This window comes from Tauraco erythrolophus, chromosome 9 (genome assembly GCF_009769465.1).
Source record: "Tauraco erythrolophus isolate bTauEry1 chromosome 9, bTauEry1.pri, whole genome shotgun sequence".
NCBI lineage: Eukaryota > Metazoa > Chordata > Aves > Musophagiformes > Musophagidae > Tauraco > Tauraco erythrolophus.
Genome location: NC_141473.1, coordinates 20,830,296 through 21,082,401, shown reverse-complemented (window position 1 = coordinate 21,082,401; position 252,106 = coordinate 20,830,296). Strand labels below are relative to the sequence as shown.

Below are 252,106 nucleotides of genomic sequence, written 5' to 3'. Positions count from 1 at the left end.
AGCATTACAATGTTCTGCAGGACCAGCTTGTTGCTGATTAATAGACTACCTAGACTTTGATTCATGGGTTCTTGTCCTGGCTCACTAACTTCCAAACAAGGAATCACAACATTGGAATGATGATCTGCTGCAATCACTACTGGATTATGGACCAACCTACTGACATTTTAAACAGAAACAGAGTCCTAATTTTAGTCCCTGTAGCTTCAAAGGATAGTAAAGCTTCTTAAGAACCTAACCTTAATTAGAAGAGACAGACAAATCTTCTTAATCTAAGCCATCACCATTTCTCTTAATAATAAATTACTGTGATAGAATTTCACTTAACCCTCTGGACCTGGGACTAAGCAATCAATTCACATCCCCAGAGCTAGAATCTGTGTGGCTTATCCATATGTGTAATCCACCAGACTGTACTTAGTGCTGTTTTATTTGAGACCGTGCTGGCAAGAGGAGCACTGCATCCTCTATTTTAGATAGAAGTGCTTATACCAAGTGATTTCAGTGCTGATATTTCTAACTAGATTAAGTTACTCAATAAGCAACTATTCAGAGTGCAAGCGTTATAGCTTTATAGAGCCAAAGTGAAATCAGCGGGTCCAGAGCTGCTTAACTTCTGTAGTGAATGTTTTTTTCTAAGAGTAAGAGTAATGTCTCAGATCAATTCTATGTATGAGTTAAATGAATTCTGCTAGCAATGAAGTACAAACTTCCTCCAAAAATTGTTAGATTGTATGGCCATGGAAATCATCATCTCTTTAAAGTGTAATAAATTAATACTTTAATGTAATGTAGAGTTAAGTGATGCATTATTTTACAAGCAAATTGGTAATTGGTTTTTAAGCACACTCAGAATGCCCTGTTAATTATGGGCTGTATTTTTGACTTTTGGTTTTCAAGACCAGCATGGTGTGATATGTGACAAAAATATAACTGTGTGAGTGCCTGGGGAAAAAAAACCTTTCATTTCCTTTTATAGCCAGGCTACACAATGTATATGATATGAGAGTAAAAGTGATATAAAGATATTGTTATCACTGTAGCACTACTCATGGTCCATCAATTTAATAAAAGCTGTGATCCAGAACCAAACAATTCTGACCTTCAAACAAGCTACAACTGATAAGGCAAAGCAGACAAATTAGGAGGCAAGGAGGAAAAAGTTAACAATAACCTTGCAAAAAGGGACTTGATTGTTCACAGTAACCATACACATCAGGAAATGATGCTAGATCTAGTTGAGCCTGCAGGGAAAAATTAGAGCAGCAGAATGTAATCATCCACTTCGGAGTTTGGCCAGGATATAGAGGTTAGCGTTTCTGTGCCCATAAAATGTAGCAAAGGGCTTTCGGTGCCAATTCGTGCTCTGAGGTCAGAGACAAATCTCCTGCTGACTTCTACGGGAAAAAGTAAGGCCATCCAAATAGGCAAATTAGGTCCCATTCTAATCTTTGTAACACCTGAATTCATTACATGGACTGTGTCAAGTCAATAGATTTTCCCTCAGAAGAATTTAATCTACTCTTCTTGTAAAGATATGAAAGATAAACTGAGTTGAGGATAACCCATCATTTTGCCACAAGCATCCACCTATTTATCACATTTCTTTTAAATTATTTTATTCTATTGTGTTGTATCATATGTGCAGGCTTTCATCCAGTCATTGAAATCTAGGGTCAATGAAAGACATTGAATTGATTACAAAAGGTGCATGTGAATTTAACACTCAGTAACAATCACACATTAGTAATTTCATATGCCAGGGTCACTTTACATGCAGTTTGGCTTTATTGGATTTGGCAATCTTATTCAGTAAAATGTAAGAAGCAACTTGGCTTTTGTCAAGCTGTATAAAGACTTGCTTTTTTGACTGTATAAAGACAACAAAAGAGCTAAAATCTATTACTTTTGTAGGGAAACTGACTTTCCCTAATCAAATGAAGTCACATGAATTAAACAGCCTCAAGGGGAATGGGGCATCTGGATTCCTCACTAAATGACAGCCCTTTTCTCACAAGCCTATCAGAGGGAGTTTACTGGTGAGTTGGTTCAGCTAGAATCGGTTCCTATACCATGAAAGCCTTAATTCATTAGTTGGATGATGGTGAAAAAATACATGATTAAGGGAGATCATAGGACATAGCAGTGAATAAGATGGTGAAGAAGGAGTAATCATGTTTAAGTTTTGAAAATATGAGGTCAAGTTTGTTTCTGGTCTACTTTTAAAGGCATCAAGCAAGAATAGATTTGCCCCATTTGGGCATCCTGAAGAACAACTGGAAACGAGAACTTTGGCAAAAAGTTTCTTTATAAACACAACAACAAAGGATTAACCTTGGGTAGAAACCAAACATTCTGTGAACCAGAAAGGCTTCTATCAAACCAGAAATGCTTTTCAATTTTTACTGCTTGGAAGCTGTTCTTGCAGAGGTCTTGTCTTTCTTCTGACTGAACATCCAGTTCTGCTTCATTACTCTATGTATATATTGCAAAATACCTAGCTGAAAACTTAACCAGCTTTTAAGTTGCTGAGGGATGTAAACAGACGTAGATTTTGTAAACAGTTGCGTCTGAGAAAGGTGTATTGCCTATTAATGGTTTGGACATAAATGCCCATCACAGCCCCTCTACTAGAGGTGACTAATTGATTTTGACGTGAGTTGAGAGAGGCCACATAAGTAGGTGAATTGTTTCTTTTAGTGCTGCATTGAAGGACACACCAATAAAACTACACACAAGTCCATGAAAAGATGGTCTTCAGACAACTTTCTCCAGATATATTTTTCTTAGCCTTCTGTCCCTTTCAGCTGTTTTACTCTAGTTTAGTTTAGCTATGTCTAGCAGTCCCCTCTAGGCCTCAGGTGCTGCCTGACAGTCTAAAAGCATCTCTTGTATATAAATGACCAAAACAAGGGGGCCTGATCCTGCTTCAGTATAGCCAAGGGCAAAACTTAATGTATCATTGGCAGCAAAATAAAGTGGGGAAAAAAAAATGTTTTGGAAGAAGGCACTTAGCCAGAGGACCTCAGGTGCTATTCGACAAGATGTTGAGCAATCTGCTTTCGTATCTAAGCTGATCAAATGCCAGGAAAGATGAGAACTTGAAGTGACATTTTCCTAGGTTGTTAGAGGGCTAATAGACTGATTTTAAGGGCCAAAAGGGGTTCCACGGCAGACATTAGCAAGATAGACTTGCTAATTCTTAAAGATCTTTTAGAATGGAAAGCAGCTAGAAAAATGCTTTTTTTAGTCAGCATCCTTTTACTTGACGTGAGATGCTGGACGATGGGTTAATTAACGTATCAAGTAATGTAATTTCTGAACACACCCAGGTGAGGACTTTGACCTAGATAAAATCAGTCTGTCTTTCCTGTCTCTTGATTTTCCTCTGTGGTTCCACCCCTCAAAGATTAATAACTTACAGTAACACATTGCTTTGAAGTGCTTATGTTTAAGAGTAGCCCAGTGATGAATTTGTATCTTTGCCTCTTTATGACATAAGAGTTCAGAAACTTCCTCAAAAGGAACTGAAAATTCATTGAAGACCAGAAGTAAATTAAAACACAAATAGTATCTGACTAAGGGCAAGACAAATGCTTTTTTAATATCAAGTATTGCAAATACCCTAAGCAAAGTTCTCAGGATTTGCTCTGTAATAAATCAAACTTAGAATACAAAATTAGGGGGATTAAAAATAGGGCCAATATTAACATTTTGATTGAGCTATAGTTTTGAAATCATGAGTGACAATTCCAAAGTAAATTTACAGAATTTACGAATAGTCTGTCCTGAGCCTAGAAGTATATTCATGTGACATGACTAAGGCAGAACACTTTCTGTAGTCACAGGTGGAGAAAAAACAGGTGCAGCGAGCATCAATCTCACAGCCTCTGACTTCCCTGAGTTGTGGTGGCAGGGATAGTGTTCCGCATAAACCTGAACCAGGTCCAGAATCACATCTCTGCATTTTGTAGTAGGTATCTGCAGGAAGATACTTAACTGATGTCCTTTATGCACTTAAATATTATATAGTTGTAAATGTGAATGTAGAGGCCTTTTTGAAATTGAAAATTATCCTAGTATGCATACAGATTAAATATTTGATGTATAGAATCATTTTGGAATTGAAATGGGAAGATAGGGTTTGCTTTTTATAGAGGCACAAGATTATTGCATGGCACCTATGTATTAAACTGATTCTGGGTCTCTACAGACAGTTTAGGATCACTGAAATAATTCTGCCCCACTCAAGTGTGTCTACACCTAAATATTCTTAAATGAACAATTGTCACATGAAGATCACAATTTTTTGTTGTTCTAGGCTGCATGTTGTTTGCCTCTTTAAAAAAAAAAAAAAATCCAAACCCTGTAATTTGGAATACTGCATGGAGATTTTGAGAGGTGTTGGTCTCTAGGACTAGGTAGTTAGGAGGTACTGAAGAAGAGCTGAAAGCTGGGACCAAATTGTCTGTCAGTGAGAACCCTAAACCTGTTTTGTTTTGTTTTGCATCTGATTCATAACAATCCACGAACCTGTAACAGGCAATTGGCTGCAGAGGAAAGAAGATAATCTCTTCAGTCTGTAATGGTGAGCTTTGGATAGGATCTGACTGCGTTTATTGTGTTGATGACAGTTCTGGTTTAATACTTCATGTTATATTTTGGTTTTCAAGAACAGTACTGTTCCATAAGACAAATTAAGCTTATAAAAAATAGTATAGCAATTATTTGCTAAGAAATTACAACTAAATCTATTGCTTTTATAGGCAATATTCATCTATAACATTTAAAATTGAAAACCCAAGTAAATTCTCAAAATATATTATAATGTAGTTAAAATTGAATTAAGGTAATGTTGTTGCCATCACCAAACTAATGACTGTTACTGATAATCTTTGGGGAAATACAGAAAAAAAAAGTATTGGAAATGAATTTAATATAATATCTTAATAATAACTATATGAATATTTCAGAGAAACAAAAAAGGAAAGAATCTAGGGGGATTAGATGCTCTCATTGTGTACTTTAGACTTCTTTAAAGGTCTAAATTAAACTCTGAGCTTCTTGTGTATATAACGTATCTTAGGGCAAGTAGAGTAACCCTTTATTATATTTAAAGCCAGTTCTTGATGCATGCTATCATTCATGACAACATGGTTTTTTACCTGGAAATGTAAGAATAATAACTGGATAAAAAGCTGGATAATTACTTTGCTTAAGTACAATCTACTATATTTCAATGCTACTTGTCCATAAAATACCAATAAATTTTAGCTATATTAAAAGTTAGAGGAGACTGAAAAGAGCACATTTTTTGAAAGATCTAGATTGAAATTCATTTAAATCATAACCTGATTTATTCACATATATTCCATATACAAATTTTATACTCTGACTCATTGTACACTTGTTGTTATAATTTTGGAGAGAATACACTGTATTCCTCATACCAGAGAGATCTCATTAAGTATGAAATTCAACTCTCTGAAATATGGGGTGCAAATGTATGTGTTTATAATTTGAATAAACACTTAAAAGGTTTTTAAAAAATTCTGTTGAAATAAAGTAGAGAGGTGGAGCCAAATATGTAAACACTGACAAGTCAATAAGGGAGTTGCCCTGTTGCTAAAGCATGAGTTTTCTTTGGAAAGATTATGCCACAGAAATTATAGCTGTAATGATACAGCCTTCATTATACAATATTTTTTCACCCTCCGATGTAAATTTCTTTATTTCCTTTCTAGAAACATGCACTTTGATCAATAGGAGAATTAACCAGACTATTGCAAAGTATTCAGCACTCAAGGGGGATGAAATTTCATTGCTGAAGAGAGCCAAATTTAATTCCTAGGAAATCATACACTTCTCATGGGTTGGGCCAGTCTTTAAAAAGTCTAATCTTTGAAGGAGAGAGTTGAAATCCGATTCCTGAACAGTGTGGTTATGTACCTCTCGGTAGTCAATTTCATGAGCTGAGTGGTTAGGGTGTTAAAAGATGAGGCTTTATTTCAAGATCTATGGACACTGTTCCTCAAAGACACAAAATATTATTGATGCCAAAAGAAAACGTAGAAGAATTCAGCATCCTATAGAATCAGACTTACAGGGCCAAATTCCAATTTCTTCTTTACTTCAAAAGGAACCTACCTGTGAATTTCAGAAGAGAACATTACAATGTCTGCAGTCAGTTCGTGCATAGATATTTTTCCAGTAGAAATGTATAAAAACATCTCACTGGATAACTGCATTCAAAAGAAAGTGGTGCTATGTTTGTTATTGCTAAGCTTATATGCCGTATCACCTCCACCCTGGCTGATGTCAAACCCCAAGGACCTCACAGAATACCTATCTGTGATAGAGAACTACTGTAATTCTTTTTTTTTTTTTCATGCACCATTCCTTAAAGGCCTATTCTACAAGAGAGCATAATGGACTGGTGGCCTAGAACTGAACTGAATGCATAATCTACATTCTAGCTTCAAAGATATGATGTCTGCTGCTGTGGTGCCAGAAATAGTAGGACAGTAGAACTCAAGCGCCATAGTAGTGTTTCTCTTTCATGTTTGTTGGCTTTTCAGGCATTATGTAATTCTCTGCAATGAGGCAGCCTTGTTCCAGACATAGGAACTGGGAATGAAGGGTCAAATGATGTGATGAGGTTAAAAGGTAGCACCACAGCACATGTAAAAGAACCTGAGCAGGCTTTACTGTAGCTTCTTCAGGAGCCACAGAAAAATGAAATCCCAAATTAAAGATGAGCTAAGATTTTAGCATGTACTGTCCAACCTTCCCACAGTCTCTCCAGAGCTTCTCAAGCAGATAATCCTACCATAGCCAATGCTGCTGTGGTTTGCCTCATGCAGGTACTCTAAAGGTAGTTTTTGAGTCCTGAAAGTGTTGCAGTTAGACCTGTGTTTGCAGTAGAGAGATATCCAAAGCTTCTGATCTTGATTTTGATGCTGACTGGCTGTACCATCTGAGAAAGTCTCAGTGCCTTCTTTCACCACATCACTGAGGATGATGCAGTTTGTTATCATTAGTGATCCACTTTAGATGTAAATAGTAAATTACAATTACTTGTATTCCTCTGGAATTTCCATCTAAAAGTTTCTAAATCAGTAATGTTTACAAAGCATTTTCCAAAACTTCCATAAAATAAGGCTGCTTTTATTTTAGAAGCTGCAAACTGTAATGCAGGGACTTCCCTAAAAACATATTAGAGAGCAGTAGAGAAGAAATTGGGAAACCAGTTTCTGAATTGAGAATCTTTAGTCTCAGGTTGTAATCACTAGAGACATGTCCTTCTGGTGTTTAGAGTTCAGTGCCGTTTCCTAAATAATAGTACTCAGTATAAATCCATGAATAAATAACATACTTAAACATGTTTTCCAGCGTCATGTGAACTATGTTATATAAATGAAGACTTCTCCCTGCCATAAGAGCAGTAACAATTTAGTGCCTTGTATTCTTTTGCCTTCAATAGAAAATAAAAATAGGGTGAGGTACTCAGATTTTTTATGAGTGAAATTCTATCATAGGTGGATGTTTCTAACTCCAGAATAAAGCAGGAGGGATTGAGCACTGACATTCTGGATCACAATCTGACCAACTCTATAATATCATTTTTCATACAAGCAAGCAGCCTTCTAATCAGAATTAGCTAATGACTTGAGAGAAATTAAATGAGCTTTAGCGTAAAAAGCCACCAGGGTAAATATTAGATACTGCTGTGCAAAGCCAAGAAGATGAATGCTTTAATACTTATTTAATTGATAATGAGATTAAGAGAAATACGTAAGAACCTACCTGTACAAGTTGGACAGATGCTGCATCCAGAATAGTCTGAAATCTTCTATATTCTTGCCCAATACTGATTATTTAGATCATCATAGTTGTAAACATCACATTAAACACATTCAGGACTTGCTTGGACTTCTGTTTCTTGCCTTTTTTCTCTTTCCTTCTGTCTTCTCTCTTTCTTTCTCTCTCTCTCCTGCTTTGTTTCTATCTCGTAACTAAGCACTGCGTGGTCTGGCAAGTGGCTAAGCAAGTAAACAGTAAGGTTCCTTCTCTTGCTTGCAAGCCAAGCCTAGCAGCTCCTGGTTTGAAGTTGAGGGCAGCGTCATGTCTGCTCAGGCTGTTTACACTCCTTCCTTTTTTTTTTTTTTTTTTTTTTTGGTAGTTCACTCACCAGATAATAAGAGTCAGCTTTTAGGACGTGGCTCAATATAAATCTCTGGGTCTGTCGACATATAAGAACTCAATTGGATTACCTGACGCACACGGGAGCATTAGATCTAAAGCCCTGTAGGCTGATGTCACTTTCAGCCCCCTGCCAATCCAGAGAGCAGCAGTACACCAAAGCGGAGATTGACGGTCTAAGGGGGTGAGTGTGTCTTTTATGAGCAGCAAAGTCCTTCAGACTCAATAAACAATGCAGATAAGATTTTGATAGGTCTGTCTGGGAGAAAAAAACAACTGAAAAAAGGGAATTTGATCTTTTTTTTGATATTGTTCAATCTGAAAAATTCTGGTTAATTATTGCAGGGTGCAGCTATGCTCAGAGCAGGGCAAAGGGGGCTCATGGGATACTGCAGGACACCTGTGAGCTCAGCATGAGAAAGTGAATAAAAAAAAACTTAGCAAAACAAAAGAAAGTTCTGTTGGACTTATTGAATAAGCTCTTCACATTAATTGTTCCTTCAGTCTTCCCAACTCTGTTTCTCTTGATATTCTGTTTTATTCCATCTTCAAAACAGCTTTATTCTGGTTTGAGCTAAATAGAAATCCCCCTGCCTCCAAAAAGTCTGAATTCATTCATTTACTTCCAAGTGTTAAAAAAAAAATTAAAAACCAGAAGAAATTCTCAAAATGTATGCTATGTATTGCAATGGCAAACATCCACTTTTATGATAATTAGTATTCAGATAGAGCAGAAAGCATTTTATTTTTAAAGAATATCCTCAAAAAATGGATGACACAACAGAAAATATGGTATCATACAAAAGGCCAAAAGCTTCGACAAGAAAATACTCGTATCAGGCCACCATCTCTTTTCTTGTCCATGTCTATGGTAGACACAAGTCGAGATTATTTTACCATCAGACGTTGAAATCATCATTACCCTAGGTCCTCATACTGTTTGACACTCAGCCATGTTCTTCATTATGTCTTGTCCTTCCTTGGACTCTAAGACGACCTCCATTCCTGATTCTTGTTCTCTGTAAGTGCTCTTCTGGGGAGTAGTTGGAGGATCTTTCACTTCCTCTCTCCAGCTTTGTGTAAGTATTGCACAAAGCTGCATTTATTTACTCTTTCTTCTTATACTTTGTTCCTGAGCAATGTAATCTGCAAATGCAATTTCAGCCACAATCTTTATGCCAATGCCCCACAGATGTCTCCACTGTATATTTCTCTCTTCATGTCCACCTGAAAACCTTGGGTTGTCTTTCTTTGCCTAACTTCATGCAACTAGTCATTTAAGTTCAACATCGTCAAACACACCCCACTCCCCTTTTTTTCCATATTTCTCACTCCTTTATCCTTTCTTAATCACTGTGAATGATGCTACTGTTATCCCTAGACCATACCCTGAGATTCGTGTTCAGTTTGGTCTTCTTCCTAAGTAAACCCTTCCACTGTATCTGGATCTTGACATGTGCTTTTGAATAAAATTTACAAGCCATGGTCTTCTTTATCTGTCTTTAAGCAAAATTTATTCAGCCTTTCATCATCTGAGTTGCTGCAAATCCCTCTCTCCTGACACTGACAAATGCAATATTGCCTTAGCCAAAATGTCACTGAAAACACCCATTTTTCTGTATTCTCCCACTGGGCACATCACCTATCTTTTTGTATCCCTTCACTGATCCCTTTTTTTTATAGCAGTAAAATAAATCTTTTTTTTTCTAAACTTGGTCTTCGTCCAGAAGTCATAAATCTGATCTGAAGGGCAGTATGCCAGGAACGCAGGCAGGAATAAAACTAGGTAGAAAAGTCTCACATCTGAAATTTTTCAAACAGAACATTTTGGAATCAGCAAAACATTTCCTGATAAATCTTAGCAGCTATGCAGTAAAGACTATTTGTTGACCCTTTTGCTGTGATCACTGGGACTGATAATTGCCCTTTGTTTTTTTGGATTAATGGATCCAAATATCAACAGATCAGCAAAAAGCTGTTGATGATAAAAAGAAGCTCCGAGCATTGGGGCACCTGAGGGTGTATTCAGCCTGATTGTCCAGTACAGTCATAGTAGCAGGAGAAAAGCTACACAGAAGTGTGTGGCTTTTCCTTTCCCAGGTAATGAGCGGGGAGGAGAGATGAAGTTATTCATAGTGGCACATTTGTAGCTACGAGATTTGATTTAAGTAGATGTGTGTATAATGCTGTTTGTGGAGTTAATAGAGCATGTGGCTTGTTGAATCATTTTGCTAGAAATAATGTATTGTGTGAATATGCTCCTATTAAAGGAGCATATTCAGGTAGAAACGTTGATTTGATGAACTAATCAAAGTTCCTAAATACTTTATGCTCTGTTGCTTTAAGAAAAGACTCAATCATTTTTCTCGTGAAAATATGGGCCTGATGCAAACCTGTGGTAGTTCTGTTGGTGTAAGCAACAGTTCCATATTTGTGAAATCAAATTCTCACCCATCATTCCTTCTCTATTCTGAATAGTTACTGAAAACAGCCATTATAGAAAATTGCTCACATCAGACTGGTCTGAACCAAAGCGTTATTCCAGACTCATAAACTCAAAACAGACAGCGTGAGAGCTTCATTTGCATTCAGTCAATTCACCTGTTGAATCCTTTACTGTATACAGATGACATGTACATAATTATGGCAAAGTTTATGTAACTAGATCACTATGAAAGAAGGTTAACAAGATGAAAGACTATTTATCCCAGTGAAGGAACTGCTGGATGGAGGCTTAGGATCTCCCTTAAGTTCTGTCCAGCTTTCTGAGAACTGGCAAGGGTCAGAATCCAATTATTCTCTGACATTAATGCCCTTTCATCCCACAGAAGCTGAAGTGTGGGAAGCTCTTAAAGTTTACATAAAGGTGAGGATTATTATTTACTTCTCAGCTGATGGTGGTACAAGCAGGCTGTCAAAACTCCAACCACAGGTCAGGCATGAGGTTGGTAAACAGAGAAAAACTAGCAGTGCTTTTGTTAAGTTTTAATTGTTTTTAGTTCAGAGGCCTGTGGAGTGGATCATAAACTGCTTGAGCTGTAAGAGCTAGATGGAGATCACTTTAGTCTTCAGAAAAATCAGAGAATCTTCCTTTCTTTTTTAGGTCTGCTCAAGTCATATAGCAGGACCTAACCACTTCTCATAGTGAACTTCCATGCAGCATCCCTATCCTCAGTATACATACAAATTAAAGATTTATCTCCATGTGGTTTCTAAGCAGATTGGAATTGGTCCAGTCATCTATATTTAGCTTAGCAAAGTAATATAGGAATCTGAGTCTATTATCTTGTTCTGGTCTTTGCAGTCAGAGGTATTTCACAGAAGCATCTTCAAGAGAACCAGGTCTGATTTCAGTAGCCCTGAAGCCAATATGCAAGCAAGATGGAAAGAAAGAATCTATCTCAGGAAATGAGTTTCAAATTAATAGCAGATCTGAAGATCCTGTTTCCCTCTAAGAAATAATTCCTAAGTTAATAAAAAAAACCCACTAAACTGAGAGTGGAGGTGGTTTTGACTTTATCTTTTAGTTTGTCTTTGAAGGGGGCTGGAAGGCAGGATAACTCATACCTACCACTGGTGGCAATAACTGGTTTTCCTTAAGAACAATAGTTGGCAAAGGCTGGATTGAATTCCTGGGAGTTTCTAAATCTGTAGAAAGTTCTATGAATGCATGAGACCAAATTAAAATATCACTTTTAATACAATCTCTTTAATTTGCTTTTGCTTTTTACAGTGTTTTTGAGATGTGAAGCAATAAAACATGATTGGACAAGTAGCTTATGTTTGTGATACCTTATTGCAGCTCTGCTGATCCCATAAGTAATTTAATGACAGGCAGTATTCCTATGATGCATTCTCAAATGTATCTTTCTATGATACAAGAAGATAGGCTGTAAAGCAAGTAATTAATGATATAAACAGGAGGGCCATGAAGATGATCCGAGGGCTGGAGCACCTCTGCTATGAAGACAGGCTGAGAGAGTTGGGGCTGTTCAGCCTGGAGAAGAGAAGGCTCCGGGGTGATCTTATAGCAGCTTTCCAGTACCTAAAGGGGGCCTACAGGAAAGCTGGAGAGGGACTTTTTACAAGGGCGTGTAGTGACAGGACAAAGGGCAATGGATTTAAACTGAAAGAGGAGAGATTTTGATTAGATATAAGGAAGAAATTTTTCACTTAGAGGGTGGTGAGGCAGTGGAACAGGTTGCCCAGAGAAGTTGTAGATGCCCCATCCCTGGAAGTGTTCAAGGCCAGGTTGGACGAGGCGTTGAGCAACCTGGTGTAGTGGAGGGTTTCCCTGCCCATGGCAGGGGGATTGGAACTAGATGATCTTTGAAGTCCCTTCCAACTCTAACCATTCTATGATTCTATGATTCTATGATTCTATGATTCTATAAACTGCCACTCTTTAATGCCAAATGCTCTCAGATCGTAATGGAGTTACTCACTAAATAAGAACTGTAAGTTCAGGCCATTAATCTGAGGAAAAAAAGAGTTAAACTTTTTTAAAGTTTTCTGGAATATGATGATGGAATTCCATGTGTACACTCCATGTATGGTTTCATTAAAAATAGCTGTTTTACCCAGCAATGACATGGATGCTGGTCATAAGGAAAAAAATCTATTTTCTCTCTTGGAAGAGAGATGTTATGTTTCGTTTGTTCTCGGCCACCACAATGAAACCTGCATACATTCAGATATACTTGTGTATATTAGATTAATACTTTACTTACAGAGTGAAAATAATTTTTCTCTACAATAGCTGAATTGATCAAAATATATCTTTATTTCAAAATCCTAAAATGAGTGTACATAAGTGGTCACAGGGTGGTATTCCACAATGCAGAGATGTGTGCAGGCACCAAACTAGCACAAAGAGGTACAGTTTCACCCAAGGGGAATCATTTGCTATTGCAGTTGTCCTGCCTGATATAGTTTGCTTAGTGCTAAGTCATGGTATTGTGCAGTACAGGCATAACACACACTATTAATTATACTCAAAATGCTTTGGTCAGTTCATAATGAAACACCAAGTCAAAAGAGATAAAGCTAAGTTGTCTACATTGCTCTTCCTGTCATTTAGCTCACAGTCTCCACATCTGGTTGTTTTTCAAAACCAAATTCAGAAGTTATTAGGTTTTGTATTGGGATCACTATATGGAATGCTAGATTCAACTAGCATTTAGACAAGATATAGGGTAATTGGTGTTGAATAATTTAATTTGAAATGCAGTCATTTCCTAGCACTTTTCAGAGGCAATGTATGAAATGTTATCTAACATGGGAGAGGTGTTAGCGTTTAGGAGTTGAAATTAAAAAACTGACTAGAATTCGTGCACTCCTGATAAGTCTGGTTTTTAATCAGAAAGATGCATTGAGCAAGTTCAGGGCTGAAGAACATTGAATACTGGTTGGAAAGAATATAACTAAAAGTTAGTCTTCAGTACCCGCTGAGTTCAGTACCAGAGTCATCAGTGGTGGTGTTCAGTGTAAGGTCACTAAATTTTGGTCAACTTTGAATGATTTCATGTAGCAGAAACCATGAACAGAGGATGGTACGGGGGCTTTTATAACTATGATCACCTTATAGTGACAAGGGAGAAACAGCTGATTCAAAAGTCCCTATGGCATTGTTCTGAATCCTGGAAATGCCTTTTGCTCTGGAATTATTCTTAGAAAGCCAAATCAAAGTCTTCGTTGATAAGGGTGCAAAAGGGGAGATCAGGTATGTCAGTGTGTAATACAGAAAGACAGGAGTGGGGTACAGATATAAATTAGAAGTATGTTTGGCAGATTGCTGAACTAAATAAACCCCACAGCTGAAAAGCTGCACACATTTACAATCAGTCTTTCTCCAGTAAAGAAACCACAACAACTTGGTTGTGACTTAGGTGGAATATATTGCCACAATCCAGCCCAGTGAACCCGCTGTCTAATGTTGCCCTCAGATAATGTCAAACTCCAAGAACTTTTCCTAAATTTGCCCATGCAAAATTTCAATTGAGTAGTAGTATAAAGAACAACCTATGCTGTGTTAATACCAGTGTATGGAAATATGAGGCATGTGATACCATAAACACTGTTTTCTAATAGTTAAACTACACTTCTCTCCACAATTTCCACTTGGCTGAATATGTCTAATGATTGTACACACTTTGCTGCCTATTTACTCAGCATATCTATTCATATAAATTGGCTGTACATGGAATTATGGCAGCTCAGAAATAACTTTGCAGGATCAGCAAAGAAGGAGTTAATAGTATTAATGACATTTCATAATACATAGTTCCTTGACTAGACATACAGAAATGTCATTTTTACTGAGCTTCAGTGTCCCTTAGCCATGAACATGGCCCTACCTTCATGTTCACATTTATAACCTGTCGCATGGTGCCCCATGGTGGCTGCTTGCCTTCTGCTATGTTTGCTCAAGCCAGCAAGTGCTCAGTTCATTTTGGTTACCACTAAAAAAATATTTACCCCAGTTCATGATTATTTGCTAACAATCAGAATTCAAGTGTAAAACATTTGGCAACTAGTGACTTGTTTCTAGTTCCATTCAAAGAGGGACTACAGGTCTCTCCAGCTACTTACTTGAAGTTGATTTCATACTTCTTTTCAAGACATAATTAAATAAAAAATCTAGCTGTTATAATGCTTCTTTTATTAAGTTATTTTACATCTATTTCATTATTAAAATGAAACATTTTAACATCAGTTGTATTTATCAACAAGTAGAATGTGTGATTTTTGGTTCATTTTTCTTTGTACGCCTTTTTTTTAGGCGTAATATGTCAATTAATTTGGGGTTTAGTTGTAATTAGTTTCTAGCAAATTTCTATTTCACTTTCTTATGTGAAACGCAGCTTCTGTGCCACAAACAATGGTAAAAAAATGTTTGAGAAAAAACATATTACCAAACTGCTTTGTTTATTTCACATAAACATTTGTATTACTTCTGGAATTTTCTAAAATGTTTCAAAGTCTGGGTTTTCTTTCCATATATATCTCCCTTAGCAAATGATATTCAAATGATATGAAAACAAATATGTTTTCATAAAAGGACCAGGATGTTGATCCTGGCTGTGACTTATCAGGCCTTAGCATGGAAAAACTGGTCCCCCTGAATATCCACAATTCCCGTTGATCTCTTCTTGATGAAATAATTAGTGATGTGAGGAGAGAGTTTGTTAATTTGGTTAACTCCAGAAGGCAGCTCTCGCTGCTGCGAGGTACATAGATGCCTATGTGATGATGATATATAAATGTTTAAAATAAATAAGTGATAGAATTACAGTGGCTGCATATTTACACAGGTGGATCAGCCTGAGAAGTCCCATGAAATTCAATTTTTGGCAGTACAATCTATTGAAGATTGCTTTAGAAAAGAAAGGTTAGATGGTCCATTCTTGCAAAGAAATATTTATAAATACATAGCTAAAAAGATTTTTAAAAAATCAGTACATGCAGTTCTTTGTCTAAATGTTGGTATCTTGAAGTTACAACTCCTGCCTAAAATATCTTGTTTCTATTTTCAGCTTGTCTAAAAATGACTGTAGGCATAATTAGACATTTACTTGTAAAACAGCTATTATGGTTCAAGGTTGTTACCATCTTGTATATGTTCACTACAGTCCCACTCAGCTGAAGCGTATTGAGTTACTATATGTATTATGCTAATCCATTTTGGTGGAAAAATGGAATCATTACTCTTTACTATGGATGTTTTGTGGGAAAAAAATGACTATTCGATATATCTTTGGGACTGTTATTTTATGTTATAGTTTCTAATTTTTGACATTTTGATTTTTGTACATCAAAATTCGGGTCAGATACTCAGATCTGTTTCTTTGATTCCAAAGATTGCAGCCTGAATTGTTTGCTTTGCAGTTTATAAACATCAATATGTTAAAACTGTGTTTACTACCAAGAGTGCGGTAATTGATAAGAACTTAATGAAAATATTAAAAAATGACAAAACTACATTTTAGATGTAATTTCATGACTGCTGAATCCAGACGTTTTAATATGATGTTTATACCAGTATACTATGGTATGGGAGAGAAAGCTTGCAGTATTTTGACATAATTCAGATTTTACTGGCACTTTGATAATCAAAATATTTATTAAACACTCAACAACTGCTTATTTTAAGCATCAGTCTAAATCCAAGAGTAATGCTACATAGACACCAAAACTGTGTTGTTATATTGTCCTGCAAATCTTTTCTTCTGCTACTGATCCTTTATGAACAAATACGAATCCCCTGTCTGCTTGCCTATATGTTCTATTGTAACATCCATACTCTCGCTCTCTACTGTATCCTTCTAATCTGTTAAGAGGTCCAGAGAGAAATTATGGTTTTGTTGAAGTCCGTTGCAAAATATCTGTTTGCTTTCATGGATATCAGGACTTTAGTTTTGTATTTTCTTGGGTATCAGTCAGGACAATCCAGAAAACAGTTTCCACCCAGACATATGCAATATATGAGTATGGCCATTATACTTGTAAGAAAATACTTCTGCAAATCAGTTTCGAAAACAATACTATAGTGATGCTCAATGACATTCTCAAAGTTTTATTTTCTTATATAGGGACTTGGTTTTGAAAAATCAATTATACACACAATCAAAGAAACCTTTGTCCTTACCTAGAATGGTATTTCAATGTCTTGTAAATCTTGCATGCTGTACAGGAACAGCCTATCTATCATATCTTTATTTTTTAAACCATTATACTGTTAGGTAGCAAATTTATGGTATGAAATTCTTACCTTCCTGTCACAGTTTTCCTTCATAAAATCTTTATATTTGGAGCCCCAATTAAAATATATAATGCTCCTTCATCATGCTTTGCAACACCACCAATCTAATCTTTTTGTGTAACTTCTGCATCGTTTTTTCTGTTGCTTATCAGCTCTACATGCAACATGGCAATACATACTGATGGCATACAAAGTTATGAGGACTAGTTTTAAAAAGGCACATAGAAATACATCTCTGTTTAAAAACGTCAACTTTGTAAACTATAAAATCTTAATGAGAATTTGATTATGCCCTGAAAAAGAAATGTGACAAATCTGGATCCTAAGCAAACACCATTTTATACTTCAAAGGGACTGTTGTCCTTCTCCGCTTGCAAATCTCAATGCAGTCTTACTTCAAAGGGGATGATCAGGAACAGTAACTGTCCCAAAAAAGATTAGGAGTAACATCAGTGATCTGTAAGCCCATGGGTCTTGTTGCATATAACTGAACTGTCCGAACATGATGTCACTTCACCTGTTTCTTGCTGTGCAGAGGAGACCAGAGGTTAATACTGGAGGTCTGTTTGCCAATAGGTGCCATGACCTGCATCAGCCAAAATCAGCAGAGCCAGTTTAATCTGCTAGTGAAGATGAATATGACCTACCCAGATTAAGTTTCACCTGTAGTGTATTTTGGAGATTCATATTGCCCCTTCTGCCAGCTGAGCTTTGCCTTTGGTATACATAAACATGGAAGGGAATGCAATATCTGAATGTGATCTAACATACTGCAAGAAGAAAAAGTCTCAAAGCTTAAAACTGGCTAATTCATTTCTGGGGCTGTGCCACAGAAATGATCAGAGGGGAGGTGGGAGGTGTGTCTTAGAAACATGCTTAGAGCCCAGTGGCATCTAAAGAGGACTGGGGATGGAGTCTGAGCAATAGTTTTGGGGTTTTTTTTTTGTATAGATATAAAAGAAGCATCATATATCTGTCTGTGAGGGTCTGTAAAAGAACCATTTCTAACATATGGAGTGAAAATGGTTTTGCTTAAATTAAGTGAGAATTTTAAGGGCAGAGAGTGCAGAGATCTCACTAAAATGGGCATATGAGTAGTATATGGACAGCCTTATGGAAGTGAAGCTTTTGACACCAACATAGTGGGCAAAACTGGAATATTCTGAAGCACCACCTTTACTATGTAAAAATCCATGCTTACTACAGATGGATAAAGCTGCTGGCAGCAACATATAATCTTTGGCATCTTCAAAAATGTGGCATAGGCCACTCAAATGTTTGACAATGAATTAAACGCGAAATGTCCATTTTTACAGCGCCCTGTGCCTAACTGGTAAATTTTATATATTTTTAAATATCACTCATAAGGCCTTTTTTGTACTATGTAGTAAAAATATACAAAGGCTTGTTTCGACCACACTGACATGGCTTCAAGGCACTGAAGGGCCTCCTTTCACCTCTAAGCAGGGACATTCCTGGGAAAAAAGAAAAAAAGAAAAAGAAAAAAAGAGACAATGAATGATATACCAAACAAAATATTGAAAAAGCAAGGAGAGAGTACTCACGTCAGGTGCCAAGAGCCAAAGGCAATGGTAATGAATAACTCAAAATCCCACAAAGAGGCATTGAAGATTTAGAGGAAAACTAGTGCCAAACCAGATACAGAACAAGAAAACGTTACAACGCTCCAGACACCCAATAATGAGATAAAGCGCTGCCATGCCAGGCATGCAACGGGAAGCCTGGAGCTGCCAAGGCCGTGAAAGATGTCTAGGAGCAGCCGAAAATCTGCTGCCAGAGTGCGACGGCTGGGTGCCAAAGCACTGGCGGAGAGCGTGAAGGCAAAGACCCTTTTTTTATGAAAGCCCCAGCAGGAAGGGAGCCCTGCCTAAGGGGCGTAATTCAGGAAAGGAACTGCTCCAGAGGAAAGGGTGCGGAGCAGCGCGAGCCATGCCGGTGCCAAGCAGGGATGCACAGGCCCGCGGGCGGCTCGGGCTCCGCAGCCTCCGCAGGGAGCTGGTCGGGGCGGGAGAGACCCGCCGCGGCGGCGGCACCGACGCCCTCGGGCGAGGCGGCGCCGCGGTGAAGGGCAGCGCCGGTGCGGGGCCGGTGGCGGGGAGGCGGGCAGCGGCGGCGCGGAGCCCCGGAGCAGGGGCCGGGAGGGGCGGGGCGAGCGGAGGGGCGGGCAGCCGCAGCCGCAGCCGCGGCGGGCGGGCGGAGCGCGGTGCGTGTGCGCGGCCCGGCCCGGCTCCGGCTCATTACTCAGCGGCCGAAGCGGGCGGTCGGCGGTGAGTGCGGCGCGGGGGGGGGCTGCGGCCCCGTTGGAGCGGCGGTCGGCGGTGGGGGGAGCGGGGCCGAGCCGGCGTGCAGCGAGGCGGGGTACGGCGCAGCGCGGTGCGCGGGCGGGCGAGCGGCCGCGCCGCGGGGGCGGGGGCTGGGCCCGGCCGCTTTGTTTACGTTTCGGCGGGGCAGCGGGCGGGGAGGGAGCCGGGGGCGGCCCGTGTCCTTGCCCGGAGGCGGGCGGCGGTGTGGGGCTCTCCGGTCCGGTGACCTTCCGTGTCTGCTCGGGGCTGGGGGGGCTGGAGGTGTCTCGGCGGATAATGGCGGGGGCCTCTTTGTTGGTGTGGCAGGAGGCTCGGCGCGGGGCTCCTCCTCCTCCTCCTCCTCCTCCTGGGAGCGGGGGGCACCCCGGCAGGCCGGGCTGGCGTCTCTTCCAGCCCGGTCGGCCTCCGGGGAAGGAAGGGTCTGCGGTCGCGGAGGTGGGAGTGCAGCCCTGCGAGTGAGTGAGTGAGCCACCTCCGTGGTCAACTTCCATGACCTTGCTCTTAAAAACGTCTCTTAAAGCAAAAAATACTCCTCTGGGATAATGTAACTGCTCCAGATTTAGGGATTTGGAGGAGTCCGGCAGTGTCTTTGATTCTTTTGCCTTTTAATTCTTGCAAAAGGAGTGATCTGTCTCTTTTCAGATTTTCTTTTGCTCTTTGGTTTCTCTGTGTCGTTATCAGCATCCAGTTTTACTCACAAAGCCTGTTTCTTTGTGCCTTTCTGTCTGGAGTGGTTCCATCAGTGAAGTTTGACCTGAGCACTGTTAATAACCTACAAATACAAATCCTACTTGGTTCTGTATTTTCCTGCTCCTTCCCTAGCTGCAATAATGGTTTTGAGCATATAGCATGTTTTTGAATTTCAGTGTTGTACAGAACAGGCTTGCAGAAGCCTTTCAGACAATCGAAAAATCCTACATGCTTTGGCCTATCTGATAATATAAACACAAAGGGTGTTACACTTGTTCGGGAAAGGAGAGTGTTACTTGCCCTAGGGCATGCGCGTGTGGAATTGAGCAAGCTTACTCTTTGCAGCTGGGTTTCACTTACAGGTGTGGAGACTTAACCAGTGATGGTCTCACTTCTAGAGATGCCGACAAATGCACTTCTAGGGCAGAATAGTATATGACGGTATATCAGTGTATTAGATAACTTGGAAATGGTTTAAACTGTAGCGTGAAATCAGGCCAAACCTAGTTAAGGTTACTGTCAAAGTGAGTTTGCTGACTTACTTGAGCGTTCCTTGTATATAATAAGGTGAAATTCTTGGTTCTTCTAATAGTAGTTAAGAAAAATATGTTGAATTTCAAATAGTATACTACTTTGATCTCTCTGTGGGGTCAGCCGTCTTGTCTTTTTCCCCTACTTGATTCAAAGATGTGTAACATAGACCAGTTTGATAGTAGGATGCAGGAATGTTCTGCAGAATGTGTGATACCAGTGCAGGGAGCAGACAAATTGCAGGCTGCCTGTCAGATCTTGACGGTTTTCAGGGCTAGCTGGGCAAAAGTATGGTAGGAGAAGGGGAGGAGAAACATCTGGACCAGTCTATTCCAGAGTTGCGGAGGGTGTATGAAGTTTTGTCATCACTCTGAAAAAGGAATTTTTACAGTGTCTTCCAATGTAGAATTTCCCCAGCTCTTTGGACTCTTGGCTCGTATAAGCACTCAAAGTAATCTTGTGGGCTACCATATACTTCATGGAGACTTAGAAGCGTTAGTAAGATGATGTGGTATGGTTCTGAGTCCTACAGTTTTGGACTGCTTGTTCTAGACAGAAGTAGAGTTGCCTCTTGTATGTGTTTTTTGTGTTTTAACTTTTAACCCTGCTCTTGAGGGACCAAAGCCTTTACTGGCTTTATAGGAGTTGCAAGTATAATCCTTTGTAAAGGCTTTAGGTCAACTTGTTATATTGGTGAATTGTTATGCAAATATTAGGGAATAAACAGGTGTGTGGCGATTTTAATGAATTTTTTTGCCTGCTACTCATCTGGAATGAATCAATGTGTTTATTTCATGTTTTGTTTGTTTATTTTTGTAGACTGTGAGCTAGTAGGATAATATTTGAGATTATAATGCTACTTGCTTATTTGTTTACTGTATATGTGTTTTTTGTTTCTTTTCATCCTTCCTCAACTGCCTAAATTGTTTGAATGCTTTTTGTTTAAAAGATGCCTCGAAAGTACATGCTTAGCTCCTCGTTGTTGAGGATTGATCCAGTCTTCTGAACAAATACAAATGTCCTTCTTGATAGTCTGCTGAAAAGTATGACGTGCTGTTTCTTAAAATTCATTTTCCGCCCACCCCCCCTTGGAAAAAAGTTCTCTGTGTATATATAGTTTCACTGTATATTTTTAATATGTATGTATGTTTATTGCTGTATCACTTTGCAAATTAGACTAATGTGGTTTTGATTGTAAGTTTTTTAATAAATGCTAAGTTTATTTTGTTGCTGTAAATGTTTCCTTTAAAAAAACCCTTAGTCCTTAATTCAAAACCTGCAGAAACAGGCTTCTGTTTATGTTATGGAAAGATCTTTTGGCTTTTCAAAGCTTTTTAAATGCAATTGAGACTCCTTATCTTGTTTGCCTGCTTTGAAATTCACCACAGTTTGGACATGGATCTTGAAAAACAATTCTTACTTTGATTTAAGAATCTGAACATCTAGTTCTCAAGTTTTCAAGAATCCCCTTTTTTTAAATGGGGATGAAAATTCACATTTAAGTTTAATAAAGGCCCTTTCTGGCTATCCTTATGAAAAGATGAGCTATGTTTAAAGAGACATTCATTGCTCCATTACAAGGTGTATTTGTATGAAAAGACAGAAATAGTCACTTTTGTTTGCGTGCATTCTTTTTAACAGTGACTTTAGTGTCAGTGGAAGACACTTGGTGGATAAAAGCCTGTGAGTTTTCAGAGCAATTATAAGTGTTTATATTCTATAACATCACACCATAGTTTCACGTTTGGTGTGTAGCTTGCTTAAGCATTCTCTCTTACCTGCTGTTCCTTCTTGCTAGCTGCTGTGTGGCAAAATAGATCAAGGAGCTAACTGATCCAGCTAAAAAAAAAAAAGTCTTCCTCTTGGACTGTTTTTCAGACTGATTAGTTCACTTATGCGTCTGAACAAACAACTATGCCATTGCAAGGTTGGAAGACAAGGAGGCTACTTAGGTGGGGATTGCTATCAATCATGCATATGCACAAAGATATTTACAAATCAAGTAGTGGCTGCTGAAAGAATAATGTCGTTGAAGTGGGCAAACCTCTTTTAAGCTGATAAGTGCTTCTTTCAAGATCTGTTTGCAGACTTGGTCTTCGGCTGCTGTTACTGAAGAAAGAACAAGGGTTTATTTTGGTTTCTTGAACATGCTGTAGAACCAAAATGGATTGGGGATGAGTACCCACTTGGTAATGAATGTTGATCTAGAAGTTATGAGTCAGTAACTTACTGTGGATGGACATCCTCTTCCACACGTAGCTGTATTAATCATTTCAAAGTGTATGTGTAGTGTCATTAGGAGTCCTTACGTAAAACCATCTGGAAGTATTTGACTGAGGCAAGGTAGTGAGGCAGAAGATTCATCCTCATAGTGCTGTGATAACTGTTTGTTTGCAGCTTTCTTTAAATGCTGTTTGTGAAGAAATGCTTTCCTGGTGAGGCTGTGCTTTATTTAGTGCTCATGTAATCCAGTTTTGAATGTTAACTTACAATGAAAAGAAAAACTAACTTTTTTTAGGAATGCAAATGCTCATTTATGTTTTGTGGCACTTAAAAAGTATGTAGCATTTATCTTTTAGATTATTCTGCTTGGAAGGGACAGCTTTTTAGTTCAGTGTTCAAAACTTCCCTTACTATAGATTTTCCCAGCATATTATATCAGGAAAAAAAAAAGCTTGAAATACCCAACACTTCTTTTCTCTTAGTCAAAATGTAGGACTCCAGATGTAGGTCACTGAGCAGTTTCCCAAGTTGTTTTTTATTTACCAAATCCTGAATGGAATTTTCCCAATAAGTCATCTGTAAAAGTTTGTCCTGTGGCAAAACTGTAGCCTTCTTAGTGAACAGTGATTGACATTTTAAAGAAATATACTGTCTTAGAAGCATTTCAAAATGGTGCTGAGAAATTCATGATTACTTGGTGGCAATTGGAGTATACTGCCAATACATTTACTTCCCATAAATTTCAAGTAAGTAGCAATAAGTGTAGCTGTGTATGATATACCATTTAATTAAGGGGAATTACTGCTTGAATTTGAAGAACTGATTAATGAAAAACTAAATAAAACCCAACCAGAATTACTAGATACGTACAAAATCTAACTTAAGATTTCCTTGATGTAAACTTTGTATCAACTTGGGGAACTCACCAAGGACGCTGCAACAAGGCTCCTTTTGTGAGCTGGAAGACTCTTCCATCTGTGTAGCATTAGAAATACTCCATCTTATCATATAACCAACAGTGAATAGCAGTTTGCTTTTGCTATTTATTTTACAAAGGCCTTGGGTGAGAACTCATCCAAGAGACTGGATATAATGACATCAAACTGTGGGAAGGAGATCCATTCCTGATGTTGAACCAGATCAACGTGGAGAACTGCTCAACCAGCTGTTTATATAGTACTGTTACCTTAACTGTTATTTATTTTATAAAATATTTTGTAAGGTTTTCTAAGGCCTGCATTTTTCTTTTATTTATGTGTGAAGAGATAATGATCTTGGTGTACCAAGCTTATAATTAATAGCAACACATTTCTTTTTAACTTTAGACATTTTTTTCTCTTAAGTGATTACAAACTAATCCTTGGTTCTTCTGTGCAAATTGGTTGCCTGTAAGCTTGATGCTAAAATAAACCTCATAGCTGCTGCCCATATTGTCACTTTAATTGTTGGATAAATGCTGCTTGATGTGTGAACAGGCGGAATGGCTTATTAATCATTCTTGATTGGATATTGTAGTCTAATGCTAAAATGGTGACTGGCAGAAAATATACTTTAACTTAATGGTCATTTGTGTTGCAAACAAAGCAAATACTGTATATGTGTTCATATGTGTATACACTTCAAATAAACAAAAAGGGCAAACGTTAATTCTACAGTGCAGCTGGAAAGCTTATTCACTGTAATTATAGATTTTGAGGATTCAAAAAACCCCAAAACACCACAACTCTGACAGCCTCCATTTACTTAATTATATTGACATTGTACTAAGTTGTTGTTTTTATTATTTTTAATGACAGTTCTTAAAAGCATGCAGGAAAATGTCTTAATCCAATATTTACTCTTCTAACTACAACCTATGGCTACAATGTGTATTCCCTTCATTGTAGTCTGTATCCATTCATTCTTTAAACGTTTACCTTGTATCTAAGTCTGCTGAACAAACCCTGAAATGTCTCCAGTCTCTTGTTTTCCTTGTCATGAAACAAGAAGAATGAACATTAGGTATTATATTTCTCACTGTGATCCCAAAGACATGGAGGTGCCCAGCTCTGTGAGTGCGTGTGTCTATATGCACGTAGGTGCGTAAAATGAAAGTGATCCTTCTGCTGTTGATTGCTGGGAGCTGCTGACTGGGCAGCAACTCGTAGAAGGGGACCTGGGGCTCCCGATGAATGAAAAGCTGACCAGGATTCAGCAGCTGTGCTTCTGTAGCCCTCAAGGCTAATTACTTACTAAGCCATAGGATACAGGGAAGGAAATGTTCCCATCTGTGGGGCAGAAGTGAAGCTCCAGCTGCAGTACTGCCCAGTAGATTTCACATATGTATGCCTCGTGTGAGAGAGACAAACTGGAGGGAGTCCAGTGCTGGGTTGCTCAGATGGTTGGGGGCTGGAGCACCTGGGAGTAGAGGAGGGAAAGGACTTGCAGTCTGAGGAAGAGAAGGTTAAGGCAAAATGCAACTGCTCTATTTAACCGTCTTTAAGCAAGGGGTTTTAGAGATGGTGGAGCCAGATTTCCCTGCAGAAGGGCACAGTGAAAAGACAAGAGACAATGGTCACAAGCTATAAGAATGGAAATTTCAATAAGACATAAAGGCAATGCTTTGATGCGTGAGAGTGGACGAGTTCTGTGCCAAGAGCCCACGAGGGCCACAGGCTCTCCATTCATGGGTCCAGAGCAGCCTGATACACATAGAAATTTAAAGTTCTACCTGTTTTGAGCAGGTAGGTGTTCTCTAGAGGTTGCTTTCAAGCTTTATTATGATTCTACTCTTAGTAGATTTTAAAAATTTTATTTTCAAAGTATCATGAGGAAATTGGCAAAACAAAGGCATGAGGATGTAGATAAACAAGGCTACTCAGAACTATGTTGAAAGTTGTGGAGAAAAAAGTAGTGAGATGTGATAAGCATCTTCTTTTGAGTCTGGTGGTGGTGGTGATATTGGCATTTTTCTGTCCTGCCTTGAACTTTCTAGCTGACTAGGCCAGAAGTGCTTGCAGGCTAGCATAAAGGACAAAAAAGGTTATGATACCTATCATGCCTGTGATGAACACATTCCTCCAAAGGAATAGCCTACAGTAAGCAGCGTGGTAGCCAGCTGAAGGTTGTCCAGGTCTTGCTTTCTGTAGTGGAGGAGCATATTGGCAGCTGTTGCTGCAAGGCTTTAATCTTCTGCTGGGTGAGCGATGATTCCTTACGCTTAGCTGGAGCACGGTTACTCCAGGAAGTGGCTTCGTGGAGCAAACCAGCTCTGATTTCTGATTGATCACAGTAGCAGTTCATGACAGCGGGGAGGTGGTAGGCCTGATAGCAGCTAGGAGAAAGAAAAGAGCTGTGGCAGGTCCATAAATCCTTCTGTGTCCTAAATGCTTGTGCTGCCTCAGGATTTGGTACTGTTAATTCATACGTATTTGTCCGTATAATTAATGTAAAATCTTAGGGAAAGGGAGGCGAGCACAATAGAAAGTTACAACTCAGAGTGGCTGTTTTGCCACTTCAGGAAGCACCTCTCCTGGATTGAACCTGTAGGTAGTCAAATACGTGAATACAGCTGCTCATACGTGAATCCAAGATAGGGTTCACTGGGAAAAGCACATCCTTACAAGCCCTGGATGTATTCTTCAGTAGCTATGTAGCTACTTCAGTAGCTATTCTTCAGTATAAAAATATGAACATAGTTTCTAGCATGTAATCCTAATCTTAAATTTTGCTATGGAAACAGTAAAAGTAAATGCCATGGTTGCCATGCCGATCAGCAAAAATCTTGATGAATTCTTGATTGTTCATTGTGTATATGGTTTGGATGCTAAGAATCATCCTGGTCACCTTCAGAGTAGGAAGAGTAGTAATATGATACCCTAAAAAGCTTTATTAGAACAGTGTGGGCTAAGTTCACTTGTTTCATTTAATGCCAAAAGTGAATACTCAGGATACAGTAACAGGACGGTCCTTGTGTGGGGCTGTGGCTCGTTTAATGAGTAGTGAAGCTTTCCAACAGCGAGTGACTTCCATTTGCATGGTTGCTGCAATGCAAAGCTCCTCCTTGTTGAATGATAGCTAAGGTTTCTTTTGCTGTTCTTTAAGTCAAAGCATGGCAGGATTCTTGTGGCACTTGTCTGTCAAGACAGGGAATAAAAGACAGTTCAGTTTCTAGTATGCTTATGTGGGAGATGAAAGGTTTTCATTAATGTTAGCATGGCATTGTGGGGAAATCAGAAAATCTTGGTATGACTGGAACTACTGTATTCTCCTCTATTGGTTTTATTGAAGTTCTTCCTACTTTTCCTGAGAAATTTTCTCATCACAACTCTTAGTGTGCATAGCCACTAGCGTGTCGTGAACAGTGGTGTTTCTGAAGCTGTTTGGTTTTATTTTTTCCTTGTTTAAAGAATGGGAATTCTCAAGCTCTTCCTAGTTTGGGAACTTCTATCTTAGGAATTTTTTGCTGGGACAAAGCATTAGGCACTACTGAAGTTTAAAAGAAATGGGACAACAGAACAGACTATTGCTATTAGTAAGGAATCCTGTGGATTGCTGGAGTTTCCTACAAGCTACCTAGAAAAGTAAAGCCTTTATTTTGAAATGTACTGCCTTCTTTCCCATCCCACCCCCAGTAAATTATTGTGCTAAGCACTGTACTGCATTACAGGAGGTATCTGGGAAGGAATTGTCAGTATTGCAGTTGTAATATGTTTCGGAGTTTTTTGTTCCATACTAAAGCTCTTATTACAGAGGTATTTTATGCCAAATATTTTAGACAGGATTTCCTAGCACATTAATTTGCTTCTACTTAACAGATAAATGCATGAATTAGTGAAAGTAGCACGTTCATAATTGGATTCTAAGTTTTTGTAACTGGGATTTAAAGTTAAAATGTTTTGGTTTTGGGTTTTTTTTGTGGAACTATTGATGTGATTCTTAAATGTAGTTTTAAAACATTCTGAAAACGATTTTCCCCAGCTGTTATGCAACTCCCTGCTTCCACTAATGTTCTGTAGCTATTGTCCTCTTCATCACTGGTACTTAATGAGTATTGATATCTTTTGTTTGCTTGTGTCTTTTCGAAGCATCAGGGAATCTTTTGATCTGTTTCTTCTGCTGAAACATTTTGCTTCCATATGCTTCATCTTTCCCTACAAGAGGTTAAAGAACAAGCATTTCCTCCTATCCTAGAGTAATCCTGGAATGGGATTTCCCCTCTGACCTTGTGCAGATCTCACTGAAGTACTCTGCATCATATTTACTGGTTTACTTTGCTGATGGTTGACCTGTTCAATCTATATTGCCTCTTTGCCAGCTGTCATTGGGTGGCCAGAGGACTAGCATATGCAGGCGAACTTTTGTGATATGGTTAAAAGTAACAGTCCCTTAGGTAGTTAGCTGAAACAATATAGTGCCAAGATTAATAATTTATTTGCTTTTGCAAAGAAAGGTTGGACCAGATCATCCTTGAGGTCCCTTCCAACCTGGGATTGCATTGTTCTTCTTGTGAATTTCAAGTTAGATTGCAGTTAGGCTTTTTCAAGTACTTGAGTAAGTTGAATTGTCCGTGACATATGATTCTGCACAAATAGGAGGTATATAAAGCAATATGAAATAGTATTCCTTCAAATGCAGTAGTCCCAGTCATTTGGCAGGATTATGGTTTAAGGGAGATTTTTAACTTGTTTTCCAGGTCCAGCACCATGCATTCAGATTACACTTGTGACATAATTGAATTGGGTACTTAAAATGGGACAGCTTTTTGAAGTCTTGCTTCACTGAATTTTCACTGATTCAGATTTTAAGAACATTGTTTAAAAACAAAATTGGAGTGACAAATAATGCCCTGCCATAAACCTGAGTAAAAAATGTTTACCTTGATTTTCTCCCCATCTACTGTCCTTTCGTCTAATCTTTTATTTGAAAAAGGATTATGGAATTGGAAGATCCTTGCCTTATCCTATTATTTCTGAAAAAGAGAGTTTTGCTGAGAATAGTCTTTTAATCTGCTGTCATAACAACTTCTTTGCCAAACTGCAGAATTACACGAGTGGTTTTTTTGATGGAGCCATTCTGGTTTATGATTTGTGTGGCAAAACTGACCTGCAAGAGACAGTTGGCAAAGTGTTACTTCATATATTGCGATAATAGGATTCATCATGGAACCATCTGTAGTGGAGCTTCGTGTGACATTACACTGAAGAAGCTGTGGAGATACGATCCTATGAAAAGAAGCACAGCAGAGTGTTTGCGAAGTGATAAGGTTTTTTGTAGATGTAGCACTATTTGTTCTGATAATGCTTGTTCTAGAAAAATGCTACCTATTAATTTTTTTTTTTGTGATGAATTGACGTCGCAGTTCAGGAGTCCATTAAAAAAAAACAAATTTGAGAGGAAAGGCAAGGTGAGAATCTTCAGTGTTAGAAATGCTGGTTTACAGGCTGTTTAGTATTGCATGCTGCAGCCTATCTGCCTCTTCATTTACATCCTACTGGCGTGTGAATCTGAAACTTACTTTAAAGAGGAAGGAAGATATTTACCTTAAAGAATCTCTGCTCATGTCTAATCACTTCTTAAAAAAATGTTTAAGGATAGAGAAACCCTGGAGTTTATTCCATTACAAATGCATCGTTTCACTGTGCAACCTCCTGTGTTGATCTCTGTGTGATATACCCTTATCGCAACACTAAGTACAAAATCCTGGGAAACTTAAAGAGTGCTGAATACCATATAGTAGCAAAGTGTCATTGTAGTAACCTAAGTCAGAAGTGATTTGTAACTTGATGAGGATATGTATGTTAAATTAGTGCTATTGGCCACAGGTGAGGACTACCCAGAGGGGCTGCACTGGTATTCCAGAGCAGCTGTATTGACTTAGTGCTTGCCTTGTAGGAACTAAGTTGACCATGAGAAGTACTAGGAGGTTGTGTGTACTGCTGTCTCATTTTTTTGCTGAGTTGGATAACCAAAGTTGATTTGAATATCACTAAAATCAACTCTAAGCCTCAGATAAAGTTAAGGTAAGTCTTAAACTTCATAAATCTTAGTACAGTTTTCAGGATGTTTTAAATGCTTATGTTGATGGCTCTCTCTAGAGTTTGCTTCATATTCAGAATTATGTAGCTTTTTAAAAAATGTATTCCAGAAACCAGGAAATCTGGATAGCAGTAAGTGTTTAATATTCACAGATGATGATGAAATGTCAAGTGTCATCTCCCCTGCCAAAAACCAGAGGACTTCCCTAATTCCTTAGAGGAGAGGGAGATGGTTGATAAAGGGGAGATAAAACTAGGCAGCACTGAAAGTGCCAGAAGTGAGGTTAGTTGCTTGGCTGTTTTAGGTGATATGAGTATTTAGAAGATAAATAGAAACATGCAGACCCATGTGGGTTTTTTTCCTGTGCTTTGTGACGATCTCTTTCATTGTCTCTGTGCCATTAACAAACAGTACCTTACCTCTCCATGAATGACTACTTTATGCTAGTATTTTTTTCAGTGGAAGGGCTGTAGCTTATAGGCTGGTAGTATGTGGCAAAATTTTAGAATGTAGAGAAACTGAGGTGCAGGAGTAGGAAGGTGGATTAACTGAGATTCTCTCAATGAGAGCTTTGTTGATAAAAAGCAGAAAAATACCTATTTTGAGAAGAGAATCACTGCAAAACTTATGTCGGTTGTAAATAATTTACCATGTGTGTGCATTTGTTACTTGGTTCTTCATTTTCCTGCTTGTGCAAGGTATCTGACTGTAAGGAATTCAATTCTCAGCTGAACTTGATTCAATATTAAACAAAACAAATGTTTTAGAAGCAGCAGAAATTATATTGATTGTCTTATTTTGGATGTTTTGTAAGAGATGTTTCACAATATAAGAATTTTCTGTAGAAGTGTGTATAGCAGCATAATATTGATTTTTATACAGAGGGTACTCAAAAGTTGTGAATGCATGTTCGGCATTTGAAGTTGGTGCTGCTGACCCGTGCTCAGGAGTAGCATTTTCTTAAGCCTCTTTAGAAGATATTGCTGTTTGATACTTGATTTGCATAAAAGCATGCTTTGAGCTTTTGAGGAAAATGTGATGTGAAGTGGACACGTTGGCCTTGCCTGCGCTCCACAGGGAGCGGTCTGTGAAATCGCTGTTGGAGCTTTGGCGGTTCTGTCCGTGCCAGCTGGCCAAGCAGCGCTAGGAAGTAGTTCAGCTGGAGCAGTGTTTAACAACAGGAATTGGTTTTGCGGCTTTCTAAGTGTTTGGATGCGATCTTGCACTACCTATTTCTAGACGAATGCCGCTATCTTAATATTCTCCTAGTTACAGTCTGCACTATGTTGCTGCCAGTCATAGGTCCTTCCTCATTGTTAAACAACCTCTGGATTGTTCGATACTTCTGATGTTACATCACGTTGTTTGAAGTTACTTGAAACATGGAAGTGGAAAACCTTAAGTTCCAATTGTCTAATACAAAAGTCACCAAGCACTGCTCACTTTCTGCAACTTCAGGTTTCTCTAGTTTCAGGTTCAGGTGTTAACATTTTTGGCACTGATGACTGCAGCCTGTGACTGATTGCTATTTCTGGCCACTTACTATTTGTACATAATTTGATGCAGGGAATTCAAGGAGCAGTGCATATAATGTAATGTTGAAAATGAGCTGTTTGAGCTCATTCATGGTTTTATTATTAACCTTTTCTTATGGCTTGTGAAACGTTTGGGGTGAGGTTCCCAAAATGACACACAACTTTGTGGAAATATCCACTTTTGGCTGAAATACTATAGTATTGATCAGTCTGACAGGAGTAGTGCTACAGAACATGCCAAGTTCCTGCCTGCATGACTAACCCTGCAAATATAATCCCTGGAGGGCAGCGGGTCTAGCTTCAGTGACACTGCCGAAGGTTTCCTCAGCCTTGGTGGAATTGCCTTGTTTGAGAGAGAACAACTCGAGGGCTGCATTTGCCAGCAGCTGCTACTGAAGAGCTCTGCTTGGGAAATAAGTTTGTTCCTCTTCCCTGGAGAAATCCTTGACTGGCTGCCAGTAGTAACTTTCCTCTCCCTTCCCTCCCTCCAAAGCAAACAAGGAAGCTCCCAAGTGCTGGTGCTGCTGGTAGGTCAGGCTGTTTACCTGCGCTTTACCCCAGTGCTGCAGCTGCTGTTGTGGTCCCTTTGGGGAGGTCATAAACTAACTGAAGCGACTAGAAGGAGGAGATGATCAGTTTAATTAAGATGAAAAATTAAAAGTGTATTTTCTGTCCTTATCTGCATATGTATTTTTTTCTTTTAATAGCTTCTAGTCTGTTCCTAAGCTGGAAGCTGAATTTCATAGATGTCATAGAATTTCTAGGTTGGAAAAGACCTTAGAGATCATCCAGTCCAACCGTCCATAATCCCCCATTAAACCATATCCCTGAGCAGTTCATCTACCCTTTTGAAATTGAGTAGGTGTACTATTTTATGGAAGTTTTCTGCCCCCTTTCAAGACATACTACAGTTATTTTTATTCAGTGGATAACACAATGTCTGGCTTGGACATTACAGTTCATAAAATGTGTAAATAGGCTAGGAAAGATTTAAATTGCAGGAAGCTCACCAAAAGTAATAAAAAAAAAAAAGTTGCTGGTTGTGTTTCTAAGAAGTTGTTTTTTCCTTTCCTGCCCCTCAAATTCTATTATAATAGCATAAAAGTTCACCGACTTTTTTGCAAGAGGACAAAATAGAGGGTTGTGTCTGCTGAAGAACCCCGAGTTATTGATTAGAAATCAGTAGCTCTGGAGATAGCCCTGGTGTCCCCCTAGATGATTAGTTCCTTCTCAGTGCGCTTGGATTCTGGTCTCCTGCCTTTTCCTCGCTGTGCATTTTACGGATGGGGAAAAAACACAAAACAAATCTTCTACTAATTCAGACTCCTCTTTGTTACTGCTGCTTTTGTCTTCATATTATCCATGGTAAATCTTAAATATGTATTTGTGCTTTGATTCAAGATCTGGAAAAACTCTTGCTTTATTTTTTATTTTTAAAACTGGCAGGTTTTGTTCCATAATTTACAGCCATAACTGGCAGGTAGAAAGATTCCTTTCTTCCAGGGTAGTCCAGGCTGCCATGACATTTTTAAAGTGCTGTAGGGGAGATGCAGTTTCTTGCCTAATTGTGAAGTGCAAAGGCTGAAGTTTGTGAGGATTCAAGGAGCTGCCCCTGCTCTGAGGAAGCATAGGCAAGCTTCTGCTGGAAGCTGGAACTGGGAGAGGCTGTCCACAAAACTGGACTTGCTGGAGTATAGGGTGCAAGTATTTTTGAGGTGGAAAAGGAAGTAAGAGATGGATAGTGCTTACTGTTTCATCTGTGGAGAGAAGTATGGGACTAGAGAGCAGAAGCAACCCGAAGACTGGAGAGATGTATGTGTCGCAAGAAGGCGGCCTGGTTTAGAACATCTGAGAGTACCTCATCTGCAAAAGGTTCTTGGTGAACATGGAAGTGACCGTGTGTATTTAAGTATGTTCACTCTTAAAAATGCTTAGTTTTCTCCACTTGAGTTCCTACCTTCAGTCACTAATAATCTGGGTGAAGACTCAAAGCACCTTGCGATTCTTGAGGTCCTTTATACTTCTGTACTTACCTCTGGAGGTGGTGATTGTAAGAAAGCTCCCTGTATGTGAGGTAATAGGATTACTTGTCTGTTCTGAGCAGAACTGGGATTTGGGGAAAGACATCAGTTGTGGAGCTTAAAATCACGTTATCAGACTTGTGAACACCTCTTTCAAGAAGTGATAGCAGATCCTTGGAACACTCTTTTGTAGACAACATGAAGATTGAATGTAGCAGAATTTTAGATTTTACTAAGGGAATTTTTATTGACAACTGATAAAGAAATAAGTATAGACTTTTTATTTACCAGGTTAAGAACTTAGAACAAGAAGTTGAATTTTAGATATTTTGCAAGTATCTTACAAAACCAGTTTTATGTAAATACGCTTTTCCAAGCAGTGTAACTTGATCTTCCTTGTCAAGGGAAAGACATGCCTCCTCTTTTGCTTAGAGCCTCTTGTGCTCCCAACCATCCCATATACAGATTGTTTTGTATTTAATAGTAGAGCCAATGCTCGTTTTAATTTTCTGAATTTCTGTATTTTACTTTTCTATAGATGGGAGAGGAGGTCACTGCAGGTTTGAATTGGAATTCAGTATGGAGCACAGGTGCTGTTATGTGAGCCTGTTTTAAGTGGTAGACAGTTCCTTGTTACTGACTGGGGCTCCAAGTGATTTTTGGAATGCAGAATGAAGTTCAGTTCATTGCAATTGCATTTAATTAGGTGATCTTTTTATGGAGACTGTAATAAGGTGAATATTGGCCAAGAAAAGGCTGCTGGTGTGGAGAAGAGGGTGTTTTATTTCCCTGCATGTCCTCCCCTTTGTGGTAGATTCCTCAGATTATAGTTACTGTCTTAATATTCAGATGAGGTGACAAATATTTGAAGAAAATTCTATCTAGTTTTCTAGATGACTAGAAAAAGTCATCAGGTGATCCGGCTGGAGCATGAGATTAGTGCCACTATATGAACCTGTAAACTGCAACATTAAATCACTAGAAAGATTGCATTAGTATTAGTGGCTTTCATGCATTGTCAGTTGAGGACTCTGCTGTAAAATGTACCGAGAACAGAGTTAGTTTAACGGAGAGTGCCTCAAAGTCTTCCCAAGAGATTTATCAATCTGGGAATGATGTTTGCTGAACCACTGAGGTAATTTGTTGGTACAAACAGCCCGTATTATATTCTCTTATGTGTAATTCTGCTATTGCACGCATAAAAGTTTTTTGCTTTAAAGCAGTAATTATTTTCCTGTACCAAACCTGTCATCTTTTCTAGAATGACCATCTTTAGTTGAGAAAGTAATCTACTTATTGTTAAGTATTCAACAGGCTCTTGGAAATCAAGAAGTCAGCTTTAGAAAACATAACAGTCGTAAAGTTTAAAAATTTAAAATGCATCTTAAATTTATTGTCTTCAAGCAAACTGAAATGACTTACCCTTCTCTCTTTGAACTTGAAAGCAATAGGCAAGTCATAACTAAATGTGTCCTTGTTGCATTTATGCAGGTTTCCTCTGTCTCAGTGCTTCTCTTCTGGATGAACACTGAGATCTGGTGTCCACCTTTGCTTTACTGAATCTGTAACTAGTGAAGTTCGACTTTTCTAGTGGCCAAAAGATATGTTAAAATGTACTGTTATTTTAAGAAATATACCTGCACTGCACTTCAGACCTGTGGTGTATAAGAATCACTCCAGTATATTTGTGTTTTTGTTTAATTGTTGCCTGTAGAAAATAGCTCCTGAGGTCAAGTTTTACACTTGAAATTTTGTGCTAAGCCAAACAGAGGACTCCTGTTGATGCGCGAGGCACTTCCATATCAATTACGCACAAGCTAGAGAGCTCATTAAACACATGTCAACGTTAGGAGTAGTTTGAGCAATTGTGTAGAAGATGTTCAACTTAAAACCATCTGATCTGCAAAGGTGTAATTTGAAAGCTATGCAAAATGTTAAGAAAATTAATCCTATAGTCAACAATGAGACTATTTCATTTTAGAATAAGCTTCAGGTTTTTCAGACATCTTTAGTGTTTATAATGGTCTGGTAATATCTTGCTGCAGCGTTCACTCAGATAACATTAACTCCTGTTTCCAAATTCCTTGTCTACATTAGCATTTAACAGAGCTGGAAGTGTAGCGAAATATAACTTTTAGTTCCAAGGGCAGTGCAGAAGAAGAAAACATTATTAAAACCGTGATTACTTTTGTGAATAATTGAACAAGTTATGAAGTTACTTTTAAGAAACAGTATGCTTTTGTTCTTTTGTTTCCTAAATTTGAGCCTTCAAAGCATTTGTTCTGTTCAGTATCTGAAAACCGGGCTCTATTTGCAATATCCATTTAGCAGATGTCCGAAAGCCTTTAAAGGTGGCAGCTGAAAATTAGACAAGCATTGACAAACACATGATGCATCTGAATCAGCTCTGTGTGAACTGTATTTTCACAAAGAAATTAAATAAAATTCATTAATGCAAGAGCTTTTTGTACGCTGTGCATTTTTTGCTTTCAGTAGCAATCCAGCATATAGTTTGAAATGCTGTCGGCTTTCTCTAGGTCAACCACAGATTCCTACAGAGTATTAAATTTCAGTAGTGTTAGATCCCCTTCTAAATAGAGTTAACTGAATCGTCATTGATATGTAGCGTATGACATTATAAAGTTGATTATATTATTAATGTGTTTATGTATGCAATTTTTTTATTTTAAAATTTCCTTTTTCCATTTCCGCGTCTCTTTAACTGTCCTGACCTTCATCTTTTGTCACCCTGTTGAGCAGCTACTTTAGTGATTGCTGCCTTTAATTGTAAAGCAGTTTTGCCCAGGAGCCTCTAGTCTTCAGCATGCGTAGGTAGATCTCTGTCTTAGTTGGTATTTGTCTTGTACCTAAGGCATGTCTTGCCCCAAAGACTGTTTGCTGGCTTAGCATCCTAATTTGCTTCCAAGACTGAGCCCGTTTATGCTTGCTCTTAGGAAAGGATTGCTTTAGAAACCATAAATATGAAAACCAAATCTGATTCCACGCAAAACTTGTAATTAATGGTGGTGGCTCCCTCCTGTGATTTTTCTCATGTTTGTATTTTATTACATTTCAAGGTATTGAGGTATGAAAATATCTTCTCAGCTGTACTTCACTACAATAGGAACAAACTGAATACTGATAATTTCTTACATAAAAGGATGCTGAGGGTAAAGTATTGTGTGCTATAGCATGGGTTGAGTCCTGGATTTTCATTTTATGTTGTCTAGTAAAGGTATAAAACAGCAATTTAGAAGCAGTCTTAGTGACTTAGCTGTACTGAGCATATGTTTCTCCACCCTTTAAGTTGGCAGTATTCTAGCCAAGTCTATTTCCATGTCCCTAGTGGGAAAATTATCTTGGGTTCTGTTTCTTTGTCTGAAAGGAAGAGACATCTCTCAAATGTATACTTTTTGTCAGTTTGCAATGCAGCCTTTGAAGCTTTCCTGTTAATTGTTACTATCTCTAGTGAGGGAAAAGCACAGAAGAGGTCATAAAATATTTTGTGCTTGTATGTAAACTGAGAGGTCCTTTTTTCCACAAAACCTGTTCCATTTCGGTGCCTCTGTATGCCTGGAATACATGCATTCAGGTCACTGCGTGGGAGAAGTAACGTTATGCATAATTATGTGCTGTTTTTAAAGTGATCTCTGACTTAAAAAGCACCGATGTGGTATCTAGTTGATGTGAAGGCTAGCAGGTGTGATTACCAAGAAAATATTATTTGATATCATGCTGTGCTGAAGGAAAATACTCGATGTCTAGTTGAAAGCACATGGTTTTCCAATTAAATTCTAATTGTGGCTGTATAAACTTGCTGTGGTTAACCCAGGTGTACAACGTTTAGGGCCCGTGCGAGCTGGGCAAGTTGTTGTAATTGCCTGCTGTTTCAGCTAAACTTCTCAGAGTCCTGGTGCAGATGAGCCTGGATTGATCTTAAAAGCAAAACGTTGTATTGCCTACATCGAGCCACAATGATACAGTGGGTACTGGTCTGATAACCGTGTCTGTACCACAAGCTTGGCATAGCCATTAACCTCGACTGAGCCACACTGGTGCCAGCTCTAGTTTGAATGCAGTAAGTTCACTTACAGCATGGAACTGTGCTGTTTAGAGGTGAAGCTCTGTTATTTTGGAGGCCTCTTTATATCACTGTCCAGTGGTATAGATCATAGGCTTAAATACATCAAATAAAAGGGCATCTGGAATGTGAATCAAGTCATCTCTCTCTGCTGTGTGAAAAAAAAAAAAATCAATTTACACACTCTGCAAAGACAAGTTTACCAAACATATTGCTATTGTTTATATAATTTTGCATTGCGAGTTTTTTGTTTTATCTTTGTCTAAGTGCATCTGGCCATTTCTAAGGTTTTGAATGCACCTGCAGTAGGACTTCTTAAGCGAACGCTGTGTGAGCAAAGGATTAGCTCCTCTCCCACCCTGCCTTTCCATCACTAAATCCTCTGATGTATTTAGGCTGTACCGGAAAACTATTTTAATGTATACTGTACATACATTGGCCTGTATCTTCATTAATAAATTAAATGCTTTCTGTATTAGAGACAAAGTTTGATATTGGTGTTCCAATAGAATCATAGAATGATATGAATTGGAAGGGACCTTAAAGATCATCTAGTTCCAACCTCCCTCCCTTGGGCAGGGACAACCTCCACTAGATCAGGTTGCTCAAAGCCTTATCCAATCTGGCCTTGAACGCTTCCAGGGATGGGGCATCCACAACTTCTCTGGGCAACCTGTTCCAGTGTTTCACCACCTTCATTATAAAAAATTTCTTCCCTATATTTAATGGAAATCTCCCCTCTTTCAGTTTAAATCCATTGCCCCTTTTCCTGTCACAACACACCCTTGTAAAAAGTCCCTCTCCAGCTTTCCTGTAGTCCCCCTTTAGGTACTGGAAGGGTTCTATACAGTGTCCCAGAGCCTTCTCTTCTCCAGGCTGAACAACCCAAACTCTCTCAGCCTGTCTTCATAGCAGAGGTGCTCCAGCCCTCAGATCATCATTGTGGCCTTTCTCTGGACTCACTCCAACAGCTCCATGTCCTTCTTGTGTTGGAGTCCCCAGAGCTGAAGGCAGTATTCCAGGTGGGGTCTCACGAGAGCAGAGTAGAGGGGCAGAATCACCTCCCTCAACCTGCTGGCCACACTTCTTTTGATGCAGCCCAGGATACAGTTGACTTTCTGGGCTGCAAGTGCACATTGCCGGCTCATGTTGAGCTTCTCATCAACCAATGCTCTCAAGTCCATCTCCTCAGGGCTGCTCTTGATCCCTTCTCTGCCCAGTCTATACTTATGTTTAGGATTGCCCTAACCCATGTACAGGACTTTGCACTTAGTCTTGTTGAACCTCATGAGGTTTGCACAGGCCCGCCTCTCAAGCCTGTCAAGGTCGCTCTGAATGGCATCCCTTCTCTACAGCATGTTGACCACACCGCACAGCTTGGTGAAGTCAGCAAACTTGCTGAGAGTGCACTCAATCCCTCTGTCCATGTTGCTGACAAAGATGTTAAACAGCATGGGCCCCAACACTGACTTGAGGAACGCCCCTTGTCACTGATCTCCGCTTGGATATCGAGCTGTTGACTGCAACTCTGCGACCATCTAGCCAATTCATTATCCAGCAAGTGGTCTCTCCGTCAAATCCATGTCTCCTCAATTTAGAGACAAGAATGTTGTGTGAGATAGTGTCAAACGCTTTGGCCAAGTCCAGGTAGTCGATGTCAGTTGCTCTTCCGTTACCCACCAATGCTGTAGTCCCCTTATAGAAGGCCACCAAATTTGTCAGGCATGATTTGCCCTTAATGAGACCATGCTGACTGTCGCAAATCGCCTTCTTTTTTTCCATGTGCCTTAGCATAGTTTCCAGGAGGATCTGCTCCATGATCTTGCCGGGCACAGAGGTGAGACTGACTGGCCTGTGGTTCCCTGGCTCTTCCTTTTTACCCTTTTTAAAGATGGGGGCTATGTTTCCCCTTTTCCAGTTGGTGGGAACTTCACTGGACTGCCATGACTTCTCAAATATGATGGATAGTTGCTTGGCAACTTCATCCACCAGTTCCCTTAGGTCCCATGGACTTGTGCACCTTCAGGTTCCTTAGATGTCTTTGAACCTGATCTTCTCCTACAGTGGGTGGTTCTTCATTCTCCCAGTCTCTGCTATTGCCTTCTGCGACTTGGGCAGTGCAGCTACAGCACTTGCCAGTGAAGACTGAGGCAAAGAAGTCATTGAGTACCTCAGCCTTCTCCATATCTCAGGTAGCCAGGTCTCCCGTTTCCTTCCAGAGAGGGCTCACATTTTTCCTAGTCCTCCTTTATCACTGACATATCTATGAAAGTTTTTCTTGTTGCCCTTGATGTCCCTGGCCAGATTTAATTCTATCAGGGCTTTAACTTTCCTAACCTGATCCCTGATACAGTATTATGTTATCTTCCAGGTATCTTGAGATCAGCAAGTTTATGTAGAACAGTCTTGTTGCGAAATGCGAAGGTACACACCTCTCTTTAAACAGAACTGAATGGCAGGTTTGTGTATTTGTATATAAACATTGCTATACGTGAATTTTCTTCTAAAATCATACTGTTGTTTTAATTATGCTTGTTTTAAAGCTGAGTGGACAAATTTGGTCAATCTTCTTTGTCAGTATTACTCACTTGTGGAGGAGCAGGAGAATGGGGTGTCAATGTCAAATGAATTTTTATAAATGTCCATATTTCTTAAGGTTATGCGTAATATATACTTTCATAGATATATGCTACTTGTCCTTTTAAGGAGCTACAAGTCCAATATGTCCATGTTCATGCTTTTATAACTTAAAAAAACTTTATCAGGCTGTATAAAAGAAGGGATGAGTGGAAATCGTTGACCATCTTGAGTCTCCTGCAGGACTACTGAATTCTAGTTGCTTTTAGTGGAATCAGACTAAGACTTATGCACAGCTTTGTGGGTTCCTTAGGAGACTTTCACTGTGTGGGTATAGCGTTATTTCCTTTTCCAGCATTTTTGTTGTGCTTCCTCGGGTAAATACCTCTTACGGCAATCTGAAGAATTAGTAAGTAAATATGCCAAACCGCACTGTACTATCTTAGGATTCAGCTTGGGAGTACGCTTGTCTTGAGTAATTGTGGGCTGCCACTAAAAGGTTGCCGTGTATTGAAATTTGCTTAGGCAAGGTGTTTTCAAGGAAAAGCGCACCAGTTGATGTGTGAGCGGAAATTGAAGTGTTCTGTGGGGTTCTTCCCCTGCTGACAGTTGATAGCATTCTGGCAAGTTGACAGTTAATGGGACAAGTGTGTTATTAGTTTCCTCATTAATAATAGAAATCTGGAATCCACATCCTGCCTTTCTTCCCATACGTGCTTCTGCAAAATTGCTAGAAAATAGAACAAAATGTCAAATTTCAGGCAGATGAGTTTATCCGACATAGCTTTATCGTGTTTTATAGAAAGACATTGCAGGTATACATTGTGTAAGGATTTTGAAAGTCTGCCAGTTTCTGAATTTAGACTTAGTTTAATATTTAAAAACTAAGGCTTTTGGTGGATCTTTGAAGCCAGATTTCACAAGACTAGTCATTAGTAAATAAGCGACAGGAAGAAATGAAGCCTTTGGCTTTCTTCTGGGAGCTGTATTTAACAGAGCTGGCTAACACCAGGTACTTCTGAGGATGGTTTTGTGAGAGGTGAAGAGACCATGAGCACAAAGTGTTCTGAGCTGAATAGGAGCAATGCATTGAGTGGAAGTAAACTTGCTTATAAAGTGGGAGGCTTACACTTTCCATGGTTGATGGGCAAAACTATGTAGAAGTTATAAGAGACTTTGAGATGAGGGGTGCAGAGGAGATGGATGTCGGGGCTGATTGAAGCTGAGGAAGCTGTAATGGCCTGATGACATGCTGGAGGGTTGAAGGTGAGGGCAAGTGTATGTATGTTCCGAGACCTCTGTTGTTTGTGCTGATCTGAGTGTGTTACATCTAAGTGGCTTATTTGCATCCGACAATAGCTTGCCATACAAAATGTGCAAGAAATGGGTTTTCTGAGAATTCACTCCGTTTCTTCTCAAGCTGAGCAAGTCAGTTTTATGCTGGAAGAGCATGCATTTAAAATGAAGGGGTAGACTGTACCTCTTGCTGATGCAGTAGAAGCTGATAATTTTTTATGAGCAGCACATGGTTCTGCAAAAAAAGGAATGATAATTTAGATGCAAGTGGAGACGCTCCTCCTTCCTCATTTATTCCCCCTTCTCTCTTGATATCACTGTTCAGCTGGTGTCATTTTTCTGTGCTGCCTGTTGGTCTGGGGTGCTTTGAATTCTTTCTCTGCTTCTGCTGTTATAAGCTTATGCTTCAATCTTGTGTGAAGCTTATGGGAACAAACCTCGTGGATAATGGGAAAGGAACCAACTACTGTCATTCTGGTTGCTTGTGTTCAAGCATATATTTAGCTATATGAAGATTTTTCAGGCTCGTTTCTAAGTTAATTGGGCAACAGACTAATATGTGTGTTCAGCTAACCTGTTTGGTGTGTTCATCCTTCTCATGTTTTTAGCTGCACTGACTGTCAATACTCTGAATAATGGTAAACAAGGGTATCCTAACCCAAAGTAGACTTTTTTTGTGTGTTTGTGCACATTGGGATACAAGACAGTACATAAATTAAATATATTGATGAGCTGCACGTGGGGCTGCAGAATATATTTAAAAGATGTAACAATAAATTTGGAGTAGTACACTAGAGCTGCTGTATGTGGATGTATATTGAAGTACAAAAACTTCCTGGTCATAACTGAGTGTTTGTTTTTCTTCTGTGTTTTGACTGCTTTTACTTGTGCGTTACGTCCTGACTTGAAGTTTTTCAGGATTTCTTTACAGTTTGTATTCAGAAAGCAGTCCCTTCCCTGAAATAGTGCCTTACCGAAAGTGCAGAAGTAGTTTGGTTTTGCAGTATGTAACAGCAGGGCTGTTTGTTTTCACTCTCTTCTTCCTGCAGGTAGTTCCTGCAAAAGCAATCTCTGTTCTGCAAAACCCATCCATTCAGTCTTGCTCTTTACTGATTTCCTAGGACTTGGAAATATTGCCAAATAGTGGTCTGAGAGACATTTGAGCTTCGCACTGGGTCAAGTTAGCTGTGGGGTGTTTGAGGCATGGTCCAGGTAGATCAAATCTCTTAAAAAACGAATGCCCACAATTATTGTAAGAACATCTGTTATACAGAAGAGTTGCTTAACATGTTTCATGACTAAGTGAAACTGAGTAAACTGTTTACTGAAACTTTCTTGTAATTTGTTTTGTAAAGAGTTAAATAGATACACTAGCAATTAGAAGACAGTTTTTCAACTTGTTAGTAGGAAGATACAGTGCACTGTAGGCTCTTCAGTATTATTCAGATGCAGTGTGTGGCGTGTTTTTTAACAGCATTTTGAAGAGTCCAGTAACAGAGCTTTTATAGAATGTTACGGTTTTTCCCTTTTACTTCTTTATTCTTTACTAATTGGGTTTTTTGTTTGTGGGCGTTTTTTAATTATTATTTTAAGTTCTAAGTGTTGTGATTGACGTCGGTGAATTTTTCAGCAGAGGTACATTGAATTTATATCTGACTGTCACTGAATCATGTCCCTCAAAGACTTAGCTCATTCTTTTTTTTCAAGTAACCAATCCTAATTAAACCATTGACAGCAGGAGTTTGTAATTTGTGTGGAATTAAGATAGAAGTGTAATAATTCTTGGGACTGGAAAGTTTAGCAGGTTTGGGTGGTTTTTTTCCTACCTGTAACTCTTGAAAATGCCCTGAATTGTGCTATAGTGTGTCGTACTATGTTTTGCTTTATGAATCTATATTGAAATAGTTTGTCTTTTAATTATTTTTAAATAACTGTTTAAATAGATTTAAAATATTTGAGGTTTTGATTTTAAATATTTTTTTGTTGTTGAAGTAGATGTTATAGATGTTTCCTTTCTCTATTTAAGCAGTCCAGTGAAAAGAAGCTTTGACTTTAACTGATTTCAAGGTTGGAGAGAAAAATCAGCTCTTACTGAGGCTTGAAAAAGCCTAGTTAGACATATGATCTTTAGATAAGTCTGGTTTTCTCCATGGGTATGGAAAGGCAGATGAGGGAGAAGACAGCTCTTTGGGAAAGGTGAGCGTTCTGCTTCTCATGCACAGCAGACAGTGGAAGTGGCAAAACCAAAGATTGTTGAAAAGAGGAGACTCAGCCTGGAATGAGTGAGATGGTGGGATGGTGCCGGGCTGGGCTCCTGCATGTTGTAGTCTTGACCGAAGCTGGCTGTCAGCCAAGTACTTTGGCACCAAGGCTAACATATGGGCAAGACTATCCTTTGTGCTTTCCCTTTCTCTGGCCAGTGGGTAGTTTCCCTGTCTTCCCTGGTGCCTTTGCTCTGGGAGACGCCTGCAGAGAGCAGGGGGATGGACCATGACAGTGTAATGCTTCTTGGTGATCTCCTCTGTCCATGATGCAGTCACTGGCTAAAGTGAAAGAGAGTGTTTACGTTTCCATTGTCACAATGTAAATTGAGGATCAGCATAGCTACTGTAATATCCAGAATATGGGCTTGTCAGTTATGAATCTTAGACTTAGTATACAAATGATTTATTTAATTTTTTTTCCATTTATCTTTGGAGTGGAGAGGGGTAGACTAATTGGTTATAGGCATTACCTAGGTGACTGCAAAGCTAATATATTCAGAAAGGAGTGAAAGCTTTATTACAGAAATATTACATACAGAATTCTTTTCTTTTTCCTCATTGTAAAAATAAGCAAGGATTTCTTTTTTATGCTGCTATATGCTAAAATACTGTTATTAATTATAAAATGATTAGTAAATACAAGTTTCCCAGTACACATTGCCAAGCACATTTTATGATATTGAACATTTAGCAAATGGCAAAGCTTTAAGGTCATAAAATTTACTTGGTAATAATACCGTGTATGGTATGCATGTAAGATATGTTAATATAAAGGAATTATTTTCTGAGATAATACTGTCTCTCAAGATCCTTTTCTTAAACTATAGAGTTTTTTCAACCTTTGATTCTATGAAGTTTACCAAATTGAAAGAAAATTCAATTAAACACTTGGCTTTGGCTAGTCAAAATATTGACCTTTAAATGAGGAAGTGTCAACATTCATCTGAAAACCTTGGATGGAGAGGAGCAGTCCTTCTTGCCTTTGCTTCCGAGGAATTATCCAGAGTGAAGTATTAAACTTTCATTATCTTGATGCTGATACCAAACAGCAGAGCTCTATCTATAAGCTGTTCTGGCTAAGCCTATGTTGTTCAATGTCGCTATATCTTAATGTCATTTTAATGGGTAAACTCAGTAGGTTTTTTTTTCTCAGTGGACAATGAACAGATGTAAGATTGTGTGAATGATTGTCTTCATTCTTTGTTTTCTGGTTTTCAAAAATTTGTTTAGCTGATTTCATACCTTCCACAGCAAAATTTCTCTGTCCTAATTTGTTATTTTATTTTTTAGCTATTATGTATTTGTTGGGCATCTTTATTCCAAAACTTTGTGAGAGTACATCTGCGAAGAAAGTGTTGAGAAAGAGGCAGAGTCTGAAGATGCAGTGATGAAAAGGATAGGGAAGAAAGAGCTGAGGATGGTGTTGTGTATCGCTAAGAAATCAGGCTTTTGGAGTCCCTCCAGTAAGCCTACCTCCACCTCATAGAGCTACTGTTCACAGTTGGGATCCCCAGCTTCTATACAGTTTTTCTTGTGCTAGGCAACAGTTCTTGTCCAATTATGCCTCCCCTGTCAACTGGAGAACAAAGCCTTTAACAATACTAGTAATACACTGATGCAAACTACTTTGGTGTTTAGTTAAGTCTTTGAGACAGACACTCTTTTTTTGACAGTATTTTCGAAAAGAAGCTCGTTTAATAGATGTCTTTCTTGACATAAATGCCTATTATTAAAGTAGTGCATTTTTAATTTATAATGTACCAAATGTTTAAAAATGTGTCCTTTTTAGAACTTCAGAGTGCTTTTTATTCCACCTGCATAGCTGAAATGAATGCAGGTTAGCTAGCTGAAAGAGGAATTTGGTAAGTTTACAGCTTCTTAAGGAGTTCTACTTGTACAACATTTGTGATTATTTGTGGAGGCCACGTTTGCACTGTCTGCGTTTTCAAAGCTTGTTTAAAATTTAACAAATGTATAGCGTCATAGTGTACAGAAGCTAAGAAAATATGGGAAAACGCTCCTTAAGTTAATAACAAGGGAAGACAGCATTCTGTTGCTTTTGAAGAAATGAAGACATTTCTTCTTCTATTCAAACAGGAGTTTGCACTACTAGACATCTATTACAACTACACCCAAAACCCATGTAAAGAGAAAATTAAAATTGCACAGTTAACATCAAAGAAACGGGAACTGATACAGTAAACATGCGGTTTTATTCTTGTTTCCTGTGGACATGTGCATTGAGATTGCCTTTCTTTTTTTGATATGAGGAGACTTTGGTGGAATATACATCTTGTTTCCTTACTTTTGTTCTCTCATTCCCTGATTATTGCTTTTATTCATAGGAGCTAGTATGCGAGTTTTCCTTTTCTGGCTTAGATTGACTCCATGTGTTTCCACATCAGTGACAGGTGTTCCTTGCAGTTGTGAACAAGAACATTTGGATTATTGCAATGTCTGGAAGACTCGTTGATGCTTTGTCGCTCTTGTATTTACAGAGTCATGAAACAATTTAGGTTGAAAGAGACCTCTGGAGAGTTTCTGGTCCAAACCCTACTCACTTGCTGCACGTTTGTATGTGAAGGGATGGCAGCATTCTTGGAGCTCTGTGGATGATGTGTAGCTTCCTGCTTTTTGATCGCCTGTTGTTGCCATCTTAAGATTTTTGCTACCCACCATTCACTTTTGGTTTTTTATTATTTTTGCCCTTCTAGAATCCTATCTTAGGAACATTCCTAAAAATGAAAAATTTCAGACACATGCTATCTCATTTCTGCAGATTTTAAAAATAGCATGCATTTACATATGGGACTGACTTAGAAAGTGTCTTCTGTGAATTATAAAGAATTTCGCCTTTTGTCAAATTACATACAGTTGTAAAATATTTTTTCAAATTTCATTTCTTTACAGGCCAGAAGCAAAATTTGGATGAAGCAATCTAACTAAGTGGCCGTCATGAGCAGAAGCAAGCGTGACAACAATTTCTACAGTGTTGAGATTGGAGACTCTACTTTCACTGTATTGAAACGATATCAAAACTTAAAACCAATAGGATCAGGAGCACAAGGGATAGTGTGGTAAGGTTTCTTTAAAATCTAAATGTACTTTTAGGTTCCCTTAATATAATTTTTCAAGTCCTTTAACTATTGTATGTTGCTCACTAGGAGTGTGGAGAACTACCTTTTATGTGCTAAACGGCAATAGTAATAGTTAGATGTTTTTCTTCAGCAAGGGCTGTTGCTGTTGCCTTTTGACCTGTGTCCTTTCCTGCTTCCGAACTGATGCCCTTCTGTGCAAATTCAGCCAGCTGTGCTGAGTCCCATAAATTAATGGGGGGAAAAAACCTGGATAAAGAAACTAATCCTAATCCTAAACCACACTGCTTGCAGTGAAACAAAAGCCAGAAATACTCTAGATAGTATTTGATGCTTGTAAATGCTTTTACTTCTTGAAATGGTTTGTTAGGGTCTTGTTTCACTTAGTTTCATGATCTAACTAGACCCTGATACCAGTTAGTGAGCATTTGTGATGATGCCTGTCATTGTAATACGTAAATACCTGATGCAGTTTAGGAAAATGTGACTTGGCAATATAATTCTGTGAATAAGAGTTCTGCTGTGCGGAATGAAGAGTGTCTGGTTGATTTAAGATTGCTGACAAGTAGCTGCTTGTAGGCACTGTTTCCTGTTCAGTGGCATTATCCCAAAGATAATGTTGGTTTAAGCTTCTTGAGACTTCTTTTGAATATTCAGGAGAAGGATGTAGATAGCACAGGAACTTGCAGACTTTCCAATTGATTTTAACTCTTAAGATGCTAACCAGGGACGTAAAAATAAAAAAGAAACATCAAGGAAGATAAAGGTAGGGAAAAGCATAATCTTCTCAAACACGTTTCCCTTTAACTGCCTTACTAACTTGATCTTGACTTGGTCAGTGTTTAAAGAGTGTGTGGTACGAGTGTGTTTTTGATTCATTTGTGTTTGAGCTGGGTTAATAAAATAGTGTGCTTAGAGCAAATGAAGACTTGAAGGCCAGAAAACTAGAAAGAACTGGTTTTGAAATCATAACTTCTGGCATTAAGATAACTTGGTCTGTAAGTAGCAGCAGCAGCAAAACCTGAGTGTCGTTTGCGTGTCTATTAATATAATGAGGACGTAGGCAGTTGTTTGAGTGCAGTCTGTTTAGTTGCTACAGGAATGCCTGCAAAAGCTTTGTATGTTATCACTGTCCTGATTCCCAGTCATACATTGCTGCCTGTTTTCCAAATTTACTGCCCCTCCCAGAGCTGAGGTCCAAAAACTGACCATGCAATTACTCCAGTGTCATTCTGTAATTGCTACTAGTGGTAATTGAAGCCTTTTTAGTTAAACTGATCTGATTACCTGACGGCTGGAGTGCTCATTTGGTTAAATCTTGCCCATGTCTGGGAGAAGATAGGGTGTAACTCTTGTGATTTCGGTTGGTTTTATTGGTGGTGGTTGGTTTTTTTTGTGGGTGGGTTTTGTGTGTGGTTTTTTTTTTTTTTTTAAAGTGATCCAACTTGATTTGGAAGAATATTAAGCAGATGGCCTAAAGACTCAACCATATCTAATACTGAAACAGACTCTAAGGCTACTGTTATGTACTAGGCATGAAGAAGTTTAAATACTGGTACAGGAGTCCCATGTTGGCAGTTTTTCCTGGCCACTTCTTTGCCACTCTTTCATAAGATATTCCTTATCTTGGGAGTAGGCGGGGGGAAAGTGCAGACAGTGGAAAATGTAAATCAAAGAAAGTTACCAGTATATGTTATTCATTTTTTGTTTCTTCAATAGTGACTAGAGGTTTTGATGATTTTAAAAAAATAATAATAATTCAAGCCTACGTACTACATAGACAACACACTTTTAAAATAGTTAGTTGGATTTAATAGATGCTGACTGTTTACTGGCAGGTATTCTTCATTATGTTTGAGTACCATTCTTGATAAGAGTCAAGAAAACAGTATTTTCCTTCCTGGGGCTTTTTTAGTAACTGATAAACATTTCCTGAGTCTGCATGGTAGTCAGCTGTTGTATTACCTGTTACAGAAAACAAAATCCATGCCTTCCTGGAAATGTGATATTTATGGGAGTTGTCCCCAGTAACAGTCTTCATCAGTTAAACAGCCTGTGTCACTGAATCATATGACAGTCTTGGCATTAGTCTGCAAACAAAATGTTATTCTCACTTTTTACTAAGTAAGAGCCAGTGACATCAAGATGTTAAGGCTTTCCTAATGTGATTTTTTTTGTTTTATCCTGACATGGATGTTCTCAGTGTACTGAGGATATTAAGCAACTCCTTAAGTGCGAGCATGGGACCTTTGTATAACCTACTTTTCTCTCTCCTCCCTTCCTTACAGTGTGAAGATCTTGCATGAAATTGATGTGCTTTTTATGTTTGAAGTGGTTTGGATCTTTTTTAGGTGGTCTGTTCTTGAGTGCCAATGAGTGACAAGAGCTCAATATCTTTAGTGAGATATTTAAGGAAGCAGAGATCCCACATGTTTTTTCTGGAGATTGTCATGTGTTAGTACTATAAAGCTGGGAAACGTTTCTAAATTTTGAATCGCGCAACATATAGGAGCGCTTTGCTATTACACTCCCTAAAGCTGAATAATACTGGAAATTTGGGTTCTCTGCAGACATGATACAAGGTATCTGAAAAGGGTGACAACTGCCACAGCTTAAAGGACCTTGACACTGATATATAATAATGTTATTTTTAATTACAGTGCAGCTTACGATGCCATCCTTGAACGAAATGTTGCCATCAAGAAGTTAAGCCGACCATTTCAGAACCAAACACATGCTAAAAGAGCCTATAGAGAGCTTGTTCTTATGAAGTGCGTTAATCACAAAAACGTAAGTGCAGTGTCCTGCTTTAAATGTTAAAGAATTAACTAGAAGGTTATTCTTTGTAGAAGGCTTACGAGTGACTTCAGAGAATGACATCCTCTGTAGATGATTTTCATTGCATAGCTGTGTCTCTGTGATAAGTACAGAAGGATCTTTCAGAAGAGCTATTATTGGCTAGTTTTAATACCTGCCCAATCTTTCAATACTCCCTTCGCATTCACGAAGGGATTCAGTGTTACATTGCTACATCTTACAGGCAGCTGGCAAATAATACTGTGAATAGTTAAGTGCATCCTTATTTCTTTTGCTTCTGCTAGACAAATAAGAGGAAAAAAGACTGTAATAATTATTAATAATATTTTTTTTTCTGGTGCATGAATGAGTTAGGAATCTTGTTTTCTGACAACAGGAACTGTCAATGCTTAAGAAGCTCTGGAGTAGACCAGGTCACAGAAATGGGGAGAGAATAAGTGATAAATTTATCAAAATTGAACTACAGAAGGCTGGTATCGGCCGTTTTCTTCCTTCAGAGACAGCTGTGTGCTGTCTTCCTCACCATTCCTCTTAATGCCCCTTCAGCAAGATGACATTCCCCCTGGCTACTAGGGACGGAGAAAGTCATAGAAGAGTTACTCTGTCTTTAAGCTGTTTGGGAAAATTTTTTGTTTTTTGTAAAGCAGAGATGATTTATATGTGGATTCTCTGAAGGAAGTTTTACCTAATAGCATAATTTATATGATGATAAACTATTGCAAACCTGCCTGACTCTTGATGAGTAGCAGCTTGACCTGTTTCTGCACATCACAGCCGTTCTTGGCAACTGGGAAATGTCCTAAAGCAGCTCCAAGAATTGATTTTGCTCTTTGGGTGGACTTCTTGCTTTATCTCTGTCAATGGCAAAATGATATCTCTTAGGTAGTCTTTGTCAGTTTTTAATTTTATTTTTCCTCATATGCAATAAAAAACTTAACAGTTCTCTCCAAACTGAAGGTAGGAGGTGGAAGACGACTAACTTCGTTAGGTTTTAAGCTTTGAATGTTGTCTTGTGATGAAGACAGTGTCCTTGGATTATGTAATTTGTGGAGGAAAAATAATCCCCACTAAAATCATTGGCACATATTACAGCATGTTATACCTGGTTGATCCACTGAGCATCTTGTACTCGAGTGTTTACCAGGAGATTTGCGTCAGAATACTGGGTATCAGTTTTGAAATGCTGACTTTGCAACTTTGCTATTGCTATGGTGCAATTATACTTCCTCTCCCCCTTCCTACAGATAATCGGCCTACTGAATGTGTTCACACCTCAAAAATCCCTGGAAGAATTTCAAGACGTGTAAGTCTGATTTGAACTAAATCTGATAATTAATTTTAAAAATACTCGCACAGAAAGATGGACAAGGTAAGGAATACAATAAAATGGCAGCTTTATTTAATTTTTTTTTTTTTTCCTTCATAAGCTACATAGTGATGGAGCTCATGGATGCAAATCTCTGCCAAGTGATTCAGATGGAGCTAGACCATGAACGAATGTCCTATCTTCTTTACCAAATGCTGTGTGGTATCAAACATCTTCATTCAGCTGGAATTATACATAGGGTAAGTGAACTTAACTGAGCATATTTTGCATTACACCTGGTTTTGCCTTCACTATGTAAAAAACAGAAAAAAATTAGAAATGGGAGCACAAAGGGTGATCCCTAGCTTGTCTCATAGGCAGAGAGAGAAAGCCGAAGGGAAATCATCAGGCTTAGCTTTTTCTACTGTAATTCTGGAATGAATCTTTTGAATGTTTGAATGATTTGATGATAATTTGCACAGAGTAAATATTTTTGCTGTGAGTTACATTACCTCCTCTGATTCTATATAATGTTCTATTTTAGTAGTCATGGCAGGAAGGAATATCTGAAGGTGTCTCTGCCTTTACTGCTTTGGTAGCCAAACCCGAAATCCCATGTTTTGAAAGAACTGCCCATTTTATTTCTGCTCTTTTACTAGCAGAGTAATGAATAAAATATCTGAAGTCTCCAGGAAAACAGATGATGATAAAGACCTGTAAGTGGAACTTTCATAGACCCGTGTGTCACAAAGCATTCGCTCAGACTGCCCATGGGCAAAACTGACTACTGCTTTTTAAATGGGATGTTTGTGTTGCAATCCAGTCAAGAAATTGTGAATTTAAGGTTGCCTGTTCAAGTTGAACATCATATTTGTATGTAGTGTAAAGATTGAGATTGTCTAGTTATAACTTTGCAAGTATAATCTCTGCTAATTCAGGAAATTGTAATCTTGTATTTCTACAGTGCTACATTTTTCACTGTAATTTTTTGAGAGTTTTAAAAGATTGCATTTTTTAAATGATGCAGGAGATATAATTAGTCATGTGTAATACTTTCAGTTGTAACTATGTAGTCTTCCTCACAGGTGATGTACATGGCAAAATAAATCACGAATGGCAATTCTGAGTGCTACTGCAGGAATTGCTACATTATAATACTTGTCCACTTCAGTAGCCCAACCTCATTGTGACTGGGCTGTTGAGTGGCCTGCAAATTGGATCTGACACTACGACAATACCGTTCGATGTACTGTTTTTCCCTCAAGGGAACTGGGGAAGTTGTTTGAAGAGAGAATATGGTTCGAATGTCCAAATGCTGCTTCCTTTTGCTCAGCTAGCTCTAGTACTCATCAGCTACCTCATTCCCATGAAGAGCTCAGGGAGGGAAGGTTGAATTGCGTGCAGTCTGCCCTGAACTGCTGTGTTTGCAAGAGATGGGTGAGGGAAGGTAGGCAGAAGCACCACCTGCAACCAGGCATTGCACCCTGTGCTTCTTAGTCTGCATGTGGGCATTGAGACAGGTCGGATGGGCTTCTTGCATTATTCTGGAATGCTAGGCAAAACTAGGATACTTCATTTACCACAGTTGTGGCATTATATAGCCTGTGACTGATATTTTGCAGCCCTTTGTGTCCTAGTGCGTGTGCCTGCGGGATTGAAATAACGGTTTTGTACACAGCTTCACGTTTTCTGGTCTCTTTAGTACTTAGGTATTCAAGTGAGTTTTCCTAGGTCTTTTTTATTTTTGGAAAATTGCTTATTGTACGTATGTGCTGGAGTAGGTAACATAAGAGTGTCCCTTTCTGTGGATCTTAGCGCAGGCAAGAGGGAGCATCTAAAACTTCACTTGCTTCCATGATGGTTTGTACGGCTATAAAGCAGGCATCAAACCATTGAACCTGTAGAAGTCATGGATAAATGGAAACATTTGTACATTTAAAGAAAAGAAGTTTCTACTTGTGTAGTTGTTGGGCAGGAGTAAAGACAGCTTTGAGAATTCCTTAAATGGGTGAAGTCTTTGAAATGCTTTATATTGTGCAGTAATATAAAGTACAGGGATAATCTATTCCCAAAAGACCATAGATACAAATACTATGTAAATAGTAACATATGTATGTATGAATGCTTTCGAAGAACATGGGCAGATACATTTCACTTTCATATCTTCATGGTAGATTTCCATCTGAGAGCGTCTTCTCAGACTTTGTTGGAAGAGCACCTCTGCTATGAGGACAGGTTGCAGGAGCTGGGATTGTTCAGCCTTGAAAAGAGAAGACTTCGGGGGGACCTAATAGCTGCCTTCCAATACCTGAAGGGAACCTACAGGAAGGCTGGGGAGGGACTTTTTACAAGAGTGTCCACTGATAGGACAAGGGGAAATGGGTTTAAGTTGAAGGAGAACAGATTTAGATTAGATCTTAGGAAGAAATTCTTCAGTACGAGGGTGGTAAGACTTTGGAATAAATTGCCCAGAGAAGTTGTGGATGCCCCCTCCCTGCAGGTGTTCAAGGCCAGGCTGGACGGGAGTAGCCTCATCTAGTTGAGAGGCGTCCCTGCCCATGACAGGGAGTTTGGATTAGATGATCTCTAAGGTGCCTTCCAGCCTATGCCATTCTATGATTCTATGATTGTGTTCATGCAAAATGCTTGCATTAAACTGAGAGAGCTGGAGAAGCTTGGAGAAGAGAAGGCTCTGGAGAGATCTCAAAGCAGCCTTCCAATACCTAAAGGGGGCCTACAAGAAAGCTAGAGAGGAGCTTTTTACAAGGGCGTGTAGTGATAGGACAAGGGGCAATGGATTTAAACTGAAAAAAGGTAGATTTCGATTAGATATGAGGAAGAATTTTTTTATGTTGATAGTGGTAAAACACTGGAACAGGTTGCCCAGAGAAGTTGTGGATGCCCCATCCCTGGAAGTGTTCAAGGCCAGGCTGGATGAGGCTTTGAGCAACCTGATCTAGGGGAAGATGTCCCTGCCTATGGCAGGGAGGTTGGAACTAGATGATCTTTAAGGTCCCTTCTACCCCAAACCATTCTATGATTCTGATACTTACCTGCTATGTATTATGCCTTTATACTTAAAACAGGGTTGTGATTCTTTACACCTTTATCTATGGAACAAGTTAAAACCTTAGAAGACAAGTTTTGCAGGCTTGATAAGGGACATATTTCATACAGACCATGTGGCTGCATTAGTAACTGTTTATACTGCTCTTCTGGACTTTCAGCACCACTGTCCTTAATGTCTAAAGCCAATTACTTTGTTGAAACTAGTTGCTCCTTTAACTTAGTCTGCACTAGTGTGACTGCTGGTGGAGCATTCTGGCTATGAATCTAGTACACTACTTCAGTGCCCTCTGAAGCATGAAGCTTTTTTTGGTGTTTGTAGTTTCACATGGTTTTTAACTGGGTTCTCAGTAACTTTTACAAAGCTTGCTGGACGACCGAAATGACAACAATCTGTATATGTGCCTGTAGCACTGGATACTACCCACCGTAGAAGTAAGCGTGTGGGTTTTTTTAAATAGCAAACTAGCGGCATGGGACAAGGCAGAGATCAAACACAAGGAGTTTCAGACAATTTTATCTAGAAGTTGTAGGGGCCATACTTGGCTTCCACACCAGCGGATAAAGATTTGATCTTGGTAAAGATTTGACTATAGCTTTACATCAGCTATGTCAAATGAACATTACTGCGTTCAAAATATTTTGCAGAGATGGAGTTTCCAGCAAATGTGGCAGTACGTGTTCATTTATATTTCAATCTGAGAAGGATGAATGATCAGTGTTGCAGAGTTGTGCCTCACTGACTTGCTGAATGACACAAAGTGTCTCATTAGTTTTACATGGAGGCTCTGAAACATTGTATTCTGCCTGATTTTGAGCACTTAACAAAGGTACCTAATTATGGAAGCCCTTCACACGAATATTTCTTTAGAAAGAGAAAAGCTCTTAGAAGCATGAATTAGTCTCCAGAGATGCCCCTCTCTCCCTGTCTGGTTAATAGAGGTGCAACCATGAATAAGCTCTGATTTTTAGGCACTGACGTTTTACATTTTTAAGGTTAGATGGGATATCTTCTACTGTAGGTTCTGAATATATTTATACAGCCTAACTTGATCATTCTTATAGGAATGAGCTTTTGAGTCCTTGTTTATTTAAAACATGAGGTTTTGGTTCTGCATGAATTTGGATGCAGTGTAAGCCAACTCTCACCTCCATCATTTTGAAGGACAGTTCTGTGTTCCAAATCACAATGTGTTTGTAGGATTCATGACAGCCACATGATGTTCAGAAATTAAGGGTGGACAGTAAGCTTTTGCTTTTTGTTCTCGTAGTGATTTTTCTCTTGCAAACGGAAGATCTCTTAACGCTTTCAGTGTTAATCCTGTGGCTTTGAGGAGGATCAGTATAGTTAATACTATGAGTGTGCACCTGGGATTCTGTGATAAACATCCTCCAGATAACAGAAGTGTGCAAAAATAAAACTGATAATAAAAAAGATTTTAGCAGAATCTGAAACATGCATATTAAATAGCTGGAATGCCTTATAATACTGGAATTCATTTGTGGCATTTCAGAATCTTTTAAGCCAAAGTCGTCTGCAGAATCTTTGTGTGTATGATTTGGAAGTGCACGTGTGAATATGTAAGTATGCAAGACTTTTAATTACCCATTAAAATTCTGTTGTTCTGAAACTCTTTCTTGTGGTTTCTTTTCTGTCCTTAATGCAGCTTTCTTAGCTATTTAGGAGTATGCTGAAAGCCATATGAGTATAAATGAAAACTACATATATCTTGCAGATAGCCGCTTTTAAGTCATTATGAAACAGTGAAAGATAGGGCTACTTATCAAATGCCTGCAGCTCAAATGCTGGTATCCTCTGCCACATCTCAGGTTTTTCTCTTATTAATCTTTGTAGACCGTAGGCAGAAAGTATCCAAGCCTTATCTATGTTGGCCTGTGTGCTATGAATGATTTTATGATGGCAAAGTTATTCTGAAGCTACTCTGTTTGTAATATTTGCTCTGTGACATTCAGATGTGTGTAAGATTCTCCTGAGATAATGACCGAGTATGCCTGCATAGTGCCTGTACAAATAGATGTTGTAAAGCCACTATTGTCAATGTGGTTTTAGAGATTGAGTGAAGAGAATACAATTACCAGGTTTCTGACTTAAGATGATCTAAAGCTCTATCAGGGCATTTTCTACTCCAGTTCAATGATTGTGTTAATTTCTGGCAGTTTTTCAATGGTGCCCTTTTGGGTTTGGTCACCAAAACTAGTATAAACCCAAATCTTAAATGTGAAATTGAATCTGTGTGAGCATGGGGATTTCCTTCCTGTTCAAGGAAACATCTGCATTGGTTCAGAAGAGGTAATGCAGCCTTAACTAGCAACAAAACCTTTTACATTCATGTTATAGTTTTAATAATTTGTGTATCAAGATGATTATTGCATCAAATGATTTCAGCAATTGTCATGTTACTTGTGTTCTGCCTCATAGTAGTAACTGTTGTTCCAGTGAGTGGTTTCTAGGCCTTTCCTCAGAGCTAACATTTCTTACTAACCTCAATTTACTTCAGACATTGTTAACATATCTTGTAACGCTGGTCGTATTTTCACTCTTTAATTGCTGTATAAATCTACAAGCACAATAAGGGAATTAATTCTGTAGTCTGCTGAATGCATATGAATTGACGAAAGGGGAAAAGAAACGGCAGTTATAGCAATAACTTAGTTGTATATGTGGCGTTCAATGTTAGCAGTATTTTCTTTTAAAAATGTGAACCACCGAGTACTTTGTGCTTGTCTTAGCAGTCATATATGATGTTTCTTTTTAAAGGATTTAAAGCCCAGTAATATAGTAGTAAAGTCAGACTGCACTTTGAAGATTCTTGACTTTGGACTGGCCAGAACTGCAGGAACTAGTTTTATGATGACGCCTTATGTAGTGACTCGTTACTACAGAGCACCAGAGGTCATCCTAGGGATGGGATACAAAGAAAACGGTCAGCAAATATAGTCTTTCTTTGGCATAGCTTTATTTTTTGTTTGGCACACCACATTTTACATGTTAATGTTTTTTTTTCAAGCTGTAAAAATTTTATAAATTAGTCTTGTGACCAAAATGCAGATTCTGGATACACAATTCGTTTATTCAACTCAAACCATTAGAAATGTTTGCATTTAATAGGAGAAGAAATTGAGGGCCTTGTTTGTTTAAAAATTTAAATAACTTGCTTGGTAGGTTAAGTTTTATCCAGGAAGAAATGGAAATATGTTTCTTAATGTGTGGTATGTATCTTGATATACCTTCACCTGACTTTATTCCTGATGAGGATGTAAATTGTAATTAATCAGTAAACATATGTCCTAAATTTAATGTTTAAATAACTATATTCAGTAGAGCCTTTCAGGATGTAGGGAGCTTAAAGGCTACTGAGGAACAAACAAGCTAAAACTATTGACTGTGGCATTACTTCTTATTAAAACCAGGCTACTTTAAACTTCTCTCACTAAATTCTTAATTAATGTTACTGAAGAAAAATTCCATTATATACTTGAGATAAGAATGCAGAGAGTACCGTCATGAAGCATCATAGATTGATTGAGGTCCATGACGAATTCCAAGGAAATTTGTTTACTTTGTCCCTCTGCTTGCATACATTTCCCTCCTCATTATACTTGTTCTGTGGCCCTTCTCTCGATATCTTCTACAAGAAAATAAGGAAAGGATATAGCATTTGAGGGAAACACACAATCAAGTACATTGCATCTTCTGAATGAAGCAGCTAGTATCCTTTAGGAAACCAAACTAAGTAATGTGTCATTCCTGGAATTCTGTTGCAGCGGCCCCAATTCTGCTGCCACTTCATTGATCTGCTGTCACTGTGGCCAGTTCAGCTCACTTGGTGTTGTGCATGGCTCCTCAGGTTACTGGGACTTGCTCTGCTTTTCAGGATTCTTAATATAGTCTGCAAACTTCCCTGGCAACTGCATACTATTATGGCAAGTGACTTCAGGTTGTGTGTAAACGATAGCTGCTGTGTGCATAAAGAGTTGATTTTGTTGTCATTTATAAAAGCCAAGAAGAAAAGCTTCTATCAGTGTTGACAATGAAGGAAGCCAGCTCAAAGGAATGAGGATAGATCTCTCATGCAAGGTTGTGGGTTTTATTTCTATTTGGATCATTAGTGTGTATGAGAGGATGAACATTCCTTCAAATGTCCTCCATGGTTGGCTATTTTCCCCGTATTTTAAAAGTCAGAGTTTGAGCAGAGCAAGCTTAAAGTTATTTTTTTGTCTGTTAAAGTTTTGTAGAAAGCGTATATTTAAGTTTGTCTCTTTTTTTTTTCCCTCCAAGACTTTACATTGGCCAGTTAAGAGATGATAAAAGAACAAAAAGCTGTAGTCTGAGTCATGCAGCTGCTGTAGAGAAGAAATTGATGCAATTGAAGTCACAAATTTTATGACTTAGTTTGCCCAGTTTACATTTTTCTCTTAAATATTAAGTAATTTTGAGTAGCAAAAGTGTGAAACATTGCTTAGGTTATTATGGGAGTTAAATAGATTGTGTTCTAGAGCAACTTGCCATGCTAGTGACAATCCTGTCCCTTAAGCAGGCATGAATTGTATTGTGCAGCAGAATATAAATAAAAATTTACTTTCATATGAAAATCTACCATGTCTTTTCCAAAGCCAAATGCACGGTCATGGAGTTGAGAATCTAAAAGGAAATCTGTTGGCTAACTGAGTCAGAAGATAATCTGCATTTCCATATGTACTGTTGTTATTAAAAGGCTATTTACATAAACTGATACTCTTCCCAATCCCTGCCTGATGAGTTCCTCACTGTGGAGCTCCCCTGACAGGGAGGTAGGGCTGCAGAGGGGAGGGAGACAGGTATAAAGGATGTACTTGCAGTAAGAATCATGGGCTGTCCAGGATCCTCACCGGTTAGCATTGATGCCTATTTTAGCCCTTTAAACCCATAGTTACATTAAAAGTTAACTTATTTAATTTAAATACTGAAAATTGACAGCTAACTAATGGTTAACATTAACATTTAGTTTAATTGACCAGGGTCATCTGGCAGCTTTATGCTGTTTCAGTGCCCTGCTGAACTTTGCCTTCAAAGAAGATGTGGGAGGATTGCAATATATGTTTTGATGACCAAGATACATGCTGCAGCGTAGTATTCTTTTGGTACGACATGTATGAAATCTTCAATTGTTTTAAAACTACCAAAGATCTCAGACAAACTGATAATAAGAGTAAATTTCTACATAGGTTTTGATACTGAAAGGTAAAGCACAGCTGAGTATGTTATGTTATGTTAAGAAACCAGGCCTTGCAGACTCAAGAAATTCAGAATTGAAGGACATAAAAACTGTTTGTGTACGTGTACCTTAACGTATTTAGATTTGTGTGCAGTTATGTGCATGATTATCAGGAAGGAAGCACCAAAAAGCAAGGAAAACCCCAAACCCTCTGGAAGTACTACTTTGAAGTTTCCTAGTATGTGCTCTGGTTTTGAACTTCATTTTCACATAGACTTTTTTTCTGTTAGAATCATAATCATAGAAAATAGTGAGTTCCCTTCAAACAAGGTTTTTAAGAATAAAATACAATCTGTAGAACAAGCAATAGATCTTATTACAGATTTGAAAAATCCTTTTAAAGATTTGACTCAGGTCTTCTATAGGAAAGTATACACAGGAGCAGTCCTGTACGTACAAGTTAGTCGAGCTTCATAAAATAGTTAGAGACCTATAACTAGACAGGTTTTGTTTCATTAATGAAAGCAGCAAACCAAAAGACCCCAAACATTGCAAGTTTGTTTTGTAGGGTGACCAAAGGAATTGTTTGTAACGTTTTTCTTCACCTCTGAAGTCATTTGTCTTCTGAGGCATGAAGAAAAGTCATCAACGTACGTTATTTCTCTTCTCAGACTTCTCCATGCAATTACGGGTGTTGTTTTTATCATGTCGGACACAAACTATTTACAGTAGATTTGAGTGTATTTTGGTTTGTGATGGTAGCAGATTATTTTGCAGGTGAAAAAGTCAACATTCAGAATGTTATTAAAAAGTCAAATGCAAAACTTGGCTTCGCATTGTTTGGTCTCTGAGCCAAAGAACATGAACTCTTCTTAAGTACTTGAAAAGAGTTTTTAAAGAAAAAGCACCACTAATCATAAATGATAGACAATCATTTTTTAAATGAACCAGGCCCTTAATTTTGACCTATTAATATGTACAACTATGATCTCTTACCATGATTTAGATACTATTTTAGAGGAACTTTTAAATAAGGGGGAAGGGATATTTTTGATAAGAAGCAACATTGTTTGATATTGTTGAGCTCCTTCAGAACTTTCACATGTGATTTTTAGTATACAGTTGTTCTCATTTAAATCTCCTTCTTATCTGCATAATCGAAATTCCAGTGTCATGTTTGACATAAAAGCATTAACAATAATACAAATTCATTATTATGACTTCAAGAAAACTTGCATACAGAGTTAACAGTATCTCTGAAAGCAACCACAAAAGAAATTGGCATACCTGTAAAAAGTAAATTTGTGCATCTTGCAGTATGTCTTGAGTGATTTATTTAAGGTAATGTAGAAAATGTGTATTTCATTTTAAAAAAAATTGCTTTTTAGTTTTTCTTTTGTATAAGATGTTATTTCAGCATAACTGGAGAAATATTTTTTTAAACAAATAATTTTAACTGAAAATCTTTTAGGAGCATACTAATATTGTCATTAACTGATCCTCTAAAATTCTAAGTGATCTTTACTGATTGCATTTGCTTTTTATTTAAAGAGAGAGAGAGAGAGAGATGCATGGTAATATTTTAGGAAATACGTGATGACATTCAAATTCCTATGCAATAACCAATTAAATCTCCTCCTAAACCTATAAACTGTTTAGATACGCAGTATTTTTAAAGGTCAATTTACTTTGCTACTTTTAAAATTATTCCTACAACTACAATGGAATTACTTTCAAGAAATGAAGTTTTATCTTCAGCTCTCCAATCTAGTCTGTTGGCAGAGGTAGCTCTGCAAGCCTCGAAGCTTGGAGAAGGGCTTTACTCTGCTTGATTCATGTCTCTCTCTCTCTCTGTGCTCTAGCTCTTGCACTACGTTAAGCAAAAGGATGTTTTTCTGCCTTGTATTTGAGACAGTTAAAAGCTAATCCTTATATATGGTGTATTTTAAAGTGTTTTCATCGATTAATATAAAGACTTGCTCTTTTCCTGTGCTGTCTCTGCAGTCTATAGGATGCAGTCATGTTATGCATCTTTTAATTTTAAATGACCATTTGCTTTGCTTTTCCTTCTTTTTGTGCTACAAACATAGTGGATTTATGGTCTGTGGGGTGCATTATGGGCGAAATGGTTTGCCACAAAATCCTCTTTCCAGGAAGGGACTGTATCCTTGTGCTGCTGCAGCAGGTTGAATTAGTTAGGAAGTGATTAACCTTTTTATTGATGTTGTGTCATGAAAATGCATATTGTACAATTTTTTTTTTATTAAACGAACGTGGATTTTTCTTGTGATACACTTTAAAAAATTGCTAAGAACTGCATTTATATTCAGGCTGCACCTAGCAGTAGGACATAGTCTCTGCTGGTCCTGTAGTTAGCAAGCATTCACCTTCACTCATTTTCATTACACACGCTTTTTATAGTCACTTCATGTGTGTATGTGTCTAGATATTTTTATTCACTTTATTTTAATAACTATCTTTTATGTTAATATCATTGCATTTTGTTTTCAGTTGACATTTGGTCAGTTGGGTGCATCATGGGAGAAATGATCAAAGGTGGTGTTTTATTTCCTGGTACAGATCGTATCCTTACCTTTGGCCTAGGACGTAGTTGTAAAAGGTCAAAAGATACTGCGACCATATAGTTCCAGGTTAAGGTGGTTCTAATTTTTAAAATACCGGTTTTAAACTGCCTTTTCAAAGTACAATTTGCAAGGTCATAATTTCGATTCCAGGAAGCTGCAAAAATGTCTAGAGTTATACTATTTAAAGCAAAACCACAACAGAGCATTAATGTGTATGACTGTCTTTATAGATCAATACTAAGCAAGATAAACAAAATACCACTTGGGCAAACAGACTTATTCTTCCTTTTTCCTTTTTTTTTTTCTTTTTTCCTCTTTTTTCTTTTTCCAATTTAATATAGTGTCTATCCATTGCTTTTGGATGTTGTCACATTTAAGACAGATTTTTTTTTGTTTGTTTAGGTGATGTTTTACTGGTTCATATGCATTGATTTTTTTCTTTGGAGATCATTTTTATGTAGTAACTTATTAATCTTGTTTAGTACCCAAGCGTGTTAGCAGTTGTTTAGTTGTTTTATAGGAAATGTTTACAAAAAATTCCTAACCAGTTTCATTAGTTACACTTTGAAGTTTTATATTTTTGTATGCAGAAATGATCCTGCAAAAACAGCTTTCAGAAATATCTGGCACTTTTGTCTTTCTATTCCATGAATGACTTGGTGGTATCTGTACGAGCTGTCCTGTGAACAATGCTTCAGACAAAGGGTGTGCTCCAAGAAAACAGAGCCGAAACCTCTGGATCATTGCTAAAATTAGTGGATATCGAATGAGAGTTTGCCATGTCATTTGTTTTGCTAGTAGTTACATTCCAGTTTTTTAGATGCCATCAGACGTCTTTCCTGCTTTTGCTGCAAGTTAACTGTTTAATAATTGAAATAGTACCACTTAGAGGTGAAGACTGGATGATCAAGATTTTGAAGCACAGGGAGAAGGAGGGAAGGAGGAGGAGAAGGAGATCCAGGGCATCCTTACTTTCACACAGCTCTGTCATTGCATGAGCTGCACCATGCCTTGCTTTATGCATCTGGTTTGCTAGCATGGCTTTTCAGTTTAGGCTCAGTGCCATACAATGTAAATACTTTTTTTTCCAAGGCCTGTTCTAAAGCACTGTAGAGCTTGGAAATCCTTATATAAAGGTAAGAACATAAGAGGGGGCCTGCCACATCGGACTGAAGGGTTAGCGAGCCCAGTATTCAGCCTTTGACAGTCACCAAAAAGAAAATGTTGGGGAGAATATATGAATGAGATAAGCATATATAAAATCATACCTGAGCGCTCTCCCAATATCTGTCCATCTGCAACTAGGAATTCCTGAGCCAAATGTTCATTTTTATTTTTTTTATTTATTATTTATTCAGTAACATGTATTAAATTCTTCTGCCGTGAACTTGTCAATCTCCCCTTTAACACGTGTAAACTTTTCAGTTAAGATGGATGTTCCGTATGTGTCCTTGAAACTCTTTAACTTCTGCATTCAAGTCTCTGATAAAATTGTCATTGATCTGTTGGCCAAGATTTCGTCCTTTCTGTGCCCACTGGTGCTCAGTGTTGCACGTCATTAGTGAGAGATTGCTAACTTGGGAGAGTCCAGGACTGGGCTGAGGTATCAGATGGGAATGAAGGGTGAAGCACCTACACGGGGTAATTCTTACAAGTGCCTTAGTGATGTGTAGTAGCTTGACTACTGTGAATATTCGTTCAGATCAGGAAGTGGGTTCTTCTTCAAAAGCCGAACAGTGCCTTTATTTAAATTCGTTTAATGCATTTTGTGAGTCTTCTAAATTTCTCTGTTTCTCAGAAGTATATCTTTTGCTAGTTAGTCATGATTTTGAGTAAAATACATGTTACCTTGACTATTCTATCATAGTCTTGGTTTGTGTCACTGTTATGTCTAAGAAGGTAGTCCTAATTAAGGATGATGAACTTGATAATTTATTATAATTTTCTGTATTTTCTCTCTGTTGGTCATTTCATGTGGTTTTTAACATAACTTGCTAGCTGAAAGTGAAACACTGTTTTTCTTAGCTGCATAACCTTAGATATTGATCAATGGAATAAAGTTATAGAGCAGCTAGGAACACCATGCCCTGAATTTATGAAGAAATTACAGCCTACAGTCCGCACTTATGTGGAAAACAGACCTAAATATGCTGGATATAGTTTTGAAAAGCTCTTTCCAGATGTCCTTTTCCCAGCTGACTCTGAACACAATAAGCTTAAAGGTAAGGTCTGTCTTCTGTGTGTTGTATATTTTAAAAGTTTTAAAGCTGTGATATATTGAACAGAAGTGTATCTTAGTTTTACTTGCTATAAAATCATCCCGCTAAGAAGTATGACAGTATTTATATCATGGGAGTGGATGAACGTGCTGGCGTATGCTTACCTCCACTTTTTCATCTTCTCTGAAACAGCTCCTATTCTGGAGATACTCTGATAACAAAAAAAGTAAATATATCTATTCCTCTCACTGACAGATGATCACATGATTTAGAGAAGAGTTGGGGAAGGGTGGAATACAAGTTCTGTAGGAAGAGCAGATTTTCTTCATCTAGGGATGAAAATAAAGTTTTTATATTCATAATACATAGATATCCTGTAGTTACTGAAATAACTTACTGGTTCTAAAAGTCATCTACTTAGTGGAGTCACAGACTCACCATCGTTTTTTGTGATTAACAGTTTGTGACACTTTTTTTCCCCATAAAATGCAAGAGAGGGGTACTAGGTGCTTGCCCACTGCTATTCCAGACAAGGCTTTGCTGCCAGTTGAGTTACATTTCACATAAGGATGTCACACCAAGGGGCAGTGAACGCTGAAAATGTATGGTGAAGCATGGCCAACCCCTTTCCCACCTATGTTATTCTCTTAAATTTTTGGTTTTTTGCTAATCAAATGTACTGCTTTCCTAAACCCCAAATTATGTGTGGGTTGCATAGATATTAAACTGAAATTTGTTTACTCTGGGTCTTCTATCCTTATGACGTTTGAAATGCTGCATTGCATGCACTATATATGACACTAATCTAATAGAAAATTCTTTTACAGCAAGTCAAGCAAGGGACTTGTTATCAAAAATGCTGGTTATAGATGCTTCTAAAAGAATCTCTGTGGATGAAGCCCTGCAGCACCCGTACATCAATGTTTGGTATGATCCATCAGAGGCAGAAGCTGTAAGTTCTTGTTCTAGGTCTCTGATTAGGAAGGTACTGTGCTAAAGCAAACTTGTGATGCTTGATATGACTGCTTGAAAGAAGATTATTGCATGATCTGCACATTTCACTAGAAGCTTAACTAAGGTGTAATCATTTTTCTTGGTATCGATTGACATGTTTATTAGAAATAGTATTATGAAAGGATGCAAACTAAAGTAGCTGCATCTCTGTGTGTGTGTTCGTGTATAATTGCATATAATCTCCTGGACGTGAAGCAATGCATCTGAAATCTTTTTTGTAGGGTTCTGTTTTATTTAGCTTCAGTTGATTCAGTGTGGTTTGATAGCCCTTGATAGGATTCTAAGGTATTTGCTCCTGGGCGACAGAAGTATTTTCATTAATTGTAGCAATTGATAGTACCCTTAAACTAGAAAACAAGCGTTTCAGCAAAATCTGAGTACAAGATCCTGAGCTTTCAATTATTAATACTAATGAACAAAGGGATTAATTGAAAATTTTTCTTAAAAAAATTAGTTTCAGGACAATTTCAGCTTATGCGAAAAGTGTCATTTTTTAAAAGAAAGGTTGTTGTTGATGGCCCACTAAGAATAGAAAAAGATGCTTGATGTAAATGGTGCAATTACAATTCTGCTGATCTATAATAGCTAGGGGGAAAATGTAGTCATTAACAGTAAGTTAAGGGCTGCTTGGGCTGGAGACTGCTGCACTTAGGAGCTCTTTCACCAGATTATTCAGTTTCTATTTTAATTATTACGGTAATGTAAGCAAATCTGTTAATCAGAACAACTTTAAAACTTCTAGCAATGTCTAGAAAATAGGCCAAGGCCAAATATGAGAGAATATATGACAATGTAAATACAGTACTTCTAAATGAGGGTCATATTCTGAGTGCTTACTTTCATTTTTTTATTTATTCTGGTTTCGTATCCCTTTTATTTGCTTTATCATGAGTTAGTTTTGTTTTTCAGCCTCCACCAAAGATACCAGATAAGCAGTTAGATGAGAGGGAGCACACAATAGAAGAATGGAAAGGTAAGAAGGGTGTTTTAAGTATAATAAGGCTTTTGGGAGTAGGCTGGGCCCCAACGATTACTGTTACTAAGGTTCTTCTGAGCAACCTACTAGTATTTACTTAAACTGCTTGGAATGGCCGGGGTATAGATCAGTGCTTCACAACCTCTTGATTGCTGGGACACTAAAAATATTCCTGCAAAGGTGTGGAACCATTGTAGTGCGCTTAAGACCTGCTCATTTCAGTCACCTTTTGCAAAAAACATAAGGCAGCGTTTTTAGAGAGAGTAACTATTCTGGACAAACGGTTGAAAAAGATGCAGGAGTTGAAGCAATGTAAGTCTGAAATAGAAGCACTAGTTTTCAAGGGAGGAGCATATTAGCAGTAAATGTACGCTTTTAAATCAAGCAGAGGATTTGAAAGAAGCAGGTGTAAGGAGTGTTAGTAATGGGCGAGATGGAGGGGTTACAGCTGGTGTGTGAGACGCTGATGGTTACCACCTGTGGGATCCTGAGAGAGCAGCTGGGGTTGGGGTGTGGAACAGATCACAGTGGGATATAAGGCTCGTACCTCCAAGAGCATGATCTTTAGTGTCCACTGCTGGTTTAGTATCTATATTTCCTGGTCATATATGAGGTGTAAAATGGTAAACCATAAGGGGAACATCTTTGTTGCTTCTGAAGCTCATGCTTCATTTTAAAATCACTTCTGAAAGGTGTGGTATTATTGCAGAGATCCTAGTGCTAAGAAAAAATGCAGATCCAGATTGCTGCACGGGCTATAAATGTTGCATTTAAGCAAGAATTTAGTGCATTGAGCAATCCAATACTTAGCACTGAAAAAGTCTAGGAACAGATATTAGACCTGTATAACCTTTGTATTCCCGGAGGAAGAAAAGTAGGGAAAATGTTTCATGAATCAGTTTTGACAGTTTCATTGTTTTGGCTGGTAATGGACAAAAGTCTGTAAAATCTAGTACTACCACACTTCTAAGTCACTTTCTGTTCGAAATTGAGTTTTAATTGGAAAGGCAGAGATAAGGAGAAATGTGGAAATTCTCTTACCATCCTCCTTCCAAGCAAAGTTATTTCCCTTTTGAAGCAGATGTGCTGAGGGTATTTCAAGCAAGAGCGTTAACTTTTCAGACTTTCAAAGCCCTTGAAATTATAATTCTTAAATACTTTTTTTTTCAAACTGTTTGTACATTGCACTAGTTTGCCAGTGACAGATAAGAAGTAGTATTCTGACAGTCAGTTCTTAGGAGTTGCGTTTAACCTTTTTAGTCCTTGTCTTCTGTTGTTACTTCTGTAGGTTCACAGCTGAAGTCTTCTCTGTGTAATAAGCTGCCATTAGCCTAGAAACCTTCTGGCCAGTACACAGGGTGTATGTTACATTATCCATGTTACAAGCACTTCTAACCTGTTTAAGGATGAGGAACTTCTGTAACGGGAAGATAAAGTTGCTTCTTTCATTTGGAGTGGCTACTTATCTGCCAATGTTGTATTCCATTTCATGGTGATCTGGACGTTTAGATGTTGTTGCTGAGGAAATTTAGTGGTAGATGTGTGATGGAAGGATAGCAGTGCTGTTTGGGCTTGTTCCTGCCTGTTCCTTTGAAGACTGCTGATTGAGTTAATCTGTACCAAAGAAGCCATGGATAAAAACTGAGTGGTTGTTAATTCTTGGTTTAACCTTAGGTCTCCAAGAAGCGTGGACAAAAGTCTTAGAGCAATGTCAGTGTGTTCTTGAGAGTGGTAGGCCATTGTAGCTCCAAGAGAAAATAATTGTACATTTTTATATCGCTTGCCAGTTGTTCTGTAGCCTCTACAGCCTGTTGTTCAAAACTTAATTCTGAATAGTAATAAACCTGTGAAATTTAAATGTACATTTTAATGGGAGATATATTATCAATCCAGTCTTGGGTTTGCAAACTTATTTTTTGCCTTCCCTTCATTTTCAGAGCTGATATACAAGGAAGTCATGGACCTGGAGGAGAGAACCAAGAATGGGGTTATACGTGGACAACCAGCCCCTTTAGGTTGGTTACAATAAAAGCACAGTAGAAAGCTGCATTGAGTTGTAGGTCTGGAGGGAATAAAGCTGTTCAAGTCATCCAAGAGTAACCTAACTCAAAACTATGGCTCTTAAATGACCAATAACCTCCTGAATTCTCTTTGAGATATTATTTATTTGAATGGAGTGTGTGGAGGTGACATCTCTTTTTATTAATCTCTAATTCCTCTATTAGTGTCCCCATGTACCTGATGCTTCATTCATTTCCGTTCTCAAGAAGCATCTTGGTCTGTACTAGTACTCTGTTGCCGTAATCTGGTTAGATGTGTAACTTGCAGCTGGTGCAGTTTCAAATAAAGATATAACCACTACTTACAACTATTAAGTAACAAAACAGGATTTCTAGGTTGTCTGCCTTGAATATGCCCTCTAAACAGTAAGGAAAATTACAGAGCACTTTCAGAAACTGTTGCTGGATTTTGGAGCAACATGTGACCATTGACTGACTGTTGATAGGACTCCATTTGCACTGTTGAAGTGTGATGGCAAGAGTTGGACAGCTACTGCTGACTCTGCTCAGAGTTCACTCTAGTCCAGACTCTGAAAAATCCCTGTGTATCTGAGATGGAATGTATACAGTGTGGCTGAACACCAGCTATTTCGCAGCCTGAAGGAGAAGATCTGATGGAAAAAAACAGGCCCCTTCTTTCTTTATCTAAATATGTAGATATATTCTAGCTGTGGGTCTCAACATTTAGTAGGGTATTTTAGCTCTGGCTTTATGCAGTATTATCTATGTTTGTGATTTTTAACCTTCACCCATTAGCATTTTATTGTAATTTGACAGGTATTGTGCCATGTGAGTTCTGTGATTCTTGACATACTGTTCATCAAGCCCCATTTTAACGACTAGTGGTTTTCATTTACTTGGAAAATGGATTGAGACACGTCTTCAAACTTGATGGAATAGGGAGAGTAATGGTTATTAGGAAGAGACAGACTAATGCAAGTACTGAACCGTGCAACTGTATCTGCAACTGATTTGCTGTTTTGTTTCTCATAGCACAGGTGCAGCAATGATCAATGGCTCTCAACATCCATCTTCATCGTCATCTGTCAATGATGTGTCTTCAATGTCAACAGATCCAACATTGGCCTCCGATACAGACAGCAGTCTAGAAACCTCAGCTGGACCTCTGGGTTGCTGTAGATGACTACTTGGTCTTTTGGGGGGTGGGAGGGGGGTCCTTTTAGTCATTAATAGGGCACCTTTAAAATTTGGTGGTATTTTTGAGTGTTTTTTCAAAAATAATCGTAGAATTCATCATAAAGTGCTGTAATTTTAAACTGTAAGTTGTGTTAAAAGCAGCCACTTTTTTTGCTGTAATTAACTGTAAAATATTAAACCTGATAATTTTTATTGTGGTTTTAAAATCTGCATATTTGCTTTACTATTATGCTGCTGATCTTTTTTACGGAATTTGTAAGATTTGTTTTATCAAAGCACATATTAATGTTGTGGTCATTACCATATAATGAATTATTTAAGATTTTATAGGTTTTCAATTTTTTAATTAGAATTTATTCCAGATGTTTTGTTCATGATATCCTTCAGAGTTTTATGCTTGGTCATACGTCTGTGTCCAGGTGGAGGGGGGAGAGAATTCAGTGCAGCCAGCTGTAGTTTTGGGCATGCTACTGTGGTGCTGGCAGTGAACAACATCCTCTTTTATTTTGGCCACTTGCCTATGCCACTTCAGCAAAAGCAACAATTAGTGAATTTATTTAGAGATACAGTATGCAATCCTTTGCAGAGTAACCTCATCCGAATGGCTTTATGAACTTAAGAAAGCAAAGCATATCTTCAAAGCTGCAGAAATATCTTGCCTAAGGAAGTAATGTGACGTTTTCTGCAGAGTTGTGGCATGCCAAATCTTGTGATCACCATAAAACACGAGGATACTTCATGAATAATACATTGCAATGCAAATAAACTGTTTACTTCTAGCTTGTAGCCTGTTTTTGTACACAAAAACCGAAGTGTATCCAGGATGTCTAGACTGCCAAGAAGGAAAACGAATATGCTGTAGCTATACTTCCATGTAATACGTGATTCTTGGGAGTTTTGTTTCTTGCTAGTTTTGTCTACTAAGGCAAGTGTTTTTTGCGTAGAAGAGGGAATGACATGAATGCAGTAGGGGCGAAACCTCAGCTATTCTTTGTCCACCAAGAGTAACTGATTGCTAAAAACCATGAAGGGGTAGGAGAACCTCAGGATTTCTGTAGCTAATGCATTAAGTGAGCAATATATGCCGTCCAAAGGAGGGAGAAGTAGTGCTGTATAAATTAATATTTATCTCTTTCATTTCACCATGAGACCAGTGCAGCAGAAATCTTAATAATGGTTCATTTCAAGTCATAAATATTCAGTAGTTTTCAGCACTGAAGCTCCAGGTTTCAATACACTTTTTAAACAAGAAATGTTGAAATATATAGAACAGTTACTAAATAGTCATGTAAAATGGTGCTGCTCCTCACAGAAGTATTTTAACTGTTTACATTTTATATTTACAGATGATTTATGTACAACTGACTTAAGTTTATGTATGAGTTAATCATTCAAAATTTATTCCTTTGGAAAACGCAGATTTTTACTGAAGCTAGACTGTCTAATTGATTGCCTTGTGTAGGTGCATACTTTGTGTAGTGAATTAGAATGTGAAGAGGAATTTAAATTAGTAATGCTCACAAAAATGAGCAGAAAAAAATACAGAAGTCTTGCCAGGTGCAGAGCATAAGCAAATCATATAACTGGCTTCAGAGGTCATCCAGAACGACTGATGCTCTTCAGAGTGGTTACTTCTGCTTGTTGGGTGCAATAGGTTTCTTTCTGAAACTCTAACTGATAAAGAGGAAAATCTGTCTTTTGCGGTAAGTTTCAGAAAAATAGTAGTGATAGTAACGCGTTCGATATCTAACATGTCTTTTTAAAAAACATACAGGGTTGCAAGGAATGGTAATGTCTCAAAGATGACTAAAGTCATAACCTGCACAGTTGTTTTCCTGGCCTGGCTAGACTGCTGGTAAGTGCTGTGTGCGTGTAATTTTGCTTTCCTCACTTGTATCTAATATTTCAAAATTGCCTTTCTAAACCACATTTGTTAAGGCAATTATTTTTACAGGATCCTGCCAAATAGCATATTACCTTAGAAACAGGCAGGGCATGTTTGGATTCATCTAGCACTGGAACAAAAAAAAAGAAAAATCTGCTCAAGTTGAACAGAGACCAACAGAAGAGTCTATTTTGTAATTTTTTTATCAAAGTTTAAGCTGTGAATTAAGCCAAAATTTTTGATCATAACTGTACTCCATTCTTGTATAGAGTCAAATGATATTCTGGTAAACCCAGTTTAATGAAGTTAAGAGTGACAAAATCAACTTCTTATGCCTGCAAGTACTGTTAAGGAGAGAATTTGGTAAATATAATTCTTTAAATTTATTTTGGACCCCTCTGGATTGCAGTGGTGACTGAAATATTTTGAAACTTTAAAATCATTTTTGCTATTGCTTTCCAGTGTCCTAAAGAAATATTGCTTTTAAAATTGAGTGAAACAGTTATGAGACTTTTACCACAGTGTGTTATCAATAGTGACTTCGTTGCGTTCATAAGCTGTAAGGAGAATTGAGCTTTCCTGCTTCTAAGGTAGAGTTGATGGATGGTTGGGACTGTTCCCTGCAGCCCCTTGCAGTGTGAGCGAGCTGTGTATAAAGGGGTTATTCCAGTAAGGTCAGAGCTTTGCCTGTGGGAACCTAGAGTTCACTTTTGGCACTATCTTTTTGCCTTTTTTTTTTTTTTTTATTTCCAGTTGCTTGCATTTTGGGCAAATTAAAGTGATGGCAAATTTCAAAGACAAGAAAATCAGATTCAGTCACCAAATTGTCACAACAACATGCTAGTCTTAAATTCCCTTTTTATTTGTTGAAATATAAAATTATTTCATAGATATTATAAACTGCCACAGATAGCAAACAAATGGGTAGCTGTAGTTCAGCTTGTTGTTAGATCACTAATACACTGTACAATTTTATTCTTAAAGTATTATTAAGCTTTATTTTAGTCTATGATTCCAAAATCTTGCCTTGACAAGCTTCACTAAAATGCACGCAACTGTCTTACTTTAGGGCTGTTCCAATCCATTGGGAGTTGGTAGGGATTGAATTACAGTGAGCTGTCTGATTTCTTATGTCAGGTGAGATTAAAAGTTGGGCAATAATAACGAGATTAATTTCCACTTTCTCTCGTTAGATCTGTGGCAGGCATCAAGGATAAAATAGCTCCTCCCCTTCTGTGGAAGTAGATTCTTTAAGATTTCAAAGTAGAAGTGGGGGGGAAATTAATACCATTACTGTGTGCTGCACTTCTGTTCTGTGAAGTCTTTGTTAATGTAAGACAATGGGGTTGGAATTGAGGTTTTTGTGTGTTGGTGTGTGGGAGAAGCTGGACTGCCAGAGCACTACTCATCAGCTGAACAACCTTCGACCAGCCTGACTGACCAGGTCACCTCTGGTGCATTCATTCCGCTAAGCTGAACAGACATGGCACTTGTCCCTATGTGGGTACAGTACAGCTTGGGATTTTTACTTTAGAAGAACCTTACTAACCTATATGCCATAGTATCTTTCCAGATAGGACTTCCAGCTAGACACAAACATCAGCATAAATTGTTTGGTGAGCACCCTGTGCCAGCACACAGGTGTGAATTTACGGGAGGACGTGGTGAGCCGCACTTGAGGCGGCTGTGGCAACAGCAGCCCCTGCTGTCTCAGTGTCCAAGGAAGTAGCATGTTACCGATGTGGGGATTTTGCCATGAAAAATTGCGTCTCTGAATGCAGACTATTTCATTAGGGAGCAAAAACTGGGCTCCTTGACAGGTGTTTTCGTGAATATAATGCTCCTGCATTAATGTGTATGGCATTCATCTCAACACTGCATAAAGAAAATGGTCAAAAAGAGGGATTGTTCCGACCAGCCGGTAATCCAGGGCGCATGGCGTTAAATGTCTCAGACAGATCGTGGGGGAAGGGACAGAAGGCGGTTCAGCTTCCACTTGGTCCTACTGTTTCACGTTGCTAAAGGAAGTGAATCACTGTTTCTAGATACGTTTTGATTTGCTGTTGACAGCAGCTTGTCCATGCTGTTGTATTTTATTTTCCTATCAGTGTTTTAGTTCTTACATATTTAGTTTGAGGACTGGAGTTGAAGGAGAGCTGTCTGCATTTTTCAGGAAGATTAGAAAGAGGGTTTTAATGGAGAAATGTGATGAGACTCTACTGCCTACCCAAATTTTCAGTTCATTTAATTTATTCTTAGTTAAGGGCACTGGATAAAAGTATTTGAAGTGATCTCTTTCACTCCCTTCTCCTCTTCTTCAGATATCTCTGCATTGCAGAGACGTATTTTGAATCAGATCACATTGTGTTTCTACTTCTGCAGTTAAAAATTTAAGCTAGGTTTTCTCGAACTACCTCACACAAACTTTCTACGTTTCTTAAGTAAGCAAAGGTAACCCTTGCTATTGGAACTACACTGAATGTGAATAGAAAAACACACTTCCTTTAGAAAAATAAACCCATTGGCCAATGTTGAGACAATATCAGTAAGTATGTTTCTTATATATTTCACGTAAGATGTTAATGTGTAATATATAGCTTGTGTACAATAATGTACATCTAGAATATTGTGTTAGCTGTAAATTGGTGATTTTATTATTGTAGTCTGGTTTTGTAGGTAGAAATAGCTTACTAGTAATGTCTGCTCATCCTTTACATTTTACAAAAGGAATAATTCTTGGTAAGCTTTGCATACAGATGAATTACTTTTGTAGGCCCAATATCTAGTCTATTTTTGAGAGTTCTTTAACTTTTATTACTAAAGTTGAGAAAAAAACCATAATTATTGTGATCATTCCTTCTGGCCCTTTTGAAATATACTCTTAATTTTATTTTGCCCCAAAAGATATGAAGGGGAAGATACTTCATTAAAAATAGTGGGAAAAACTGTAATTCTTTTTTTTCCTTCCCCACATTTGATACCTTTTCCTGCTTTTTCTTTATTCCCTCCAAATAAGCTGTTGGTGGGGCATTACTGAGAACATTGTGGTTTTTTTAATCGTTCATGCCATAGGTCATTACATGTGCACCACTGGAATGTATACATTGTTATCTAGTATGTCAATTGGTTATAATGATATTTTAAATAAAAAAGGAAAAAAAAAGTGTTTGACCACTATGCATTTAGTGTTTTTTTATTACCAGGCTGGAATGGATTTCATAATAAGGCTGCAGTTGGAGTTTTATTAGCATCAGTCCTTCCTGAGAATTCATCTGGTTTTAATGGTATTTAAAGTCCTGTCTTGTGTGTGAGCTCACATGTGGGCCAAGTGGCATGTTTTTTCTGTTTCTCCATTCCCATGGGCTTTGGATGTGCCACAGACTGGTAAAGCCAAGTGTGTTTGCAACCGTTGGGAATCCATTCTTACTTCCTTACTGCCAACTCTAGCCACCTTCTTTCCTGGACATATATCTGCTGAGACCGTGCATTGCAGACAGAGGTAAGCCATGGGCTGTCTGGTGTATGAAGGGAGGGCCTGGTCTCTTGTGACCTCCAGAAAATCTTTTTCAAAACTGAGTCTTGGAGAAGCCTGAAGGATCTGACTGCTGAAGAGCTTTTACTGGAAGCTAACTTGAGCACTAGGACCACTTCCTGCACTGGCACCTCCACGGTGAGGCTAAATCCTAATGTAATGCATTTCATTGCCTTCATTTCCAGCGGGCTCTCAGCATTTAACAGAGACTTGAGCTGCCCTTGAGTTGCGTTTGTCTGTGTGCTGTTATGTTGTCTTTGTGTATATTTTTATGGAAAGGTTCTGTGACCAGGGGCAGTACAGTGCAACCACCTTTGTTTCTCTGGACCAGCTATTCATGAGGTGTTTTTCTAGGAATGCAGTGAGGCTCAGAAGTGCTCTTTTATTTCTGTATGTTGGAATCAGCTACACTTTATGCTAAATAATATATTTATATGTAGGGCAAGGCCTGAGACAGTTTTAGCTCTGCCAGGGATTTGTCTATGGTGACCATGCTCCATAGTGCTACTGGCTTGCACAGCCCTATTTGGCAAATGTAGGTAAGTCAATCAGCTGTCATTACTAGTTTTCCTTTTCACATTAGAAATATCATGGAGACCTAGAGAAGTTTTTTGTTATTCTGGAATGCTGGTGTTTGTTTGGCTTTGGAGGTTTTTTTAAGCATAGGCTTGCGTTGGATTTCTTTCACTGTGAAAACTTTTCATGCTCTTTTGCCTGCATAGTACTGAAAGGGATGTTCCAGGCAGGGAAGATAGTGTAGGTAAAGCTGTGGTAAAAATTTATCTATCTGATCCCAGGAGCCTTTCATCATGTCTTATTAATACTAACAAACCTGTCTCTTTTAAACACTTGCTAAGAAAGCTGGCACTTTGAACTAGGGGCTGTGATAAGCTAAAGGGTCTGCAAAATAAGGAGTGCTTTCCCAGATCCGTGAAGCAGGCAAATGAAGTGGTGGGAAGGAGAGTACAGCAGCAAGAGTTAACACTAAGCAAGAGTGTATCATCTTCCTCAAATAAGGATGTAGCGTTACATGAGGTTGTGTACAACAGCACAAGTGTGTTCCCATTTCTTGCATAAATGCCCATGACAGGAAATTAACATTATGCTCCTGTTGCTGTGCTTTAGAGTTAACATCTCACTGTGGTGCGTTTTAGCATGAACTGGGTAATTGGCAGCTTCTTGCAGGCTTTATTTATTGCAGTGGCTCATCTTCAAAAGGACCTGAAATTTATTCCTCATGAACAAGAGGAACAGTTGTTTGTTTCTGGAGCACAACAGTCAACCAGAAAAAGGGTTGTTCCATTAATCACTTTGAGTGGATACAGTTTCATTTCTGAAACTGAAGAGAGGAAGGCAGTTTATCCTGGATGCTGGATTAAGATTGGGCAGTGCTCCATAGCTGACAGATGATCCCATCCCAGACCTGAAGCATTGAGAGAAGTGGCTTTGTTCCCTGGTTCCATCATACATACCGGTTACCTAGGTTTAAATACATGAAGAATATTTAGCATTCCAGCTGCATTTGCTATCACTGAGAGTTAGCCAGCAGGTCCTGTTCAGTGCTTGTTTTGTGTATTTGTTTTTTAGGCTCCCTGCCAGCACAGCTTGGTTCTCCAGTTTGGTGTACTGGAACTAAGGCGAGTAGTCTGCACATGATACCTGCAGGAGATATGCAATATAAATAGTCTCAGGGATGCGGGCTGTCGGGATGGCTCTAGCGAAAGGTGTCTGTTTTGCAGGTAAGAATAAAAGAGGGCGTTAAAACAACCTGGGTGCTAATACTACTTGGATTAAATGCCTCAGTAGAAACTTTCTTTCTACCAGCCCAGATGTTCTAAGTGCAGAGAATTACTTACAACCCAGTTCAGGCCACTCTCTAATACTAAGGTTTATTTTGGGATGACTGGTGTGATGCTTACTTAATGCTACCTGACCCTCCATGTTGTTCTAGCTCAAAATCATTGTTAGAACAGGTGCTTCCCACATTATCCATCTTAGTGCTGCTGTTCTGAACAGGCCATCATACACCTTGCAGGCTCAGTGGTGACCATCAGCAGCAACCCAGGGTGGGGGGGCCTGCAGGTGTCAGGCTGCTGCCATGGAACGCTCGGGTACCTGCCACAGTGCCCCACAGCAGGAAGGCAGGCAGTAGGGAATCCAGTGCAGCTGGAGATTCTGGGAAGAAGGGAAAATGCTTTGAAATAACTGAATTAACCTATCCACACAGCTTACTTTACTGCCTTGCTTGACTTGTCTTAACCAGGAAAGATGGGGTTGTTTCTTTTTTGCTCACTTTAAATGGTTTACCTTTCTGTAGGAAGGAGAAGTGTTATGGTGAGGTAGAAACAAGTTAACTTCTAGATGTTTAAATACTGAAACACCTGGATATCTGTGAGATCATGAGGAGAAAGGTGTACGATCTGCTGGTACTTAAGGTTATTTCCAGACATGAGTCACATTCTTCTCTAGTAAGAAAAGAGGACAGATTCAGGTCATTTTCTGAAAATACTTAAATGTAAAGCAAGCACCCTCACTACAGTCTGTACTTTCTCTTTAGCCAGCTCATGTCATGGTGCTTTTCCATTAAAAATCTGCCTCCTCTGAGACTCTCAAGCTGCCTCAGCTGTCAAAGATAGATGCCAAGGGAGAGCGAACAGTGCTGTGAGCGCAGGGCTGGTGAGTGGAGTTCAGACGGAATCTGGTGAAACAATTTTCCGTGTGCAGCTCCCCCTGGCTCATGGCACTACAAATGTTACGCCAAACTTTGAGAAGTCCCTTGATGGGGAAATCAGCCCTGGCAGCCAGTTACTGGAAATTACAACTTCATTCTAAGTATTTTTCTTTAGTAAGAGTAATGAGCTTGCTTGCTTGTGATACTTCTTCTGTCCCCTCATCTCCCTGTGAACTAACAAATCAAATCAACTGGTGTCATGAGAAATGTTGCAAGGCAGCTAAGTGTAAACTGTCCTGGGAAGGTAAAGGAGAGATCCCCACTGTTCCCCCCACAATTGCACTAATTTTTCTTACCGTAGGTTTTGCTAATACAGTTCTATAGATAACACTCGGCAGTTGGATGTGTTTTGATGATAAGAATCTTTCTTCTCCTACCTTGATGTCTGATCAGAACATATCAGCTCATGAGCTTTTTTTTTCTTGCAGCTAATACTGCTCTGGTTTTGGCTCAAAAAACCCCAGATACCTAGGGCAAAATGTGCATATTTAAAGTTCCATGGAGTTTGTGTGGCTAATCTGATTAGTAATATACATACAGTTTAACAAGTTGCATTTTTGTAAAACACTTGAACTGTTTAGTGGGTAAGGGACAATTTTAGTGAATTGTCAAGATTTTGGTATCTTCAGCTTGTTTGTAGACTGTGTTTTCACATTATCTTCATAAAATAATGCCACTTTAAGGAATGAGAAATTTGAACAAGCTTTATACGTAGGGAGTGGGGAGAAAAAAACACCTCATTAAATCCATATGCTAAACCACATGGAATATGGTGACCTACTGAAACTGCCATCTTTTCAAGCACAAGCATGGGAGGCCCTCAGCTCCAGGCTCAGCCTGTGCATCGCGTCTGGCCATCTCCCACCCACCTTGCAGGACTTTCCGCTGTCCTTGAGCCAGCAAAAGGATGATGCAGTAAATCCAAAGATGGCAGCAGTACAGCTATGGAGAATAGTACCTTTTGATTTGGGGATAAAAACTGTGCTCACTCTTTCTTGGCAATCTGGCATCTAAACTTTCAAGCATTATATTTAGCAGTCTTTCCCAGCTGGCCCAAATACTACAGCACATGTAAAGATAACAGGGCAAGTGTCACCAAGAGCACAATCACTGTAGAATTACTCATGATACATGAGTATACCAGAACAAAACGTGCATTTTCACTGAATTTTGCCTGAAATAGAATTTTCTATGCTGTACATCAGGTTGTTCTACTTGGGGACTTTAGCACTTCGACTCCCAACAGTTAAACATCCTAATGTTGAAAAAAATTCTTCCATTTCCTTCTGCAGGAGTTGATTTCTCTTCTCAGCATCTTCACGAGCACGTTCAGAATTCCTCAGCTTTATCTCCAGCATGGTGTATTTCTTTCGTTCCTGGTCCAGTTCTTCTTCTAACCTAACCACTTGTTTCCTCAGGTCTGCACTTGTTTCTTCAATTCTTAAAACCAAAGGAGAGAGAAGAAGAAAAAAGAGTTTTAAGTGGCTAGATAAATACTGCTGATAGCTATAATAAATGTAAGTTGTTCCACTTAGAGCTAAAATATCCTCATTCTAAGAGGAAGTTTTAAAGAAGGGCACTAATCACCATTTCATTGAGTTTAAGGGCAGAGACTCCTTGAAAGCTGGAGCCTCCCCTATTTCTATCTTGAGAAAACATGCTCAAGTCTTACAAAACCAGTACTTACTTCTGGGCAACAGACTGAATGTATGAGGAGATGTAGTAACTCCGCAGGCTGAGTTCAAATATATAATTCCAAAATAATCTTTTAACCTCTGTTTTCATCCTGGTACTGTGTTTGCCTATATGGATATCCAGTACAGAGGAACGTTCTTGGAGGGTCAGGCAGGAATGAGGTCACAGTCCTTCCTCACCATCCATTTTTATGGTATTTTCTGTAAGGTTTGTCACTGACATTGGGGTGGGGAAATAAAAGTTTTTCATACTGTACATGATTTTATAAAAACCAACATTTCATATGAGGAAGAATCTGAAGAACAGACCTTAGATTTTCCTGTGTACAAAGCTCTAATGCAAGACTGAGAGCTTTTCTCTAAGGAGGTCAAAGAACAAGGTTCATAGTTTTTTTTGAGTTGAAACAAGCGCAGAAGGCACATCACTTGCTGTCCTCCCCATCATGTTTCCTAATTGTAAGACAGAGTAGTGGCCTTAATACAGAGGAGGGAATATATCCAGATTGGAATTTCTATTGACTAAAATATTCAGAAAGGGTGATTTTAAAAAATAAAGCTTTTCTTAGGAAAAGTGTTCCTCCTCTAGCTTCAACAGAACAAAACAAAACCACCACCACCTCTTAGATTCATTGGTCAGTGTAATACCAGCTGTGGAGCTGGGGTGCCTGGCTTCCCTGTGAAACTCCAAACAGGTTATTTTCAGACAAGGTAAATGACACAACAAGGGCATGCTACAGACTCTGTAACACTAACAAAAACATGGGACCTTTGTGAAAGTCCCAGCAGGGCCTGAATTCCTCTTTGTGACCACTAAGAGGCAATTATGCAGGCAATGCAGGGCATCCCCTTAAACTGTTCCTTCACGTGCAGCTAAGAATGGCAGTCTTAGCATTGCCCCAACTCTCACAACAAATGAGAGTCACATGCAGGTGTGCTGATCATCAAGTCCAGCAGACCAACAGCTGCACTGATGAGCGAACAGAAACATGTACAATGCCTCCATGTATGCCCATTGAGGGGAAGGCAGACTTTAATTACCCAGATTGCTGTCTACTGTACCACAGGAGGACTCTTCTGAAGCTGGGATCCTCCCCGCCGCCCCCCCCCCCCCCCCCCCCCCCCGCTTTTGTTACAGCTACCAATTAAATTTTTCCACCATAAAGTTTAGCGGTCAGCTACAGCAGCCTAGACTAGCTGTCCATGTTCTGAATTTCACAGGGTCACAGTACTTACTGTGTTTCTACATACACAACATAATAGTCCTCTCCAAGATACTTCCAGTTTCTTAAAGAGTCCCAGGTGGTAAACCTGAATTACTGAAACTCAACAGAGAACGCCTGATAATTATACTAACCTTGAGGGAAAAAGGCTCTGGAACAGACTGGTTATAGGAAAGCCATAAAACTTGCCTCCCTCTGACTAAGAGAGAGAAAATGGGCAGTTGATGATGATAAATAACAGCTTTTCCATCAGCAAATGTTCCTTACCTCTGCCCCAGGCAGGTACTGACTCTGCTTTCCCTCCACTTACGCATGTGCCAACAAAAAGCTCATATTCCTTCATTAAAACATGCCCTGCTACACACACTGAGCTCTGCAAACCACACAAGCACATGTACAATTGCAAAGGGACTAATTATTACTTTTGGGGACTAAATTAACTTCAATAAAATAAAGCTAGTGAGGTAGCCCAAAGATTTCCTGCTAAGCAGCCTCTCTTTGCTAGTTAGCTCCTGTCTTTCCACAGGAACAGACTTTCATGCAGTCTCAAAAGGAACATATAAATTGCTGCAGCTGTAGTAAAAACATTGCAAAATTCTTGAGAGCTGAAAAACTTGGCTTGAAATTCTTAGACTTGACAGCAAGATCCTTCGGGCTCTAATCCTGAACAGCTGGAGTCATCCTGTTTAATACAAAAAGGCAGTGATTGCATCTTGCTTAGTGTTACGAAACTGCTAGTTCATTAGGCATTTTCCTGTTAGCTACTTTGCCCTGTGAGACATAGCCAATTTATAGTCCTCCCCTCCAGCCACAGCTCTCTGTCCCTGTCCAGCTGAAGGGGAAAGGCAGGTGTTGGAGCTGAAACAGCTGAAAACACTCAACAGCTGGAATGAAGAACAGGTCATCTAGGACATCCCTGATGTCAACAGCTGAAGGCCTTGTGGGAACAGTTTTACTGATAAGAGGTGGAAAGCCATCTCTTCCCCCAGACAGAAGGTAAAAATGTTCAGATACACCTTTCCAAGTTTTGCAGCCTGGTCTCCTTTCTGTTTGTTACTCTATATCCCTGCAACAAGGCTTGCCAGGGCAGCTCTGCAGAATTAAATGCAAGGCACATGCCCCCATCTCCTTCCCACTGCATCCAAAAAAAGCCCACCGTGAACTCCCATCCTCATTCACTGACCTTTCCCAACACACCATGCTAGCAACTGGTGGTGTTCTCATCAGCTCTTCTGCCTGGAACACAGCAAGGCACAGGTAAGCTTTTTTACCCCTCCGTGATATTAGGTGGGAACTGACACTGCGACATGGCCTGATTGTCGGTCCAGCCTCACACAGCAAGGCAGTGCAATGTGAGAGGCAGAAAAGCTGCAGAGGCTGGCAAGGCACCACCAGAGGAAATAAAAAAGTAGAACGTAGCAAGTCAAAATCCTACCTTAGCATCTGGCCCACTGGAAAAGATCACAGTTCAGATACATTTTTGAGAAACTACTTTAACAAGAAAAAAGAGGCAACGAATGTACCCTAAAGCTGTTCTCTTCAGTCCCTACAAGCAGTCATAGGTGCTTCTGCTACCATGTTCGGGAGACTGGTTTGAAATTGAGGCATGTAAATGCTGCCAGTTTTACTAACAACTGAACATGTAAAGAAAGCTGAGAGCTCAACTATTCGTAAGGAACAGGACTGCAGCCCTTCTTCAGTGCGAAGTACCAGTGCTGCAGAGCCCATGGTGTACAACATGGTGTACAGTTTTGCATATGGCTGTATATCAAACCATATCTAATTCCTTTAGGCAACAATATTTCATGTGCAGGTCTGAGTACTTGCCTGAAAGTCATTCTATTAAGCACGCACTTACACTCATAAAAACTAATACGCAAATGAATCCATATGACTTCCTAGTCATTAATACTTTCCACGTCCTACAGCCCATGCCCTCACACACACCTTTCCTGAAAACTGGAAGGAATTTTTCTGAGCATAGATGTGAAGTTCAGGACCAGCCGTTGCAGTAAACATCAGAGTGGGCAGAGACCTGAAGAGTCCATGTATTTGCTGTATAAGCAGGATCTTGCCACTACTTTGAGTGAGCAGCTGGCCAGGTGAGCAAAAGGCCACAAGTACATCAAAAATCAAAAGCAAGGTTTCTAGAAGTTCAACACAAAAGGGCTACTGAAAAAGTAACTAACTGAGATGCAGTCCCAACACCACCACACCAAAAAAAGACCCTGGAAAAATAGTCAAAATCAGTTTCCTGAAGAATGTTTCTGTTGGGAAAGCAGCAAAGAAGCCCTCAGTTTTGGGCTGATTTGGTACAAAACCTCAGCACCTGCACAGAGCAACAGAGTTCCTTGTAGAGGTCTCCCTCCAAGACAGATGTTTGCTTTGCTCTTTCTCCCAGGACACTGACAAAGAGCAGGCTTAGGCATTACCTGTGCGATTCTGATTTCCAGAGAAAACAGAAAGTGAAATGTTGGCATTCCCTTTATGACTGAAATCCCTTTTTTATGTCCTCTCTTAGATCACAGAGAGAAAAGTTGGATTCAGTGAGGAAAGAGCAGAACCACATCTGCCATCTCCCAAACCCAAACTCCAGGTCTGAGAACCTGATATGCTTTATAGCCCACACTCGTATTCAAACAGGGGTAATGCAGACAGACAACTTCCTTGTCCCCTGTGCAGATGACGTTACCTTTTGATACTGGTCTCATACTCAGACCTCTGTTTGCTCAGTTCTGCCTTTAGCTCCACCACCAAGCTCTGTAAGGCCTTAGAGCATTTGACAGAGTCTCTGGAAGCTGCAGCTGGGTAGCTCTGTTCACTGCTGCTGCTGCTGCATGCTTCAAACCTGTCAATACTGTTTTCCAGATCCGCAGTCTTGACCTCACTCTGAGACAGTGAGCCCTGAGTTATCCACTCGGTTTTGAGAGAGCTTAAAGTAGAAGAGTCACTGGCCCTGCAGGCTGGGCAGCTGCTGACCGAGTCCACCACAGAGATTTCACATGATGATGTAGACCATGTGGTGCTGGCCATGCTGTGTGTGCTGAGGGAGAGGTTGGATGAAGGGACGTTGTCATAAGTAGAGAGTCTCTGGGAGGAACATGAGTCTTTAACTCGTTCCCCAGAGGCTGTCCGGCGATGGCCTCGGAGGGAGTACAGTCCGTTCATCAACCAGTTCCCACTGGAGGAGAGGTTGGGGATATCTAAGGATGAGCTGCCCAGCTTTGGACTCACAGACCGTGATCCCTGCTGGCGAAAGGAGTATTTCCACGGAGGCAGTGTCTGCACTCTTTTGCTGGGGCTGGTGGCAGGCTGAGTCAATTTGTCACTGTGCTCTGAAGGAGTGATTCTCACTGCAGGGCCAGGAGTGGCCTCTAGTGCTGCAACATTGCTAGAAGGCAAATCAGCGGGGCTGGGAACGCTGCTCTCCGACCTGCTGTCCTCCCCGTCCTCCTCGGAGATCCACTCCACCATGCTGCGCTGACGTACAGGTCTGATCTCCAGCTGGCTCCCGGGCACATCTGCCTGAGGAACAGCAAAGATTCGCCCCTGTTCACTTATCAGCACTGTCATCAGGTGCTGAACTAGAGAGGTGCCTGTAGGGAGAAAACAATGACAAGCAGCTGTTGAGACATGGAAGACATCAGACGTTCACCCCCCTGTCTGAGATGCTCTGGGAGCTCCTTGTGCAGCAGGCTGCGGCCACCATGCACTGCGACAGGTCTGCACAAACGACTGCTTGGGGCCTCTCTGTGCAGGACTGCAAGAGATGGGAATTGTTCCCAGTGCTGGAGATGGGGACTGTGGAGGATGCAGGTGTCAGTCTGGCTCATGAATGTAGCTGACTAGCAGAGCACAATGATCAGCAGCAATGATTAATAAATTGGCCTGCTTAAGGACACTTTTTAAGGATGACAGAGGAGGAGAATGCCTGGGAAACAGAGCATGTCTGTACCACACCAAGGCATGGAGTTCAGAGCCAGCATCCATCTCAGCACGTGCATCCACACAGGACACCGTAGCCCAGCGCAGAGATACATGCTGGATGAACACACTACCCTATCAGCTGGGATGGAGCACCTTTCTGCCCAACTTCCAAAACCAGCAGGTTTCCACAACTATGTTGCACCCAATTTCACAGCCTTAACAGGCCCAGAGCTAGTGCTTACTGAAGAACCAGAAGTTTCAGCAGGCCTTCTGCTGCACTCAGTGTATTGAGAAACTTGGAGAAGGTATGACATCTGTATGATGCATGCACCTGCAGAAGGTGTACAACAAGTACAGAAAGGACCTGCAATTATTTAAATCCACAGAAATGAGTTGTCATTGTTCTCCAGTAGTGGAATAGGCCATTTTGAATTAACGGAGAACACCACTTACCAAAACTAATACAAAGCACTTTCTATGAAAGAGGAAAACTTTTTGAAAGAGCAAATATGTAATTAATTCTATCTTTAATCATTGTCTGAAATAGAGAATAAGACTAATATATTCAGGGGTTCAATATAAGAGCCTGAATTTAATGACGAGGTTTCGACCTGACAGCAAGAGGTACTGAGCTCACCCACAACTTCTATGTTATGTCTGTGACTGTGGGGAGAGAAATAAACCTCTCTGGAGAGGTCGCTCCTAACAATTTGGCTGTCAAACTGCAGATATTTCTATTTGAAATTCATGGCTTAAGTTTGAAGAGAGACACAATTAAAGTGCTTTTTGTTAAGAACAGGCAGTAGTATTTTTCTGTATCAGTTTATTTAGCAGATCTGTATTACTCTGAAGCAAAAAAATATTTATTGAGCATCTTCCTACTTCTCCATTATATCTATCTAACCAACCTCCTATCCTCAACTAACAATAAAACAAAACATTTCCAGTGCCGTTGCTTATGAGTATAATGATTAAGTCTAAAAATCCAGTCACTGGATCCCAATTTTTCTACAGTTTCTGTGGTAACAGAGAATTCCAGGTCATGCCACTGTTGTATTTTCATATGATGATTAAGACAGACCATGAGACCACAGCGTCTGTGGCACCAGTGCACCTACACACAGCACAACCACGTGCCATCAGCTGAACTACACAATGAAACGCCCAAGGTGAACTGAACCCAAACTTGTCATCTGTACCAAACAAAATGAACAAAATGCGTGTTGTTGGCCAAGGCTGTGAGTCTTATCAGCCGCTGGCCAACTGGCCACTAGGGGAAGTCACAGCACTGCACAACAGACTAAGATTTAATCTCTCCCCACCTTTGTAATGCTGAATAACTCAGCATCTGCTCCTGCACTCCCTTTTTCTCTTTCCCCCACTTCTGTACCTTCCCGTCTTCAAAGGGTTCTCAAAGCTGCCCTTAATAACATGGCCCACATTTCTGTGGCAGGCTTCAAGTCCCTGAACAACTATAGTATGTCAGGCCATGCTCTGAAGTTGACCTGTTACCTTACAGCACGTTGCCATCTGCGGGGCACACATTTGCAGTGCCTTTCAGAGGCCACTTGTGCAGAGCTAAAGGCACTGCTGCTGCTAAAGCGTAATAATGCTGGCGTTCTGTGAAGGTTTCCATCACGCACCACACCACGTCAGCTGTCCCCTACAGCTAGGGAGCAGTGCCAGTTCAGTCGTCCTGGGCACAGCATCTCCATCTGTGCCTAATGCTAGATGAGATGAATCCATCAATTCTTTTTACAGGCTTGACAAGATACCACGAAACTTGATGCACAAAGACCCTGCTAAAACTTGGACCACAGTAGTTGTGCTCCAGTGCCACCTGTGAGAGGGGCTGTGCCCCAAGCCTCCAAAGAAGCTGTCAGCCAGCCAAAGAAGCCCTGGGCATTTCCTGACCCATATGAAGGTAGATCATTTTCAAGCTTCAGATTTTTACATCCAAAATTAACAGTGATTTTCAACTTGTTCCTTGGGTTCTGGGAAGCTCTGACCTATACACAGCCTGCTTAGAAGACAACATTTCTAAGACATGAAGTTATAGGTCTGTGGCACAGCAAAAACTACTTCTCTTTCATCGCGGACTGGATGTGTCTCACCACTCAAATGCACCAAAAGTAAATGACAGCAGTTTAGTACTTAAACATGGTCCTTCTGAAGAACACTTGAGCTTTCATTTTAGCAGTGGGTTCAAAAGGAGTTTCACATAACAACTTGCAACAAGGTAAAGGCATCTCATGTAGTGGAGAGGAAAGACATCCCCAGGCCAGTGATAAGTGGGATAACAGAGGCCAACTGGTACATTCCCTCATAGGCACTGATGAAAGGGATTGCTTGACTTGCTGACTGTGCAGTCAAGTGATACAGGTACCAACAAATGTACGACTTTCAGTATACTCTTACAGCTCCAAAACACAAGTGTTGTGTTATCTCACAAGAGAAGTACCTACCTTTCATCATGGTCACTGGATCTTCCATTTCGGGTCGCAATATATTTGGTCCAAACACTGTAGCCAGGTTCTGGACACTCATCTTGTTAATGCTGGAGTGAGCCTGAACTTCATCAAGGAATCTTCAAAAGTCCCCCCGGAAAAATCAAAGGAGGAGAGGAATAATAAGTAAGTAACTTCTCATACTTAGACTGTAGCATTGTGGGGCAGGAACGCTTTTGTTCTGTGTTCATACAACCTGGATACCTGAAATGCTCCTAGGGACTAAAGCAGCTTAGATACTCGGTAATAACCCCGCATCCCTCCTAGTGTATGAACAAGAGATAACAGGATGGTTTCCCGTACAGCCTACCAAGGGTCCAGCCTGCTACTGGGTGCAAAAGTACCGATTTTCACATTTTTATTGGAATTTTCCAATTACACAGATTGACTTCTGCCAGTTTTCACTTACAGATATAACATGTAAAAAGACATTTCACTCATCTCCTTATCCTAGAACTCGCAGCCTGTGGAAAGAGCTTTGTTGCTTGAATCTAACAAAATACAGATAAAGAGGAAGGCCAAATGCTTCTTGTGCATGCACCAGCTGGGCAAACATCAACAGAAGAAAAAGACTATGCAAGCCAAAGACAGCACATGAAAAAAATCCAGACAGACTGATTATCCATATGTAAAACCTGGAAAGTTTCTAAGAGTTAATGTTTTGGTGATTTGGAACAGCCTTCCAATAGGAGTTACAGTAAGAGAAAGGCTGTAACAAACACCTAAATAGCCTGTACATAACTAGCCAAGTTGTGAAAAGGACTATATGACATGCAAACCTACAATAGCAGGAAACAGGACTTGGTGGCCTCAAACGCAGTCAGTCTCACTCGTCTGTACCCTGTTTCCTAAACTGCTGTTAATTTTTGGATGATTGGATGGGTTCTGGCAGGAAAAAGTTTCCTTGTCATTCTGCACTACTTGGCGAATTTTTGAACACTTCTACTTGCAGCATGACTTTTCTAGACACTCCCATTTTTCCATGGCTTTGCCCTGTGGCAGACACTGTGCTGAGACTCAAGAACTCTCAGTTTTCTTCACTAAGTCAGAAGCAAATTCTCCTTTCCTCAGTTCTTCACTTAGAAACACGTATAATTATATTCCTGTGCCTCAGCCATTCATGTTTAGAGGTGCTCAAATATTAAAACAAATGGCTATAGAAGCACATAGTGAGGCAAAAATCTATTTTTTTAAAGTATTCAAAAAATACATTTCAGAAATGCTAATTATTGTTATTAATTATTATTAATAATTTCTGTCTGTACACTTGGGAAAGGCTTGACATATCTTGAATAAGTCATGGACTTCACATCAGTGTTTGTGTCTACTGTCTGCTGCAGATGTGCAAATCCCACTGGTCTGAAAGGGACTAACTACCACAGAGACCAGAATACAACAAAAAGTTCACTACATTGTATCTAGGGTAACAGTCCCTTCCGGCTCCCAAAACACATTCCAACCCACTTTGCAAAAACTGGGAGAATCAGCAGAGAGATGAGGGGAGACAGGCTGCAGAGTCCCTGGTACTCCAAGAGGAAGCCCCCACTTCCAAACCAAAGCTGAGGCTCCACTAGCTATTCTGACTGCATCTGCTACTCAGCCTGTGTCATAAATCTTCCAAGTGTGCAGTACTCGGAAAAAATGCCTTTCTTTACTGGTCTTTAAGTGCTTCTGAAATAAACAATATAATATATTAGTATCATTCATGTCTGTTGCCACAGCTGTGGGTGACAGCAATTTCCTTGGTTGATTCTCTTGAATAAACCAAGAGCTTCCTCCAGGCAGGCTACACATTCACCTCCACATGTTTTATAGGAGCTTACTTTACACCTAAGTGTAATATTCATACTTTCAGAGTAAATTATTTGCATATAAGACTGAGCCTCACAAAACTTAATTACTTTTTCAAGTGTTAATTAATTTCACTTACTTGCATATGTATTTGAGGAGGTTGTAGTTGGCTTGGGGCAAATTCTTCACCTGTTTAACCAGTTCCTGGGTACCCTGAGGGACAGGAAAAACAATGAGAGCTCTTAATACAAATAATGCAAAGCAGACATGACTTCCTTTGTACTAGAGAGTCCTCTTTCCAGAGTCAAACCCATGAACAACAGATGACAACACAAGGAGGCTTTGCTTTAAAAAAGGACCGTTAGGGAGAGAATTCTGTTGGCCAGCCTCTTGCAAGATCTTCCTGACTTTGCTGGTCCAGACGAGTCAGAAAGATCCAGAGAGCAGTCTGCAGTCCTGCCTCCATCCTTCGTGTCCTGAATGTATAGACAATTTTTTATTCTATAGGTCCCAGCAAAAAAAAAAAGTCCTCTAATATAAACCTGAAACTTTAAAAAGAATTCTTAAAAGCAGTAAGTCCTTTTTTAATTCCTTAGCTTAAAAATTATGCAGGTTTAACAGTGACAACAATGGAGATACTCATAAAAGACCAGTCACTTTTGAAATCTCAGTCCTCTTTCTTAAACTTCTGAAAACACTTGAATCAAGGTCAGCTGCCACTGATGTGAAGGTTAAGGTCAGTTGTTCAAGTGATCCAGCTTTCAAGTGAAAAGTTTGAACTAGACATAGTTAACAGACCTAATTCCCTCTTGAATTTTGCTCTGTAACCCAATTTATTTCAAATACAGAAATCAGGATGGTATTTGGCACTGTATTTCAAGTGCTCTGAATTTAAATACCATGGCTCCATTAGATGCAAGAGGGAGCTTTGGAACAGAAACTGCAGGCAGTTGTGAACAGCTGGAAACATGACCTAAAGGTACAATATGGTACCTGAAAGAATAAAAAAGTCCTAAAAATTTATCATCCATGCTCTGCCATAAGGAATCGCAAACGTTGTGTTACACAGAGAGTATCTTCATATTCACCAAGGTGCAAACACTTTCCAGGTTAAAGAAACGCTTTCTCTCCTGCTGCAGCATTTATCAGCTCTGCCACAGATTTGTACTCACCAACCAAGGGATGGCAGAAGGCTGAGCCTCGTAACACCACAGCGGAAGCGTAAAGGAAAATACAAGCTAGAGACAAATCGCGCTGACCATGCTTATGGCTGCAGCCTCGCAAGCAACAGAGGCACTGCACTGTCGTTCATCATGGCGTTTTCTCATAACGAGCCCTATCTCCTTGAAAACGCTGCGTGTCTAATTTACCACAGATGCACGCTTTCCAAGGAGCAATCCCAAAACCAAGAATTTTGCAATCGTGTAACAGATTAGCATTGATTAGGAGCTTCTCATTGGGCTGGAAAACTAACAACACTTTGATGGTCACCTAAATCCAGACTCTTTAAAAACTCAAAGCCACGTGCTCAGCCCACTGATCTGCTGTGCGTATCTCTAGAGTACCGGCAGAGTGAAGGCTGAAATAATACCGTATCAAGTCAGCTCAGACTCAAATGAGTTTTTAGAGATTTGAAGATCTTTCATTCATTCTTACTCTAAAATTGTTTTTCATTTTCAATCCCTCCTCCCAACCAGTTGGGTTCAGAATCAAATCTTTTTTAACGCTGCACTCCTGCTGAGATACCTGGAGGCCTTAGCACAACCTAAGGTCTCTGTTATGTTTCCGTTTGCATTCCAACACCAGAGATTATTCAGGTGCAGAATGAAGATGAGCAGCAATCTGAATGAAAAATGGAAAGCTTGGGGCACTGCTGGAGTATTTTTTGCTGCAGACGGAGATTAGGCCAAGCTAACATAATAATTCCTATCTATGGTCAGAATATAGCAGCATAAGGTGCCAACAATTTTATCTGAACGCCTTCTTTGCCTTAAGTAATTCTGTTTTATTGGAGAGGTGAGTGTACAAAACAAAAAAAAAAAAGACATTTTTAATCTAAAAGCCTCATTCAAAACTTTCAAGTGAAAACTGAAAACAAAACAGCTCTTAAAATTAAAACAATAGATTGCATTTTGTTTCCAAATACTTTTTCGAAATGAAATGTATGATTTTGAAATTTCCTGCTTATCATTTTCTGCTGAAAAATTATGGTTTCAATGAAACCACATCTTTGACCCAGGGGATTTTCCATGTGGGAGGCGAGTCAGGCCCTACAGGCTGGGTATGACTTTGTGCTACATTCTGCTCCATGTGCTACAGAGCACATACAGCCTCTCCACCCTCAGTCTGTGCACTCCACCTTCCTTCCTGAAAAAGTAACCAGCCCTTGCTGAGGTTCCAGATTTTCCTGACAAGAAAAAAAGGTTATGTTTACAACAGCAGCTTAACATGACAACTTTGTGCTATCAGCAGTTCCGCATTTTCTAAGCTTTCATTTTGGCTATCTAGTGCTCCTCATTGCCTTTTTAATCCCAAGAGAATACTGCACTACAAGTCATTTGAGTCTGGCCTTGCTCCCACAAAACCAACACAGATGTTGCTTCCCAAACTGCTGCAGCCTGTGCAGGCAAAATCAGGCAAACTACGTAGTTAATAAGCCGAGCAGTGATATACAATTACGTTTGCCCAACTTGGCAGTGTCTCTGCTCTTGTGCAATAGTGCTCAACGGATTCAAAACTTCCCAGTCTGCACGTCTTATGGCCAAAATGAAACCAGCCTTAGAAATGCTGCTATTTCTTGAGAAATCAACCATTGTGCTGTCTGTCTCACAGCACCCAGAGAAGACGCCTCAGCTGACTGAGGATAAGGCAGAAAATGAGCAAGCTTTGGAGCTAGTAGGCACATACCTGTGTCTATTAAAAGACAACACTCGTGCACTGACACACTGACATGGCTGTGTCCAGGACATAAATTCATATCCGTGTGTGGTGATACAGTGTCATGCACAGATATTTGCTTTCTCAGAGTTGGCTAGAGGATACATCATGTGAGTACAGAGAGTAGCAAACTTCCCTTTTATCCATAAAAAACTGATGTTATCAGGTATGTTACATTTGACGCAGGCAAACAAGCATCTTCCTGTGGGCATCATGAAGGACTGAATCTTCCCAGAACCTTCTGCCACTTGAACTAAAGGTGAACCCCACGCTCTGAGTAAACCCTACCAGAGGCAAAGACATGAGCACACTCTTCAGGCTACACGCAGAAAAGGGACAGAACTGCAGACTGTGACTTACAAGCCCTCAGACTTTTGCTTCTTTAGGTGACACTAGTAACAAAGCTTACAGCTTCTCTAAACCTCTGTTTTAGAAGGTGGCACAGTTCCACCCGCATTAGACCAGATCCGACGTGCCTTTACAGTCAGCACTAAGAGCTCAGACATCACCATTAAGAGGAACAATATGGATGAAACAGATCAATCAATCATATTGTAAATTATCCTGCTCCTCCCAAGCACTGAATCAAAATTTCCATGACTGCCACAGACCTGGAGGTATTTGTCAGCCCCTTGCCTGGAAACCAAAAAGAGGAACATCCTAAGAAGGTTCTGGCAAAGTATACATCCCATTATTTCCTCCCTTTTGGGATAATATCATAGCCTGCCCTTTTTTAGTGCCTTTCCTTTAAAAAATACAAAGACCATTGCACTGATCAATGTCTCATCCACCAAAAACACTGGGAAGCAGAACATGCTGTTCTGATATATGAAACTGAAAACACAGAAAAAGGGAGTGACTTCATACAGCTTGCTAGTAAGCCAAGCGTAAGACTGGGAAAGCAAACCAGATCTCCTACCTTGCATCTCTTGCTGATTATGCGACAGAACAGCTTTATTCAGAAGAAAGAAGCACCATGCTACAAGACTGACTTCAAAAAAGCTCCTGCTTCTAGCAAGACCCTGTGATACTAATGTCCAATTCATGGCTTCAGGAAAATTTAGAGGAAGGTTCCCAGGAGCTTTATTGATTTAAATTAGGACTGAAGAGAGATGAGCAGAAAGCTGTACTACATTGAGTCTTGGAAACCACCTTCAAGGTAGAAGGAGGCAGATTAGAAAAATCACTGACCTCTCCCTCATCTTTTGAGAGTAGCTGTCCGCAAGAAAGAAAGTCTTCATATTTGGCAAAGGGGATGACAGGCTCTGGCAGCTCTCGGAGGTAAAGCTTCAGGAGGGACGCCACAGTGTGAACATCCGTGTTGCTGCAATAGAGAAGAGGGAAGAAAATTTAGAAACCCACACTACCCCAAAGATTGATGCCTTTCATTAGGGATGCACCAATGTCCCTAAAAGAGGGACAGGGACAAAGCAGGCACATGGAAGGAAGCTGTTCTGCCACATGTTTGTACTAGGCAGGAGGGTCCACTTGGGAATGAGGGAAATATCCCAATTGTGTAAAGATATAAATGCATCTCAGGCAACACAGGCAGTGGAAGGGATAGACCCTTTACACTGCTTAAGGTAGGGTGGTGCTGTGGCTCCTCAGCCAACATGGATCAGAAATGTGAGCAATATGGTCCACGCAAGTGCACGGAGATCATGAAGCACTGACAATAGAGCTCTGCATCTTTGTGCGATCAAACATAACATCGAGCTTCTCTCACTGACCCCTCCTGCCTGATACGCTCCCCAGACAGCACCCACCTGCATCTGACGGGCCAGACTCCCAAGCGTCCTGGTCAATCACTCAGAAAAAAAAAAATTGGAGGAAGCTGTATTTCCTCTAGGCTCTCTATTGCTGTTTGGCATGGCTGCCCAGCTTGTGGGTCACATCTCCCCCCCACAGGCTGGTGTATCTGGCATCGTCTAGCCCATCTGTTACGCTGGGATATCAGCTCTTCTTTTCTCTCCCATTCCAGGAATGTCTTTTTTCTTTTCTCTCTCGTTTGCTTTAAGTTGGGGCTGAGGTATCGGCTTCCATGATGAAGATGCACCTGTTGTTCCCTTTCCATTTCCTATTCAGCTTTTGATGCATGGCAGTACCTCTCTCTCATTCCAAGTCTCCTGTTTGTTAATCTTTGCAGATGATCTCCTCAAAGGTTTTGACCACTGGAAGTCTAAACAGACTCTGTCACCGTCTTCCCACTACCCACCATTGCCAACAGTCTTTAAAGAACTCTGAGAAAAACACATCAGTAAACATGGGGCAATAGAGCCTCAAATGCTCAAAATCTCTATCTAAAAGCAGAATCTCTTCTGCTTAGTATGTTTTTTGAGCATTTTTGGAACACACAGCTAAAACAAAGCATGGAAAATTACAATTGGAAGCTGCCAGCAGCTACCGCTCGCTACTAATCCTAATAACGCATTCCTATTAAACGGTTCCATCATATTTGAGATTACCACAGTTTCACAGTTGATTGTAAATGCTTTACAAATGAGGTCAGTACCCTTATGCTTTTTTCTTTTTTAGCGTGGAGTTTCAAGCATGGATGGTGGATATGACTGTCACTCAGAAGCAGGGCCCAGACTACAGCTTCAGGTCTGCTGGATGCAGTTATTGTTTCATCCATGAGGCCACATGAAATTCAGCCAAACTTTCAGTGGCAATAGGAGCGGACTGCTGTAGGTGCTTCCAAAACAGCAACACCTGGCCTTTCATAATAATATACATATGTATTTAAAACACAAATTGGAAAAGCAAGCCTTTTCAAAATAAACATGTTCATTATCAGTCATCACAGAGATTCGCCATGGGGCATGCAGGCTCTAGCATTTAGAAAAGCAAGCTATCTTGAGTTCACTGTAGATACAAAAGACATCTAAAAGCACTGACTGCAACTAGGAAAGAAAAAAGGATATTCGTTTCACTGCACCTTATTTGGAAACAAGCATACGGATTGCAGAAAATACTTGCTGCTGCCTAGGTATCCTAGGTCATACACGGACAGCTTTAGTTACACCGAGAGAAAATTATGCTTGCTAGGAGGAGAAGCATTTCATTTGGGCAGGGTGGAACTGCCTCTCCCTTGTTGCTATCTGTGACCATACCTATCAAAGACTGGAGAGCTGGGCCTACATGTTGCGGAGCACTTGGTGGAAAGAGCAGAAGGCAATGACTGGGGGACTTCCAACTGTCACACTACTCGGGTACCCCTAGGCTTGCCTCCTTTAATTCTGTGCTGAACCTTCAGTTTTCACATTTCAGATCAACTACCCAAAAGGCAGACATTCCTTCACGGTGATCTTTACTGCCTCTGTTAAAGGTGAGACTTAGTACTGATCGATGTAGACAGTGCAAATGCCTATGGAAATAAAGGTGCTTTCTGCTCCAAAAATGCTGGGGGGAGGCTTGCCTTATCTTCATCACAATGAAGATAATATGGATTAGACTAGGGTAAAACATGAAAGTGAAACTGCCATTCCTAATTAATTGCTTCCGTAGATACTCCTGTTCCAGAATACAAGCATTTTCCAAATTAACTTTATTCACTTCCACATGAATTAAGATAATTCTAATTCTGAACTGGAACACTCAGATGTTCAGTTAAAAATAATAAAAAAAAATGTTTAAGAAAAGATGAAGTGAGACAATTTGATGATTTCAAACTTTATTTTTTCTTGAAAATATCTCTAAATATTTGACACTTCCATTTAGGGAGCAAATACTGACTGTGGTTAAGAATCAAAGAAATGAGGATGGGTGGTCTGGGAAGCTGAAGGGAGGGAAGAATTAGAAGAATGTTCCAAATAAACTCTAAGGATATTCTTCTCAGGATGACACCAAACTGTGCTGCCCATGCAGGAGAGCTCTAGCTCTTCCTGCAGCAGTAGGCAGGGATGCCATTGGGAATGCTAAGATCAGGTGCAGAGGAAGGGATCCCCAGGATTAACACACTGGCAATATACCAGGGCCTACAGGAAAGCTGGAGAGGGACTTTTTACAAGGGCGTGTAGTGATAGGACAAGGGGCAATGGATTTAAACTGAAAAAGGGGAGATTTTGATTAGATATAAGGAAGAAATTTTTTACATTGAGGGTGGTGAGGCAGTGGAACAGGTTGCCCAGAGAAGTTGTGGATCCCCCATCCCTGGAAGTGTTCAAGGCCAGGTTAGATGAGGCTTTGGGCAACCTGGTGTAGTGGAGGATTCCTCTGCCCATGGCAGGGGGGTTGGAACTAGATGATCTTTAAGGTCCCTTCCAACCCTAACCATTCTATGATTCTACACAATGGCGTTGGACCCAAACACCTCTGGAGTTCAAGGTCTCTGTAAGGGTCAAGGCCCATTTCTCAAAGCTCTGTTTAGGTTTGCACAATGCCAACCTTCACTCTGGGTAGGATGCACATATGACAGAGGGAAGGAAATGTTAGTTACAGAGTATGGACAGGATTTGGCTGCAAGGGCCCTGGGAGCGTCCACCTTCCTGATGACTTGGCTGCCTGGCCAATGCAGAGATAGCGCAGCTGAGAGCTGCCCCCCTTTCCCTTGCTGACCTTGGACAGAGTGCTCTAAGCCATGGCTAACACTCTTCCCGTGGGAGCCGATACTAAGATGAGCCTCTACTGTTTATCCTGTGTCTGAGCTACAACTCCTACTGCCTCACAGCCACATCTGTGCCTGGTTACAGACCCTGTTGGTCTGGATTTGGACCCTGACTCACAGACAGATTACCTCGCCTGATCTTGGAGCAGCCTCATCACTATGGACACTATGGACTTGCCTGGTGATCACTGAATTGTGTCACTGTCTCTGCCAGCCTTGTTACCACACTTGGCTCCTGCCTGGCTCACCTTGCTTTGCAGAGCAGCTGGCCCTCCCTGACATTGGCGTGGTCAGTAGACAAAAAGGCAGGTGGCATGTCTTTGTACCAGGCAAGGAGTGATTACATCAACATTTTTATACTGGGAAGAAAAATCAAAATAGCCATTTTTATTTCAGAAACATTCAACTCAAGTTTTGTTGAAAATCAAAAGATATATTCAGTTTTGAAACAGACATTCCATCTCAGCTGCTGAAATTGTCGACCAAAAAAAAAAAAAAAAAATCATTTTGGCCAAGAATTCTTCTGGGGTCAGAAAGTTCTTTGTTATGACATGCTGACCAATTCTGTACATTGCATGCATAACAGCTAGGGAAGATGTGTGAGATGGCGGTGACTACTCTGAAACCTGGGGTCAAAAGAAGAAGAGTTGAGATATTGCCCCTGAGTAGATCCACTGTGGTTGCGGCAAGGGAGAATGCAACATCTGAAAGCAGTAAAACATCTAGTTCACCTTTGTCATATCCATTTCTAAGGTAGGATCTCACCAACTGCTGAGTGTGCCGCAGTCAAATCTAGCAATGCATTTCATGCAACATGTGCTTAAGCTGTAACACTGGAGTAGGCCCATCTAGGTTAACAGGCTCAATTTCTCCCTCTGCTCAAGCACTTAGCTGAATGAAGGCCTCTGCACCCAACACCATGCAGGAGGAAGCCCCAGTGGCACTTTACATGAGGACAACAATGGTGCGGAAAGAACACGTACACTAGGATAGCCACTGCAAGGCCATTCCTGCCGGATTTTACATGCCACAGATAAACCAGTCTGAATTTGGTGATGTCAACTCACCTGTCAAAAAGGGGCTTCTCTCCACAGTCAAAAGAATCCTGTAGATCTTTGACAAGGTTGGCTTGGCCAGGCATCCGAAAGAGCCCCTCCTCTGTAAGACCTCGCTCCCGAATAAAATCCACACACTGTTCCACCAGCAGTGGGGCCAAGCGCTGGCCATACTTCTTCTCGTACTGTACGGTGTCCTCCAATCGCTGCCCAAAGATCCCTGCCAACAGAGAGCAAGAGAGATGCCTGGGTGTCCACTGGAACTTTTCTTGAGCCATCTCTCAGGGCATAGAAGGAAGGAAACTTTCACATGGAGGGGGTGAACTTGTGTGAAGGTTTTTAAGTCCAAGAATTATATGCTGAGTGATGTGTTTTCCTGCTTAAGAATGCTTCAAACTATCCTCTACCCTAAGCCAATTTATATCTCAATACACACAAGGAAGGTGGGGTAAGTTTATGTTTATGGTTATTTGCAGCTGTGCTAAATCTGGATTAAGTAATTATTCTTCCATTGCATCTTCTATCCCAAGAATGCCAAAACAAAGGCTACATTAACTTTATGGGACACAATACCTTTCTGCATGCACCCACCTCTTCACTGTCACTCAGTTGCCCTTTAACAGTTTGCAGCTGCCCAGCCCTAGAGGTAGCAATCCCCCCTAGAAGGGGATTGCCAACATGAGAAAATACTGTTGTCAACATCAACACTGGCTATTGTGAAAATCCCCCACCATCCTGCAAGCTTTGCATTTCTATTTATTTTCCTTTAATTAAAATTGCTGAATGAAAATTAAAATGCAGAGTAAAATGCATGCAAAATACATTGCCCTTCCTACTAAAACGTGTGTGCTGTACTTCTGGCACCTTGAAAATATTGGAAGCACCAGATGCTCTACAGACAGACTGACCACAGGAAATTCTTAAGTCAGATCTACTGCAGGCACATGTCACCAAGTATGAAGCAGTCTCTCTCTCCCTGGGGAAACGGGAGTTCCTGGTCAATACCAGCTGCTAAATGCCACTGTTGGCACCAGATCTTTTTGACAACAGAGAAGGGGCTCAGGATTTAAGATCCAGAGGTCCTAGTTCATTCCCTGCCAATAGGAGACTGCTCCATCTAAAAGGACAGCTGCAGAGTTGTGTTCTAAACCTTAATTCTAGCACCCTACTAGGTGTGGTGGAGTCAGGGAAGATAGCGCCCAAGTTAACCATATTTTAGAAATAAGAATTCAGTAAGTGAGAGAATCCCAGAATCTACTCAATTTCAGATGAGACCAGACCATAGCAGATAGGAAATGTCATTCGAAAATTTCTCAAAGCAACAGGAAGCTTCTCACTGATAGCATGGAGCTTTAGATCATGCATTCAGCACTCAGTTAATCCTGCAGGTCTGAAAAAACAGCAGCGTGCAATATCGGACTTACACTGTGTTCAAAACCAATAGCCAAAAGCAGTGTTTAACGGATGCATGTGTGTGCTTATATCAAACCACGGGATTTGGTCGTTTCTTAAGGCTCTACTTACCCTCCTGCTAGTAACCACATTTTCTGTTTTTATTTTAGTGCTATATTCATAGGAGGCTGATAACTCCCGTCAAGAAGTTTCCTAACCACCATTCACTGTCCTTTATGGGAGACATCATGTCAAACCATACCTGCTTTCTATATTCAGTCCAACTAAATCCTTAGTGAAACAAATCTTTCACCATCAGTGTCATTTCTCTGAATGAAATACACAAGAAGGATCCTGAAGTCCAATTTCCTTTCCCTGCTAGTTTGCTATACATCAGAAGACAGAAACCTTCCTTACACGCCAGCCTACACAACTACATTACAGTATTAGAGCTGGAGGGCCATGAAGATCCTCAAAGGAAATTCCCTTCTTATCCTGGCAGGAGAGCATGCCCTGGAGCATGGGAGTGACTTATCTGTAGCACTGTAAATATTGGTTTTCTTGCAGAGTAAAGGTTTTACTAGTTTTCATTTCTAATCTGTTTGAATTTTCAATGAGACGAGTGTCTCTGAAGTCACATTCTAGGACAGGGAATCTCTTCATGCTTTTGCACAGGTTACTTTGTCATCTCATCACATAATCCCTGCTGTCATGATGGGGCACAGCAGAACTGCTTAGTATTTGAGGCTCAGCACTGTCCAAGGGTTTCCAGGGCACTTACAGAAGCTCGGCAGCCATGAAAGAACAACCTTTTCAGCTTAGTTTCTCTCAGATAACTTCTGAATCCAGATTATAGCTGAAAAAGTGAAGTCTCCACAGCCTGTTCATCTTAGCCTCTTTGCTGATCCTGCTCATGGGAGAGTAACTCTCAACGTTGCATATCTCAGTAAGTACACACAGGAATGACTCAGGAAACAGGAGTTGCAAGCTGTAGTGCAGGCCCCTCAGCTGTGAAAAGCTGAGTAGGAATATGTTTTCAGTCTAACCGCCCTCATGCTATTCTGCTAGTGACCATTTCTTCCCGGTCCTCTGACCTGAATGTTTGATCCTGGGCCACAGGCCAATCCAAACCAAGATCCTTCAGCATTAGGTACAGCAAGCTTGAGACAGACCCCAAGCCGTGCAGCTTAGAGACAAAAAACTCCATATCCTATCACCAATCTCCGAGTCAGGCTTCCTCTCACCAAACCCATCTGTTTCCTTAAAATGATACATAGTATTCACTCTTCTAGATGCAAGACATACAGGTTTAGGGAGGTTGGGCTGTGGCAGACATCAGGGCAATTAGAGGATAGCAGCCCTGTTTTCTCAAATCTTTCATTGTTGAAATACAGCCTTGTTTCCTAAACGGCCTGTCTAGAGAAGGGTCTAGGAAAAAGGTAAATGCTCTGAGTTCCCTAGGTGTGGAGCATAGAGATAATGTTTTTCCCAAAGCCCATGTTCTAATGGTCTAGACTTAACTCAGAGCAAGGACAAAGGCAGCGTCAGACACACACGTATGCAAGCACACACAAAACTGCATGCGTAATCTCCACTTGCAGGGTGAAGCTTTGTCTACTGTTCCCAGCCTTGGCTGGCCTGTGGTCAGCAACATGCTCTAATACCTTTCAGGCCTTGCCTTCCCAGTCAACTCGGATTATAAAAGAAGCAGCTTTCTGTAGGTAGAACCAACGTCAGTGACTCCTGGGTAACAAGTTGACTGCAGCCAGACAGAAAACACTGACACAGAGGTTAAAGAATGTGATGCTAAGATAACACATAGAGATAAAAAGGTGACCTGCTTTGAGATTCAGAAGGAACAGCAGATGGACCTTTCACAAGCACAATATTAACATTACCGTGGGTGTCTGCTGCAGAACCACATGCTGGGGACTCTATCTTCCCTCTTGCTCAGGCATGGAGGTTGGTAACACCTTTTTCTCCTGGATGGAAATAGTGATCTTTGGAGGCAACAAAGGCACTGTAGTATTCTTCTACTGCAATACTGCTCACCTCCCTTCACACCATTTCCAACAGATAACAAGAAAAAACAGCCATGAAACCAGGACTGACGTGACTGAGGATGAAGCTCCTCTATGACACAATGAGTGAAAGAAGCTGGCACAAGTGTGGGTTTCTTCTTGTGTGACAGTGTGTGCTGAAGGGCTGTGCAGGTGAGATCACACAACCCTTACAGGTCATGTTTTGCTGAGGGGAAGAAAAGACCCTGAAGCCATTGCCAGGATGAAAGACTTCTGCCAGCCCAGCTCTCTGAGCTGCCTCCCTCCCATCTTGGTTTGGTAGCCTCACTTCAGCCCAACTCCAATCGCAGATCTATGTTTTCTCTTTCCCTCAACCTTGAATGCAAATTTTCCAGGGAAGTACTGGAAAAGGTCACCAAGCACTGCACAGACAAAATACTTCACCCAAGTCGAGCCTATTGGTAACTGCGACTTTCACTTTGCAACCTCGATTACACTGCAGGCCTACGCTTTTTCTTTCTCTCTATCTTACCCCAAATTTTTTTTGCTAGGTCATAGACAAGGACCCCCCTCAGCCACTGCTCAGAAGAAAGACTGCTCCCAGGCCAAGTCTTTTGGCAGTAAGAGCATTAGAGTTGGCGTTTAGAGAAAGTATAGAGTTGCAGTTAAAGTGGGGCTGGAAAGTTGGCCTTGGAGAAATCGATCATCTGTGCAGGGGCTGCAGAGCTTGTTCACGGCTTAGAAAAGGAAATTAGTGTTTGGGTTCAGAGAAGAGCAAGCTAAGAGCTGTCTTTGGAGTGGGGCTGGAAAGAGAGTGTCCAAGGCAAGTTGGAGCTGCTGATGGTTCTGGGCTTGCAGAAGTCTTTCATCTGGGCATCTGCTGGGGGGCCTTGACGAAGTCTACCCTCAGGAAACTTACCACTGGGGCTCTCACAGCTACACTGGCAAGAGACACAGCAGATGCATTTACTTCAGACTCCCAGAGCTAAACAGGGCAGACTGAGGAGGTGGTGTTCTGCTAGCTCAGTAAAGCTCATCTGACTTCAGCTAGGTCTCAGAAGGGCTTGTAAAACTGATGCAGTAAAACATCCCTAAAACTACCAGGATACAGCAGCATTGCTGAGCTGGACAGGGACTGTCCTGCCTTGCAAGGAAAAGCTAACGTGGAACCAGTCACACACAACTTCGTCTGCCAGCTCCTCAAGGCACAGGCCTGTTTTTAATCACTGGGGCCTGCAGCTCAGACTGAACTTGGCAGCACTTCACTCCATTTGATGATCCTGCTGGAAGACATTAAAGTCTTTCTCTTCATTCATAAGAAGGAGAGCCAGTACCATCCAGTTACAGTCCCAGACAGAGTTAGGCTAGAAATAATGCCAAAAGCTACTAGCAACCCAAGGGTTAACTTTCTTTGTCATACCCTTATCTATAGCTAGGCCCTTTTGTTTGGTTTCAAAGCAGAAAAAAAAAAAAAACCAAAAAACAACAGCTGCCTGGGACCACATCCTTAGTCTCAGAAAGATTCAAGAGATACTAAAAAAAAAAAACAGGCTAGCGGAGCTACAGAATTTCTTTCCTCTACTCCAACAAGCTGTCTCTGTTCTTTAAAGACTTAGGTGGCTCTTTGTGGAAAAATCGAGCCAGGAATGATGTACTGACTAAGACACAGACAGGCTCTCTGTCCTGGCCTGAATAGCTCACCCACCAGCTCCAGGCATACAAAGCCTATACATTCAGCTATGCTGTCCAGACATGCAGTGGGCAGGAAAATATATGCTCCCTGCTTCATTTTTCCTCATCAGAGCTCTGATTTCAACCAAAATAAACTAAAGACAGAGATAATAAAGTAAGTTCTTGAGTAGATTTTCTTTATGGAAGGACTGAGGACTCTCTATGTGCTTAAAGTGGGAAAAGTCCAGACACACCTATATCAGCTGTATGCACAGCTTCGTACACACACGTTATAAGATGTGCGGGGAGATAATCAGGCACACACCTGGATGCTGCTATACAGCAGTACATACACCCGCGCAAGCATGTGGTGCCTCACAGACAGGCAGTTTACGGATGTAAAGATTGCGTACGTGCTCACCTGCACAGGTAAGCATCTGCTTTTACCTTCCCACATTCATCCTTAGGCTCCCATTTATCTGTCCCTCTCGCACACGAAAACACTGAGAAAAAATCATGGGCAGACATTCAATAATGCATATGCTTCCATAGCACAAAACACACACAAACCTGTAACTCTTTTTTCCCCTTCCCTGGCCCACCCAAGCACACACTATATAAATTACTGCAGCAGCAATTGAAAAAAGTTCCACATTAGGAGCTGTACGTGCCTAAGAAATTACAGTCCCTAACAACTAAACCAGCCAGACAAAGCATGCAAGAATGGGGGAAAGGAAAGAAAGCAACAAATAATTAAGGATCAAGGGAAACTGATGAAGTAACTTGCCCAAGGTCACACAAATAAGTCTGTAGCAGAACTTGGTGTCTTCTGACCCCATTCCCCACAAAGATCAGCCTCCACATACTAGGAGCCGATTGCTCTCATCCACACACATCCATTTAAATATTTTACGTAAAAGTAAACAGAAACACACCTCCCCAGAACCATCTTCAAATGCTAGCTTGGCACTCGGTAGTATTTTTGGACATAGACTGGGTCTTTCCCACTCTCTCCCGCTCTGTAAAGCCAGCTCCTTGTTTAGATTGTTAGCTTGTCTGAGGCTGAGCTCAAATACCTGCTTTTCCTCTAGGAAAAGAAAACCATAACAAATCTAAACTCTGAAAAATCATCTCATACCTCTTGTTCTTGTGCAGCACTCCGCTACATGACAGGCGCTGAGCTTCAAGCAAAAACCAGGCAGTGTCAGACAGCAGGAGCGGCAGAGAAAGAAAGTCCTGACTTCAGGCATCAGACACATTCTGAGTCCCAGCACTGGCAGCTTTCCATTCACCCAGCGCTGCAGAGCAGAGAGCAGCCGATCTGCCCCGGGAGATAATCTCAGCAGCACATCTGGTCTTAGCTCCGCAACTCGGCATTAATTATGACTTGTGCAGAAAGCATTTGAAATATCCAATGAGATGCAGAGCTCACCGGCTCCCTCCGCACGGGGAAGGAGAGAGGAGAAAGACAGGCAGGTAGGGTCTTGCCCACCCTGGAAGCTGCCGCCAATGTAAACAGCAGCTAAGTATGGGTCACAAGTTTTAACAAAGGCATCCCCCATCGGCTCTGTAATATATTCATGCTCTAATTGCTTGTCAGATCTATTCTAGATAGCTGGAAAAGCTGAGCAACAGTTGCTGTCTGCATGCCACACTCTGGATCCCTTCCTGATACAGGCAATGTTAGTTGTGCTGCAGGCAACCTGGTGCCCTGGTCTGGCCTCTGATCTGCTTGCAAAGCACCAGCAGAAACCTCATTTCGAAGGGCAACATCCCCCTACCTTAGTGGGCTCTGAGAGCATCTCCACAGCTCTGGGATGTGTTGGAAAGTTTTACACAGCTTAGGAAGAGCTACAGTCTTTGACCTGTGCGGCATTTTTGTTCTTGCAGCCTCTGCTTTAGCCCTTTACAGAGGTTGCCCAATGATGAATAGCTCAGCTGAATAACTGATAGGGGAAGAAACTACAAGCTCCTTACATGTGAACCAATGTCCAGGACTTACTTGCAGGAAGACATTTACCCTCTCTGCTCCTGCTTTCAGGGTAAGAAGCTTGTAGTTAAGAAAAATGATTATCACACAATGCCCCATGCAGGTATACAGAGGTCAGCCCTCCATCCCATTTATAAAATGCACTCATGTTGCTGCAGATCTGCAGCAGTCAACACCAAACACCTTTGCACTAAGCTTCTGGGGAATTTTATCAAGTTTGGGTAACTTCATCTCCCTCGGCAGGAAAAAAAAAAAAGTTACCCCTGTCCGCAGCTGCTCATCTACTTCTGTTACTAAAGTATGCTATCTGTGGTCACTGTATAGACCACACTCATCTGAACTTAGTGGCCCACCGCCTTCTTAGCTACACTGCGGCTGAGTTTGGACACACATGTCAAAGAATATACTGATCTAGTAGTCAAGCTCTGAGATTCCAGTCACAGAGGCAGTGGCGTCCCACAGCTCAGGAAACCTGGGATCAAACTTTCTTTCTACATTCTCCGTTTTGATCAAAAGCTCCTGAAGAAATGACTGTCACTTCAGGCAGTACCAGGAACAACAACAACAAAAAAGCTCCAGTTCTTGAATAGCAAAGTAGTAAGGTATTCCTTAGCTATTCAAAGTTTACATTGAGTAGCAAGGTATTGCACAACTAGACACCAGAAGCACAGACAATAAACCAGACAATATTTAAAGCCCACTAAAAAAACACCTGGAAAGTGATGGAGATCCTTAAATAAAAGGTACAAATGAGATCCTGGGTATTCTTCAGCTTTTTATTATCCTCTCATCCCTTGTGGTGAACATACCAGGCTGTAGGTTAGAGAGAGCCTGCCCACAGAATTAACTGGTGAGCAGGACCAATACTCTTCTGAATGGCTGAGACTTCATCAGGATTTTTGGCACTATTCCCTGGAACGATGCCTCAAAATGTGTCACGTCTGCTAATAACATTACGGAGCCTGGGACTCAGTGTTTGGGGTGGGAGCCCAGGAGACAGCAAATGCAGGCTTTTATTCTTCCATTCACTTCTCCATTTCTGTTTTCCATCTCTCAGAACACAAGAACAAGGAGGTATCCAACAAAATAGAAAGTCATGTTGTTTAACATGGATATTGTTATACTCAAAGTATAATTAACCTGTGAAATTCAAGCCTCTCTGTGGCCAAGGACACAACATGACTCAAAGCATGATTAGACTTAGAATCATAGAATGGTTAGGGTTGGAAGGGACCTCAAAGATCATCTAGTTCCAACCCCCCTGCCATGGGCCCGGAAACCCTCCACTACACCAGGCTGCCCAAAGCCTCATCCAACCTGGCCTTGAACACTTCAGCATAGTTATAATACCGTGAGTTGTATGAGAGATGACGAGGACAATGTAAACTCTCCTCCAAAGAAGGGGCAAACACAGCTCTCATGAGAGGAAAGAAGGAGAAGCGCATGCTTGGTCACTTGAGCATCATGACTAAAGCATTAAACGGCAGCTGCTTCAGTGTTGTTCCCTGCACATGGCAACTCTGCAGCTATAGGTGTCCTGTGAAAAGAATGCAACATTGTGCTGCATATCTACACACTCCACAGTTATCATCTTATCTTCTTATACAAAACAATTCTCAATTCTTTCAAAGCATTGTATTAAAAATCATGACTCAGACCACAGAATATGATGAGACTGGAATAAAAATCACTATGTATATATATTAAATTTATCTCCTGCGTGTTGAATTTCCAGGTCACATTTGGATCTTGCTTTCATTGTTAACCACATTTCTCAAAAATGAAAACCAAGATTCACACATAATCACTGGATTGTAGGGCTGCAGAATCCACAAGTATACTTGATACTTCAAGAATAGCAGTAAAACCCAGAGAAAGCTGGCCACATTACATATAAACTACCATCAGAATTTTCACCTGCAGATCTCCCCATACACACGTGCCAAGGAGAGAACGTGTAATGGAAACTGAACTCCCTCTTTCCCCATTGGTGTGTATTTGTTTAGCTGTAGAGAAGTTTACCACTGGGTGGCTCTTATTTTCCTAAAGAAGAACTTAGCTTTCTAAAACTGTTTAGCAAGTAAATCTCACATGGATTTGCTGCTGGGGAGCTAGAGGCATTTTCTTTCCTGGTGTCATTGTATGGAGGGAGTCCTAGTTATGCTCTCATGAGCTAGCACCACTGCAGTTATTCTGCTGCAAGTATTAGAACAGGGAGAAATCATCCTGCCTGTACATGTCACTACAAGCCTTCAAACTGGCTGGGAACTTCACTACAGCTCACACAACCTCTGAAAATCGAGGCATGTCTCAGGCGTGGCATCTAACTCAGGTCAAATTCAGTCTTGAATCTGGTTGCAACAGACAGGAATGGTGAACCCGCATGAACTCAGAAAACATTCCTCCCCATCTCTGACTGTGAGCAAACTTGTTGGCTTGCGCAGCTCTAGCAAGTGCCCATAGGGTGCAGGTATTTTTAGACACTGGCTTACACATGGTATTAGCTAAGACACAGGTATACTCAAGCAGCCTTGTCTGAGGGAGCTCAGATCTAGGAAATTGCTTTGCCTGTGTACGGAAAGGGCCTAGTATGAAAAAATCAGAGCTGAAGTTCTCCAGTTTTCAAGTAAGTTGAGCCTTGTACAGACTCATTCCTCAACCCAAGCAAACATGGGCACTTGAACACCTCCTTGTATCTGTTGGAAGCTGGCAGTGAAACAGCTACAGGTCAGTCACAGGGCTGAGCCCAGCAGGAAAGACTTCAACAGTATGTCCCCCGTACAGAAAATTTCCCTTCCAGTTTCCTCTCTTGCCAAACACTTTGGACAGATGCTTCTCTGAACAAAACGATGTCTCCACACCCCTCCCCTGCTCTAGGCTGGGGTCCCAACCTTTACTAGTAAAATGAAATCTTTTGAGAATAAATAGACTTCTGCTTACTGACTGATAAACCAGTTCACCCTGGGTTAAAGGTTAGCAAATAGCTATGTTTATCCTTCTATCAGAGTGGATTCTGCCTAACCTGTGTGAGGTGTTTTCCCATCTCTTTAAAATACGTCAGGAAAGGAACTGACTGAGCAGCACTGTAAACTACCCTGCAGTGGACTCTGACCAGTTTATGCTCTAAATTGAGATTGCAACTGTTTGCTCACAAAGAAAGGATGATAAACAGACCTAAACATCACTTAACCACAGCATTCTGAATCCAGAGCCAAACCCCTGTGTTTATTGGTCTATTTCTCTCTAAACAAAGGCAAGAAGCATTTAGAGAACAAAACACCAAGAGCAACAAAAAATGCCTTTTAGCAAGCAGTGATCTGGACAAACGCGCCCTGGAAAACTTCTTTCTCCCCACAACATAAGAACATCTTTCACAGAACTTTTTATTTACTGACTCTTGCACATGCCTGTCTACGTTTAATAGATAGCTTCCATAGACTTGATGGAAGCTACGTCTGTAGAAAGCATCTGACTGGCAGATCTTCTCTTTCAAGTGGGCTGCATGTCGCCGTCCCTACTGCACAGAAAAGTTTTACAAAAATTCTGGGTGTCAGTAAGTAAAAGCTAGTTATGACATAGTATAATTGTTGCCACCAGCATCTCATCACTAGAGAAGGATGAGAATTCCAGCTGTGGGTTCAAATGCAACAATCACTAAGCCTGAAACCTGTTGCTGATTCTTGCCTCTGCTACAGAGCAAAATGAGCCTCTGGATTTCTGGCCATCCCAGAACCTAGCAGGGCCTATGATGTAGATTCGCAACCAAAATTTAGAAGACCAGCTCCTTTCATCCATTCAGAAAACCAAACAAGCTTATGTCCCTAAGCCTTCCCATATCCCAAGCCTGAGAGGCTGATAACCTAAGCACAATCAGTCACTGAGAAGCAGACAGGATCAACATTGAACGCATGAGTCCTTATCCAAACCAAACTTATTCATAAACACCTCTGTCAGTCTTTAACCTGCAATTGTAAAACTCACAACCAGGTAAATTGTATATGGTTTCAGTTCATTGCTTCCTCAAACTCAATCAACGATGAAAATCTATCAGCTAATTCCCACACATTTACCTTTAGCCTCCACTACCCACCTAAAATTCTCAGTAAATTAACTTATACCTTCACCACCCAAAGCATAAGGTCATGGTCTAAGTTCTAGCAACAGCTGAACCTGACTGTCTGTGCTTGAGGAGGAGATAGCATTTAGCTCCAATTTGTAAAATGAATAAACATTTCAGTAAATCTGCTAGCCTTTCAGGAACATTTCTAGCAGAGGTCAAGGGCTGACTGTTCCCTTCCTTGACTTGCAACTCAGAAGGTAGGAAGGTGAAATTGCAAGACCAATTACGTGATGATGGAGAGGAAGAAAAAAGGAGCAATGTGGGGAGTAGAAGGGTAACCTTTAGAAAGGAAATAGGAAAAGAGAGAATGAATTTCTTTGTTCTCAGCTCCTAAATGGTTAAAATTGCAACTTGCAAGGAGCAGGCTACCAATCCCCTTCAGTAAGCACATATCCTCATAACATTCATCAAAGGACTAATACAGAGAAATTAAAATACTTGCCTTCAAGCTGAGAAACACCACAGGAACATGTTCGTCCCATTAATCATACGCTGTCAGGACGTGCGGCAAGAACCATTAGCGTTTTAAAGACTGTCAGCTTTCAAACGTCAAGCGTGAATCCAATGATTACAGGAATGGTCTCACTGAGAAACCACCAGTGTAGGAGCTGTTACTGGTCAGACTATGTGCAACAGGCATTAGCCAACAACTACATAACAAAGGCACAGCCACTATCACTTCTCCGTGGCACTTACTAGCTGAAGAGAAGAGGAAAACAATCTGTTATGGAAGCAAACACAAGCCTAACCATATTTTATCTAAAGCTGGTTTGCTCTTAGCTATACAAAGTATATGAAGCTAATTACTCCCTCGAACTTTTTCTTTGATAGCCCAGGTGGACTTACCTTCTATGAACCCATCTAATTCTATTTTGAATACATTTATTATTTTTGTTTCCACAACGTCTTATGACAATGAATTTCATAATTTAACTGCACACTGCATGAAACACTTTTTTCTTGGCTCAAACCTCATGACTGTGCTTGTTCAAATTCTCCTTACATTTGTAATTTTATCCATCAGACTTCCTGCAATCTTCTCTTTTCCAAGACCCTTTTCAAAGTAATTTTTTTGAGGGAAGGGCTTAAGTTAGATAGATTTTACATGTTAATTGCTTATACAGCTTCTGGAGTACAAGGCCAATTCAGGGCGGAGCTTGTATTAAAAATTCTACCCTGAGCTTGAAAACCTTCCCATGCTTTAGTTTCGCTTTTAATCTTACGCCTTTCCACGAAGTATTTATGCATACTGATAAGATCCACTCTGAACCATCTCTTCTCCAGGCTAAACAATCCCAGCCTTCTCAGCATCTCTTAGTTATTTCACTTGCCACAATCCTTCAATCATTTTTCACTGGACTCACTCCAGTAAGCCCATCCTTCTTGTCCAGGGGAGACCAGAACTGGACAGAGCACTCCAGATGCAGTCTTACCAGTGCTGAGGGGAAAGCTCACCTCTCTCAACCTACTGGCAATGCTCTTCCTAATGCAGCCCAGGAATCTGTTGGCATTCTTTGCCACAAGAGTGCATTGCTGGCTCATGTTCAACTCGTTCAACAGCATCTCAGGTGCTTCTCTGCAAAGCTACTTTCCAGTCAGCCAGCCCCCAGTGTATGCCGTTGCCCAGGTTTATTCCTCCTCAGGTGCAGGACTTCACGCTACTCTTGAATTTCATGGGGTTCCTGTCCACTCATTTCTCCAGCTTACTGAGGTCCCTCTGAACAACAGCACAATCATCTGATGAATGAACCATTCCTCCCAGTATAATCTGCAAGCTTGCTCGGAGTCTACTCTGTCCCACTATCCAGGTCACTAATGAAGCTATCAAACAGTACTAGCCCCATTATCAGCCCCGGGGTGTACCACTAATGACTGGCCTTCGGATAGACTTTGGGCTACTGATCACAATCCTTTGAGTGTAGCAGTTCAGCCATTTTTCAATACACCTCACTGTTCATTTATCCAGTCTGTACTTTAGGAATTTGTAAATGAGGATATTACAGGAGACAGTGTTGCCAGCCTTACTAAAGTCAAGACAAACAGTAATCACCACTCTTCCCTCATCCGCCATTTCATCATAGAAGGCTATCAGGTTGGTCAAGCATGACTTCCCCTTCATAAATCCATGCTGACTACTCCCAGTCACCTTTTTCATCTTAATATGTTTGGAAATGATATCTAGGTTTGTTTTCTTCATCACCCTCCCAGCAACAGAGGTGAGACTGACCAGCCTGTAGTTTCCCAGGTCCTCCTTCTTGACATTTTTGAAGATAGAAGTCTTCAGGGACCTCCTCCAATCACCATGTCTTTTCAAAGATTGTCAAGAGTGACCTCGCACATTGGCCAGCTCCCTCAGCACTTGTGGATGCATTCCACCAGGTCCTGTGGACTTGGGTGTATCCATTTTCTTTAAACGTTCCCTAACCTGATCATCCACTCCTGAGGAGAAATATTTCTTGCTCCAGGCTTTTCCACTGGATTGAGGGGCTGGGGAATGATGAAGACAAATCTTACCAGTAAAGTCTGAGGTGAAGAAGGTATTGAGTGCCTTGGCCTTTTTTATGCCCTTTGTCATCAGGTTTCCTGTCTCTTTCAGTAGAGTGCTCATATCTTCCCTGGTCTTCATGTTGTTGATATGCCCGAAGAAGTGTTTCTTGTTGCCCTTCACAACAGCCCCCACCAGATTCAACTCCAGGTGGGCTTTAGCTTTCCTAAGTCCATTCCTGCATGTTCTCAGTTTCTCTATGTTCCTCTTAAGACACCTATCCCTGCTTCCATGTCTTCTATGCTTCCTTTTTAAGTTTGAGCGTTGTCAGGAGCTCCTTGTTCATCCATGCAGGCCTTCTGCCACCTTTGCTCAGTGTCCTGCACATGGGGGAAGACTGTTCTTGAGCTTGGACAAAATAATCCTTGAAAAATCAATAAGATCTCCTGAAGCCCTCTTCTCTCCAGGACCATATCCCATGGGATTCTTCCAGGCATAGCCCTGAGAAGGTCAAAGTCTGTTCTCCTGATGTCCAGGGTTATGATCCTTCTATTTGCCTTGCTGAATAATGCCTTCAGAGTGGCTCTTTTACAGACAGTCTTTGGGACCTGAGGCAAATTAGTTGATTGCTCAATACCTCAGATTTTTCCTTTACAAAATAATTAGGACAATATCCTTTCCCTACCTCAAGGCTACGTCATGATGGTAAATTATGTTCGTCATAAAGCACAAATAGAAGCCCCAGATATATCTGACGGAGATAAGTTAGAAAAAATAACTTAATCAGATCTCAGAAACTTTCTGTTGTAAGCAGTTTCGGCAGCAAGATCTGCTCCCAGCTTACTTTAGTTCTACTCTGTATCTCAGTTTCTATACCCACAAGCGTACTCTCCGCTTGTGATACCTTTGCCTGGGGTAAGGCTAACCAGCACCTCCTTGCAGATGATTTATGAGTCCCCTAGTCCTGAACAGATATCTGAACTCCTAACCCCCATCATCTTTCTCTTCCTCTTCCCTTGGTTGGGCCCATCTCCCAGCATGAGATAACACTGGAGAGCAAACACTAGTGCATCCGGCACCAGCTGTCTTTGTGCAGAGATAACAGCACATATCAGGCACAAAGCCCATCACTGCTCCTCACACACCTGTGAGAGGCTCCACAAGGGAAGCTCGCCCTGCCACCTAGTGAAGGGGCTCCTCTTGGTTCACCCAGGAATCTCAATTGAGACTGTTACTCTGGAGAAGCCCTCTAGCAAAACAGGGAGCAGAAACCTCCTTTCTGTCTTCACACTGGGCAGATAACAGAACCCACCTCCCTCTTCTTCATTACTTTGGTATCTTAGCATCTTAAATTCACTGATATGATTCTATGCTCCTGATGCTCTTACTGGAAAACCCTTGTCTTACAGGTGGAGAAATTAAACCCCAGACTTCCAAGACTTAACATCATATCCTAGCTCCTAAACAGTTTGGCATCCTAGTGGACATGCCTCTAATACCCATATCTAATCCTTCAAAACAGTCATGTTTTGCCCTCATGCAGATGATATCTGAAAGATATTTACTCATCTAAAACAGGATCTCTAATTAGGCCTATGTAGGGCTATTCTTCCATTATCTATAATGACATTGAGCCAAGTATTAAATTGCACCTCAGAGACTTGTGCTGTAGTTTGCAATTCTCACCTAATATAAGACATGGTCTGAACAGGGCCCAGAAGGCCTGCAAAAACATTCTCTCCACTATTTCGCTAGCAGAAGAAGAAAGAATCCACACATCACGGTTTATCTATATGGAGAATTGGACTGGAATTAATTATAGTAGAGTGGCTTCCTCAGTGGACACTTCTTCAGAGCTCACCAGTTAAAAATTGACTATTCCTCCTGAATGGAGAAACCACTTGTGGAGCTCTTGCAGTGTAATTACTTTGTCACAGGATAAAGCTCTCCATGTTTGCCTACGGGAAGCATTTACCTTCCAACTGCTTCACCTCCCCTCCATCACAAGGAACTGATGAAAGCTTAGGATGAGGAGGAGGATAAATTAGGATAAAGTAATGGAGAAAGAAAGGGGCTGTGACATGCATTTCTGGCAGAGAAGCAAGGAACTGCTCATGGCAAGAAAGAATATGTAAACAGAAGAAAACAAACATAAATATAACACGAGATTAACCTAGAATGATTTTGTCTCCATGCAGTGCTGGTTGTGTTGCTGAGCCGAGAGAGAGACTTATGTCACTCGGCTTTCGACTCAGACACCAAAAAACTCAGCTTTTTTACCCCATGGCCCAAGATTCAGTCCTAAACATGTTATGTTTTACGTCTGATGCAACACAAAAACGAGGAAGGCACGCCAACTGAGAGGTGAGCAGATGGAAAGCGCTTTTCTTAAAGTAGCTGTATTTCTTCAGACTAAAAGTACAGCCCCACAGCACATGTACAGAGTGAGGACATGTACACTTTCCATGGACACTGGCACGCTCACTTTCACTCCAGCCTATGGCCATGAACCCTTTGCATTTAGCACTACTGCACTGCTACAAGAATTCCATATTAAAGTGCAGCTGCAGAACAGCGTGACCGTAGGGCACAGAAGGATTCTCCAGATAAACTTCTAGCGGTTGTAAACTCAGAGGAAAAAAAAAAAAAAAAAAAAAAAGGAAGGATCAAAGGATCATAGGGAACAGCTTTAAACACCCTCTGTCAGAATGTGCTCCAAAACTCACTTTTATCATGCCACTGTGACAAACTTTATTCTTAAAGACATAGTCAAAACATACAGAATGCTCTCAAGTCTCAGTTTACAAAATCTTCTGCTCCAAACGAGATGGATTCAACTCAAGAATTCAGAAGTCTGAAACTCAGGGAATTTGTTAGAAATTATTTTCCCCATAAACAAGACAGCTCTTCTTCAAAAGACTTAGGAACTCTAGGATTTTATTTTAAGGCCACATCTGAAGTGTATTTCAAAGCACACATTCCACATGGCTTTTAAGTCTGACTCTGTCTCCCAATAATAAATTGAGATCCTCAGCAGCATTGGGAGTTTTCTGTTTTATTTTAAGCAGCCTTTGCCGTTCACCTTTAAACATAGTTCACATGCCCACATCAACACGTAAGAAGATTCCCTCAACCTTTTTGATTTGTTTCTTCAATACATCAGACAAGACCAACGTGTTGCTAAGTCTCCCTTTTTATCTTGGTGTAATTCATTTCTACACCATATCAACCTTCTTCAGGGCTGTATATTTTCATATTAATAATGAAGCCTGCTTTTTAATTCCTCCCCCCATCCTTTAGTTTTGTATATTAAAAAGTGTCGATAGATAAGACTTGGATCTCAAATTAATGGTGGTAGCAAAGCAGAGTTCAAATTATACAATTAAAACACAGAGACAGCTATGTTTACTGTCTTCCTACATGTGAGCTAAGCTGGGATTTCACAGAGAAATTGCCCTGCTCTGATTCTGATGGAGGAGGAGTAGGTTTGATCATTTCCCTAAACTGGCTAAAATCATTTGGAAACAACAGTTTAAACATGTTAACCGTTTCCTATTTATTGACATTCCTATAAATACTTTGTGAAGTGCAAAGAGACTGAGTATGCAGCTCCATGGTTTCTTTAAGCCAATTTATGGGTGGGTTGCACTCAGAATGAACGAGCATGCTGTTTTCCACTCCATCATCTCATCTCTCCTTCATCTCACAATCTCTCCTCACTGTCCTCATTGTGCTGGAACTACTAGTCCTGCAGCTGCATGGTTAGCAGGACCAGGGAGCCAATCCACCTACAAACTAATCCTCTCTCTTTTTTTTCCTGCCAGGTCATTTCCTACTGCACAGATGCCTAACCACTAGTATTATCAGAGTGAAATGTGGTGGGAACACATGGTTGCAAGGTGGGAAAAGACCACTCCTGACAGCAACTAGCACTTCAGTCAGCTCAGAGAAGCGACGAAACCAGAGCATAAGAATCTGTTCATGCAGCTTGGACTACAAAGCAAATATAGACAAGCTAGCTTTAGTTTGGTGCAATTGAGTATTAGGACAGAGAGCTCAGGACAGGCTGACTGCCCAGAATGTACCTATGTTCTTGGGTGGTTTTTATCCACAGATAGAGCAAAAACATCAATACACAATTGCAATCCTTTTCAACTCTGCAAAACGCAGCGGTTCTCTTCTACAGGGCTTAAGCTAGCTTTCACCAACAGCTGAAGCAGCCTTTACACTGACATTGATGGAACTAGACTAAATCTGCAGTATGTGAAAACAGCAACAAATACAAGTTGCTGTATTCCCCCCTGCACTGCCCTGCCTCCACATTCTCGTGATTTCATTCTATGGTTTTTGATATCTCATAAAGCCTCAGTTCCTACAATCAAATGTAAGAGTATCTGTTCCATTTAAAGGAAAAACAAAATGTTATCCAAGAACTTTACAGAGAAGTTTAGAGGTACAGAAAAAAAACAGATTAATTAGGACCATACTGTCTCCATAAGAAAAAAAAAACAAAACAATCAAAAACCAACCAGAAATCCATCCCTACCTTTATGCCACCATCATGTTTTTGCTTTTAAAATCTTAAGATTTTTAATTAGTTGTTATTTTAATACTCAAAAAAAGATGCTCACTCTGGAACTATCCCAAGAGACTGACAAAACATGAACATTAACAAAAAGAAGCCAAATTTGCACCAATACCAGCAGTGCTGACAGCATCATGCCCTAAAGGAGGAGACTGCTGCTAGAACGTGTACCATCAGTCATGACTGTCTCTTTTTTCCTCACAGTATTTATTTGATGCATAGCACAGCTGTAAAGTACGCACTATAAGGTCCACTACAAACAGCCACAGAAATACCATCTCTGACATTCTGAGACTTCTGATGTAGGAACTGCAGAGACCTGCATTGAGCTCAGAGTCTAAAAGATCCTTCACTGTGCACTGGACTTCAGGAACACGTACATACTCATCTTTGCAGAAAAATCATGGTAGATCAGTTTCTACTAGTGAAAAGGGCTTGTTCTGCCCACAGCACAACAGCATTGGGTGTAACCTCTCAGAATCAGGTACAAGCTGCCTTTTGTACATACGCCCCTTCTGATAAGTGAAAGAAGAAGCTAGGAAAAAATTACATCAGTAGAGATTGTACCTCCTCCAGACAAACCAAATGCTGCTACAAAGAGACTCAAAATCTTGAGTCACTTAAAAGGACAAAAAAAAAAAACAACACCACAAACCAAACCAAAACCCAAGATAAAGTAACTAGCAAACCCTGGGTCTTCTTAGTGACTTTGTGGTATTTGAGCCTCCCTCAGTTGCATCAAGGTCACATTTTTCCCCTAGATCCAGGAAAACTAGTAACTTCATTTCAGAAAAAGTAATTGTATTACCTAACCCTTATCTGGCACTTTTTTATCTGTACCTCTCAAAAGAAGTCAATATCACTATCTGTGCATGATACCACTATTTGCATGAACTCCATCAATAGCACACAAGTCACTTCAAAGCGTAGAGTGTCTAGTACCAAGCCAGTAGCTACTGCCCCCAACAGTGAACTCAGAAGAAAACATTTATGAACCTTTATTCTCTGCTAAACCACAAAACCACCTCCTGTCTAATCTACCGACTTGAGAATTTGAAGATTGTGGTATAATACCAACACTGAGAGTCTGGATTTTTTGTTCATTTTAACTACAGGAATTGTCAACAGCTGTATCATCTAGAAGGTGTTCACTCAGCCTGACTCTGTTGAGTCTTCCTCATGCTACTCCTCCGTTGAAGACAGTGGAAGCTTTATCTTCTCAACCAGGCCCTACAATGGATAGATGAAAGTTTTGCTACCTCTGGCTGTAAGGAGGTTAAAGACAGGCATCTGCCCTTGTGGTAGAAAATTGAGATAACTGGACACACTCCTTTAGGTCTATAAGGATAAGAAAGATCCATATAATAGTTCGTAAATAGCTGTAAGAAACTGAGTACTTATGTTTATTATCACCACCCTTTTCTGACTAAGAGTCAGTTATACAGTCTGGATGTACCCTTCCTTCACATTCCCTTCCATCCCCTGGCAAAAAAAAAATAAAAATCAACCCAAATCCGTTTGCTGCAAAACACTTCAGACAATCAAGAGCTTATCTAAGCATCTCAGTGATTTTACAGTGTTACACATATCCTAGTATCACAAGAATATGTTTTACCTTGAGGCAAATGTTTTAATTTATGTGCATGTGAGCTATTAGCAATACCTCCACCAAATGGAGCCCATATAACCCGTCGGATGGCTTTCACCCAATCTTCCATTTCATTCTGGGAATTAGCCATGAGCAGGAAAGCCTCATGATTGACAGGCATCTTTTCCCGGTCCCCTGCACCACCTGAAAGAGAGAGTACAAATATCTTTTAGCATTCTAGTTCAGAAAAGAGAAACCAATGTTTAATATCACCAAAGCTTTGGGTCAAAATGATCAAATAATTACTTTGATTGAGCAGTTTTACACACAATTCCTACTCATGTGCTGCAGCACCCACAAAGCACAAGTTGGTAGAAGATCAAAGTAGAGATGCAAAATAGGCATTTCCAGTGTGGGAACGTGGAGATGCTGTACCTGCTGTCCCAGCAATAAGCAAAGTGAAAGCACAAGCTGTAAGACCCTGCAGGAAGAGTGGGAAAGGAATTCCACATACCTGTACTGAGGTAACTGAAAGATTATTACCAAAAGGTGGACCAAGTGAATTGTAGGACATTTTAGTGCTTGGGATGCAGAAGTCACAAGATCATTCCCTTTCCCAAGTCTCTGGGAATTTCTAGTCTCAATGTAGAAAGAGACTCCCCATTCTGATTTTTGGATCCAATTCAGAAGGAACGTTTTGAAGAGGAGTTAACACTTAGAGATATGAATCTGACTCTCCCACTTGAAATAACAACTTTAGGAGCTATTAACATTGGCACACAATATCACAGGAAAGCACTGACCAAAACATGAAATGCACTCAAGCTGTCATATACATCTGTCACTTATAGATACTCCAAGATTTGTAACATTTCACCCTTCTTTTCTCATTTTCTTTTTAGGTCAGCATCCACTTCAGTCAGTTTAAATTTTCTGCTCACCCCTCATTTTATGTTCCAGAGCCGGATACAACCTAATGAAGGCCACATAAACACATAAAAGCTTTACTGGAGCAGCCTCTGTATAAAAAGGCTACAGATCCTGTCCAACACAGCAGCTGCATCACTAGCAGCCTGGAGCTTCCCCATCACCATGGAAACTGCCTTGGCTTTGCCACAGAGATAACATCGTACCCTTTGTGCCACTGTCATTTCCACACTTACACTGCTTTCAGTACCTACTGGCGAGCTAAAGCTGATTGCCTGTCCATGGAATTTAGAGATAAGAGCAGCATGATGGTATGCAGTGGTTTCTGCAGAACTGATATAGCATACACAACACAACATGTGCCTCCTAAACCCTCGCCAATCTGGAGAAAGGAGCAAGCTGGAAGCTGCCGGCAAGCCAAGGAAGTACTTTTTCTTGCGATTAATTGTTTCCTGGCCTAGACACACTCATGGATCATACACTGATCTGGCAAAGCAAGCAGGGTAAAATGAGATGTGTTGGGAAGAATTTTGTGGCTCTCTGAGAATCAATTCAGTGAACTGGGAAAATGATGCAGTCTTTCAGTAGAGACAACGGCCACCTAGGACTAGGCATGCAGCTTAACAAACAAAAGCCATGATGCTTTTTTCCTACATGTATCCAAATTCTGCGTCTTCCTCATAGCAACCTCTCAGACATTCTCCCATTTTTGAATTTACAGAATGATTCATATTCCTTAAGATATATGAAACAGAACAGCTCTCTAGCTCGAGGCTAGAAAGTAGGCATCTAAATACATTAATGTTCCAACATCCTCCACTGCAAGTAGGACATACTTCATCCTTTGGATACAGAACTGTCAGAGCAGGAAATTACAGTCTGTGAAATTCCTGCCACAGTCTTTTACCAACATACTCAGCCTCGTGGTGAAAGCAGGGGTCAGCAGGTATAATTCTTGTACGCTACCTGGCAGACCTATTGCCATGCCCTTTCACAACCAAGTATCTCACAGGAGATACAGTTGCAAGAGAGAGGCTTTTCACAGCTGTCAGCAGACATCAGAAACAGGGGTTCAGGATCTGGCAGACAGATGACCTGAGCTCAAGGTAGCTATTCAAACAAACGAAACAGTCTCAAAAAAACATGTACTGTATGGGTCACACCATCAGCAAACAACTGAACTTGGTCAAGATAAAACACAGATCCTGTTCTTAAATTTAAAAGGATCCAGCTGAGATTTTGCCCACCCAAGTCATGAAGGACAAGGAGAGACCAGAATCTTAGCTTAGAATTAATTACAGACCACAAATTTAGTCCAAACAGCTGAACTAATCCATACGACGATTGCCATATGAAGCACAATAAGCAGAGAAAGACGAAACTGACTTCTTACTGGATTTCTGCAGAAGTGGTGTCTCAGCATCTTCCCACTGAATCACTGTACCACAGGGACCTGACTACAACTCCTCTTTCCCTAAGATGTTACTTTTGAACCAGCTAGCTGCCTTTTAAACCTTTGTGGGCCTTTTTCATGCAAGCATTTGGAGAAAAAAAAAAATATATATTTCTATTTGAGTCTGCAAAATGTAAAAAACAGGATGGGAAAATAAGATTCCGGTATACACTAGACCTGAGACTCTGCCAAAAACTACATACAGCTCCTCTGTGGCTGGCTTTCCCCACTGAAACTTTAAATAGGAGCAATGTCATGACCCTACGAGCTGCCTGTGGGAGAGTCAGCAGTGACTAGTCACAGAAGTACAAGCAAATGAAGACAACTCCATGAGTGGAGACTAGCTTAGGAACAGGAACAGACTTTAGAATTGCTTCTTAGAGAAACCCTCATATCTTAGCATTACATGAATATGCAGTGACAGAGCATGCAGACCAACCTATAAACGATTTTTTTTTCTAATAACACTTTAATCATGTTCCTTTCCACACATGGCTGGCTCCTTTCACTACATCCTTGAAGGAACAAGCAAAACTAGAGGTCCCTAGAAGGTAGAGTTCAGACACGTCTCTCTATGTTGCTGTAACATTCAAGAGGTTTCGAATCTTAGTAGCTACGAGAATGAGAAACAGCTAAATTCAAACACTTAGATCTTCTTAAAGAAAAAAGCAAAACAAACAAGGAAACAATGCCACACACACCTTCTTCAGCAGTCCAGAATTTTACCCGAAATTCACAAATGCTTTTTTTTTTCCCCTGGGCTCAGATCCAAAACAGGATCTTTTTACAGGTTTCGGGTTTGAGTTGGCAACACAAACGCTGTTATCAATTCAAACACTGTAGTCTTTAGGAATTGCTACAGGAAAACAGTTTTAAACCTTCCTGCCTAGAAACACTTGGTTGTGAAATTTTAGTTTTGTCTCTCACAGCAATAAGAAGTTTGCATTCAGATACTACTCAAACCTCTTATCTCTGCCATTAAGAGAGCTGCAGCCCTTACTATGGTTGCCATTCAACTCTAAACCCTGAAGCACACAAGAGCTACTTCTATTGTGTGAAGCAAATAGGCCTCTGGCTACTCAGCACCATAATCAGGAGGAACACTGCTAACGATTTTACAGACAGACAAGGGCTTTCCATTCCCTTGAACAGAACTTCTCACTCATCTTTAATCAAGCTCACATACGAACAAGACTAGCCCTCAGGGACCAACTCTGCACAGCTCAGATTTGCCATGGGCAGACATTCCAGTCCTTCTGCTCAAAGCTACTTTCTTCTCCAAATCAGAGGAAAAATTAAACTGTCTGCAAACACAAACAGTACAAACATCTCAATAGATGTGGCAGAAGCAGAAGGCTTAACTTTGGGGATGAATAGTCCATCTGCTTCAGCATTAACCTACGACCAGGGGATCCTGTGTTCAATCATCTCCTCTGCTGCAGATTTCCAGTGCACCTTGTCCAATGTGCACTGGATTCCACCCCTATCCATAAAACAAGTTGGCAGTGCTACTTGCCTCCCTCCCAGGAGCACAGAAACTGAACAACTTCAAGACTGGGAAAGGTCACGGCAACCATACAAGTACATCCAATAAACATAATAGTCTAGAAAGATTCAGGAACTTGTTTTGTTACTGCTCACCATGAAAAGGGCTGCAAGTCCCAGCTGACTTCATTGCTTTGCCATCCCTGTCTCAAGGTACCTTTGCCAAGTTGCTTTACAAACACTAGTAGATGTCTGCCTCAAGAGAACAGCATAGCTCCCGGCCCCCGGCTGCACTGCACAAATGCACTCTCTTCCAGGCCCAGACTAGTTAAACCTGGCAGAATTGCTCTCCTGTCTTCTGCTCAAGTGGTTTATGCAGCCATATTTCATTTGGTCTCAGAGCCATCTGCTGCTGATGTCAGCTGTATAGCGTTCACCTCAGAGTAACGTGCCACCTCCTAATCCTTAATAACAGCCCTCCTCTCTGCTCTCCCCCAGGCCCTACAACAGGGAAGATTAAATACTGAACGACTGCGGCTAAGTGACTTGCTGAAGGTCCGATGAAGTGCAACAGCAGCAGGAATCACAATCCACACTTCAAAGCCCTATTTACTGAAAATTCTTCCTTTCTTTGACCATCCTTAGTCTGGTATGTGTTCACTGGGAAGTGCAAAGCATAAGGCTGCTATTAAGCTGTATTTACCTGTTCTGCTCTGTGTTTCTGTTCAAAGAACCTGTAACAAACGTTCAGATGCATCTCTCCCTTTATATAGCTGTTTCTAGTGAGAAAACATTGGAATTTTTTGTTTGCCTTGAACTTCATCAACACAAGCTTAACCACAAGATCAACATTTGTGAAGCCAAGTCTTAGATCCCCTTTGCATGGAAACAGAAGTTCAGGGGGAACAAGACTGGACTTCCTAGTAGATGTTCCTGCCCCATTTCATGTAAAAGGAGGAACTTTTCTATCCTCAAGTAAAGCTGCTGTCAGGTTCTGCTGAAGTTGGCAGCTTCTTTTTTTGCTCAGATCATTTCCCTTTCTTCCACTCCCCATCTGTTTTGCCTTTCATCCATTTCTTACATCATTCTGCTTACTAATGTACTTGTGTACTGTCATTATATCAACTCTACTGAAAGTTTACCCATATACAAACACTTGTGTATGTGTATATATTTACGTCTTTGTATTGCTTTGGTGTGGATAGTGGTGTTTTCAGTAAGAGTGAAATTTAGTCAGCCATGTGCATGCTCCTGCAGCGTGTCAGGAGGCAAACAGCAGTTCAAGGTTGAATTATGAAAGGGGTGGCGGGTGGGTAACACAAGGTCCACCTAACATGTTTGCCCTCAGTACTAAAGCAAGTAGTGACAGGAAGCCTTAGATTGCAGACAAGCAGCAACAAAGATCTTGACAAACAGACAAAAACTAGCACCCACAGCTGAAAAGAACAATTGCAATGATTCATTTTTCCTGACCTGCTCTTTATGATTGTCTTAAAGGTAAGTATCAGATTCAGGGCTCTAAGATCTCCCCGATAATGAAAGAAGGTGAAAAATGAGGTAGATGAATTCTGTCAAGATTAAAGGCAGCTCTATTAGGGGAATCTTTCTTTGTACAGCAGGCAAAAACACACCCAAAAAACATCCAGTCTTGATCTTTGGATTATGAAAGAGACAAAAGAAATGTAACTGAGTAATCAAAAGGTCATCAAGAGGCTTGAAGGTTTCACTTGAAACCTAATTCCATCTCTTCAGTACTGGCTTGATTCTGGCTTAATGCTGAACCTCTATATCCTGAGCACTCTTTCACACTAACCAAATTTTCCAAGAGCCTAAATGCTAGAGGTAGACCCAGTCTATCAGACCTGAATCTTGGGTTAACCTGTCATCAGCGTGCAGTTTAAACTTTGCTACAACCAATAACAACTCTACTGCTTTTCTGTGGGTTTTTTCTAAATGATCCTTTAACAGAAGAGAAAATGCTGTGAATACTAAACTGAGAGCTGGAGGGAGGGAGGGCTGGAGCACCTTTCCTATGAGGACAGGCTGAAAGAGTGGGGCTGTTCAGCCTGGAGAAGAGGAGGCTCCGGGGTGACCTTATAGCGGTCTTCCAGTACCTCAAGGGGGCCTACAGGAAGATGGGGAGAGGCTGTTCAGGAGGGCCTGTTGTGATAGGACAAGGGGTAATGGTTTTAAAATAGAGGGAGGTAGATTCAGGTTGGATATTAGGAAAAAATTTTTTACCATGAGAGTTGTAGAACACTGGAACAGGTTGCCCAGAGAGGTGGTGGATGCTCCATCCCTGGAGACGTTCAAGGCCAGGTTGGATGAGGGCCCTGAGCAACCTGATCTAGTTGGAGATATCCCTGTTCCTTGCAGGGGGGTTGGACTAGATGACCTTTGAAGGTCCCTTCCAGCCCTAACCATTCTATGATTCTATGATCTTGAATGCTCCATTTAGGCTACTTGAGAACAGAAAAAAACAGTAAGAAAAACATGAAATAGTCAAGGAGTGACAGATAAAAATAAGGAAAACTAACAGGATCTACAAGGGTATGATCTGTGAAGAACTGAATGGTACAGTAAACAGTGACATGTGTTTGCTATGATTTTGTATTTGTATCTATCTGTACCCACTCACCATCTACCTATATATGAGATATCAAAGTCGGAAGTTCATTTGGAAGCTGAGAGAGTAAACTCGTGATCATACCTTAGAAAGCTTATAAAATTAAGAAAAAACAAGGTTTGAGGATTTAGTATCACAGAGAGCACAAATAAAGAAAACAAGTTTGAGTCAAAATAAATTTATTGTGTCTCAGTTCCAATGGACAACAAAATGGCAATTTTTCCTAAAGAAAACATGCACCTTTTTAGGTGAAGGGTGTTTATTTCCACAGTTTGAAGGAGTTTGAGGGGATTCAATTTTCATTTGGTTGTGTCAATGAGGAAAGTGAAATCTTAAATATATTTTATTATACTGAGTAAGTTCAATCTCATAAATTGACATGGTCATATTTTCTCAGGGCAGGATTTACAAGCATACACTAAAATACCATTGAGTTTTTAGTCAAATATAAATGCCTGATTTCATAGAATCATAGAGTTGTTTAGGTTGAAAAACCTTTAAAATCATCAAGTCCACCATTAACCTAACACTGCCAGGTCCACCATGAAACCATGTCCCTAAGCACCAAATCCATGTCTTTTAAATACCTCCAGGCATTGTGACTCCACCACTCTCCCTGGGCAGCCTGTTTCAATGCTTGACAACCCTTTCAGTAAAGAAATTTTTCCTAATATCCAATCTAAACTTTCCCTGGCACAAATGAGCCATTTACTCTCATCATATCGCTTGTTACTTGGGAGAAGAGACCAACTCCCACCTTGCTACAACCTAGAGCTGTAGAGAGTGGTAAGGTCTCAGCCTCCTTTTCTCCAGGAGAAGAATTTCCTTAAATGCTCTTCAATCCATGAGCTTTAATAACAGTCACAAGTAGAAGACAATGGAATTTTCAACTAAAAGTCCTTACAGAGAGAGGATTTTCATGAATCCCTAAATGATTTTTACATCCCAGATCTTAGACCTCATTCCAGAGAAAAAAACAAGGCAGGCAAACACTAAATCACTGCCACCTATAAACTAACCCAAAGGCCCTATGATGTGTTCTCCCCTCCCATGCCTCTTGTGGTTTCAGACGTCATTAAACTGCTTTAAAAAAGCACCAACAAAGAGATTAGACCTCAGAACTGTGGTTTCTTATGCAAAAATTCTGACAAGACTTAACATGAAGAGAGGTACTACAGTTTCTCTGCACTGGTTACATGGACTAGAGAAAACCCTTAAAAACCTAAGGCTAGTCCTCTATTTCAGTTGTCAGGATCAAATGTATCATTACTATATGCGAGAAATTAAGATTTGGTTAATCTTTGGCCTTTTATACATAAAAATTGTATCGGTTAGCTTGACTCTGTTTTTCAACACCTGCCTGGAGATGCCTTTCTTGATAATGTGTGTGACCTGTGTTACTCTAGACTTATCTATTTAATTAAACTGGTTAATGCTACTGGTCACTTCAAATAAACTAAACCCTTGAAAATAACCTAAACCCATATTTCGGGGAGGCCACTCACTGATAAGTGATGTCACACTCCAGGAACCATGACAAACAGAAAACAAGATGCAAGCTAAGAGGAAGGGAGAAAAACAATTTTTCAAGTACTCTTAAAGAAAAGCAAGTAGCATTACAAATGCCACCTTGAACCTCTGCTTATAAAACCTGCTTACATGTGCTCAGTGCTTTGTAATGTTTGAGTCTTAAAAAATCAGCTCAAGTAAAGCGCTGTATATGTCTTGGGCTGAACTGAGAGAATTTTCAGAAAAAAAAAAGGTACAGTTTAACTTGGCTAAGGCGAATTCACAACTCTGAGATGATCACTTCTAATGCAGCAGCCCAATATTTAGGTTTGAGATGAGCCCAGGCATAATACACAACGCTAAGTACTTTTTTTTTTTCAAGTGCAGAGCATCTCCCTTGAACCACCACAGTCAGGCTTCCATTCCCTCCAGCTTCTGCCCACAATTTACTTCGCTGCGTAAAAGGAACAGCTGTTAACCGTGATCATGCTGTCTCCCTCACTAGAGAGTTTTGGGAGCCTGTGAAGCATGCCACCAGCTGTGTACAGTATCCCTAAAAGCAAGTTGTATTATATTGCTTCAGGGTTTGTATCAGCTTCTACTAGGTAGTAGCAAGAGATGAAGTGTCTCCAACAATGTCACAGCTACTTTAAGAAGCTAGCAGAACTATACCAAAGAGGAATTTATCAATAATAATTAACACGAGGAACAACTACTGCACCAGCAATTGCTAGAAGCTGCATGAAACCACTTGCTGCAACTTGTGTGTTTCATCCCGAGCGTGAATTCTAGAGCACAGATATTCTAATTATGTCCAACGATGCCTCAGGGGTGAGACTGTCAAATAAGTGAGTGTTTGCTCAATTAAACCTTGTGGCTCAATTCAAATAATGTTTCCTGATAGGGGATTACTGTGCAGACTGAACATGTTCACTTGAAAACCTAGATCATAGCAGAGATAACAGTTGCTTCTTAGGTGGAGCTCTCAGCATGCAATGGCACAGTCACTGCCTCTTACGGCCAACGTCTGCTAACAAAGCAGACAAATATAGGGTATAGTGTGCCTCTGCTGACACTAACACTGTTTTGCCTGCCTGGCAACAGGAATCTCACTGGAAAAAAAAAAGTTCCTACCGAAAAAGAATCTGAAGGTGTTGGGAGCCCAGGCAGAGCTGTGGTTTGGTTTCTTCCATTTCCACAAATGAGTTCAAGAGCTTACAAATCCCTCCTTCAAAACCTATTCAACATGTCACCAGCTTTTAGGGAGCTGTTCACCTCAGGATGTGTCCACCTTAGAGCAAAAAAAAAAAGACAACTTCTGTCCCTCTCAAAAAAAAAAAAAAAGGCCATTTCTTCCCTTCATAAAAGACGACCCGAACTCTACAACAACATCAAGTCTGCAGTGGTGATGGCAAGTGGGGATGGCAAACGGGAGAAAGAAAAGGTTGCACAGCATTTTACCCAGCATGTTCCACAGACAGTCTTGTGCCAACAGCAGGCTGCTTTCCCTCAAACCTCCTACTTTCTCCCAATCCAGAAAACTAATCCTTGCCTTCTTTCCTCAGTGTATTTCAACTTAGAAAGTTACAACCAGCCTAGCCCTTAATAGTCATGAAGTGTGGAACTTCCTGGGCTACGCAGAGCTCCTGGTCATTTCACTGTCTTCCAGTTCTGATAGAAAGGAAATAAATTTTTCTCAGGCCAGCAGAAGCCACACGCTTACAGGGAGGTGATTCAGGTCAGCCTGCTGGCAGAAGCTGCGTGTCTGCCCTGTAAGATACACTGTGGGAGAAACATCTAAAATAAAGCAATTATGAATTTAAGGGTACAAAAAAGTTAGACATATGTATGAAAGACTCAGAAAACAGGGGCACATCTATGCAAAGCAAGCCACACAGTTCTATGTGGTTCTCCAAAGCAGCAAGTGCTCAAGGCTTCTGAGGAATGTATCAAATTATATATTCCAACTGTGGTCATGTTTACACGCTATTATAAGGGCGGAAATTCCTTCCTGACCGAAGATGATGATACTTTGTGCTTTGAAATATCTGAATGAAAATGACTGGGTAATTTTATGCATTACCATGCAACCACAAGCAATTTTCTAATTCTCATAAATTTCTTCAAATCTTGAACATCGAAGAGAAGAGTTGAGGGAAATTTTAAATCCTGATGAGAAATGACTTACCGCATCATCAGAATGGCAAAGTCTGACCTATTTTTCTTTGACAATTTCATCCTGGAGAGATAATATCCAATCTCCGCATGCTTCTGGAACTGCTGTGCTCACTTTTTCCAGGTCTGCTCACCAACAGGAATGAAGTGGCTCTCATGCCTTCTAAATAAGTCTGTCTATAACTATCTTCTCCTCCTTGCCCCTCATAAGCCTATTTTTTCTTTTCCCTTTACCTAGTACACCATGAAACCAAAGACATCTTCACTGTGTTTTTAAAGGACTACATGGCTCCCATTTTCGTTAACGCTCTGGACTTTGACTAAAGGAGAATGGAAGTGAAGCCACCAGCTGGTACAGCTTAGGCTATAGACACCAGATCTTTTAACTGAGCCTGTAAAGACTCTAATTCTCTGTAGACTGAATACAGAGTTCTGCAGAAATTCAAGCCAATCAATTGCAAACATTATTATTTTCTTTGGTGAATTGACTGAAGTCTTACAAGCGCAGTTTTGGCAGCAGCAAATAAATGGACTATCGTTAAGGACACAACAGTTACAGACTGTTTTTACAAAAAGAAAGCTACTTATTGCATTAATGCAGAAAAGGGACTGAATCACAAAACAATAAATACTGAAGGCCATGGGCAAAACATTGACAAACTTGGAAAAAACCCTTGCCAATATTAATGATAAGACAGTGTAGATGGAAGTACTATCGATCTAAATCCAAAACCTAAGAGCTCAGACATATTCTGGTTCAAGTCCATAGTCTTGTTATAGCTTGCATAGAATAGTAGTTTTCTTCTAGAGTCATAGAATGGTTTGGGTTGGAAGAAATTTACCAGCAGGAGCGGGGAAGTGATCCTGCCCCTGTACTCAACACTGGTGAGGCCGCACCTAGAATATTGTGTCCAGTTTGGGCCCCTCGCTTTAAGAGAGATATTGAGCTCCTGGAGTGGGTCCAAAGAAGGGCGACTAAACTGGTCAAGGGGCTGGAAAATAAAACTTATGGGGAGCAGCTAAGGGAGTTGGGGCTGTTTAGCCTGGAGAAGAGGAGGCTGAGGGAAGACCTGATTACAGCCTACAATACTTGAGAAGGGATGGTGGGGAGGTGGGGAAGGGCTCTTCACATTAGTGTTGGGTGATAGGACAAGAGGAATGGATATAAGCTTAGTCAGGGGAGATTCAGGTTGGATGTTAGAAAGTATTTCTTCTCTGAAAGGGTTGTCAGCCACTGGAATAGGCTGCCCAGGAGGTGGTTGAGTCCCCATCCCTGGATGTGTTTAAGAAAGGGTGGATGAACTGCTTAGGGATATGGTTTAATGGGAGATTAGGGATGGTTGGACTGGATGATCTCTAAGATCTTTTCCAACCTAGAAAAATCTATGAAATCTCAAAGATCATCTAGTTTCACTCTCCCTGCCATGGACAGGGATACCTTCCACTAGATCAGGTTGCTCAAAACCTCATCCAACCTGGCCTTGAACACTTCCTAGGGATGAGGCATCCACAGCTTCTCTGGGCAGCCTCTTACAGTGCCTCACCACCCTCAGAGTAAAGAATTTCTTCCTTAGATCTAATCCAAAACGACCTTCTTTCAGTATAAAACCATTGCCCCTTGTCCTATCACTACACGCCCTTGTCAAAAGTCCCTCTCCAGCTTTCTTGTAGGCCTCCTTCAGGTACTGGAAGGCTGCTAGAAGGTGTCCCCGGAGCCTTCTCTTCTCCAGGCTGAACAGCCCCAACTCTCTCAGCCTGTCTTCATAGGAGAGGTGCTCCAGCCCTCTGATCATCTTCTTGGTCCTCCTCTGGACTCACTCCAACAGCTCCATATCATTCTTGTGTTGAGGACGCCAGAGCTGAACACAGTACTGCAGGTGGGGTCTCATGAGAGCAGAGTAGAGAGGTAGAATTGCTTCCCTCGACCTGCTGCCGTGCTGCTTTTGATGTGGCCCAGGATACAGTTGGGCTTCTGGGCTGCAAGCGCACTTTGCTGGCTCACATGGAGCTTCTTTAGGATGAGAGGAAATAGCCTCAAGTTGCACCAGGAGAGGTTTAGATTAGATTTTAGGAAAAAAGAAAATCTTTACTGAAAAAGTAGTCAAACATTGAAATAGGTTGCCCAGGGAAATGGTGGAGTCACCATACCTGTACATGTTCAGAACACATGTGGATGTAGCACTTCAGGACATGGTTTTGTGGGCATGGTGGTATTGTGTTGACAGCTGAACTTGATGATGTTAGAGGTGCTTTCCAACCTTAATGATTCTAAGATTCTATGATTCTCACCAACCCACAACCCCAAGTCCTTCTCCTCAGGGCTGTTCTTGATCCATTCTCCACCCAGTCTCTATTTCTGCTTGGGATTGCCCTGACGCATGTGCATGACCTTGCACTTGGCCTTGCTGAACTCCATGAAGTTCGCACGGGCCCACATCTCAAGCCTGTCAAGGTCCCTCTGTATGTCAGCCACACCACACAGCTTGGTATCATCAGCAAACTCACTGAGGGTGCACTCAATCCACTGTCCATGCCACTGACAAAGACATTAAACAGCACAGGCCCCAGTACCGACCTCTGAGGCGCACCACTTGTTGCTGGTTTCCACTTGGACATCAAGCCATTTACTGCAACTCTGAGTACAATCATCTAGCCAATTCCTTATGCACCGAGTGGCCCATCCATCAAGTACATGTCCTTCCTATTTAGAGACAAGAATGCCAAGTATTTCGGACAAGTCCAGGTAGATGATGTCAGTTGCTCTTCCCTTATCCACAACGGTCTAACTCCATCATAGAAGGCCACCAAATTTGTCAGGCACAATTTTCCCTTAGTGAAGCCATATTGCTTGTCACCAATCTCCTCCTTTTTTCCCACGTGCCTTAGCATAGTTGCCAGGAGGATATGCTCCACGATCTTGCTGGGCAAAGGGTTGAGACTGACTGGCCTATAGTTCCCTAGGTGTTCCTTTCTTCCTTTTTTAAAAATGAGAGTTATGTTTCCCCTTTTCCACTCAGTGGGATCTTCACCAGACTGCCACAACTTCTCAAATATGATGGAGAGTGGCTTAGCAACTTCATCCACCAGTTCCCTCAGGACCTGCGGATACATCTCATCAGGTACCATGGACTTGTGCACCTTCAGGTTCCTTAGATGTCCTCGAACCTGATCTTCTCCGACAGTGGGGGGTTCTTCATTCTCCCAGTCTGTGCCTTTGCCTTCTGCGACTCGGGCAGTGCAGCTGGAGCTCTTGCCAGTGAAGACCAAGGCAAAAATATCATTGAGTACCTCAGCTTTCTCCATATCCTGGGTAAACAGGTCTCCCGTTTCCTTCCAGAGAGGGCTCACATTTTTCCTAGTCCTCCTTTATCACTGACATACCTACAGAAGTTTTTCTTGTTGCCCTTGATGTCCCTGGCCAGATTTAATTCTATCAGGGCTTTAGCTTTCCTAACCTGATCCCTGACTGCTTGGACAATTTCCCTATATTCCTCCCAGGCTACCTACCCTTGCTTCCACCCTCTGTAGGCTTCCTTTTTGTGTTTGTCTACAAGCTCCTTGTTCATCCATGCAGGCCTCATAGACCTCCAGGCATGCACATGTCTAACTCCTCTTGTTTATTCCCCATGCTATGTGTGTTTACATAAAGACATATAAGTTGAGCTCCTGATGAAGCTGACTTTAGACTAGTTTTATATCAATCTCCTCCCGTATGTGGCTATGCATTGGGTACCTAATGAATCTTCTAAACATGACTGTGCAACACATAGCACTTCACTGTGGCAAGAGTGCTCTTTGGCAAAAAGAAAAGTTTATACTTGTTGCTTGGGCTCAGCACTGCAGCCACTTGGAACACAACTGCAGATGGATAACGGACTCAAGTTTGTGCTGATGCAAAAAGCAGAGGCCTCAATTCTTTGTGCTTTAGGACAACTGTCAGTGAACCTCTAGCAGAACAATGCTTAGAAAGATAAATTCTAATTCTCTCCACTCATTGGCAATGGACAAATTCCTCCTAATCAGAAAGTCCATAAAAGTTCCTTTGAAGAGGTTAATCATTAGCAGATGTAACCTCACTTTGCAAAAGCATGCCAATTTAGACCTGATTTAAACAAGAAATTAAAAAAAAGCCTTTAGGTAAACAACTCATCCTGAGCAACATCTTGAGCTGGTGGACTTGTTCCCACTGAAATTCAAGGGAGCGTTGCACAGAATGCTTTTCTCTGAAACTCAATGGATTTCCCAGTGGAATTCCTGTCCACAGCATTCACTGCCACTATAGCATACTGAAATACTACAGATATACCCTTCCATTGCATCCCATCTTGATGCTTGTATGTCTCCTCCACAATAAGTCAAAGGCCTGCATGTAGGTAGTGTCTCTTCTGACAAGCTAAGATAGTCACCTTTACACTGTGGAGGCAGGCAGATAATACAGTTCAGGTGCATATCATTAGATGCCACAGCACAGTTCAGGATGACTGCCTGTAGAAGCACATTTATAGCTTGAGACTATTCACAATTTTAATTACACACAGAACTGCCTCAAAAGCTTCCGCTCCCGCAGCGCAGAAAGCTCACCAGCACCAAAGCATTCAGCCACTGCCCTGTTGCTGTCCAGCTCCTCCAGACTACAGCAACCTCATTCTGGGATGATATGACCTTTCCTGTCTAAACACCTCAGTACTCATAGACTGTGATAGAGAGGCCTCCTTCTTGCAGAAATCCTTGAACTTCTGCAGGTCTTCCTAGATCTGCATGGCACTGTAGTCTAAGTGCTCTTTCCTAGTAGTCTTCCTCCAGAATGGTTAGCTGACATCAGGGAAAACCTTCTATTTGAAAAACTGGATCAGCAGCCTCTTTTCAACTGTGCCAGTACACACAGTTTCTTAGCAAAGCACACCATCATCTACTAAAGGCTACGCTATGCTGTCAGAAGGTCCTTCAAACCATTCTTATGCTCTTTAATACCTTACAGGTCTTTGTCATGCTTCAAACAAAGGCTGCTGACCAAAGCTAGATCACAGTCATAGCAAGATAGTCTCTCTACTAAGAAGGCAAACTAAAAGGATTTCCACAAAGGAGCTCAGAAAGGAGACAAAATGCTCAGAGGACATTACAACTCAAAGAAATGTGCCCCCAAAGTCCTGAAGTTTCACACAGGTACATACAGCAACCAAGTGTGATAGTGCAGCTTTCTCCTGGTGTGAGAGTGTTTTTGCAGCATGGATGTTCACACTGGCTAGCCAAAGTCTGCAAGTATCTCCAGAGCAAGAAACATTACCTTATGAAAATCTCTTTCCCTAAGCTTAGAATGAAGTACCAGGTAAAGGACAGAGCAGGTTTACCCCATGCAGTTTACGACCCACATTTTCTGGGGAAACCCTGCCATCATCATATTTTATGATGTTCAAATACAGATGAAGTTCTTATCCCAAGGAACAAAAAGCCGTGCTCAACGCACGTTGTGATATACTACTCAAACAGAAATGCCAGGGGTGTCAGTTTAGCTGCTTTGCCAGAGTGACATTAACTATACAAATTAGATAAAATTACATAGATTTAGGCTACTGAAAACTAGCACTTGGATGAGACTGGTGGAATATCAGCCTCATTGCTTGGAATGCTCTCTGTAGGCAACATATTTGGGTGTTTTTACGCTTATAGAAGCGGAAAGCCCATTCTGACAATGCTGACATCAGTGGGCCTGCTGCACAGATACCTTTAGCCCAGCTGATCCATTAAGAAAAATGAAAGCAGGAAATAGGGCACTTGTATCTGCCCTGTAAGCCTCCTTTCTTGAGAGTGCAGAACTCCATGCCGCCATCACAGGCTTTAGTTGCAAAAATTTTTGTCTTTACAGTCAAAGGCAGGATAACAGCCAGAAACCAGGTTCTGTTCAGCCAATGACATGATATATAAAAGAGTCTTCCAGCTTCTGTTTCAAAACAAAGAAACCTTGATAAGCTTGAAGCCAGGGACTGCTGCCAGAAGCATGCTGCCTTCCTTACCTTGGGGACACCTGCTGAGCTGCTGCCTGTTTAATATTACAATAAAACAGTGGCTTTCCAGATAATGAATTATGTATCTGCAGTGAAGCTGTGGTATGCAGGGAGGACAAGGTTTGGAAATAGAACAACCATTCAGGTTAATGGTCTGCAAGTCTGGGGGGGGGCGGAAATCACTGATGGCTTTATAATTTATCTGAGCCCCAGTCAGGTAACAGAGGAAATTGGGAGAGCAAGGCAAGTGCCTCCTTCTACCTTCCGCATTTTATATTGGGAGCTATCAAGTAAGTTTGAAAGTCTCTGAAAGGGCATACAAATCCAAAATGAGGGAGGAAAAAAAAAAACACAAACAAAACAAACAGAGCTATAAGCTTGCATGGCTTGTGACTGCAGTCAGTTTTACTGCTCTAGCATTAAAGACACAGAAGGTTACCTGTTACCATTATTTTTATTTAAATAGTCCACAGCGTGAAAGCAAGAACCCAAGACAGCAGCAAACTATTGCCTTGCTAGTCTGATTGCTAGTCTCTTTAAGAGAAAACTCAATCTATAGTCTCTGAAGCCAATCTGCAAGCACTTGCAAGACAGACACAGCTCTTCCAGAGAGGAGATTTAATAATTCTCTTGCTTTGTTTAATTTAAGTGAGGTGATATGGGTATCTAGGCATGAAAGCATTACATAAAAGCGATCATAAGGAGTGAGCATACATGCAAATACAGAGTCAAACATCTGTAAGCCTTAAATGCTCCAGTTTACAAATATCTAGTCCTGTCCATGTTAAGAGTCTAAATATGAGTGAAGGCTGATTCTCAGGAGGTAGCAGACAGTAAAATGAGCTCTTCATACCATGCACCTTATCCTAAGATCAGCTTCATCCAGTCCAGTTCTGTTACTTCTATGCCCAATTAAAATATCCAACACAGCCTGGACTGCCTTTTTCAGATAAAGGATAGTCACACCACAGTAGCTGCAAAACAATCTTATGACAAGTATATGCAAGTGGAAGCGATTTTAGTGTATGCTTTAGCTATTATCAAATAAGTCAAAAGAAATTGAAAAAGATGTTCCATTACTGGAACATGCTTGTAATATAGAACTAAACATCAGTGTTTTGGGGGAACAGGCACAGAGAGGTTAAAATTACTTTCCAAGGTTATATTGTGCATCAGTGGGGAAATGCCTTCTCTGTACTTAGAAAATAAAAAAAGCCTCCAAATTCCAGAGTGAGAAATACCTACATACCAGTGGAGAACTGAGATATAGAGACATTAAATGATTTCCAGTACAATACTGGCTAGCAACTTGCAGAGCCAGGAATGAAAAGAAAGAACTACCACATCCAGGCACCCTGGCTTAATCAAACATTGATTCTCATAAGAATACAGGAATACTCTTTGGAAGGTTGGTTGTGTGCAACTGCAAAGACAGTGTCAGCTCTAGAAAGCAAAAAACAAGAACAAGAGAGAACATGCTGAGCAGCATGAAGTTTGTTCCCCCAGCACGGGACAGAAAGCAGGCCACTGTCTCACCAATGCAGTGCTCTCTCGAACTGGGAAAGTCACATTAGAAATTAGAAGCGTATTGTGTTTCAAAAAGCTGTTCCTTCACTCGGCAGCCCCAGTGTTTGCCTGGCACCTCCTCTATTTGGAGAGCTTTAACTGGTGAGCTGAAGTCACTGCTCTCAGCGGCATACACATGGCTCTTTGAAAGCACAACGGTGTGTTGACCAACTCTGCCTCTCAGCACTACGCTTCTTGGCAGCGCTGGCCTCTCTGAATCCCAGAGCCCTGTGGAGAGAGTGGCCTAGATCCCACAAAAACCTAGATACAGGTTGAATAAAGCCCCAGTTCCACTCAGATTTTAATACTGATGGGGGAGATTTGCACCAGAGCCACATTCTGGAAGTCATTTACTGAATGACGGACACATCTCTGTGGTGGTGCCCTGCCAGCTCCTTTCATATCTCCACGCTCAAAGTCCAGCACACTGTTTCCTGGAGTCTCTGACCACTCAAAGTGACAGAGCATGCAGCTGGGATCCAGACTGCCTGTGAGCTCATCCTCTATCCAAACACCTTGCTTTGATCCCAGATACCTCACTGCAATATGTCTGCACCTTGCTGCATCCAAAAGTTATGGAATGAATTTATTTGTAAGGGTTTTTAAGACTGATTTCTAGTCAAGGAACAGTCCTAGAAAACAACACGCTTACCAGTTCAAGAGGTAACACAGTTATCCATCCCCCTTTTCTGCCTCATTATGAGGCTTCTGTTTTACTTTCTGTACTGGAACAGCCACCAGATATGTAGATAAGGCATTTAATAAAACACAAAGGGTCAGGTCACACTGCCTGGGCTTCTGAGTTGGAAGCAAGGCACACACCACCACAATTCCTAGGTCCATCTAACAATGGAGCTATCCAGCTCCTCTTTCCTTCCTGCTAGCCTTGCTAGATTGAACTGTTGATTTATGGTTGGCTGGACAAAGTATTAACATAAAACCGAAACCACAATGGCCCCTTTTCTTCATGACTGTCATCGATGCAGAGAATTCATCTCCAGTCCTGGCCCTTCTTCCCCTCAAACCAGTGTTTTACAGACTGAACATTTCCTTTCACTGAGAGCACCTCTCTCAACTTCCCTAATGAATATAAACCCACCCATCCTGCGAGAACATCCAAGGAGCAAAGCAATCAGGCACAGAGAGAACAGAGCAGGAGAGGCAACAGAGCTCAGGCCCAAGTCCTGCCTTTAGCATGGCCACCCCTGGGGGTCCATACAGACAGAAGCTCTGAGCATACTAAAAGCAGGCACCGGAAGTCTCATAGGTCAACATCATGCAAAAATGACCTAATTGGCTGCCATCAGATATCCTGAGGTTGCTGGGTGTGTGTGGGCTGCTCCTCTCAGGCAGCAGCTAACAGACGCCCTCCCAGGAGTGGCAGCCACATCACTTGTCTGCTGCACATGGCGTTTCCCCCAGCAGCTCCATTTACTGAGCACAAAGAGTGAGCCCACAACATTAAAGAACACCCCCCTCTCCTTTGAAGCTGAGATTGTTTGGCTTGCCTGGCTACAAACTAAAACTGTGCCTTAATCATCCAGCTTTGAAGTCCTGTAAATCTACAGCTGCAGGAAAGTAAGGACCCACTTGGCAATAAAACATTCATTACTAATTTTTTTGAATTAAAGAGGAAAAGGCTTTGCTGGACTTGAAACATTCTTCTTTCCTCACTAGAAATCAAGGGACAGGTGAAATATCAATGGTGACTTGCCAGATCAGAGACAATTCTGACTGTATGACACTTTATAAGCCAGTTTTGAGTAGTGTTGAGCTGATGCTCAGTGAATGGCCAAAGGAAAATAGAAATTTTGTTGTAGGAGAGCATGTGAGAGAACAGTGGGTTTTAACAACAGGCTGAAGAGGTTGATAAATGTTTTTCGTTGTTTTGATGCCTTAAGGTGTGTGGGGGTAACTGATAGGAGTTTGATGGTGTTTAAAACTGGTAATAGGAGAAACAAAGGAGTCCTTACTGGTATCTTTCCAGAATCTGTCATTGCTGTAGGTTTTACCAGAGGGTCAGAGCAAGCTAAAGATACATCACCAAAGGAGACCCACAGGAAACCTCCATAGGCACAACAAGCAAAGCAAAGCAAAGGATGTACAGCAAGAGAGAACATGGTACTTCAGCTTGGCTGTTTCATTTCAGGGGGGTCTGGAAGCTCTCTCAACCCCCACAAAAACAAATAGCGAATTAATCCAAAACGCAGTGTAGCCTGGCCTAGAATACTAGTGAGAAGATAAAATGGAGTACGGTGAGATTAAAGCTCACTTGGGGAGAAACCGGCTTCAGATACAACTTGGTACAAACATCATCCAAAGCGCTAAGCAGCGAAACACTGCACCACCTGGGATTTCAGGCTATAAGACTTTGGAGAATCAGGTCCCAGTTCTTGGCTCTGCTGGCCACTTCCTATATTAATCTGAGCAAGTTCCCTTTCAAGGCTGAATCAGGAGTGTTTATCTGGGACTTTTCTTTCCCATGTCACCAATATTTCTGGCCATCAACTTGTTCATGGCCCAGCTCCTGTCCCTAGGCCATCTGAAACTGTGAGAAAAGCATCATACACAAACCTCACTGCTCTTGCTGGCTTGCTCCTACCCTATTCAGAGACATCAAGAACAGCAAGGACAGACCCATTAGATCCTGTGGTTACTATAGCTTTTATGCAACCACACTTTTGATGCTATGCCTAGAGTGCTCTGTAATCATTTAACGCCTTTTAAAAGCCACGTTTACTTACTGGGAAGGATCTTCCTACTCAGATCACAGTAAAAAGCCCTGTAAATGCAGTGCTTTCTGGAAGGGAGCTAGAAGGGATTGCCTCAAGTAATTGGATGGAAAGTGGCTCAAAAACTGGCAGGGGTCCAGCCCCTTCAAAGAAAGATTAGCAATAGACTGATGTTAAACAGCTCATGGAGATGGTCCAGCTACCTCAGAGTTCCCTACCCAGACACATAGGTTCTCCCTTCATGCTTTGGAACTTCCCTTCCCAAATCGTCCCGGAAGCAAGAACAGAAAGGTTAGCACAGAGAAGAACAAGCATCAGAAGGAAGGAGGATTCCTACCCTGCCCGCATGCCTGGACCAGGAGGTATTCTGGACAGTTGGACAGATTTCACAGATTAGAAAGATTCTGGCAGAAACAGGCTCAGAGAGGCAACACCCTCTACAGCATACTAAGATGCTTTTAGAGAAAAGCTATTTGGGGTGTTCAGTTAGTTGAAAATTTTCACATTGTTAGTGACTCACTAGGAATACAACTGGTTGCTGTTAGCTGAGCCTCCTTCAGTCATTTCTTAGAGGCCCAGATTATGTCCACGTTGATTCTGATTTAAAAATGGGCACTTCATAGCCTCCTCTTGCTTGCATAGGCTGGGTACCAAACTGCTGCTCCCAGTTCCTTGCTACTTTCCTACACAAGCAAGACTTTCTCGCAAGGATGAGCTCTAGGGCTAGGCAAATCCCAGCCACTGCACTGTGGTGGCTCCCAACAGATCTCCCCGGCAAGTCTAGACCTACATCCACAGCTCCTAACCCCTGCCCGCTGCTTCTGAAGGCTTAGCCCTCTCCCATGCCAGCACAGCATCCGCTCCTACGTGTGGGAATGCCAAATCATAGCAAGGTAGCAACAAGGATGAGCTGACTAGGCAAAGGATTGAGCAGTGAGTGATTGCTTCCCAGCTTCAAACTGTAACATTTAGAGGGTCACACTGACTGGTGCTGGATGTCTAAAGCTGGGCTCCAAGCCTAAAGGGACTGCTATGCATCTAATAAGTCACAGCTTCTTATCACAGAGGGGCAGGGAACTTCTCACAGCAAACGGGCAGGCTTTCAGCAGGATGCACACACCTTGCTCTTGTAGCAGGCATCAGGGCTGGGCAAGTTTATCTTCAGGTACACTTTCCAGAAGAGTCTTAACTTTCCTGGCTGTACCATCAGCCTTTTCCTTCAACGCCTGCCACAGACACAGATAAGGCAGGCACCTTTCCTCAACATATGTCTAGAGAGACATTCCTACTATGGCATATGTCATAGGGGAAAGGAGCACTGGTCAGCCGAGTGCCTGATGCAGGTAAGGAAAGAGTGAGCAAAAATTGTCCTATGTCCTCTTGTAAAGTGTGTGTGTATATATATATATGTGTGTGTAAACACATACAATAAAACTCTAAAAGACAACCTAGCAAAAGCAAATTAAAAATTTAACTATATTCTTTTCTCCTTCTTTCTAATAAAAACTTTGCTGACATGATTCTGTCCTTAAGAAATTCCTGAATGATTGTGCAAATTTGTGTACATGAGCAAGAAAATACCCAAAGTCAGTACGAGTGGCTACAGGTTAGCTTAACTCTATTCTCACATCCCAACTTCTAGTTCTTGCTGTGTAATCCTGCTTTAAAATAGGAACTCTGTTTTTCCTTTAAAATAGGAAATACAAAGGCAGGTTAAAGAAAGCAAATTTGCATTTCTTCAACTTTAAACCTGTGATGAAAACCTATACAATTCCACCTTCTAGCTATACCTTAGAAAAAAATTATATTCAAGGAATTAGGGAAAAGCATATAATAAATAAATGCATATTTATATAAATGCTTAGCCAGGTAAGCAAGTCAGATTCCTCATATTTCCTGGAACTGATGCGTGTCTCAGCTACAAGAAATCACTGCTGTTTGCCTTTATGCAAAACCCATGTCTGGACTGCTGGCTAGACAACAAATGTCACAATAACGACACACACAATGGAATAAGAAAAATACAAGCAATACGTTTCTCTATTACGAGTTTATTACATTGACAATTTTTATCATGCTAGAGGCACGATAAACTGCTCTCTTGAAGAATTTTACATCTATCTGGAGGTAGAACAATCACATTTCCTGAAAAAGCCCACACAGCCATTCTCAAAGCAAACCTCACAACAGCAAGCTGAAAATCTATGTGGAATCAGGCACTCAGTTAGCCCTACATAGGAAAGATGCTAAAAGGAAACATGCTTTTTCCTTCACTTGGTATTATTTACTTGAAGTTATTATTTCAGCACAGATGTTTTTAAAAAATGCCCTTTTGGACAACAGAAACAAAAATACTAGAGCATTACTCAGCTGCCCACCTAAACTTATCTGGAAAAACAAATATGCACAGACATTCTGTTGCTGGTTTGTTCTGCATTAAGGATTCCATGCCTGTGCAAAACATATGCTCTGTGTTTAACGGGTTAAACATTCTCTCGCTTAGTCGGCTTTACTGAATGTAAAATGCAAGATAATAACATACACTGTATCTTGAACGAAAAATGCACACAGCATAGTAAAAACCCCGTGCTAACCGACCGACAGTATGAATAGATCCATTCCCACTGCTTGTTAATTCAAAATAAATCCTTTACTGTGATTTAAAGAAAAACAGACAACACTAAATACACCAAAAATATCATGACTTACCCTTTCGGAGACACTTGCTTTTCTTAAGATATTTGGCAGTAAAAAACGGCATGGCTGCAACACTAAGGTTTCAGCCAAAGCTGACCTTTTATTACCAAGTGCTAAGAGCAAAATGACTGGACCAAAGAAAGCAAGCAAATTATTATAACATCTTTAAAATGCTCAATGATGAGCAAAGGGAATTTGGAGTGGGATAAAGTATGTCAAGTTGCACGGTGGGGATTGCAGATATCTTTCTGCTCATTAGCACTGCTGTTCGAGTTATTTAAAGTGTGCTCGGGGGAAATGAGGACAATTTCCATGACAATATGTACAGTATCATATAAGGAGGAAGCATTTTTTTTCAGGCAGAACTTCTGCATTACTCAGCTGCTACAGCAACCAGCAATATGTTGATAGGGGAAAAAAAACACATCAGGTTTGGATAATATAAAAAAACTGATTCTATTAACCAGTTCTTGTCTAGATGGAAAATGTATCACTATAAACCTCCCATGTCATGTCACTGGGCTATCCCCTCGTTTTCTTCTTAGGCACTTCTGGAAAAAAAAAAAGAAGCCTTGCTAGACCGTTGAAGAAATCATCAGGAGGTTTTGATTTCAGACAGTCACCTCACTACGCTATGCCTCAGTTTCCCTGTCCTTCAAACAGAATGACCATATGGCCATGTTTGTATTTGTAAAAATCTTTGAGGCTCTTAGGCAGTAGGTACTAAGAAAAGAACAAGCGTTTCACCTCATTGCTTTGCCCTCCATGATTACGGCTGTTTATTCTCCTCCACTCTGCCATGCTCCTTTTAGGACCAAAGGCCACCTAAAAGTCTCTTGCTTTTATTCAGCCACAATGATCTGATCTGGAAATTCACTTTTATTCTTGTTGCTTTTGCTGCCTCTCCAGAAAGCTTAAAGCAATTTGGTACTGACTTCATATCCTTTCTAATTCCATAAAGCTGGGACAGTACATTTAATGGCAATGACATTTATCCATGTCTGCCTCCTCCTGGTCATCTACATCTAATTCACTCAACTACAGCATATTGCTTGGGCAGGCAACATCTTTACCCTGAACTCCTTGGAATATAGAGGACAAAGCCAGAAATTTGACTATGCAGTCTTGGGCATATCAGTTTCACCATGCCTCGAGTCTTCCTACATGCAACGACCAGAAGATAGAACTCACTCTTTTAAAAGCTCATGGACTTATAATGGAAAACATGTAAAAGCAAAAGATCTATACTTCTATGGGTGCTTCAGCTCTTGGCTTTTACCGCTTCCAGCCTTTGGGACACTGCCAAGTCATCACTACTGAGATGCAAGTAAGCAGTCACCTGAAAGGGAGAACACTTATAACCTATAACCTATTGACTGGCTGGATTTGAAGTCAGCATTTTGGATGAGCAAAGTAAGTGATCCTAACGAAACTAGTACTATTCTTACAAAGTAAAATAACATACAATTCTGTAATGGAGACTGTATAAACTGTCCACTCCACAAAGCAGAGAGCTAATAGCAAGCCCTTTTCTTGAACCACTGGTTGTCAGTGCACAAATATATATATATATTTTTTTTAAGAAAGCCAAGTTTCATGCTCAAGTAAAATCCATTTAGCATGCAATCTGAAAAACTTCACCATAGTTTAGTATTCATAAATCCTGTGATGGTCAATAGGTGTGATGTATCTCTACCACCATACCAAAAAAAAACCACCACACCACAGACATCTGCTCTTTCATTAGAGAGTTTGGAAGTCATCTGGCAAGCTTTCAGACATGCAGTTCTTCCATAGAAAACTTCAAGTTAAGCTCAGGTTAACTTCATTATATTAACCTATTTGACTAAAAGGGTACTTAAGCACATATGGAACAGAGAGGAACAGCAGAAAAGCAAGAGGTAAGAAAAGAGTCCCTATAAGACAGTGACACAGGCAATTGACACCTGTGAACAACTGCAGGCTGTGGGTTGGACTGAGGGAATTCACATGATCTCAGAATGGAGTGCCAAGCTAGTTACTGTCCTGCCCTGGAAAACGGCCCAATAACATCTGCCTCAGAAGCTGGAAGTCTTACACATGTTAATGTGCATGTTAACTACATCTGTTCCATTCGTGATCAGACTGGCACACACCTCTCCCCTAAAGACTGGGACACCACTATGTGTGAGTATGGAAGGAATTAGTCTAGCAAAGCGTTTCTACACCATATTTAATCTGGAGACAATGCCTGATCCAAATCTCATGTCATCGAAGACGACTCAGACTTTCTTTGAGATCTAATACAATTTATGGCCTCACAAATATTTCCACAGATATCTGGAAACATTTAGAATGTTTGACTGGGGGCGGCTTCCATCAGTGCTAATTCCTTCCAAAAGACCCCAAACAAAGATTTACTCTAGAATCTGGTTATTTTGAAGGAAACTCAGCAGTCAGGATGAACTCTGAGTTCATGCCTGAACCTCATGACCCTTCCTCCTGCTGTCATTGTGTGGTATAGGGGAAAAGATGTCATGCCCAAACAGCCCTTGGAACATCCCCTTTATCCTTCAGCTTCCTCTTTGCCAGCAGACCCACACACCCCCAGGCGACACACCAGCCTGGAGTTTCTGCTGAACTAAGTCTGCCTTTTTGCTCACAGTAAACTAAAAAAAAAAAACACAACACAACAAAACAAAAACAACAAAAAAGAAATACCCAATAAAACCACAGTACCACAAGGAAACTAATTCCCTTCTTTGCCAGTTGAACACTGGGTCAAATTTAGACTAATGGAGTAATTCCTCCCAGCTGCCTAAAAATCTGACCCTTTAACAACCTTTCACAAAACCCTACTGCTTTTAACTCCAGTACTCCTATATTCTGCTTCATTTCCAACTCATTCTGCCCTTAGAGCTAAAAGCAGAGGTTGCCCTATTGTTAGACTTGCAATTTCCACAAAGAACTTTGAACTTATGCAAACAAACATTCACATCTCTCATTCACGGGAATAAACCACAGGCCCTTTCTCTTCCACTTCCCATCTCCTACTGTCACAACCTACTTTGAGGAACCCTAAGACCTTGTTTCTTCATGATGGGGGAACGGTTTATTCTTTATCCTCTTTATATTTTTCTGCTGCTCAGGCACAGCTTTCCTTAATCAGCTCTCCAAACAGACAGAGATCAGGTGAAAATTTCTATCCTGGCAAAAGTCTGCAGACACCAAAATAAACTGAACTGGATTCAAATCCTTAATTGTTATCATTCACCCAGCTTTCAGTCTTTCTTTTAGTAACACTTTTAGAAAGGACTAGATACAAGCAGACTGAAAAAAAGCTAAATATTTTTCTGTTATGTATCATCACTCAAAAAATGCATTAATATATAGTTATCAGGTACCTCCTCTTTTGATTCTCCTCCTTCCCCCAACTCCAGATCCCAATTCACAGACTGACTGCCAAGTGCACAGAGCACAATCTTTGCTGCTACCAGCAGGCTGGCTAGTGCAGAGAAAAGCACCTATGACTCTTAATACCACATTTTCTGTAACAAGTTTCAGTATCAGGTTTCAAAATGCTTTACTGAGAAAGTTAGCATCATATTCCCCATCTTACAGATGGGAACTGGAGAAACGGGTTGTGACTTCTGTACAATCACCACAAGATTAAAATAGAGAATAAGAGGGAGATTTTTCTGAAAGTACATAAGTGATCAACATACAGTTACAGTTTTTTGGTTCCTCTTCTCTCTCCTGTGGCCCAGGAGGACTTTAACACTTTAGAGGAACAGCGGAGTGACTTACAGCAGATGGGAAAATCGTTGCTTTCTTTTAAAGACCATTAGTTGTGGCCACATATTGGAATTTTGCACTGAATTACAGTCTTGGGGGACTTCCTACTGTTATTTCCCACCTGGGCAAAGTCAGTGTGAAACTCAAGAGAGAAAGGCTGAAAGACTGTGTCTTACTGTTAGAGCATCTGGTCACAGCCTATGCAACAAGACTACACGGCTCTCATAGCCCTTGGACGCAGGGAATGCCAAGGACTGGTGCAAAAAGACAGAGAGCAGAGGTGGAGCAGTCGCCCTCCATCATTCAGTAACACAATGTTCTAGAGTGGCAGGCGAAGGAGGAGCAGGCACTCCCTCCCTGATTCCATCACCATGTCCGGGCTGGAAAGGAATCAAGATTCTGTAGTCCAACATGGTAAATGAGCAGGCAGGTGGCCATCAGAGGATGGCACAGCCACATGCTGGGAAAAAGCCACGGTGCTATGCAAGCACTGACACAGGAGCGATACCAGTAATTACTGCAGTAATACTCACCTCAGCCTGCTGCCATACTCCCAATTTCTATTTTATCAGATGGAAAGAGCAGGCACTCAAGGTACCGATTTAAAAATATTCCCCCCCTCCCTGCAAAGTGACCAGGAGAGATTTCTATCTATTGCTGACTGGGCTGATAAAAGCAGTCTTTTTTTCTTTCAGCAGTTTAAAACTCAGTCTGCCCTAAAACAAGTAGGGTCATTTTAGTCTGTGACCACATACATAAATTGTATCTGCAGAACAAAGGAATCTCAGGTCAATTAAAAAGATCCTGTGGCTACAATATTCTTCTGGGAAGATGCCATCTACATATGCTTATTACAGCCGCATAAATCCCACCCCCTCACTTGCCTCAAGCAAGTAATTGTCTTTAAAAGCAAGCAAAATAATTATTTTTCCAACATACTTGTCATCATTAATTATGACCAGAATAGCCAAGTAGGAGCTCATGCCCAGGCTTTTAAATGCTTGTAGCTAGTTAGCATGGCTGCCTGTAACTTTACAGCTTTTTTTTCAGTGTTAACATTAACATACTATGGCTTCATTAAATCAAGGCACTCACTGATGAGCTAAGTATGATTCATCTGCAAAACACTAAGACCCTTCCTGCTTATCTGTCCCATAGCAAGAATGGGGTTTAATTTTGCCTACACTATGGGTATATTTGAGCACCGCTGGCTGTACTCCTGCCATCACATTCAAGCAAACATGTTCCAATGAAGAAAGTTTTCTTCCAATGAAGAAAAGATTTCAAAACACGAAGACTGGAGTTTGCAGGAATTAAATGCCAAAAGTCCACTGCGTTAGAGGCATTTCACTGCTCCACTGGCCATCTTTGCAAAGCTCTGTAGTATTAGTCTGAACATGTGATATTAACTTCCTAAAAACCAGAACGCAAACTTTGGCCTGGCTCCTGTACTTCTCCCTGAGCCAAGTCTCCCACTGAAGTTGATGGGACTTTCCCTGCATAAAGGCTACAAAATTTGCCCTACTTTTTTTTCCCCTAGTTTAACAGGGTGGGGGCTGGGAGAAGAAGAGATGCTATTTCCCTAGTACATCTCTGTATTTCTTTATTCTGCTTACCAGGACTTTCTAAACTCCCTAATCTGAAGAGAGTGATGTGTTGAAAAACCACTTGATGCAGAAGATTACAATACAGCATGAAGTCCACTGATAGCTTCCAGAAGGCATTTTAATCTTAATTGATTTTTAAATGACATGTTTCTAAAGTAACAGAGACTACTGTTTGTCAACCAGCCTGCACACAACCCAGCTTCTGAATCATTGCCACTCCAGGCATTCACAAATTTCTGGTCAGCCCACCAAAATCAGGGGACTGGGTTCCAACCAACAGAAATTTTTCATTATTATTTATCTTTTGGTTTCTGAGCCTTTACAGATTCTATTTGGTAGCTTTATTTTAAATCCACAAGCAGTAAGAGACTTGCTTTTTATTAATGAAAGCTGGAAGTTTTACATAATCATAGTATTCAGAATTAGGGCCTTTTAAGGGAAAATACATACATAACAATACAACATATGAATTCAGGCCTATGCATTTTTGAATGGGAAACCCCATAGTCTTGTTACATTTTTCTAAATTCACTTTGGAAATTAAATAAATGAAATTATGTAGGTACCTAAATCAAAATGAGGACAGAAAGATATCTATAGCACTAACAAAGTGGAACAGGATGAAGTAGTAAGTCTACAGTGCTTAGCTAAATCATACTGATTCAGTAACACATTTTTACTGCTGGAACTGAGTGCAAAGCATGGCTTTTAGAGACATAATAGGTAAAACTGGACCGAATAAATCACTGTACACCTGCAAGTGCTATAAAAGCAGGAAAGAAGCCTTTGCTTATATCCTCAGCACAGGAAATAGGTGCAATTTTGCTCCTAGCCCTACTCGCAAAAAAGTTTAGCACAGATACCTGTTCTCTCCACCCCAAACAGGATAACGAAGACAAGGACAGAGAGATGGGAGCTGAGCAGAAAGACTGTATGTGCAACATAAACTAGTAGCAAAGCTTCTGTGGGGTATCCTTATCCTGCAGCTCCAGAGCCACTGGGTACAAGCCCCTGACAATCCCCTCCAGCACTGGGCAGCCTCTCACTGCATCCTCCAGCACTGCTGTAACAGTCACAACCTTGCCTCACGTGTGCAATCAAGAGGAGGATGAAAGCCCCTGGGCACGAGCTAAGGGAAAAGCTGGGGTTCTTTTGCTCCCCAGAGTAAGTTTTGATTTTCATCCTCATTACACAATTGCCACTCCGCAGTCCCTCAAGCACACAGCGATGCCAGCCTCACCATGCAAACCTCCTCAGGCTTTTACAGAGGCAAGGGAAAAGCGGAATAAAACGGTAAAATGCAAATTGGCCACATACTGCATTTCAAAGCTGCTTTTAATTACTGTTTCTTCCAGTTTCCCTGGGTTTTGGGAGCACTGCTCTAAGCAAGCCACATTAGTAAACAGAGTCCTGATCATCTTGTTAAGCTCATTCAAGCACATTACACCTACCCTGGCAATTCACTGGCGTCAAACAGAATCTGAGTTCTATCCCACAATCAGGCTGAAGTACCAAGGTACTATACTTCAGTATTTCTATTTTCACATCCCTCCACTGGGCAGACTGAGGCAGAACTTGTCCTTCATGTAAAAGTGTGAGGAAACAGAAACAGTGCAGGTTCCGATAAGACTCCTAAACCAAGGATGTGTCAAAGTCTTTAAGGGTTACACTGCTGCTTGCCTGTGACCTGCACCTCTAGTCCTGCACTCAGACCAGGATCCCTTCTGTTTGGATGATGCTTCCTCAGCGCAGCAACTTGACAGTTAACTTTGCTTTCCCTTTCTCTCTACCAGAGCTGATAGCAGGTAAATACCTTCTCTTCAGAACTGGTAATTACAACAGTAATTGTCCCAACTAGAATACAGGTCTATTCAAATCAAACAAAAGCTGCCTGTATTTCAAGGTGCAGCAGAGGAAATAAATATAGACATGATACTGGGCCAAATTCTCAGCAGGTAGAAGTCAATCAGCTCTAATGATGTCAGCAAAGCCTAATTTATCTTCAGCTGAGGATCTGGCCCCATTTCTTTTCTGCACACAACCAAGCTGAGAGCTTTAGGCCTGCTAACTGAGATCCAGGGCTAGATTTATAGAATCATAGAATGGTTAGGGCTGGAAGGGACCTTCAAAGGTCATCTAGTCCAAGCCCCCTGCAAGGAACAGGGATATCTCCAACTATACTATGAGCTTTTCCAGTGATGCCAGAGGGGTATCAGTACACACACTGAAGCATCATTCTAGTACACCTTCAGCTGCAGATCTGCTACCATAACACATCCTGTAGTTCACACTGAACAAAAAAAACATGTGAAGACAGGTAACTGGTACTTAACTGCATTGGTAGAGTGTCTGCTAAGGCAGCTATGCTGACCAGAGACCACATCTGTTTTCAATCTTAACCAGTAAAGAGTGTATAACGTACATTCCACTTCAGACTGGTGCAACTAGAGTAATTTAACTACACTGCTACCCACAGAAGCACCTCCACAAAAAGAGAGCCAGAAGAAATGGAAGCTGTATTTCAAGGAGATTAGAACAGTTTTTTGATTCAGTGCTAATAAGTTTGGTCTAAATTAATACCCCTCAAAATAATACCTTTTGCATAAAGTATTTCAATGTTTTTCCTGATAAATATGTTTCTCATCTAAAAGCTGATCTACAGCAAAACAAAAGCTTAGGCAAAAGCAATAAGTGTAAAAATAAACTAAAAAAAAAAATTATGTTCGAAAGTCAGCAAACTGTCTTGGGAGGACTCAAAATGAATTTTTTGTTGTTGCTTTGCTGAAAAGTAATTTGAACTTCTCTGTCTGATTTTCCCCAGGAAGTCTAAACCACTAGCTTTCTCCAGATTTCCTCCCCTGAGATCATTGCTTTCCTAGGAGGAAAAAATGTAAGAAAGTAATAAAAAAAAATTATAAAATACCCCCCCGCCCCCCCAAACAACAAACCTTTTACTTTTTTCAGTAGTATCTAGATAAAACCCTAAGAGGTCCTCTTTGTTCAGAAAAGGCCCTGCAGCTGACTGTTACAGGGGCTCGGACACTCTTTTCCCAGTGTAGTAGAGACGGAGAGCAGGAGACATTGACACACTCTGTGGTCTGAACTGCTTGGATCCATCAACACCCACCAGGCTAAACCTTCACACCACTAACCTCATTGATAAGGATTGTCAGCATCGTCATCAATCCTCTACTGTACACAAGTCCATTTTTCATAGGTGTGAGTATTCTGAGTTTGCATTACTTTGCTTTACTCATTCGTCCTTAGGGAGTGAAATGTACCTTCTTCACCTTTCATATTAAACATGGTAGATGTGAGGTTTTTTCATATTAAATATGGTAGATGTGAGGCTTGATGTGGTAAGCAAATTCACCACCATTTTGCTTTAAACTGCACTCTGAGTCCTGCAAACTTCTCTCCTCTACTGCATGGCAGAAAACCATCCAAACATACCTGAATCCAATGCAGCGATACACACTCAAAAACATTCGGAGAGCCAGGAACTGAGATATTAACTCTGAAATCCAGTAATGGTGATGCAAATATCCTCATCTAACACATGAGGATGATTTGTTGCTAATCACTTGCACACAAACATTCAGGTAACATGCTTAGCCTCCCTGCCACCACAATCACCAGCTGCCCCACAACAAATATCAATCTTCACTTTAGGGTAGGGACAACTGCTCCCTACAGCTACCAAAAAAGATGTTTTTCTACTACAGTACTCCTTCAAAGACTGAGAATTAAATATTTAGACAGAGAAATCATTATTGATTAGATTTGATAACAAGGCATCAATAGTTTATGTCAAGCACATAATGCAGCCCCAGGTCAGGGAGGGTGAGGGATGCAGTCTCAGGATAAAGGAAAGACCAGAGCAGGGGGTACTCAAAAGTCTCACATTTTAGGCTATATAGCAAATATATCACTTGCTCAAAAGGGTTGAATTCCTAGGTTTATCTAACATACTGGAAAACTGGACCCAGCCCAAATCACCTTGATTCACAAGTCCAACCCTCAGTATCAGTGGTAAGCAAATTGTTTAGTTCAGGATATATCATACACTCCACAACGTTGCAAGCTAAAAAAAGTTTCAGAACATTATACAAATGTGAAACTTTAGTTAAAACAAGGAAACAAAACTATAAACCAGAAGAATAGCCATATTCAGTCAAGTCAGAGCTGGATATACAGAACGCACAGAAAAAAGTACAAGTAGAGGCTTGGGATTTTTCGCTGTTGTATATAACATACACATATCCATATGTATGCAACAGGTACCAAGAGACTTGTTATCCCATGAATGTCTAATCCTATTCTGAAGCCACTTAAGTTTTAGCTCTTGTAATAAACTGTGGTAGTGAGAGCTGCAATTTAATTGTGAACTGCCAAGAAAAAAATTCCTTTTGTTTATTTTAAGAACAGGAGTTCTGATCATTCAAGTGATCCTAACTGCTGTGTTATAAAAAGTCCTGAATAATTATTTCCTTTTTGTTTTGCCCATATTGTCCAAAGAGTTATACCCAGTTCTACTGTACTCACCTCTCTATCATCTCTTCTCATGCTCTAGGCAGTTTTATCCTGCATGGAAGCCATCCATACACCCGAAACTATTCCTGTTGCTCCTAATGTTGCTATGTCCCTTTGGGGGACTGTTGCAATAGTGTAGGGGAGATCAAGAACATGATCAAAGGCCTAAATCTGTTTTACAGAAGGGCATATCTCTGTTCAGTAAAAATGGACAGATAACCCTAGGAAATAGGTTATTGAAGTCATTGTCAAAAAGAAAGCATCTCTAATTGGATAACTGAAGGCATTTTCTCTAATTTTTAAATAGATGCAAAGCTGTCAATAAATCTCCATCCGTGTTTTCTTGTATTGAGCGAGGCTTGGGGCACAAAACCCAGGACCGATAGTAAATTTGCAGATGAAAGAGGCAGCCTCCTACAAGCTCAGCTTTCCAGGTAGCATTGCTCTACTCAAGCCAGCAGTGCTATACTGACTTTTGTCTGTTGAGCACCATACCTGTGGAAAAAAAGCACGCAGGGTACCATTGGGAATTCAGATAAATTTCTTTTACAGTGTGCTCTCCTAAATGCCAGTTTTTGCTTCATGTTTTTATAAACTACTTTAAATGTTCCATTTTCTCATTTAGGAGTTCTATGCACAGACAGGAGGTGAGTGAAAGTGGAACCAAAACAGCCCCCAACATGCACAATGAATGTAGGAAAAGCTTCTGATACTCAATACCAATATTACAGTAATGATGACTAATGCACTCTCACTGGAGAAGCTAGACCCTCAATAAAAGTGGGCAAAAGAGGAACAACACTAATAGCAGCTTATTCTTATATTTCAGACTCTGGAACTGCCTTGTAGAGTTTGATGACACTCCCCAAGATAGCAGCATCTTGCTGGTGTTGAGATGGAGAAGGGAAATAAGACATTTCCTCTTCGTTTGTATTTTTTGCTTTGCTGTTTCTTTCCTGTTCCTTCAGTGTACGTGTACAGTGTGGTTTCAGAGTACAGCACTAGGATGTCTGCATTTTCAGTCCTAGCACTCATGGCTTTGATCCACAGATGTCTATTTTTAGGAGCTCTGAACAGACTGCTGCAGCCAAACAGTGAGAGAATACTTTCTGGAGTCATCTTGTTTCCTTAGATCTTCTTTGATACACTAATTAGAGTGACAGCAAGCAGCACATTAGCTGAGAATGCTTCAGACTTCTCCTATTTTGATGCACATTGAACAGGATGCCTCACAGTACAGCAGCTGACAGCATGTCACTACTCGTGGTCAAGACGACAGTACAGAAGCCATTGCTCAGCCACAACCACCTTTCCTGAAAACGTGTTCACAGCACTGCCACAAAAGGAACAGGCAACAATATTGCTCTGGATCAGACCAGCAAGCCTAAGCAGTCATATCATGGTAATCCACTAATCAAGAGAAGTGGGGTAAAAAACTGACATTGCCCAACTTCCCTGTGTTCAACTCTTGCTTAAAAGCAGCATTTTGCATTGTTTCCAGGCTGGGAACATTGCTTCCTGCTATGGCTGCCCAGTATTATCCATTGTAAGACTCTTTTCACTTCCCTGTAAATTTGCCAAAACACAATTCTTCTGCAGGGGCTTGCCTGTATCTCTCAGGCTGGTCAGCTTGCCCTGCGCAGTAAGTGCTGCCTTGTCCGGCATAGATCTGCCACTCCAACCTGGTCCTGATGGCTGCCCAAGTTTTTCTTTCCTGGTGGAAAAGAGTCAAGTAAATCCTGCTAAGAGTCTGACTGGGTCACCTAGGTAGGGGAGCTGGGGAAGGGAGAGCATGCCTGCAACTTATCCTTCTGAGATGGTCATGTGAGCAGAAGATAGAGCCTTCTCACCAGCCACTCCATCTGAATTAGCCTTCAGGACTTTCCTGCTGTCCTCTAAAGTATCACCTTTTTCCTCAGCACTTTTCTCTATGGCCTTTCCTCCAGAATGACTGTTTAAGGCCAGTGGCTAACTCGCAGTCTGTGAACTCTGGGAGATCTACCTGGCATTTGGCCCACTCCACCCCAGAAATGACAAAATAGGTCTAAGATTGCTGGTTGGATTTGCAGGATCCTACACAATACTTCTAATAATTAGGCCTCCTAATTTTGCTGTAATGACCTTGCACACACTACAATGGGTTTGCTGGGTGGACACCAAACTGTGTTCTATACCTACTGCTAACTCTACCTGAAAAGAGAATCAGGGGTTGGCAGTCTCTTTGAACACTGGGATCAAGCTTACATTACCATTAAGTGCAAAATTTCCAGGTAACTATAAAGCTTAACATTATCACAATCTATATTTTACAAGCAGGTATAAAAAACAACAGGAACAATCTATGTAATTACTGGCCTGAGCCAGACCCCTCCTCCAAGTAAGAATACAAGTAATAGGAAGAGGACTAATCATTAATCAACAGCAAGACAGTAAACAATCGATTTCAGAGAGAGTGTTGGTTTATAAAGGGCAAAGTATTCCAGACAAAATGGACCAGGTTGCTACAATGAGACTATAAAACAAAGAAGTGCAGCAGGGGCAATATGCTTGGATTTCACTACAGTACCATATCCCATGGCTCCTGAATTCCTTACTGAAGTAACACAAGTCATCTGGATCATGAACACTGCCAAGACAGACTCAAAACTCAGAAGGGCATCTCAAAAAGGCATTACCATAGCATACAGTGTACTACACTTGCAAAGGGATATGCAATAGCCAGCAGCAGAGTAAGAAGCTCAGAGAGAGGAGGCCAATTCTGCTCTGAACACGGTTTTGCTCCCTGTATGTGAAATGGTGAAGATGACAACTTCTTCTTGTCTTGTCTAAGATGGCAGAGGTTCCACAACAATTAATGCTAGCTCTAAGCTACCAAATAATTTAAGGCATGACTGAGCTAGATCAGGCATGGACACAATCACATTTCTGTCAAGTTAGCAAAAGCACACAATAGGGAGTTTACATGAGCTTTATGCCAGCTGCAGGAGAAAGATACCTAATCCAACATAAAACTGGAATGATATAAGCAGACCATATCTGAGTCGAAATAAAGCTTGCTGGTTTACAAACTAGGGAGGAGGGATGTCTTTTTAATAAATTTGAAACATCAAAATGAATTTACATGAGATCAATGCTTTGTATCACATGGCTATATCTTTGGTACTAACAGCTCTAAAATCAGGTTAAATTCTTAAAACAGCCTCAGGCTGTCAACTCTTCAATATGTGTTAAATCTCTCATGACAAGACACACAGTATGAGGCTCTAGTCTCAGCTGTGCTTCAGGACTTGAATCTAGATTTTTGTTTGCATTAAGATCTACTCTATTTAGAGGCATCCAACATTTCTCTCTTCCTAGAGAACGGAGCTTGTGAATTTTTATTTAATGTTCAGATAATATCTTTACAAAGGTCTATGAGTAGAAAAGTGTGAGAGCATGTGAAGACAGTAAAAGTGTTGCAAACTGCAGTGACAGAAGTAGAGCAAAGAATCCTAGATAGGTTACAAAGACAGAAATAATACATTGTTTTTAATCTCCTGTGGTTATGTGCAAACAATGTATACGTTATGGAAAAATTAATCCTGGCAACAATGAGAGATGACATGGAATAGCTAATTACGAAGGAATTCGTATGCAATAAAAGCAGGAAAGAAAGCATGGTTTAGGCTGCAAAATAAGAGACCTCACATCATCAATCCTCTTCCAACACATTATATGGCTCTGTGAACTTACATGTTGTCATACAGTTATGTGCTGTAGTGCCCAGCTGAACACCTTCCCAGCCTCGTGGTCAGGTCTCTCATCTGAATTAATTAATTTTATTAAAACTGTAAAAAGCCTAATTTCTGTTAAAAAGCAAATTTCTGTCAAAGGTATAGCTTTCAACAAAATTACTATGTGACTAGGATTAGAGATCTATCTAGGAAAAAGCAGTGTTACAGTAAAATTACTACTGGCTGTTCTGTTACTATACAGCCTGCACGCAAGCTAACATAAACAGTTTGGCAAAGCTATCGCAACTACATATGTGACTCAGAACCAACACTACCCGTTCTTCCTGCACATATACCATAAAGGTTTTTATAAACTACTGCTGTTTAGAGTGCTGTGCTGCTATTCAACGAGACAGGCAGTTCTGGAGTTGTCACCAGCAGGTATAAACCTTACTATCCTGCACTGGCACACATTTCTTAATGCCATTTCACATATCTCTCAGATTTCCTGTAAATCTATCCATTCATATTGTAAGATAGCGCCTTCTGCAATTGGATCTGATAACTAAACTTCAGCATTAACATCTACAACACTCTCCAGAAATAGCCCAGAGAACACTGTGCAAACCTCAAACCATGGAGAATATACGATAGGGACAATTCAGGTTGATCCCTATCCCGAGCAGTGTATCATGTCTTTCTGAAGCATTTTCCCTACAGTAAACTCCATGGCTTCTTCAAGACAAGAAAGTCAGCAGAAAAAAAGGCAAGTGATGCGGAACTTATGAGAAGGGATGTGAAAACATCACCAGGTCATGCTACTAACAGTAAGTCAGGAAATAAAAAAAAAAATCCAAAGTGGTCTGAAAGCCAACTATCTGGAGCACTAAAGGCCAAAGCTGTAAGGAGAGAGAGCTATCTGGCCCATTCATGAGTCTACTAGGATCTTTAGTTCCTGCAAGATCTCTCCCACCCACCATAAGCACCTAGAGTGGCATTTTGGGCTTATATGGGAAAACAACAGAACAATAATGATTCAATGTGGAAGCCATTTTGTCCCCCCAACTCCCTGCATCCTTTTGTCATTTTCAGATGCTTCCCCCACCTCCCATCTGCTCCTCGCCTGCAGGGAACCCTTGCTAGAAGCCAAAACAACAGTTGCTCATCTCTGTAGCCTCTACAGTTGGATTGGTGTTATCAGCAGAGACACACACGCTTCCTAATCAACTTTATTAAAACCATTCATTACAACATATATGCACCACTTGCATGTTTATGACAAAAATGAACCTCAAAGGCTCAATTCTTACAATATTAACAAATCAATGCGGTGTAACAAACAAAACTGTTTTTCCTAGTAAAAGCAAGACTCACTCGAGTCACAGCTAAAGAGACTGACTCACCTTCTCACTGCTGGTTTAAGATTAAATCTACTCTGGCCTCTTATTCTAGCAGACTTACTCCATATACACACCTCATTGCTTGTGAGTGGGTTCTCCGTTCCCAATATCTTTGTATAGTAGGGAATACAGTGTAAATGAAATAATTGACTACTGATGCCTATGACTTCACTCAAATTTATTTGGCTACCATTATGCCTAATCTCAAATACCTTTATGGTCAATTTCTTTCATCCCTCTCTCTTATATGTTTATATAAAATATAGATGTCTATTTTTAAATCTATATAGAAATATATTTCAGTTTTAAGAGCTATGTTGAACACTGTACTCCACTGAGCCAGGAAGGAGTAGTCTTTAGAAAGACACACAAATTAAGTTTATAGGTAAGTGGTAAACACGTTACCTACTGTCTGTATGGACGATGGCCCACAGGCCATCACCATCACTGAAGCTAATGATCCTGTTCTATTTCTGCCCAAACAGCACTAAAACTGAATTCCCCATTAAGTTACAAATAGCAGGAAGTCTCTGGATCTTCTTAGAAACTATTTAAAATATAGGTGGATGAATGCTAGTATTTGTTGAGAAGTAAATACATTATTTTCTCCTAATGTCTCTTTAGTGTTCAGACACTTATCAAGGTAGCTGGCAAGCCTAACAAAATTTTCCATTCCCACAGGTGTGGCAATCTTAAATCGGCACAGAGGATGCCCATTGAGCAGCCCAGCACAGAAACTGTGGATAGCCAAGAAGCAACAAGGCTGCCTCTGCTAAGCTGCATGGTCTGCTTTAGGAGCTTGCAATTCAGGGTGTTAAGGTACCTCTCAGCAGGAAACATCAACAAGCAGCAAGTCATGGAGAGTCCAAAATGGATCCACACCCTGGGCCTAAGCCCTTCCATCCTCCTTGGGTTAGTCTAACGTCATCTACAGAGCCTCACCAGCAGCAGTCTAAGGATAACAATAACAGCCACTCTGAATGACGTAGGCAAACACATTCATAGATGTCATTCATCCGTGTACTGAAGTCAGAGGTTTTCATGGATTTGCAGGTAGAGAGGGTCACAATAACAGATCCAGGGCATAACAAAAGACATATCTTTTTCATTAGAACAGTCCTCTCCAATCTCATAACCAATTTTGGATCAATAAAAAAGCCCCTCCATTAATCTGAAATTTGACCCTTCTAGGTGAAAAATCACTCATTAATTCCCACTCATTCATAGAGATATGGAAAATAACATTTTAAAATAAAGTTGAAGTTGTCTCACTCATTCTTTTAACACAAATGATTCTCTGAACTTGCAGCAGTCCATCGAGTAATTTTAGTCTTTACAATTCCCTCCCTTAATCCAATTCTGATGATAATGTTCTTTTTGATGACAAGCTAAACCTAGACATTCTTTGGATGCACAGAGGGAAATCCTAGCAATAACACTTCACGTGCCTTGGATTCCCTTTGGGTGCTGGAGTTAGAAGCAGAGGGTTAGCTGCGCTGAAAAGAACAGCAGTTACCCAGGCTGAGCGTTTCAAATTGGTACCTAAGGAAGGCCAGCTTGAGTTCTCATTCACTAAACACAATTGTTGCAAGCAAGTCTTTAAAAGCTCCCTGATTATGTGGGGGCAACAATGGGATTAGAACCTGACAGGTAAACCATCTCCTAGAGACAGGAATCCAACCCCTCTATCCAACCCAGCTTCCTTGCTTCCATCTCAGCTGTCTCAAGTTCCTCAAGCACAGAAAGTGGAGTGGGAATGGATAAAAGAGAGAGAATGAAAATAAACTAAGTGATTTCTATAAATAGCAGCTAAGAGGAATGAATGAGACAGACCAAGTCAGGGCCAGGAGAGTGAGAAAGGGCAGGCTGGGCCTCAGCATGCCAACAAGGGTTTCACATTCTGAGAAAGAAACTTAGAATTAAGTACACTTTAAAAATAAACCCTAGTCATTTCTGAACCTCTCACAGCTACACTTGCAGGGCTGAATCTCTGCCCACAGCAATGTATCTGGCTTTCAGCCAAAGATTTGAAAGTCACTATGATCTTTTTTCCCCTCCTCCCTAGCGGTCCATAATTTTTAAGCATTCCCACAGCTGTGAAAGAAATGATAGCTGGGAGGGGCAGTGCTTGGGTACCCAGGGGCTGCACGCTCACATTTACTCACAGCTGGAATTCTTCATGGTCTTTGGCACAATCCCTTACTATTGCCTTGGCTGCTGGGCTGCCCTTCAAATGGGCGCAGCTATCTGAACAGTTTCAGAATTATTTCTAATTGGACAAATACTGGATTTTCCCATAAACTCACATAAAAATGGACAGCTGTTTCCATGTCAAAAAAGGTAGGAAGTCTATTTAGAGTAGAGGTTCATAATTCAAACAGATGAATAGTCTGTTACGGGCTTCAGCTCAGGAAGCATAGGCTGCGTCTCAACCCTCTCAAGGCCATGACACCATTTTCCTTATCTACATGCCTCTTACCTCACAAAACTAACTCCACTGTGAAGTTAAGTTTGTGGCATTAGAGCTTCTGACCATGTGGTGAGCTCTCAGAGAGGCAAGGGCAGTAGCAGGAGTTACAGTGGTCTCCTGTCTGCCCAGCTGTTTAGCATGGGAACTACCTGAGGTTGACAGTCTCCCTCTGCCTGATGCAAAATCAAAACCACAAACACAGTAACTCAGTGGTACTCAACTATTGGCCTGGTATGGGACAAATCACCTCTTCTAGAAGCCCTTAAGCATTGTGCATCCCCCCATCGTGTCATTAGAGATCTATCACAACAGGTACATGTCACACAACAGGGACAGGTGACATCTTGTGATCGGGATGTGCATGTAGAGTGTCAAACGCAGGTGCTCCCCACACTTTCCAACACATCACCAGATAGGTCCTTACTGCATGCATAGGAGCTGTTAGAACTTTATTCATCTGAAAGATTTACTTTGTTCACATGCTGAGAAAAAAAATGTATGGAGCCTGTAGGTAGGAGCACAGCAGGGACAGGACTACCAGAATAATCCCTCCAGTTCTCTATCCACTTCCTGCCCACATCTGAAGAACCACCAACCACCAGGACTGGAGGGGAATGTTCTGGCCTGCGCAGTGTATGCTTGGCATCCCTGGATTAATCTTTTTGAAACCTCAGGCTGTCTTGACAGTTTTAAAAAGCTGTAAATATAGGATGAAATGTCCTAAATTAAGATGCCTAAACTGTGAAGATTTACTCTGGCTAAAGAAAGTGGATTTTTTTCCCCCCTCAGTTTTCAGGAAACAACTGAATTTAACTCACTGATTTACATACAACGGCTACTATGCAATTTGCCCCCTCAGATTATGTCTCAGTTTGCCTCTCTCAACTTAGTTTATTAACTCAATGCCTGAGACACACTCAGGTACAGCTAGTAACACCACCACTGAAACAGCCAACATAGATGTCACAGTTAAAATTTTGGCTATATCGGAACTCCATTGTGTCCTAGCCCTCTAAAATATAGAGCTCTGGTGGAAATAGAGCCGCAGCAGTGACTAAAGACGTTCACTAAGACTGGGCTGCAAAGTGCCAGGTGCTGCCTTAACATGCAGCTGGCACTCTCCACTGCCTACAAGACAGAAGTAACAACTGGTTGAGACAAACAACAACTAAAAATAGCCTAAGGAGGGAGTGGTAGCTAATGAGGATGTGCATGGCTGTTTTAGACCACAACAAGAAACAGCCCATGCCCTGCAGAGTTTATCGTCATAACAGACTAGAGAACAGGCAGGCAGGGAACTGCAGGCAGACAAAGGGAGCAGTGTGTTCACAGTCGCACAGTAGGCATCAACAGAGCCAGGAGAAGGAACTCGGATTGCTCCGTTCTGCGTCATGCACCATCCACTATCCACAACGTGAATCTGCCACACACAAATATAAATATTTCCAGCAGATCTGCTTGCTGTTTTATATTCTACCCACCTCAGATGAGCTGAGCAGCGTGTGCAATTAACTTTTGCAGATGTCTTTCAGGGACTCTGCAAGTTAATCACAATATTAGGGGATTGGAAAGTACCTCTGTTAAACTTGCTATCAAAGGAAAAAGAAAGCTATGAGACAATAACTGAGACATCTATTATAATAGCACATCTGCAGCAAGGAAAGAGAGCAAAATGAAAGGCAGCTTTAGGCTAGTTATTTCATGACTTGGAAGTGCTGATTCTTATAGTGTTAATCAATCACTCTTGTGGTGGATTTTATAAAAAAATAAACCTAGAAAATTTTATCACCAAAGACCAAGTGAAAAGCTAAAGATGGGTTAAAACTTGAACTGATATGAGAACAAGCTTACAATGCAAAATTCCATTATGAAACACTTAGAGCTTGCCAATACCCATTTTACACAGATTTAACTATATTGACATTAAATCCAATGCAGTTAAATAGATGCAGCCCTTCAGCATAACTAAAGTCAGAGTACATTAAAAGTGTATCAGTATGACTTGGTTGGATAGTGAATTAACTAAAAATCAATATCCTTTTAGTTAAATGGGTTTGGTAATAGAGTGCCAACCAGATACAAGCAATGATGAATTCTAACCATTGATGTTGTTTCTTCCCTTGGTTCCAAGCCTCGGCTCCAGGGCTATGACTGACTCACTGAATAAATTAATCTGCAAGTTTGATTCATAAAATCTTAGCGATGTACATCTCAAACAGATATAATCATAATTCATGCAAGAACCACTAGACAACACTGATTAAGCAAGACTTAGCTAGACTTTAACCATCTCTAGCATTTGTGCTTTCCAATAAGCATGGGCATAATAATAGGAGTTCAGCTCCCAAAATCTCCCTATCCCTTTGTGGGGCCTAAAATGAAGAGATGAGCAGAACTGTCACGGTGCAGTTCGCTCTCTCATGCTCTCCCTCTTGTGGCAAGAGAGACTCACTTTTTTCCTCAAAAAAAAACCAAAACCTTTAATATGTTCAATAAACAACATTCTGCATGAGCTAGCACATATTACTGAGTCAATATAGAAGAAAAAAAACCCACAAAAGTTGTTATGAAACAAAACAAAGGCTCTCTACTACCTCTTCCTCCTCATTTGCAATAGTGACACTTGCATCAGCCGAAGTGCTGATACCAGAAATCTGAAATCCCACCACATCACCTCCTTTCTTTATAGCTATGGTTTTAAACCACCTCATCTGATATTCATATTTGTCCCTTCACAACTGTGTTGTAAACAATACTCGCTCACCACGTAAAGCTCATGCTCTTGTAAAGCTTTCATCACTTTAGCAGGAGTGAGATTTACCCATATGGAAAAATAGCAGCAGCTGAGTAAAGATGTTGGGAAGGTAGGAAACAGAGGGACCAAAGGCCTTTCTCTGCATGCAGCTGCAGAGAACAGACTAGAGTATAACTGTCAGTCCTGCTCACTCTGTTGCCAAGCAATTGAAAATGAGAATCCATGAACTGAATCCAGCCTCAACATCCACGAAGTCTCAGAGAATGAGATTTTTAAGAACCATGGCATGTCAACACCTGTAATAATGATCTTTCATAACACACATTTCAAAAGAAAGATTAGTATGTCCTCTCAAATGTTACATTACATCTGCTCTGTTTCCAACCCTATTTTGTATTAGCTACATCCAATGTCAATTCCCCTCAATAAGACATACATATTACTCAAGCTAATCCAACATGTCCTTGAGAACTGGGATTAGGAAACAAGGCCATCACCACATGGACAGACAAATATTCAAACGTCTGCAGCTTTAAACAGTCTACAGATGGTCAAGTCAGACCAAAAATAAAGTTTATTCCCCAGATCCCAGATATAGTCTAGTCTTAGTGTATCACATTTTTATGCTCGAGAGCAAACTAACAATATGTTACTTCTGATTACAACAATTTTATTTTACTGTCCATAGTTTACAGGTTTTATCCTATGCGTGAACTTTTTCCTTAAAATGTTTTTCAAATGAGTACCAAGGTGAAAGTAAGCAATCCGATGTAAATAACCCAATGAGGACCATTAGATGGATACATAATTTTGATTTAACCATAAAGGTTCACGTAGAGAATTAAATAAAGCAGACCAGAATAGAATACCACAAGTGTAACTACTTTCCTTCCCTTATTTAACGTGTAGGCACTAAATACTCAAATTGCTAATCTAGAGGTTTCCTCATAAGACTGGAATGTCATTACAGTAGTAGACCTCATTCTCACACAGTGCGTAGGAAAGCTTCAGTATAAGCAAACAGCATGAGAATCATGTGCAAATTAAACACTTTGATGCTACTCTATTTTAAGGTCAGAAATGGCAAGCCCAGGCAGACATGTGAGATATCTAGGAAGATCTAGGTCCTACAGAAAGGTAAGAACTGTCCTTAAGGATGCAGAAAACAAGCCCAGCACAATGCTAGGAAGAGCTGTACTGCTGCATCTGCTGACTTCCAATGTAGCAAGTAAGCAACACCTCAACACTTGCATGTGCCCTGTCCAACATGCGTATAGAAGAGGCGACCAATCTGTTACAAATAACAGCTGAAGCCTAGGAAGATTGTAAACCAGTGCAGGAGGGAACCTCAGTGGAAACAGGATTTATCACCACAGGAACAGTGGAGCCCTTTTTTCATTGTCATATAAAGACTTCCTAACTCGTCACTCTAGACTTACTAGATCTAGTCTTTAGCATAATTTTTATATTCTGATTAGCTTAACCAGTTTCATCTTGAGCTCGTAGTTAGTTTTGGACACTGAGGTGAAAAGTTCACTGCTACATACAACATACTTACCCTTTCCCATGTCTTTTCTTCAACACTTCTTTATGGCCTAACTGGGGCTAAAAGCCTTAACTTCTACACAGAGTTTATAAAGTATTCTATGGCCTGTAGAATCAGTTATTTACACAGTCATTTCCTATTTACTTTATAAACTGCATGTTTCCTTGGCAGCTGTGCTAAGTGTAATGGGGCTGGAGGCAATGTCTAGGGTCTTTAAGTAATGCTACACCTATGCTCTCAGACAGTCCTTTTGATGAAGACTCACTGGATTTGGAGCAAACCTGGAAAGTCATCCCCTTCAAATGGTGCATGCTTTGCTGGGCCTATCTACCCTCAAACCCACTACCAACTATACAGCAGAAGGAGGATGCATACCCATTGACAAGTATTGCTAAGAAAGTTTGCCTCTTAGAATGGCTACAGATACAGCTTTGACTTGTAGCTCAACAGCTAATACTTCAAATAAATTCTATTCAACCCATCTTGATCATAATACTAGGATAGGCTCCAATTGCTTGAACTTTTTTTAACTTTTTCAAGACAATAAACAAGCTGAGAACTAGGGTTTCAACACCAATGTATCATCTCCTGCCCGTTCAAAAGCAGTGTCTACTTTTTTGGAATACCTCCTGCACATTTAGATGAGTCTGGAAAGATGGATATCACTTCTTTTATCTGCATTGAGGTAATGTCTCTATGCCCTCGTACCACTGAGCAATTACTATAAAACCAAAGCAAAAGTCTTTGCCTCAAGAAACAGACAATAACAGAGGCAGCTCTAGCAGTACACACAACAACTAGAGTGAAAACACTGAAGTTATGGTCAGATCATCTACTCAGCACATGTTCAGCCCTACCTAGAAGTCTCCATTTTTAAAGGGAGATGCATTAACACACCATTGCACGTTCTTCACTTAACACATTTGACTTTGCATTTCCACCCAATAGAGGTACATGCATACAGGATGAAAGTTTAAAATGCATTAACTTGATAGCCAGCAATTGCAGAGCTCTATCCTTGTATTAAGAGCAGAACAAAAGTTTACTTGAAAAGAGAATAGATTTTGTGATGATTACAACAGCAGAGCACTGAGGAGGATTATGTTCACTCGCCTCACTTTCCTCTCATTTTTAAGAGAGCTAATCATGTCAAGATGAGAAAACAGAGGTGCCAAAAGCTTTGACAAAAGAGCTTGAATCATGCATAAGGAGTAAAGAAACAAAGTTGCATTTGATGCACTGGAGAAAGAATGCAAAGAGGAGATGGAAGTGACCAAGCAGCAGAAGACATAGGTCTCTTGAGCAGCTGCCACTTTCCAACACTAATTCTAACCATTCTTCCAAATCCATGAAAGGGAATAAAGAATATTTTTTTTTCCTCTAAAGACAATAAGATCTGACCTTCTGCAAAGAGCAAGGACCCATGGGGCAAGATTTGGATTCCACCCTCCCAACAAACAAACCATCTTCCTTACTATACTGTCCTGCAGAGAAGACTCTCCTCCACATGAGGGGAGCATTAGAGACTTCGTATGATTTTATACAACCTCTGTTCGTGCTTGCAGAGGTTTCATGAGAAAGCTTTTTCCTTTGTTTTGGATAAACCAAAGGATAAAAACAGATACTCTCTAACATTAAGCAGACACATCCATTTGTAGAAACAGAATGGCTGCTTTGAAGTTGCCACCCATGTATTGCAGTAGGTAGAGAAATGCCAGTAGTAATGAGAGGAAAAGCCATATGCAGGGTATGAACTGGTTCTGTGCCATTCTTGACATGCTGCACAAAATGAACCAGAGTATTTGGCTTGCAAATATAAACCTGGCCCTGATGATGATGTGGTGTTAATGTCTATTATGCTCAAAGTAGACTAAATAGCTAGGAGTCTGTCAAGGGATTTCACAGGTATGGTTATGTTTGAGGGTTGCAATGAGCAAAGTAATGATATAAACTTACATCTCCTCCCCATAACATATTCTAAGACGGACCTCAAATACTGCGTGTCTCAGACTTTCCAGTTCATTTGCATAGATTCAAATTCCATTCCAGTTCAAACCTGCACAAGCCACCTTTTCTAGACCTACAAGCAGAAGTTGCCTCCCCTGCATTTTCTGAGGCTCATCCTCTTCCAGTGATGTAGAGAGCACTGAAATGCACACAAGGCAAAAACATGTTTTAATGCATCATTTAGCCATTTCTGAAAATTCTCATGGTTGCTGAATTCTGTAGGGCAACGAGGACTAGCTCTGCACACGCCTCACAAAACATCAGGTCCACTCATGTGGTAGTAATTACGAAACTCCTAGAGGATTAGACCTTGATGGATGCTTCAGTTGAAAGCTATTATCTAGTTCCTATTGATTGCAATTAGGTTTTAGAACAGAACAACAGGTCTGCCAGAACAAAAAACTACTGGGACTATTAATCTTAGAGATCTGACTGGACACAACACCCTGATGCTGGATGAGGATGTCAGAAATGATTGACTCCACTTCAGGAGAAACCTATACAAGAAAATCATCCTTCCCCTCATCCCCCCACCCAATTATACATCAAGAGAGATTCTGCTTTCTGTGATTATTTTTAATCCTGATTACCAGGCCTCATATCCCTGGCTTTGATGATGACCATTACGTTTATTCATATGAAGAAAATTTTGTATAGAATCGCTATTGAACACTAGCCACATCACAGCTGAAAGGGCATATCTTTTAGGAAACAATCTCTAAAATATCAACCCCTCCCCTGTGGATCACATGCTGATTGCTGAGACTGGCATGCCCTCCCAGCCCATGATCAAGAGATCAAGACACACTGTCTCACTGGGAACCAAGCAGTAATAGTTGGCAACTGCTGCCTTAACAATGGCTTTCACCTAAGACTGACAGACTATCGATCTCATCTACAGTGCTACTAAATGATACAGGTTTGGACCAGTAAACTCTACCTCCTTGGATGATAAATATGGCATCCCAATGTTCTTTGGCTTACCTGGATAGAAAACAGCAGCAGACATTTTGTCAAGAAGCCACATGCAAAGATCATTTCATGCCCTGCACACCAGTTCTGCTCAATTCCAAACCTGGACTGATGCAATTAGATTGAAAGAAGCTAAAAGAAAAGAAGTGGAGTAAAAACCACTATGCTACAAGCCTCTGTATCTATTCTTCAGCTATATTTAAATGCCTTATTAAGCTCACTCAGTGGCATTAGCTGTAGGGACTGCCACCCACCCTGATGATATCAAACCATCGCTCCTCAGAGCCATGTTACACCTTAACACAGAAAGGATTTTTATGCAAAGTATGAAGGAAATTAAAAATTAGACAAAAGCAAATTATTTCAGGAGGTTTTCACTTCAATGTGAAACTTTCCCAGTGTTTCAAGACAAAAGGACACCAAGACTCCTGGAATATTGCTGCTATTGAAGAATTGTCTCAGTATATTTAATTTAATCAAAACTTATCCCACACTTTCACCCTGTGAATGAACAGTCTATGTACCTTTTGATTCTTGAAGACAGCAAAGAAACTCATTTAGATTAGTCTACATTAACTCTCTCCTCTGAGGGCTCTGTATCCCTTCCACAATCAAACATACAGAAACGAACCTGCATTGTCACCCAGCAAAGCGTAAGCTTAAGACATCTATCAGTATTGCATTTAAGCACATATTTTTCTGGACAGACTACTGAATGTTGATCTATGCTGGGAGACAGGAATCTCAAGTTTCCTCCCACAGTTTGCCAAGGGCATTTCACACAGCTTTGAGTGTGTCACTTAGGTCTTGCTTTTCAGAGCTGCCATGTCTTCCTATCTCTCACTGACTTCGAGAGGTGTTCTGAATGGCATTTCTGACAGTCAATCCCTCAACCGCGCAGTGTCTCAGCAGCCTCATCTGTAAAACAGGAATAGGTAAGACCTGTACTCCAGCTGAATTATTCCTGAACACTGCAGTACTGTGTAGCATTGTTTATTTTCTACTTTTATGTTGCTCTGAATCAATGGAGCACTCAACAATTGCAGATGTATAGCTGCTGCAGGAGGTCTCTTCAAGCAACACAGCTCTGGAAATCAAGTTATTGTTCTAGCTGCCTGTGCCAAGAAATTCACCAGCAGTTGTAGGGTAATCATCCCTGTTTAAATTCGCAACAAAATAGGTCCTGCTGGGACCTGAATCTGAACTAGGTGATGACATTTGGGTGGTTCTCAGTGTTAGTGAGACTACTTCATTCTTAGACTTGGTGATTCTCAGATCATCCAACACTAGTGTTTAGCTGAACTAACAGATCAAGGTCTCAAAACCAGACTTTTCTTTGAAGGAGGAAAGCCCATCAATGGGCCTAAGATACCACACTCCCTGGCAAAAATCCCAGCTGACCAAATTACATTCTTGTTTTCTACCTCAGTTTTCCTTCCTGTAAAATACAGACAATACATATACAGAAATGGAGCTATTTTTACTGAACTCCAGCTACCAAAAGACCAGAGTAGATAAAGTAGCCTATACTTCCACAAGTGGCCAGGTTGTATATAGGCACCTATATGTATATAGGCACCAACAGGTTAAGAATGTTCAACAGAGCAGCCTCCAAGAGTAGCAGATAGCAAACAACACTTTTGCCATCACAGCAGCTGTGCTGGCTTCAATAAAGAAGAAAACTGCACTTTCTAAAGGAAAAAAAAACAAACCACCATATTTCCCTGAGGAGCTAGGAAGGGCCAGTGAAAGAACTGACAGTTTGGTAAACAGGAGCAGTGTTCCCCTTGTGCCACCACATAAGGGCAACAGATCTTTTGAACCACTAAACTAAAAAGAAAAGAAAAAAAGACTAAAGGTAACTTCATGAAATTTGATTCAAAGGTGGTGTACATTCCTAGTGCTAACAAGGCTATTCAGAATGATCACTTCACTATAACAGACATTTGGCAGAGATACTGAAACATCCTTTCCAGAGCTTAAGTTATCTCTAGCTGTTAGAGACATGATAAAACCTAGTGTAGGGGTAGATTAGTTCTCACCTGCTGCTGCAGAGTCCAGTTACTTCAGAGATACCTAGTGCTAGCCACTGTCAGAGACAGAATACCAGACCTTGGGTCAGATCCGGTCTAGTAACTGCTGCATTCTCAGAAAGAGAAAACAATAGACTTGGATAATTTGATAATTAACAGCTCAGCAAGGGTTCTGTCCAGGGAAACTGAACTGTCAGTGAAAACAGCCTTGATCATGCTTGGTTTTAGACACTGTTGGAGAAAGGCTGCTGCTGCAGAGGTTTCTTTAAGTACAATAGTCCTCCTGGTTTAGATAACTCAGATGAGCGCAAGAGATGAGAGGTGTGTTAATCAGCTTCAAAGTCACGAAACCAGAATATTCTTTACTTTTGTTCAGGAGAAACCACTAACTTCCAAAGGTTTACATGTATTCCTCTATTTAAATGTTGATTGCTCAATTCTACACTACCAACCACTCACACATAGCATCAGACAAACAAAAGAGAACAATTCTTAAGCTCTCCCTGGACAAGCCAGTAACACCAGCTTGGGTCTCTGACAGGTTGAATAACTCAGCATAAATTATTGGGATGCTGTGAGTGAGAGGAATGATCTGATAATTAAGATGACCATGAATTCACACAGGTGGCTTGAGTAGTGTATAGTCAAGAGGGTATAGAGTTGTGGGTAACTGGAGCAGGCAATGCCAACAGACTTATAAGGCTGCTGTGAGGAAGTAAAGCAAGTTTTAGGACATTTTCCATTATATCAGAAGACATCCCAGCTGCCGGTGAAAAACAAGGGTGCCAATTCTGTCTATCATGTTCAGATGTACTAAAATGTTATGAAAGGGTAAATCGCTCTTGAAGATTTTATATCAGATCAGGCACAGCCTGCTCCCACAGGCAACACAAGGCATAAAGCATCAGCATAAAACCCTACTATGTGCCATACCTAATCTGATATAAACCCTGATAAATTGGTCCTATGGATCAGGATCACATTAATCTTGCTGCCAGGTGATCTAGCAAGACACATCTGGTATTAATAAGCATGGAACCAGAATGCTTAAAAGCAGTAATTAACAAAGCACCACACCAGCAGTGTGCTCAGAGACCCTTTCCAGCCATCTAAACAGCCATCCAAGAAGCTTCTCAACTAGTCTAGTCCCCTTGCTTCAAGGGAAGAATTCAAGCCCCACTCTCCCTTGTGCGTTTCTCTTCTATTAAAGTCTCTCTCTACCATACATATGACAATACCGGATATCCAGAATCAAAACAGAATGAAATTACAACATAAAATAGAAACTTATAGTAAAGCTCTAAGTTCATGTCACTGTCAGCATGCACAGAACTGCCCAGTTCTGTGTCTGGCTCAGACTGGTAAACCGCTGACAATAACATCTGAGAGCCCCTGCACATTGCTGCTGTTTTCAAGCAGATTCCCCTCATTTCCTTAGAAGCTTATTCTCTTCCCTTCAGTGATGGCTGAACTATTTTTTGCCTCCCAAGAGAGAGCTGGATGCCTGTCACTCGAATCGCTTACAGCCAGGCTGGACAAAGCACATGAGAATATGCTGGAGGGAACAATGCTGCATATGATTTCTCAGCATTCCTAAGAGCTGCAGACAGAAAGGGATTGATGGAGCCAAAGCCCTCCCTCCCACCATCCTTTAGTCCAGCTCTTCACTCCAGAGGGGTGTCTGACCCAGTGGGCTAATCAGCAAGGCACACAAATTGGTACATACAAATTTTCCCACAGAAAACCAAAACGCTGATTTTTCAAAGCTTTACTTCAAGGGCTAGACAAAAGGCCTATGTTTTTGGGCAATGGGAAAGAAGCCCCCGATTCCACCTTTTCCGAGGTGCTTAACTGGTTTAACTTCAGGAAGACGCCGCTCTCCATATGGGAAGGAAATCAGTCCTCACAGACCATGAGGAGACACTGGTGAAGTGGAAGGTTCAGTCAGAGCTTTCTATCTCTCATTCTAGCACCTCTCTGTACTCAAAGCAACTCTAGACAAAAGCATCTTAGGCAGCAGACTGTGGTGGAAAGCAAACTGGACATACCTCTGCTCCCTACTTAGTTCCTACCGGAGCTCTGGAACACCTTGCTGAACGTCACTGGCAGCAGTCTGGGCTATGCAGGGCAGCAACTGCCACAGAACAAGGAAGGCTGTGTCCCCAAAACAAGTGCAGTTAGTGCTGACAGCACAGCTGACAGGGATAAGGGTTCAAGATTCAAAAAAAGACCACCATCCTGAACATCAGGGGACAAGCATTAGAGACTGCAATGGTAAAATTTAAATAATCCCAGCCTGAAAAATAAAAACACAGCTAGAAAGTGTGAGGATATAACATTGAGCTAAATAGACAGACCTGAATTTAGCAGCATGGCATAAGGGTTTTCACCAATTACGCAACCAGAGTGCTGGATGTTTACCCATACAACGTACAATTTCATAGACATGACAATAATGTATTTCCCATTATGACAGTATCTGAGCATATCACAATCTGTAGTGCCCAATCTCAATCCCAGGCATTATTAGCTGGTTTTCCACAAATAAAGAAATGAGGCTTTACAGGACTAAGCAACTGGCTTGGCATGAGAATGACGAGCGAGGCAGAGCAAGGTACTAATTCAGGTCTCCCAAGCCAGGTGCTGTAACCATTGGACTTCCTTAGATTCTCTTACTCTCTATATTCTAGTCTTTATCCACAGCACCTCAATGGCAAGAACAGAGGTGAAAAGGCCATAGTGATACCTGATCTTTTTAATTTCTCATTCTGATGGCAGCAATTCACTAAGGAGTCACTACATATCCCAGCAACCTCATAAAAAACAGGACACCCAGTACAAAAGACTTTACAGTCTATGGAGATAACTTAATGACTTCCCCTACCAACTGCACTTCTGAATTATGTTTTGATAAACAAAAGGTGCTGGGAGACAAGCTTATCCCATCATACGTACTGCTAGGATACTGCCTTAGCCTCTCAAACTGGAGAAGTGTCTGCTGCCCATCCAGCAACGAAACATTAAACAAGGTGGGGGGGCAGCGGGGGCTGTGTGTGTATAAATAAATCCTTCATACAGGCATGTTTTTTACCCCTCTCATCCTCACCATACCAGCAGCAGAGTGCACCTGTCATCCTCACCGTATCACCATACCAGTAGCAAAGTACAATCCACTTGGCTGGTAATAGGCAACTCACAGTAAATGACCAATTTGCAGCTGGTCCTGTTACAGGGACACATGGCCAAGAGAAGCCATATCTGAAATTAGTGGGAAGCAATGGTTTTAACTCATACTCTCAGAAACCGTCAGGGCCTCAATTGCTAGCACAGTGTCACAGGTTATTAATGAATTGGCATATACATTACACTTCCCAGCTAAAGCATAATAGTCTTTTTATAGATTTGTTAGAACCAAGTTAATTTAAAAGATTTTCAAATACCTCATTTCATTCATTTCTCAACTCCCCACCAGATTCACTTGCCCAGTTCATTAAACCTGCCAACATAGCATGACTGAATATCTGTTTCTACTTGGAGATATTACTGCACTTTGAAAATTTAGAAAGAACACTTCTTCTACAAAAGCTGTGGGAGGGTAGAGAGCCTCTCCTGAAACCCCAGCTGCTCCCAAAGCAGTAATTAAATTCATCAGCTTTGGTCTTACAGGACTCAGTCCTCCGAAAAGCTCACTCGAATCACTCACACAGTTATTGTCAAAGCCTCTGCCAGAGGAAACACACTGTGAATTCTCTCTTCTTACTACCAAGTATCTAAGACAAGAAACTCCAATATGAGCAAGAGGACAGTCCTGTCTATGGGGTCAAGCTATGGCAAACTCCAGTTCATTTTTTCTTGTAGTATCTACCAACTGTAGAATAGAAAATGCAGCCATGGAGTCACCTACACAGTACATACCCACTGTAAGAGAATCATAGAATGGTTCGGGTTGGAAGGGACCTCAAAGATCATCTAGTTCCAACCCCCCTGCCATGGGCAGGGAAACCCTCCACTACACCAGGTTGCCCAAAGCCTCATCCAACTTGACCTTGAACACTTCCAGGGATGGGGCACCTACAACTTCTCTGGGCAACCTGTTCCACTGCCTCACCACCCTCTGAGTGAAAAATTTCTTCCTTATATCTATATTTTATATAGCATGCCCTTTTGCTGGTTAAAAACAAGTTTAATGACTTATTTCTTTCAGAAGCACACTGATTACATAAAAGCTGCACAGCTTACCTTTCAGATTGCTGTTTCACTGCCTAGACTGAGGCAACTGCTGAAATTAAAGTCACTAGTAAAAGCGGTAATTGTTAAAGCAATAAAACAAAAAGCCTACCTACTACTACAAAGCATCCCAAACAAAGATCAGAACAGTTCCTGAACCTTTTTTCATGACACTTAAAAAAAGGCAAAATAATTATCAAACTTATCATACTATAAAACCTCCAATTGTTCTCCCATTCTACCCTTGTGCTCCTTTTAATAGCTAAGTTTGGTTTATGCTTTAAAACATAGGTTTGTTGGAATATGAACTACTATCTTGTTTCAAAGTGCTGATTCCAGTATCACAGGCCCAAAAAGCTGTTGATTCACAGAGGATTTGTATTTGCATTTGTGGAAAAGCATGCCATATGGAAATGCTTTAGGGAGGTGGGGGGGTGTCCCCATTTTCAAGCAACATTCTTTTTCATATGGAAGGAACTGCCATATAACCACCTAGATTATACCACCTGACAACTTTCTGAAATTCAAAACAAGATGCTCAAAGCCTTTATCATTCCTTAAAAGTGTAGTTGCCTGCTTTTGTTGCTAAATTTTACACTTGCTAATAATGCTAACGTTATATTTTCTGAGAATAAACAAAAACAACAAAATATCATTGTTTATTATTCCAATAAACATTCAACAAACAGAGCATTTGTTTTTGTTTGGTTAAAGTAGCACATCCCTAAACACTGTCAGTAACTGTTCTGAAAGACCCCTTACTTACAGCAGCTGCTCACAGCAACGCGATCACCTAGGACAGATGCAAGGCATTCAGTGTTAACATTTTAACAAAATATCAAATATTAATTATAGTAAATATAGTTGATAACCACAGGCACAGCTATTTTCAACATATGAAACTGAAGCGTTAACCCCTTCAAGTCAGCAAGCACGTACAAGAAGTTTTGACAAGACTATCATTCACAGGCTCCACAACAAACAAAGCTGTTTTGTACAATTCCCTGGTGACTGATACCTGCAGGAGTCAGCAGACTATAGCAAGCCTAAAGCCTGTTTCCAGGGATGTCTTGAGAGAAGCACCAGGTGAGATGCCACCAACATACCCTCAGCAACGTTTTGACTTGCATAGGTAAGGTCTCCCCTGCATCCAGAGTTACTCATGTCTTGCTTGTTCGGGGCAGAAAGTTCAGGTTTTTCACCCTCCCCCAGAGGGCAGCAGGGCATCCCAGCAGTGCTGAACCTTGCTCAGCACAGCCCATGACTGCTCCACCAGCAGGTGTGGGAACCCAAATAATGGGTTCCATTACTGTCATTTCAGTCCGAGAACTGTGCCTGGCATACAGATTATAGTTTGTGGGTTTGTTACTCAATTGTTATTTGGAAAACAAAGACAGGCAGAAAAAAGAAAGCCTGCTATGCCAGCTCCTAACCACCATGTTTCTCCAAACACCACCTCTTCCTCAGTTCTCACCACTGTAGAGGCTTCTTCTCCACACTGGTTAAAACCCCCAGACACCTCATTTGCTTCATGTATACGAACTGAACAAGTTCTGCATCATCCCAATCACCAATAGCTGGTTACTCATCTGTATTTGCTTCCAAGATTATTATTACTTATCAACATAGTGACACAAATGCTCCTGACCAAATTGGATGTGAGGGCTACAAAAGAGAATGGACATGAAATATCTAAGCTGCTTTGATCTCTCTGCTCAGTATAAAGAGAGCGTGCAGGGTACTGAGCACTTCTGCAGCAGGAAAGACAGCGGAATTGCTGTGCTCGCCACACAACATAAGCCTCTGGCCTTTGTTTAAAACTACACTTTAGGCCTCAAAAGCACTGTCTGGTGGATCTTTCTTCTAGAAAAAAAACCAAAACACACACAGTCCAATGCTGTATGGCAAATACTTTCTCAATTTTACTGTTTCACTGACTTTTTCAGATTCAGGACAAAATTACAAGTGACAGAACTAAATACTAAATTTCAGCAGTTTTTTAACCAAGTGCTTTGTGTTAAGGAAGATTAGGACAGGATACTTGATTTTCTGAAATCTAAATTAAATAACTGAGTGTTTTAAAGTTTAGAGTAGGTAATGCTTTTGAGTTTTTCTTTAAAAAAGTTAACTGTCTCCAATCTGAAATAAAATGTTTATATGTAGATCAAATACTTGATCCCATATCTCCAATGAAAATGTGTATTTTTGAGTCACTGAAACTTTACCAGACTATCACATCAGGCTGACTCAAAACAGCTTTTAGAAGAATACAGGAAGCAACAGTGTGAACAACAAATTATTCTCAATACCTTCATCAGGAAACAAGAATTCATTTTCACATTCTTCTGGGTATTTGCTGGGTAGCACCTGTCAAGTCACTTTCTTTTCCTGTACCATAAAATTATAGTGAGGAAACAAAGTAAGGCTTGCCTTGTTTAGCTTTTCACATGAGCAAATCACAATTCAGAAAACATAACTGTTGCAGGAAGGCAACGCATTCTGAAATTTATTAACAGAACCAGCAGATTTTCTGCCTTCTTCTCTCTCTCCTAGTGAGGTTTCAACTAGCACGGCAAGCCAGGTTTGGACATCAGACAGAGATGTGGACAGACATAACACAGAGGATCAGTGTAGAACAGCAAGAATGACAGATTTAGAATAAATCTTGTAGAAAAGCTGGAGAACAGTGAGTCTGCTCAGTCTAAAGAGACTAAGTAGGGATTTCTGAACCACTGTCACTGAGAAACAAACCTTAACAAAAGATTCATGTAGTCTTTAGGAGAGAGTTTCTGCTATTAGTGCTGACTGAAGAAGCTGAATAGAAAACTTATTTGTGTTGTGGAATCTGCCATTAGAAGTTTAAAATCCTGCTGTACATCATCTGTCCAAGATAGTCTACATGCACGTAATTTGGTTTGAGCACAGGACTTGGATCAGATGACCTCTTCAAGTAATTCTTATAGCCCCACATTTCCATACACATCAACCACTACCTTTCACTTGGGCTCTGGCCTCTGCCATTGCTTGTTGGCCCTAAAGAAATACAAAGTATAAATGAGTGTATTACCACACAAGATGCAGCTACCAACACAGTCAGTGCTCCAAGACTTCATTTCAAGTGCTTCAGCCAGCAAGCCCAGTAAAACATGTCCAAATCTAGCACACTGTACAACTCTAGGTACAACAACCTAACATTCCAAATTCAAAACCAAAACCCCTTGATAATGATTTTCAAAGATATAGCATGGGTGACAACTGCTTGCAAAAGTTCAGGTGCTCCTGAACTTTTGTGGGTGTTTAGGTAAAGGCTATGATTAGGAAAAAGGTCAGTGTTCCATGAAACCTCAATTCCTGCCACAGCTGTGACATGCCGTAAGCATAAGCACTTAAATCGGTATAGCTCAGACTGTCAAACAAACCCCGAATAACCTAAACTGGAACAACCTAAACCTACACATAGAAACTAATCAGTGGTTCTATAGTTAGCTGGAGTAGGATCTGAAGAACAGGAATAATTTCTACCAATGTTTCATACGCTGAACTGTATCTCCAGGCCAAAATTTCATGGAGAAGGTTGAGCAAATTCATAGTAGATAAACCTGCATCGCCCAAGGAACCTCTAAGCTCAGCATTAAACACTGAACAGTATCTAAAGAGCATCCGGGTAGTTGGTATTTCTACAATAACCATTAACAGAACAGCCCTTGGGTAAAGACAACTGTCTAGCAGTCTGAAACCTGTGTACCAAGTTTTCATCTGGCTTCTTAAACAAGTTAGCTTATTTCTCTGTGCCTCAGTTTGCCTATTGTAATTTTTTTTTTAAAATATATATGAATTCAATTCTCTTGCAAAGCCACTCATGGAGACCCCTGTGTGAGATTTCTAGATAAAAGCTAGATGAAGTCAGAAAGGCTCATAAATCCTTGGTCAAGGATAGAGAGTACATAAGTATTCTCTAGGTACAGATCTCTACAATGTCTTTTTATGTATTAGAGTTAAAATTTTCACAAAATTAACCTCTTGGAAAAGAATTAGCAATGTTAGCTTCAAGAAGCCTTTCCCACAGCACATTTAATTAACAACAGATGGTTTGTACACTTCATCAAGCCCCAAGAGCAATGAATGCAAGTTCTACCTGTGGTAGAATGATAGGCTGCAAGCCCTTATGTATAGATGAACACTGTATTCAGGAAAAAAAAAAGAACAGAGAATATAAACCGAGTCGGAGGAGAGAGAGAGCACATCCCATTTCATGCAGTTTAGGAAACTTCCCTGGTAAAAATCATCAAATGTGGTAACAGAGAGCAGGAGTCTCCTGTCACTGCAGGAGTCCATACTGCCTTTATGAGCTTACTCACTATGAGCCCTGAAATTAGATCAACAAGTAACAAGACTCTGTTGACAGTAAACACAAGCCAGAGGTTGTGTACACAGCAGATGTTATCAAATCTTCAGGTGTTAGCTTCAGTTGTGTACAGATTAAAGGGAGCAAGCAGTTTAACCTACTAAAGGCAGTTCATTGAAGGGGAACCAATGTTGTTTACTAAGGAAAGAACTGCTCAAGCTTCTCAGCTGATGTAGTCCTTCTACATTAAAAGCCTCTGTGCAGCTACTCTCCACATTGCTGTATTCCACAGTACTCCGTTATTATATACAGGCAGTAATCCACTGCTTTGCTGAATCTCAGCAGCCCTATTTCTGCTTTTGGCCCTACATTTCTTGTCCTGCACGGTTGTATCTCACTCCAGTTAATACATTACGTTTCATTTTTGGAGGACAGAGTCCAACACCACAAAAAGTAACATTTACTTCCTCAGGTAAAAGTGACAAAAGTATTTAGCACTTTTGGGTGCAAAGTATTAATTTTATGGGAAGAAATAAACTTTTTTTTTAATTGAAATTTGTTTCCAACTTACAGCAATCAAAAGCTGTAGCAATACAACTTTTGATTAAAAAGTATTTTTAATGAAGTGTTTCAGCCTAAAAATTGCAACTAGTTCTGCTTAGCAACCAGCCAGTATCTTCCATGATCAGTCCAAAAACTAGACTGTGAATTGGACAAGAGTCCAAAAACGTGATCAAGCCTTTGAAATGCTATCAGTTAATTTGTTTCCTCTTTGGAGTATAAGTAGTAGAGACCATAAAGGTCGACGGTACTTTTCCTTCAACTAACATAGCAACAGCTCTGCTGTGTTAGGTCAAAGGTTAGTGTTTGCTTTCATTGACAGAGCCAGCCACAGGAAAATTTTCTAGACAAGTAATAATTGACCAGATAACTCCAAGACAGTATTTCTTCTTAGAACAAATCTCTCAACTTTTCAAATTCCTAGTTATTTTTTGAATTTCAGCAAAAATAACCAGTGAAAAGTCTCCCACATGCCTCAAGACACACCCTCCAAATGTCACTCTTATTAGCAATAGGTACATGGGGAAAAAAAAAAAAAAGAGGAAGCACATGTGGATGCATACCAGGGAACACCAGCTGGAGACCCATGCAAGTGACATTCTCTGCTGTACTGACTAAGAGATCCCAATTCACTTTTTCCTACATTCTGGAAAAGACTGAATTCTTCCCTAATCTCCTTTCTTACATCCTGAGTTTTCAAAAAGGATCCAGAATACTCAGAAGACTCCCAAGTCCTTTTTGCTACTATGGTTATCATGTAAACTGAGATTACCTTGTTGAAATGAGCAATGAGTTCACATACAAACTTTACATACATTCCTACCCAACAAAGACTGTTTTCACAGTGCTTAGGTCCCACTACACAAAGGAAAGCACGTTCTTAAGCACAAAATCGTAACAGAAAGCATGCCTTGACAGTTGGCATCAGACAAGATTGAAAGACTAAGCAGAGTTTGGCTGAAAACTTGAGTTTTCCTTCATCCTTCATGTTTGTCCCAATTTGGAATCTACTGATGTTTGAGTCACTTTTTACCACAGTGAAAACAATGTGGGTCTCCCTAGAAGAGCTAAATCGAGCAGCCTAAATTGATGACCAAGTTAAAGAAAGTAAAGGGAATATTCACTTACAACCTTGATTACTTCGCATCACTGGAAAGTCACCAGAAATCTTTCCAACACTACACTACAAGACTTTTTTGGATCATCTGATTGGGAATAACTGCCAGTGTAAGAAATCCAAGAAAAGAAATCCAATCACACCAAAACAAGCAAGCTCAGGAAACAGGAAAGCATAGATAATCAACCACAGCATACGTAAAACGCTCTCCCAACAGCTTCGGGTTCCAGGCCAGTAAGAGCTGACAGTACTAGTAGGTGAGGTAGAAGGACGACTTTATTTCTAATTTCATTTGAAATCCTACCAGCAATCATATCCTTCTCCACCTTCCGATTTCAGCACACAGTAAGTCACTGAATCTAAAGAAAACAGTAAAGGGACAGTATTCCCGCCCAGGAATCTGATACTTCCTAGACAGTAGGATAATTCTACTACACAGAGAGAAATAGGTGGGTGGGTGGGGTAGGACAACACTCCAACTCCATTCTGGCCTTAAACAAAAGCAAATATCCCTAAACTCCCACCCCCTTACTAAGCTTGTCTCTGCTAGCTGCCGATAACCAGCTGAGTTCAGAGAGACTAACACTTCAGCCTGCCAGTTCCAAGAAATCAGAATCTACTCATCAGTTAGCCCTATCTGTGCCCGAGGTGCTAAAAGCCTATCAAGACAAAAACCTGATAGGGCAAATGCAATAACCCAAAACATTGTTATCAGTACATTGGTCCCCAGCCACACCTCTCCTCCCACATCTGCTGAAAGTATTCTCACAGCAGAGCAGGACTAGTTGAAGCTCAAGGTCAGAAGACCAGTGCAACAGTAGCCTGAACTATTCTCTAAAGCCATGTAACAAAGACTTTTGTGAAATTATACCACAGGAGCAAACGAGTGAAAAAGCTTCCACTGAGACCATAGGAATAAAATGGTGTGAAAACAGCATCAGCAATTCCAATCAGTGGCTTCTCTACATATTTTATAAATCTAGGTGTATCTGAAAAGCACTGGAAAATAAACTCAATGCTTTGAAGAGCCCTGCACCAAGGAACAAGTGACTTTCAGCAGCATCATACAAAGCCAAATTTGGTTCCAATTAAGAATTCAAGTTGCAGCTTGGCACTTCAGCCCTTCCCCCACAGTGATTGATCAGCAAGACACAGGATAAGAGTTTTTACCTCACTGATCATATAAGTACCAACAGCAAAGTTGTATTAAGCTTTGAACTTGAATAAACATGAACTGTTTATTCAGTTTCATGTAGATAGAGGCACATGACCTTTGTGAAAAACTTCACCTTTTACATGGGTTAAAAGAGTCAACCAGAGGAAAAATTTCACAGAATCACAGAATGTTAGGGAGTGGAAGGGACCTCAAAGGATCATCTAATCCAATCAGTCCAATCACCCTGTCAGAGCAGGACCACCTAGATCAGATCACACAAGACCACGTCCAGGCGGGTTTCGAACATCTCCAGAGAAGGAGACTCCACAACCTCTCTGGGCAGCCTGTTCCAGTGTTCTGTTACCCTTATTGGGAAGAAGTTCTTCCTCATGTTTAAGTGGAACCACCTATGTTCCAGCTTACATCCATTTCCCCTTGTCCTATCATTGGATGCCACTGAGAAGAGCCTGACTCCATCCTCATGACAGTTACCCTTTACATATTTATAAACATTAATGAGGTCCCCCCCCCAGTCTCCTCTTCTCCAAGCTTAAGAGATTCAGCTCCCTCAGCCTTTCCTCATAAGGGAGATGGTCCACTCCCTTAATCTATATAACCTCCCTTAATTTATACCATTACACAGGAATGACTTAAAAATATATTTTCAAAATCAAACAAAAATCACGGTGGGGTCTTTAATAGGCTACCCTTGAAAGAAGCTCTTAAAATGTTTGTATTGCATACTCAGATTTCAGGAGATTTAATGGCCACATGGCTCCACAGACAAAGTACATCTCAAGCACACTAATTCTCAGAGAATTGCGTGGCTTCATCAACGTTGGCAGGTTTACCCAAATGTGCAAAGCTGACACAAACATACTTTGTCCTGTCAAGCCTGAACGCAATATGCTCACTGAAATACCCACAGTTTGTGGAGATCTCCCAAAGATGATAAATACAATTTCACTCAAGTGAATGAAGTGATTGGATTTAAGCTAGGAACTACAACAAGTGTTTTTTGATAATCCCCAATCTAAGCCTCCCTGGTATTGATTCTACCTCAGATCAGTGCACTTTTCATTTAGCTTTATTTTTATACTTTAACTTCACAAAGCTTACGTATATTGATAAACTTTACCCTGATACAATTGCAATGCAGACAGCAGTCTTACACTCACCAGATTTCCACCAATGGGTCTATTTCGCCTTTGTCTCAAAACCAAAATGCGTATGCCCACTTCCTAAAATTTTTAGGATCATACTTCCAGTGTAGCAATTATAAGGATGCACTTTGTTTTTTCCAAAGTTTTGCACAAGCAATAACTTTTTTCTGTTCTCAGGACTCCAACTTTAGAGAATTTTTGTTTACTCAAAGAGAATTATTTTCAACTATCAAAGAGTTAAAACATTTAAGAGTTCATTTTACAAACTCCAAGCACATTAATGTTTTCGAACATTATTTGTAAAAGGAAATCTCTTTCTACTGAGAGAAGCTACACTTCTTTTTGGGATTGGTGCTCCCCAGAGGTCCCTTCCTACGTGTCGTCTGCGATCACAGGTTCATCAAAACTCAGCTGCCCCACTGTTTCCTCAGTGCCATTCCATACAAACACTGCTAGTGCTGCTCACACCTTACCTGGTTTTAGACCTCCTGAGTCCACACTACAAACTTTCACCAAAGCAAACAAGATATCGGGGGCTGGTCTCAACAGGCAAATCTGTGCAGGAGCCACCTTAGGAGTAACTGACAATCCATATGGAGACAGAAGAATTACAGTTAGCCTTTTGCGGGTCCGAGACATTGCCTCTCTGCCTCCTCCTATACCAGCCTCTTCTAGACTCCTGGGAGCTTGACTCCTCAGAAAGTATTCAAATCCATCAGGACAACGAACAGATGAGGAAAGGCTCTGTCAGCTAATCCTACTGCAACATTAACAACCTTTCTGAAAAGGAAACAACGACGCACACACACACACCCCTTCTACCAAAAGTTCACTTGTTAGTGGAGAAAAAGAAGAAACACAAACTGTGTTTTAAAGCATAAGATCACACCCAGAGATAGTTTTTAGAGTTCGTTTTTGGTTGGGTTTTTTTTTTTTTAATTAATTACAGAAGTAGTGATAGCACCTTGTGAAGGACTAGACGCTGAACACAGAAAAATGGCCACGTTTCCCATTCCACTTTGTCCTGTTGGAGTAGAAGGCAGTCCCGACCGCCGCCGCCGAGACACGGGCTGCAGAAGCGCCGGCCGGCGGCTCCCGAGCCGCGCTCCCCCGGGCTGCGAGCGGGCACCTCCCGGCCGCCGCCGCTCGCTCGCTGCGGCGGACAGAGCCGCGCCGCACGGGCAGGAGACAAGGGGGGAGGAGCGGGGCCGCCGCCTCAGTTTCCCTGTCACCTCTGGGGGGGCAGTTCGTTACCTCTGGGCTCCTCACCGCAGCCTTTGCAGCAACATAGCCCCATGGCAGGTGACAGCGTCCCTCGCAGCCCCAGCGAGCCCGCTCCCTGCCAGGCGGGGCCGCCTCCCGCATCCCGGGCAGCGGAGGCTGCCGGGCCCGGGCCCCCAACCGGCTACGGAGGGGGCAACGGCAGGTTGGCGCCCTGGGGCCAGAGGCTGCCTTACGAGAGCGGCAGATGCTTGCTCTGGGATGGCCGGAGGGCAGCAGACACCAAACGTAAACCTTCAGTGCGCATAAAAAAACACAGGAAAGAACATTTCACCTCTTGCAAAATTATGTCAGCACAGGACAGGGTCATACCATACGCTCTCCCCCCGCAAGAGTAAACACTTAACCATGTATCTCTGGGAGCCTCCGCAGAGATTTTAAGTACCGAGAGTTACAGGGACCTTGCATTCTTGCAAAGGTCAGCACCGCTCTAGCAATATTCAGAAGGCTTGTTTAAACACTTAGGTTAATGCAATTAAAAGTAACTAAATCACTAGCCACAAAGACAAGATAAGCGTTTTGTTTGGGGATAAACAAAGAGCAACATCCCTAGAACAGATGTTTGCTGGTTCTCTGATCATTCCGTGTTTGTTTTCTAGACCTCCCAGCATTTAACCTAAGCTAGCACGGACCCTGCTTGTAGAAGACCCACTGCTCAGAAGCAGCAATGCCTTGAGCATTGCAGCGTAGTCGCACAGCTTTGTTTTATACAGCAACTCACAGGCAAACAGGAAGCCTTTGCAAGGCTTGAATCAAGTGTCGAAAGTTACACGGCACAAGCAAGAGAGTGAATGCTAAAGTCTTTTCCATGTTGGGCACTGCAGAAGAGAGTGTTCTTTGACAGCCTGCGTGCAGTGCACAAAAATTACAGTATGGGTGGGAAGGGAGAGAGATATGCAAAGAGAAGGTCAGGGGCTGAGGGTGGCAACAAGGAGCTGTATCTTTAAATACAGTTTAAATAACAGAAACAGCCTGAACCTGAGACCTAATGACAGTCTGCAGCTCCTGCTCCCGTATATATCCCAGCCTCTTGAGATCAAATCAATTCTTCCGACTGGACTGCCAGGATAGATATCGAACAAAATAAGAGATAGATGTCTACTGGGTCTCCCATAATCTAAAAGATAAGCCTACAATAATGTGCTACAAAGAGATCCCCCTGCAGAGTATTCAGCAGTTACTACACACTTGAGCCATCCCAGATTATGAGCATTTATTAGTTAGCACAAAAGCAAAACCAAAACCAAATCCTACACAAGATGGAAGATGGACAAGGCAGGAAAACTTTCCCATCACCACCAAACATGCTAGACAAAACTCAGGATATTCTTGCAAGAGAGAGAAAGGAAATCCAGTATTCTGGCTTTGCTCATACCAACATGTTCCTTTGGAGAGAGACATAGAACTCATCTCAATTGTTTTGTTGAACCTCTGAACTCAAACAACGCCAATAGCTGATAGCTGCTTAGAAATCCACCTCTTGTGGAAAGTGCCACCTCCCCCTTGTAAAACAGCAGATACTTTTCTTCTTGGCTAGAGGGTGATCTGATCTCAGTGAAGAGGTACATAAACCACCTGCCTGAGTGACTGGACACTCTCCTGGCAACACTCCTGCATTTCATACAAAGCAAACTCCAGAGAGTCCCCGGCAGAGGTAAGATTTCCAAGTTTTGGAAAAGTCATGCAAACCGTTTACTACTGATGCTGTCAGATCAGTGGTAGATAAAACGTGCTGAGAGAGCACTCCGCTTTCCAGCTGTTCCAGCCTGGCAGCCAAGTCAGCTCCATGGTGATTGTTACTAGATGCTACACCTAGCAACCCCCTAGACTACCTAAAAGTTGCAGAAATTTGGGCATTTAAGGAGTTTTAGAACTATTATGTACATCACATTGACAGATAGAGGCTGCTATGAAGTTAAACACATATACTTCTTTTAAACAAGCTGACAGCTTCAGTAAAGCATGTCATGAATTTCTGTGTTTCTATTACTGAAACATTACAATGCTAAACTCCCTTTATTTTCACAAAATATTTGGAAAACTGACAAAAAGTTTGTCTTCCCTTTTGATTGTTACATGACAGGAGGGAATTAAACGATCCCAAATGAAAACAGCAGAGATTGATTCACTGCATTAGCCTTCACCATGTACTTAAGAGAATACTCTTCAGACATCCATTCCAAGAGGGAGGCAGAGCCTCTGATGTCCCTACCACATGGACATAACATGCCATTACCTGAGAGCATCACTACATAAAACAGAGTTAAGGAGCACTTCGCCCTTCCCTCACTTTTGCTCTGGATGGCAATAACTACTACAGTAAAGTTCAGCAATAAAAGAAGCCAATATTAACAGCTTTCAGAAAGCCATCTGAAGTTTGCATATGCATGAACCATCCATACTTTCAATTTCATAGAAAAATACACATTTCATACAAAATAAAGTAGTTTTTTAACACCTACTCATTAAAAAAAAAGATGATTCATTTAAGAGAAACCTTCACTCTATTGGTGACTTTGATACATGTTTGTGTAAGAGTTTTGAGAGTGAAAGACTTAAGAATACACTCAGGAAACACAAAGCCCTGGGAGTTTAAAAAAAAAAAAAATCAGCTCTCTGTAGCTAAAGAGTTGCTCATTGATAATTCCACCAAAGGAGTCGGAATATAGGAATAATTCACCAATTAGATGTACAGGACTAAGTACAGAGACCTAATCTCTAGTAAACAAAAATGCTATAACCACTATCACTTTCATAAAAGCTCTTTTATGACCTGAAAAATCCATATAGGCAACGTAAGCAAGGACATACATGCTGTACATACCTTCAATGCACTTCACAGATCATTTGTCATTTTAGCTTTAGAGGGTACACATTTTGCTTCTTAAAACTTAAGCTAATACCTGTCTGTGGTCAAGCACACTGCCAGTGCAAATACTGCCAGATAAGGGCAGCTAGCAGAGCACACCCATACAACACCAAACACATTTTGAGATAGCTGGACAGTGTCTGGGAGATGCAGAAGCCTGGTCTGTCATCCCATGGGAAATTCAATATTCTTCAATGGCGAAACCTCACTTAGCTTCTCTTTTGAATGAAGAGAGGCTCAGGCAGATCATTTCAGAAGTCAGCTAACGAAGGTAAGAGTGCAGAACTGCCACTCAGATGTTTTGCCTGAATAGAAAGGCAACCCTAGAAACTCTCATCCTAGACACCAAAGTGTTGATTGCCTGATACAGATACAAACTCTGCTCCTGAAGGGTTTGAAGGCTCAGCACAAGACAATATCACAGACAGTCAAACCGGTCTGGGTCAAACAAACCAAGATGTTATATTTTTTATTATTATTATATAAAATGTATTTATATTTACACACAGAAAATTCCAAGTAGGTATTAGCCTATTTCTACAATAAGAAAGGTGGATATGCTTGTGCTTTTCCAACAACAAAACCTACTTAGTCTGCGGTAAGATTATTTTCAGACTCATTTCTGTTAATATACACAACTAATTCTTGTACAGCAGGAGTGGTTCAAAGTGGAATTTCTGTAATTTTTATCAATTTGACATTTTAAATCTATGGTTAACCATACATGTCTTCTTAAGTGGCACATACTAACTTTAGACCAAGGTTTACAAAATTAGGAGCCCAGAGTTCAACGTCTAAATCCTGATTTCAAGTACTAAGCAATGAGGCTGATCTTTCAAAAACACCAAGTATTTAACAGGTCCCTGCAAAATTAATTGGTGCAGACTGAGTGTCCGAAGTTTTTCTGAATAACCAATATACTTTGCACGTGTTTTTTTTAACTCCAGCCATAGCTCTCAGCTTAGCAGTCTGAAATTCTTTATTTAAAGTTTACACTCCTTCCCATTTCTTAAGAAATACAGCAGTGTACTGGTTGCCACTGAAAATGAAAACTGGCTGCTAAATACTATTGTGTGAATAATGAACTTTCCTATTTAAAGACCAGGTTGAAGATCTGGAAACTAAAAGATAAAGATTTCAGTTTTAGTTAAGCCAACCACTTATATTCAGGGGAAAAGAAAAAAATTGCAAGAGTGGAGGAATATGCTATTCTATTTCAACAATTCATGCCAGTACAAAGCAGATGCAATTGTGAAAATTTGACCATTTACAGTAATATCCATGTTCAAAATCCAGGAGAATTTTCAAGTTTAGCCAATAAAAGCTTGTTTTGTCTGATCTGCAGTGTTATTTATACTATGAGCTTCCCCATATCATTCAAAGATCTACAAGTCAAGGAGCTGGTAAACTACAAACTTCCTCTCCAAAAGTTAGAGTCTTTCTAAAATGGGAAGTTTGCTTTTTATGAGAAGTCAGACTCAACATGGATTATTCCCTTGCTGGATTATGAAAATACGCAGTGAAGCTCAAGGAGAAGTGACTTGCCAGGCCACAGCACGAACACCTGTGACTCTCCACAGAATTCCTAATAGTCTCTTGATCTCAGGAAGAAAAGAGTATTTTGGCAATGTAACAACACAGGTAGAAGAGTACATTACAGTCAGTTCATATATCTCTAAATATTCTAACTTCCTTAAAGACCTACTCCATCTCTTATAAGAGCCTAAAACTAGACTGAGTTTTCTAGGCTACTATTTATTACTACATTGGCATGCTACCTCCCCCAAGACTTCTTTCCTGTAAAATCAGAGAAGTCTAAACCACCTTCTCCCCTTCCAAGCCCCTGTCTCCACCATTCCCTGCTGCCAAATGTCTAACTCTCCAAATACGCACTTCTAATGTCTTTAACATAAACTGTGAAGGAAATGTTTCTGCAAACTCCAGTTCTCCAGGCTAGTAAGACTCTGAAAAATAATCTCCTGAGAGAAAAATCAGACCTTCACAGTTTAAAGGGACAATTTGTAGTTCATCTATTCCTTGTGGAAGACTGCAGCACAGAAAAAACAAGAGTTGGATGCAGATATATCACTAGGGGTTGTTCAGCCTGGAGAAGGCTCCACAGAGACCTTTTGTGGCCTTTCAATACGAAAAGGGGGGCTTATAAGAAAGACGGGAACAAACTTTTTAGTAGGGGCTGTTGCGATAGGACAAGGGTAATGGTTTTAAAGCTAAAAAAGGGTAGATTTAGACTAGGTATAAAGAAGAAATTTTTTACAATGATGGTGGTGAAACACTGGAACAGGTTGCTCAGAGAGGTGGTGAGTGCCCCATCCCTGGAAACATTCAAGGTCAGACTGGAGTGGGCTCTCAGCAACCTGATCTCATTGAGGATGTCCCTGCTTATTGCAGCAGGGGTTGGACTAGATGACCTTTGAAGGTCTCTTCCAATCCAAACTATTCCATGATTCTTTAACCATTGCCTAAGAGGTAGGTACTGCATGGAAATATACATTTTGTATTCACACATTGCCTTTCCCAAGTGATATAACAATGCATTCCCATTAGCCAGGATACACTAGGCTTATAACAGGGCACAGTTCTGTTAAGAAAAGGCTTAAAGAAAAAAAAAAAGAAAGCAGCATTTTAAAACACAAGATCAAAAATCACCTAACTGGTCAGAAATAATATTTCAGAACATACAACCTCTCCTATTAAACAGTTTCAAGTTCAGAAAGAGTCACAAGATATTAAGTTTATGAAAAGTTATTCTGATTTGACTGTCTATTCCCTCCAATCATTGTAATTCCAAGAGAATTTCAGCATCTGAAGTCATACCATCTGACACTAGTCTGACAATAATTTGCACTCGCATTTTGACATTTTTTTCCATAGCACTGACCATATTTTAAAAGAGATTCCCAGGCATCCACCTTCTTTATTCCTTCTATTCAAATAACGACTCTGCAACCTAAAGCACTTGCTGAAAAGAAAAAGGAATCCTGTTAATTCTGAAGGGCCATCTCTTGTATGTGAAAAGCTCACAGCTTCCAAAGCAAACTCCAAATAAAAGAATTTTAAGTGTAAGTGTCAACAAACGAAGAAAGCTTGGTTGTAAATTCTTACATAACTTTAGCCACACCATGCTAGAGAGAGAATCCCCAGGTCTTTGCTTCAGGGGCATTAGCAACCTCTAGGGTTCCAGCATCAAAGTACTGAGGAAACATGAAAAATCCCTGAATAGTCAGCCTTACCCACGGGCAAAGTCTCTTTATAATGAATCTCTTGCACGTGGTCCTGGCAAAGCTGATGTCCTTAAGTGTTCCATTTTTGTTGGCAGAAAGGCGATGCGTGCCATGATTAAAGGAAAGTGGTAGGACAGCTATTACTGCTGTGCTTTCATTTCTTTCAGCAGCAGGTAAGTACACTGGCTGACATCAGCAACTCTTACCCCACACCACACACAATTTCTCATTGGTGGCCCTGCATCCATAGCTGCTCTTGCACAGTTCACACCGACTTATAGCCTGAAGGGCAAGATCAGTTAAGCCCATAGATTATAAGCAGCACAGTTTTACTGCAAATATCTGGACGCATCTCACTTCCCAACAGCATTTTAAACTGCTGTAAAAACAAGAATCCATTCCTAATAGATCCCAGAGTACACAGAGAGATGACAGCCTACTATTAACACATGTAACTTTTTACACTTACTGACTTCAAAGAATCATTGCTTCTAGAAGAGAAAGGAGGGATCAGTTTTTGCTTAGAGAGACACAACTCTTCACTGACTGTAGAATCTTAAGATAACAGCAAGAAGGTACAAGACAGATAGAAAATATCTGGACTCCTACAGCCTGGGATGCCTTGGTACAGGTCATTAAGAAACAACTCCTTAGGTGTAGCTTAATCATAATTGCATCAAAGTTACCGAGACCAAAGTAGAACTGTGTGATATTGTTAGCATTACAACTGAAGGCAGAATTCTGCTTTCCAAGAGAAAATAGCTGTGACCTCAAAGCACTACTAGAGGAGGATGCCAATTTTGCTCTCCCTGCTTTCTCTCCAGTCCTTCTCTCCTTATCCCTTCAGTAAGACAGTGATCCTATAGATTCACAACCATATTTATGACACATTCCACGGACCCCCACCAGCTTCAGAACAGGGGCTCAGGAGGAAATATTTATCTTACCAAGCATGATCATAGGCACAATATTTCCATTTGTGCTAGCTTTCTCTGTTCTCTGCTGTGATGCGTTTGAGTCACAGAGCTAACTACAGGTAGGATGTGTCCTTCCGTGTTCTGCATTAGCAACACATGACACTGATGATCCATGTTCAAGACCTATTAATAACACAGGGACAGAAATAAGTTGCTGAATCCTGGTCTGTCCACTCAAAATAGACCACAGGAAATTTAGTCTGGAAAAGATCTTCTGCTAAATCCTCCCAGAAGACATCATTTTGACTCTCCAATTTATACACAAACCACCTGATCTCAAAACAGTCTTTATGGCCTCAGTGTCATGGGAGGATTCTTACATCAGTGTAGCTAATTTTTGTAGACACTTATATTTGTGTTAAGAGAAGTAATCTTTCTCCACATTACTCTAGTAAGCCAGTACAGGCTTTCTTTGACATAATTATACCAGCATAGCATTCCTAATGCAGACAAGGCTCTTTGTCTCTCCAGTTAGCAGCTGCCAGTGTGCTGAATAATCCTCATACTAAAATCCACAACTCCAAATCCAGAGGAGCAACAGCATGTACAACTGTCCTTCCATGCAAAGAATACATGGTTGTTTATAACTCTCTTTCCTCATGGCCTCCCAGACACTCCCTTTTAACCCTATATGCTTTTCGATTTCATAGCTCTTCTCTTTGCTCTCTCAAATTCCTCCTGCCCCCTCCTTCAAGTTTTCATGAGTGTCAGACTCATAGTGATTAAAAGCAAACTCCAGAACTAACAACGATGCTTCATGAGTTCAGCATGATGCATAGCATCTTTGGTACCACGTGGAGATATGCATATCAACATCTTCTTCACTGGACTTCAATTAGATGAACAATGGTTTATGGATGTAGAATACGCTGTCTAATCCTGCAGTTGCAAATACATCTTACCTCCTCTGACTGAGATTCAAAGCCAGACTTTGAAAGAACGTGTATGCACTGGGCTGTGCACCTGCCAGAAGAGACAGAAGACACAAACTTGCCGAAAGTAAACATTTAGAGTCTGTTAAAAGAGTTCTGTAATTATAAGTGACCTGAACTTTATCTTCCTAATGAAAGAAATCATATCCATTTCAACTAGAGTGCTTGAAGAAATTTAGGAAGATTAAGTTTATCAGAAAGTACTACACAGAACTGGACACAGTTCTGATACCAACTGTCTTGCTGCTTTTATACAACAGTTCCTTTTGCAGAGCCCCTGTGATGAGTACTGCAGAGACATTGTGAAGCTTAGATTAAACTTATGAGAATAAAGTTGTTGTAATGTCACTAAATTCAACACAGACTAGCCACACTTCACTAAACCTTCTCAGCACTCCCTATGTCAAGGTCCTCTTAAAATCTTCTTAAAAATAAGACGGAAAAACATTGGTGTAAAATACAGCTTTTTCAGGTGCTCGTAGTCATAAGGAATGCTTTTCAAAGGTTTGGTATTTTACATCTGTTTAGAAACAGACTGCCAAAATAACAAAACCAATGTCATTCCTAGTGTCGTTAATATAAACACAGAACTTGAGTTCTTTACTGGCATAGCTGAGGTCTATTAATGCAGTGCAATGTAAAATTTAAAATGGTATGACATTCTCTACATAACAGAGGATACACCTAGGCATAGTCATGGATGCCCTATAGGGAAGCTACACCTATTTAACTCTGTGTGCTAGTTACCTATTTCCAGAAAAAAAAAAAACAAACCAAAACAAAACACACCAACAGAAAAGTGAAAGACAGCCGTACTGGTTAATAACTAGATCTCAATCAAAACTGTAATGATATCTCCCCTTTAAGCCAAAAAAATTTAACCAGATCAACAAACTCTGCTGAAGTTCCTCGAATTCAGTGGAATTAACTTCTCTGCAGAGCATAGTGCTATCAGGAAGGAGGAATTGCTCTCAGTGTCCTGAAATACATGTAAATCAAATATCCAAGCATCTACAGAACCCCATCTGTTAGAAGAGCTTGTATCACAAAAAAATCCCACGCATTCTGGACATGCCAAAGATTCCACATCCATCCCTTGCTTAATAAATTTCTTTGAACAATAGGAACTTAGGAAAAAGACTGATATTCTTACAATTTATTAATTACACAAAAATCAATTCCTTCGTTTGCCACTCAATTTTACAGGAACATTCTGAAGTACTGAAATTGCACATATTTCCTTTTTCAGATGATTAATGCCAGTATTTCTCTTGGCTGTACCAGGGAAACTAAACTGCTCTGCTTGTTTCACACTATCATTTTTCATGTTGCACTAGTTCTTCAGAGCCTGCATTTTCAACAATTCAGGTCAGAGCAATTTGTTTCCCTGCAGTAACTTGAATCTTTTAAAGTTTATTCATAAACACCAAGGCCAAGAGAGGACCCATGTGATGATCTAGTCTAAGTTCCTGCATAATGCAAGAGAATCTTTTGAAGAAGCCCACAGTCAGACATATATCTTGTGAGCAACAGAGTTGATAGGACTCTACCCAGGGGTAAGGCTAAGTACAGGCATGTGCACAGGATAAGAATCTGAAAATCACTAAAAAAGCACGTAAGTCACTTCAACCCCCCAGCCTTCCTCCCCCACTCATCATCCATAATGAGTACATTGGAAATACTTAAAGTAGCATACAAAGGCTAAAGAGAGCTTTTGCAATGTAACATTAAGTTCCTGTTACTTTATAGCATGACGACTTATTTAACAAAGCATGAATTTTAAGTGTTATGCCCTAGGCAATACATCTTTGCCATATTTCCTCCTGCCCCCATGAAGTTCAGAAAGCCCAGTGCAAGCTGGTTCTCACTGATAGCACACTAGTTATCGGTAGAGCATTTCAGACAAACAGAGTGGGTTTTGCCTGTGAACCCTCAGAGCTGTTTGACAGCAGGCCAGCTGCCACTTCGAACTGGCATTAGTGCATCATTCAAAGACATGGTTTAATAAACACTCCAGACAGCAGTTTCCAATTATAATTCCTTTTGGAAGCTGGAAGACAACGTTATCAACTTTGCTGTCCCTTCCCCCACAAACTTGTGTGGGCTGTGTGAAAAGGAAACATGTTTTATTTTTCTTACCTTTGCTCACCAGAATGACTTCCAGCTGGTATTTTCAAGTCAGCATATTATACTAAGCAGTTAAGCTACCAGCACTAACAAGTACCTCAATAGCATCAGCAGGATTGTCAGTATATAGCGTGGTTTTGAATGATGGTTCCCTCTCTCCACTTTAGATAAGTGTGGTTTTGTTTTGTTTTGTTTTTTTTTAAATTGCGTCAGAACTCCCTTCTGGAGCAGTCTAGGGAACAAATGTTTCGGAGTTTTTTCCACTTATGTGCCCTCCTACATTGGTTTAGAGACCAATGCTGCTTCTTATCCTCTTTTCAGTGAACTGATGCAGTTGCAGAGTGTGTGTCCGTTTCTCTATACTCTACATAGCCTGCACCTGCTGCACACACCACAGAAATCAAATCCACAGCATCTCAAAGCAGATAGAAAGTCAGAGTAAAATCAGAAGTCATTCAATGCTGCAGATGTTACAGCAGTTCTGTAATGCCAACAGCACAAGCATAGCAGGTACACAAAGATTTCAGTTACTGCTCCCTGTCCTCAAAAATTTTACATTTAGAAACAAGGAGATGTTTTCTTTATTCTTGCTGTTATAAAGCATGAACCCTGCAAACAGATACATGCATTCACTGACAGGTTCAGGATCCACAGAGTATGAAAAAAATTAACCACCTCAAACAAACAACAAATCATCATCTATCCATCCAAAATTCAGTAATTTACTTCTCCTAGTATCAAAGCTAAAGAAAACACACTCAGTACACACACCGATCATTTAAAAGCTAAAGTACAGAAAACAGAGAGGAACACAGTCCCTGGGAACACTTAAGGAAAAGAGCGAGCAAACCTGACTGCATCTCCAGCTCACACAACCAATACAAGCCTGCAAATTCTTCTGAAATGCATTATATTTGTAATGTAACATGACTGTGCCAGATCAGCTAAGGACAAGAATTAACCCACTGAACGGCACAAGGCACATCAGATTAACTTCAAATAAAAGGCCCAATCCCTTAAGACTTAGAGATCAACTCACCTCAGTAAGACTATTGAGCTGGTAAAATACATGTGGAGCAGGCACCTAAGCAGTAAACTTCCTTTTAGCTTGATATTTTCTTTCTTCATGCGGATGTTGACCTCTAATACTTACTTTTACTACCACTAGAATTTGCTCTGTGCTATGAACTACACAGCCATATATCATATGTCTAATTTTGTTTTACTTCATCATGCTCACCTACTAAACCAGAGTACTTTTTTAGCCTCAGGGATCTCAAACATTGCATAAATCTTGTGGAAAATTCACCTATCCTTATTGCAAATGGGAACATAGCTGCTTCTGGGGCTGAACAAAGCTTAACCTGCAACAGCAGCACCAGAGGACACAAACTGCAAGACAGCACTGAACACTTGATTTTTGACAAATTAGCAAGAAGTATAGGGAATGTACTATATAACTGATCACGCTGACAGTTTGAAAAGCATATCTTCACAGAACAAAGCTGTTCTTCCACAGAAATGCTAGAAAAACCACACCAACAAAACCCTCTACTAAACACATATGCCTTAGGTCTTAATATATTATCCTTAAGGCAGAATACTCAATAGCAGAGCTTACTCTGGAACTCTCAGCAGGAAGAGTTCAAAATCTTACCTAATTTGCACTAAAAAGCCAACCTGATGGGATCAAATGATGCCTTCTACATTCCAGCAACAACATGACATCATCTTACAAAGCCATGTTTCTATACCCAAAGGGCAGCCTACACAAAATGCTATGCAGACGTATTTGACTTTGAGGAATACAATGGGTTAAGGAAAACTGCTCGAGAACAGTCAGAGATTATGTCTTAATGCTCTGCACTAGCAGAAAAAGCTATTCATGAAACTCCTTAAGTCTCATGCTCCTTTCCCAGGAGGCCTCATGCTGTTGCAAATTGAAGTTGTAAAAGCCAGCATTCTTGTTGAAAGCCAACGCATGCATTAAAAGACAGCTAGGTGCTACTGATCAAGGATCAGATACAGAGCTTCTCCCGGAGATGCAAATTCCAGGATAGCAGAACACATATGCTGTCACAGCCTGTTTCCAGGCCTGTTTTCAACCGCCCAGGGCCTCAGAGCATAGAGGGATGTAGACAGTGTAACTTGGAGTAGATCAAACACTTCTAATGGAACAAAAGCAGGATCTTGTTTATTTCATGAAGCAGGATCTTTGCTTGCCAAATGCAAACATAAGCCTTGGGCATTGCATATGCTAGGGGGAAAAAAAAAAAAACACCCCACAAACCAAAACACAAAAAAAACCCAACAACAAACAACAAAGCAAAAAGCAATTTACAGGATGCAGGTACCTCCTGATGTCCTTCAAGATGTTTTAAGTTGATAACATAAGGTAAGCCAAAACATTCTTAACTATCAGAGAGCCTCATAGTCCTCAGGGGGAAAAAGGAGCCTAATAATCTTTCTGTACATAAGCCTGGATGCAGTCTGATGACCTTCACCAGCAATGAATCATTACCTTAAGTAGGCAACAGTGTATTTATTGGTCAAGTTGTAAGGCTACACCACTGGACTGAACACAATACTGCTGAAATCAGCAGCGTTACATGAATTCAGAGGACAAAGTTCAGTCCCTTTTTCCACATTCTTTTTCCAGAAGTATTTGGTGACATAGTACAGTCAAGTGTTCAGGGAAAGCATGGATCAGGAGATCAGCAAGCAGAAATGCCTTGCTTACAGAAGATTTGAGTTGTTAGGGTCTAGTATCTGCATGACAGAAACCGGGGCCTCCATTAACTTACTCAAATAATAGTTGCTCAGCTCAAATTCATTTATATAGCAGGTCTAGAAATACTGACAGCTGATTGGTACTTCTGTTGATGTTAAATGAAGTTGTCAAGGTCTACACAGGCCACAAAAACTATTTTTTCAGTTAGATAAAAGAACTTGTAAAGAATTTGTAAAGGAGTTACCCTGAAGAAGACAATTAGTATCTTTCCAGCAGATCCCTAAGCAGCAATGCAGTGGGAGGTTTGATCAAACTCCTTCACTCTCACACCCAGGCAGAAGAGGCAAATGCCAATTCATTAAAACTGGAAAAATCTGAAGACATATATTTTGAAAAATAAGTTTATCAGGCTCAGAATGGGGAGACGGAAAACAGTCGCACAGATGGCACGAAATAGCCAGTAACCTCCGGGTCAGTGTGTTAACCCAAAACAGTGAAGACTAAGTTCAAGCACCTTCCTCACACAGTCTGTACTGTTCACGTCTATATAGAATGTGCTTTGCTCTTCCATAACAAATAAATCTTGTTTTCATCTTAAGATTAAATGGGCAAACAACTTGAATGTTTTCAAAGACTGTTGATTTCGGCATCTATGAGAGCAGCTGAAAGCATTCAGTTCCTTGTGTCTTGTGGCTTCAAAGACGCTCGTGGCAGGGCAAACGTGCAGAAACGCATGCAATACTACAACCTGTCTACAGAGCACAGTAGTAGCTTCACAGGCTGGGCAGTAACATTGTTAGGGAACTCTTGCTTGTCGATTTGCTTCTGAGGAGACACCAACGAGCAATAAAGAGTGACTAATTGCCTCTTACAGGATGGATTTGCACTCAAGTGATTCAAGACGTATTTTTCTATCAGTTATGGCGTATCCAAGCACAAGGTGGAAAGCACCAGCACCATCTAGCGCACAGAAGCAGACAGAGCAAGCAGAACATACAGAAGAACATATCAAAAATTTTTAGGCACGGAAGTGCAGGATACACACTTCCAAGACAACTCAGGCTGCACTCATCTTGCATATAAAAAGAGACTCTGCAGCTGGCAAAAGCTGAGCAGATGTACCTGTCACTATCTTAGTGCTGAGACTTTATTACCTTGAAGGTCTTCAACTCAAGATGTAAGGTAATAATAAAGAACAGTTTCCTGACTCTGTGACTGTCCACCGTGCTCACTTACTGTTTCCACAACGCACTGCTGAAACTACATTGTCTCATTCTTTCCAGTAGTACCCAGAACTTCTTTATTTGCTGCCATTTCCCTAGTCAATACGCTAAGTGCCATATCCCAGAAACCTAAATAAACCCTCAAATATCAACATCCTCATGTATCCAGATATGCACCATTGGTTATCAGCTGTAGGCTTCAGAAGAAAATTCAATTACCAGGGGCAAACTCGGTTTCCTGCTGTTAGTTAGAATTGCAATTTGCATTGAATAACAGAGAACACAATGATTTTTATTGTCTGAATTTCTAATTTCCCCTCCAGGCATTTTAATTACACACCATCTCAACAAGAACTGAGATAAAAAGGCCACAAAAACAACTTAATTGGTGTCGATCACCTGAGATGCAGAAGTGTACCACAGAGCAGACTGCTCTGTAGGCACCATTCACCCTAGTGGGACAAGATAAACAAGCTGCCACTCCAGAACTGCTCTGTAAGACACTGCTAACACCACTGGCAGACTCCCTACAGAACAATTACTGTCTCTGCAAGAGTTAGGGCTTCCATCTTCTGATTCTGCCTTTATTTCCTACTTATTATATAGCACAAACAAGACAGTGAAATAGCTTCTACATAAACCCAGCACAAAAGCTCCTGGATGACGCATTTTACTCTGCCCTAGCCTAACTACTAGCAGAATGCAACCACTAGTCCAGCTTTAAAGGAGTCAATATTGAATGTAGGTCCCTTTCATAAGGGCAAGCTGCCTATATCAAACTCAGTCTTTATAATCAATTGAAGAGCACCCCACAGAGCTCTGACTTCTAAAGTTTTGAAAATAACCTTATACATGTGAATGAACCATAGGCAGTCATCTTTTCTCTGGCTGAGTCTGCCAAAAGCTTGAGACAACAGTTCTGAAGAGGAGTGAACTGCCTCACTAAAGAGAGGGCTGGTGGCGTGACTCAACTGGAGCACAAAAAGCAACCTAAAGGTGCAGTTTTCAATCTTAATTGGGTCAACCAGAAGTCCAACTAGTTTGAAAACTGTTTTTTCAGTCATAAGAGCTGAAGTGAGACATGTGATTAGGTATTGGAGAAGAAGCCAAGAGGAAAGCAAAACCAATCCGTTCAGCAGGAGTTTCCAGTGAAATTGAATAAAATTTATCACAAAACTGCACTCTTATTTTCACAGAAAGGCTCAACTAAGAGCTGTCACTTGACCTTGGCAGAAAGCTCTGTGGCAAGAAACACGAACTCGCTATCATCGGTGATACGGAGACACCAAGATGTGTACCATGAGTTTTGGTCAGGGATTTTTCAGCAAGGTTGCTTTCAACCATAACATACCAGTTTGTTGAAATACAAAAGGGTACATTTTCTTTGTACATGAACATTACTCTAGAATGACTTAACAGTAAAAAAAACAAAGCAAAAATGTCTTTCCCAGAAAAAAAAAACCACACACCACATAACCCACCACACACCACAACAAAAAACAGTAGTCACTGAGATTACTTGCCCACTAGGCAGGTGACAGATTCAGGTTCCTGGTCTAAATACAGTGGAAGTGAAAACTGGGCCTCCTACATTGTAGGACACGATGTTAGCCAAAGAGATACCAGGTAATCCATGAAAACATTTCTTGTTCATGTTTCTATTTTTCTGCTCTTACTCTCCATTAAAAGATCAATTGAATCCATTCTGAAGCAGAATGGAAGAATTGTCTTAAAATTCATCAAGTTTTCTACAAAGAAAAGCTATTCTCCAATCAGTTGGTAATAACCCTCCGCCATACCTATTCAAAAGACAATGCTTTTCACCTCCTGACTTCTGAATCTTTTTACCACTCCTTTCCTTGACTCTGAAAACCTTACTTGATCAGAGAATTATCTCTGACTATGAAGAGAACTTAAGTATCTCCTAGCGCTGCAAAGACCAGAGGATAAAACCAGGCAGGCTATTTTCCACAGGGTATTAAAAGCATCATCTTCTCAAAAGGTGACAGCTCAGAACCATGTAAGCCACCAGTATTCCTTAAGACATTCTCAGAGATCAGTCCCTGCGCTTCTAACACACTGCATTACACCACTCTGAAATGCACTGTAACCCCAGGCTAACACATGGCTGCTTTGTTGCCCCTAGTAATCAGTCCGCTGCTGTTTCTGTTACCAGGTTTGCACTCCTCTCCCAAGCAACACACAGAGGTTATTTCCATCCAGAAATACCAGTTCCTGCGTGATGATTACCCCAAATAGCTAAAGCTTTGCACCTGACAATTTTATAAAAACGTCTCCCTCGCCTGCTAATACACACTGGTACATGAGAGCTACTTGAGCTCACAGCTTACCCTGCCATTCCACTTTGAACTTCACTAGCTGTAAGGGAGGAAAGCATAAATGGGTTAAAAAAGGTCCAGAAATTTACATAGGTTCCCCAGAAAAGAGGGTAGAGAACATCTCTGCCAAAGGAGGTATTTCAGGAAGTCCTGCCACCAGATCTAACACTGGTTTGACTGTAGATCTGTTCTGCAGTCTCTCATGTCCCTAGTTAACCCTTCTCCCAGCTGCATTATACAGCTTAGAAATGAACTTGATGAAACATGAATAATACACAATGCCCATCATTAGTTCTTGTTACTCAGCAGAAAAATCAATACATGCTCTGTTACAGAGCAGGACGTGCCGTTACTCTAGTTCCTGCACTCTGAGGAAGCAGCTCCCACAGCCAAGCTTTACACAGCCTGCAGCAGAGGAAAGGTGGGAAAATCCCAGCGACAGTTCCAGTAACGAGGATGCTGAAAGGCTTAGCTATTCATCAGGAAGCAGGTTTTTGGAGGTAACTGGTATCACAGACTTTAGAAAGCTTCAGACATTTCCTTGCTGGAAGATCGCAGCCTCTCCTCTTTGGCAGATAAGTTGGTATCAGGACACTATGGGAACATTTTAGGAATGCTGCACTCTATTCTTAATTTTGTTAGTTAAAGCTCTGCTGCTTATATGCACAGTAAAATCCCATAAGTGCATTTACAGCTATGGAATGTACTTGTACAATGTACAAGATCCCCAACTTAGTTAAGGCAACTAAAAAAAAAAATCTCATCATCTCTATAGAAACTATATAGTCCTAGCTTACGGTAGGAGAACTGAGGCACAATTAGTCAGAGTTATAGTCATGGCCATACATCCAACACAAAGGAAGATAGAAAACGATGGAAAGAATGATTTGGGTACTGCAACATCACCCATGCTCATCTTCCTATCCGGCATTCGTTTAAGAGCTGTTCACTATGTGGGTGTTCTGCAAGCTGGCAACCAGACATAACAGTCATTTCAGAAGACATGCAAAAAAGAAAAGGCATTTATGCCAAAACCAGCACAGAATAAGCGTACTGTGAACAGAATGGGGAACTCTTCAGGCCACATTCTCCAGGGACATCTGTGTCGAGTCACATTCTGTATTGACTGTTTATTTATAGCATTTTTCAATACTTGCTATGCATGTAGCAACTAAGCTTGCTACAAATATGAGTGGATTTAGCACCACAAGGTCAGGAAAGCATCTGAATTTTGCAGGCAGGACAGTTGTGCACTAACACCGAATCATTTTTCCAGGGAACACAGGGAAGGGCAATGTCAAAAACACAAGCTGAACATGGATATCCTGGGGATTCACAACTATCTTGTGAACAGTGTAACTTTTTTCCACCCCTCTGGATAGCCTCTTTCAAGGAGCCACATGGCATTGCTTTACCAACTCTACTGGAGCAACAGCCACCTGCAGTTTGGGACAATTCTTTTGCAGTCTACAGTAATACAGCCTGACAGTTTAGGTAAGAAGTGCAGAATGAATATTTTCCCACATGGAACCAGAGGACAAACTCGAATCTGCAGGAAACTCAACCAAGCCAGTCCATGGCTCAGTCAATTATTTTACATCACTGCCAGAACGCATGGGATCATTCACAATCACAACCACCAAAGTGCATTCACGTTCCAGGTCCACAGTCTTCTACAACAGTATGGTGCACAATCTTTGGAAATGGTGCAGAAGACATTTCACTTTCAGACAGCAAACGCCACTTCCTAGGAGATCTTCCATGCAAGCAGCACTGTAAGCCCAATGCCCTGCTGTTTGTGAGGCCCTGCCTATATGAGGGCGTGGTGCAGCATAAGAAAATACAAAAATACATCTCTTCTCCCCATGTAGCTTCCTGTGTGTCAAACGGCATGCTGACTGAGTTAGTGCAAACCCCTGCCTGCCGGTGCAATGGAAAACCTTGCAGCACTGCCTGTTCTTCCTGCACCGCCTCATGCTGTGTCAAAAGCGATGTGCAACACGGGCATTTTAAGCCAGCCTGATTAGGGGGTAAGAAAAAGACCCCAAAGCACACCTGCCTCACAACACTAACATTCAGCTACAAGGACAAGTGTTCCCTGTGTTATCCATTCCATAAAAAAAAAGAGGCAGACTAAGGTAATTACTTTTTTCTACCCTATCAACGGCATCAACACTGTGGGGAAACAGACAATATTAAGAAGCATGGACAGGCAGTTCATGCAGGAGAAACAGGCCATGAAGTAAAGCATGGCTGAGTGAGTGCAATCACATAATTTTTACTTAAGATACGTTTTTTCTCTCTCCTTGTTTCCAGAAACTCAGTCTTCAGGTATTGAGAGATAGCTGTAGGAGGATTAATCCAGTTCATCTTTCTCACTTCTCTGGTCTAACACTGCTAGTGGCACAATAGCTTTCTTCTCTGTAGATCCTGCCACCTGAAACTACCTCCAAAATACATTGCATTCAAACCTATGCACACGGACATTCCTCTCTCAACTAAAATCAGAACTGAATAAATTAATACAACTGCTCCTATGCTGCAACAGGAAACGTAACTCTAAATACACCCTGAAGATACCAAGCCAGTCCACAGGAAGCATTTACATGGGAGCTAAAATAATTTCAGAAGTCTTACATTAAGACTATGCTGACAGATCATTAGACTTTCTACCTAACAAACTTTCAACCTCTCTTCACGGCAGCTCTATTCTCTCAAACCTTTTATCCAGAAGTGAAATATTTTGAAACTTTTTTTCCTCCTCTGCCTCCAAACTGGGGGAGACGAGTATACATGAAAAATTACATCCAGTTACTGCATGCTCCTTTCCCCTAAGTTCTGTGCTGTGCTTTGTGTCACTTTCTCCCATAATAACCAGAAAAACACATCAGCTTGGAAGGCCACAGAGCACTCCAGGCAAGGAGTCCCCTCCAAACAGAAAAACAAAGGATGATGCATCTCAACGACTATTTTCATGAGATACCACAGCAGCAGCTACATCCAAAACAAAGAACACTGAGTAGTTTGCCAAGTCCCATTTCCCAATCTCTCTAGATAATCTGGCTAGTGTATCAGAATGTTTAGAAGTGATCAGTACAGTTCAATTATCATTAATGACAACTAATGAGAATGAGATGATGTTATGTTGAAAGTACAAGGAAATGCTGGCCTACCTGGGGTAATTTCAAAGAGATGTTTCCCTGGTTCATCAGGATTAGGTGGCAGCTCATTCACCTGATTGCCGTGCAGTAGTATCAAACCCTGTAAGGGACATAAACACCAGTGAAAGGGGAAAGGCTACAAAGAGGGTAAGGGAAAGAAGAGAGACGTAACAGACATAGCAAATTTAAGCCTCACTTCCACTGAGCCCATCTCCTTTCCAAACCCACCCTTCTGAGCAAGAAAAGATTGAACTGTTCATGCACCTGCCTCACCTTGTACTTTCTCTCACACTGGACACTTGCAGTCAAATGATATTTACTCTGGAATACTAATATTTTGAGCATGCACAGGTGATTCTCCTTTGCTTCCATAACCAATTATCCCTTGCAAAAGTTTCATCTCACATTACATCTATTCTTCCTTTACCTTTTATTTGCTGATTGCAGCCTGCAAGCCACGAGTTGGTTGAAGTTCTAAAAATCTTTATATCTGCAACTGAAGCAAGTGGCCTGTTTTCTAGTGATCCTCAGTACACACAAGTTCCCAGGGAGATACTGGAGGACAGCAGCTGATTAAGATTTGCAAGGCAGTGGGACTACCTTTTAATCCAAGAGACTATATAGTTTCCCTAGCAAGAAATCTGAACCCTTTCAGTTCCCAAGTTCAAATACTGCCAGAATTCAGATGCATCTTCACCTTGAACTCAGGCATAATTAACACTATGTATTCCAGTTCAGGAATTCTGAAGATATTATACCACCAGCTATGCAAAGTGAACAAAATCTTCCTCATCCATGGAAAAACTGGAAAAGAGATCACAGGGAACTCTTGTCCAGTAACATGGGTGGAACAAGAACAAACATACTATTTGGAGCTCATTGTTTCTCCACTCCTTTTTAGTTTCATATTTAATAACTTAAAGCATTTCCAGCTAATATGGCTTTAAGACATACACACAGTAAGACAGACAAAAGGCAGTAAGAACTGGGACTCTAAAGAGTTAAGCCATGAAGAGTGTAATCAGCAGTTCGGACTCCTGCATTGAACTGCCCTGAAATGGAAGTTGGGTCCAAATCATCTTTTTCTTCTCAGCAAGAAAAAGAAGTTGTTGGTTTAGTCTGTTGTTTTCACACATAACAAGCAAGTGGAGAAAAGGTAGCAGCTCTTATGTAAACCTGAAGCTGAAGCACACAGATAAGGGCATGTGGACAGGTGGGAGGGTCACAATTCTTTGTTTTGTCTTTTTTAAAAGTTTCTTTATGAAGAGTAGAATCTAAAGTTTTAATACTGCACACAAATTCAAACCCTTCCTGCTTTCAGGAGTATGTGGTACATTCCTAGGGAAATGGTGAAATGGCAGCACAAGCAGAAGAATAAAATATCTAAGTTACACAATTGAAACCAGAAAGGATTTTAGAATAGCCTAAGACAAGAATGCCAAGAAAACACAAGAAAGGACCCCAAAAATCACAAAGCTGGCTTAAAAAAAAAGCGCAGCTCTTCAAGTCACTTTATTCATTTAACTTGAATTTGGTATTTATGCATTCTCAGCTGTAAATTTACATTTTCAGGTCATTATCTTACTAACGCAAGCTAGAAATGTACATATAGCAATAAAAGCTAATACAATATCAGTTGATTCCAGCTGCTCAGACTTTCAGAGCTTCAGGTATCATTTGAAAGCTGGCAATAGTTGTTTTCTGTCAGAAGACACAAGCCTCTTAAATGTTAACAGCTGCTTTCCTTTGAGGAACAGTTTACATTTTGTAGAAAGAAAAGTTATTAAAGAGACACTAACTCTCTCTCTTCCTTTAAAGTACACCCCTCTCTTAAGAAGCCCTCTAAGCAAAAATAGTCAGTCTTAGAATGGGTAGTGCCTACAAGCCAGCACAAAATAAAAGAGTTAGGCCTTCCTTATCCAATAATACAAAGCAAGCACAAATCCTCATTTGAAATAGTTACCTAAACCTCACATTCATAATCAAGCAGAACTCAGGACTCTGAATCAAGTCCTGGGTTACTTCAGAAAAAGGCACATTTTTGTGAAGGGTTCTTTCCCTCAGCCTGAGTTAGTAAGCTTGGCAAACACATATAGCCAGGTCACGTATATTTTAGGCAAATCCCAATGATATACATGCCAGCTTTGTGCTGTTTCATAGCATGGAATGGTGAAGATGTACAACAGTATATACAGACCAGGAGATTCACAGTACATTTATAGTGAAGAGCAAGAGCAGTTCATAGAAAAGTGCTGTCAAACTAGAGTTGCAGAAAGCTCATCTTTCTGCAGGAAAATGAAGTCAATTATGAAGTCAAAGGGTTAAATCAAAATCTCACACTGCAGTAGCTTCCAGAGGTTGTAATTTGCTTGCCTTGGGTCACCCTTCTCCTGCAACAAAACTAAGCAAATGGACTTTCTCCATGCTTGATGCACCGTTATGGTGCAACATCACCTGCCTCCCTTCAGTGAGACACACCTCTGGTACACAAGGGTGATGTTTACTCTAGAAGCAATTAGGGAGGCATAAATTGATTGAACTAACATCCAAAACCAAAGCATTTCACAGTCAAAGTAGAAAGTTTTCATGGAAGTGACTCGTTTCTTATTCTCATTTTAACCAGCTTTGATATTATGGAGGAGGAGGAGATCATCATTATGTAGCAGAACTCATTTAAAAAACAAACAGAAAAACAACCAGAGGCATAGGACAGTGGAAGGAATGCAGGACCCGCTGCAGCCACACTGGTGATGGGGACTGTACACTAGTAGAACTACTTTGTCCTTACCAGTGCGCACCTCAGTCAGCTGTGCAATGAAGTTGCAGCAAGTTGAGCTGGTAGCAGGACAACTGGAAGAAGATTAGGGAAATAAGAAAACTAGAAGAATGATTTTTTTCAGAAAAGAAAACTCAGGGATGCTCACTCTACCTATGAAAAACAAGAAAAGCCTGCAACCTAGGCCCATCTCTGGAAAGTACGTTTAGGTCATAGGTGTGTATATATATATACACACACATATATCCAGCAAAGATCTTCAGAAAAGCTTCCTGTGCATTTCTCTCTGCACGTATCAGCAAATTGTGCTGAGCTCTTCTATCTTATATAGCCAGTCGTTTTAGGGCATGACACGTTTCTCCAGAGGGTAACAGAGTACCCAGCACACAGTAGTCCAATCTGCCTGGCATACTATGGAGAACTCTAAATAAATACTGGTGAAAAGGCAGGAAAAAAAACAATTCATGTTATCAGGGAGGGTGTATCAATTCTGACAGTTGCTGCCACTGGTAGAAAGACATTACTATATTTGAATAGATTGGTATGTCCTTGTTCAGCAGCCACTCAGACTGCATTAGCAATCTTGCTTGGGCAGTAAATTAATGATGGACTAAATCAGTTTAAATTCCCCAAGATTTAACTTGAAATATGCCAAAGCATGCCCCATAAATAAACCTCAATTCATAACTAAGTTATTCCTCCTTCCCTCAGGCTTTGGGAGCCCAAGATGGCTGAACAGCTGAAGAGGCAGGTTGCAGACCTTCCAATAAGCTAGAAGGTCAAATCCAATTTTTGATGACGGCATCACCTTGCACCCTTTGGGGCCTTGGTGCTTTGAGGGAAAACCTTAAGAGGACAAGCATTCATATCTTAAAGGTATTACTGTAGTCCCCCCTAACAAGACCAAATGAGAAGTTTTGCCCTGTAGAGCCAGGGTTTGGTAAAGAAAAGCTGTGACACAGGAAACACGAGTGCAAAGCTTCCTTTTCTTGACTGAGTCCCTCAACAGAGTTGCTGCCAGAACACTGATCATCCTACTTCTCATACCATTACATTTAATAGAGCACTTTAGTTGCTGTTACAAATGCTTACAAGATGGGAGATGGGGGAATAGTGGGGCTCAAATCTGCTCTCAGGTATGCATTTCTGAATCCCAGGCCAAGGATGATAAACTTAAGTATATGAACATATTGATTTTATCTGAACATGGAACAAATTTTCTACAGCTGCTTAACACCAATGAATTATCTGCAACATTGAATTCTAAGGATCAAATAGTCCAAGCTAACCCAAGACCATGACCTAGATTTACATAAATCCATTCCAATTTAAGTCAAGAACTAGAGAGTGTGGACTAGACTATATGACAATGCTTCCACCCTTAAGTGGTGTATTTTTGCAAGAGTTTAGAATGAAGGCCACACACACACCGGTTTCATGCTACTCCAAGTCATTTGTTCCCTAAGTACAGATAGGCAAAGCATTTCTGTAGACAAGCGTGCTTGTGAAAGAGTACCTATATCAAACTGTCTATAATCCACTTCTTTTCAAAACTAGTCATGCAGCATACAAAAAGTCTCTACAATGGGACACTACTAATGAGAAGTATACACACAGATATGCAGAAATATTTGGCATGCAGCTTCTGGACAGCTATGTTTTGCAAACCATGCTACTGAGCAAGTTTGACTGTGGCTTCTGGATCAGTATATGCTGCAGTTTCAACTACAGCTTGGCTTCTCTTGCCTGAAACTGGATGTAGATGACAAGGAGGTTAACTAGGAAAATACAAGACTAAAAGCTGTTCTGCTTTGCTCTATGCAGCATTACTTCTATGATCAAAAAAGCGTAGAAGAGCTGTAGGGGAGAGGACTTCACCTTAGCCTCAGTGAAAGAGATGGAAGTCAAATGGCCTCATATTTACAGGAGGCTGAGGATAGACCCCACAGTTCAACTGGTAAGTCAGATCCTCAAGTATGAGGCCAGGAACAGATAGCAAAATGATGAAGGAAGATTTCCTAGGTGTTTGTGAAGCACTTTCCCAGAGCTACACAAGCAGAAACTTGTGTAAGAGCTCCCTTACCTCTGCTGTTCATCATCTAGATTTTCAAAATAGTTGTGTTAATAATAGACAAAAAAGGTGACTTGCTGGCTTCAGCTGCCAGCAGACATTCCTGCATTAGCTATATTCAAGACTTCTTTGCAACCTCAAGGAATAAAAAGCTAACCCTACCTAACTCCAGACACTGCAAATAATCCTTTCTAGAGACTCATTCTCAAACTGGCACTTTGGATCACAAGCTGGATCTACTGTGCTACAGGACATGCCCACCTACAAGTTTGTTGTGTTATGTCAGTCTAACAACTAAGCTGTCTGTGTCACAATTCTTCTGTCTATAAGATACTGACAATGTTTCAGTAGCTGCAGCTGCTTCCACACAAGGAAACCAAGTCTATAGAAGAGTTGTATAACTAAAAGGGTGCTATTTTTTTCTTCATTTTTTTAAAGAGAATTGGCATCTTTAAGTTATATTTGAAAGGCAAAGGAATGAAGACTATTGCATCCAAAGCCATCACTGGAGATGTACTCTGCATATTTCAGGTTGGAGAAACGTCAGAACAGCTACACTAGTGTCAGTGGTTGAGAGGAACACCTACTGAATATTTTAAAGATGGAAACCAACTAGAGAAGCGGTGAAGGCAGAGAATATAATTTTCTTTAACCCTCTCACTCCATAGGAACCTCAACAGTAGCCTTCTTTCTGGAAGCATCATTTTTGTTACTGCCACGAAAAAAAACCCACACATCAGCATCAACAACATGTAGTAGTTAACCACGCATGCACTGAGCTCACTCTCTTTCAAGGAGAAGCTAAGTTGCTTAACTTGCTATCATTTAAGGCCATGCACATCAGTTACTACGATCAGTTAACATCCCGATACTTCTGAAATTACTGCTATGCAACCACTCCTCCACCCCAAGTGATGGGAAAAGTGTCTGTTCTTAGACCACTAGAAAAACGTTTAAGGATCTGACATGCCTGAGCTTCACCAATATCTGAGAACACTGTAAATAAAACAGACACCTTCTGGAGCTGTGTAAGCTTCAGACTGTTTCATAGATTTGTCAGGGCAGAAAAGATGAGTAGGATGTCTAGCCTGAGCGACTACAAATGCACTAGCACCCCTGCTCTTTCTGCTGGTTTACATTCTCGCTAGGCTCAGAGCAATATTAACATTCTGCTTACTTTACAATTTTCCATAAGAAAGGGAAAAAAAGTGAATGAAGATTCTGAGAGAGAAAAACACCAAAACCAAAACAAGTTTCACACCTTAATATTAATCTCTCCTGTATTCTTGACACTCAGATTTTTCACCTGTCCAAGAAAAGACTTATTTCCTTCTCAAGTAAGATTTCACCAGAATTTACCCAACAGCTCATTTTTGTCACAGTGCATTTTTTAGGAAAAAATAGAAAGTTTCTTACTAACATTAGTGGAACTTTGTTTGGGGGAATATTTTGTGAATAGTAGCCCTTAAAAACTTCTAGAGTCAGTACTGGGCAATGAGCAGAAGACTTCCAAAGCTGAATACCTGTTAGAAATCTATAAACCAAGGCTGTAAAAGATTTCTGTATTTTTTCAGTCAAGCTATGCCTACATATCACACTGGACCAGAGGGTTACTTATACTTGTTAGGTGCTTCTGTAACAGTCCAGCCTGCATATTGCTGATGGAGCAGATGGAACAATGAAGTCTGGTTATTTCAAAGATTTTCCAGGTGCTGGATGAGTGTTTCTGCAAGGGGAAAAAAAAAAAACAAACCACACACACAAAAAAACAACCAACCACAAAACAAAACTAAGCCCTCTTCATTAGCTGCTAATAATATCCACAACGACTTGAAGGAGGACTAAATTCCGGTCTGTTTCTTATGTAAGTACAGCTTTGCTCCTTCACCTTGAAACATGCACTCTAGATTGGAAAGAGAAAACAGACAATCAATAGGTGGATTTTACTGACAATAAATGCTCAGAAAGATTTGTGGATAGTCTGAGAGGAGAGAGATGTGCATGCTCATGCAGATGCCTTGGAGGAGATGGAGAAATGTCAAAATGTCCTGCTATTATCAGGTATTATTTAACAGCTAGTTAATACCCATTACTAACTTCAACGAGTTTTCTCCGGGTATTCAAAATAACAAAGAAAAATATTCACCAAGTTTGTGTGTTATGGCCCCCCCATCATACTACACATGCAGCTGTCCTGATACTCTCACTTCCCCTTTCAGGTGTCCCATTATAAAATCTGTTGCTGCTATCTCTGTTCACTGACTAGAATAGTTGTCTCATCTTCTAGCAGTCTCTCTAGGTAGAACAGAGTGTCAGGGCTCAGATCCCATCCTCTACCTAGTGAAAAGGCAAGACTGTGGAAGGACACAGTGTAGGAGGATTCTTGGCAAAGTTCATACTGAGTGGTTTATCTGAATGATAAGGAAAATGAAGGGGAAAAAAAGTCAAAAGAACCGGATAAACTTTCAGCACCCTTCCCTCCCAATCCTATTGTCCTACATTTTGACTTTGAGGTTCCCTGAAATTACAAGACACATGGGAGGCATTTCAAAGATATCAGGAAAACACTAGAAAGATAACATAACAAAACTGCAGATGCATCACAAATTATTCCAAAATGGTACAGAAAACTATAATATACAACATTATCTTTAGGAGTCCAGTGGCCAGAACACATTCTAGAAAATTCTGCTGGTTTGTACAGCACAAAATTCAAGCCCACTGCAGATTCACTAAAACCTTTTATCATACCAAGTCAATACTGAAAGAAAGGTTAATGAATTAGCTGCTGAGTGGCTTCTGTTCCTCTGGAAATTGGACAGGGGCATATGCTATCTTCTGCCCTGGGAATAGAAACAAACCCAAAGCTACTTTAAAAACCCACACATACATTGATAAAGTTAGCAGGAGCATCAAGGCACTTTGCAGGTCAGTCCTCCCTTTCCCCTTTCCCCACGGAGATACCTGAGAAAATGCTCAAGAAAAGCAACGGCTGCAAGTTCACCCTCAAATTTTTGGCACAGAAATCAGTTTGATGGAGTGGACTCTGCAACTACTTCATATGGCACACAAACACACACACCATCAACAGTTCTCGATCCATTAAGACCACAGAATGACATAAGGATACTGAAGTGGAGTTATTCTCCTGTCATTAGATCACAGCTCCATCTTCTCAGCATTATTTTCAATGGTAGAATATCTACAATTCCCTCTAAGGACCTGGAAGGACAGGTTTTCACCAAAATAGGCAATGCAACATCCATAAACAAAAAGGTTGTTTAAGGTTTCTCTCTTGAAATATTATGGCATAAGTCTCACTTGACTTTCTCAGATAAACAATAAGAATGACCGTCTCCAGAGTACGTATAAATAATCAAGTAGGCAGAAGATCAATGGGAATTTCAGTGAAGCTATTGATTTAGTTTTTGCACACATGCTTGCAGGCCATACTTAATATTTAAAACAAAGATTTAAAAGAAGCATGCATATCTTTAGAGTTGAAGGAAATTAAGGATTAATATCAACTGATGAAAACACCTACATGGCCTATAATAAAGATGTGGAAAAATAACCAAAAATGGGGGGAATGGAAGAACATCGTGTCTTAACATGACAAAAGATCTCCCAGGGTCACAGCTGTCTTCCTAAGCTGTGTAGGCATGTCTATACTATTGCCCCTTCATTCCAGAGAATCCCAAGCAATAACTATATACAGGTTTTAAAAGTATCTCTCAGTTGTGGGATGCAAACAGTCCTAGATGAAGTCAGATATGAATCCTAGTTTGCAACTGTTACAGGAATAGGCAGGACATGGTCCTGTATCATCCTGTACAAAATGACTTCTCCCTGCCTAAATGTAAGGCAACCCTGTCCCTAGAAAGGTACAGGGTTAAAGAAACCCCTTCCAACATTCCTCATGACTACTTGAGGCAGTTCCTTCCTCATCATGTTCACTGATACAGTTCAGAGGTGTTCAGCTCTCCCTATGCATTGCATAGGAAGATAAGGTACTTGTCTTAAAAGTTCAAAATCCAGCTGTTGCTTGCAAAGCCCTAAGCAAAAACAGGTTACATCGAGCTTAAGTCTCTCTAGCCTTTACACAGCAGGCCATCTACAATGATGGAACAAATCCTTGAACAGGTAAGTGCAAGACATGAGATGTAGACAACGCCCTCATGCATCTGCCATGCATGTGTCAGGCTCACTGGGGAAAATTAATTTCTGTTCTCACTCTACAATGAAATTTATGTGTAACAGTTAAGCATGCAGTATATCAAGCTGTTTAATAACAGGCTATGAGCGTATGGATGGTGATGATATTACACAGGCTGGCTGTCACTCTAACGCCTGTACTGACTCATCAGGAGGAAGCAGTACAGGGACATTGTCTAGCTTATTCAATCATGTTCCTTCCGTTCAATGACTCTGGTTAGAGGGCTGACAGTCAAAACAATGACTACATGAAATATGCTCCATAATATACTACAGCAGCTAGGAAAGCCCTCGGAGCTCAAATGCTGCAGGAATATTTTACAAGCATATTGAAGAAATTGAGTAAGAAATTCTTCCTCTCGGCTGTGAGCTTTATCCCATCGTGTAGCACAACACACCCCTCCACTAAGTGTTGCAGATACAGAAGGGTAAGAGAAGCTGAAAAACATCCTGAATTTAATGCCGAGTCCAGACTGACAACAGCAATGTACTCAGCTTTGTATTTAGCCTAGGTGCAGGAGCACTGTCCTCTTGTTGTAACTCGTTTTAGAGAATCAAATTTAACTGTAAGAAATTTGTTCTATACCAGCAACACACTCTCAAAAGGCACATGAAGCAGCAAGAAGTCAGTCAAAAATTCCATTAATTGGAACTTGGCTTAAGAGAGACATATTGTGTCATGTTCCTTTTATTAAAAACTGTTTAAAACTTTCACTACGAAAAAGTTGCAAGTTAAACATGTGGCATGTCCACAAGAATGTTAGACGGTGACTGTCTATTACCCTTTATCATCAGCAAACTGTCCTACAGCTACTTGGCACATAGCTAATTGTAATCTAAGTCTTTTCCAAGAAATAAACGTGCTTTGGAAAGCTTTCTTGCACAAGTTTATTGTCCTGTGGACAAACTGATACAGCTGATCTAAACTTATAATTTTAAATAGCCCAACTGTGGTTTGATTTATTCAATTATCATTTAGTGGTTGTTGTTAAATTACCTAGCCGTTAACTGACCTCTTCCCTCTTTGCTAGCTACTAAACATTCCCTTCCTCTGTCTGTTTTCTTTCCATGGTCTACTTTGGGATGGTTATATGACACTGTCCAACACATATTGCCCAGTGGGACTTAACTAGTGGTTTCCACCAGGGAAAAAAAGTGTTCTTTTCTTTCAATCATGCTCCATAAAGTCTAAAAGTTTTGATAAAGGCAAACTTCAGACAGTTCCCCCCCCACCCCCCATTGTAGGGGATTAAATTGTTCCCCAGTCTGCTAAATTAGTTTTCACTGTCAGACGCAGACTCCTTCTTCCAGACATCGACAGCACAAAGCTGCGCACAAATTCTTTCTCCTCAAAATTTGCATACAAAAGCAATAATTCCCAGGTGCATATAAACCACACTAAACCACCAATTACAGTCCATTCTCAAGTCCTGCATGCTGGCATATAACAAACATACATGCTATACCCACACAAGTTAGCCCTAAGCAACTGGCTCATCTCGCTGCTTAAGGATGGATTATTTGGGAGGTAATGAGTCCCAGCTGACCAGGAAAGGTTTTTCACTCCTGCCTCAGCAATCTGGAACTCCATACCTCTTCCTGTCAAACTCCAGTCTCACAGATGACCATACTTAGATTTGGAGGTCGGCATGCCCTAGTGAGTAAATAAACATCTTCTATCATCTCCCAAGCTCTACTACTCACCTGGGCAACAGCTAAGCCTCCCTGCAACGTCTCTTGTCTTTGAACCTCCTTAAGCATGTATGGTTTTGTTTAGGATAGAGCAAATGAATTGACCTGTCAGTCAAAAAAGTGACTGTGACCCACATAGAAGTCACAACCAATACACTCTACAGTTCTCAAAGTAGTCATACCTGAGGTTTAGTTTCCTCTTCATCCTTAAAATAGAAGAGCTGGTCCCCACGCAGCACAAACCATCGCTGCTGCCAGTTCTTCATAATGCTCCTTTGTTTCTTCAGCCAGCCACACTTCAGCACACGTTCTTGAGGATTTGGAGAAGAAGGTCGGGGGGGAGGCCCAATCTGTTCACCCATCACCAAACTCTTTGACCGGGCTGAAAAAGCCATTGCAGAGTAAATGAAACAAAGAAACAAGGATAAGGACAAAGAGGCTAAATAACTGTTCCATACTTTTTTTCAGACACGGACAGACCATTACATGCATGCTCCCTCTTCAAGTAGGTAGTTGTTTTTTTCAGTATGTACATAGTTTATGATAGTCAAACACAAGACAAACATCGACCTTTTGGTACTGCTCACTCCAGCAACCTTCTAGGTGACACAATACCTCCACAAAGGCTCCACTGCTCATGCTACCTTTCTTTGTGGCAAGTCATTACTGCCTTCCAGCTCTACACCGGAGTAACGATATTGTGCTCTCCTAAAGCGATATTTACCCAGTGAGGACGTTTAAGTGTAATGAAGGGGGACAGAAAAGAAGGAAGGAGAGAGAATAAGAAAATATTCTCATTCCACACATTACCACTCCTGGGGTGATTAGCCAGTGAAATCAGCCGCCACAGGGCAGTGGGGGTGGGGGGAGATTCAGAATTGAGAAAAATTCAAAAAGAGACACATATAGATAATGTAGCTATCCAGAATAACTAAAGTCACCTCACTCTTCAGGGCTTTCTGACATTGAAGCAGAAAAACACAATGGAAATAAAATAAGACAAAGTAGAGAATAAAACCTCATGTAAATCTCAGAGAAGGCTTCAGAAGAACAAAAATCTACTGCCCTTTCCTTCCTCTTCTCCTCCCATATGCCTGCAGTAAGAGTACTGAAGCTTAGGACATTTAGTCTGCAGCAGCAGGTAATGATTATATATTGCAGTCCTCTGGAATGGATAGGTTAAGATGACCCCATAGGTCTTTTCCACCTCTACTTCCTTTGGATTTATGAAGCATTTTACAATAACAGTTATTTAATACCTCATGCCATTTTTCTTCAGTAGTGCTACCATGATGCTATTCCTTCCCATTTTCCAGATTCAGCTAACTCAAAGCATATTTTATAATTGCTCACTTGAAACAGGGCTACAGTTTACAGGCAGTACCAGTAAGTCTACATCATTGATGTCTTACATTAACACTGTAAATGTTAATTAATTAACATTAAACTGCTGCAGCTAAGAAACAGGCAAGCTTCTTATTCAGGCATTCCACATATATTACAGTTAATTCGGCCTGTCACAACAAAGTGCAATCCTCTGCCTCTCAAAGTACTGTTTAGTTTTGCCTCTTCTGGGTTCATACAATTACAACATGTGGCCTTGATGTTACCACCTGACTCTAGCTTCTGCCCCTGATGTCTCACCACACAGTGATGGAACTGACAACATATGCCAAAGACAGAAAAACAAAGTGGAGAGATGGTGGTTGGAGAATAAAAAAAATAATAATTAAAAAAATAATCACAATAACAACATCAAACTTGATCCTATTTCTTCTCTTCCGTGAAGCAAACTGCAACAGAAGGAGAAGCAGGTAAGTGACCGAGGTCAGATCTTTGGAGAGTCTCCTCACTGTAATCTAGTGAGGGAAATCACATTGGCATCTCTAATAAAATCTACTTTGACTTTCCCCATGCTAGCAGTCAAACAATCGTGTTCTGCTTCTCAAAGAAATATAAAACCAGCACTTTTACACACTAAACACTTGTCAGAAGAGGGCAGATCTGAATGGTATCACATCATCCATTACCAAAAAGTTTCAGTGGCAGCAATGTCCACTTGTATAGTATCATATACTTCCTTCCACCTCAACCCCTGTTTTAAAAATCTGCTCATCTCTCCTGTAACCACCCAGCAGGCACTCTGCCTGGCCTCTGAAAACTTCCCAGTTTTATAGGCAGAAGCTGGCATCACTTTGTTAAATTTCAGACTTAGTGAAAGCCCTGTCTGATCGGCAGAAGGAATTCCTTCCCCTCATTTCTCTGAACTGCTAAGGTAAGTTCTACTACTCTCAACAGAACTGTGAATAACAGATTTTGTCTTGTGCCTCAATCCAGAGAAATTAGGTTTCAATATATAACTATCTCCTGCTGTAAGAAATTAAGTTTTTGTTTTTAGTTTCATTTTAATTTAATTTGGAAGTTGAAATGTTATAACAAGTGCTAATGCAGTATTATAGCTTTTTCAGAATTACACTTCCCTTATTTTTGTCTAAAATACCTTGCTGAATTTAACCTGAGCTCATGTACAGCATTAGTCCTACATTAGTGAAGTTTACTAACAAACTTCAGATTTGTTTAAGTAACCCAGCACTCCTCAATCCTGATTTTTTTTTTTTTACATAATCAAAACAATAAAAAACCCACACGACTTAATACAGAATTTACTTAAAATCAGGCTTTTCTGTATCCAGGCTTATTCCCTAAGCTTACTCACTGTTGTCTGAGCTCTAACACAGAGGCATTTTCATTCTTGCAAAATACATTAAAAAGTACTTTTCACCACGAAGCTACAATCCCTATACCTTAATACATTATTTTCTGGCAACACAGTGCCCTCTAGCAGATGATTACAAAAAACACCAAGACAACTTTGCCTCCTGCCTGCCTCCATCCCCCCAGTCACTACCAAGAAATGGAGGATCCAATTTCATATGCATGTAGTAAGAAAACAGATTTTTCACATTTATGAATAAATTTCACGTTTATTATTATGCAGAGGCCCATAAGTATTTAGTTGAAGGAACTGCCTCTGCCTCGTCCCAGGCCACATTTTCCAACAAGGACCAAACCGTAATCTGGTTTAAACTGTCCCAGATTCCTTTCCACATTCATGTTACAACATATATTATTACAAGAACAAATATCCCAAGAATTTGCTTTTCCAAATGGAGCTATAATGTTTCTTGGGCAACATCTTGGCTGTTAACCTAACCAATTAGTCTAATAATACCAAAGTACTTCAAGTATACTCCAGTAAGCATCTCTGTCATCTCCACACTGAAGCACCGGAGCATTCTCCAGATTAAGCATGCCAACTCTCAGCAGTTTCCAGTTTTCCTGACTTGCATGCAGTTATATAAACTCTTTCCTTCTTCACCCCTTTTCTAAAAAGAAATTAGATTTATTTAACTGGAAACCAGCTACCTTTATTTTAGCATCTATACTGACACAGACCTCACAAAAGACACGTTGCTTTGGAATAACCTAAATTATGTTGTCTCATACTTCCACTCATGCACCCTTTGGTGTTATTTGTACAGCCCTACATAGTAATAATCTATTATAGTGAGGAGTTAAGTTCCATAGTCGGTCACTGGAGAATGTACATCTCTATTTTAAGAAGCACCATGTCTTAGTCGATTGCTATGGTGGTTAATTCTTACGCTGTCTTAGCTTTCCATTTCCTTAGAGTTTCTAGTTGTGACTGTAGTAGTTAATTTCATTAGGGAGATACTTAGCAACCTCATTTGTAAGTCAACAACATGCATCAGATAGAAATTTTTAGAAGGAGAAATTATTTATGGCTATTAACAGCATTGACGTTTATATTGCATGCTTCACAGAATACAATAATTGCATAGAGGTCAGAAGAAAACTTCCACCGATGAGCACAGCCTGCCTTTAAAGCAGTAGGCATCTCATGCTACTGGGATTAAAATATCTATGTTGATAATCTGATTCAATACATCAAAGTCCCTGATTCTTAATGGTAGATATATTATTCTTAGTGCTCATCTATTTAACAGAATTATGGAATCAATAGAGCATAAGAAAGAAAACAAATCAATAAATCAGACTGACAACAACTCAGCAAATACTTTACATGCTCTAGAGTTCTGAACCAGTGATGCCTTTTCAATAACACCACACAGTTTGGTTTTGCTCTTCACATTTTCATTAATTGATTATGGATTCAGCTTGATACATTTAAGTTCTAAACAGAAATCAACGCAGAAAGGATTCAAGCAGTCCTTGGAAAAAGGTTCAGGATTCATTTGCATAGCACAGCAGTACTGAAAAGTCAACTACAGGACACACCCACTCAGAAGCAGGGAAACAGGGCAATTACAGCACAGGCAAGACTAAAACAGCCCAGGCAGACCCAGATCCTTGCTGCCCTGTCCGTGGCACTAACAATGAGCCAAGCCTGGTTTTTGGGATGACAAATCACTAGCGGGCAAGAATCAGAATCACAGACCTTGAAATAGTCCTGTGACTGGAAGTGACACTGGCATACAGAAGTTCTCATATCTAGACCAAGATGGGAGGAAGAATAAGAGCAAAGGCAGTGGGGCAACAATCAACACCTGTTGTGTGTCTGGGCTGCACTAAATAAGTTCCCCATCCAAAATCCCATGCTTGGTTGCCATATTTCTAACAGTAAACTCAAAGATTATTCTAAAGAGTGGATGGACCAAATCAGATAGAACCATGCTGCCATTCCTTACAGAGATAGCAATCGCTATCCCCATCCCAACTAAGCCGTGTCTAAAGCCACTCTTTCTCCATTTCTCTTCCTTGCCCCATTAACAGGGCACCGTACACTTCTACAAGAGTTCCTCTGCAACTCAGACCTGCGTCCAAGCAATATACACCTTCCTGTTTCCTCATCACATCTATGTTCTACCCTAAGCATGCACATAACAGAGACAACTTCTTCCCTTTCCTATCCATAGCATCCCCCCCTTCCTGAGCTCAATCCTGCCTGGCAACATTACACAACCTCTTCTGCTCTCTTTCTCCTGCTCATAGCTCTGAACACTGCTACAGATTTAAGCAATCCATAAGAACCTACTTAAATGAGGGACATGGAAATCAATCAAGTCAATGCAATTCAATATCAATTAAAGTTGTAATCTTTTGAAATTTCATAGGCAGTTAGCCTAAATCAATATAGTCATTATAATCGATTCTGGCTGACAAACTGTCCTACAGTGGAGGCACTTTTCTCTAGTGTTTCTTCAGTCCAAGACATAGTGACACTACATATTATTTCTGATATGGACTTTGTTTAAAGTACTAGCCACAAAGGGAAGTGGTTTCACATACTATAAACAATATTCTCAGTTGTTTTATTTAATTCAAACTTTGCCTCAAAAATGGATGCACTGAAAACACAACAGTCATATGCCTTAGAGGTACAGCATTTCCTTTCACCAAATTGTAGGAAATAAAATACTTGATTTAGATTTGTTTTCTGTCCCCATCACACATCTGTATTTGTGTTTGGATTTGATTGCTAAGATACCACAGCCAGTCAGCACAAATGAAACCAAGACACTTCCTCAACACAAGCTGAGAATTTATCATCTTGAAACACAATAAGCAAAGAAATTAATGGCAGAAAGTTTGAAGTGATTGGTGATGAGATTCATAGATTCATAGATTTCTAGGTTGGAAAAGACCTTAGAGATCATCGAGTCCAACCATCCCTAATCCCCATTAAACCATATCCTCAAGTAGATCATCCACCCTATTCTTAAACACATCCAGGGATGGGGACTCAACCACCTCCCTGGGCAGCCTATTCCAGTGGCTGACAACCCTTTCAGAGAAGAAATACTTCCTAACATCCAACCTGAATCTCCCCTGACTAAGCTTATGCCCATTTCCTCTTGTTCTATCACCCATCACTAATGTAAAGAGTCCTTCCCCTACCTCCCCACCATCTTTTCTCAAGTATTTATAGGCCGTAATCAGGTCTCCCCTCAGCCTCCTCTTCTCCAGGCTAAACAGCCCCAACTCCCTCAGCCGCTCTTCATAAGTTTTATTTTCCAGCCCCTTGACCAGTTTAGTCACCCTTCTTTGGACTCGCTCCAGGAGCAAAATATCTCTCTTAAAGCGAGGGGCCCAAAACTGGACACAATATTCCAGGTGCGGCCTCACCAGTGCCGAGTACAGGGGCAGGATCACTTCCCTGTTCCTGTTAGATCCTGTTAGCAGGATCTAACTTCCCTGTTAGATGTGTTTAAGCAACTAGAAGGATATCAGTTACAAGAAACTGGCAATGGCTTTTAGTTCCCTCAAGACAAATACAGTAGCAATCTGTACAGAAACAAAAAGGTGCTATGCAACCACATGCCTACTCACATTTTACGACCTGGAGGACACTTACCACGTTCAGAAACACTACCGTAAGAGCAGGTTGCGCTCCATTATTTCCATTTCATAAAGCTGTCTATTCAGAACTTTTTACAGAACAAGATGATATGCTGTGTTCTACTTCCTTTCCTTGACCAGTTTTTCTTTCAGCCAAAATAAAAACATGAAAGGATATTTTGCTCTGAAAAAACATTTTTCATGGCCATCCACCAGATACTGCTGAAGAAAGCGACAGGAAAAATAAAGAGGTCTGGAAACCCATAATCTTTTCCAAAAGAAACCATACCTGCGTTACACTGGAAGCAGTTCTGTAAACTTACTGTCCAACTGAGGGAAAAGCAGGGAGACGGTTAGCTTCACATATATTTGCCTAGTAATTTGTATTTTCTGTAATCATTGGGATACCGGACTGCACGTACCAAAACAGGTAGGCTTGCCAAGAAAAGATTCTGACAGTCTGAAGGAAGAATCCATTTGTACAAATATTTACTTAATATTATTAAGTTCCTGCGAGAACAATTGCATTCCCAAAGGCTACTTCATAAATCTGAAATCCAACATAAACTAGTATAATTTCACTCTTGACTAAGGATGACTGCTGTTAGAAACTAGCTATATATACAGGGTAAAATACCTTTTGGTCCTCACCTGAAGGGCAGAAACTTTGGTCACAGATATTTACCTATAGGTAAGACATATTCTGTTTAAAAACAAAAAACAATGAAACAAAAAACACCACACCAACCACACAGACAGCCTTTTGAACAGAAAAAGCAAAGAGATGGACAAAGGAAAATCTGAATAGCAAGGGAATGACTAAAAAGCACATTTCGGTTACAGAGTACAGCTATAGCCAAAGAATTTGAACCAGCCTGAAGGACTCTGACAAGAAATAAACTGTACACTGTAGCAGAAGATGCATCAACATCCCTGTATAAAGCATTTTAGATGATGGCCCATGTAGAGCCATGACAAAAAATTACTAACTGGAATCAGCTGTGAGAAAGGGAACTGAGAGAATTGTTATTTAACAAATATAATTACAAACTGGACTCAGTTGTGAGAATGTAACCTTGAAAAAGAGAGCTGGGAGGGTTGTTATTGAACAACCTGTTGCAATCAAAAAAAACAAACCACTGTTAGCCAGCAGAGCACATGCTTGGCAAGCCTTGTTGCACACTCTGGCCACAGGTGCAGCAAAGCCTAGTCAGTACCTTTCCATTGACTCTGTTGAGAGTATAAAAAAGGCGGCTCAGAATGGCGAGAGGGGGATAGCTACAGAGCAAACTCCACAAACAGACAGAGGATACTCTGAAGGTGCCATGCCTACCTCCCTTCTCCACGATGACTCTGCTAATTGACACCCTCCTGCTCGGCAGAGCCTTGGGCGTAGTCAGGATGGCAAGACCCTCATAAAAGGAAAACAATATGCTTTTGCAAAGCTATATCAGAGCATTTGCTAGTAACTGCTTCTGCAAGCCTATACCAGAGCACTAAATACTGTTGTGCTTTTGCTAGTAGTAACTGCTTTTTGCAAGGCTATGACAGAACAATACATACTGTTGTGCTTTTCCATAGAATCGAGTGTTGGGTAAGCTCTGTGCATAGGAATCCCTCAAACCAGTTACAATCCCCCAAGAGGAGCCCAGATGGACTGGGACACTAGACTTATTCATGAAGGAGCACTCTGTCTCCAGAACACACGTTCATCTTCTCTCAGAACTCCTGAGACCAAAAGCTGAGTGTTCTGCTTTCAAGATGCTTGCTATTTTATAAAAGCTGTTCTCTCTTACCTCTTTTGCACTGCCAGGTCGGTGCTCTTTCACTGGCAAGAGGGAAAGCAAAGGGAACTGCACCTGCACCAAGGAGTTCTAAAGAATAAAAGCAGACTGCATAAATTCTCCATACCAGCATGTTTTAAGGCTAGGCACCTGGCAGAATAGGAGGAAAGGTTTCCTGCTAGCTGGCAGGTTAGTGCACCCACACAACACTGGTACTAAAACCCATGTAGCCCTGCCATGCCATAAGCTTAGGCACAGCAATGCACATTTAAAGTTGCCTATAGGCTTTCTAGAGCCAGAGCTACTCAGACCTTTGTATCAATCTCCAATAAGCATGAAGTATTTCCTTCGTAGAACATGTAGAAAAACAAAGCCGTTTTCTGCCTACAGTACAGCGTTCACAGAACAGTCAGAACCAAGAGGCAAAGACACACTAGTTCGAGGGCAGTTGCTTCCTGACTGGCACAAAGAAATTAATCTTGGTGGCCTTTGTAGTGTTTGAGATAACAGCCATGACCTTTCATCACCTTACAAATGACAGTCAGCTGTGTTTAAGGCTTGTAAATCAGAAAAAATAATTTTATACTCTAGTGACCTGTGCAATGTGACCATAAAAGCCACTTGAGTAAAGAGTTACTTTGCAAAAGTATGCAGGTAACGCAGCTAAACAAGAATCAACTTCAATCTTAACTGTCTTTTAGAATGACACAAAGGTTCAAGGCTTCAGTGAAATATGCTAACAGATCAGATGACCTGGTAATGCCTTGTCTTTATTGCATCGAAGAACACACATACAGTAGCACATACTGATATAAATTAAGTCAGGGCCTTTCCACAAGTCAAGGAAAACTCCTGCCTATTAATTAATGCAACCCACTCCACGCAATAAAAAAAAAACCACAACAACCAAACACACACCAAACCACACAGTCAGTGGGATAATTTAGCCCTTTACTCCTGAAGGACTTATTTTGCTGTCACTAGCAGAAAGGTGGCCAGCAGGCCTCAACTTCACAGAATAGTCATTTAAAGAGTTTAACCTTGTATTTCCAAAAGGATTTGAATTACTGCCGCCAGGTTGTGGGAATATGTGGGAGTTTTGGCACCTGTCAATGAATAAGCCACAGGTAATCCGCCAGCATCTGTTCACAAGAGTGCCCTATAAATACACAGAGCCATGCCAGTCTTATCAAATCACTAGCATCGGATCACGGATAAGTGCCAAAATGGAAAGGTACCAGCTTGATTCTTTCTGCTACAACAAACATACTGATTTATCACCTAGCAAAGTGAGATATTTTATTCTAAAAAACACAATGAATTGTTGGAAGCCACTGAGAACTGTCAGCATTCAGATAAGATGGCCTGTATTTTCTATGCAGAACTGGGGAATTTAGCTAGGTCTATATTACAAAGTGGTACGGCACACTAGGTGTAGGCTGGAACAAGCTGGGAGGAACAGCAGGTACCATAGACCCACCATCTACACAACACTTATTTCAGGGATTTTATTTGGATTGACCATAGAAGCACACTTCCATTGAGACGTAATCCAGGACTATGCTAAAACACCAACCAACCAAAGCACGGTAGGTAGGAAAGATCAGGAGATCTGCTTCAAAAGCATGCCATTGATCCAAACCAAAATGGACGCTTATGTAGACAATCCTAACTATTCTAAATAAAGAAAATGGACAAGATCGACCTGCTGACGCAGGTGTCCTGAGGCTGAGGACAGAGGCACACACTCAGCAGAAGTGACAGTAGATAGTGATGCTTTTAGGTATTATAGCAGTAGGGACTGATAATTATAATTACTTTCTTCATTGAAGAGTTTAAGTCTTAGCTGTTGAACCCAGCCATTGCCATCTCTACTTCTACTGCTCCCAGTGTGAAGTAGCAACATGGCTGCATCTGTACAGTGTGAATAAAAACACATACAGAACAGGTAAGGGAAACTATTGCAAAAAAATAAATACCTGTGATAGGACAAAGAATAAAGACATCATTCATTTAGTAAGCTAACTACTAGCTCTTTATCAATAGATGATACCACACTGAGGGGTGCAATGCTTATGCCTTCCTTTCAGTATCAGCCACTTTACTACAGCAGAAAATCCAAACTCATGCAGCAGTATGAGTTAGCTTCTCTATGACAGAGCGCACAAAATACATTAGAGCACAACCATTTAAAATTGCCTTCATCATGCTCCCAACTTTATCTTCACTAACAGTGACCTTTTCTCCCTCCTAGAAATGGGAGGATGAAGTAGATTTGCATAGGTTGCTGCAGGTCACATTTTAAGTATGCCATTTAGCATAGCTTTCTCCAAGCCAATGAATATAAACACAAAAGCCAAGGAACAATGAGGTAATAGTCTGCACTCTTGAGGCAAGGTTAGAGAGCTACAAACTCCTACCATTAATTGAACACTAGTCACTCAAGCAATACTCTCATGCTTTATTTACTTTTTAAGTACTAAAAGAGACACACAGAACCTGGAGGGCCAGTCCATCATAGCTTTATGCTAATCTACACCAATAGACAGCAGGCTCAGGTCAGTTTCCTTACCAAGACAGTCAATACTTTTTATTGTTTTTTTCATGGGAGGAGGGCCCTAAGTCAAGGATATTTTTACCTCTTCTTGCTGATCATGAGTAAACTCTGTAACAAGCAGATCAGAGCCCCATATTCAACCTGCTGTGTCCTTTGTTATTGCAAAATCAGAGTCACAGACCATATGATAGGCAGCCCAAGTATGGAAACCTGCTCTCAGCAAAAGATAGTTTAAATTTTCAGGTCCCTTTATCTGCACCATTCTCTGACAGTTCCCAACTGGATCCACTGCAGACTATTCAGAGGACAGATCAGCACTTAGGTCATAGTCGTTTGGTGCATCACTTTAAAGCGTGCCCACGCATCTCACACAATGGACTACAAACCTATCTAGCAAATCCAAGCACCAGCTCTCCACTCCCACCGAACCTTGGCTGAGTCTCTTGAAAGCTGTATATCTTCTCCATCTAGTTGGTTAGAACTGCCTACCTGACAAGCACTGCTAAAGGCAGTCTCTGGTACTGGCAAAGCTCTGCAGTTCCATGGGCAACCACACCAAGCTACAGCTCACTGCTGTCACAAGAGGGAACACTTAACTCCCTTCTCCCTACACCCACACTGCTCTTTCCTTCTGCTAATATGTTCCTACACTTCACCGACAAGATGAGACCTTCTTATAAGAACAGTTACTCACTGGAATGGCAGAAAGTTCTCTCAGATATTTTTTCTTCCTGCTATTTTAGTAAGTCAAATCGGGTCACAGAAGGAGGACTGAATGAATACCTTGTACTCCCCTCTGCAATCAGCAAAAGCCTCTTGTAATAGTCCCTAAGGGTATGGCTTTAAGATTTAATTTTTAATAGCTTTCCTAGCCATAGAGGACTGAGGAGCAAACAAAAATTGCTGAGCATGATAAGATTCAGACTAGAGCTTGTACTGTACCTGGAGTCCATACAACACCAAGTACTGTGGAGTCCTAGTCAAGACCGCAGCTCTTCAGCACTACAGATGCAGCACAAATCTAAGTCCACTGCAGCATAACCACTCAAGCTAGTCACAGGCCCTCAAGTCACCCATGTGTTTATAAAAAAAATACTAATTTCTGTGACATGCCAAGCTCATGATCTGACACTGCAGCGTGTCAGATAATAAGATCATTATTCTGACACTGCAGCGGCTGCTAGCATCACTGGTACCTTACACTGGTGTTACGAGAATCAAAATGTTTGTTTGCCACACTCCATGGGATATCACTTCCCAAAATTATTCTGGAATGAAAAAATAATCGAAAGTACAGAAGAGAGATAAGGACTAGAGAGGGACTTTTTACAAGGGCATATAGTGATAGGACAAGGGGCAATGGTTTTAAACTGAAAGAGGGCAGATTTAGATTAGATATAAGGAAGAAATTTTTCACCCCGAGGGTGGTGAGGCAGTGGAACAGGTTGCCCAGAGAAGCTGTAGATGCCCCATCCCTGGAAGTGTTCAAGGCCAGGTTGAATGAGGCTTTGGGCAACCTGGTGTAGTGGAGGGTTTCCCTGCCCTGATCTTTCAGGTCCCTTCCAACCCTAACCATTCTATGATTCTAAAACTTTGTCACAGCCTTTTGCCAGCAACTGGCTATAAGACAGAAGCAATATCATGGCCCAGCCACTTTCAGCAATAAACCTCCCTGAACTCAGCCATAACATTATATTCCTCGTTTCCCTCATCAGAACATCAGGCAGGTATTCATTCATATCCTACTTCTTAGGGCATAGCGTTAAACCAACAGTCCAATATATCTGTTTCAGCATTTGTTGTACCTATTTTCAAAGTGCAAACAAAGCCTGTTTCCTTCTCTGTACAGTAGGTGGCTGTGACTTGCCCTACTGCAAGGGCTGATTTGGGGTACAAAGGCAGAAAAAATCCAGGAATTCTTACTCCTACACTAATTCATACTCTGAATTTAAGCACGCAACTTAGACTATTTGGCTGTAAGTATTTGTAACAAGATGTCACTGGTTAGTATGGTAAGGGTGGCTCCTCCTAAACTGGAGGTCTGCACAGGGATAAATATTAACCCTGCACCTGTGGTTCTCCCAAAGACATCATGATTAACCCAATCCTCTCCCCTGCAAGAGAATCAGTTCTTACCTTAGAACCAATGCATACTGCCTCCTTGCCATTTAGCATCTTATACCATAGGTTTGTTCCTTAAACTTTGATATCAGTTTACAGGGTGACTATCTTATTGAAGCATAAATAATTCTTAACACCTGCATTTAAGAGGAAGGATATTACAAGTAACTTTTTTCAACCACAGCAAAGATCAAGTATCACCTCTCTTTAGCTCTTTATAAAGACCAATTTACTGTCTTTTGGGCACAAGTGGCACACAAAAAAGTTCTGTGGAAGGAACACACATTAGGACTGTCAGCAGCATCTTCCCTCCACCATTTTAGTTTTAAAAACTTTAAACACATAAAGGCCTGGGCACGGCCTAGGCATAGATCTTTTCCTCTTCCAGGTCACAGATAGCTCATACTGCAGCTTCTTCAAGAGGTTTTCCCTTCCCATCACAGTAAGTACCTCTGCCCGTAACGCAGGGAGCTGGAGAAAACAAACTAAGCTGTTTACCCTGCTGTGCTTGCCTACCAGTTACCATGAACATAAAGGGAAAGCCAGCAAGAAAAAAGTCATTCCAGTATTAACCTTGCAATGCAGACGAATACGTTTGTATAGGCACTAAAAGTAGCCGGTGACTGCTCTCTCAGGAGGGCAGTGCTAGCTTTGTAATGCTTCCACTATGCTCTTCACAACCCTGACAGTTTCACCCGGTACACACTCAGTGGTGTTTTACAAGTAATTAGAGAGACTATGGTGGGTTTTTAAATTTTTTTTCATATTTAATACCTTCCCCACACATTCTCTCCATAGCAGTTCAGCTACCCTTTGAGCTGAATTACTGCTCTTTCTCAAAGCCCCTTCCCTTCCCCCAGAAGTGAAGCCATGGCTCGTTATTTCAAGTTTGGATTGCCTGTGTTTAATAAGCTGATGCCTGCCTGCAAACTTTTCGGGGCTTTTCTTAAGCAGAGTGATTTCCTGCCTGAGCCTTCAGGCACAGACAGAAAGCTGCTATTGCCAAGAACAGCACTTATTTCAGCATGCACCATGGATCCTATGTGGAAAGAGAGGGACATCTCTACAGAGATGAGATGATTACACCTTTAAACAGCCTAGGTCTATCTTCATGGGACACATCGCAAAGCAAGAGTGGGAATCTAAATGTGTCTCTGGATGAATCCCACAAATATCACTTTCTTTACCCTTTCTGGATATGCACATGGCCACTGTACAAGGACAACAGAGACAAAGTAATTGGAGCACACAGCTGATAACACAACTCACTGCCACACACTGCACCAAAGCAGCACAGAAGACTGACCTGGTGCCAAGGAACAAAAGTAATTCCCTGCTTCATTCAGCTCCCTGGGGCTGCACACAGTGAGAAGGGACACCCAGCTCCCTCCTTGCTCACTTCTCCCCCCACACTTTACCTGTTTGTCTGGGCCTATTTCTTCCTGCTGCCTTCAGGGCAGTGCTCCAGACCCAATGCCACCCAGCCCCTGTACCATTGCCTTAAGATTTTAAACTCAGGTCAGCAACTTTATCTCAGGTTCCTTCAAAGCAAAAAGACAAAACTCAGACCCACACCACAAGCAAGGCAGCTGCTACTACTACTACCGCCACCACCAACTCCTCCCCCCCAGCACCTCACAGACTCCTTCCTCCCCCAGTGCACAAACCATAAACTAAATAATAATTACCAGCACTTCATCCTAGCCTTTTACCCACATACCTTCCTAGAGCACAGCTCCTGAAGTTACCTCTCCTGCCTTGAAGAATCACTTATTTAAGGAAAAGGAGCGGTGACCCTCCCCCTCGCAGCTGGGCTGCCCATTAATGGTGGCTCCACCACACCAGCTGCAGCTCATCACACTGATTGCTCCCTGCTCCGAGGGCTGGTGTGCTCCCAGCAGTGCTGGTGGGCTCTGAAGGAAGTGCTTGGAGGAATCCACAGCTCCAGGGCTGTTTACTTTGGTTCCAGGAGTAAGAAGTGCCAAGGTGCTGGCCTCACTCGTGCACTGGGATGGCTGCGTGCAACAACAGCCTCTCAAACCAGAACCGCAGCATGGGGCGATGGAGGCACTGTTGTTCTTCTTTGCAGAGCTAAGAGGCTGCAGGTGCTAAGCTGTGGTTTGGTGAGGGGGACTAGAGGTGTGGAAGAGTTCCCCTTCTCTGCCTTTCCCTGGCAAGTGAAAGGAGAGCTCTTAGCACAGTGTGATTTTGAAAGGGACACAGCCCAAGGAGCTGCCCCCGCTGAGCCATCTCTGAGGTCCAGGACTTGTTCCAGCAGCACGGTGCTGGCTTCTGCTAGCAGAGTTCATTGACGTGGCAGGAGCTGAAGGGGAAGGTGCCACCTGTTCTTCCCTAATGCCAGAGGAAAACAGAAACATGACCGTGAACTCCTGCTGTATGCAGGGCAGCAGGATTGCTGCCTCTGTGGAGGACTTGGAGCACAGCCAGAAGCTGGAGGGGTGATGCTGTGTTAAATAGAGGCACCTGAGCACAATTAGGACTGTTTGGCTACCTCTGGGTCCCCATTAAATGTATTTATTTCACCGTTAGTAATTTCTTCTCTCTGCCATGCCCTTTTTCACGAAATAAGTGGCACACTGTTTCTTTTTCTCCTTTTTGCTGAAATCTCCTTTAACTACTGTTTTTTGATGCTTTGCTAGGCCTCATCTCAGCTCTGCCTGTTGTACCGACTGTCCTGCTACTGGTGTTGTGGGGTTGCCTCTTAGATGAGGTTCAACTTTTGGAACCTGAAGTGCACTGGTGATACTGAAGAATTATTAACTGACCAGGCCAATACGACTCTGAACAAGTAGCATCTTTTAAAAGAGTCAGAGGTCACCTTCACTGGTCTAAAAATGCCTGATTCATGTTTCCTTAGATGTTACTCATGATCATTGAAACTTATTCCTGAGCCTGGCAAACTCAGGACAGATAAGAACTCCTGACAGCTATGACTGGTTGATAACCTTCTGCTGTGATTAAGACTGTCTTGAAGAAGTGATAAATAATGTCATTTCCTTTGGACAAGAAATCTCTAGAAGGATGACCCCTATCACCAATATTTCTGGTACAGAAAAGAAGTTCCTGGAAGCATCTCCCACAATTTCATATCAGTAGGTTCATCCTATTATGCTGATGCCCACCGTTTACTCAAGAAATAAAATTGCAGGGTTGCAACTTTAAATTAAGTTGTTCTTAACTGGTGAATTCTTAAGGAGTCAGATGTGTTCTGAAGATAGAAAATGGCCAGTGAAAAGCTGTTGAATAAGACAGAAGGATAATCCAGTATTTTTTCATGTACACTAAACTTTGGGAAAGTCATTTCAAGTCCTCGCTCTGCCTTGAACTTCCTATGTGGCCTAGGGTTTTTCCCCTAATCCACAGAATGCAAGTGTTATCTGTGAAATGTGGCATGTGCAAAGATAAATACATCTTGAATTGATAAGTTCTGAGATATTATGGTAGTGAATTGCTGGCCATCTAAGTAATGGATTGAGACCTGATAAGCTGCATCGGGACCTGATGAGGTGCATCTGCAAGTCCTAAGGGAACTGGCAGATGAAGTTGCTAAGCTGCTATCCATCATATTTGAGAAGTCATGGCAGTCTGGTGAAGTTCCCACTGACTGGAAAAGGGGAAACATAGCACCTATTATTAAAAAGAGAAAAAAAGAAGACCGAGTGAACTACAGGCCAGTCAGTCTCACCTCCGTGCCTGGCAAGATCATGGAGCAGATCCTCCTGGTGACTATGCTAAGGCACATGGCAAATAAGGAGGTGATTGGTGACAGCCAACATGGCTTCACTGAGGGCAAATCCTGCCTGACTAATTTGGTGGCCTTCTATGATGAGGTCACAGCATTGATGGATACGGGAAGAGCAACTGACATCATCTACCTGGACTTATCCAAAGTATTTGATACTGTCCCACATGACATCCTTGTCTCCAAACTGGAGAGATATGGATTTGATGGATGGACCACTCGGTGGATAAGGAATTGGCTGGATGGTCGCACTCAAAGAGTTGTGGTCAACGGTTCAATGTCCAAGTGGAGGCCAGTGCTGAGTGGTGTTCCTCAGGGGTCGGTACTGGGACCAGTGCTATTTAACATCTTTGTTGGAGACATGGACAGTGGGATCGAGTGCACCCTCAGCAAGTTTGCTGATGACGCCAAGCTGTGTGGTGTTGTGGACACGCTGGAGGGAAGGGATGCCATGCAGAGGGACCTTGACAGGCTGGGATGTGGGCCTGTAAGAACCTCATGAAGTTCAACAAGGCCAAGTGCAAGGTCCTGCACGTGGGTCGGGGCAATCCCAAGCATAAGCACAGGCTGGGCAGAGAATGGATTGAGAGCAGCCCTGAGGAAAAGGACTTGGGAGTGCTGGTGGATGAGAAGCTCAACATGAGCCGGTGATGTGCACCTGCAGCCCAGAAAGCCAACCATGTCATGGGCTGCATCAAAAGAAGCGTGGCCAGTAGGTTGAGGGAGGCGATTCTGCCCCTCTGCTCTTGTGAGACCCCACCTGGAATACTGCGTTCAGCTCTGGAGCCCGCAACACAAGAAGGACATGGAGCTGCTGGAGCAAGTCCAGAGAAGGGCCACAAAGATGATCCAAGGGTTGGAGCACCTCTCCTGTGAAGACAGGCTGAGAGAGTTGGGGCTGTTCAGCCTGGAGAAGAGAAGGCTCTGGGGTGATCTTATAGCAGCCTTCCAGTACCTGAAGGGGGCCTACCGGAAAGCTGGAGAGGGACTTTTCACAAGGGTACATAGTGATAAGATAAGGGGCAATGGCTTTAAACTGAAAGAGGGTAGATTTAGATTGGATATAAGGAAGACATTTTTCACCCCAAGGGTGGTGAGGCACTGGAACAGGTTGCCCAGAGAAGCTGTAGATGCTCCATCCCTGGAAGTGTTCAAGGCCAGGTTGGATGAGGCTTTGAGCAACCTGGTGTAGTGGAGGGTGTCCCTGCCCATGGCAGGGGGGTTGGAACTAGATGATCTTTCGGGTCCCTTCCAACCCTAACCATTCTATAATTCTATGATTAACATAAAATTACCACTTCTGAATACAAATGTCTTGTGATTGAAAACTTTGGAGACATCTAGATTAGCAAATAGTGCAGATCGTTAGGAGTGGATCTGTTAGTTAATGGCAGGGAACTAATGTCCATGCTGCACATGCATTTCAAGGGGCTCTGTTTTGGACTAGTTCTGTTCTGACCCTACAGACTGAATACTCATTAGTGGCTGAAGAGCATTAGGTACACTCCTGAAAATATCGTCCCACCTGGTTTAACCAAAGAGCAGTACGTGGGGAGAATTAGATTTGTTTCAAAACCCCACTTCTAACCCTAAAATGCTCATGGAGATTCCAAAGTGTGCTACTGTTAATTCTCATAACTGTCATTTGCTTTTGTATTAAATAATATGCTTTCAGTCTGAGAATTAAGGAAGCCCGAATTTCCACTGATTAGTGCCTTATATTCTTCTACCACACAAACGCCAGTTTCTCTACATGTTCCTCAAACTTACATAATGCTGTCTCTTCATCTTCCTCAAATACCCAGTTCCTTCTACATCCCTGACAGCACAACACATTCCTACATCTCTTAACTTTTGGCTCCCTTGATATATGTACGCTCTTACCAGACAGCAAATATGTGTTTTTTGGATGGTCAGTTGAGCGTTATCTTTCAGAACATATATTTCTGTTGAGTACTGTGTAACAGTTTTCCCTTGGTGTCCAGATATGGTTACCTTTCCTCTGTCCTGCCACCAATTAAGTTTATAGGAGTCAAATATATTTTGACACTCCTTTTCTGCTTTCCAATCTGGTTGAATTTAGCCAAGCAGCTCCAAAATTGTTAGGGCAGAGATTGATAGAGAAATCATGCAATTGTGTATCCTTACTGTCCTAAGAAAGCAGTTTAAATATAGGGTATTCAAGCTCCAGTAATAAAAGACACAGCACTTCCATTAAAAATACAATGACACCATTGCAAAGGCATTGAATATTAAAACCTAGCTGTCCTCACTGCAAGCACATGAGGCTTACACTGTAAACATACACACTCCCCGAGGGCTATAATAGTACTTTACCCTCTAAAGTCCCTCCTGGCAGCATTACTATACACCTTCCTTAAAGACATTTTAAGTATGCTAAAGCCCACTTTTCATTGAAATTGAATTATGGTAAGTTTCAGAGAAGGAAAAGAGAGAGAGGGAAAGAACTCTGTTCTACTACAGCCATGCTGAAGTATACCTGGTGAAAACTAGTTTGTCTGCAGCAGGCTAGCTAGCCAAAATCTCCCATCAATTTTTCCAGGCTCTAAGTTTTAATTAAGCAAACAAACAAAAGTTTAATTATTATGATTGTGAAGAAAATTTTCAACATACTGCAACATATGTATGAGCATGCAGCCAAACAGAAATAACAGGTCATAGAGTGCAGACAATTCTGCAATGTAGGACACACGTTAGTTCAAAGTCCCAGTAAGGGAAGGTTTATACTTAGTACCTATACAACTGAGATAGAGTGTGCTGAAGACAGAAATACTGTAAAGAATCTGTCATGTCAGCAGGCTAATTCTCTTGCTATAGAGGGCAATCCCATCACACCACTTACCTAAAACCCAAATGTATAAGCTTGTATTTGGTCCTGCTTCCATTTCCTAGTACGCTTCAATGCAAACGAGACTTTTCAAACCAAGGAGCAAATGCTTTGTTTCTTTTTGGTTTTTTTTTATCTCTTAAAAACAATGAAACAAAAACGCATTCCTTGAGACTGAAGGACATAGTCTGAAAAACTGATTTCCCTGCTCTCCATACTGAAAGTTCTCTTTCCTCCACTCTGGAAGGCAGTCTTTCTATGCCCCATCACATAGAAAAAAAATGTGAAAATAGATGTTTTCCATTGCAGTCACTTATTTCAGAATCCTGGACTCTGCCAATTGCTGTACATAAAACACTGTAGATGAAAAAATCATGCAAAACCCATTCAGGCTTAGCCAGGATAAGTGATTTTCCAGAAGGCCCATTTATGCACATTAAGATTTTCAGTCTGTGAGATTTTACACCTTCCTAGGTCTTATGAAAACATAATGCACCTCTGAATGCAAGTTTCTGAGTTATAGATGCAAGCTTCCTGATGGAACAGCAAGGACTGCACTGCACTTGACAGTTACCTCTAGTAAGGCAAATTATCTTTGTTCTCTACCATACCTTTCACAAATATTAAGAACTACACCCCAGATGTCAGGCTCAAGTCCAGACTTAGCATTTTCAAAAGCCTGAATGTCTTTAAACTGAGGAGCTTTCTTAAGGACCATCCACAAGTCAAACAAAAATGACAGCATTAGACATCACAAGTGGAGGTTTACAAGTATATTCTCAGCAGAGATTTGGAAATACAAGGGGAGCTGATGAAGCATTCCAGTTTGCACAGATGCAGGGAGCCTGAAGCAAAGACCTGAACACTCACACAAGGTAGTCTGAGTAATTCAGCCACAAGAAATATATACCAAATACATTAACATCCTTAGGTTCAGGTTTATTGCTGCCTCCTATCATACTCAAGTGAAACCACAGTCTATACCCAGAGTATCCTTCCTTGTCCCTTCTCTTCATTCTGTCTGCTCAGAAAAGTCACACTGCCTCCCTTGCACAACTAAGCTCTCAATGGCAGAGCTAACAACCTGCCACTGCTCTGAGAAGTCAGATAAGCCCATGCAGCAGCTTGCAGCAGACCTCCGGCCCTTGTTGATGCTCCCTGTCAGCAACAGATTCTTGCAGACTTCTCAGTACTTTGTTGGCCCATCATTTACCACCTGAACTTTCATTAGCAATCCCAACTGAGAGTCCAGGGAGCATGAACTACCATTTCACATTCAGCAGAGTCTTGCAAGGTGGGACACTTACCTTCAAAGAAGCATTCAGCATCTTCAGTGCTGCCTGATTACAGCTCTTGTGAACAAGAGCTATAGCAGAACGTTGTAGGATTAGGCCCTACTTTCTAACCTTTGTAAGAGGTTACCAGTGTTTTGCACTGCATTGCAAAAGTAGGAAAGTTCCTGAAGTTTCAAAAGCCATCAAGCCAGCTCTTTTAATGAGTTCTAAATTCACTCAGAAATAAGCCTACCACTGCATAGTTAATGAAACAAACGGAACAAACCCTGAGAGATTGACATATACTGCTATAAATTGAAATTGAATTACAAAGGTATGCTATGGTTTGTCTCCCAAGCATCAGTAGCCCACAATGATCTAGAAGAGTATCTGCCCCATAACTAGGCTTCAATATATATTGATATACAACTTAGTCTCTTCCAGGTGCTTTGAAGAAAGTAGAAGAACGGCAGGCATGCAGTTGTGAAAGCCTGTGTTCCTTGCTTTTACACAGAGTTCCTGTACCACTCTAGTCATGTCATTTAGCTTGTCTCATCAGAGTTGTAATAGCCCACAGGAATGCTGGATAATAAATATATTAAAGACTAGAAGGAGACAAGACACTCCTTAGAAGTGGGATGGCAAAGAGACAGCACCTACGAAAGACTTGCTGAACTTCCACAAAATTGTGTAACTAAAAAATAAGTACATACGACTTTACTGTGGGTGAGGCTGTACATATCTGATCCTGACACCTCCAGATGGCAGGAAGCTTCTTCCTTCCAAGATACTAACAGCTATTTAATGGGCTGCTGGTATTTTAAGGACTGTTCAGTGTGTAATACTGCTTTTTTATATATGACGCAAAGTGACATTCAGCTGCAAGTGTCTGTCTCGGAATCACAGCAGCTAGAACCAGGGACACTTTCCTATTTTATAATGCTGGCATAGCTGAAGAAAAACCTAATATTTACATACTCTTCTGACTGTGCCTGCTTTTTCTCCTAAATGGCATTAATCTAACCTGTTTCCCATGTGTGTGAAGATATCCCTCTGAGACTGTCATTAGGCTGCGAACGGCAACAAGGCTCAACAAATGCCATACCAAACGAGGAACTGGCGCTGCAGCAGATCCCCTGCGGGAGCATCTCTTCCAGGCAGTTCTGGCAGGAAATACATCCCCCGCCAGAGCATCTCTTCCAGGCAAGCTGGAGTGGAGATACCGGCTGTACCCAGCCCCAGTTGATCGCGTTACAAACACTGCGTACTACATACACCTCGCAGGTCTCAACGACTGCTCAATGCAGCCGTTGCGAACCCAGGGGAGGTTTTCCTTCCTTTCTTTGTCTTGTCCACAGCTCACACTGAACGACTTTCCCCACCTCCTGCTCCCAGCCCTGGAGGGATAACGTGCTACAGCAAACTGCTTCTCCAAGATGCTGCAGGTAAACTTGTCACAACTGTCTCCAGCTGTTACAATGAATTTCAGCATTAGAAACACAGCACTAGCAATCACCTCAGAGGTGCAAAGGCTCCGTCGAGTCCCAGGAGGGAACACAATTTTTGAATTATCCCTGTTGCTCTGCCCTGACTCTGCAGACGACGTTGGTGAACACAAGCACAGGTCCCCTCCTCCTACGCTTCGTTCTCCCGAGCCTTTTCAAGCGCTGCTCACTCCCGCTGCCCTCCCCAGGGCCGGCTTCGGCCGGCGGGGCAGCAGCCCCGCTCTGCCGGGGGCGGCCGCTGCAGCTCGGGGGGCGCTCCGCCGGAGTCCGGACTACAGGCTCTCCTCCACCGCCGGGAAGGCTCCCCGTTCCGGCGGACGGTCCCCCTCCCCGCAGCGCCAGGCGCACGGCAAGGCACACTCACCTCTCCTGGCCTGCCTGATCTTGGGCTCAGCATGCTCCCGGCGGGGCGCGCCGCTGCCGGCAGCCTCAGCGCCCGGCCCCGGCCGCCGCCCCGCGCATCGCCGCGCGCCGCTCCGCTCCGTTCAAACGGCACTTCCCTCCACTTCCAGGTCTGGCTCAGGGGCGACGCTTCACACGGGGCTAAATAAATCCTGATGCATTATTTATCCGGCCTCGAATTAATTCCCATCCAAACTAGGCATTAAGTGCCTCGGTAATTACTGTCGATAAATCACCAACACGCAGACACGAGGGCTGGACCTGGCTCCTTCTGCTAATTGGCCATGCATCAGTGTTATTAATATGCCTCTTTCAGGGAGCAGCGCTGATCCCGCACTCCCCCGATCTCGCTCCCCAGACGCTTTGACTCGACAAGGATCAGATCAGGAGCTGAATCTCTCCAAGCACGAGCCAGGAGGAAGAAACGGCACAAAGCACACGCCGAGAAGCTTGAGCATCCGATAAGGTTGTGTGTTGGAAGAAACATCGAGTGCGCTGGTCCAGAGGGCAGCGGCGCGCTGAGCTGCCTGCTGAGCGCTGCGTGCGGGGAGCGCCTAGGGGCTGCATCCTTCCTGGGGAGGTATTCCAGTGACAGCCGGGGAGCTGGGAGAGAAGCGACCCACTGCTCCCTCCAAGGAAGAAAGATCTCTCTCGCCTGCCACTGACAGCCTGGCAGGATGGGCACAGAGGAATGCCATCACTCCATCTTAGCACCCATCATTTTTACTTGTACTCCTTGCTAAGCTCTCCCTCAGCCCTCCTGGCACAGGAAGGCAAAGTCTACAGTCAGTAATGAGAGGAGGAAAGGACAAATATTTGATGAAAGAGTTAGACACTGTTAAATAGTATATATAAACTGTAAATAGATACTTGGATGAAAATTGAAACTGAGTAATGGCACATCCTGCCCCTGGGCTGCTCTTAGCAAAGCCTCCTTCCTCACCATCCCTATCTGCCTAGCAGGTCTTTCTGCAGCTTAGAAAATGGAGTAAATATTTCCATAGCAATGGGGATGCCCTGCAGTATCACCCTGCAGTTTGTATCCCTGAGTTGCATTGACAAAAAGCATCTGAGATTGGCACTTCCCTCCTCTGCAAGAAGATCCATCATATCTTGGATATTGAATACTGGCCATCAAGTCCTATCTCCAATATGAGAAGTTGCTCCCTGGCCCTTCACAGAGGCTGTACTTCTCTAATGCACGGTCTGCAGCAATGGCTAATATGTTATGGACCTTTAGCTGCTGGTGGAAGCAGCTGCTTAGAAGTGACTGTAAATCTTTAGAATTCATGGTGGCCCTCTCAGATTTACATACCTGTAAATGAGGCTAGAACTGGGATCTGAACCATTGTCCCTGTTCTGAATACACAGGCTTCTGCAGTTGTCTCCACACTAATCATCTGTATTAGCTGACTTCAGCACAGTAAAGAGTAGCTAACTGGTGATCCCTTCGCCAGCAAGCTTAGCAAGGGTTCTGATACTGTGGATAACCAGCAAGAGCATTGGCAGAGGGAAGTTATGCTTCTGCCTTTCTGTCCAACCTCAGTCCCTGGCTCAAAAAGTCATTCCTACCAACCATTCAATAGAACTCTCTCTCCCTACACAAAGTTTTGTCTGACTCAGATGCTGCTTCCAAATGACAATGGTATGACAATTTTAATTGCTTATGAAGGACAGTAATTGCAAACTGAAGAGTACCTAATTTAAGTATATTGAAGTTCATATAGCAGTTCATCTAGGAACAATTATTGCAGTGCATTAATTTTACTTATAAGAAAAGGATTGTAAAGATGTGAAGAATGAAAGAATAAACTGTGAAAATCTTACTTTCGCTGTATTTGCATCAGGTCACTCCCTAAATATGAAGTCACATAGAAAAAAAGGCTTCCGGTTTAGTCCAGTCAGGGATATATTAGCCCCTTATTTCATTGTTGAATAAAAGCTGGTAAGTACAAGGTGGTAGAAATGAGAAAAATAGAGATACAGTTTTGTGACACCAGTTTTCCCCTCCTATCTAGCAAAGGTATCCTTGAGAGGATTTGAAAATACCTGGTTTAGCGAATTCAGACAGAAATGCTAGAAAAGGTATCTGGGCAGGCTCCCCAGCTTGAGAACACCTGAAGTTGCATGCTGAGCCTCAGATTGAGTCCTTGCACCAGGAATTTTGAGTAATGCCTACATATTGCTTCAGAACAGGACTCACCTGCCTCTTTGCTATTGAAGCCTGGGTTGCAATACAAGAAAAATTCTTGCACAGAGGTACAGAAGGAGTTAGAGCAGAGTCACAGCAAGCAGCGCAGATATTCTTGCACATAAGCACATTCAACAAAGACTACAGAAACATATATTTTGGCCCTGAAGTGCATTAATAGCCTTAACAGCCCTGACCAGCCTCACCTGGCCACCACCCACACCCTCTGCCCACAGGCCCAGGAGCACCATTTAAGCCCAGACTTGGGGCTTTGCTTTCAGCCTGAGCTATCTTGTAGGAATATTGATCTTCAGGTCAGTTATACTGATGCATGGTTTTGATCTATAGACTGTTTTCTCAGCTTGACCTTGTATTTGCTTTGTTACTGTGGATCTACCTATTAATTGCTGGATTGTGTCTGATACTGGCGCCCTTCATCCAACTGACTTCTGACCATAAACTGTGGGTGGTTTTCCTGGCTTGGCTCTAGATGTGTTTTGTAATTATGAATGCATTTGATGATTTGGTCTCCTGATTGAACTTGACCATTGTTTCTAAGTCTTTCCTCCCTACCTTACTGAGGTACTGTGGGAACTGTGCTTTAAGCTGCTGTGCTGTCTCTCCCTCCCTTTCCCTTAGGGAGCAAATGGCTATTGTTGGTTAACCCATTTTAGAGTTAAAGTAAAGGTGGCCCAATTTAGCAGGCTTCTTAGAGAGACTTAGGAAGCTGCTGGGCTGTAGGCAATAAGACTTTTACGACTGACTGATATGAGGCAAGAGGGGCATTTCTGATAGCTTAAGATATCAATGTCAAGGTGTGTACGAGTTGTTGGAAAACACTGCTCTTGTGGTTATATCTCTCTGCTTTCCATATCCTGAATAGCAGTCTATCATAGAGTCCTAAGTATCTACAAGGCCAGAAAATACAAATCAGCTGACTAACCAAGGCCTAGAGAAGTGTTCCTGTCTGTCTCTTAAGTGAATCTAGAAATAAATGTGCTCATTAGTTATCTGCTGCCTAGTTGAATATGGAAAAACTCTTCTGGGTATCACGAGTGTTCACCATTTATTGCTAAACACACATAATGAAGGAAAGTGATATGGCCTAGGGATTAGAAAACTTAAGAAGAGTAAGGTGGCATGGCCTCCAGCCTTAATGCCAACTGATTTTCCATAGTCACAAGCAAATTCCATCTACCTCCATGTAGTGTTTTGAGTCCTGGGATTGGCAAGCGTTATCTAAATGCTGAGGATGATAATCATAATAACTTACTGCAGCAGGGACACTCATAGAAGATATGACTCATCTGTTGGCGCCATGGCTGATGGCTGGAGGCTATGAAACATGTTGGATGCTTGAGACGGAAGAGTGCGTGGGCCACTGAAGTTGCTGAATCTGTGTGGGGGGCATTGAAGGGATTTCTGTTTCCCCAGGCTGCACTCACAGCATGCTGTCACCTACCAATTATTACACAGCATATCCTTTTTTCATCCTCCTCATCTTCTGCTTCCATATGCAGGCCAAGGACTTGTTGTAACTAGCTGATTGGAATATTTTCTTTACTCATCAGCAAGATGGGTCTGGATCAAAGCCCAAGATCTAATCACCCTGGACTTTGGCACCATTGAAATCCAGATGCATTTTATTTTAGATTGCAACTTTGGTTACAATCTGTTCTCGTATGGTATAAAATGGAGTTGATGGAAAAGGATCCAAAGAAACAAGACAGACAATGGTGTGATTTTGAGATCAATAACTGCAGCAGCATTGCTTCTGCCAGGCAAGCTAGAATAATTATGTATACAGGAACTGTGGGAATTCTGCTGAAGATGATTGGGCAATAAATTGACAACTTGTCAAGTATCTAATGACCAGAAGGAATTTTGGTTTGATGTGAGCCCTGCTTTCAGGCTAAGTGATCACCAGTTCAAACCTCTTGATGATGATGGCATCTGATTTTCCAGGTGAAAAGGGCCACTGGTCTTTCAGCGGCCAGTAACAGTGAGTTTATTGGCAGTCTTAGGAGATATAGCAAGTAATATTCAGACCATGAAGAGAGAATTCCCCTGTTGTCCTTTTGAGATGGCCTCTCGAGTACCAGGTAAGCTGACGATGCAGGATGGAGAAGGCTGTGCAGATGTTCTAGAGCAGCTCCATAAACAACTGAAAGCAAAAAGGTATTTTTGAGAAAAATTAGCAGTTCGGGAGAAACTTGAGTTCAGGGATTATCTAAGGCCAAGAGATAAGAAATGGAGCAATTTCTTTAGGTTTAGCTGAAAATTAAGAAAATGCATACGCCTAATTGCACCTTGGCCTTCCCAGGGGTAATGCGTCTCAGAGGAGGCAGTGAATATGTCAAACACATCATGACCACTAAGAGAGGACAGAACTATGATCTCATGGACTTATTCAGGAATGAGGGGTAAGGTGGAGACGGTAAACTGAATCGTTTTGAATGTTTTGCAGAGTGAAACTAGGCAATTTCTGTGTATTCTTTTACAGTCACTGTTCCTTCCCCTCTAGTCACATTCCACAAATAGGTCAGGAGTAATAAATCTTTCATTTCAGGATGTAACACCAAATCTCTAGAGAGCAGCCACAGCTTGAAGGAAGGCTATAATGCAGACACTGTAGACTACACAGAGCAAGAAACTTACCAAGCAGAGGTGCTACTGGCAGCCAAAGACGGCTTTAATTTTTTTCACCTCTGCAGTGATGAACATGCACAAAGAGTACCTATATCTCTGCAAGATCTCTCCTACTACTGTAACAACTATCTGAAAATCATTTGACTTGATTCAGAAGAGTGCCCTGTGAGTAGGAAAAATAGGTATTTTACTTAAGTGACTTCCAAAAGCACTTTGAGAATTGCATGTTATTCTTCATAGTACATAAAGAAAGCCTGACTTGGAATTTTCTTTCCATTTTTTTGTTAATACTTGACAAACATCAAAGATGTTGATGTGCCCTTTCTGGTTTTGCCTTAAACAGTGGTATCTGACCATGTCAAGGGTATGCACTGTACTAATGAGAAGCAAAATATGTAACAGAAATTTCTGACTTCCAAGAAGTTCATAGGCAGTGCAAGTGAAGACAAAAGAAAGCCTAGATAATTCTGAATAATCTAGTAAAGATTACCAGCTTCATTGTGATGCACCTTCATACATCGGAGGCTGGCAAGACTTGGATTATGAATGTAAAACTTTCTTAAAAACAACAAATCTCTTATAAATCCAAAGATTCTAGGCTTCTCTAAGCTTTATAAACAGTGAGACAAAGCATGTGCCTAGTTCTTACTTAATTTTTTATATTTTGTCTTCTGTGCTAGTCTTTGTGGTATCATCCTTATTACACCAAGGGCAACTCCAGGAATGGAGATTATATGCCCCCTTAAATACCAGAAATTCTCTTGCTATTGCAGTATTCCTAAACATCTCTGCAAGCAAAGTCTTCTTTGGTAATGAAGGCAAGCATAGGATTACTGAGACAGGGTGGCTCCAAGTGTTGCATCTCATTTGCCTTTCACAGTGTAAGGAGATAAATCACATACAGAATAGGTACTAGTTGTATGGAAAATGAGTATCTGTCTTAAATTTATGCCTCAATGATAGCTTTATTAATGAGGCAAACAGAAATATTTTTACCTTTTCAATATCTACTGGAGACACCCCAGGGCAGATAAAAGACTGAATTATTTGCTTCTTCTCATACAACATGTAGTAGATATGTTGCCAATCTGAAACAGAATGGCAAAGACACTGTAACTTGTGTCCCATAGCCAGAAAAAAAACTGAGTAACATAATTAAGGTAAATAAAAATAAATTGTTCTCAAACTGTACTTGGTTTGAAATCTGATTTACATCAGAATAAGGACTTCTCAGGTGGTTGAGGATTAGGACACATCACCAAGGAAGGGCTGAGGGAGACAAACTTGCTTAATCTGGCAAAGAGGCTAATGGGGATCTAATAGCAGCCCACAACTAGTTAAAGGACAGTTTCAAAGACTATGAAACCAAACACTTCTTAGTAGTGGCAGATGCTAAAACAAAAAGCAATGCCCGCAAGTTTCAGGTTAGAAACTCAGACTGGAGCTTAGGAAAAGCTGTTTCACCAGAAGAGTGGTGCTGCACTGGGGCAGATAGCCACAAAGCAGATGAGATCTCAGTCTTCAGAGGTTTTCAGGATGGCTAGATTAGTTTGGTTTTGGTGCTAGCTCTGCTCTGAACAGAAGGCTGGCCTAAACTTCCAGAGGTCCCTTCTGTCCAACACTTTTGTGAGTCTATCTGAAAGCCTGTTTTCTGATGCTATGTCTGTCAGTCTACCTGAATGCTACTTTCTCTCCAACCCTTGCATCATCATCTTCAGATCACCACAGATCTAACAGAACTGCTACTGCAATCAAGCCTGTCAAATCAGGAAAATAGCAGCTGAAGGTCTTCCCTTCATCATTGCCTGTTTCAAATGGATGATTCTTCTCTCAGAAATTCTCTATGAATAAATTTGCTTTTTCCTTAATTTCCTGATTCTAATACAGTAAAGGATTTAAAGGCTTAACTTAAACCATGAGAGACTACTGACATGCTTCACATCAAAATACATGCTCAACTGACTGCTGGATCAGAATTTATTGGAGGGGTTCATGTTGTTTGGATTTTGTATTATGTAAGCAAAGCGTAGACCCTCCGACTTCAAAGGAAGCTACATAACAAAGTCCCAGTTAGCCGTGCTATCCAGTCCAGCACTCTGATTCTAACTGTATTATGCCTCTGGTTGTATCTTGATATCAGTCTGCTCTCACAGATCTCCCAATAAAATTTGCCTGAGTTTCTCTGACATTCTTTGGAAAGGTGGATGTGAAGCCTGGAGACATTACTGATTTTTCCCTTGTTCATCTGTTCCTCTGCACCCCTAGATCTGCCCTGCAGCTTTGAGAACAGTGATAGCAATATATGCTTTAGTCAGGAGCTGCAGGACCTCATGTATCAGCCACATTAAAATGTAGTAACCTGGGCGATCACTTATCTTATCAGTCATCTATGGGCCTAGAAGAAATGAAGTCCTCAATTCAGAGAGGAGATGCAGAAATGCATTATTTAAAACTTAAATGCCGTCTCTGCAGATGGTTTGTGGTTTGTTGTGGTTTTTTTTTTCTTTTAGTGGCAGGAACCAAAGAGCAGTGTATGCATATTTTAGACACTGGGGACTGAGGCTGGCATCTTCAGGAACACATCTTCTCCTGCTGTCTCAGGGAAAAATATAGTCATTTAGGCAGATCTGATTCAAAATGAAACTAGGGTGAAAATGAGAGGCTAGGTGAAAAATGAAGAGAGATAAAAATTTCAAATATGCTGTTATTTTAACACTGACCCATTTTTCTTCTGTTTAAAATAATTTTAAGCAGATGGGGAGAAAATAATGAAATTAGAATAAAGTTGTAATTATTAATGACTTATGGACTTGGGTTTTGGGAGCCCAGGTAATATCTGTAGCTCTGCCAACTGGCTGACAATGTGGCCCTGGGTATGTCACTTCAGTTCTTAATGTCACTGTTTCCAGCCTGCCAAATACAGATTGTAACACTGATCTCTCTGAAAAACTTCAAGATGTATGGAAGGAAAATGCCCAATAAAGTGAGTTTAATATAAGTAATATTACTTATTAAGCAAAAATGTGACTTGAAGATTTATTCCTGTAGATATTTTTTGGATCAAAATGTAACAGAAAAATGTGAAAACTATTTTTGTTTTTTAAATATTTATGTCAGCATTTCTGTGGGGGAAAAATAATTTAGAGATCACATCTTTTAAAATCAGCATTAGTTTAGAGAGGATATAATCCTAATAAAAGTGGTCTTAGTTTTGGTAATCAACATCTCGTTTACAAGGATACCTGTTTCCTGGAAAATGACGAGTACTTCTTCCTTTTTCTTGACCCAGTATTAATAGGTGGAACAGACTTCTATGGACTATCCAACTGTGTATTTATACAAATGTTTTCTCAGATATGATCTCCTGTGGAGGTTGTCCACCCATAGCAGCAGCAATGTAATGAGTTTGTGTAGATACTTCATTTGAAAATCAGAAGTATGTAGCACCAAAAAAACCCCCATGATTCTATATCCTTAGCAAGACAGCTCCTAAGCTTGTGTTCCTGCAAGGAATTTACAACTTGGGAAAAAAGTATGTACTGAAAAGCTCTATATTACTAGATTTACAGAGCCAGAACTGAGCTGTTCATTTAAGTTGTATGAATAGGATTTTTTAATTTAAAAACAACCAAATAACCCTCTAAAAATTATTAACTCCCCACAAATGATTATTTGTCTCAGGATATTCTGGTTTATGTCATGCTTTATTTAGACTTACTAATATTTATTGTTCAATGTTTAAATGAAAAATGCCTTTTCAAAACAAACATCAACTAGTTTAATTTTGAAAGTATTGAGAAAAACACTCTTCTATTAAACATGGCTTATATTGTTTTCCTTTGCTAAAGCTGACGAAATTTACAAGTAATTTGCTTCCCCCTGAAGGGCCATTCTTCATTCACAATCTTTTATCTGCTCTGCTACATGCTAACACCTTTATAATCTGTGCCCCTAGAGTGGAAGGGTCAAAGAAGACCACTGTTTTCCAAGTGGCTTCTCTGTTGGGTGCCCAACTGAAACCTGTCCATTCCAGAGAGAAAATGTAATCCTATAAATGCTCAAATTGCTGAAAGTAAATAAACAGGAAACTAAGTCGTTATGTTTTGTGCTGTGATACTCTCCTGTCTCATTATTTAAGAGGGACAGAGGAAAAGAAACGGAAGCTGCAATTACAACGGGAAAATGAACTCCTTACCTGCAGCTGTATATGATTTCTGCTGCCTCGTGTAACAGCAGACGCTGAAAGCCCTTCTGTCGTACTGCCACCTGCTGACATTCGGAGAGGAAGGTGCCAACACAAAAGATTCTCAGAATGAAGACTGCACGTTACTGCTGAGACACACAACCCAGGTAATGTCCAGAGCTGGGACAGAGGCTAAAAAGCTGTAAGACACAGTTTCGTATTTATGGTCTGTATGGACAAAATAGGTGTGTGGGAAAGGAAGAGCTCTGAACATCTCTGGTAGGAATGCTGTATGGGGCAAAGGCTGGCAGTTTGAATTTTTCATCTTTTTTCTCATCTCATTTGAGAAAAAAAATGTAAAATAAAAAATAGAAAGTAAGAGTTTAATAGAAAAGAAAAACAGTAAGAACTTAAATAGTAATACCATTAGAGCATGGCATGACTGTGTTAAGCATTCGGTCATACACTTGTCATCTGTGCATTTAGGATAGCTTTTAAGATGGATCTCATCTCCGAACTACTCCTCCAGTTGTGCAGAATAAAACACAAACCATGGGACTGACTTTGGCCAATTTTTTTTCACTGGTAACCCTGCCAATGTTCTGAGCGCAGATGTTGCTACATAATTGGCATGAAGGGTATATAAACCTTGCAGATTACATTCTGAATGTATGTTGGTCCCAAACTTTTACAAGGTAGACTTCTGCTTCCTTCAAGTTAGAGGCATCTTCACATTCATCTAAGCATTTTGTAAGGACTGATGCACTGCGATGCAAACCAATTAAAGTTTTGCCTCATGACTGGTGTCTGTTTTTTAGATAGCTTAACAATGCTCATTACTGAGTAAGCCTTCTTAGAGCTCCATGTGAAGCCTGCCATTCCCATTTTCCTGCTTACAGAGCAGCAATTCTTCCAGGCAGAGCCAGCCCTAGAGACCCTGTGTCTGAACTGGCATCCTAACATGCAGACTTGCAGAATGAATTTGCTGGTTTGTCAGCTCTGAGCCACTGCTCTCCAGCCCTTGAAAGGTATTGCAGCAAAAGGGACTCCTATCTGACACATAGCCACTGAGGAGCCTGTTGCACTTCCCTTTTGCGGTGAGCCTCTTTGCAAGGTAACTACGCATTCTTTTACCAGTTCCTCCTTTGCTCCGTGTGGTAGCAGCCTCCACTTCAAATGTGAAAGCTGTGCTTTCAAGTTCTGCTGAATATACTGAGCTCACAAACGATCATGCAGCCAATGACTAGTTTCTTGTTGCTCTGCTTCTTTAATAATGTGTTTAGTGCTAGGGTTTAGTTTCAAGTCTAGTATTACCCCTCTGCTGAATAGCAGCAGCAATTTTGTGTATCCTTATAGGTCGAGTTCGGAGCACAAAAAAAACCCACTAACATAGAATCTGGCTATAAATCAAGCAGAGATTAAAGAAATTTTTATTTACCAGCCTAGAACAGAGTTATCTGAACATTCTAAAAACAGTCCTTTCCTAGGAAAAAAGGAAACCACAGTCTCCAGGGAAGCTACTCAGCTTCAAGAATTATTTTTTAAACCAAAGCGTACGAGGCTGCAAAACTACTGCTTTCATCAGTTTGTCCCCATTCCTTCTGTCCAGAATTTTGCAAGACATGGCAAAAGCTAGCATTTAAATGCAATTGGAGTATTAGTTCTGTAAATAAGGAATTAAAGAGTGGAGAAGATACATGAGTCTAGTTCAGAGAGCTAGAAGAATATCTGTAGAGAAGCCAACTTTATCCATGAATAGGGTGTGACAGCTCGTTAAGCATGCTTATTAGCTATTTGAAGGAACCTGAGTATTATTTACCATAGTGTGAAAGCAGACCTTGGATGCATGCAGAGTCTCTCTAGAAGTGCGTCTTATAGGAGAGCAAGGTCACAATAGACTTGGGAGCTGCAAAAGGAAAAATAATAGTAGTTGGTAGGGAACACATCAGAGATAGAAAAATGACTACTCTCATATTTGTGTTGCAAGGATTTTGCTTAATTTGTTTAGCTTGAACTTCAGGCTCCCTGTTTCCTCTAAGATGACGATGAGAGCTGCTGCAGGTTGTGCAAGCTACACAATATCCTTGCAGAGAGCAAAGAGGGATGCTAAACAGGAACTAGGGCCAATTTCTGAGACATAGCAAAGTGGTGTTGTCTACAGAGTTTTTGGTTCTGCTTCTGCAGAGAGAGAGAGAAGAGTAAATCTTCCAAGAAAATAATTCGTGGTCAATACGTGTTTATCTAATTACATCTTGTGCTTTTGTTTGAGGCTGTATTTGAGAGTGGTATCTTGTTATAAGTGCTGTATGTTGAAGTCTACCTTTCTGTTTTGTAAATATTTGTAAAAAATTTTCCTGTGGAACTTCTGTATCATGATCTTTTCATTTCACAACTTTTGAGTTAATAATTAAAGCAATGAATTCCTGTGCATTCTGTAGTAGGAAGTTAATCTAGGGTACAGACGGGGAAGAAATGGTACGTCATTATACTTGGCATTAGCCTTTCAACTTCCTCAATTTCAGACTAACATGCCTTCTAGTGTGGAGATCATGTGTTCAGTGAAGCTGCCTTAAAAATTTTCCTGCACATTTTTCTAGTCAGGATGTGGCATTTAATCAAAATAGCAGTTTCCCAGAGGAACTTTGATGTTTGATACCATTTTTCCTTTGGGGAAAAAAAAAAAGATTGTTTCTTTAATCAAGGTTTTTGGTTCTGACATTCGAACAAGAATATTTTCACTTTTGTTACAACCAGTTTTTAAATGTGGCTTCTTTTTTCTTGTGTTTTGAAAAGTTGATATTGTTTTACTAACTCTGGAATAATTTTGGTGGCATTTAGTCATGCACAGAATTGAAAAAAAAAAAAAATTAGCTAGGGTATTTCTGTGATTATATAGTCCAGTGATTCCCTGCCCCACCCCCCCACCCCGGCTACTTTTAAAGGAGCCACAGAAGATTATTAAAGAGGAGAGCTGTCAAGCAGCAGAATTACACTTGCTGTGTAGAGATTCATAGGAAGCTACTTCAGGACGGAACAGATTGGAAAAGGCTGAAAACCGCTGCCCCAGTTTGACCTCTGAGATGCAGGCTGTCGGATATCCTGTGATTTGCTCCTGTTTAAACAACAAAAGCATGGGAAAAAAATCCCATTTTGATTTACAGATTTTTGTTGATGGAGGGAATTTTTTCCAATTTCCAGTGAAGTGTTTTGAAATAGCAGAATTTCATGTGACAAATTGTCCTTATCACGTAACGCTGCTACTACCAATCAGACCTTACCAGCGCCAGGCTGCAGGCTGGATGCCGGGAGGTGCAGTGGATGGGTTGCAAACCGCCTGCCCTTGCTCAGGCGGAAACAGCACAGGAAGGAAATGGATTCCTGTCCTGAGACAAGTTAGGAGCTTGACTCCAGCACTGGCACTGCAAACTGCCCTGTCTTTTCACAGCCCATCAGTCATGGTGCCAGCGCAGTCAGTGGTGTAACTAGACCTCCCAGTCCAGACTAAGAGTGCTCATATCCAAGGGATGCTGGCAGGGAATAGGCATAGAATCAGTTCCTCGCAGATAAGCTGTACTTCCTTACCAGACACCAGTCCCATGGCTTCATCAGCACAAGCTCCATGTAATGTAAAGCTGAAGCTCCGTTATCTGTGCAGGTGTGCAAATATGCAAGTTGCCTTACGATCTTGATCTTCGTAGTGTAGCCATGCATCAGTACTGCTGCCTGATTGTCCTCAGGGGTGGTGCTACCCAGGGGCAGCAGGCTTGGGAAGAAGGCTGCCTCTTGAGCCCTGGACCACTTCGGGGCTGCCTAGCAGCTCTGGCAGAAGCTGGCTTTTACTTTCCATCTCCACAGGGCTCTGCCCTCCAGAGAACACCCCTTCCCCACTGCCCCGAGAGCTGAGCTGCTCAAGCTCACAGTGCTGCAGCTTTTTGCTTTGCGGCCTGCTGCTTTCCCTTCTTCTGGAAGATTTGCTGAAGGAGCTGAACACTTTCATTGCAGACTTCATGGTCTGCTGAGAAAAACGACGGGTGAAAATGATAGTTAAGCAGATGGTTTAATTTTTTGCATTGCCTTTCTTTCTGGTCTCTGTCAGCTGCTCTTCTGCCATCGAAAAGCGAGGAGGAAAATGAAATGAAGCCACTTCCCTTTATGATGTTAAAGAAATGAAAAATGATTTGATGAACATTTTTTAAAATTTTATCAAGAAAAAAGAAAGAAGATAACTGGATTTTAGCAGGAAAGGCGAGGAGTGGGAAAAAACCTGCAGCTAGCTCAACTTTTGGACACTTTGAAATGTTGAAAGGAACACACATCTAACAGGCATTTTTTCTAGATTGAATGTTATGAATGTGCAGCAGAAAAATGTATTGTCTCAGCAAAATCAGCTGCATTTTATTTCTTATGACTACAAGGAGAGAAGCTTGCTGAGGGGAAAAAATACAGGCTTTTTGGCAAAGCTCCGTCCCATTGAGTTTGTAATTGGGCTGAAGTATCAGCTCCTTGGGCAATGGCAACTGTACAGAAATTGCCAGAGGACATGTTTGCTCTTGGTGTAACCAGTCAGTCCATTTGGTCAATCTAATGCAACGGAAATGTACTGGAAGTTGGGTTTCAAGAGAAACCTGTAGTAGCTGACCTCCAGCCTCAAGTTGAAGTGCTGTGCTTCTAGCCATTCTGGACCACTAAGATACCTCGGTGTGGGTGGTATAGTTACTGTAAAGGCATGAAACAGGATTTTTCCACTTGTGTGTGGAGGTTGGAGTGGCAAAGAAGAGAAGGTTAAAAAAAATTGACAAGGGATCTTATTTGATGGTGTGAGACAGGTGTACTTTGTAGTTATCTCCAGATGCTTGCCTCAGGAAGCCCACTGTATGTCCAGCTCAGGCAGGACATCTCAACTCCACTGGGCCATGCATGATCTACATAAGAGTGCTGCCCTTATCAGATGTCTGTTTCCAGTGAGTGTTGGTAGAGGTAACTCCTGGGTTCAGGAGGTTGTTAGTGCCCTTTCTAGAAACTTTAAATCAAGATAAGGGTACCTTGGAAGTAGGTGCTTTGCACAGAGATATGAATGTAAATATGTGAGAGACACATCTTTTTTCCTGTGAGATTGGGGGTAAAAGGACAAAGGAAAGATTTGTGTCTCAATTTTTGTAGCCAGAGACACAGTGCAAGGGGATGTCAATATAAACAGCCCAAACTGACAAAGGGAGTTGTGGCACTGTCTCCTGCGTTAGCTATTAGCTTATCTTTACCCCTTGAGCTATTTTTACTACAGATCATTTGGTTACAGATGTTTTGCTCCAGTGAAGCAGAGATTAAGTGGGAGGGTGTGTTGAAAGTTTGGACTTTCAGCCCCATCAGCAGTTAGTGCACAATGAAAAAGAGAAACGGTGCTTCCTCTGCTGTGTGGATTAGAAGTCTGCTAATGACTGTGTGGCTGCTTGAGTCCTGAGAGCATCCAGTGAGGGGAACACCACTGGGTAGGGAAGGTTCCTGGGAAATGAACCTCTCTGATCAAACGGTATGGAGGGGCTGCTGCAAATTTTGTGGTTTTAAACTGACACTAACAGGGGGGAAATGGAGGGCATTTAGGCTTGTTTCTGAGTTAGGAAAGGGAGAAAGATTATGTTCTCTCTGGATTGGTGTTACTATTCTCTCCTGTGTGTCTGTGCTTCTGCCGTTCATCTCACCACTGTGGTTTTGGCTAGATTGCAACTGGGAAAGTATCGGCTAATATGTGAACGACCTCAGGCAGAAAAGTAATGGCAGTGTTGGCACAGCCTTTTGCAGGCTGTGTGAGCTTGCTTGGCCTGTGCACAGAGCTGCCCACAGGGCTCGCAGCCACGTCGGTGCCGCACTGAGCTCAACTAGACCTGAGCGTGTTTCAGTGGTGCTTACTAGAGTGGCCAAATGCAGCACTGACTGGATCTGTCCTGGGTGTGGGTAGCACAGAATGTGACCTTGCATCTGCCTGGAAAACACCCTGTAGCTTATACTTAGTTTAGCTAATGCTTTCCAAAACCTAGTCAACTTAAGGCTACTGTTGTACAGACTGAAGCGGAGTTCTTTTCCTCGGGATCTAGGTTGTAGTTCTATTTGCAGCAAAACTACAGATCTGGTTAGTTCTTGGTATAATCTGTAAAGGGATGAACTAAACCCATGATTTTGCTGTTGTTTCTATTTTTGATCTTTCTTTCAATAAATACATTTCCACACTAAGAGATGAGAACAATCCTCAGGGACTGTTCTATGCCAGAAACATCACTGCATTGAGAGAGGTCCCTGCGGTGTAGGTGTACAGGCTATCGCTGTCCTGTCTTATTACTTAACCCTATCCAACAGTGAAGGCAGTCCCTTCAAGACTTGTTGCTTCTACCTTCAGAAATATCAGGAGTCTCCAGCCTGGATACTGCCCTAGCTTAGCTATAAGAGAAAGTTTTCCTCCTAAATATTTTTTCAGACATTTGAGTGAAGTAGATGTTAACAGAAAACAGATGGCTTTAACCACCTAGGGTAAAATCCCCTCAGATTTCAATCACTGTAATGCCATGATCCTATTGATTCTCAAGGTCACCATAAAATTCTCAGGGAGAAGCAGTTTACGAAACATTTGAATTTCCTGTGTAAAAATGTTTAAACTCCACCTCTCCTTAAAAACCAATTATAAAGCCTTTCAGATATGTCAAAGGCAACCAGACAACTAACTGAGAAGTAGTCCTCTCCCAGCTCTGTAGCTAATCTGGGCTCCTTTATGTTGCCAGTGAGTTTACAGTGCTTGTTTGCCTCTTGATCTGAGTAGCTGCCTTGGCCATTTTAGTAGACAGGTCAAGGACTTGGCATTCACCTCAGCATTCAAATGTATTTGTTTTAAGGGTACTGCATTTGAGGAAGGACTCCAACTGTTGCCTGCTCTTTGGGCATAGGTTGCACTGAAAGCATGAGCTTTGTAGTGCTATATTCCTGCAGTAGTTTGGTAAACCTTAAATTTAAAAACAAAATGAAACACCCCCTGACACCACCACCTTTTCTTTGTGAATGTGGTATGGAGGGAAATACTTGGCTACTCTTGGCCCAGGGAGAAGCATGCAATGCCTGCCAGGTTTGTGTGTAAGATGAATTGTTCTAAGTCGCTTTGGAAGCTTCTCGGGTCCTGAACATGTGGTTCCTTTGCTCTTCACTTCTGCTTTCCTCAGGAAATAAGTGCAGCAGTTAATCAAGTGATTCACAGTGGAAAGTTTAAAGAGCAGAGTGAGAGCTGCTGCATACACCAAGATGCATGGTAGGACAGAAGCATAACACTTGTTTCTCTGGATGTGTTATTGATTGCAACAGGAGCTGCAGATCTAGGAGCCCAGTGTATGTGAAGAGATTTGCTGTGAAAGCAAAAGGAATAGACTGTTATCTATTGAAGAAAACTGAAGTATTATCTGCAACTGGTTTGTTATGGTCGGATCATTTTCAAACAGCAGAGGTTGCAGTCCAAGTTCACCCCTAAACTGTGGTACAAGGAGGAAAAAGGAACAGCAGTTTGCCTTGTATCCTTTAATCTAGGGATGATATAGGATTGCAGATGTAGGGGTATATGTGTTGCTGCTGCTGGTGGAAACTTAGGTTTGGTTTAACTTCATGTCCTTGTCTAATAGCTGTTCTTGTGATGTGATTAGAATTGCCCTGTCTGGTCCTTTGAGTTTGTAACAATTATATTGTCTGTGACTGACCTCGAAGCATTCTGTTTGCTCTTGAGATGGGGGCATTCGATTCCAGGAGGACCACATCTCAAAACCAAGTATGCCCAATATCAGTGCTTCTTTCTTGACTGCAATACAGGTATATGCAAGCCAGAGAAAAACTGTTCCCAGTTAGATATTTAGAACTACATTTTAAACAGAAATAATGAAGAGTGAGTACATGAGGGAGAGCCTAAGCTTTATAGCCACTTTTGCATTGCATGCAGATGCTCTTCAACTAAAAATAGAGAAATGCAGTTACATGTTTGAAACCGAATTAATGATTTGTGAGGTTGTACTGCAGAAATTCCTTGTGCAACTTAGATGTACTCAAAAAGTAAAAATATGCTTGAATAAATGAAGTCCTAGTGTAAATGAATACAACTCCTTTGGTAGCAAGTGTCACACCTTCTTGAAACAAGCTGAAATAGTATTTATATTGCTGAAAAAGTAGGGGCGTATGTCCTATTGAAATGGGACTTGTTCGTTCAACAGTATTTAACCTTCTCTGAACTGACAAGTGTTTTAAAACCCCTTTGTTATTTTGTATTTTGTTAACTATTTGTATTTCAAGGAACCAGCCAGGTTAGGGCTCCCATTGTATAAAGCGCTGTGCCAGAACTTAGAATATTTACCACATAGAATTTACAATTAAATAGGCTGGGAAAGGATAGGTAGGATATTGAATTTTGCAACTTGTTTTAATTCACTGCCATCCTCATACTGGAGAAGATAGAGTGACATCGTAGTGTAAATCTTTTTGACGGTGTTTTTACATTTGCCTCATGAAATATATCAAGTATGATCACTAGACATAGGACTGATAGGAGTAGATAATTTAAGAAAGGCAGAGGGAGCTCAGGGAGGAGGAACTGAGGTGATTTGGATGGACAGAAATAAGAGATAGACAGAGTCTGGCAAAGTGTTCATTCTGAGGTACTGTAATTTCCTGTGAGCGTAGAGTGGTTGTAGCCACAAAGAGAGTCTGTGACTGAATTGGGAGAGAACTAGAGTTTGTGAGATAAGATGCAAGGGTCTGATACAGCATCAGTCAGCTTTCCTGGTGAGGTAGTGGAATCTCTGGTTTTAGCATTTGAAATTGACTGACATCACCATTTAATGGATAGATTTATCTTGGCTACTAAGGAAGGGAAAGTGTATAAAGAGGATCCACACAGTGGATTTTTCACATGCTATGAGCTGTATGTTTCTGATAGTCACCAGAATCCTGGGTTTTAATAGTCGAGAAAAGGCTATTAGGAGAAGGAATATTTAAAGCAGGTAGTCCTAGTACTAGGGGTCTGATATTTAGTCTAACATGCCTCTTGCGGTCTGGACAGTTGGAGTAAATAAGAAGGGAAACTATAGTTCTCATTTTGCTTTCACGTACTTTTGGAGGTTAAAGATTTCCTTGTACACTCAAATATCTGACTTTTTTTTTTTCAGATTCTTACTATAAAAAATGGACCAAACTCCGGTATTTGTATGAGACTTGATTATATTTTGGTCAACTGTCTTACTGTGAGATTCTTCTCTAGTAGGAAATGATTTTAAATGTACAAGTAAACTTCTTGATCTTTGTGCAAATTGGGATGTTATAGCTGTATGGGATCATTCTTTGGACTGCTAGGGGAATTAATCCCAGATAAATATAATGAACATGTCATGATAAAATCATATTTGTTCAGCCAGTAAACTTTTGGTATCAGCATTCTGCCTGTCCTGTCAACTTTGGTCAGGCCTCTCTTCCCTTTTGT

General features: G+C 40.9%; 2 protein-coding genes across 4 annotated transcripts; one reads left to right on the top strand and one right to left on the bottom strand.

Moving 5' to 3' along the window:
* Positions 1-19,212: 19,212 nt before the first annotated feature.
* MAPK8 (mitogen-activated protein kinase 8) lies at positions 19,213-69,203 on the top strand. 2 transcript variants are annotated; one of them, XM_086616617.1, is made up of 12 exons: positions 19,213-19,251; positions 46,433-46,599; positions 49,278-49,407; positions 50,679-50,737; positions 50,862-51,000; positions 56,586-56,751; positions 61,534-61,605; positions 63,647-63,829; positions 64,654-64,778; positions 65,750-65,813; positions 67,754-67,831; positions 68,875-69,203. In XM_086616617.1, exons 2-12 carry the CDS (start codon positions 46,478-46,480, stop codon positions 69,018-69,020), a joined length of 1,284 nt encoding a protein of 427 aa, XP_086472743.1. In that variant the 5' UTR covers positions 19,213-19,251; positions 46,433-46,477; the 3' UTR covers positions 69,021-69,203. The 2 variants fall into 2 exon arrangements, with proteins under 2 accessions (XP_086472743.1, XP_086472744.1); XM_086616618.1 differs by having other exon boundaries at positions 68,870-68,914.
* A 9,190-nt stretch (positions 69,204-78,393) lies between these two features.
* ARHGAP22 (Rho GTPase activating protein 22) lies at positions 78,394-215,973 on the bottom strand. 2 transcript variants are annotated; one of them, XM_086616362.1, is made up of 10 exons: positions 215,964-215,973; positions 211,141-211,340; positions 200,217-200,304; positions 116,799-116,975; positions 96,932-97,139; positions 92,450-92,582; positions 88,461-88,534; positions 86,489-86,610; positions 82,789-83,692; positions 78,394-78,622 (listed from the first exon to the last, which is right to left on the bottom strand). In XM_086616362.1, exons 2-10 carry the CDS (start codon positions 211,318-211,320, stop codon positions 78,394-78,396), a joined length of 2,115 nt encoding a protein of 704 aa, XP_086472488.1. In that variant the 5' UTR covers positions 211,321-211,340; positions 215,964-215,973. The 2 variants fall into 2 exon arrangements, with proteins under 2 accessions (XP_086472488.1, XP_086472489.1); XM_086616363.1 differs by having other exon boundaries at positions 116,847-116,975.
* Positions 215,974-252,106: the final 36,133 nt, after the last annotated feature.

What these genes read in the sequence shown, in the direction of transcription:
- ARHGAP22 (XM_086616362.1), bottom strand. Translation starts at nt 211,320, where the DNA reads ATGGGTGAACAGATTGGGCCTCCCCCCCGACCTTCTTCTCCAAATCCT. An exon ending in TCTCTTTGAAATTACCCCAG is followed by an intron (nt 116,976 to 200,216) that starts GTAGGCCAGCAT and finishes TCTCTCTTTCAG; the next exon opens with GTGGTGCAGGGGACCGGGAA. An exon ending in TCTCAAAAGATGAGGGAGAG is followed by an intron (nt 88,535 to 92,449) that starts GTCAGTGATTTT and finishes CCTGTCCCTCAG; the next exon opens with GGTACCCAGGAACTGGTTAA.
- MAPK8 (XM_086616617.1), top strand. Translation starts at nt 46,478, where the DNA reads ATGAGCAGAAGCAAGCGTGACAACAATTTCTACAGTGTTGAGATTGGA. An exon ending in CTGGAAGAATTTCAAGACGT is followed by an intron (nt 50,738 to 50,861) that starts GTAAGTCTGATT and finishes TTCCTTCATAAG; the next exon opens with CTACATAGTGATGGAGCTCA. An exon ending in TTTATTTCCTGGTACAGATC is followed by an intron (nt 61,606 to 63,646) that starts GTATCCTTACCT and finishes GCATAACCTTAG; the next exon opens with ATATTGATCAATGGAATAAA.